General features: G+C 38.1%; 3 protein-coding genes across 4 annotated transcripts; 2 read left to right on the forward strand and 1 right to left on the reverse strand.

Moving 5' to 3' along the window:
- The first annotated feature begins 3214 nt into the window (after window positions 1–3214).
- LOC120772398 (collagen alpha-1(I) chain-like) lies at window positions 3215–10986 on the forward strand. The gene is made up of 10 exons (XM_040100988.1): window positions 3215–3452; window positions 6013–6063; window positions 6134–7008; window positions 7076–7499; window positions 7558–8357; window positions 8420–8959; window positions 9017–9350; window positions 9432–10566; window positions 10633–10726; window positions 10786–10986. Exons 1-10 carry the CDS (start codon window positions 3215–3217, stop codon window positions 10933–10935), a joined length of 4641 nt encoding a protein of 1546 aa, XP_039956922.1. The 3' UTR covers window positions 10936–10986.
- Window positions 10987–29308: 18322 nt separating this feature from the next.
- Window positions 29309–31540, forward strand: LOC120771905 (mucin-2-like). 2 transcript variants are annotated; one of them, XM_040100187.1, is made up of 3 exons: window positions 29309–29374; window positions 29440–30076; window positions 30296–31540. In XM_040100187.1, the coding sequence occupies exons 1-3, from the start codon at window positions 29365–29367 to the stop codon at window positions 31368–31370; spliced, it is 1722 nt and encodes a 573-aa protein (XP_039956121.1). In that variant the 5' UTR covers window positions 29309–29364; the 3' UTR covers window positions 31371–31540. The 2 variants fall into 2 exon arrangements, with proteins under 2 accessions (XP_039956121.1, XP_039956120.1); XM_040100186.1 differs by having other exon boundaries at window positions 29440–31540.
- A 65625-nt stretch (window positions 31541–97165) lies between these two features.
- On the reverse strand, window positions 97166–241290 carry LOC120772091. The gene is made up of 12 exons (XM_040100495.1): window positions 241188–241290; window positions 167250–167385; window positions 148053–148261; window positions 146745–146989; window positions 136794–136866; window positions 126511–126662; window positions 126025–126232; window positions 124508–124638; window positions 118609–118762; window positions 117206–118189; window positions 107648–108342; window positions 97166–97870 (listed from the first exon to the last, which is right to left on the reverse strand). Exons 1-12 carry the CDS (start codon window positions 241288–241290, stop codon window positions 97166–97168), a joined length of 3795 nt encoding a protein of 1264 aa, XP_039956429.1.
- Window positions 241291–288358: the final 47068 nt, after the last annotated feature.

Consider the following 288358-nt stretch of genomic DNA (forward strand, 5'->3'; position numbering starts at 1 on the left):
TTGGTCTCGGGTAAGAAGTGTCTTGTGGCTTAAGCAACATAGTGTTAGTGAAGTGAGTGCAGAGCGGATGTGCGGACAGCTAAACCTACAAAAGGGGTCAGTAGGCCAAGCAGCTGGTTTGAAGTGAACGATTAGCAAAAGGATGTGAAGGATACGTCATAAAAAGCGATGCGAATAATCCAACTATTTTCAATAGAAAAAAATATTTTAATGAAATCAGTGCAAAAAATAACACCGGAAATGTGGCTATAAATAAAATACCGTAATTTACGCGTATATGAATGTGCATGTGTGTGTGATTGGGGAAATGTATAAGCATATGGCTTATATAAGCGTTAATGTGGCACCAACCGGATATTAGTTTTTGATTATAAAAAATTATGCCGTTTGAATTATGGTTTCGTGCGCCAACGTGACATTTTAATTAAATTAATATGCTTTTGAGCTGTCTGCCGAAAAAATTACGCAATGATATGATGAAACTAGTCTGCAATTGAGCATGCATTGTGGTGTGGAGCAGTGAAGTGTAGAAGTGTATAAAAAACCGGTTACCAGTTACAAATTAAATGAAAGCGAATAATATGGTTTTAACTTAAGAGGGATAAATACCGTTATTTCAAAATTTAAAAAATTACAAATAGTTGAATTCATGTAAAAATTGTGTATGGTGGGATATATTATGATAACAATTTGCAATTCAAGTAATCGGTTTCAGTTTTACTATACATGCAAAATACCAATAAAATGCAACGAAAAATTATGTTTGCATAATAACCTATGTTTTAGTAAGCGATTTGGAATGGTTAAAAAATTTTCGAAGGAATAACCGGTTTAGTAGTAACGATTTTTAAATGTATTAAATTACTTGAAATTGTGTGTTGATGTGAGCAAATAATTTATTAAAAAAAAAAATTTCAAAAAAAGTAACGAGTAATCGTTTGTGCTAAAATTTTTCATGAATAAATATTTTTTCACAATTTGTTTTTATAATAATAAAAAAAAATAATTGTTTGTGCTAAAATGTTTTCATGAAAAAATGTTTTTTGTACAATTTTTTATTAATAATTAAAAGTAACCGGTTTTGTGAAATGACTAAGAGGTATATTTTATGTTATAATATTGTTCATTTCGTTTCTCGGTATCCAGTTTGCTCTGAAAGAGGTAACATTGTTTGCCTAAGAGTTATGAAAATAGATGATCTAAAATAATCGGTAACCGGTTAAATATCATATAAAGAGTAAAAGTTATGCTTAATTTTTATGCGGTTTTGTGGTTTACCCCGCAGCGGACTTGATGCAGAAATATCGGTTTTCCAATAGTTATGTAAAAGCTGGTTTATAACAGTGGATAACCGATTCATTGGTTACGTCAAAGTTACACTTAATTTTTACTAAACATTTAGAATCCGCTTCTGTGGATTACTCGGTATTTGGTTTGCTGTAAAAGTACAATTTTTGCAATAGTTATAAAAATAGCGGATTTATTACATGGGGTAATCGGTTCAAAAATTATTTTCGTTTTTTTTTTAATGTTAATAATCTTTTTAATATTATGTTTTTTTTTATGCATACACGTCAAAATTGGACTTTATTTTTACTGTGTATTCAGTATTCGATGTTTGTTATTCGGTATCACAATGTTTTGAAAGCAGCATTTATACTGTATGTATGTAACTTAATTATGTCATAAATAAAAATTTAAAAATAAACAGTTACTTTTTTATTAAAACCGGTTACTTTTTATGTTTTTTAAAATACACTAAATTGCCCAAACAGGAAACATTCTGAAATTACCAAAAAAATTATTTTTTATTAAGTATTCAGTATTCGGTTTTTTGTATTTGGTATCACAAAGTTTTGAAAACAGCATTTTTACTGTACATAACTTCATTTTGAAATAATTTAAAACAAACAAGCACATGATTGCATTTTTTATTAAAACCGGTTACTTTTTAAAATTTAAACAGACACTAAATCCCGCATAGAGGAAACATTTCGAAATTATCAAAATATGTTTTTTCTGATTTAATATTTAATTAAAGACGTCCATACCTGCACAAAAAAATTAGTTAAATCGTTTAACGCACACCAATGCCTTTTTAATCGGAAGCAAAGCAACGAATTTCGGTAATTAAATGTGTCGCGGCAATCTGCATACTTATACACACACAACTGTGCATATACTTTCACACATACACGCACATTGGTGTAGAGCTACCAAAAAAGTAGTTTGAATTTAAATTTAGTACGCCGCGGCTTGATAACACGCTGCTGCTGTCCACGCCACCCAAAGCAAGGCGCTTTGTATGCAAGCGGAAAAAGCTTAGACTTCGCCACACAAACACACAAACCTGCACGCAGCAACTATAGTTCAAAAAAACAAAAATAATAATAAAAACAATGGAAATAAAAATAGCTGAATCGGACTTTTTTCTGTGGCAGCGCCAACTTGCTGGCTACTTCTGCTCTAACGGTATGTGTATGTGCACACATACACGCCTTTTTATCAATTCGAGTTGATGACCTCGCCCAAATAAACTGAGATTACTGTAGATTTGGGCGCGCAAACGAAAAAAAAGCGAAAACAGCAAGAACAACAAAACTTTGTTGCGATGGGGACGTGTCGCGTTCACCAATTGTTTTTAGCGCAATAAAGAAAACAGACAGATCCCACACATACACTGGCACACCCACACGTACATATGCAAACAAGCAAAGCGCGTCAAGCGGCGCGTACAACTTGTTCAAACAAATGGCGGCGCCAACGAAAACTGCAATTGCCCAACTGCCCAGCTGACCCAATTCCCCGACCACTGAAACGAAATGAAAGCCGAGCGTTCGCCGCCGCCTGATGCCGCTGCCCGTTGAAGCGTGTTACGGATTTCGGCTTTTAAATTTCACTTTTTCGGCGTTTAGTTTTTTATGCAGCGCGACTTCTTTGTCGCCCGCCATTTTTGTTGCACCGGCATGGCAGTTGTTTTTGTTAGCAGTTTGCTTATCCAAATCCTGTCATTCAAAGCCCTCGCGCAAAAACCTATGCTCATTTGTTTTTGTGTCGTTTTTCTATTCGCTTCCTTTATTTATTGTTTTTATCCACTTTCCCGTGCAGTTTATGATGCAGCAAATGGCTTTATGAATACTAAAGCTGCAGCATTTTGAATTTTTTGCGATTCAAATAAATAAAGAAAATCAACGAACAAAATCGAAAACAAAACATGAAGTATAAACATTCGCGGCTTCTATGCCTGGCATTCGCGCTGTGCATTTTGCTGGAGTTCGCTGCTGCCGGCAAGCCGGGCACGAAGCAGAAAACGAAGGTAGGTAAAATCAAGAAACATCGGAAGGCATTTATTGAACGACCACAAGCTGAGGAACCACGGCCTGGTGCCGATTTGCCGGGCGCTGAGGAATTCGAGGCGTACGACTACAACAACTATGAGGATGTGGATGTGGGTGAGTAACGGGCAGACTTATAGTTTAAGGGGTGGAACTTTCGTAACAATAATGGAACAATTCGTGTGTGGTAGTGTTCCTAAACATTCTTGGGTCAAATATTTTTCGACGAATTTTTCGAGTGACGAAAAATAACTTAAGTTGTTGTTGTAGCAGTTAAAAAATCCAGGTCCGTTCAGGTTATGTAGACCCAACTGTCGTGGGAACGGAAAAAATAACTTACAAGTATATGTCACTGTGGTTTAGCCTTAGAGAGAACAGAACAGAAGAAGCTTTCTATTAGACAATTGGCTGAACAATATTCGGAAAAGATTTATTGACTCTTTTGTTGAAGCTTTAGCGCAGATGTTATACCTATGCTTTATAAAGCAATTGTGGAACACGCAATCTAAAAGGACTTGTCGACCTGTTGTTGCTAATGTCATCGTTGAGGGTTCGATCGCAACTAAAATTGATATTTTCCGATATGTCTTGAGTTCAGATCCTGTTTACGGCCGAAGAAGCCAAGTAAAATCGAAATTTTCAGATATGCCTCGAGTTCAGATCTTGATTTTGGCCGAAGAAAACAAGTAAAATCGATATTTTCATATATGCCTTCAGTTCAGATCCTGATTTCACCCGACGAATCGAAGCAAAAACCGATATAAAAACCTAATTTCACTCGAAGAATAGAAGTAAAATCGATATTTTCAGATATTCCTTGAGTTCAGTTCCTGATTTCGGCCGAAGAAGTCAATGCGGATCCTTCAAGCGGCAATAGTTTTGGAAACGTGAACTATTATATGGTAGAACAAAGGTTGATGTTTTTGAGAAATGCCAATTCTTACGAAGTCCGTCTAAGTAAGCACGAAATCTCAGCTTCTACAGCTGACAAAAGTGAATTCTGCAAAAGCATTTACATGAATACTAATACACAAATGCATAAAAAGCGAATGCGTTATTCTTTGCTACAATCAATTAAATCTTTTTATGTGCGAAAAAGAATTACAAGAGATTTCATTAGTTGCTGACATCTTTTCGATTGACGTCTGTCGAACTTCATTTATTCATCACTTCATACCACACACATATGTATGGACTCACATGCACACGCACTCACATGCTTGCCTTTAATGATATCGCCATTCAATTTCAATTGCTCGCCCGACAACCTCGTTCGGCGCTAATTGGAGCGTAGCAAACTTTTATGTTTGTTGCATGTTAAAGAACAAAATTTCATTGCAACTTCATGACAAAAAGTGCACAGCAATTACAAATACATAAATAAGACAACAACAGCGCAATGTGATGCAACAAAATCAATGTGAATGATGCGAAATTTATGTCAAATAGTCGCTTGAAAAGAGCACATCTGCAAATCATAAATGAAATGAGTCCACTGAAGTGAGTGTGAAATCGATTAAGACGCTCGCTGACTTTGTTAAGAGTACAGTGAGCGCATATATAACAGTTTATATGATTTGCAAATTGAATAAAATTAAAAGATTCCCATTTAGCCATTATGGATTGCATATATTTTTAGTATGAACCATGCTGTGGAGCAAGAAATGGATTAATAAAAAGAGCTGACTGCTTGAGAGACAACTTCTTTGATATCTGAACTGTTCCATGGGCTATTGAGCACTGATATTACTTCGTAGTGACCTAGCTTTATAACAAGCTTTGACTGTGAATTAAATTGCCTCACAGGTATCAAACTTTTGTTATTGTTAGGTGTTTTCAGTGGTAAGAACACTGATGGGGTTACAATTGCAGTATTATAATTTAAATAGCGAAAAAGGTTCCGAAATTAGCGAGTTGTCAAGTTTTGAATGCAACGTATTCATCTCTAGACATGAAATATGAGGCGGCGCCCCGTCTTGTTGAAAATAGAGATCGTCTGCGTCGATTTCGTCAAATACCGGGATCAAAAACCTGCCTCATTTCGAAAATAGTCAATTTTAGGGGATATAATTGAGTTTCCTGAGTCACATGAGAACTTGACCAACCCCAATAGCGACAATTTTGTTTGTCGGCGAAGTCATTAACCTACCCGAGAAGATTATTCTTCGATGACTTTGTGAATTTTTCGGGGAACAGGAGCAAACGTAGTAGTTTTGGACAATTTTCAAGCGTTGAACCAAAGTGAAACTTGACTTGATGAAATGGAAATCCTTACTGAATACACTGTCGAAAATACGGGTCCGGTTACGCCATCCCTATTGGCAAACCCTACTGTAATGCTATAATTTTGGGTAACCAAGTTAGAAGAAAGAAGATCTTCCACGACGCTCAGGCTTCAAGGCTTGGACTGCATAGTGTACTATCTGATAGTTGACTTATGGAGATTGCTTATTTCTGTTCACGTTTTCTAAATTTGAGGGGTGCCGAGAAATTGATAGCTAGAGATTGTTGCTGAAGCTTCCATAGAGCTAAATGTCTATGAACTGTTTTGATCAATCAAATAGTTTTTCTTAAAAAATTAATTTGTTTTGGGCACTGAATGAATTATTGCCCAACACTTTTACACAATCATAGTACTGATAAATATTGTAAATTTTTTTTATTTTTTCCATACAAGATGCCGATGCCAATGTAGGTGGCCCCGATGGATTTGATACACATCAGGAAGGTAGGAATGATTGCGCCTTGCAGTGCTTCACTTCCTTCACTAACATGCTTTTCTTCTAATTCTTTGGCAGCCCATGATCCAGCTGTTTTGCCAGCTGTTGATGCCCCCAGTAATGTGGTTGGTGCCTTCTCATGCCTTTACGAAGGCAACTGGTATCGTGAAGGCGATGAGTTTACCAGCGAACGTGATGGCTGCACGCATCCTTGCTCTTGCATCGAGGGTAAGGTGATCTGTCGCGAACCCACACATTGTGTACCACCAACTCCAATACCAACAACGACCACCACCACTACGACTACGACCCAGCGTAATGTCGATCTACCAGCTGAAGACAATCAGTATGCTGGTGTTGCAACTGGTCAGCGTGGCTTACCTGGTTATCCAGGTGCACAAGGACGACCGGGTGAGAGTGGTAATCCGGGTTCACCGGGGGTACCGGGAGTACCTGGAAATCCTGGTGCGCCAGGTCCCATACCAGATATGAGCTATTATCATCAACAATTGGCTGCTGAGTATGCAAATTCTGAGAAAGGACCCAGTTCGCCACCATTTGTGCCGGAATTTCAATATTTACAATCATCAGTAGGGCCGGTGGGTCCACGTGGTCCACCTGGTAATTCGGGGCCATCAGGCCCGCAAGGCTTTCAAGGAATGCGTGGAGAGCCCGGTGAGCCAGGATCACAGGGACCACCTGGTTTGATGGGACCTCGTGGTTTGCCTGGAGCGCCAGGTAAGGATGGCGTGCCTGGTGAGGATGGAGAGCCTGGATTACAAGGTGCAGCGGGCACACCCGGTCCTCGAGGTTTACCTGGTATGCCAGGCATACCTGGTTTAAAGGGACATCATGGCTTGCCTGGTATTGATGGATCGAAAGGTGACCAAGGCGCTCCAGGTGAGAAGGGCAGCACAGGTCCGATGGGCGCTGTTGGTCCAACCGGTTCGCAGGTATGAATTTTGTATTATACTCTGTTTCATAAAAATTCACATATAATACATATGTATGCTTGAATAGGGTCCAGCTGGTCCACGTGGTGAACGTGGTCGTGAAGGCCCACCAGGTCCGCCAGGTATTAGAGGTTTGGATGGTAACCCAGGCGCAATAGGACAGCCAGGCGCAATTGGTAAGCCTGGTCCACCTGGTTTTCCCGGTAGTCCAGGTGCGAAGGGGGACTGGGGACACCCAGGTCCAAAAGGGGATCAAGGTTTGCAAGGCCCACGAGGTGAAGCTGGTCGTCCTGGTGCTGCTGGTGAGCCCGGCATGCCCGGTCCACCAGGCAAAGATGGATTGCACGGTGATAAAGGATCAATGGGCGCGCCTGGTATCGCAGGTCCGCAGGGTTTTCCTGGACCCCGAGGCCCTGATGGCTTATCTGGAAGTCCCGGTGAACCTGGTATAAAAGGAACTCCAGGACAACCAGGCGAACGTGGATATAAAGGTACATTATTGTTGTCTTTTCAAAAAGATTAAGTGCTGAACAAACTGTTGCTTTGTAGGTGATCAAGGCATTAAAGGTGAATCTGGCCAACCAGGTCCTCGTGGCTTACCAGGAACTGTAGGGCCAGAAGGAAAACGAGGCAAACGTGGAATGCGTGGACCTACGGGACCATCAGGTCCGACTGGAGAAAGAGGATCACAAGGGTTACCTGGTCTACCAGGTCCAGATGGCCCAATTGGACCCAAGGGTACACCTGGGGACCGTGGCGTCCAAGGTCCACCCGGCATAAAAGGAAGTACCGGTGACGTAGGACAACCCGGTGTACCAGGAGTTCAAGGATTACGTGGATTACCTGGGCGCATGGGACCTCCAGGAAAAACTGGCCCAGTTGGAGAAAGAGGAATTCCTGGTGCAGATGGAAAACCTGGCGAACAAGGACCACAAGGTTTACAGGGCATGCCTGGACCTATGGGTATTCCTGGCGATAAAGGCTTTACTGGAGAACCGGGTAAAAACGGTGAACCGGGACCGCCAGGCCCACAAGGGCCTCATGGAGATAGTGGCAAAGATGGTTTGCCAGGAGCTCAAGGTCCTCGTGGTCCCCCTGGACAGGATGGTGAACGTGGAGAGCCTGGAAGTGCGGGTCCAAGAGGTTTTCAAGGACTTCCAGGTGTTGCTGGTAATCCGGGAGCTCCAGGAAAAGATGGTTCTGCAGGACCGCCAGGACCACAGGGACTAGTAGGGCCTGCGGGATTGCGTGGAGAACGTGGCTATCCAGGTGAGAGAGGCCCAGTTGGTCAACCTGGAACACCAGGGGAGCGTGGTGAACCAGGAACCCCAGGAAATGATGGACCACCGGTATTAATTTCATTAAAAAAACTCATTTGTATTTCTTTGCAACTAATTTTATTATTTTTTAGGGGTCCCCTGGAAAACCTGGCGCTAAGGGTCATATGGGAGCGCCAGGAATGCTGGGATTACCCGGACCCAGAGGATTATCTGGACCACCAGGTGGAAAAGGTGAACGTGGAAGTCCAGGACCGTTTGGGCCGGAAGGACCGCCTGGGCGTCCCGGTGATCGTGGTCCTCAAGGTATAGTAGGACCGCCAGGAGCGCCTGGTGAATCAGGAGAAAGAGGTGAGCCTGGAAATCCCGGACCTCCAGGAGAGCAAGGCGCTGCAGGTGGTCCCGGCGAAAGAGGGCCAGCTGGATTGCAAGGCCCACCTGGTTTTCCTGGAGCACCGGGTTTGGCAGGATTACCCGGCGCTAAAGGCGATCGCGGCTTAATGGGCATCAAGGGTGAACAAGGCAGTATTGGTCCTCACGGTCCTCCTGGTGAACAGGGTTCAATTGGTCCGGTAGGTTTAAGCGGTGCGAAAGGAGCTCGCGGTGAACCAGGATTAAGAGGAGAACCCGGACTAAGTGGTTTACCAGGCAGGCCAGGAGATCAAGGACCACCGGTAATAATATTTTTAAAATTGAGAAGTACATATACAAAGTGAAGACTTATGTTATAGGGACAACCGGGCAGTCAAGGATTACCGGGTGTAGCTGGTTTTCCAGGAGCGAAGGGAAATCCAGGTGAAACAGGACGACCAGGAAACCCAGGATCTCCAGGCTTGCAGGGACCGCCTGGTGTGGAAGGACAAAAAGGAGATACTGGAAACGACGGACCACCTGGCCCAACAGGCAACCCAGGCCCTCCTGGAAATGTTGGTGAACGTGGAATGCCGGGTATATCTGGACCACCAGGGCCTGCAGGCTTACGAGGCTTAAGAGGTGTTGCTGGTGAAGCAGGCCCACAAGGAAACCCAGGAAAAGATGGTGCTCCAGGTGTACAAGGATTACAAGGTAGGTTACTACAAGATTTTAAATACAATTGGTAAATATTATGATATTAATTTCAATACATCAAATCTGTGAACTTTGCAGGACCTCAAGGTTTGCCTGGACCAATGGGTGAATCTGGGCCAGAAGGACCGCCTGGAAAACCAGGTCCACCAGGTATTGCTGGTCGTACCGGGGACAAAGGACCTCAAGGACAACAAGGAAATCCTGGATCACCCGGCAATCCTGGTTTGCCCGGACCACCTGGTGCCATGGGACCATTGGGTTTACAAGGCGAACCTGGTCTAAAAGGAGACATGGGTTTGCCCGGTGTTGAAGGTCCACAAGGTTTGCGCGGAAAACCAGGCCCGCCAGGCGTTGAGGGACCAAAGGGTGAACTTGGAGAGCCCGGTCCAAAAGGTATCAAAGGTCATCGTGGTCTTATTGGTTTGCAGGGTATGCCAGGTCAGCCAGGTCTCAAAGGTGACGTAGGTTCACCTGGTATACCCGGACAACCCGGCAAAGTGGGAGAAATGGGAATGCGTGGCCCACAAGGCCGTGATGGTAATCCAGGACCCATTGGACCTCCTGGTCAGCCAGGTCCACGTGGGTACAATGGAGGCGATGGAAAACCAGGACCTATTGGTCCAGCCGGTCCACCAGGACCACCAGGTCCACCCGGCGAATCGGTAGGATACGATGTTGCTGCACTTACTGCATTGCTCAATCAAGGCCAAACTAAAGGTGAAGATTTTCAAGGTGATCAACCCAGTCTTCTACCAGATGGACTTTCCGATGAAGAGAAGCAAGCGATGGTTATTAAAGCGTTCGAACACTTAAAGGCATCTTTTGAAAGATTACGCCGACCAAACGGACAACAAACGGCACCAGCTAAGACATGTCGCGACCTCTTTGCTGCTTACCCTGATTACAAATCTGGTGAATATTGGATTGATCCGAATGAGGCCGATCCACGCGATGCCATACTGGTCTATTGTGAACGCGAAACACGCGGCTCTTGTATTTTGCCAAAACCACAGGAAACACCAGTCTTAAGCTATGCAGGTGCTGAGCGCGAAACCTGGTTAAGTGAAATGCCGGGTGGTATGAAGATCACCTATAAAACGGACTCACATCAATTGGGCTTTCTGCAATTGCTATCGGCTAAGGCCACACAGAAGATCACCTTCAATTGCCGCAACACCATTGGCTATTTGGATGAAGATGAAACGAAGAATCGGTAAGAGAATATCTTTTGTGAGATCAAAGAGAATTGCCACGTAAGAAAATTACTTATTGATTTCAGTAATGGTCTAAAATTGTTATCATGGAACGATGCTGAGCTAACACCCAAGGGACCGTTACGTCTGCGTTACGAAGCAGAAAGTGACGAGTGCAGGGTAAGTTATTGCTGACTTTAGTAAAGAGTTGAAATCTTAATTTTTTTCTCGCCTTACAGCATCGCTCGAACGCTTGGGCTAAAACCGTCATCACCTATAAAACTGAGAAGCCACAGAGGCTGCCAATTGTTGATATTAAAATCAGAGATGTTGGCGAGGCTAATCAACAGTTCCGCATCGAATTGGGACCGGTGTGTTTTTATAATTAAAAGGAAACTAACAAAACTCTCTCGCTCTCTTAGACATAAGTTATTTTTTATATTCACATATGTATATTTGCTTTAACTCAAGCAAAAGACTTTCAAAGCATTTTTGCTTAGCTTAATTAATTTTCTTAAAACTCAATGAGAATGCTCATAGATTTCTATTTACATACGTATGTCTATGCTGTTGGTATATTTTTAAGAACAATATATGCACTTTTTGAAAGAAAATATTTTAAATTACCTTCTGGAGCAGCATTAACATGTTATAGTGATTCTGATAGGTAAGCTCATCAAATGATAAAAACTTGACATTTAATTTTTTGGTTTTGAAAAACGATAGCCCGCTTTTGGAAATCAGTCACTACAAATCTGGCAAAAATTTAGAAATATAATTTCCCATTTGTGTACGTTAATTCGGCCATAAGTAACAGTAATTATTTGAGGTAAAGTCATGGACATCTTAGAGGTGTAAGTAACCATTAAGTCTATCTGCTTTTGCACGAGATTGCTATGAAGTTCTTTTGTAGTGATAAGCTGCTCAACAAACTGGATCATTCGACGAGCACCGGGCCGACGCCAACACATGGCATCTACGCGATTGTGGTGCCGATGCAAAAGGAAATGCACATTGCACGTTCCTCTTTGAAGGTGCTGCGGAGGCAGAAAATGTTGGAGTTTCTGCTGGAAGAAATGAACGAAATGGAAGAGGCTCTACAGCCGCAAGGAAAGGGTTTGTGGCAGACGATGGCTTGCCGGAATCCATGCGATCTTCTGCTGTAAACAAATTGGTTGTGACTTAGTGAAGAACGCGCGTTGATTACAACTAAGTTTTAAAGAAAAAAATTTCAAATAAATGTAAATTCATGTCAGAAGCTGGGTACGAATATTTTGGAACGACAAGTTCTTAAAGCGCTCTAGTAACATGAATGCTAGCTGCTATGAGTCGCGGTTCGAGTTTTGTAGGTACATTTTTTCCTTTTTTCAGTTCATTACCCGTGTGCTGCACGCCATACTATACACCTGCGCGTAAGTACTTATTTTCTTCCTCTGCATCTTGTAATTCTCATTATTGCTACTCGCCCACACTGCTGCTACGTAACAGCCTCTAAGCGGATTGCCACTATCTCCTTCGATACATTCATCTGCAACTTGTCTAAGACGATTGATTGTGTTGCGCTCTACCCTGGCAAGTAGTCGAACATTTTAATTTGATTTAAATGCAACCAAATCTGCTTGCATGGTATTTGCAGTTACCCACACAGACACACGCACATCCAGAAACACATACAGGCATGTATTCAGTGCTGTGTTTGCGCTGTTTTGTTTATTTGTATGTGTTTGGGTACAACTGCAAGCGTGTGTGTTTGTATTGAAATTGTTTGCATTCGTGTAATTTTGTTTGCTTGTATGTGAGTGCGAATGCGTGTGTTTGATTGGAAATTGTCGACACAAAACTTACAACTTTGAGCGGATTGGGTACACAGCAGAACACAACAACTTTGTAAACATGTTAATGTGCTTGGTAATACAAATGCAAGTACATTACTTAGTTTTTACATATATACATACATATACTATATATGTATGTAGCTACCGTGTTTGCGTGTATACGTCGTGCTCCATAAGCTGAGTTATGTAAAGGATTGAAGATTGCTGTCTCAGTTGTAGAACGGTACTAATTCATAAATCAATGTGAATATACATATTGATTAGTACACTTGATTAGAATTAAAAAATAATTTTGAGAGAAACCACAAACTAGCTTACTCATTGCATCCAAGTTATTGAATATCAAGTAAATGAGCTTTTGAAAAGCAATCTATGTATGTAACGGAGCGCTCTCTCTAAAATAATTATAAAGAGAGAGGAAGTTAGTGATTTATTAATAGTTACAGTTAAGTTTATCTGAAAGCTTTACATTTTTTACTCTCGTGAAGACAACTACTTTTCGATTCCTTAATTTTTACATGGGTTTCCTCGAGCAAATAAATGCCTATTTGCATTAACTTTTTCCATATCAGAAATTAAATATTTCATGAAAACTTTGTATTATTTCAAAGACAGCTCCACTCATTTGTTGGTAAAATCATAATTTCCGTACGTCACTCGCTTCTAATCAGCTTCGAATCCAAATTCACACATTTTATTTTTAATATTTGCATAAACTCAATTTTTCCACATTTGTTGTTGTGTGACATTTTGCATTATTCTGCCAATTCCTGCAGCAATGTGTTTGTGGATTAATGACGTTTGAAAAATGTAATGGAAAACATGTGGCATATTTGCAACAAATATTTGATTGACTGGTTGCATGCAACATATAGCAATTTCCGCGCTCACACAAGCCCACACAATTATGAATTTTAATTCAGTGTGGTTATTGACGTGCTTTCCGTTACAAATGTCAAGCGCGCACATATGCCCTCACGCCTATCTCTGTGTGTGTGTGCGAAAAATGCATTTATTGAGCTATGAGCGCGGCGGATAGCAAGTTGCACACGCTTTGCACGTTTTGCGCTCGTATTTGCTTTTGTTTGTTATTGTTTTTGTTTGTTTGAAAGTATAGTAAACAATTGCGATTTAAATGAATTTATTCAAAATTTCATATTGAACAATGACCATTCAAAAAATTATTGCAATATTTGATATGTCGGTTTTTCACGCTTTCGGCGTTGCGTATACGCCGCGGCGGGCGCTTTAATGAACACATTCTCCCTTCGCCTTTTACTTATATTGGAAAGGTTAAACTATTAAATTCTAAGCACTATGTCAATTTGAATTACACTTAAGCATTTTTTCAGACTTTCCGCCATTTTTAAATCAATATTTTACATGAAATATTTGATAGTCGAAAAATTCTTTTCGTATTTTGTTAATAGATGTCGTTGCAGTCGTATATCTCCAGTGTTACCAATCACATTGGGTTATACCATATAGTGTTGGAAGTGCGAGATTTTATGCTTCATTAATCCAAAAACAAATTAAATTCAGGGAAGTTGAACAAAAGTTACAGCTGTTCAAAAATGAGTGAAAATAATGAAGGAATTCGTTATATTTAGAAATTTTTGTATAAAAAAGGAAAGAACGCCATGCAAACCACCAATGAAGAAAACTTCTTTTCCACACCTGCCTTCACACGACTTTCAAATATTATTTTTCTTAATTGTTGTTGGCTTAGTTTGAAATTCCATAAATATGAGAAATGCCACTCAAACTGCTAATGAATATTTTCAAATGAATTTCAAATGATTTTTTCAAACACATTTCTTCATCACTAGATCCATTTCATATCAAATCTGCGAAATGTGTGTTCATGATTTTTATGTACTACTTTTAATAGCAGAAAACGTGTGTTGACGGAGATAAATGGCAAAGTCATTCGAAGCTACTGATTCAACACTTCTGCTCTTGACAAATTTAATGCATTTTTGTAGTTGTGTTGGAAATGAATACAGCTGGCAGTTCAGTATAGGCCAAGGATGGATTGTGTTGGGAAGAAATGTTTCTAGCGTTAGTCATTTAAATATCATATATTTAATGACTTTACACATATGTATATGCATATGCTCTCAAAAATGTTTAACTGTATATGTTTCTTAGTCGAAAACTATGGCTGGCATTTGATATTGACACTGAGAGCATACATACATATATATACAGAACGACAGTAAAGGTATTATTACTTGTGAGTCTTGGATATATGCTTACGACCCGGAAAAATACAATCAATCGGCCGAATATCGTGCGAAAAGTTACGTTATGTTTGATGGCTGATCAAAGATCGCACGTGGACTGCTATATGTAATTCTTTATGAAGCCATAGAAAAGAAGAACTTCTGTATTCGAACTTATAAATTCGCAAAACGCTTAGTAGCCAATACAAATTTGCATAGGCGTTTAATTTTCACTGCCGCTAGTTCGGTGATATGTCTGAAGGTATGCGCTCCGAAGTATTTAAATCTTAACCTCCCAAACGAGAAGTCTAATAATGAGGTGTTTGAGGTTTTATTCAACCCCAAGACCGTCCAGAGCAGTAACCACTGCTTACGGTAGGACGTTATTGAAAGCTCTCTCAATATCAAGGAGGGTTCCAACAGCGAATTCCTTAACCCTAATGGCTTCCTAAAGCCATGACACGATAGTATGCAGGGCTGTAACTACTGACTTGCCTTTACAATAAGCATCTTACGCTCCTAATAGATAGTCCCTCGGAATGCGCTTCCTTATGTACCAGTTCATCAGTCTCTCCAGAGTTTTTAGTAAGAAGAAGGTGGGGCTGATGGGCCTAAAGTCCGTGGCCGTAACGTGGGAACCCTTAACAGTCTTCGGGATGAACGTAACTCTGACTCGTCACCAGGCCCGCAGAGGATGTAAGGATTCATTGACTTTAACAACCGTTTCGAGGATTGGAAAAAACGTTGGCTCGAGTGTGTTAGGGCCAAGAGAGATTACTTTGAGGAGTACGACATAGATTTTAACAGATAAAAAGTCTTACTACTTTTTGCCCATAGTTGTATGTATATGTATCTTCGCCAACGCGTGGCGCTTAAAACTCGCGCTTGTGCGCGTTCATCAGGGCGTGTCGCAACGATTAGCGCAAACGTTCATGCCAATTGACATTTATTATTGCTATAATGCGCTAATTAAAATAATTGCTTGCCAAAAATATATGCCAAATGCATATGCTAGCCTTCAGCCGCACAACAACACACGCACATTACACACACATACATATGTATGTACATAGGCGCTGGGTATGAAGGCATACGCATTATCGCAAGATTACATATATAACGGCGTATTAATGATATTATTTTAGCATAAATTAATAGTTTTTACTTTAATTACTAGAATGCAAACTGCACATGTAATTATCTAAGTATCCACTAAGCACTTTGTTGTATTATGTTAATTAGTGTACAATTCTATTATGGTCGAGCCAATGCGGTTTGATTGTGTTGTTATTGCTGTTGGGGTTTTTCCTTGCCAACTTCAAATAATTGTGCCATAATTAAAGCGCTAAAGTGTTTAATGTGTGGAAAAAAAAAATTAAATGTTTGAAAAAAATCAAATAATAAATTATTGATTACAAATAAATAGTTAAATCTAATTAACAAATGACTTTAATGAAAATATAATTAAATTTCATTCAAAAAATTTAAAAATGATAAGAAATTTGTGTACATAAAACAGCTAAACCACAAATCGCTCGCATTTTTACGCGAACTCGTTTGATTTTTATTTGATTTTTGGTAGTCGAAAAAGTTTTTTCGTATTTTACAATAGATGTCGTTGCCGTCGTATATCTCCAGTGCTAGCAATCACATTGTATCGCACCATATAGTGTTCGAAAGGTGAGACTTTAAGCTACTTTTTACCAAAAAAATTAAATTCGGGGAAGTTGAAAAAAAGTTACAGCTGTTCAAAAATTAGTGAAAATAATGCAGAAATTCGCTATATTTTGAAATTTTTGTATGAAAAAGGAAAGAATGCCATGCAAGCCACCAATGAAATTTGTGAAGTTTATAGAGACGATGCTGTATCAGTTCGTGTAGCACAATAATGGTTCGGCCGCTTTCGTTCTGGAAATTTCGATGGTAAAGATGTACCTCGCTCTGGTCGACCTATCATTGGAAAAGTCAATAAAATTATGGAAAGGATTGACCAGGACCGTCATATAAGCCGCCATGTCATCGCTAAGGATCTTAACATGCATAATCAAACGGTTTTGAACTATTTAAAAAAGGCTGGCTACAGAAAGAAGCTCGTTGTTAGGGTACCACTTGAATTGTCTGTGAAAAATTCAATGGAGATCTGCGATTCTTTGCTGAAACGAAATGAAATCGAATCATTTCTGAAGCGAATGGTAACAAGAAACAAAAAGTGGATCAAATACGACAATAATGTGCGAAAAAGATCATGACCCAAGCGTGATGAAGCTCAACAACAAAAACAAACAAAAGGTTGCAAAGCAAGGATTGACGCCTCAAAAAGTTATGCTGAGTGTTTGGTGGCATTGGAAAGGAATCATTCACTATGAGCTGCTGCGAGTCGAACGATTGATTCTACATTTTAACGTCAACAACTGATGAGATTGAAGCAAGCAATCGAAAAAAACGGCCAGCTTAAATCAACAAAAAGGGCTTTGTCTTCCATCAGGACAACGCTAGACCACGCACATCTTTAATGACTCGGCAAAAACTGAGAGAGCTTGGCTGGAAAGTTTTGATGCTTCCACCATATAGCCCTGACCTTGGACCATCGGACTACCATTTGTTTCGGTTAATGTAGAACTCCCTTTATGGAGTAAAGTTGGCTTCAAGAGAAGTCTGTGAAAATTACTTGTCACAGTTTTTCGCCGAGAAACCAGCAAAGTTTTACACTGATTGAATAATGTCTCTAGCGGAAAAGTGTTAAAAAGTGGTCGACCAAAATGGTACCTATTGGTTCATTAAAATTCATTATAAATAAAAAAAAATAAGTTGAAGTTTGATTAGAAATACGAAAAGACTTTTTCGACTATCCAATATTAATAATTTATTTGTCTTGAGGCAACTAATTTTAACGGCACAATGTAACAACAATGGAAATATGCATGAGTATTGAACGAGCCAGCAACGCATTTAAGTCAATGCAAAAACAAATTTTGATGAAGAATGTCACAACATTGCAATGTAAAATCACGAGCAATTGTGCAACCTGTAACTGCCACACATATTCACAAATGTATTTACGGGTGCGCACTGCAACAACGACAACCTATTAAGGCGTGTGGCGCGTGTGCTGGCTGAGTGAATGGCGAGACAACGGCAGACGATGAGTTGCAATATCAGCAAATATATGCGGACGCATGAAGCTTGTCCTTGGCGGCGCACTATTTTGCAAGGACTAACATTGAGTTGTGTGTGTGTGTGTGAAGATTCATATGCAACAGACACACACACACAAATATAAGCGTTGGCAACACTTGCGTGTGTTGCAAGCACTCTGCGCACTTTATTAAGTTTTTCTATTTTTCATATTCCCGTTGCTGCCACACTTTACTGTGGCATGGCAACTGTTTACCCCAGTGCTACGCACATTAATATTTTCTTAAGTTGGATTTGTGCTTTTAAGTTGTGCAATATAAGGAATTCAGCAACCACTAATGCGCCGCCATTGCTCTTAAACTACGAGCTTGAACTGCAATGGCAGCCACAAAAAGAAACCATAACAACAAAAATAATAACATTTTTATTACAGGCTTGTTGTCAGTTGGTGAAAGGGGTGCAATTTTTCCTTGCAAATATCAGGTAAATGTAATCAAGCGCTGCGGTTGTCTGGCTGCTGGAAGTCATGGCCAGGCGAAAGGCAGCACGCTGACAATGCAAATGCTATATTTATATATATATATTTTATATATGAAGTAAATAGCGCTAAATTATATATGACAAAGCGATATTTGTCTCAATCCATGCCAGTAAAAAATGCCTTGGCTTTTAAGAAAAACTTGTATTTATTGTAGATTTTCTTCGCTCGCATCTTAAGTGCTCTGCTCACAAGTCTAAAGTGGAGTGTTTGGTTTTAAGGGAAAGTGTTTATACAAAAACAAAATATGTCTATTGTTGTTTTTTCACATATTATACAAAGGAAAGTATGTCAAGCATGAGGGACAGACATAAGTGTACAACGGGCTTTTCAATATATTAGTTTTAATGTTGCCGTGGCATAGATTTTTTTCATATACCGAAGGATTGAAATACACAATGAGGGCTAGTCTGGGTATTAAAATGATTGAACCCAAGAAGAGTTAGGGTTTGACTGTCGTAATGCCAGAAAATAGTAGTTATATGACTGAAGTTGACGTATGATGTTGACTAACTCACAATACTCCTTAGAATATAACTGTAACATACATTTGAAATGTTCGCTGTTGTTTAACATAATTTTAAGTCCACGGAATTAAGTTTGCTACTACTGAACTGTGTTCAGTTTCGTGGTTTCTGCAGCGCTTAGTGACGTTAACCACGAACTCACTTCTCAAAAACGAGAAAATATAGTAAACGTTTGTTATAAATTTCAGGTAGTTTTATATAAAAGTGATATCCAGAACTTCATTCCGTTGTTAAGAATCGGTTGAGCCGAATTAAACTACTGCAGTCGAGGTTACAATCTTCAGTTAATGGATTTTAGATTTTTTACACATGAAATTCGGAAAGTTCGGTAGAAGGATTCTTTGACTAACATGGCTAACATGTACAGTTTAAGAGGACCACCTACTGTGGTAGCCTAAAAAGGCGATCACCTCTTCATAAAACAAACATTTTTTCCCAGCGAGCATTCTTTTGAGACCTGACAAAAGGAAATAGGTGGATGTCGAAGTAATTCGAAAACTAATTGTTGGATTGTTTCACTGACTTATGACACGCTACATTGTTTTCCGGCATTTCGTCCTATGCATGTCCTAATAAAAATTATTCCATGCCTATCTCAAAGTCCAACCGCCATAATATTGCCAGCCGACTGTCGCGTTTTTCCACACTTTTGAGTGGGTTCATCATGTGCAGTCCACTCGAATGACTGTCGATTAGATTTCGGAGCGAAATGATGAAGCTATGTCTCATCCTTGTCAGATATTGATGCAAACACTCGGGGTTTATTACGCTTGAACATCTTCAAATCCTGTTCCGAATCATCAAATCGTCGTTGGATTTAGTTAAAAATGAGCGGCACCCACTTTGCACAGAGCTTTCTCAAAACCAGATATTCGTGAATGATATGTTGGAGGATGCAGTGAAGCGCAGAAGTTCACACAAGTGAGGAAAGTTTTCTGAATGCCATTCTTTTGGGAGGGGCCAGAAACGATTCTTTGTGTATGGCTCAAGCAGCTCCCGACTTCCGGTCTCAGACCAAGTATCTTCTTGGCAGCCAAAAACATCAGTTTTTAGGCGAGATAAAGTAAGAATGCGAGTCATTCCTCCTCAGGGTTGTGGCTGGGTTTGCGACCCACCACTTTAAAAAAAAAAAAACACCCTTAATGAAAAAGACACAACAGCCTCGGATGAGAGATCTCCTTTGATAGCGACCACCGCAAACGTACTAAGGATTACAATTAAAGAACATGCATCTGGAATGTCTGGTCCCTTAATTGGGAAGGAGCCTCTGCTCTGCTGATTGATGTCGTCGTTAGAATTAAAGCTGACATCACATTCGTCCAAAAAGAGCGATAGACGGAACAAGGTCTGAGACGAGTACGTCCTTGTAGCATTTACAACAGTAGCCATATAAAGAAGCGCAAATTCGGTGTGAGATTCGCGGTGGGAGTGAAACTCCGTCGCTGAGTTCCAGCATTCGCTTCGGTGGATGGATGAACGACTAGACACAACCCGCATCAAAGCGCAGTTCTTTAACATTTCGCTGATTCGCGCGGATGCCCGGATTGAGGAAAAGGACTATGTGACCAAAGATGTCTACTATGAGTGTTTGAGCGCAACAAGAATATGGTCGGATGAAAGCATGCCCGACTATTGGTATTCAGGTGCGCTCTGGCCAGGCCACAAAAAGGGAGACTTCACAATCTGCGCCAAATACCGTGAGTTACGCCTCCTCAACATCGCATGTTAAAGATCATCGTCGGCAAACATATTGAACCTTGTCAGTGTGGTTTCAGGCCTGCAAAAACAACAACTGATATTTACCAAATCTTGAAAAATACCCGTAAAAAGAGGATTGCTCACACCACTTCTGCTTCGATTTCAAAGATGCTTTGGACAGCAGGAAGAGGAACTGCTTTATGCCGCTATGTCTGAAAGTCTGAATCTGGTTTCCAAAAAACGAATACGGTTGTGTAAGCTGATGTTGAGAAATACCAAGAGCTCCGCCAGGTTCGAGAAAGAACTCTCCGGGCCGTTTGATACCAAGTGAGGTTTCAGACAAGGCGGCTCTCTATCGTGCGGCTTCTTCAATATACCAGGTTGTCCAATAAGTTGTGTCGTTTGATAAAAAAAAAAAAATTTATGATTCAAAGTATATTTATTACTCAGTATAATCTCCCAGAACAGTAATACACTTTCTCCAACGATCTCCAATCTGTGGATCCCATCCCTGAAGTGAGAATTCGGAATCTGGTGTGGCTTATTGCTAATACGTTTAAGTTCATTCCGGCAGTACGATATTAAAGCAACTTTATTAAATCAACTTCTCGCTCTCTCTCTCTTTTTCTCTCACTATCTCCATGCTTTAAATTTCTTGCACTATGAAGCAAGCGATCTTGTGTGTTTCCAAAAAAAACAGTATTTTTTTACACTCCACAAATTTGAAGAAAATTTCCCATAAATTTGCGAAAACTACTTAAAATCAATAAGGCAATAAGAAGAACTTTCGAAGCGCACATGTGCTTGCACTTAAGCAAACTAATGCCAAATACGCTTATGAGCACACACACACTCGTACACAAAATACATAAGCGAATAAAGTAGTCAAATGTGGGCACACACTTGAGCATTAACATCTCAATTTTGTGTATTTTAAGTTTGTGCAACTCTTATAAAATATCCTTTTTACACTTTTGTTTTTGACAGGTATTTGACCAGCGAACTTAGCAACTTGTGAAAATAAAGCGAAGTTCGCTTGAAAGTGAAGTTGATTGCATAAGAGTGCCAGTAACAGTAAAGTGCTGCAAAAGTGCTGCATTTTCGTTGTTGTTGGCGGGAAATACTTGAGTGTCAGGAAATTACACAAATATGTTTTTAGGAAAGCTTAAATGCGCTTCAAGTAATGCTGCTATTAGGGTGGTTCGCAGTAATAGTTGCCATGTGAAAAAAATTTTCAAAAATTAACAGAAAATTATTAAATTTAATAAAGTAAATAACAAATATATTTCTACACGCGCATTGCAAGCAATTGTAATAAAAAAAAATTGAATTTTTGAATATTAGCGCTCATCCCTATTAAGTATGCGTGCTTGTGCGTTGAGGTAGCCACTCCAACTACTATGCATTCCGGCGGCATGCGTGTTAAAAACTTTGTTGCTAAGTATTTACCTTCTTTGCCTCACGCTACATGCCGCTCCGAGTACTTCATTTAGTTTGCTTGCACTTTCGCCAACTTTTCACGTAAACTTACATAAGCGCGCATATATTTTGGCCGCATTTTCAACAACTAACTTTAACGTTGCAAATGTGCACGAATATATTTGTATTGTAATATGTATTAAGGACCGCGTGCAGGAAGTCTGAACTTGTTTACACAAATTGCAAATATTTAGAGAACTCTTCAAGTAAGAGTATATCGAGAGGATGTACTATATGCCTCTTATATACTTGTATATGTTAATCAAATATTCAAATATGAGTATATTATTCTCGTGAGTATTCTGTGACAAAGTCTGCGAAAATATTCACAAAAAGAATGTCGGTAAGAAAATGAGATATTGGATAGCCGAAAAAGTCTTTTCGTATTTCTTATCAAACTTCAACTTATTGTTTTTCTTTATATTTACAATCAACTTTAATGCATCAAATATTTACCATTTAAGTCGACCATTTCTTGCCATTTTGTAGAACTGTTGCAAGTAATTTTCACAGACTTCTCTTGAAGCCAACCTCACTCCATTAAGGGAGTTCTGCATTGATCGAAACAAATGGTAGTGCGACGACGCAAGGTCAGGGCTGTATGGTGGATGCATGAAAACTTCCCAGCCCAGCTCTCTCAAATACTTCAAAAAGTCTACAAAAATGGTTCCAAAAAATGTCGCTAAGAAAATCATATATGATGATATATGAATAAAATGGGCAGAGTTTGATAGATAGCATTCAAAACGCATGATATTATCAAGAAACTAAATGGCATAAAGAGAGCAGTCGGTGCCATTAACGCTTTTTCGACTGATGCGCTCAATATTCTACTGCATCATAGCGACGGGTACAAAATGGATTGCGGGACAGGGGCAGGTATTTACTCCGATGGTGTTTCTCTCCCTATTCGACAACCGAACTCAGACAGCATCCTAGAAGCAGTTGCGCCAGGTATAGAGAAGGTATGTTTTGTTATATTGAATGACTACGGGAGGATACAGAAAGCAACATACGTACTATATACAAACACGGATAGTCAGGTCGCATTGCTGGTCATCTAAATTCCAGCGTAACAATTGCCGGAAGGCTTTAAGCTTCGTGTTCCCGGCCATAGTAACATTTTCGTAACGAAAAAGCAGACGAGTTTTCAAAGTCAGGAGCTTCTCTAGCTGAATCTGAGGCGGAGTTAATACTATGACCTCTGAGTACAAAAAAGGGAGCTATGGACACACCTTGAACAAATAGCCCAGAGCAGATGAAAATCTATAATTAACAGAAAGATAATGAAGTAGATATAGCTCCAGTTTAAGGACTTTTATTACATGTGTCAAGGAACAGTATTTTCAGACTTATGGCTACTATAACGGGGCACTGGCTTTTTAGAGAACATGCGGTAAAAACGCGTCGGCCCTATAAGAACATGTAAAAAGGGAACAAAAAAACCGTTTTCCACTTTTTCTATGAACGCCCAGCTCTAACACAAACTACACACAGATCGCGTGGAACTCATTAGGCACCAAACCTTGAATGGCCGTTCTCAAAAGTATAGCGGATAACGAGATAGCAAGATTATAGAGGTCCTACGATAGTGCATCAAAAAGACGCATCTAGCGCTAATTGAGGCCGAAGTGGCAGCACTCCTACCCAACTGCCGAATATAATGGGTTCTGAAGAAGCATGAAAATGGGAATCCCTAATTCTTATTTTCTACAATAAATTCTGGAGAGGATTACTAAATGTTTTTGAAAATGTTATATATCGCGTAAGAAGTGTGAATTACTTCCCGATATTCATATGGTATTAATATAACCGGAAGTGTAGAAATGATGTGTATCTTATATATGAGAGCTAGAGGAAGATATAGGGTTTCTCCGGAAAATAATAGGACCGAGTCAATTTAATAAAATTTACTGAACCAATCGTTACAATTATTTAAAAACTTTCAAAATAGGCTCCTTCTGCGTCGATGCAGCGCTGTCGGCGCGATTTCCAAGCATTGAAGACGCCACGGATTCTCACATTCACATTCTCCGGAATAGCCGTGAGAGCCGAGCTGCATGCTGCTTGGATCCCCTTTTTTACGGCATTTTCAAGCAATAAAACAAAAAAAAAATCCCTGTTCCCACATCTGGGCTGTAGGCTGGCTGCGAAAGCGTTGGGATGCTGGTCTTGGTTAGGTAGCTGTTCATAAGAAAGGCGGTGTGAGCCGAGGCGTGGTCGTGGTGCAACTTACAATCGGGTGGGATGTCTTGTTGGACCCGATTGACCATTCGTTTGAGTCCCCTGAAGACTTCCACGTAAAACTTGGTGTTGACGGTTTGTTCAGGAGGAACAAATTCATGGTGAAGAAAATCAGTCCTATTACTTTCCGGACAAACGCTGTAAGCAGAGACCAGTGATATAGAGGAATGCATGCATCGATTTCTTTATTTTTGTATACCGAGGAACATGTCAAGCAAAATATTGTATTCTTGATCCCTACATCCACTATATCACAAATTAACCGATAAAAACTGGTCTAGCGTATGTATGTAGATACTATTTAAAGAGAGAAAGCGATTACGCCCCAGAACACATTATCTTATCATTGGTGTAGTAAAGGAAAAATGGAAGAAAATAGTTCATTAAGCTGCAAAATTAAACTTTAATAAGCGTAAAATCCGCCGTCATGCTGAGCGATCGCCCCTCTAATCTAATCTAACCCAACTTCCTTACTTCCTTTATTTCCAAATTAATTATGAAAATCAACTTTTTTGTACATCCACATTAAATAATGTCATTTGTGCGCATTGTCAATGTTTTAATTGAAATTTATTGTTTACTTAATGATGCAACCACATGTGGCTAAATACTGCTCGGGCATTTTCTCTGCGTGTTAATCAAAAATCCCTTAATTCGAGTGTCGTGCGCATCTTTAAATCTGTGTTTACATTGAGCAAATCATTTAACAATTTGCAATTATTAACTGTAGCCTGAGCTCGCATGAATACTTAATCCTTTGCGTAGCAGCAGCAGCACAGCACAGCATGCTTAGCTTGGCTTAATGAAACTCAATTTGTATGTAGATATTTATAATTTGTATAATTTAAAGGCATTTCGCAGCAGCGGTGCCACATGTATACAAGTGAATTTACTTAACTCACATTTGCATTTTTCTTGTGCCTACTTGAGGATATTTGCTGTGCACTCTTGGCACCCCGCACACATGCATGTGCGTGTATGTGTGCGCCTGTAACTCTTAATTGCATAATTCATATCGAAATATTGCAGAAATCAATTACAAAACAATCTGCGGCATATATTTTTGTGGATGTGTATGTATGTGTATGCGCAACCCAGTAGGAATTCATGGATTTATGTATGGCTGAATAAATGAGTGAGCATTTTTCTTTAAAAACTCGAAACATGTTTAGGTTTGATAGCAAATATACGAGTGTACATACATATTTTTCAAAACCTAGTGGAAAATCGTATGAGCCTTTGAAATTTCACCATACCGTAACTGCAAATATTTTTTGGTGAATTTCCCGCAGCGCTGCTTGCCTTAGTAGACCTTCACCATTTTAATATACATTTACATACTCTGTCAAAACAATCAATTTTAATTGAATTGTGCGCAATTTAACATTGTTTTGTTTGGCTTACATGTAGGCAGATAGTTATGCATCGGATTTGCCTTTTGTGATATGGAAAAATAATCAATTAAATAACGAAGATTTTGTAATGTAAATTAAGTTGAAACAAAAGTGTATTTACGCTTATTTTCTTTATACACATACATCAATACATATAAACATGTTTATAAATGTGTGAAAGTATATAAAAATCTGATCAATTTAGTATTTTTTGGGTCGTGGAAGCACTTATGCATTTCTTTGATTTTCTATAAGTTTATTTTATTTGTTAAAATTTTTACTTTAACAATTTGTTGCCTAGAGCGTATAGACATTTTGCTTAATTAACGGTTTAAAAAAAAAAAACTAAAATATAATACGAAAACAAAACGAACTGATCACGCCATAGTTAACGCCTAAAACTATGCTAAAGCTGAACATAACAATGCACTATGAATTCGAACAGAAGCAGTAGGGCGCACACCTAAAGTGAAATTAGAAACAAAAAGAAACCTTAACTTTGATTGCAACGAACCTGTAATATCATTCACAAAGATAAAAGCTTCTCTGCAAGAACTGTATTGTATCGCAAAATAAAGCTTGGTTACAAAGAAAACATTTTCGCAATCGATTTCGCTTGGATAGCAGCTCTACTCGACTAAATTCAGCATTTACTTATAAGCATTGATGATTGGTTTGTATTATTGAACTTTTTCGTTTAAATTTTCTATCTTTGTAAAAACTTCCGGGTAGTAAACCGGTAAGTAACCAGTTAATATTGCCACCCACGAAATTTTTTTTTTTTTATTTCCAGAGATTTTTACATTCATTCAGTCAGAGATTCTAACTTCAATGATGGATATTTTATATATGGGAGCAATAGCTTCCCGATTTCCTACATTTGAGTCGAAGAACTAGAAGAATATTTTTCCTGCTCTTTTGACATTTTTTTTCAATAAGTTTTGCCATTTCATCGTGGAAAGATGTACGCGCCAATAACGAGCCGAAATCATTGAAATTTACTATTTATGTTCATCACAATCGACCGCTCAGATCAAAAATTAAGCATCTAGTGGAAAAACGTGAATCCACAGGCACAGTACAAACGATTACCGTGCCAGTGAGACAAAGATGTGCCCATAGTGTTGAGAATATTGCTGCCGCTAGCGCATCAATTGAGGAAGACCCAAATCAGTCTCTCACACGACGTTCTCAAGCGTTGGGCATCCCTGTAACGTCGTTGTGAAATGATGTTGTGTGAAAACTCGTTGTGGTTGTGGCGAATTTTGCGAAAAGATCTTGATCTGCAAGCTTAAAAGATCATACTAATGTAAGAACTGAAGCCACTTAACCACCAGAATCGTCGCATGTTCGTGAATTGAGCTCAGCAACAACATGAAAATGATCTGGATTTTCATCGAAAAATCATCTTCAGCGATTAGGTTCATTTCATGGTCAAACAGAAATCCACATGTATTCCATGAGTCACCACTGTATCCCGAAAAAATTACGGTTTGGTGTGGTTTATGTGCCGGCGGCATCATTAGACCGTACTTATTCAGTGATGATCAAGACCGGCAACGTTACTGTGAATTCGAATCGCTACCGCTCAATGATAACCGAATATTTTTGGCCCGAGTGGGATGATATGGACTTGAGTAATATGTGGTTCCAACAGGACGACGCCACAAGCCACACAGTGAATGTCAAAATCGATTTATTGACAACCAAGTTTGGTGAACGTGTTATCTCATGAAATGGCCCAGTCAATTGCCAGCCTCGGTCGTGCGATTTGAGGCCTTTATACTATTTCCTATGGGGTTGCGTCAAGTCTATGGTCTATGCCAACAGGCCAGTGACGAAGAATTTCATTGATACTCCAACCAGTGGTGGTTACATTCTTATTCAAAAACCCGTTACTAGATAAATTTGGTTCAAATTGCTCGCCGCCATGCTGACTATCTTTTCAACGTCTTTAAAATTCTTTACAGCGTGTTTTTTTTGAGAAGTGGGGATAGCGAAAATTTGCTAAGTGTTGATTCAGATACGATGTTTTGGTCGATTCTGAGTTTTCGCGGCAAGCGAGTAGAAAGAGCTTTCGTATGCCAAAATATAAACAATACGTCCTGTAATCAATATATCCAGTAATCAGTATGTCCTGTAATCAACATATCCAGCATTTTATCGTTTTGAGGGACTGTAAATAAGTAACTGAACTTGCGATCCTCACACTGCAGTTGGGTTGTTCATTAAATTTTGTAAAAATACAAGAGCCAAGCGGAAATAAGAACTCCACCAAACGGAAATAGCTGAAAATTCGTTGAAAGTTATTTTTATGCATTTGTAAATGTAAATGTAAATAATATTGCATATTCTATGCAATAGATATGCTACTATATGCGAAATTGCCCGAAACCATGCAATATATGAACACCTACGAGTATATTTACATATTTATATATGTATTTATAGCTAGCTGCAATTCTCGAATTCGATATTTCAGTGGAAGCAGGCGTCAGTATGCGTACCGAACATTTGAAGTGCACAAAGTTTAGCCCTAGAATAATTTTCAAAATAAGTTTTTAATGTTTTCGGCATATTAAAGTCAATAAAAAGCTCTGAGCCGGCACTAAACACCATAGTAGTGTTTGTTGAAATATAATAATTATGCTTCTAAGCAAGTAAACTTAAAAAAAAATAAAATAATTTGTGGTACAAGTAAAGACCCAGCTGGCGTATGTGAAAGCGTAATGCCTAAACTCAATAAATGCACACAAATATCAATAAAATCGGCAAAGTATTTTTAATCTCTGCTGGTAGACACATATCGTCGCATAAAATGCAACAACTTATCATCGAAAAATCGTTTTTTTGAGTTTTTTATTGGTCATGATTCACTACATCATGTTACATATATGTAGCATAAAATTTCCAGCTTAAGCTGTCAGTTGTAACCAATATATACCCATTATATAAGTAATATTTAACCAATATATAACCAACATATAACCATTTTATAACCAAAACTCAAATTTTGTTTCAATATGAGTGGTTTCTATTGTATTGTTTTTTCTCGCCTGTAAACTTATGAAAAGTTATGTTACGATATTTTGCAATTTAGGTGACGATATGCTGTCGTGCAGAAAAACAAAAAATCCCAAGCCTTTTGTACTTGAAGTATTTGTGAATATTTTGGCTAACCGTTTCCGGAATCGGTTTGCAGAGAATTTTTATTTGTTTTGGAATTTTGTTCGCCCAGTGATGAACATATAAGATAACCAAAGTGTAAGACCCGCCTCGCTTGACATGCTGACTTTCGCCAGCAGAAACTGTCGATCTGGTGGGCAGTAAACTACTGAAACCGATACAGCATCGCTTTAAGCGCAAAGCGAAATCAATATCTATAGAGAAATATAAATAAATTTAAATGTCAGAACAACCAAAACTATGTTTATCTCAGGGAAAGATAACATTTTTGTAACCAAATGCTGTGAGAGCGGTTCTTATCAGTTATTTAGTAATTAGTTGTGGTGTATGGAATGCGTCGGTAAGTACAAACTGCTTGTAGTGCATATGTAACTTTTAGACACGGAACAGGAAATCTCAAGTGTTTTTCCGGTATATTTTTACGAAATGAATAGTAATTAGTTGCTTTGTAGCTGATTGGTGTGGCATATAAAAATAGCTGCTCACCTAACGTATTTTCAGTATGCGAAATAAGGTTCGTTCATCACAACCGATTCGGCAAATAGAGTAGTGCAAAGATGAGACCACGTAAGTTTTCTTCGAATTGGGCTTTAACCTTTATTATAACCGTAAATGTCTGCTTGATTTTTCAGTTTACTTTCTACTGCTAGTATTTGCTGTGGGTCCACAAACACTTACGGCATGTCGTGATCGTAGCACGCCGGATTGTTCATCCTATAGGTCTGGGGAACTTCTGCCGGACGAATATAGCTGCTATCGTTACTACATCTGCAGACGTGGCAGAGCTATATCGCGCAGATGTCGCAGGGGATTGCAGTTTGATTCTGAGACGAAAGCTTGTACATTCCCTGATCTTGCTAAGTGTTATGTAAATCGGGAAAATCAAGATACGGATGATGGAGAAAGAGAGTATCCATTTTATTTCCCGGAACCATTTGAAGAACCATCATGTATAACAACACCACCGCCGTGCGTTACAACACCACCGTGTGTTACAACACCAACACCGTGTATAACAACACCAACACCGTGTGTTACAACACCAACACCATGTGCAACAACACCAACACCGTGTATAACAACACCAACACCATGTGTAACAACACCAACACCATGTATAACAACACCAACACCGTGCGTTACAACACCACCATGTGACACACCAACGCCAACGCCGTGTGCTACGCCAGAACCAACACCCTGTGCAACACCGGAGCCAACTATAATAACAACAACAAAAACAACAACTACCAAGCCAACAACCACAAAATCAACCACCACCAAAAGCACCACTACAAAGACGACGACCACAAAGACTACAACAACTACGTGTGAACCAGAAACAACTACGGCACCCTGCACAACTCCTTCGCCAACACCGTCATGTGATACACCAACACCAACACCCTGCACGTGTAAGTCCACAACACCCACACCATGTGAAACCACACCAACTACAACAACCTGCACAACTCCAACAACCACAAAATCAACCACCACCAAAAGCACCACTACAAAGACGACGACCACAAAGACAACAACAACTACGTGTGAACCAGAAACAACTACGGCACCCTGCACAACTCCTTCGCCAACACCGTCATGTGATACACCAACACCAACACCCTGCACGTGTAAGTCCACAACACCCACACCATGTGAAACCACACCAACTACAACAACCTGCACAACTCCAACAACCACAAAGTCAACCACCACCAAAAGCACCACTACAAAGACGACGACCACAAAGACAACAACAACTACGTGTGAACCAGAAACAACTGCGGCACCCTGCACAACTCCTTCGCCAACACCGTCATGTGATACACCAACACCAACACCCTGCACGTGTAAGCCCACAACACCCACACCATGTGAAACCACACCAACTACAACAACCTGCACAACTCCAACAACCACAAAGTCAACCACCACCAAAAGCACCACTACAAAGACGACGACCACAAAGACAACAACAACTACATGTGAACCAGAAATAACTACGGTACCCTGCACAACACCAACGCCAACACCGTGCATAACAACACCAACACCCTGCACGTGTAAGCCCACAACGCCAACGCCGTGCATAACAACACCCACACCGTGTATAACAACACCAACACCTTGCATAACAACACCAACGCCGTGCAAAACAACACCAACGCCGTGCATAACAACACCCACACCGTGTATAACAACACCAACACCTTGCATAACAACACCAACGCCGTGCAAAACAACGCCAGCACCCTGTACAACAACACCAGAACCGTGTGTAACAACGCCATGTGCAACAGCAGAAATTTTGTGGCAATTCGATTATTATGACGATGACGATCGTGATGAGAGTGATGCATCCAATCTTCCTGCGGAATTTTACACTTCCGAAAGTGATTGCGTCAACTTGAGCGATGGTACCTATCTCGCAGACCGCAGATTTTTCCGCCGCTTCTACGTGTGCCTCAACGGGCGTGTAGAGAGATTGAGATGCCCGCACGGCTTCTACTTTGATAGAGTCGTGAAGAGTTGCCGTTCTCGCCGCGAGGGGAGAAACTGACAATTTACTCCATGAATACATATAGCATCGTAAAACACAGAACCAAATACTCTCCAAACACTATCCTTATTAAATATTGTGCGCGCATAAATTAATCTATTCTAAACTTGTTATCCGCAGCAGCAGCTGCAAAATATGTGTATTATAAAAAGAGCATTCCAAAAATCCAACATCTGCTGTCGGTTTTATTTAGTCCAAAATATTGTCTGGAAGGTGAAATTTGTCAGTATTTGGTTACTTTGAAGGAAATTCCCTTCTGAGACTCAGTTCACACACAAGGGAAGAACCAGTTCATTCTCAATTGCATGGCAAACCCACTCTGATTGCTTATATTAAGTGAAAAACGGTACTATACATATATATTGCATGCGTGCACAATGCATCACTGCGCCTTGGCGACTTGCATGGAATGCAAGCATGCATAATTTCAGCCAATCACTTCCGCTCAAAATCTACTCATTGTTGCATGGCATTGGATAACAGTGCTTGCAAGGGTTGCACATGTCGCTATTATTAAGCCTGCTTATGCAAGCCAATGTGAGCTTATGCGGCGGTGTGTGTATGTAAATACATAATTGCGTTGATTGCTGTGTTTTAGTTCAGTCAGCTTTAGCTAAAGTACAACGTCGGATATTCCTGATATCTTTAGGAGATTATGGAGCAACTCAACATTCTTTCTGCTCGTAAAATGCCTGAAATTGTAAAAATCAGTTATTAGTTCCGGGTCTACAACGATGGAAACGGTGTTTTGAGGAAACCATGTAGCTGCTTTTTGATTGAATCACAGCAAAATCCAAATACTTAGGTCGATGGAACATGTATTATGGCCAAAAATGCAGGCGTAACAAAAATCTAAAATAATGTAAAAGCTCTGGTTACAAATGTACGGATTTCAGAGGCTTAGGTTGAATTCATGTTGCCAAGAACATTCTATTAACGAGTTTTTTAATTGGAATGCTACAAACGTAGACCAATAAGGATAGCAAACGACGCCATATTTTTTGCGCTCATTTGACATTTTCCTTCAATAAAGTTGGCCATTTCATGATGGAAAGACATACGCGGCAATAATGAGTCGAAATATGTAAAATTTACTACCGAAATTCGGAGTCACTATATTATGGTCGTCATAATCGTCCTGGCAGATCAATAATTGAGCAAGCAGAAAATTTTGAATCCACAGGCACAGTACAAAAGGTTTCCGTGCCAGTGAGACAAAGAGGATGCAAGATGATTGACTTGAAACTTGAAAATGATCCGGAATTTCATTGAAAAATCATCTTCAGTGATGAGATTCATTTCAGGGTGAGTGGCTTCGTCAATAAGCAAAATATGTAATACTGGTCAGGCAGCAATCCATACGTACCCCATGAGTCACCATTGCATCCAAAAAAAACAGTAGAATCCCGATTATCCGAACATCGATTATCCGGACTCATTCGTCTCGGCTCTAATTGTCAATTTAAAAATGTTTTGACGGCGCAATGATACATGTTACGACAAGTTTATTTTCGCGTCCGATAATAAATAATGAGAGAGAAGATGAAGAAGAGACTGAAACTGGGGATGTATGTCAATTACTATCTCACGCAGAAGCTTTTGAAGCTTGAAAGCAATATAAAGCTTTTAAGTGGTTTGAAAGACAAAGAAAGTGGTTTGTTACAACTGAAACGCATCACGGACTTGGCCGCAATGAAACGATGTGATTCTTTACGTCAAAGACCAATAACAAATTATTTCCAACCAAAATTTTAAATTACATAGGCATTATGTATTACATTATTTATCGTTATAGCTCGGTTTTTATATATCGTACATATTATCTTAACTTCACTTGTAAAACTTATTACGTAATAAAACTTTATTATAATTTAAATATTGTGTGATTTGCTTTGAAATCGATTATCCGGATTTTTGATTATACGGAATACACCTGCTTTTATTTGATCCGGATAATCGGGACTCTACTGTATTACGGTTTGGTGTCGTTTATGGGCCGGCGGCGTCACTGGGCTGTACTTCTTCCGTGATGATCAAACCCGGCACGTTACTGTGAATGGGCTACCGCTCAATGTTAACCGATTATTTTTGGCCCGAATGGGATGATATGGACATGGAAAATATGTGGTTCCAATAGGACGGCGTCACAAGCCACTCAGCGAATGTCACAATCTGTTTATTGAAAACCAAGTTTAGTGAATGTTTTGTCTCCCGAAATGGCCCAGTCAATTGGCCGCCTCGGTTGTGCGATTTGACGCCGCTACACTATTTCCTGTGGGGCTACGTCAAGTCTATGGTTTATGCAAACAAGCCAGAGACGATTTATGAACTTCGTATGAATACCGAACAACTAATTGCAGCAGGAGCGCTCGATTTATGCTTCAAAACTGTCGAGAATTGGGTTCAGGGTCTGGACTTCTGCAAGCATGTCCTCTTGTGGTCATGCAAAATAAATCGAGTTTCATACATACATAATGACATTCGAATGTACTTTCACAGGAATAAAGTATTTCGTCATTCATAGCGCTCTTATTGAAAAACCCGTTAGAAGTAAGAAGTACTTCTATAAACGTACGGGACTCGACAATCACGAGAGTAAGTGTTTAGTACCCGCCGGGGGAAGCAGAGGAGGACCTCCACTACTTTGGAAGGACCAGGTGAAGAAGGACCTGGCTTCGCTTGAAATCTCCAATTGGCGCCACCTTGCGAAAAGAAGAAACGACTGACGCGCGGTTGTTGACTCGGCTATAACCGCGTAAGCGGTGTCTACGCCAGTAAAGAAGAAGAAGAAGCGTTTAGGCAGTAAAAACTAGCAGGCAGAACCCGTCTAGCGAAGTCACCAAAAGAGAAAGACTACTACTTGGCTTTCAAGTTGTTATCTGCGGAGATTGGAGCCTGCAGATATGGATATTTCCTATAAATAATGCTTAGTTCTACCGAACCAAGCGCACCAATCAGTAGAACAGAACACGAAACTGAATTTAATTAAATGGTCCATTGAGAGCTCAAAACATTACCCGCCAAAAGTTAAGCTAAACGCCAACTGTTAACGGAATTTGCGTGGAAATAATTGAATTCCCGTGCACAATGCTCAAGTTGTCAGAAAAGCGCTTGCCAGCGGCACTTGCTTATTGACACATTTGACACTTTTCAATGCTAAATGCAGGCGTAGCGCGCCGAAGCATTCAAAACAACAAACCATCACCCACATATTTGGGCATACATTCACTTACATGCCTTCGAACAATAGTTTGAGCAGATAAATTAATTAGCTGAAATAGTTAAGCGTTGCTGTCATTGCCATAACATGTGGGTGGCAGGCAGGAACAAGCGTTTGTGGAGTGGCACGTGTTTGTCTAGGCGATGCGGAGCCTACACACACACACATGCTCATGTGTCGCCATGTAACTGCCGTTGCACGTGTGTGTGAATGCTTGTGTGCGCATATTTACATATAAATAGAGGCTATGGCTTTTGTATAGGCCGTCACTCGCTTGGTCATAAATTAAATTTGCAGCAGGCGCGTGCGCGTCGACATTGTTCCAGCATGCATTCAAATACCAATTATGTACAACAACTACAATAACAACGGCAAATAGTTGGGCAAAGCAAAAAGCATGCAAATACTTGGTGCCAGCTAAAGACACTAGCGCAACAATGACAACAACAAGAACAAGAACAATAGCAGCAGCAACTATATAGCGAGCAGAACGACAATTACATTTGCCTTCGTGTGACAGCAGCAGGATGTGTGTGGCGGCAGGCGCTGCGGCTGCTGAGGCGAAGTCCTTGCCAAATTTTGCGCACAAAAGACGGTTGACGTTTGTCATACGACGTGTGAACGTGTAAATTTTATGAAGAATGCAAGCATACACATACATCGAACCACAGAGAACAGAGAGACATAGCCATATGTGCAATAACAGCGTTCTTCCCACCGAAACAATATAATTTCGTGTAGAGAATGGGGAAGTTTAGAAAAATTTTCCCTCCACGTCATCTCAGTGGGCGTTAACTGTTGTTTGGAGTAGAAAATTAGTGCAACTTGGCGTGAATTATATTTCGCTATTTAAAATTATTAGTAAACATGTAAGGAAGTGGGAATAACCGAACATTTCATACTCTTGCAACTTTCAAGGATTATAGCCGTGGTAATACCATAAGGTACATAAGACTTGTCTGTTTTGGCATATGGAGTCTAGGGAAAGTTTTCAGCCGATTTAATTCATTCTAAGCAAAATAATGTGCAGTTATTAGAAAAACATGCTCTTTCAATTTACGAAGTCTTATGAAAGTTCGAAAATTTTTGTTTCATTTTGGCTCTCTACTTTTTTGAAGAAAACACACAGAAACTTAAAATTTAGTGAGGTATGTTTATTATCATTCGAAAGAACATTCTTTAACATTTATGTTTTGAAGGTTTTCTCTGTGAAATGTTGGCCGCGGCTACGTCTCAGATGGTCCACTCGTTTAGTTCAATTTTCGATGACTCATTCGAGCACTTCGACTGGTAACTGGCGAATAAAACGCATGATGTTTTGCTCCAAGGCCTCAATCAAAGCGGTATTGTCCGCATAGACCTTACATTTTTACATATCCCCACAGCAAAAAGTCTAACTGTGTTATATAACCCGATCTTGCAGGCCAATCGACCGGCTCAAAAATTATCTGCTCATCAAAGTGTTCTCTCAATGAATCCATTGATTGATGCAATACATAGGAAGTGGCGCTGTCTTGGTATCTCAGGTATCAAATGGTCGGTTATCATGGCGCAATAATGGTCGCCATTGACGCTTCGTTAACTTTCGCACCAACATACTTTTTTTAAGAAATACTCGTATGGACAATTCTCTTTCTAGAAACTTTAATCTCCACTTGTTGGTAGTAAAGACTCTTTTCTTATTTGCCTTTGCCACGTCTTCCGTCACTTCTCTCCACTAACATTCACTCCATCTCTCTTTGAAGTTCAGTAGCGCTAAGCATGCCCTCACTACTTGTCCCGCTCAAGTAGAAAAGCGCACTTAACATTTTCTATTATGTGCTTGCTGCCAAGGTTTATTTCAGAGGTTAAGACTACTCGCTTAATATACCTCGAGGACATATTGTCGGATATCCGTTTTAGTGTTTAAAACAAAGTCTACACAGACTACGTGTTCGGTGTACAAACTGCTAGTTTGACTGTGTGTATTTGCTTGTTTGGGGCAGGCACGCCTTTCGCTTGTCAGCGGCAGTGCTGCAGCAACAGCCGCCGCACATATGCAACAGTTATGACTAATACAAATAAGAGCAACAAACAGCGAGGGTGCGAGTGGCCTGCTTCGTTTGTAGAGGAAGCGTTTTGCACATAAATTCAGCTGAATAAATGCGCTGGCAAACAAATTTGCGCTTGCATATGTATACGCGAAAATATATGTATATACATAAGTCGATACGCAAGCATTTGTTGTGGTTATGTGTGTGAGAAGCAAGAAATTCGTATTTGTATTTTTGTATAATGTATTTGCGCTCGTGTTTTCAGCATTCTTTTGTTTCGCACAAAGCAGGCAGCGGAAGCGGAAATGTCAACAGAAACGGGAAAACATGCTTCCACCACTTCGACGTTTAACCGACTTCCGGTTCACCAAGAGCGCTGACTTCTTGCTATTACACATTTGCGGCATTTTTATTTTCGCAGCGACCTTACTTTTCTAAGCCTTTTTTCTCCACTGCGAACTTCCTTTTTCATATATGTACATATATATATATATATAAATATGTATCGTATATATGAATGTGTGCGTATAGTATATCTACTTGGCAGCGCATTAAGCCTAAGCTTTTGTTTCATTCGGTTGAGTGTATATTATACTAAGCAGCTTAGTTGTACACGTACAAACGCATTCACACACATACTCACAACAAAAAAAAACTCTCACACACAAATACGTATGCGTCTATCAAATAAGGTTTTTGAAAAACGATAAAAGCACCGGCAAGCTGCAAATTGGTCATTGCTGTCTGAATTAGGCATAGCAGCTGCGCTTTGTTTTGTTTTTGTTTTTTCAGAGATATAAATGTTAAACTAAAGCGGATTACACTTTCGCAAATTAGAAAGAGAAATGAAATAATGAAACGACATGTCTTAATGCCAAATTCAGGAAGTACTGAAATTATACCGCAAAGCGTGTGGACACCTAAGCGCAGGTCATTAAGCTTACCTCGCTTGGGAGAACAAATTTCCGTAAGAAATCGCGCCAATATCGTGCATTTTTGGAAAAAGAGAACCGACAAAATTGCGCGCTGAAATGTCAGCTCGCTATTCACTCTATGATACAGATTGTTGTTGGCTCTAAGCTCGGCAATTTCAAACATTTAAGACGCAGCTGCTCCCCTTTCACTGAAGAAAAATTCACACAAGCAATTCGCTCAATCTTCAAAATTTATTAATAGCTCTAAATATTTGTTGTTGCTTCACTTTGCTTTTGGTATTCAAAGAAAGTCTTTTTATAGCATTACTTTAAAATAGAAACTTGTTTAATTCAATTCCTCCAAATAGGCACATTTAGGCGCTCAAGTAAGCAAAAGTGACCAATGCAATTTGCCGCAAAACCAAAAAGAGACGCGTAACTAATTTTTATTCAATAACAGACACACTCACACACGTTCACACACAAACAAAGCGACACGAAGTGTGCACACCTAGAAAACTTTGTCAAGCCCTTAAACGCCTAAAAGTATGCTATGGCGCTGCTATTGATGGCTTATTGTTTTGGTGGCGTGGTAAGTGCCAACGTGCGCTCACCAAACTTTTCTAATCTTGTTTACCAAACTCATAAAACTACAACGCCACAAAATACAATACAAACAACAAATGACAACAACAATTATGTGCAGTAGAAATGACTTGTAAAAACTTTTCACATTTACATGCGCATATTTATGCGCAAGCGAGAATGTCTTCACTGCTTTTATGTGTAATTACAGCCATCAAAATGGTCACCAAATGGTTGGATTAGCAAATCTGTGCGCCACCTAGCGGGCGTATGCAAAAAGGTGTGAGAAGTTGTACAATTAGCTTTGGGCATGACTTAGAATTGACACAAGGTTGTAGCGCTGCATGGTAAGGGTATAGTAAGGGGATGGGATGGAAATATTAGCGCTGGAATAAAATAAGTTTACTAAGCATTTTGCTCTTGTTTTCTATTGACAAAACGTGGCAGTGCCATGATTATAATTGTATAAAAAATTTCTTCAGAAACACTTAAGGACAATTAGCGATTTCTAAGTTAATTTGCTGAAACTGAATTGCCAACGAGTTTGAGAGGAGATGAAAAGAAAAAAAACATCTGCTCTAACAGCTAACTTATTGGACTAGCCATAGCCACGTTGTGTTCTCTTCGAGTAAAGTGAGTGTTGAAAACGAAATTATAAATTATTTTAAATATAAAACACAGAGAACTTTTAGGCTAGATACATAGATTAATTGCAAGGTAAGGCGAGCTGATCAGAGCATATACGGCAAACCGTACTCTTATTCATCAATAACGACATTTTTTGCGAATGGAGTAGTTCATAACATTCTTCGAAGAAATCCTTCTTTTATAAAGTTCAATGAGACTGTATATTATAGAGCAACCTGTATGGAATAACTTGGTGAAATAATTGGTGCGTTGAGATCTTAAATTTAAAGCACACAAAATACAGTTTGTATAAGAATAGACGCCGCTCGACCTTCGCAGCGACATTGTTTCGCTCTGTGGGCTCTTGAAAACTTCCAAGAAGTTCCAACGTTTTCGTGCCTAATTTATTCAGCGATAAGATCAATTTATGGCTCAATGGGTGTATAAACAAGCAAATTGCCGCATTTGGGACAAAGAGCAACTTGCAGAGCAGCAAGCTCGTTTGATATCACACCGTTAGACTATTTTCTGTGAGGATATGTAAAGTCTAAAGTTTAAGTTTCTTCGGACAATACCGCTTCGATTGAGGCATTGGAGCAAAACATCATGCGTGTCATTCGGCAGTTACCATTCGAAGTGCTCGAATGAATCATCGAATATTGCACTCAACATGTGGACCATCTAAGATGTAGCCAAATAATATTCTTTCTAATAAAAATATGCCTTCCCATTAAATTAGGAGTTTATGTGTTTTTTCTTTAACAGATCGACAGCTTAGAAATTCAAAAACTTATAAGGTCATCGAGCTCCAAAATTTGAAATATTTGAATAACAAATGACAAATAATTACTTTTTCTTTAGAAATCAATTATTTAATGAAATAAATCTTCCGTCGCCGGAAGGAACATCAGAGTCATTACAAAAGAAGCACACTCGAAACAAACAACGAATTGAAAGCTTTCTCCAAAACTACTCCTGTAACTTCTGCTCATGCGAGCAGCAAATAATAGTTGGGGCTTTGCCACTAATATTGCGCTTTCAAATAGTTTGCAAATGGCGCTTTTGTAAGAGATTTCCACTATCACATGCCATTTACTGGCGATAAACTTGGCCCGCGGGGGAGTGCGGCAGACACTGAAACAAAGCACACGCAAGCGATGAGAGCAAGAGCAGTCGAAATGAGGAAGCGACAGCAAGGCAACCAACCCAAAGATCAACAATCAACCAAATTCGCCTGGGGCACAATATCGCTTAGCAAAATATTTCGTACAAAATAGTTGAACTGTGTAAAATGAAGTGTAGAAATTTGCCTGCGAACACAGCTACATATAGGCTTTGAGTACGTGCGCCTACATTAGTATATATTTTGAGAGTGAGTAGTTTGAGCACAATAGGCAGTGAAGCGTCAAAGTTTGTTGGGTTACTCTTGGGTATATTGTTTTTCAGTTTCTTACTGTCTCACAAAAACAAAAACGCGGAAATGAAGAGCTTTACAAAATGATTTATTTGATTCAATTGAAAATTCGAAAGTACCTCAGGCGGTGTGTTATACATATTGTATGCATAGCATCAAGCATACATTTGGGCGTTTATAATATACATATAAGCGCTTCAAATATACATTTAAGCGCACGATATATACATGTTAGCATTTATAATATACATTTATACGCTTTTAATTCACTTTCTGTGTTTTGTTGTGATGAATCGTTTTTTTAAAATTGCGATCTAAATATCCTTCATTTTGAGAAACCACAGAAATGTGGCATATTATAAAAGTTTGCGTGTAAGTTTGAAGGAAAATGTGCGGGGTAATGTAGTGAGAGTGGAGTGAAGACAACGGTTGACAGATTAAATGGATGTAGGAATAATTAGGAGTGAATGGATATTTTTTCTTGCTAGAAGAAGAAGCTCTAGAAGCAGGTTTATATGATGACTGGGTAGTGACTTTTTTAATGGGCAACATTTGAGCATGAAACTGTGTACTTTTTTCTTTAACTAACAATTTTGTCTTATTTTTCTGAATACTATGCCATCTGATCAAATTTAAAACGGACTGACAATGAAAAAACTATATTTTAAAACAGCTGAGATGAAGGTCATGCAAATAGACTTTAATACAGATCTTCATTATTGCCATCAAAATAGCATTTTTTGGAGCCAATAAGCAAGTCAACGCTTAATTTAAGTTTCCATACACTTGTCAGAAGCCTCGGCTTGGTTCACTTCAGTAGTGATGCTTTTGATGAAGATAGGTTACTCAGCGACGTTGTCCAGCATCTCATTGGCGATCTCTACTTAACATCCTTTTAGCAAAAGATTTGATGATTTTTTGGTACTTTTGTCGAATTTCCTTCTCCCGTTAACTGCTTATCTTAGTTAATGCGCAAATTAATTCAAAATCTTTACTTTAGAAGTTAATAAATTACAATTTTTTCCCACTTACTTTCTTTATGCTTTTGACTAAACGTTTTCCACAAACTCACACAAACATAAAGGCAATAGTTTGTGCAAAATTAATTACCCTGAAACATTAGGAATGCATTTAAGTGGAAAAAGTGTTCGAACATTTGCATAAATGAACCATTTTGCCGCTGAGTCACAAGTCTCCGAGCAGCAATACTCACTTTGCTTGATAAAACTAAACTTTTACGTCCCAGCACACACATATACACACATACAAATGTGTGTATGCAGACAAAGACAGCCTTAGAAAAGCAAACGAATATGCATAAAATGACAATTGCAAACAATGGAAAGTTCTTAATAGAATAGTGTCAGTGTCAAACGTAGTGGTGGCAAAGACAAGGAGAGCGCGCGCGTGGCATGGCGTTAAATGGAGAAAAGTTAAAAGGCGGAATTCATAATAAAAATGCAAATTAAAGGCGTCAAGTGCGAAGCAAAAAAGGCACACCACTTTCATATTGTACAAGCAATAAGTTGAAGAGTATATAGCGTCAGTATACATATTATATACGTATATATGTATGTGTGTGCATTTGCGTAAAGAATGTGACAGCAACAATTATGGGCGACATTAAAGGTCAGGCGGCAAAGTTGAAGTGACATTTTCCATTTATACATATTTGTGTGTGTGTATGCGTGCAATTTGTTTATTGTAAGCGCTGAAGGCCAGTCAAATGCGCTATAAATCAGTATCTGCCTTTCAAACAAAAAAAAAAATTAATAATAACAATAATAACAAGTGGGCAGTGCAATGCCATCAAGCGTCAACTCAATTCTGCCCCGAGCATTTATGCACACATACAAACACAAATATGTATAAATATGTGGCAACACACATTTTTTTTATTATTGAAGCCAGTGAGATGCCATTTCTATGCAAATCGGTACAGCGTACGGTGCTCCAGTGGCTCGAAATCAGTTGCCCTTCGCACAAACAGAAAATTTAAAGGAGTTTGTGGCTCATACTTGGCAGTCTTTATTGTTGACAAAACTGTTTGCTGCCGTTACTATGCTACTTCAATATTTCTACCTTTTTTGTTGGTTAATAACTACAAATTTGTACAGTTATTTGCAACCGCTTGAACATACAGCTGGTATATAGCAGAGTAGACGTCTTTGAAAATGATAAAAAAGAAAGAAATTCATTGTAAGGTGACACCCAACAGAAATGAAAAATAAACTAACAAACATTAACGAAAAAACAATTTATGGACGATCTGTGGTCGGTAAAAGGGAAAACAGCTTTTAAGTTCCCGAAACCGGATGGGATCATACCAGCGCAGCTACAAGAGACTGTTAAGGTGTGATGCAACTGGTTGGCAACTACCTATACGAACTGCATAAGACTGGATTACTTCCCGGTGGCATTGAGACGAGTCCGAGTCACGTTCATCCCGAAGGCTGGCAGCGGTTTCCACGTTACGACCAAGTCCATCAGCCTCTCCTTCTTACTAAAGCCTCGGGAGAGACGGATGGACTAGTACATTAAGGGCGCATTCCGTGGGACCATTTATACGGAGAGCAGCATGCTTATTGTAAAGGCATATCAGTAGTTACTGCCATGCATACCATCATATCATGGCTTGAGGAAGCCATTAGGATTAAGGAATTTGCTGTTGGGACCTTCCTTGATATAGATGAAGCATTCAATAACATACTGACGGAAGCAGTTGCAATAGCTCTGGATGGGCTTGGGATTCAATCAAACCTCAAATACTTAATTTTCAGCATACTGTGCGACAGAGTGATTGAAACGGAATGAGAAACGTACGTGCTCGATGAAATGTGAGTGGGGGAACTTCACAAGGTAGAGTTCTCTCTCCTCTTCTATGGATCCTGGTCGTTAATGACCTAAATAACAAACGTGATGATCGTGGCTGCAGGGTGGTTGCCTATGTACGCGATTTAGCGCTTATGGTTAAAGGAAAGTTCCATAGTATGGGTTACGAATTGATGCAGCGGTATCTCAGCGTTGTAACAAGTTGAGCAGTCGTAAACGGTTCCACCATCAACCCAAATAAAACCGATATGGTTTTATTCACTAGAAGATACATGATGCCGGCAGCACCGTCCCCGCAAATGGGAGTCATCCGTCTGCAACCAGCAGTGAAATATCTAGGGCTCATTCTGGATACGAAGCTTTCTTGGAAGTCGAATATCGAAGATAGAGCAAACAAGGCGTCGAGGTGTTTACTGTCAAGTGCTCTTTATCCACTCCAGTTACAGACTTCCTGACTATTGCAGTGTCTGCCGAGGTTCTAGCCGTTAAGGAAGACGTAAGCAGTAGACGTACAGCTTCGTTTAGAGAAGTAACCATCGATTCAGATATCAGAGAAGCGATACTGGCATTGAACTCATAAACAGTCCCATCAGGGCTGGTCAAAGAGTGCCTAACCTCGCTATCAATAGCATCGAGTGTCTTTGTACTCAACTAAAATAGCTTATAGCATTATTTAAACATCTTAAAGCCAGTATTTAATATTTCAAATATCCGTGCATAAAACCCCAAGCCAGCACAGGTTGAGTAGTCCAAATCAACATGTCTCAATTTGTCAGAAAAGCATAAATATGTTAGAAAAATATTCTGAGCTCTCAGTGCAACAACTAAGTGCTGCCTGCTACACTGCACAAATTGCACAAAAATTAACTGACAAACAGATCAATATATACAATCTTTGCATTTTGCTTGCTGCTGCCGCACGTACACGCACTTTTCGAGCTTTCGTCTGCATGCCTTCACCGGCAATTGAATCAATTTGAACGACAAACTAACCGAACACTATTATTGCACTAACGAATAACTGACTAACTGACTGGCTGACTGCCGAAGAGACTGCCAAAGCTGACTAATGACTGCCCGGAAGTGCATAAAATTTGGACGAAAAGCCATAATTCCTTTCCGGCTGCTACGACCGCCTGCGGCAACAACTGCAGCAGCTGAAACTGTAATTGCATTAAAAAATATTTCACACACGCTCACACGCTTGCATGCGTGTGGGTTATGCAAATATTTGTCTGTGTGTGTGCGTGCGTCGGTGCGGCAGCTTCATACGTTTTCTTTGACCATAAACACCAGCTGCTTGGCTGAGTTTGCTTGCTGTGCAGCTTTTCTTGCTTTCACTTGAGTAGTTTGCCGACAGTTATTGCCGCAATTCCGGCCATCAAGCTGACAAATACGGCACACACAAACACACATATACAAATTAAAAGTCCACAAGACTCTCCACTGAACACATGTTTGTCCGTTTGCGTGTGTGTGTGTGTGTATGACTGCGTAAAAGTTTACGTCTTCAGTGGCCGAATGAAATGCGTTTCGGTAAAGTGAGAAACCGCATGCAAACTGGAAATTTACAGTTATTTCTGTGTATTTCTAGCAAATTTGCACAAGCACTGCATGCGTTCATGTTTTCTGCGCTGACACATTGTCCACGTTGAAAAGTAATATTTTTGCAGCAGACAGCAGTTTCTAATATGCTTGTGTGTGTCAAATATGAATGTCCACTCAGATTTGAAGTCACACGCAGGCAATAGATTTTTGTGCAATGACACACGTACACACACATGCACACGCTTTTATTAAGCGTTTTATGAGCTTTTGCTGGCACGCAAGCATGCTGCTGTTGGCATTGCTTAGCTGTTAAATCAAAGCTGCACTTTGAGTTGTATGTGTGTGTGAGGGGCTCAGCAGGTACACCGTGGCGTATGAATTATTGATTTCGCTTATTAACTGCCTTATGACAATTTATTGCTTGTGAGTGAATGCATAAATTGTTCAATGTATATATACAACTTTTACTTTACTTTTGAAATTTTAATTATTTTAGTTTTTTATGTTACATAATATTTATTAAAGCGTCAAAAGTAAAGAATTAACGAAAAATCGCATAATTAGATGTTTTTATACAAACATATCTATATGCGAACAGGTCCCTCAGCTTTTGAGTTATCAGTTTGAAATTTTGCAAACGATATTTTTTCTATAAGAAACTGCTCATTTGTCGGAATCATCGATATTGCACCACTATAGCCTATAGCTGCCATACAAATTGATCGATCAACATCAAGTTCTTGTAAGAAAAACTTTTTTATTTGGCAAGATATCTTCTCAAAAATTGGTACAGATTATTTTCTAAAGCAAGGCTATAGCCTGCGAAAAAATTATTCAGATTGGACTTCTATTGCATATAGCTGCCATATAAACTGGCTGGTCAAAATCAAGATACGGTTCTTTTATACCCTTTTATGCTATAAAAAATACAAATGTGTCGGCTATCATAGCTATGATGTACCTCAACGTAAGGTTTTTTCTTGTTTACTGCATAATTTTCTACTAAATTTCTTTAGAAAAATATATTCTATGGCTATGAGTAATATATTCAGGTTAGAATACATTATTTTTGTAATGGCGTTTAAGCTGTAAAATGGTTCAAATATATCTTCTTCTTCTTTGCTGGCGTAGACACCGCTTACACGGTTAATATGTACTATCCATATATTTTTAATATATATTACACTGGTTGACACAACTTTTTGGACTGGCTTGTTAAATGTTAGTTTCTCCTACACAAAAAATAAGCGGACAATTTTTTTAGTAACTTTTACCTTTCTAGCAATTTTTTCAAAATTTCAATTTTGGCAAAAGAAACTTTAAGTCCTAAACAAAAAATGCCAGAGTTTTTCAATGTCCTAGAGTCAGAATTTTAGCAAGAAAACGTAAATTCATAAAATGTTTTTTTTTTTGTTGATCGGTGTTATGATTTTATTTCTTGAGTTCATTGCCATGACCATTTACATAATCTACAATTTAATCATTATTATTTAATTTTATATTTTTATTTTTTTTTAATTTTTTGTTTTGTATTTTTATGAGTATTTATTAATTTTTGATTTACATTTGCCATTTGCGTTAAATTCTATGAATTCCGCAAATTCGCTACATTTTAAATGTTGCCCATACGCCCTGTCACATCAAGCCACTTTGTATATTTTTACAAATCGCACATACACAAGCACCTAAGCTTATCTAAAATGCGCGCTCACGAACAATAAATATCAAAACAATACGACAATAGAACAATAGAAAACCGCAAAGTAAACAGCAAAAATAATCATTTATTTAATTACTGCAAGGACATCATACAAAAGCATTTGCATAATTTTAATTTTTTAAGGCGTTCAAAATGCAGATTTAAAAAGTTTTTACTTAATTTTCTAACAAAAACTTTTAATTATTATTTAATATAAATTTTAGTAAAATTAAAATACATTTTTTTGCCCTCGCAACCCTTCTTTCAGCTGAACTGCCAAACCTAATAAGGAATCTCAACAGTGCTTCGCGCAGCGCAGTTCGGTTGAGTTCAAAACAACGTTGACACACTTGTGCAGTGACATCGGGCAAATTACTTGGCTTTCAGCGCCCGCCTGCAGCGGCAATTCAGCTACATACGGACGCTTGTGTATGTGTGAGCACAGCAGATGAAGCTAGAAACCAGAATTTGAAAAAAATATATATCTCAATATATATAATATAAAAAATATATGTATATGTATATAATGAAAATATATATAAATACATATATGAAAATATATACAATAATAAGCGTCTACTTACACACTGCAAATTCATAACCAATACACATACACATGCACTTCTCAATCACAGATTCATCAACACACACATACACACTCGCAAGCGCCAGCAGCACTGTCTTGACGAAGTCTTACAAACGCTCATTATTTAAATTTTCTGCTTACCACATCAGCGCGGCTGCCATTGAAGCTGTGAAGCGCACAATGAGCGCAAGCAAAAGAAAATATGAATGAAAACGCGCATGTATGCATGTGTGTGTGTGTGTTGGTTCATATAAAGCGAGTGAGTCGTGAAAAACGTGAAAAAGTGTAGAAGAAGCAAAACAGCAGCGAAATCAAACTAACAGCTTGGATATTTGAAAGTGCAAAGAAAACGAAAAATTACGCTCTGGGGTTTGATGCACTCAAAGCGCCGTTCGGCGGGACAACCGAAAGCGGGGTGGCGGGTGCACATAGCCGGTGTGACGAATGAATGAAGAATAGCTGGCGGATTTGCTGTGTGTGGAAGTGCGCGAAATTCGAAAGTGTCATTTGCCCTGAAACCTCAGCACAGCGCGCGCTTGGCTTAAGCAGCTAAAGAAATTGCACTAAGCAAGCACAAATAAAAGTGTAAACAAAAACGAAAAGAAAGAAATGAAAAGTATGAGAAATCTTAACGCCGTATATGTACGCCGAAAGAAAAATATATGTATATCTGAAAGTGGTAAGACAAGCGAATTTTTCTTGAAGTGACAACGCAAATTGTGTCAAGGATGGGCGGCGCTAGCATGCAGTGGGCGCATACCTCGAACAAAAGCGCGCAAGACTGTTGACTATATGTATAATAAAAGCCAAGGTGTTTGTTGTTGTTCTGATTATATGATTTTTTGTTGTTCTCATTTTATGCTACTGTTGTTTTTTGCAGTCGTTTAGAACTTTTTTCTCACCAAATCATGCCAGTCAGTCAAGCAGATTGCAACGGGATTAAGTGCGTGTCACTGAGATATACATATTTGTGTTTATGTTTGTGTGCATAGTATGTGACAGTTATGAAATTAACTAATTGTTAGCGCCTTGGATCTGCTGTAAAGTGGTGTGCGTTGACATGCTCAGCTTGATTGAGATACTTTTTAAGCAAAAAATGTAACCGAGTGTGTGGATTCCCTTTTTGCGGTTATCACTATCAAAGAATCAAGCAGAACCACGCTGCGTTTTTGTTGTTGTGAGGCCAAAACATGATATGCTTAGTCGTTTTAGCCACATTATTCTAAATTTTATAGTTTTCGATTCTAGAAATTTGACAATAAGGCCAAAAATACTTCGTAAACCCACTGAACACAGTGATTTTCAGGAAGAAAATGCGAAATTTTGAGATTTGGTCCAAAGCATGTGCTTGTAGTAAGCTTAGCTTAGTAAAGCTAAGTGCGTTTTCTTCTTCTTTTCGTTGCTTAACCAGAATTTCAGGCCTTATACTACTTTCAACGAGAAAAATTGTACTGAAAAAGCTAAGATTTTTCAAGCAAAATGATACTTTTAGGACAGAAACTAATAAAATAATAATAAGGAGTAAAAAATAATGAAAATAACACGCTCATATAGTCAGAAAAGTGTAAAAGCGTATCCTTATCCCGAAAATGTTCAGTTTTTTTCAATTTCCTGCAGAACAAGCAAAAATTATTAGGAAATCAGCGCTTTGTCAGACTTTATAAATATAAGTAGCTCCACTTCCAGCACTCTAACTGTCCGTCTCTTTGAGTTTGTGAAAATAGTTTCAATCAACTTACAGCCTACACCTTAAATTATACGGAAATTGCAGTCTTTTTCCAAGTACGGCCTACGATTTGCAGCATAATTTTGCAGTTTCATTTAGCTTACTCTTCAACATTTCACTTAAATATGATTAATAATACATACGCACATTCTTGAATTATGAAGGCTATAAGCCGGCTGGTAGTGTGATGCGCTATATTTAAGCCCACTGTATATCCTGACGGCTATATTCTATGCCAGTAAAGAAGAAGTGTGCCCACTGACCCACTGTGCCGCTCCACAAAAGGTGTGTTGTGTACTAAATCATAAATAAATATATTTCGCATCAGCGAACATGTGTGCGTCGGCTTGTGCTTAAATTGAGTCATTTCCTGTGAATAAGTCACTGCTCAAAAATAGCTACAAGAAATATTACGAAAATTCTCCGTATTCAAGATGAAATTGAATTTTTGTGCCAAATATATGAGCGCCAATTCGTAGTATATTTAAATATAACCTTTTACTTATGTATATATTTCTGTTTGCATGTGTTGTAGTTCAGTCTGTGTTTGCAATAACGGTATTCGTAAAAAATGTGCAAATCAAATTGGGAGACATAAAAGGTACGGCTTTGAATGTCATGACTTGGCAGCGAATAAATGTGTAGTCATTTCTTAAATCTCCCGTACTTTTAAAGTAGCATACTTTAAGGCGCTTTTTTAGTTGTACGTGTGTATGTAGTGGAAAACTGAAAGTAAGGTGCGGCTTATGGCGTGTGCAAGTGTGGGTGACATGTGAGATAGATTCTTGACATACACACTATAGATTTGGTGTTGGAAATTATGCAGATGGTGACAAATATTTTTCAGAGGTGTGTGAAAAATCCGAAAAAAGTATATGAATAAAAAAAATTTAAAAAATTTTAAAAAATTATTAAAAATCTTAAAAATTTGTTATTTGATAAAGCGTTTATATTGTCAGGTTCCATTTGATAAACAAATTGTTGTCTGACTTGTTTCACGCCTAATTTTTTCGGTAAGCTTCTTAGTCTTAGATTTTTTCCCCAACAGTACATTCAAGATAATTACTATAGTGATGATTCTGGAGGCCAAAGTGGTTCATACACCTACTAATATGATTATTTTCAACCTTGAAACCTACTTTTTAAATTGGTTCCATCCACAATTTATTTTTTAAAGTCGAAAAAATAGAACACCCACACGCCTTAAATTTCACTGAGCGCCAGCAAAAATTTTGCCTTTTAACTGTTTAAAAAAATTCCAAAAATCTGTCATTTTAAATGGCAAATGCGGTTTTAAAGACGCACTCTTTAAGGCAATGAAGCAGCCAGCAATTTGTGTAGCATACTTTTTGGCTAAAAATATCAATACACGCTCACTAATACCAACCAACAGGAACTGTCAGTTCAATGTTATCTAACAATAGCTTGTGATTATAAAATAGCCACATTTGTTGCTCACTACAACAACAAAAAGACAGTTTTGAATAAAATAACAGAAAATAAAACAATAACTGTTACAGAGCGATAATAGCAACAATAAACTGAAATCTGCTAATCGCCGTAATTAAGAGTTTCAATAGTTGTCTGGCGGCTTCATTATATACCAAAGAGAATTGGGTTAAGCAAACGAACGCCCGCGGGTGTATACATAAATATATACAAATACAGCAACAGATTAAGACAACAAAAACACGCTTTTGTGTGTATAATTGTGAATATTTGGTGTGTAAAGCCCGAAATAGACAAATGTTGCCACTGATATTGGCTGCCTTGTATGTGAGTAGGAGTTCGGCGATATAATCTAGCTATACATATTGACGCCACTGACCTAGTGCCAGTTGCTTGGAGTGTGTCCAACTGTTCGCTGCTTGTTCGGCAAGCGTGGGGCGAGTAGCGTGTCGCTATGGCCGCCACATGCTCATCATTTGTGTCAACGACCAAGTGGTGTTTAATGGCGCGAAAAATTAACTACTATGCTTGGTGGCAACCGCAAGCCGGCCACACACATACAAACATAATAATACATATGCTTGCCACACACGCACTACAAAGCAATGTCTGTTAATTACTGGAGAGAGAGATCGGCGGTTGGTGGGCGGCTGTTGATGATGTGCCAGCTACTCTTTTCTGCCTCCGATGAGGTTATCAGCACAACAATGTGAGCTGTTAATATTGTATATGCATGTGTGTGTGTATGTGTATGTGTGAGTTTGTGATAATGACCAAATGAGTAAGGCAAGTATATTTCTGCTTTTAATGTTAATGCTGCGGCTGCTGTCTAATGCGCTGTGCCAAAATAATAGTTGTTGTAATTTAATTTTGACGCTTGGCCAAACTGATCGCCCTCCGGTTGTGTGTGTGTGTGCGCGTTGCTCGTGCTTGGAGGGAAACTACGCAAAGTTTGTTGTTTGTTGTTGTAAGCGAAATTAGCTGATTTTCCTCAAGCGAAATTCATTTTCACTTTAAATCGATATTTTGTGAAATTGTTTAAAGCTTGGCGAGCATTTGATGCGCCTGCTGCTCCTGCTCCTGCTGCTGCTGCTGGCCTAAAATATGCCGCAACTATTCGTTGTAGAATGTAAGGTAGTTCGCTAGTTTGACTTGCGGTGGGTAACCAGCAGTTTAAAGTTTAGTTTGGGTAAATGGCGTTCTAGTGCTGGCAACCTTGAAATTTAGCTTGAAAGTATGTGAAAGTAATCGCTTTCACTTTTCATTGCTTTGACAGAAAGTTAGCTTGCTGAGTAGTGGCAAATTGTTGCGGCTCTGCTGCGTAGATGAGTTTTGTTGTGCAAGTTTAGCTTCCTTGTCTATAGCGATATTTGTTATAATCTGTATATATGTATGTATGCATATATGTATGTGTGTGCTTTATACATATTCGTTGCTCTTAGGCTGAGCCAACATTTTAGTGGTAGTGAAAGTTTTTCAACTACTGACAAACTCAGCTGCACACGTGAGGTGCTCTAGACACATGCCTTCGTGACCTGCGAATGCAGTATTACTTGCCTAAATTGGGTTTTTATACCCTAAATGGGGTACATTAAGTTTGCTATGAAGTTTGTAACACCTATAAAGAAACTTCCGTTCTGGAAATTTCGATGTGAAAGATGCATCTCGCTCTGGTTGACCTATCGTTGAAAAAGTCGATGAAATTATGGAAAATATTGTCCTGGACCGTCACATAAGCTGCCATGATATCGCTAAGGAACTTAACATTCATCCGAAAACGGTTTTGAACTATTTAAAAGAAGCTGGCTACAAAAAGAAGCTCGATGTTTGGGTACCACATGAATTGTCTGTGAAAAATTAGTGCAATGGACCGCATTAACATCTGCGATTCTTTGCTGAAACGAAATGAAATCGAATCATTTCTGAAGCGATTGGTAACTGGAGACGAAAAGGGGATAAAGTACGACAATAATGTGCGAAAATGATCGTGGTCCAAGCCTGGTGGAGCTCAACAAATGGTCGCATGACCAGGAATGACGCCTTGAGAGGTTATCTTGAGTGTTTGGTGGGATTGGAAAGGAATCATCTACTATGAGCTGCTCCAGCCTGGTCGAACGATTGATTCTACATGGAGATTGAAGCAAGCAATTGAAAAAAATGGCTAAAATTGATCAACAGAAAGAGCTTCGTTTGCCATCAGGACAACGCTAGACCATACATATCTTTGATGACTCGGCAAAAACTGGAAGAGCTTGGCTGAGTTTTGATGCATCCATCATATAGCCCTGGCCTTGCACCATCGGACTACCATTTGTTTCGGTCAATGCAGGGCTCCCTAAATGGAGTAAAGTTGACTTCAAGAGAAGGCTGTCAAAATTACTTGTCGCAGTTTTTCGCCGAGAAACCAGAAAAGTTTTACACTGATTGAATAATGTCTCTAGCGGAAAAATGGCAAAAAGTGGTCTACCAGAATGGTGCAGTTTAAGTTCATTATAAATATAAAAAAATAAGTTGCAGTTTGATTAGAAATACGAAAAGACTTATTCGACTACCCAATATAACGCGAGATACAGAGTACTAAATCTCCCGGAAAGTATGGGTTTCGTTTTATTAGACTTCATATAGGTAAAAGCTTAAGGGCTTGGCACACCTCTTAGCAAATAGCTAAGGACCGTATTGGAGAGCTTCAGAGGCTCAGTGAACTAAATTAGTCAAATAATTGTTTATTGAGACCGAAATCTATATGATAAAATGTAGAAACCTGTGAATCACAGCAAACCGTTTAAAGGCACCGTCAAATATATGATTGATACACTGATCTCTTCGTATAGTAAAAAACCAACAAACATAAAAAATACACATTTATGCAGAAAATAAACAAGTAAAGCGATTGACTAGTTTGTTAAATTTTCCATGATTGCTTATGACATGTGGCAATGTGGCAAACGAGCAGTGGATTCACCATTGGCATGTGGCATGTGTCATACAGTGTTGTAGCAAAGTAACTGTGTGGCTGTGGCGTAGTAAATGCAGTCGATTGCTGCTCAACGCCAAATTGCACGAAACGTGATTTCGCCGCCAGAGCCACTCATTCGCTTACACAAATTCACTTGAAATTCATATTGAATTCAGTTTTGCAGTGGCTCAACTCGATTTCGTGCCGTTGCTGTTGCTTGGTTGGTTGGCTGTCAGGCTGCTCGGTTGGTCCGTCAGTCCCTTGGCGGGTCGTCGGTCGACGACCGAGCTGTCTGTTGTTCATTGTATTACAGACTAACCGCATTTTTGGCTTGTTTAGTTGCCAACACACAGCCAAGAACCACGCAAACACACAAACACTCACACACACGCAAAATCGGCACTGCCAAAACGCAAGCAACATCTCAGCTGTTAAGCCGGTTACAGGGTACAGTTAGGTTGCTCGTCTAAAATGCCACTTACTGTGTGTGGTCCAATGTGGGGCGAATGTGAGCAGCTCTCGAGCCACATGCGAAGGGCGCCTGGGTGAGGGTTGGCTTAAATGCCTGTTAGCGGGGAGAAATATGGTTTATTTGTGTGCCTCGATTTTTAGGTGCAGTAATCGAACTATAACATACACCACACCCTGCCTTCCACACACACTCATACGCTAGTATATGCGTATCTTCATGTAACTATTTATGTATGCGTGTGTGTGTGCGTGCCAGTGGTAAGTGCATGTGTAATCGCATAACAAATCCATTTGCACAATTCTCGGTTTTGTAGCAGAATTGCAGTCAGTAATCGCTGACTGATTCGATTTAAAATTCCAATGATGCTTTTCTTTTGCTCTTCACTCAGCTCGTAAAGCTATTGTCACTGCAACAACAACAACAACAACAACAACTATGCTGCAGTGATTTTTGGGATCACTGGGTGCACAGCTCTTTGTAAGCGGTTGTATATCTGCAACTGTAAATCCTGTGTGTGTGTGTGTGAGTGTGCGTGCGTGTTTGAGTATTTATTTGTACAAAGCGTTATTAAGTGATGGCTGCTGGACGAGTTGTTGGTTTCATGGCAATTAAGTTTGATTCGTTGAGAGCGACATCTAGTGCTGTCACACACAAAGGCGCCTGCGCTCAAGGCTAAATACTGCAGCAGCATGCCTAACTAGGACAGCAACAATCGGTGGTGAAAGCGACAAAAATGTGAGATGTGTGAGGGAATCGCAGCGTAGAGTAGCATTGCAAACGAAGTGGCTTACCAAATGATTGGCAAAAAATGACAATTGACATTTCATGATTTGGTCAAGGGTCGCACCGAACTGTTTGATTTTATACTGGATGCTATGGAGTGCTTTTTTAAGTGTGACTAGTGGGATGTAGCTCGTTCAATGCTGTACGAGCAAAATGTATTTTATCACGAAGAGTTGCTAAGAGGGATTCATGAGTATTATTTATTGATAAAATGATTTTTTAATATTCCTCTCATGGCACTTTTTCAACTTCTTAGCATATATGCCAATTCCTGTATATTAATTTAAATAAACCCAAAATATATATATCCTCACCTAAAATGCAAAATAACGTAGCATCACTTTTCATAAGAGAAAGCAGTCATTCTGAAAAAAATTTAGATTTGGTTATAAAATGGATATATGTATATTGGTTATATCTGACAACCGAAGCTGAAAATTTTATGCTACATACATATATGTAATCTGTGTTTCATGTATCAATCAGAAAATTTGCGCACTTGCTTTTTTCGTAAAACTGGTCATATTTTGTCAGAATCACTGAAATCGGTTGACTATAGCATATAGCTGCCAAACAAACTGAGCGACCAAAATCAAGTCCTTGTATGGAAAATTTTTTCATTTGTCAAGATATCTCCTTGAAATTTAACACAGATTATTGCATAAAGCAGTGGTACAATCTCTGAACAAATTATTCAGATTGGACTACTAGACCATATAGCTGTCATACAAACTGACCGACCAGAATCAAGTTCTGGTATGGAAAACCCTTTTAATTGAAAATATATCTCCTTGAATTTGACACAGATGATTGCCCAAAGCAGCAGTACAACCTCTGAAGAAATTATTTAGATCGAACGGCTATAGCATATAGTGGCCCTACAAACTAACCGTTCAAACTCAAGGTCTTGTATGGAAGACTTTTTTATTTAGCAATATATCTTGACGAAATTTGGCACAGATAATTATTCCAAGCAGCGCTACAATCTACGAAGAAATTATTAAGATCGAACCACTATAGCATATTGTTGCCTTATAAACAGACTCATCAAAATCAAGATCAAGCTCATTTAATGCTCTTTCTGCTATATGAAATGCACCCGTGAAGAATAGCATTGAGTTTTGGTCTCTAAAATAATGTCTTATTTTGAGATTTCAGTTCCGTATGGGGCCGGAAGAAGTAGCAGGAACGCTAAGCACTCTGAATAAAGATTCGATGTATAATATTAGGGCATTGACCCTAAAAAAGTCGCAGGAAAAATGCCGAGCTGAATTATGCTGATTTCTTTCATTTAAGCATCTAAAATTGAAACTAGTGTATACAAACCTACATAGTCTTACTTAATATACATAAAAGGCATTCGATATTAAGCGATAAAGCAGCTTTGTGTGTTGACTTCTTATAGGTGTGCCCATATACTCAAGCAATGTCCACACACGCTTACATGGCGCTTCATGGCTAGCCCAGAACGTTCTCATATTCTCATATACGCATATGTGAGTATGTATTTATGTACAGTGCTATTTAAAAAGCCATTAAAATGGTTATCTTAAATATCAAGCAGCAACACTTTTTAATCAAAATCGACTACATATAAACAAATAAACTTTTTACTATTACGACATACTTATGTGCTTTACTTTACATTTACTATTTTACGGCGGCCAACAGTAAGTCTATGAGTGCGCTGTAAAGCAGATGAAGCGAACGATATGCGCGGCCGTGTGTTACTTTGAAAGCTGCAGCTTTTGAGCACAAGAAATGTAATTTCTTAATATGTGTACGTATGTGTGTGTGCATGAGGGAAGTCCGCTGAATGGCGCTTTGACGGTTTTGGGCCGAATTTTGCACGTATGTTTGACATTCTTAGAGTTGGGAATGGTGTAGCATAGAAATATGAGAAGGGTATTTTGGCAATCGGTGATTTTTCTTTCATAAAATTCTTCACTCATTTTTGAAACTCTTTCGCTGGCGACGTTTTTGCCATGCTCTCCGCAAAGTCCGTGATAACGAACCTAGCACCTTTTAACAACTAACGCAGCGCCAAACGAAGCACACCCAGCCTTGCCACACGCCCTAACCATATCTGCAACGTAAAATAAATACAAATTTAAAGTTGTACGCACAATCGAGTTTGTACTACTGGCGGATATCTTTTGCGCTCCTACGAAGATCTTATAACGTTGATAGTACTGGGTTATAAAAATAAATCCACTCAGATGCGAAGCACATAAAAGCGAGATTTTCTAAAAGAGCTACATATGTATATTTGCTCCTCTTTTCTATACACCCTTACTCGTATAAGTGTATGTGTGTGTGAGTTCGCTTTAACCATTCACTCCTTGACTGCATTCACTATTGGACGCCTAACTAACTGAGGCGTCGGTTGTGCGGTGACCGTATGTGTGTGTGTAGCGCTACAGTTTCCATTTTTCAGCGCTGTAGTTGTTATTGTTGCTAATATTGTGGTTTAAATCCCTTGTGCTGACATGTCTAAAAGGAGAAACAAATGCGCTGTGCCACACACACACATACACACACAAACAGGCATATGTGAGCATACATCGCCAGTGCGAGCAGCAAGTTGCCTTTCAGACGCCGACATCGACATTTACCGCATTTTTTGTGACCACAGATAAGACTCACAATTTACCAGGAATGTGCACCACTGTCATGGTTGTTGCTGCTGCTGCTGCTGTTGTTGTTACCGTTTATGGCGCAGAAATTGCGTAAAATGCTGAAATGACGCAGGCTAAAGGAATTGCATGAACAAGGAATTTATAGTGGTTGTACGAACAGGCAACAATCACCTTGCATTTGATGGTTATAGTGGTGCAGGTAGAAAGTCATAAATGTGGGCGACTGCAGCGCTAAGAGCTAGTGCGGAAGAGCTCAGAAATATATATACCTGTGTTGTTAAAATATGTGGAATGTCGAGATACGAAAATAGTGGAGTTCAAAGTATAGACTCATACCACGAAATTTGCCTGTAAAAGTGTGATCAAAGTGGCAGCTGAGAAACCCGCAACAAGAACCTCTTGCCGACAAACTAGTGTAAGTTCATATAGTTATGACTGCGCCCTAGTGTATGCTTCATATACCAGAAACTCCTGTAGCCGAACTCCAGGAAGATCAGCGTAAAAAGGTGTCCGTCGGTGAAGAGGATTTTGCTGTCTAAATTTATCAAAATCCACAAACCAAATATTTTATTATGACACAAACAACAGATCCAGATTATTTACCGGGGAAAAACAGTCAACTCAGCACCATTATTCGAAAGTACTTTATGCCGCTACAACAACAACAACAAACATTTCTTTTCAACAAAGTGGAAAAATAATTTTTTTGGAAAAGTTTAGATCTGAGGTCTATGTTGAACAGAAATTTTTGTTGTTGTTGTTGTAGCGGCATAAAGTACTTTCGGATAATGACTTAACAAATCGAAATTATTATCGGAAATCTTATACCTTCGATTATTGATCGAGAAATACATCTAGAAAGTTCGTGTGCAATTTTTTGGACAATAATTGAAACTGAAAAGTTCGTTTCAAGAAAGCTAAAAAAATGCTCAATACGCTCCTAACTCCGAAACTATTTTTGTACTCAACATCAAATTTTTGAAGAATGTTCTACAATCTATTCGTATGTATATTGGAAAGTGAATACAACTCGCCAAGTGTAATTAATCGCCATAATTTTGAGGAACGTTCAGTAAATTCTGTTCTGTTTCTGTTTCTGTTCCGACTTCGTATCAACTAATTGCTTTGATGATAAAAAAAAATTAGCTACTATTTATAACTCAAACTAGTTATATATTTGAAGTAATACTTGAAGTACTGGTAGTTAAATAATCAAATCATGATGATTGAAACTCAAGATTATATTTCATCCCTTCTCTATAGCTGCGTTTTTCGATTTTGTTTCAGTGCACACATACACAGATCTACAAATATTATTTGTTTTTCATCTCAAAAGAAGCTTGCGCAATTCACTAGAAAGCAAACCGCAAAATGAGATCATTTATTTTCGGTTTCGCAAGAAAATCTCGGCTTCAAGTGAAAGTAAAAAGGTCGCTTGGCGCTGTCACGCATTTTACCTTTATAAAAGCGACCATTACAAGGCACTTGGCGCACAGAAAAGGTCATACGCACAAATTTTTAATCATTTTATTTTGCTATTTACCTTTATTGCGCGCCCACATAAGTGTCTGTGTGGTGCGTAATAACAGCGTTTTAAGAAAATTGCAAATTCAAGGTGGGCGAGTTGCTGAAAGGCATAAAACTAACCGAAATTGCGCTCGTGAAAATCCCGCAAACGACAAATATTCACTGATTTCTATTGCGGCATTTGAAAAAATTTCTGCCGAAAATAGTTAGATAAAGGGAACTAGAAACGATTTTTTTTGCTTTACTAAATTCATTTTGGTTGCGTATACGCCGTGTCGTACACAAAAGCCATTGCAAATTGCGCAAAGGATCTTAAATGCTTTTAGATGTAAGTATTTATTTATAAATAGAATATTTTTGCTATTATTTGTTGTTGTAGATAGCTGGATTTTAGAAAGTAAAGAAGCAAGTACAATTAATTGCAGTTTATTACTGGATATATGCAGTTGTGTATATTAAGATACGCCATATAATAACAATAAGGACTTAAGTAAAGTTAAAACAAGGAAATACGTCAACTACGCTTGCACCAAACCTATAATGCCCTCCACGAATGCATTTTTATTGCACAAAAGTGAACAAAAACTTATTTGCATTGAATTTGATAGGACAGTTTGTATGACAGCTATATGCTATAGTATACCGTTCTGAACTATTTCTTTGGAGATTATTGCTTTGTCTTACCTCATCAAATAAAAAAAAATTGCGTACAAGGGCTTCATATGCATCGTTCAGTTTGTATGACAGCTATATGCTATAGTGATCCGATCTGAGTGATTTCTTGAAATATAGCTTAGTTGCTTTAGAAAATAATCCATGTCTAGTTTCGTGAAGGTATCTCGTCAAATACAATAGTTTTCCATATAAGCACTTGATTTCGATGGTTCAGTTTCCATGGGAGCAATATGATACTGAGATCCGAAAACGTCGGTTTTGACGAATAAGCAGCTTCTTGAAGGAAAAAAGATGTTGCCAAAATTTCTGAACGATATCTCAAACACAGGCGTGTAAATACGAGTATAGACTCCAACGGTATCCACACTATCCAGAGTAAAGCAAACACATATAGTATACTTTCGCACTCATTTACAGATATTTAACTGTATAAATGCCATGCTCATTGCCTCATAAAACTCATTTACCAACTTGCATTTGAAGCGCTCGTTTTGTTTCCGTCAAACTGCGAGCGCAAAGCGAGGAGCTGTTAACTTCAATTAAAAGTTTTGTTATTTCCGTTTGGCAGACATTGCAAAAATGCCGCTGTTTTTAGTGTTGAGTGTGTGTGTGTGTAACCATATAATGCCAATAGCTATGACTATATGCAGACGAGCGCATTCGAAAATAGAAACGGCACAAATACAAATATATGTGTATACACGAACACACAGACACACACAACTAACGGAGCGTGTGCTGTAAATGGCAAACTTTCGACGACCCGCCGGATGTTAATGCATTCATTTTGCTAATATGAGGGTTCACGGCATTTACCAACACTCCGGCAAGTGCAAAAGCATATGAGTTCGAAGAATGGATAATATTTGCATGAGTATTGAGTTGAGTTGAGTTGAGTCTAGTGCACTACTAACACACTTCGCATTGACTGCAGTTAATAGATAAAGCCCGACTAAAGGTTGAATGAATTGAACTGGGTGGAAATAGTCCAAAGCAGTTAGAAATGGAAGCAAATAGATATGTTTCAAATTTAAGAGTGGTTGCACAAAGGTTATGTAAGTGACTTTTGATTTTTTTTCGTGTCGAATTATAATTCGAAAACTGCGTGTGTGTATATTTTTGAAATGAAGCTGAGGTGGTTCATAGCTTTTTTGAATCTAACCTCATTTAAGCTGAAGGCGAGGTCAGTGTCTGAAATAAATATATCTAGAACATTTATAGTATAGATGGAGCTGCCAGCTCAATATAATTTGAATAGTTGTTTCAAATTTATATATTAAAGAATACGTATTTATTAGAGAGGGTTAATTTGCAGAGAGCCAAAATTATATAAGGTAGTCGAAAAACTATTTTCGTGTTTACCATATAGTGTTGGAAAGATGAGATTCAAGCTTCACTTAACCAAAAAAAAATAAAAATTAAACTTGGCGAAGTTGAAAAAAAGTTACAGCTGTTCAAAAATTAGGGAAAATAATGAAGAAATTCGCTATATTTTGAAATTTTTTTTATAAAAAAAAAAGAATGGCGCGCATGCCAACAATGAAATTTTTAAAGTTTACGGAGACGAAGCTGTATCAGTTCATGTAGCTCAACGATGGTTCGCTCGCTTCCGTTTTGGATTTCGATGTGAAAGCTGCACCTCGCTCTGGTCGACCTATCGTTGAAAGGGTCGATGAAATTATGAAAAAAATTGATCTGGACCTTCACATAAGCAGCCATGACATCGCTAAGGAACTTAACACTCATCATCAAACGGTTTTGAACCATTTAAAAAAGCTGGCTACAAAAAGAAGCTGTATGCTTGGGTACGACATGAATTGTCTGTGGAAAATTTAATGGACCGAATTGACATGCGCGATTCTGTGCTGAAACGAAATGAAATCGAACCATTTCTGAAGCGAATGGTAACTGGAAACAAAAAGTGGATCAAATGGATCGAATATGACAATAATGAGTAAAAAAAAGATCATGGTCCAAGCGTGGTGAAGCTCAACAAATGGTCGTAAAGCCAGGATTGACGCCTAGAAAGGTTATGCTGAGTGTTTGGTGGGATTGGAAAAGAATCATCCGCTATGATTTGTTACAGCTTGGTCGAACTGTGGATTCTACATTTTACTGTCAACAGCTGATGAGATTGAAGCAATCAATCGAAAAAAACACGGACAGAACTGTTCAACAGAAAGGGCTTCGTCTTCCATCAGGACAACGCTAGACCATACACATCTTTGATGACTGGGCAAAAATTGAGAGAGCTTGGCTGGGAAGTTTTGATGCATCCACCATATAGCCATCACCTCGCACCATCGAACAACCAGTTGTTTCGGTCAATGGAGAACTCCCTTAATGGAGTAAAGTTGGCTTTAAAGAGACGCCTGTGAAAATTACTTTTCGAAGTTTTTCGCCGAGAAACCAGAAATTATTTGTCTGAATTGATCAGATCGAACAACTGTATTACATATTACCCATACAACCGATTATCAAACGAACAGTTTGCAGGACTCTTCTCTAATACATATTTAACAATAACAGCGAAAATAAAGCAAGTCGGACAAATATAACATATATCTCCAATACAACCACACAATAAGCGCTGGCAAGCGTCTTTAAACATTTTTCTAATTTTGCCACGCTCCTCCAACAACTGTGCCCAAACATATGAATTAAGCTCCCACATTCGATTTTTCTTTGCGCATATTTGCCTAAGCTTTCTGCACTATAAATTTCTGCAACACAAATCTGTTGACTTACAACAACTAAATTCTGCTAATTTTATAGATTATTTTTGCCTTTTTAAGCAGATTAAGAAAATTAATTGTATTGCTTAGAAATTGTGCGGAAAACTGGTCCGGAAAGTAAGTGAGGTGGTGTTGGTGTTAGCTGTTTAGCATATTGCTTTAGTTGTAGCCACAGCATGCGTTCTCATGTGTGTGTGTGAGTGTACATCTGTTTTTATCAGTAACATTTCGTTTACATGCTCAGACACATGTAAATACACTGGAATGCCTGTTTGTAAGCAATTGTAAGTTTGTGTTGTCAACACTTGAGGCAATCGTTTTCGAAAATTGTAGCCAAAGGCAGCAAAAACAGAGATAACAGTAAAATATATATATGCATACATTCTTACATAGTATATGCCACTTAACAACTTTTATCTTCTTGTGTAACTACATGCATGTACTCACATGTTGTTGCTGCTTTGTCCCTGCTGCAGGGTTGCTGTGCTGTTTTTGGTAGCAGATTTACCTACAAGTTTACAAGTGTATATTCAAAAGACATGATTAAATGCATGTGCATGTATTATAGAGAGTTGATGGTCGTTACAAAATATAATAAGTATTCACAATAATATTTTGTTTGTAAATTCGGTTTCCAAATCCTATTCTTACATGCAAATAATTTGAGTTGTGGCGGCTTATTTCATGGAAACAATATATTTCGGAAGCACAAAAGTTAAAAAAATTTCCAAGAGTAGGAAATTCAGAAAATCATAAATTTTGGTTTTTATTTTACTGAAAGTGGTAAATATAGCTATGGCATGTGCACCCAGCAACACAACTTTACACTAAATTAAAAAACTTTAGCTTCACCTGCACCCAAGCGCTAGTACCCTAAACCGAGGCATTTATTACAGCATGAAAAGTTATAGAAAGATCGATCTTTAACTAGATATTGATCTGTCAGTTTTTATGGGAGCTAAATTTTATGGCGGTTCCGAGAATTGAACAACTTTTGGAAAAAAGGAACGTATGCAATACTAACAACACTATACAAGTAAGTTCAAGTCAAGAACCATTATGAGGTCAATAACCAGATTGTTTACATTTTATGGACTTCTTTGTTTAAATTTAGCCAAGTGCACAATCTTTATTAATATTTAGTCAAGTCAACAACCTTTGTTTACATTGTGAGGTCAATGACTCCTTGGTTTACATTTAGCTAAGTCAAAAACTTTTGTTTACATTTTAAAGCGTCAATGCCAATTGTTAAGAACGGACTACTATATCATATATGTAGTTGTCATACAAACGGATCGATCAAAATCGAGTTCCTGCAAGTGATATTTTGTTATATTGGTTTCAGTGCAAACAAAGTTATATTGTTCTTTCTTGATCAACGCTTAGAGGACTCCCGCTTCTTGATGTGACTTAATTTAAAAGTCATGAGGTTATCTCACGAGAAACTGGCTGACAGCTGGCTCTATATAAGTAAAGTGGGCACCGAACCTAACTGGTGTTTAGTAGACTCTCGTCACAAGGTGTATTCAGGAGAAGTTGGCTGCCAGATGGCTTTATAAAAAAATCAGGCTTCATTCTTAGCCAGTGTTTAGGTGACTTTCACGCCGCGATGTGGTGTAATTTGAATCAAAGCCATTTCATCGAAAAATGCATTATATCCTTAGACAATACTCTATATTAAATGTCGTAAAGATATCAAATAAAATGATTTTTTTTTCCAAAATGGTTGTTGACTTGGTTAAATGTAACTAAAGGTTGTGTATTTGGCTACATGTAAACAATAGGGTCATTGACCCCATAAAAGGAAAACAAAGGGATAATTGACCTCGGCTAAATATGAAGTATAATGTCAATAGCCTCATAATGTTAACGAAAGGGTTAGAGACCTTAAGTATAAACAAATACTGTTGACTTGGCTAAACTAAGGTTATGGACTGGTCTTAAAGTAAACAAAGTGGCCATTGACCTCAGAAAATGTAAATAATAAGGTCAATGGTCTGATAAAGTAAACGAAGGGGTTATTGGCCTAACAAATGTAAGCGAAAGAGTCAGTGATCTCAAACGAAAAGAGAGGTTGTTGACTCGGTTAAATGTAAACAAAGGTTATGGGCTAGGCTAAATGTAAACACTAATGTCATTGATCCCATAAAATGTAAATAAAAAAGTCAGAGACATATAATAGTATTATAGTTTCGGTGCTTCCTTAAAGGAATTACTTATGCAAAGTTTTGGAATAAATTTTTTAAATTCTTAAATTTTTATGGAAAATTTTGTAAACAAAAATTAATTTTATTTTAAAGTATTGCTTGCAATATATTAAAAAATAATTTTTTATTTCCAAATATTTCAACAATTTTTTTGCATTATTTTTAGTTGAGAAAGTTTTATGAAAATTTTAAATTTATTGCTTTGTTGTAAAACTTCCCAAATATACATAAAAAAATGTATTGACATACAAACACAGTAAACGGTACACACATTACATGCGCCATTGTCACTTTTATCACACTCTTCCTTGCTGTAAATATTAATAAATCTGATTTAGTTGTCATGATAAGATGCCAAACACTCACATAAAAACACACACATATGCACCTACAAGTGTGTCAGCGTATGTGTGCGTGTGTGCGTTAGATTGTAGAAAACCATTTATTGCTGGCATTACACATGTACTCGGTGGCCTCCGCTCAACGAATAAAGACATCAGCAGGCGAATAAAATGTGCGGCAACAAAAGTGCCAGCAAGACTTTTAAATATGTATTAAAGATGCTATCGAGCAGCAGACTAAGTAACAACAACAACAACATGTCAAATATAGTTCCTATAGAATATACTAATTTTATGGACGTTGTATGCATGTGTGTGTACAAGGTTGCTAAGTGCGTATGTTTGTATTTGTAATTGTATGTGTTGTTGCATACATGTATGTATGTATGTATGCTATACATGACATTGATGCTGGTGACGCTGATTGGAGGCCAAAAATTACTTTTGTATATTTTACTGTTGATTTCTCGATATGTGGCCTACTTGCAGGCGTTCGAGCAAACTTATAGCAAAATATCATTCACACAGTTTCACATATGTGTATGTGTGTTATTGTTTTCTTGCACACAAACTACGTAAATTCATGGCAATTCGCACATCAAATGCTTTAGTTATTTATGGTCAGAGACGAGAAAAACTAGATTTTTCGGAAATGCTACCCTGCTGCCATAAGATAAAGACAAATTGCCGGTTTTACTAAAGATATTTGGTTTTAATTTATTACTATTGCATAATAGATTGCTTTGTAGCTCGGCACAGACACATATACAAACACTGTCTACACAAAAACAACAAATAAAATAAGGAATGTGGCTAATTTTGCTGCATTTTCACAGGTCGTTAGACCAAATTTATTTCCATTTGTGGTTTTTGCAAATATTTTAAGCTTTTATTTTGTATTTTTTCGAAAAAATTGTTTTCAAATTTTATTTTCGATATACTCAACTACATTTTACAACACTACTACAAGCGCACTTAGTTGGGATTTATGAATTTCCAATGCAGTTTAAGCAGCAGCCGGCGATCGCCAGCACAGACTAGCGCAGAAATTAATTCAATGCCACAGCAGCACTCTGCTTCTTAAGCAAATCGTATGCAAATAAATTGTAAATATTTTCACAGCTGCGAAGCGAGAAAAGTTGTTGAAAGTTTATAGTGAATTCATCGAATTTCTCAGCGCTCGCTGCGGAAACACACGGTTACACGAAGCACTATATACTATACTATATAGTATTGGGACACGGGTATTAGTGTGGCCAGCAACAAAGTAGTTGCGGCAGTAGTGGTGGACTATAAACAAAAGGAGAGCGGGCACACGCAGCGCAGACGAGTGTAAAGGAAAAAGGTTCAAAAATAATAAATGAATAAAGTGTAAAGTGCCGAGTGCTTGTGCTGTTATCTAAAACAAAACAAGTGAATTTGGCTGAAAATGTGAAAAGGGCGAAAAATGTTAGAAAAAAAGGGTAAAATACTTTAACCATTACATAAAAATATCTGCTTTGAATGCAAGGCGCTAAGAATGCCTATTTTTCTGAACGATGGGTGCGGATTTTGATGTAGTTTCCTTGATGACTGAGTCGTTTATTAATGTACAATGCTTGATGTACTACCTCAACACAAAGGAAGATCTTATGTTATTGACAGCAAATGGAATTGTAATTCAAACTTTTTTCAGCTATTTACTGTAGTTATGTTAGGTTAGATTTGGTCGTAGAACCGATTCATTATCGCTCCAAAGATAAAAATTAATCCTACTTTGTATGCCGATGCTTTTTGATTCCCAAAACTCCTAGATATGACTGACACAGTTCCTTATAGATCAACGAGGCGTTTTGAGTTCACAACAAATTTGTTAAAGCGTCTAAATCAACCCCAGCAATTTCGACAGGTCTCAATTTGACAATAGCTGAATAGTTGCGAAGAAAGTGTCTAGTTGATTACACTTTGCCTACTTCTATACTCTCCTTTTTCTCCCTTTTTAACCCTACAACCGTGGGTCGGTCTGGGCCGCGAATACGAAACTTCGCCAGTTGTTGGAATCGAGTCGAAGGAGTTTTCCGCTGGGACATCATCCTCCATGCATACGAAATGCCGTGACTAGGTGATCTATGTCGCCTTCTTCCATACGGCTATGTCAATTTTCATCCGACGTGACGTATGACCTCCCCGCATGTGAGCCTATTGGACAGTGAGCAGTCAAAGTGCCTACCATGGCGGCGTTAGGAACATTTTTAAGAGCAAGAAGTTAAAAGGCCCCCTGCAGTCCACTTGAGACTCCAGGATTTGTCCGGAAAGTAATGGGACTGATTTTCTTCCGCCGCAACTGTACTTCGGAGCAAACGCGCACCGACTGGATTCGGTAGAGAGCGTTCATGGCTAACGAACGAGCGGCTCCGAGCATCTGAGAGTCAGGACAAACATTTTTGCGCAACGTGTTTCTGTGAGTTCAGTAAGCCGGAAATGTAGCGTTCGTTAGAGCAAAAGTGCGCGATTAAATTCTGTGTGAAACTCGGTAAATCTGCGACAGAAACGTTTGATTTCATCAAGCAGGCTTATCCAGGTCCGGGAAGATGTCGCTGATTAAGACCGTGTTGGGAGACCTGCAACTTCGACAAACACCGACAATGTGACTTTTGAATTCAGATCTTTGAATAAGTATTCGTTTAATTGTCCAGTTGCGCATGATGTCCGCGAAGATGGTCCCAAAAATGCTCACTCACGACCAGAAATTACGCCGAGTGGAAGTATGCCACGAAAATTTGAACATATGTGAAAGTGATCCCCAATTTTTGAATAGCGTAATCTCAGGTGACGAGTCATGGATCTTTGAGATTGATTACCAGACAAAGAAACAATCTTTCGAGTGTCACACGTCGACAGAGGGGATGCAAGCAGCGTGCACCTCGGCACTCAAGTCCATTCCGGATAACGCCTTCCGTGACACCCTCAATGCTTATTAAATCGACTCTGTCCTTTTACTTTCCGGACAAACCCTGTAGTGGAATCTCCCTGTTGTACGAGTTTTGTTTGCTGAATGACACTTGCCAACCTCACGGGTGTTCCATAGATCCAATTCCAGGGTGCAAGGGATATCGGAGTACTAGCTCGTTGCCAATCTGATGAAACTGGTGTTTGATTATTCTCTCTAGCAAATCTCATTGGCTTTGTTGTTTCCAGCGATTCCACTGAGACCCGGCATTCACACCAGTCAGATAACTAAGAAGATTTTTTTTTTTTTTTGATAAATATGTGAAGTACTTATTGAATGGGAGATCTACTGATAGTAGTTACTTGATGTTAGCTACCTCCGCTTGAAGAAAACTGCAGTCGACAATTAGGCTTAAGAGTTGCTGGAGAGTTCTCGATTGTAGATCTCCATTCCATTTTCCTCCTTAGCTTCGATCCATCCGTAAAAAGCTGTACTGTAACTTCTTGAGTAATTATATGTGTCTCAGTTATTAGTTTCTGGTAGTCTGTTTCAGGTATTGGATATTGCTGATTTATTATCATGGAAACAAACGTCAATATTCTTCTCTGACCTTCTCTGGTTACATATCGAGTCTTATGTGTACTAAAGTGAGCGCTGAAAAAGAGTCTGGAACTTTTCAAATCTCTATGCAACAATATTCAGCTATAAGCCAGAATCTGAGATATGTTTGCTGAAAAGCTGTGAAGAAAATAATGTCGAAGCTTAAAATTCTCCTATGACAGCTAAGTCCTACGAAGGATTTGAAATAATTTCCCTATCTCTGCTGCACCGTCCTCTAAAACGCTATTGGACTCTCTTCCATAACTCATCAATATAGAAAATCCTTCTAATATCTGCTAAAGTTTTCTAGTCCTTATAAATTCAGATTAAATATTATGGAATAAATTTATAAAAGTTTCCAATCCAGCGGATTTATGCTGACAAATATCCACCTTTAACTCGACAAATATCGACAGCGCACCTGTGCTTGCAACGGTATGAGTGCACTAAAATATTTATTGGTTTTCTGTGCGACATTCGACACCGTTTTCATGCAGCCAGGTAAGCTGCTCCAGCAAACATTTGCAACCAGACACACATATATGTGTTAAATATGTAAAAATATATGTGTGTGTGTTCGTGTTTGCTTGCATTGATAAGCAGCTGTAAATAAAGTAGAGTTCACGCTGATAATTCCAGATTTATATGTGTATTAACACAGCGTAGAACTTGCAACAAAAGGCGAGCGGCAATAATGGAGCGAGAATTACAAAAAAAGTACAGCGTAAGTGAGACAGAAGGTGGCAGTGGCAGCCGATGGTGGGAGAAAATCAACTTTAATGCCATTTCCATATGTGCACTACCCCACACATACACACACATGTGCGCATATACATGTGCTCCGCCCTCAGAAGTTAAGTAGCAATGAATACTGCAACGCATATACTCGTATGAGAGAGCCTCACGGACCGAAACATAAGTAGTGGCGCTGATTCACGCTGCCTGGGCAGAGTGCAAATCGCTTTATTACTCGTGTATATATGTGTGCAACTGCAGCTACATCCACACATACAAGAACGCGCTGTTGCAAGAAAGTGATTTTGACCACCAGCGGCTGCGTTGTACGTAAATTATGTTCACCGACAGCACAGCAGTGCGTCGCCGTCGATAAGCGGACGAAAATAAGTGCCGCCAGAGGCAAGTGCAAAGCAGCTGCTGCTGGTGCTTCAGTGGTCAACTGTGGACGAGTATCTCTTGAGTGTCTGTTGCGAGTCGTCGCTAATACTGATAGCCATTATTGCGGGTCAACCTACCCCTTTTCATGTGCATAAATTACCGTGGAGCCGCTTGCAGGAGCGCTACCAATGTAGCACAGTAGCAACCACGGGGCCAGGCGAGCGGGGAGCCTAGGCCATCCCTCAAGAGTAAAGGCCTCGTGAGTGCGTCTTGTTATATTTCCATACTTTATGCCCACTAAGGAGAAGGATGTGTTAAAGGATGCTAATCCGCTTACCGGCAAGGAAACGAGCAAACATAAAAAATGTGCGCAATAAATGAGTGGAGCAAGCAGCGTGGGTTGTCCGGCAAAAACAAAGACGTTGTTAAGGCGGTGCGCAACAACAGAAAGCATTTTCATAACAGCACCTGTGTGCGTTGTCTGTGTGTGTGTGCGTCTGTGTACGTTGGCAAAGGCGCTCGTTTGGCAAGGCAGCCTCTTGGTGGCATAAAAATCAAGATTTATGAGGCAACAACAAGTTTTTATAACTTTCACAGCTATTCCTCCGGCTCCACTGGGAATTACAAACGGGCTCTTCTTTTGCCTTCCCCCCTTGCATTCGCAGGAAGTTAATTATTAAGCGGCGAAGAGCAGCAGAGAGCAAGAAAGCAAAGCGAGTTGCGCTAACGTCTACTCAGGCACATCATGTAGGAAGGACATTGAGGAAACATCCTTATTATTATTTTTGTTCTGCACACACTTACATAACTGCATAAATATATAGAGCGAGTAGCAAGTTGGTAGACCTTACTGTTGCCCTGCTGCGTTTTAACTTGTTTTGTTTTATTTGCAGGGCATACATTTACTCCTTGCTCTCTGCCGTCTCCGGCGGTTGAAAAAGGTGCGCTGCCAAGGCAACTATCTCTTTTGCATGCGTCTGTCGGTGTCTGTGTGCGCCAGAGGTTTACTCGGTACACTGTTATCGCACAAATGTAATCCATTCAAGTTGACACAACAACTTAACCTTTGCAATCCAGTGTTCCGGTGGCAGAGTGTCTAGCATATTTTACTTTTAATGCATTCAAATGGTTACGAAATTGCCGTTGCCTTGCTGTTGTTGCTTGTTCCACCGTGGTACCTTGGCACCCTTGACTTGGCTGCTTAATTTATGTTAGCATGCAAAATGGCACGGTTTATAGCTTATTTTGTCGGATGAAATTGTTGGCGATTTCATGATCATCTGCATGAAATATTTTAGTTGGGATTCGCTTTCCCACAGGAATCCTCAAATGGCTAACTTCTTGCTAGACTGAAAATATACTTAAGTCTTATGTTGTATGAAAGCTGATGTATACTAAATAAGGACTTGAACAAAACATAGAATATTAACCTTAATGCAAGACTATTATTTAAAAGATGGGCGGCATTAGGTCAATTCTCCAAAAGAACCTTCGGGTATAGCTCAAAAAGCAAGAGGCTGAGAAGGTTCCAAGTCACATTAAAGGAGGGTGGATGGTGCAGGCGCATGCGACTCACCAGCGGAACTGAAAACATCTATACAGACCGAGATCTAAAATGGGTAATGCAGTGGGAGGCGGAATTTATTACTCGGAGCTGGATTTCAAGCGACCTTCAAGCTTTCTAAATACAGCTTCCAGGTGCAGTACAGCAGTATTTTCCAGGCGAAAGTTGGGAAAGAAGCTGAGATTGCTAAAAACTCAAAAAATAGTATAAAAATAAAAATATATGCTTAGATATCCAGGCGAAGGTCAAAGCAATAATCGCAAATCGCATTACGTCAGAGAATGTCCTTAGAAGCAGGCAAGTAGAGGAAGTAGTGGCTGCTGGAAAGTGACTGCATATACATATACTAAATTCCAAGCCGGTCGGCAAAAATTCCTCTGCAACGATCTCAAGCTGGCTCCTGTTAAAGTCGTTACATTGCAGGTAGGCGACTCCTAGCGAAAGTTGATGTACTTTCCCAATCATCCCCTAATGTTGGACTGCTTTATATGTATCCTAAGAAGTAGGTGAATGGGTAGTACAATGCAAATTGATAATGAGGTACCTGACGGTAGGTGTACAATGCTAGAGGTAGAGACCACCGAATTAAAAACTCAACATGAAGGAAAATGAAGGAGCGAAGCGGACTGGGTTATCGGTCCAAACGTCGTTTGGAGACGAGGTTGGTACCACCGGCGGGCTTAGCGATCTTATGAGCTGCGTCGCCAGCGGTCACACCTCCACTGCAACGGAAGCAGATTTCGGTTGTTATAGTACCATTGCCAAACTTGTTTTACAGCGCACAGGCGCCACAGTCCATGAATACTCGAACCAAATTAAGCGCTCCAAGCATTAATGCAAAAAAGATGAGAGCGAAGACTCCTGTGATGGCGACCGAGGGTTCCAACTCTGGCAACAAGAGAGGGCCCGGAAGAAGCCAAGCAAAGAAGGGTTGAAGGCAAACTCGAGGTCGAAATATGCAACCATTTCGAAGGTAAGTGCAGCCTGAAGGAAGAAAAGGTAAAACGGCTGGCTTGGGCTAGAGAGGATCAAATGGGAGCCGGATAGGCAGAGAAGTTCGCATGAGAGAATCAGAGAGTCGCTGTAACATCTGCTTTTCTGTGTCCAGCACTATCTGTATCTCGTCTTAAGTATCTAAGAACTTCGGAGTTCAAGAGTCGAGACGATATCAAATCGCTCCTAAAGTTCGCAAGCAGCTTTGGCGTCCTGTAAGACAAATACTTCACCTCAAACTAAACTGAACCTTCATCTGACATTACTACAGATCGGTGGGTGTATGTATGACGTGACAGCCAGCCAGTATAACCTAACCTAACCACTCTGTTACTGTTTTTTTTTATATTGTTTACTGGTTCTAAAGCAGTTTATAAAAATAATGTTTTTGTCATCTTTCTAATATAAAGAGCCACCAAAGAAGCTGAACTTATTAGGCCGAGTTCAGTGGGTACACCAAAGGTAAAGAATTTTCGAGTCAATTGAGCCTCACTTCGGGATACTTTCAACGCTTCTTACAGTCACAGTTATCTAAAAGAAACTGGGCAGCTTATGTGAAAAAAATTAGGGAATTTTTTTCAGCATCGGTGAGTTGTTGACAGGCACTTAGTATAATAAGCCAACTGAATCCAACAGTCAACGGTCATTATACCCTTCTACCTTTATGACATGGAAAGAAGTCATATACCGACAAAATATTTTAGGTTGTTACCGAAAGTCCAAGTGCTTTTTTAACTGAAAAACCTTAAAAAAAGAGATTTTTTAATGGTGTCTGGCTGTTTTTTTGAGCTGTTCTATGTATATCTCTATGTCTTTTTCAGACATTTTACGAGACCACAGTCGTGATGGCTCAATTATGATGATATGTGAAGGGATTGGTTGACATTAAGATCATCAACTTCTTGCAACATATTGTGGAATATTTTTGATTGCAGATAATTTAAAAAAAGTCTTAGAGTGCATATTTTTCGTTTTTAGCCACGAATTTAAGTTATTTGACAAGACATAAATAAACCTTGCACCTTTTGTTGTGAAATAGGCACCACCACATAACTTCTCATACATGTTGCATCATTCGAGTAACACCACACTACTCATTATATTTAGGCTTAGATACACTTTTAGAACTATCTGCTAAATATGAACTCAACAACATTATTCTTCTATTAAATTCCCAAAGCATCAACACCGAAAGGCTGCTGAGACCGGCTATTTGTAGGAATATCAGAATTACAGATAATGCCCTATTTCTAGATGCCTTTTTTTGCAGCGAAATTTGCTTAAAAAATTTGATGGGCTTGCTGCATGCTACGCATATGTCCACATGACTGTTTGAGTAACTGCATTTCTAGCAAAAAAAGGTTCACACTCTTCGCATCTGAAAAGTTCTAGTTCAATGCAAATTGGAAATGCACAATGCAACGAAATCAATGTGGTGCGAATAATTGCATTTGGGAGTTGGATTGTTGCTTGACTGAATTGAAAGTAAACATGGAAAGAAAACTTTGCAAACAACACACACACACAAACACAATAACAAATGCAGCTGCACACCTAGGAATACACCAAAGCGCCATCGTCGTTAGGTAAACAAAGCAGCACACATGCATAACGGGAAATGGTTGTGGCATATTGGCATAAAAATCATCAGCACAATGCTTGTCAACTGAAACAACTAACTTCTATGCGCTGATGTTGTTGTTCTTATGGCACATTTCTGTTTATTGTTTCCTTCCTGCTGTTTGGCAGCACATCGTTTTTGTTATGCGCTCACACCTTTCATGCAAAATGGCAGTTACAATAACAAAAATTCGAAAAAGAATTAATGATTACTCTACGGGTTGAAAATGCCAGTAGCACTGTGGGAGAAGTGTTTGCGAAATTTTGGTGCGGTGAAAGTAAGACTCACTGCTTTAGAGCTCAGTGAGGGATTTGATTTGCTTTGAGCCAGGCCTTGAAATTTTGTTTGTATTTGTGATAGGCAGAGTTGAGTTGGTGTAACGAAACTGAAGTGTCAGTTAGTTTTTTTATTTTTAGTTTATTTTTTCCCGAATTTTATTTTAAAAATTTAATTTTAATAAATGTTTTCCTTACTAAACGCCAGTTCGATGTCGTATTGGGATGGTATAACATGGCGTATGATGAATATTTCATATGGTAATGGTTGAAAAATTAATCAACGCCTATAAGTATGCTACGAATTTTTTTAATATTCCTGAATTCAAACTACGCATAGCATTTTTTAAAGCTTGATGATAATTTTTCATTAAAATATTCTCGTATTTCCGTTTGTGCGCATTAACTCGAAGGCGTACGCACATTTGTGACATAACTGTGAATAAGGAAGTCAGCTGGTGAACGTGACACATGAAACGGAAGACTAATCCAGAAGCTTATATAATATAAAGAGTATATGTATATACATACATACATATATATATATAGAGATTTATATATAAGAATAAAAGTCTGAATGTCTCTATGTTTATATTTTCTCTTTGCTAAAACGCGCACTTCTACGATTATCGTAAACTTTTATCTAAAAATATATATATATATATATATATATATATGTATGTCTATGCAACGCAATGCTACACTTAAATAAGATTTGAAAATTCAATACAATTTCATTTGATTCCATTCAATCGCGTTCAATTTAAACGGTGGGAGTGAGCGCGCGTGCAACATTTATTGCCGACTGCAACGCATTTCATTTTTAAACGCCGTTAGTCAGCAACCGACATGAAAGCCAAATAAGTACAAACATAAGCGCAAACAGCAATACCAATACCAACACCAACACCAACACCAACACCAAAGCAAATACAAATGTAAATAGATGTACGGCAGGCAAATACTTGCACATTCCACTAAACACACACGCACATACACACACTTGCGCACGCAAACACTAAAATATACAAATCAATGCTAATGCGTGCGTGGCAAGCATCATACAACAATAACAACAACTGCAGAAGTGAAAATTTGAAAGACGATTTCACTAAAGTTGACAGACAAAATATGCTTTTGGCCACATTGACATCAACGCTTGGCCCTGCGCCGCCCTCCTGCAGGTGTTCGCATGTGGGCGTACAGCGTGTTTCAGCTTTAGCTGGCACTGCGTTGGCTCTGGGCATTCGAAATGTAATAAAACTCGTAAATGAAACAAATTTGATTTGATTCCGCATCCGCAAATTAACGTTTTACCATTTCGCGAGCGCCACCGATTCACCGATTCACCAATACAGCGTCAATGCGTCGCACGTTTGCCGCGCTTGGGCCGACGTGAGTGGGCGTGCGCCAGCGTGTTGTGTACTATGCATTTTCCATCTATCTACATATACATACATATACGTATATACATATATGTGTGTGTGGTTTAGCTTTTCGCGTTGGTGGCCGGGTTTTGGATCGCAAGGCAGCCTCTGAACCCAGCGGCGTGTGCTATGCAAGCAGCATATTTAACATTTGCGCTCATAAATAATTCACGGCGTTGTGTGTGTGTGTTGCACGATTTTTCTAACATTTCATTTTATTGAGAAATTCGTGCACTTTGACGTGTTTCTATTTTATTTGCCATATCTTGTGGTTGGCGGTTTTAGCAACACACTCTGAAATGTGCACATTTTTATACACACGCTCGCATAAATTTAAAATATATTTTTATTACAGCCATGTAACACAATTTACTAGATGCATATGCGGATGCGTGTGTGCTAGAAATTATTTTAAATTGCGGCGTTTGCCAGCGAAGCGCGTTGCTGCAAATAGATTGGGTTAAAGGAGGGTTTGCTGAAAAGATCAGCAAAGTTTATTCGTATGTTCGGGAAGATTTTGAATCGAATTGTGTCTTAGGTATTAGTTCCGTAAAGTATAGGGTTCAATTCACAAATGTAAATTGAAAGAACATCGAAAAACATCAGCGTGACACCTGAAGCTGTATCCCACATCCACTCGTGTTTATTATCTATAGTAAGTACTCAACAGGTCAATTGAAAGGTCTCCCGGCCTGACACATAGACGGCGCTACTAGAATTTACTCCATAAGGTTTTTAGTTAACACTGGCCTTCAAAAGGTTCGTGCTCAAATTTGACAGCTGTCAGATCATTAGTTTGTGAATTATACCATTTTGAGTGTAGCAACTTTTGTTATTGCGAAAAAAATTAATAAGGCGAAGTTTTGCTTGTTAATAAGCTAACGCTTATTGCAGGGAAAAAATTCAGTAGAAGCAAAATCTTGGCTTGATAATGAGTTTCCGGACACTGCCCTAAGAAAATCAACCATCAAGAATTGGTTTGCTAAGTTAAGACGTGACGAAATGAACACCAAGGACGGTTGAGGCAGCGAACGCCCAAAAGATCTTTGACCGACGAAAACAATAAAAAAGTCTATAAATAATTTTTATTGACCATAAAGTGAAGTACTCTAAAGATACCAATTGAGCATGTATATCAAATCATTCATGAATATTTGAGTATACGAAAGCTTTGTGCAATGTGGGTGCTGCGCAATCCCACTTTTAATCAAAAGCAGCGACGAGCTGATGATTCCGCGCAGTTCTTGGAGATGTTCAAGCATTCAAAACCCGAATTTTCGCGTCGATATATGACTAAGGCCGAAGTGAGGCTATATCGTTTCACTCCGAAGTCCAATCGAAAGTCATCCGCGTGGACTGCGCACGGTGAATCCGCTCCAAAGCGTGGAAAAATCTAACAGTGGCTGGCAAGGTTATGGCGTCTGTATTTTGAGATGCGCATGGAAGATGTTTTATTGACTACCTTAAAATAGAAAATCAACAGCGACCATTATATAACGTAATTGGACCATTTAAAGATCGAAATCGCCGTAAGACGGCCGTGTTTGAAGGAAAAGGAAGTGATGATCTTGATGAAAGACAATGCACCGTGTCTCAAGTTGTTGAAAACATTGGCGAAAATCCATGGATTGGGCTTTGAATCGCTTCCGCTTCCACTGTATTCTACAGATTTGGTCCCCAGTGAGTATTTTCTCAAACCTCAAGAGAAGGCTAGCTGGCAAGAAATTTTCGTCGAATGAAGGCGCAATTGCCGAAACTTAGGCCTATTTTATAGCAAAGTACAAATCGTACTACAAAAATGGTATCGAAAAGTTGGAGGATAGCTATAATCAGTGAATCACCTTTGGTGGGGGACTATAAAGAATAAATAAACGAATTTTGCCAAAAATGTGCGTCACTATGGGAGACCGAAGACCTTTCAATTGACTTGTCAATACCCTTCCTATTAAATTCCCATTATAGAACATGCTAAGTAAGAGAAACACTGTGATAAAAGTGCTCAAAATTTACCAAAAACTTATTCAAATTACCTATACTAATTGGCGTGGGATACTGCTGACTCACAATCCTGCCAGCACACACTCTCACTAATCTTTTCGTCACTCTGCCATAATGAACGGTATTTTCATGCAAGTTTTTGCTTCAAAAAGTACAATGAAATACTTTTCGATGAGCACTGCTTCGTTGCCAGAAGCAAGACATAAAATAAAATTAAATTATTTTCTATTATTTTGTAGCGCATTAATTCTTTTTTCGGTGAAAGCGCCATAAAGTATGCTACATACAATCTCGAAAAGCTTAATATGCACCCATACATGCGCATTTTCGGCCGAAATATTCGAAATTAAGCGGAAACTATTCATTTCCGTTGACAATGAAAATCATAATAACAACAACAATAAAAACTTATAACATATGCATGCATCTACATATACTTGATTATCACATAAACCTCGGTTGTTGCATATTAAGTGTAATTTTGTGTATGTTTCCATAATAGGCTGTGTGCAGTCATTCGCAATCTCATGACTCGGCATAATTTCCTGTATTTGTACATTCATCGAAATTTTCGATTTATATGACAATTTCACTCAATGCATTTTCATTGGATTGTACGATAATTGTGGTAGATGTTATGTTGCAACATAATTCTAATTAATTGCTTGATAATAACTTTGTATATACTTTTTATAAAACTCATATATGCTGAACAAGGTTTGCTAAGTTTGCCACAAAGTTTGTAACAGCCAGAGGGAAACGTCGGGGACACTATAAAGTATATGTACATATATATAAGTGATCAGCATAACGAGCTGAGTCGATTAAGCCCATCTGTTTGTATATCTGTATTTGTGCAAACTAGTCACTCTGGTTTTGAAATATCGATTTGAAATTTTGCACCCATACTTTATTCTTGAAGAAGCTGCACATTTGTTGGAACCACGTAAATTCGACCATCAAAGCATATAACTGTCATACAATTTATAAGATTAAAATTTAGTTTTCGTACAAAATTTTTTTTATTTGACAAGATATCTTTACGAAAATTTGTTGTTGTTATAGAAAAAAATTGCGTTATAATCTGCGAAGAGATTATTCAATTCGTTTCACTTTAACATATAGCTGCCATACAAACTGATCGATCCTACTCAAGTTCTTGTATGGAAAACTTTTTTATTTGACAAAGATATCGTCATGAAATTTGGCATGGATTATTTTCTAAAGCAACGGTATTAACTCCATAGAAATTGTTCAGATTGGATGACTATAGCATATAGCTGCCATACAAACTGAATGCTCAAACTCTAGTTCTTGTATGGAAAACTTTTTCATTTGACAAGATATCATCATGAAATTTGGCATGGCTTATTTTCCAAAGCAACGGTATAATCTGAGTAAAACATGTGCAGATCAGACTACTACAGCATATAGCTGCCATACAAACTGATCGAGGAAAATCAAGTTCTTGTGCGGAAAACTTTTTCATTTGACAAGATATCATCATGAAATTTGGCATGGATTATTTTCTAACACAACGGTACTAAGTCTATAGAAACTGTACAGATCAGACTACTATAGCATATAGCTGCCATACAAACTGATCTATCCAAATCGATATACAAATATTTTTATACCTTTTTCGCTTGAAGAAATGTAACTATGAAGAGTATAATAGCTTCGACAGAGCTGAAGTTAACGGATTTCCCTGTTCTTATATAATTTTTTTTCTCTTTTTACATAATTTACTAGAATTTTTTTCTTGTATAAATAAACTCATAAGCCAGAGTCATCTACGTAGCAAATATTCATCTGAAAAATTATTTAAAAATACTTAAATTTACCCTTGTGCATATGTATGTATGTATGTGTATTCGACCCCAAATCAGGTAACTTTGAAAACGAGTCCACTTCAGACCACTCGCTCCGTAAGCCTCGCTGCCACATGCAAATAGGTGCCCCATAGTTCAAGGCGATTAAGCGCATATACACACATACACACGCATGGGTATGGCTTCGCATTTTGCCGCAGTTCGGCATTGCCTTGAGCATCGTTAGGAATTTAGTAAATTTGCACAATCGCATTGTTTCGTTTAATAAATATTCAATAAAGGCAAATTGATAATGACTCGATTACAAGTAATGCACACACACACACGCACTTCCTCTGCTTACCTCAATACCAGCACAGATTATGCTTACAGCAACAACAACATATTGTACAGTTATGTAATACAGTTAATATGAGCTCAGAGGCATTCATACCTAAGCAAAGCTCTTTTGCCTTTCATGTCACTGCCATTTAAGCACTGCTTGGCTGGAAACCCACCGCCTGGCACTCGCTTACTGACTCGTTCATTCATTCTTCGAATTGTATTGGCGAAGTGCTCATGTAAATATATTACCGAGATATTAATGCGTTTAGCAATTAAATGCAACGATGCAAATTATTTGCTTTGAGGTGCAATTAACGACGAACGCAACGCTATATGGGAAGCACTGCTTATATAATACAGCGCTGCTGCCACATGCGCTCAACTATAGGAAGCACACACACACACACACGCTCGTATGCAAACTTGTGTGCATTTGCGTTGCTTGTTTGTCTGTTTGTGTGCATTAGCATATTGTTCGCTTGAGCTGCAGCACACTTAAGCGTGCGTGTGTGTGTGTGGCAAGTACGCCATCGCTTGTTGGCAATTGCAAATTTGCTTAGTAGTTTGGCAATAACGCCAACCGCCAGTCAACCTCAGCTTGCTCTAAACTATGCATGCTGCAGCAACTATGTACTAAATTACACAAAATATTAACAAGAAAATAACAACAAAAACGCCGTGCACTACATAAAGCAAAATATGCTGGGAATTTAATGTTGCAAGCAAATCAGGCCATTGCGTTTCATTATCGAATATTTGTTTTGAAGCCCATTCGTACACATACACCCTACTACATATACATACACACACGCAACTCAATGGCTGTGTATTTGTGCACTAAAGCATGTGTGTGTGTATGTGTGGCGGGTAGTTAGTAATAGTTAAAACAATTAGTCGTACATTGTACGGCGGAAGTGCCAGCTTCATAAATACTGGAGTGAGTAATGCGCTTGCGGTGCTTATTTGCAATGCTCTCGTGCGAGTGTGTGTGTGTGCGCAAATAGAATTTCAATTAAACAAATAATTACAGTCGGAAATGCCTCAGTAGTAAGGAGGAGGCCGCATTGTTTAAGAAGTTTCAGTTAGCATACATTCGCATTCGGATATCGCTTAACATTTATAAATGCTATTTGTGGGCATATCTGCTTAATGAATGGTGAAAGTGATAGATGTGGTGATAGTAATACCAGAAAGTTGGAAAAATACTTCAAACGTTTTAAATGGATGTAATTTTCATTGATATTGATGCCATCGGCCTCAACACCCGCGCCCTTAGTTCTGCTTTCTCCAGGCTGGACAAGGAAATGGGTCTGGCAGTGAACGAGGGCAAAACGAAATATCTCCTGTCATCAAACAAACAGTTGTCGCACTCGCGACTTGGCTCTCACGTCACTGTTGACAGTCATAACTTTGAAGTTGTAGATAATTTCGTCTATTTAGGAACCAGCATTAACACCACCAATAATGTCAGCCTGGAAATCCAACGCAGGATTGCTCTTGCCAACAGGTGCTACTTCGGACTGAGTCGGCAATTGAAAAGTAAAGTCCTCTCTCGACAAACAAAAGCTAAACTCTATAAGTCGCTCCTAATTCCCGTCCTGCTGTATGGTGCAGAAGCCTGGGCGATGACAACAACCGATGAGCCAACGTTACGACTTTTCGAGAGAAAAGTTCTGCGAAAGATTTATGGTCCTTTGCGCGTTGGCCACGGCGAATATCGCATTCGATGGAACGATGAACTGTACGAGATATACGACGACATTGACATAGTTCAGCGAATTAAAAGACAGCGGCTACGCTGGCTAGGTCATGTTGTCCGGATGGATGAAAACACTCCAGCTCTGAAAGTATTCGACGCAGTAACCGCCAAGGGAAGCAGAGGAAAAGGAAGACCGGAGTGGAGGTTGGAAGGACCAAGTGGAGAAGGACCTGGCTTCGCTTGGAATATCCAATTGGCGCCACGTAGCGAAAAGAAGAACGACTGGCGCGCTTTTGTTAACTCGGCTATAATCGCGTAAGCGGTGTCTACGCCAATTAAAAAGAAGATGAATTTTCACAAAAGTGATCCGAATACTTTAACAAAAACAAGAAAAAAATGTATTCACTTTTGGAGGCACCGAAGCTATAATACCCTGCACAAATAAAAAAATTCAAACACGAATTTAATTTTTATCGTTCAGTATGTATGGTAGCTATAGCCGCGACACAATATCGGCTCTTCAAACAGATGAAGAGCTTCTGAAAGAGAAAAGGATTTATGCAAAATTTCAGCTCGATATCTTCGAAACTGGTGAATTAGTGCGAAGCAGCTGACATTTATATACCATAGTACTGTGATCAAATTGAAAGGTGAATTTTGTTCATTTCATCTTCTTCTACGTAATCCCCTCCCGCTGCAATACACTTATGCCAACGAATTTTCCAGTCATCATAGCGCTTGGAAAAATTCTCGTGATGGCCTTCAGCGCCTTCTTCAAAGAAAACGTCAAAACGGTGTTCTCGGAGTGTTCATGTGCATTTGCTGAATAGCCAGAAGTTACATGAAGGTAAATCAGGCGAATGCGGTAGTTGCGGCACGATATTAATTGAAAACGTGGCGAAACGATCACGAATAACCAATGCAGTATGAGATGATGCGTTATCGCACTTCTTTGTTCAATAAATTCCGACATAGTAAAAATAAATCGAAGAATTTACTTTTAGAGCCACACAAAACCACGAACTGAAATACAAATGAATATTTTGACGTGAAATTTAGCATAGATGTCCCTAAAGGTACTACCAACTTGATCACAGTATTATATACTCGGTCTGTGTCGTTTCCTTCTGAGTACAACATATTTCGTGACCAACTTAATATACCCTATCTCCTCTTAGTACGAGAGCTGTCTTTATATTTCAGACCAAGCGACACGAGCCTTTTTCTGAGCGATTGACAAATTGTGTAAGATCCAACGTGAAAAAAAAAATCAAAAGATCTTGCAATATTAGTTGTCTCAATCTCCCGAAATGGTCACATGACGTTCTTATAATATCAATTTGCGCAGGGCATCAAAGTTTCCGGAACAATAACCTTATAACCTAATAAGTTCGCCTTGGTGAGCTCTTTGACCTTGTGTTAATTTCCTATTCAATCAATGAAAAGTGATTCTCAAAGAGTTTCAACGCCAAAAATTGATTTAAGTGCATCGATGCACGGTTGCTGACTCAATACACGTCGGCAGTTGTGAAAAATAATCGCGCGAAAATGTTAGCGACTTATTTCCATTTTTTAGTCGAGAAGAATATTTTAAGCTACTGTAAACAAGAGAAATAGTGCTCGCGTGTCAAAACGTCAATAAATTTCGAAACTACCTACAAACTCACTGACTTAGAAATACCATATTTAAACTAATTTATTATTATTATAATAGAATAATTCAAACATATATCGACAGCAAATGAAATATTAACTCATATTATATTCGTATTGTATTCGAACTTTCATTGAAATACCTACCCGATTGGCTTAATGACGTCCTTAAAAATTAATAATAAGCCAGCAATTATGGATTTGTAATGAGCATATACTATTAGCAATATGGAAAGCAATATGGAATAGTTTCGATATTTACCGAAGTATGAGTGCAAATGTATAATGGGTGACTTAATGCAATATTGAGGCTATCAATAAGCAGTCATTGAAAAAGAACTTTACATATTTTCAGTTTTTACCTTGCTACCAGTAGTGCCTAAATGGAACATACAGACTCAACTTTTTTGATACCGTCTCATATATTTTGAAAGCAAAAGTTTCAATGCTTTCAGACAAACTTTAAGAAAATTGAACGTTACTGACTTTCTGAAGAAGGCAAAAGGGAACTCTAAAGAGAAAGAGGGAGAGAGAAAGAGACAACTGGTATCTTTTAATTATACCATAAAAATTATATTATGTATATTATGTTTCCACCGAAGTTAGTAACATACAGAAGGCAGCGTCGGAGTCCTATAAAATATGTTCAGTATGACGAACTGATGCGAGCTCTAGCCAAGCAGAGGGACATCTTTCCGTCGCAGTTTTTGAGATATCGATCTGAAATTTTGTACACTTTCTTTCCTAACCAAGAAGAAGCTCATTTGTTGGAACCGCTGATATCGGACAACTATAGGGGATAGCTGTCATACAAACTGAACGATAGGAACTAGGTGTTTCTTTGGAAAACTTATTAATTTCATGAGATATTGTGACGAAATTCGACATGTACTGCTATCTGATGCAATAAATGTAATATTACGAGAAATTGTTCAGATTGGATAACTAGGATAATAGCATATAGCTGCCATACAAACCGAATTGTCGGAATTAAGATATTATATGGAAACTTTTGTAATTGTGAAGAGTATTATAGCTTGGTGCAACCGAAGCGTTTTCTTCCCCTTTGCTTTTCTATTAAATAATTCTCGCTCATCTTGCTACACCCTATATAAATGCATATAAATTAATTAGTTCGCTTATTATCTACATTTAATTGCTTATAAGTTAGTCATCGCACAAAGCTAAGTAAACATACACCTTATGCATATATACCAACACATATACTTATACACTCATATCCACACACACACATGCACGCATATTTGTACAAAGCATTACACAATACAATGCCATAAAGCCAAATAAATGTTTATCTTCGTAATTAATCAATGTGATTTGATCTGTTAACTGTGTTACACACACACGCACACACACAAACACTCACAACTTTTGCATATGTGTATGTGCATTATGGCAAGGCAAACACCTGGTCATGTGTGTGAGTGTGTGCGTATGTGCTTTGGCCTTTGTTGCGCACAGACCGCAGGTGCTCAGCACATGTTTATAATTATTTTAACCACTTTAAGTTTATCAGCATTGCATCGGTCAGGTTAGTCCATTAACTTAATTAAATTCTTTAACGAGCATTTGTGGCGGTCAAGTGGCGCGGAAATATTTAACATGTTACAGACATTTCTCTTTTTTTCAAACTGCATACACGCGCATATACTGGAATGTGTGTGCACCAATGGAATGTTTAATGCCTTTAGCTATTTACAGCAGACGGAAAAGGGAAAAATGTGAATATTACATTTATTATTTTATGGTAGCTTTTGAGTTCAGAAAATACTTTTTAAGCATCTTTTTGAATTATAACAAAACTTAAATAAACTTAGTTAGTTCATCACCGATGTCCTTGCTCTATATGTTTGGCGATTGGAGAACTTTTGGACATCATTCCGCATGAGTTTGCACCCATAGAGTACTTAGGAGGCTTTAGCATCAACGATAGTAAAATTAGTTCTGCTTAAAGGTAGACAACGTAAGTAGATCTTCTTGATTCAACAACTCTCCTTTAGATGTTTGAATTAGCTGCGCAACTTACAACTCTCATGCTTGGTGTAAGTTTGTAGTCCTGCCAGATTCTTTTTGAACTATTTTAAAACTTGGTTAGTTGTTTTTGCTATTATTGTTGTAGTGAAAGAAAATACTTTTGAAGTAATTTGGAGAAAAGCTACCAGTTTGACAGTCCATTCCATGATAAAAATGCGAGTACATTCCGGTTACTTAGACCCTAATGTCGCAGGAACGTTATTGGAACTTAGTTAGTTTGGCTCTAAAGTTATTGTTCTATATGTTTGGTGTATGCTTTGAAAGGAAAGTGTTTGAACATCATGGCGAATGAGTTCGAAACCATAGATTACGTGGGAGGTTGTGGCAGAAACTATATTAAAAATAGGCCAGCCTAAAGGTAGGCAACGAAAATAGTTCTCCTTGATTCAAAAGTTCTTCTTTAGAGGTTTGATATAGCGACGGATTTTACAAACTCTATAGCTTGTACATATTATCTGTATTTCTGCCAGTAGACAAGTGTTTGTCTAGCATAAGCTTGAAAATGTCATTTTAACGTATTTTCTAAATTTCGGGGTACAAAAATCCACACCAAGCGGTCTTCGCAGTTAGCTGAAGATTTTTATACCTGAAGATATGATATGTATGTGATAACCAATATATAACCATTTTATAACCGAAACTCAAATTTTGTTTTCAATATACATAAGTATACAATAACCAAAATATGTATATCCAGTTTATAACCAAAACTCAATTTTTTTTTTCAATACAAGCATATGCTAACCAATATTTAACCAGTTTATAACCAAAACTCAAATTTCGTTTCAATATGAGTGGTTGCAATTATACCGCTTTTCCATCGCCTGTGAACTTATGAAAAGTTATGCTACGTTGTTTTATATTTCAGGTGACTATATGTAACTGTTTATAAAAATTTAATTCTGTTTTTACTAAAAACCTCCCGGTGCAGGTCAAATTTGAAAATATTGCATTACAATTGAAGGTTATGCTATTAATTTGTCTTTTTTTGAAAAGTTTCCACCAAATTCGCTGAAAAGCTAAATGTGAAATAAATTCTGAAAATTTAATTCAACTCCAGCAAAACATAACAACAACACGTCAATATTGATATTGAGCAGAGTAAATTTGACGTGGAAATATTAACGACTTTCAATGCCAACAGAAATGTGCAGCTAACTGGTGTTGTTGCTTTTCGTTGTTGTTACTTTTTGACGCTTTTTTCACTTTGAAAATGTATATTTTCATTTGTGTGATGTGCAGCATTGTGAATCCTAATTTTCCTGTTTGCGAACATATATATGGTATATATCCATATTTACCATATAAGTATATATATTTTAGCATTTGTAGGGACTCACGCACATAAGCCAAGGCACACAGTTTCTATACATACATAAATGAAATATAAAATATGTGTGTGTGCGGAACTGGACAATAGGCGCCTTGTTATCTGCTAAGTGAGATGCGTTCGATGAAATTGTATTTCGCTGTCAGAGCGGGCCCACCGAGTAGTGTATGTTGGCGCGGTGGCCAACTAGCCGCAGCGGCATTGTGCTGAACTTAGTTGAGCGTTGTCGAGCTGCATTGTCGATGCCGTACAAATGACAGGAAATAATAAGCCAGAAATGAATGAAATTGACAGGCTCCAGCATATGGACTGACAATAACAAAATGTGTTATTGTATGTGTGTTGGGGTGGTTCCTGATTGAGCGATAGAAGACAAGGTTCAACTTGTGCTAAGAGGCCTGAAAAGATACCTTTTCATATACATGCCCTTTAGAATAGAATTCGGCAGCTCGAGAAAGCTCTGCTCGGCTGAGATTAACTGCAATCGTTTGGTGCAACATTTACATATATTATATATAGTATATCAGTGTTTTCAGCGGCATGGACTAAGCGCAAGGGATTGAGGAGACCATGAATTTTACTTTTTTGCGAACACCCTAATGCATATGGATAAATTTACATATATATATACATACATATGTAAACAGCTTATAGCGAAATATGGTCAACACAACAATAACCATCGAAAACGAGTAAAACCTTGTCAGTGGTGATCATATTCATAGGCGCTAAAATACTGCGAAACTCTACTTGACATTGCAGGCTATATATAGCCTACATAGTACTCGTATATGTACCATATTTATACTTATGTCCACCGATATATAGATACATATATGAAACATTTCCAATGAATCATTTGCGCGATAATAGGGAACGTAGAAAAATTGCCAAAAATCAAACACACATACATTCGTATACATATATCCGTATACGTATTATATAATATAGACAGATATATGAGTGGAAATTACTTGACAGTAGCAATCAGTGGAAAATGCGAACACATACAAGTTAATAACAAACGAAATTGGTTGATAATTGACGATGATTATGGCAGCAGTTCAGTCCGCTCAGTCCACTCAGCACGGTTCAGCTCGGCTGAGCGCGTGTTCAGTTGTATTGAGTTGAGAGTGTAGCTCGGTCATTTCATTCTCGGTTGCATGGCTGACTCAGTCTTCGACAAAGTTTGGCATTTTCCATTTATCAGTTTACGAGTGTTCGCCCAACTGCCAACAAATTACATGGGTGTGCGTGTGTGTGGGTGTAAATGGAGGAGCTGATTGTTGAAATGTAATGAATATATGATTGAATGACTGTATGCATGAATTGAACTGACAGGTTGGAAAAATATCAGTGGTACATATTAATAAAAGCGAATACAGTCGTTGACGAGCACAACCGCGAAAACTAAAGAATGGTTAATTGTTGTAAATTTTTTTTTAATAAATGTTTAATCGAACTAAAAGTTTTTAAAGGTTTAAACTTAGGGAAAATGTTTAGTTACAGGGAACTTACGATTTTTATTAGAGATTACAAAATTGAGTTTTTCTCAAAGCATGTTTTACATCGAAAGGTAGACTCGACTCAGAAAAGCTTCAGTTTAAATTCCTGTATAAAGTTAGGTTAGTTTTTACTGGCCGACTGTCACGTTATACCTAAACCTACTGCCTCTTAGTAATGCCAGAATGAGCTTTGGTTCAATTTGAGCTGAAGTATTCGTCATGCAGTACGTCAACGCTTTGTGCTAACTTTATGAGGGATTTGATATTTGAGCTTGAAAGCTCGTCTAGTCCCTTGAAATCCGAAGCTCTTAGATACTTAAGGCGAGTTCTAGATAGTGTTTAATACTTAGATTGTTTCCCTCATTTCAACTACTCTGCGCTTACTGCAAGTATCGTCATTATTTATACCCATCCAGCTCGCAAGAGATGCCAGAGCTTGTGAGCTGTCAAGCCATCGTCTGGCAGTACTTTCGAGACGCTGCTAAAACACATGCGATTTCACACGTGGCTGTTGTATATGATTTTGCTGATCCTGCATGTACTTGAAGCGTTCCAATCTCCCCCTGATCCATCTGTAAGCTCTTTCGAAATTTCATTGTATATCGTTTTGACACTTTTGGCAATCTCATCAGCTCTTTCGTTGCGCGGAATTTCTTCGTAGCCTGGAACCTTGTGTATAAGCGGCCGCTTTTCGGCATCTTTTGCCTCCCTGCTTCTAAAGACAATTATCTTTTGTAATGCGTATATACATATATCCTTTCATCCCAGCCACTTTCCTGACTGCAACGACTTCCACCTGCAAGATACTGTAATATCTGGTTTATGCGTGAAAATTTGTAGACCTAATCCTTATCTCAATCAGATTTATTAGTCAAACCTTAGACCTAAATTGGGTTATAGAGTATGATGGAGTAGAAAGAGCTACATAAATGGAGTTTTCCAAAAGTTTCGGAAATCGGGCTTCCACAAACATTTTTTAGTTCAGGGATTGGGGTAGCCGACATTGGAGCATAATTGATATTCTCGGAACTTTAAAATATATTGTTACATTCTCGCTTATTTAAAGGTTCATGCACTTATAGAGTCTTAGGACTGCTATTATAGGTAAAATTGTGTGAATTTAGGTTAAGTGCCTAAAAGTATGCCTCTGTGATTTATACTCCAAGATGGAAGGTAAGCAAGTGTGCATTTGTAGGCTACAATAAAATACTTTGAAAAAAGAGTATTTCATTAGAGCAGCAGCGATTACTTAACGGAAATCTCCTGCGCCATGACAAAATCAATGTGAGGTCCCAATGGCGGTATAATTACTGCATAAAAAAATGCTTAAAATTTGAGCTTATATCTTACTAAGTGAGTTCGGTCATTAATTTTAAACCTGAGCGGTTCATGAGCAACTATTACTCACGTTGTTTTACAAATAGGGTCCTAGAAAGCCGACACATGTTCCGCTCGCCTAAACTCACATTAGCAAATATGTTAAAGTGGGTCTGAAAATGGCAGAGCAAACACCAGCACAACATATGGCAGGCCAAGAAAGTTGGTTAACACAAATTTTCGGGCAAATTTGCATTGGAAATTTAGGCATTTGGTGTGAATTTGTCTGTGTTGTTTTGACAATGTGGCCACATTTACTTGCGAATGTGGCAAGTGTGTACTTTCGACTTGACTGCGCAAATGGCGAAAGGTAAGAAGCGGCAAGTGCGGCACGCATGCGAGCAAGAGCTGCGGCTATAACTATTGTGCGTGGCATTGCTGTTGGTGGCATTTACATACATCGCTTAGCCGGAATTGCGTATTAACAGCACGTGCATGGCCGCACACGCACACATACAACGGTATGCAACAACAATGTTAGTAGGTTATTTGATGTTTTGTATATGTGTGTGTGAACGGGTTTGCTTGTTTGTGTTTGAGATTCTAAATTTTCAAAGACAAGCACAGCCACTAGCACCGAAGCCGATAGCTGAGGTTGCCATGGTTTGATTTGAGTTAACAGCAGCAGCTCTATGCAGGCTTATTCACTCGCTTAGTTACAATTTAAATGGACTTTTTGGGGTAAAAATATGAACTTTGATGTCGTTGCTAATAAACCCTTTCCATTGGCAATGGCAGAATACCTTTTATCTTGGCAAGTAACGTAATGGTAGATTAAATTAGCGTAAATTCATAAATTTATGGCTTTTGTAATATCAAAAAAAAAAAAAAATCATAAATGAAGGATAACGTTGGTTTTGAAATTAAAAAAAAATATTTTTATTTTTTATTTTTTTTTTTTTAATACTGTGATCTATCTAGAATATTTTCCTAAGGTTTCAAGGTATTTTTAGTTCTTTCCAAATCCTTCGAGTAATCAAAACCTATACTCATCTACTTACCAATCCTTCGTCTGCCAATCTGTCCGGAAACTAGTTGCTAATGGCTCAATTTCCAAAAAGAATTAATGAAAATTACGCAAAATATATATATTCAAGCTCCTTGATATGCTCAAATGTTGGAATTTATTTATTATATGAGATAAAAAGTTTGGTGAATGTGGGCATTTTCCGGATGTTAAACTGTACGTAACCTCTTATACTTAATTTCAAAAGTAACTTTTGAAGACTTATGTCTATCAAATCCTCTTTAGTGTAGCAAGAGTAATAATTTTGCCATCTGATATACTTAGTAATCGATACATTTGTTAGTTGAAAATATTTTGAGCAGCTAGCATAGCGAATCCTCTTTCTAACGACAAGTGAAATCGCGCAAGTTTTAAACAAGAATGCATCGGGATCTTGTTGGACACTTCTACATGTCCGTAGAAAAGCAGAAAAGAATGTAAATCGCACTACAGACATGCTGAAAAAATGCGCCGTGAGTCGTAGTATACCTTTAGGCTGATATGTGATATGAACATATATATAATAGCACTTTTAGGTTGGTATATTTTGACAAATAAACAGGAAGCACGCTTCATAATCTGCTAGCGGACGCAGTTGTTGCTGCTTTTGATTTCAATTCTACTAACAAGAAGCCTGAACGTTTCTCCTTTTATGGACAAAATATTTAAGCTTTAATTCGGGTATGGATTAGTTAAGTTATAAGTTATATTACTGTGAAGTAACGCTTGAGTGCTACTAATATGCATTAAAAGCCTGTTAGAAAATTAAAAAATATTAATTCAAATTCAAAAAATATAGCACAGCAGAACAAACCGAAAATTCTCAGCAATGCGTAGCATACCTTAATGCCTCAAGGCTGAATCATTGCCCTCAAATGTTTTGCCAACTAAAAAAGTTAATTAATCAATGCCTTTTAAGTTCCTTTATAAACAATAAATATTAATTATTTTGAGGAAAGATCAAACAAAAGCATGAAAATATTTCCGCAAAATAAATAAAAATCGTTAGATTTTCATCACAAGAAATCAAATACCAATTTGTATTGGCATTAAAATAAAATGTCTCTAATAAAGCCAATATTTGCTCAAGCTTTGCTTTTACCAGCGCTGAAGTGCTTAGCAAATGCAGATTTTCTTCTTAGAAATGTTTATTTAGATTTTATTTTGCAAAGTTGTTTGTTTAGAAAATGCTGCAAAATTAATTTATAACAAATTGGCGTTTATTGATTCTGACCTGTGCTGACATTTCGGCATATCTGCTCTTAGATGAGTGTTTGCTTAGCTTAAATGAAGCAGGGAGCGCGCAGAAGACAAAGCAAGAAGCAATTATAAAAAGATTCACTGTGCAAATTTAGTAGAAGTGAATGATTATTTAGTAAATTTATTTGTATTGTTGGCTTAAGATGTTTGAGCATATTTCTTTGATGGATGTAAATGGAACGCATTTCCATAGAGATGTTTAGTTTCTGCCTGAGCAGCGTGGTGACGGAATCCTGGCTCCAGGTAAATCTGTTTGCGGTAAAGCGGTTTGAATATTATGCGCTGCTTGAATCACTGAAATTATCCATAATGTATTATGAAACGTCCTAAATTTTTATAAAAAATCGCATGCCATTTAATTTGAGCTGCTTGAATCACTCACCACGTAATATGAAACTTCCGAAACTTTTCATAAAATTCCCATGCTATTTCATGATTTTAAATAAAAATAGCTTGCTTTTTAATTTTTTTGTTGCTTATATCTTCGTTTTATTCATGTTCGGGTTTTTTACTTTTAATTATCTAATAATTTCTTATTCCACTTGTGTTTTATTTTTAATTTACGCTAATTATTATACAATATTTTCTTCATCATAAGTAAAAAAGTTGTCAATTTATTGGTTTAAAATTTCTCACATATTTTCTGAAGTGTTTTTAACAGCTAATGATTTAAAATAAAGTTGGTTTGATAAGAAAAGAGAACAATAATAGAATTTTTTTCTTGTGGCAACTACATACACACGTACTTTTTGATAAAGGCGTGCAATAAAGATACTTAAGTAGGGTTTAGGCATTTTAAAAAAAAATGAAAAAAATAAAGGCATAAAAGAGCTTAGATATAAGTCTTTGTTCAGTTTTTTCTTAAAACAAGTGAAAAAAAAAAACAGTAAAAATGCAGAGAAATAAAAAAAATATTTACAATAAAAAATAATTATTTAAAATATTTAAAATAATATTTAAACATTAAGTCAATGTATACAGGAAACAAATTTAATAAATAAAATATATGAAAAATATAATAAGCATATATCTCTTGAATAAAAATTGACAATATACCCTACTTGACTTAAAATTTCTTAAGAAATTATTTTTTCATATAATATTTCTTTAGTCAATTATAGAGTCAATATAAGAAACAATTTTATATTTATAAAAAGTTTTACAAATTTGCCATAAATTTCACAACTCACACGCAATACTCCATTTTAAAGTGTTTAAAAAAATAAAACAAAATAAAATTAAAATAAATTAAAATAAAATAAAATAAAATAAAATAAAATAAAATAAAATAAAATAAAATAAAAATAAAATAAAATAAAATAAAATAAAAATAAAAATAAAATAAAATAAATAAAATAAAATAAAATAAAATAAAATTAAATAAAATAAATAAAATTGAACAAAATAAATAAAATAAAAATAAATATTATAAAATAAAACAAAATAAAATAATAAAAAAATAAAAAATAATAATTTTGTCGATAAAATGAACCAAAAAATAATTAATATTATTAACATAAAGTTTTTAAATAAAAAATAAAAAGTCAAATTAAAATACGATAAAAATAAAAATCAAAATTTCCTATATCAAAATGAATGAAAAATTATCTTTTCAAATAAAAAAACTATTAGTATAAAGTTAAAAAAAAATAATAAAAAATATTTAGAAATGAAATATAAATTTTGAAAACAAAATAAATAAACAAAAATGCAATTTAAAGAAAATTATTAGAATAACTTTTTTAAATAAAAAATCACTTAAAAAATTTATTAATTAAAAAAGAAAAAAATATTAGTTCAAATTTTTGGAATAAAAAATAAAAATTACTTAAAAATAATAAATTTTGTCGTAGAAAATGAACCAAAAAAAATTGATTTAAAAAATATTTGTATAAAGTTTTTTGAATAAAAATTAAAAATCAAACTTTTTAAAGTAGAAAGTAATAAATTGTGGAAAAAACTGGAAGAAAATTAACTAAAAAGAAATTACTTTAAAAAATAATAAATTTTGTCGAAGAAAATAAACAAAAAAATTTAAATAAAAGAAATTATTAGTATAAATAAAAAATCAATTTAAAAAGGGAACAAAAATTGTTTCCTCAAATTAACAAAGCAAAACTTTATTTTAAAAAAAGAGTACGAAGTTTTTTGAATAAAAAATAAAACGACATTAGAAAATTACAATTTTAAAAAAAAAAAACATCGAAAAAAATTAATTCGAGAGAAATTCTAAAAACAAAACAATTGAAAACATTTGATGCTGATTTCGCATAAAAGAACGTAACATAGAAATAAATATAAAATATATATAATAACAAATAGGAAAAATAAAATAATAATATTTACACAAAACTGCAAATTGTTTGAAAAAATGGCTACTCTACGGTTTTACAACTAATTTAACTTAAATGTAAATAATTGTACGCTTTAAGTTTGTGCGTTTAAATGTTAAAAATACAAACAAACTAACGTATTTTCAATTTAAAATTTTTATTATTTCGAAAATTTTGTTGTAACTTTCAGAATAATTTTTTTGTTGTAATTCTCACATAGCTGTCGTAAATAATTTTTTTTGTTGTAGTTTTCACATAAATTTTCATAAAAATTATTTTCAAATTTAAATTTTCTTAGCTTAAATTGAAAAAGTATTTGCCTAGCATACCCTCCACACATACATATAAGAGTTTGGTTGTATTTTGGAAATTTTCACTTGATTTTGTTACAATATTAAATATTCTTTGAGAAGAAGCACTTTATTTCACCAAAAACCAGACGTTCAGCTAAAACTGTGAGAGCAATAAATATAAAATTTGCATAACTAGTCAACAATCAATACGAGTTTTGTCCATAACTTTACATATTTTTCTATGTGTGTGTGTTTTCGTAATTTTTTAATATATTTTTTTTTTGTTTGGTTTGTAGGTAGAAAAATTCATCGAGTTACAATTTTTGTGGGCGGGAGAAAGGATTAGTTGATTTGTTTGTAATTTATTTAGTTGCTTTTAACAGCTTTTAGTTAAACATATACATATATGTATGTTTATATATTTTTGTTAATTTTTTAGTGTATATACTTTAAATCGCATTTAAATGTAGTTTTCAGTTTGTTCACTGTGATTTGGTCCGCTTTAATTTTCAGCTATCGCATGTAAATGAAAAGAATTTCTCTTTAACTACGGTTATACTATATACATAGATTATATAGCATACTTTTTACATACATAAAATCAAAATATGTTTCCACACTTTGTCATTGAATTTCGATTAGTTTTAGAATGCAGCACAGTTTTTACATTAAGTGTTTGTTGTACGCTTATTTTTGCTTTTACTTATATAGTGTTTTTCGTTAATATATGCTAAAGTTGGATTTTTGTATGTATTTGCTGTAGTACATAGTATTCGCGCAAGATTTAGTCTTTTCTGTTATGTTGTAACTTCGTTCAATGTGGCTAACTAAAGGTCTACACCTCGTTCATTTTTAATTTATATTATGTTGTAGTTGTTGTACGCTATATGTATGAAAGACTTTACAGATATTATATACATTTATTTACACACTGAGGCTTTTACGTGCAAAAATCTATTTGTAATGGTAATAGTGGGGCTCAGAAATATTTTTGGCTGCTACAGTGAGAGCCAATTGCGTTCAAATCTCTCATCGCTTGGAGATTTTTTTGAAGAATTTTTGTATATTTTTGTCTTCATAATTCAACTGATTTTTTGCAATGTTTCTTTTTTCGTTGCCAATACAGGGTGCACACCCTTTACATTTACTGGTTTTGAAATTCTTTGAGGATTCGCGTTATTCTGAAAATCTTAGCCACCACTAATACGCGTATTTTATAGCTTTGCCAAATATATTACTAACTAAAAGAGACTTTTGCTGCTTTTTATATATGTACACACATATAATATTTATGGCTCTGCTTTAAATTTTGCATTAAATTCTGTTTGTAAAATACTTGTAAGCTTCGCCGCACAGAGTGATTTGGCTGCTATGCGCTAACGCTGCAATTCATGGTTATGGAAACCTTTAAATCAAATTAAGAGTAAATAAAGGAATTGAAAATTTTGAAAGTTTTATGAAATTAAATAAATAAAAAACATTAATTAATTAATTTTAAGAGATGTTTTTTTAATTTAAACTAATTATCAATAATTTTTGAAAAAATATTAAAAAATTAAAAAAAAACAAAATATTTAAAAAATTAATTTTTGCCTAAAATAATACAAAATTTAATTTTTGCTTAAAATTTAATTGTTTATCATTATTTTATCTTTAGAAGTTTAAAAAATTAAAAAAAGAAATCTTTAAAAATTTGCAATTGAGAAAAATTAAAGAAATTGAAAAAAAACAAAATTAAGAAAAAGTAAAACAGTTGTTTAAAAATTTACAGAAGTTAAAAACAAAATATTCTAAAAAAACAAAATAATTAGAAAACAAAAATATATATGAAAAAAATATTAAAAAAAACTAAAAAAATTTAAAAAACGTAAGCAAAATCTTAAAAAAATATAAAAAACTAAACACTATAAAAATTTACAGAATAAAAAAAAAAATAGAAAAAAACAAAATAATTAGAAAAAAATAAAAAAATACTTTTTAAAACTGTTTATAAAATTTTATAAACTAAAAATTTAATTAAAAATGCTGAAAAACAAAAATAATTAAAAAAATTAACACAAAATTAAAACAAAGTTAAACAGTTGTTTAAAAATTTACAGAAGTTAAAAAAAAAATTATAAAAGAAAACAAAGTAACTAAAAGAAATAAAAAAAAAAATATTTCAAAAAAAAAACTAAAAAAACTTAAAAAAATGTAAACAAAATCTTAAAAAAAGAAAAAAACTTAAAAAAAATGTTAAACAATTGTTTAAAAATTTACTGAAGTTATAAAAAATTTGGAAAAAAAAATTAAATAATTAGAAAAAAAAATATTATGAAAAAAATATTATGTTAAACAATTATTTAAAAATTTACAGAAGTAGATAAAAAAAAATAAATAATTAAAAAAAACATAAAAAAATATATGGAAAAAAATATAATTTTTTTTTTTAATGTTAGCAAAATTTTTAAAGAAGGTAAAGTGTTTCGAAATTTGAGTTGAAAACATGAAAAAAGTGAGAAAATAAAACAAGGAAATTGTTATTAATTTAAAAACTGTTGCCTACATTTTGGCGCGAGCATCAGAAAATAGTACGATACACAGACTACTAGAAAATAACATAGGAACAATTTATATAAATAGCAAGCAAGCATAAAAAAAGTTTCCGGACCACTTTATGCCCGCCTAGGCTTCTTTCAATTATATTACGAAGTCTTTCAAAAGTCATGTGGCAAGAGAGTTTAGCTGCGCCACAAATTTGCAAAACATTGGCAGCATGCCTAAAAGAACCAACAGAACTAAAATACACAACTCATACCGCGCTCTTTACTCAAATCAGTTAAGGAACTAGGTATACATAGCAGCGACACTGTGAGCGCCATTTAAGCTTACAAACATTTTCATTTTAGGCAAACGCTTTTACACACAGATAGATATTTATAAATGATATGCGTAAAGGTACTTGTTTTATAAATGCATTGCCCTTAGCGGTAGTTGTAGTTGGCTAGATCTAAAGTACATTTTATGATTTATAGTACACACATACATTCATATATCGCACTAAGAGGTTCTACTATAACTTAACTACGCATTTCATTTGGAAGTCTTATATATGTTTGTTCACTTTGCAAAATTCGCGCCGATTTCTGGCATTTCTGCACACTTTTGTACTAAAAACTAAATTTAGAAACTCGTTTGTGCCAACTGACAAGAAAGTAATTGCATTAAATATACAAAATTTACTTTATTCTAAAAAATATTTTAGCAGTTACTTAAGGTACTTTGTGCACGTAGTTCAGCGATGATACAGAAACTGAATTTTTTTTGCTACAAAACATTGTTTCTCAGCGCACACATAATTTCTGAAAATAAGTCAAAGTTAAATTTCACGCTCAAAACTCACCACACTTGCTTTCGCCACTTGCTCGGCCGGCGTTTTGTCACAAGTGAACCTGCTTCTGCTGTCTTATTGCTAAGTCTTTAAATTACAAGTAATTTACACAATGCCCGCATAACGGCACTTTCTCCATCGCTTCCGCATCTCCATTTGCGCACCCACGTCCCACTAGACGATTGTGGTGCGCTCCGCGTTGCTCGTACACGTACTACTCCCACCGATGCATACAAATTGACACTTAATGTCATCTTTCGGTAATTCTCAGGAGGCCACTGTCTCATAGTTGCCGCTGCCCAGCAACGCGGACGATGAGTTGAGTAACGGCATGCCGGCCGTCGTTGCAGCCGCTGTAGCCGCCGACATGCCCATGCTCATGCCGCCAAGTGAGAGCGCGCCGCTGCCACCACCAGCTCCACCAACGCCGGCGCCATTGTGAGTGCGCGGCGATGTGAGCAGCGACTGTGTTGCGGCCAGGCTAATATTCCCCGATGTCATCGATGAGGTGAGCGTCGAGGGCATGCCATTTGTCGTCATGGATGCCACCGCCGCGGCAGCTGCGGCCGCCGAGGCGTGATGCTGCAAAGCGCCCGGATGTGGCAAGGTGTTGCAGTGCATGCCGCTGCTGGCGTTGCTGGTGAGACTGCCACCGCCCATGCCGCCGGTGCCGACGCCGCCCGAAGTGCTGCCCAGCGTGCTGCTGTTCGTTTGTAGAGAGCCGTTGGATTGGCCGCTGAGCAGCGGTATGGTGCAGGTGGTGGTCGAGCCGTAGGGTGAGGTGGGTGAGGTGCGCGTCTCGTAGGCGGGCAGGTAGGAGCGGCCGGGTATGCGTGTGTAGATGTTGGGTGGCGTGCGTGTGGAGAGCAGCGGCGGTGGTGCGGTGTAGACGGGGCGTTGGGCGGCGGGCGCGCGCTGTGGCGTGTTGTACAGGCTGAAGGCGGGATTGGTGGTGAGCGAGAGTTCGCCATACTGCAAAGACGAAAAGTGTGTGGTATAAGTAAATAAATTGAATGCATAAAGTATGAATTTGTTAATAATTTTTAAGTGCTGCTTAGTTATGCAATACTTTTCATTATATGTGCGCCAAAGGGGCGAGCACATGTTGCCAGTGCGCGTGACCATTTTAAATATTTAGGCGTTTTTGAAAGCAAATTTTATTTAAATTATGCTAATTCCGGTAGCAATCTATTTTCATAGCCCACACTCGCGCTCGCTTTCACTGTTATCTTTGCATGTCTATGCACTACTACTAATTTCCTCTGGTCTGCTATGCAACCCTTTTACGCTTCACTTAGCATTTGCACTTAGAAGGCATTAAAAGCAAAAGGCAACTTGTCACACCATCCCTAACTCGCCTCTGGGTCCAATAGTGCCTACTACGCACGCATGTTACTCATACGCCCGGTGTGTCGGCCTGGTCACTCTTCACTAAAAATAAGCTCGCATCCCTTGGGCATACCATAACGCCCGTGTGGCAAGCGTAATGGTGCACAACTTTGTTGCTTTCTTGAAAACGTACAACTTTTATGCTTGTACAGCATTATTAATACTGAATTATGCAAAGTGACCCGCACACAACTTAACTGCTAAGTATGCTTGTGCTACCTTTATAAGCACATATGCACACATATGCTGCGTGCTGTTGTTAGTTGTTGTTATTCGTGTTTTTTATACATTTGTGTACGAGCTAAAGTTACGTTCTACTTAGACTTAACAAACCAAATTCACACTCACTTGACATGCGAACATAAGTTGGCCAATAATGCTAATTCGCCTGGGGACAGTCGCCTGGGCACACACACACACGCACATAGGTAGCTGTGGCGCGGAAGTGCGGCAGCTCGTATCGTGGATATTGGAAATAAATTTGTGATAAATGAATATTGATGTCCGCCATAATTATTGGAGTTAAAAATTGATGGAACGGTAATTACAAACTAGTGTTATTGATCAATGTGACAAGCTGAGTCTATTAGCCATGTTTTTTAACCATTTTTTGAGCTATGGCTCTGAAATTTTGCATATACTCTTTTCTCATGAAGAACCTGCTCATTTGTCGGAGTTGCCTATATCGGACCACTATAGCAGATAGCTCCCATATAAATTGACCAATGCAACTGAAGTACTTGTATGTATCATCACAAAATTTGGCACATAATATTACTTAAGTCATAGCTACAATCTCCGAAGAAATTGTTCTGATCGTGCAACTATAGCGTATAGCTGCCACACACGTGTACCGATCACACTCAAGGGCTCCTATGGAAACTTTTTTATTTGAATAGGTATCGTCATGAAATTTTGTACATAATATTATTTAAGGCATGGCTACATTCTGCAAGGAAATTGTTCGGATCGTACAACTATCGCATGTAGCTGCCACACAAAGTACCGATGCAACTCAAGTGCTCGTATGGAAAACTTCTTTATTTGTATAGGTATTGCAATACAATTTGACTCATATTATTATTTAAGCCATAAATACAATCTCCGAAGAAACGGTTGAAATTGCACAAATATGGCATATGGCTGCCATACAAATTGACCGATGAAACTCAAGTCCTTGTATGTATAAATTGTTTAAATGAAAAGTTATCTTCACATAATTTGGCACATATTATTATTTTAAGAAAAGCTACAATGCCTGAAGAAATTATGTATTCAGATCATATCAGTATAGCATATAGCTGCCTTACAAGTGGACCGATCAAAATCAAGTCCTTCTATGAATAATTTTTTTCTAAGACTAGTCATCGTCCCAAAATTTCACACATATTATTAATTGACACATAGCTACAATCTCCGAAGAAATCATTTAGATCGGATCACTATAGCATATAGCTGTCATATAAACTAAACGACCAAAATCCAGAAAAAGGCTTTTATTCACATATGCCGTAGTAAATTGATCTTTAGAAGTTAATATAGCTTACGTGCAGTAGACGTTAACATTTTTTCTATTTTTTTATATAAATTTATATAATACCATATGATTGTAGAAGTCTTATTTGACAGCGAGGCAAGCAAATTTTTCACTTTAGCGAAATACACAGAAAATAACTGGTAGCTGTCTTGTAATGAGGTGTAAAATAATTGTTATTGATTTCCCCTCAGACAGGCACCAGAGACATGTCCTACAAAATGTCAATGGCGCACTTTAATTTGACGTCTGAGTCAGGAACATTACAATATAAAATATTTCTTTAATCCATAGATGTCCTCACTGGCATTCAATATTTACACCACGTGTCCATCTAAAGAACAAAAGTGATCAGCCATTTTCGAACAAGACAAAGGTCTAGTAATTGCATCAGCTGCCAGACAACGTTCGGCGTGCGAGGCGTGAGCAATTGTGCGCCCAAATTTATCTAATTCACTAAATCGAGGGACGATTTACATACAAAAATATTGACGCAACTGAATAAATAACACACACGTATGTACCAAATATAAGAGTGTTTGTACACGCCAAATGGTGGCAATAACTTTAGCGAGCACACATACACACACATGTGTGCTGCATGTGAACCCAAACACCGTTGAGTGAACACCTGCACGTAGGCCGTGAGCGGGGCGTCGTTGTTGTCGTTTTATTTCGTTTGGCATTCATTTGACATTTGACTTCTGTTCGCTGGTATATTTGCTGGCATTTCATTGTGCTGTGTTGGCTGCCATTGTTTGTGCTGCCGTTCGATTGCGGTGCTTACTCAAACTTGGCCGTTAGAGCAGCGCCTGAGCCAAACACAAAATACACTGCATGTGTGTGAGCGTGCGCGTGTGCTTCACCTTTATGCCTCGATAGAACGTGACAACGATTTCTTTATTGTGAGTTTGCACAGCGCGCAAATGCCCGATGAAGTTGACGCGAAAAAGTAGCATAAAAAACACACACACACACATATGAGTGTCGGTGAAGTGTCGGGTGTCGGTGCGCGCAAAGTCAATCGATTTCATGGCGCTGATATGGCCTTCATTGGTGTGCGGCGTGCATATACATATACATGCATACGTTTCGTGCGCACGTGTTGGCATTAGTCGGTTGTGCAAAGTTTCCACACATAATGCTGAATTCCGTGTTAAATTCTGTGTTGAAAAGTTTGCCAAAGGCAATATTTTGCATACTAAACAAAAAATGTTGCTCATACGCCGCGGCGCATTGTAATGGGAGAAGCATGCCTTGACGCAGACACAGGCATAAACATATGTGTGCATTAACAATTGGTTCAAGTTCTCGCTACTAAGACGTTTGCATGGAAGTGTGATTGTGCGTGGCCTTCAGTTAGTAAATGCTTGGTTCGTTCCACAGAGCGTATCCATTTCAATTACAGCAAACCAGAATATAAGCAACACAGCTGGACCTAACTGCTTTAGTGTCTTCAAATAATTGTTAGCGTACCAAAAATAGCAACAAATTTATTTTTTTCGTCGGCAGCTTTTACACAGCGCACATACGATTCTTTTGTTGGCTTTTTTTGCAGCTGCTTGCCTTCTCCAAACGTTTTTGCACAAAGAAAGTGCGAAACTCAGCACTTAGCACGCTGTCAGGTGCGCGCACAGTAGTTTCAAACGTACTGGAGCGCACGCTAAGCAAGAAATACAAAAATCAGCACAGGAAGCACTCTGCCGTGAGCAAAAAGGAGATTCTTCTGGAGTTTGATGCTGCATTAGAACTGACGTCGTACAACAAGCAGGCAATTTATTTAACTTTGACAAAAAGTTGCTGAAAAAGTCGAGAGCACAAGCAGTGAAATACACAAGGCAAAGTGTGGAAGTAGAAGCTCTAAGCGCTCACGGCAAAAACTACAAAGAACTCCCAGAACAGAATGTGTTAAACTAAGCATAAAAGAGTGAGGCAACAGTGAGCCTCACTACTTTGTTCATGCCGAATTGGCAGGTGTCGCAGCAGCGCGACGTTGACGAGTAAACAGGGGGAAAATGGACTGAGTGACAGCAAGGAAAGCACGCAAATACATGAAAACAATACGCAAACAACAACAAAAGCAAATCAAAAACATGCCTATAAAATGTAACAACGTTGAAGTCGAGAATGTGGCATGCCCCAAGAAACAAGTGAGATAAAAATTTATTGAAAATAATACGCAACTGCCAACGGCATGAAATGCTGAGAGCTGCACACATTTTGCAGCACAATCTGTAGTTGTTGTTGGCTACAACACCTTCAACTATATATACACTCGGTGCGGCTTGCGGGGTTAATAAAGTTATTTGCCAATGAAATATTGCAAACAAACTAATAAAAGTGTCAATGCAAAGAATTCAATTCAATTTCGGCTATGAACTCACTTGTTATGTCACATTTGTATGTGTGTTGGGTCAAGTATATGCATATAAATGTGGCTGTATGCTGACAAATGTATGCGCAAGTAAGCTGACAATGAATGTGCGCATGAATGCGTCAATGAAAGTGTGACAATTGTATGTGTGTGGTGGACTTCTGTAGGTGCCTCGCAGTTGTAATGCTTGTCAGTGCCACATATACGCGGCAAATATATACAAGGCTTCGTACTAGCTGATCCACACATAATTAAATGCAGTGTAGATGGTAGAGGCAAGTATGGAGCATGAATTCATATCAATAATATGAAAGATGGAAAAGTTATATCATAAAAATGAGTTACAGCAGACACGCGCTTGTTAAACACAGAAACGAAAATGCCGAAAATTTGATGGGTGGCGGCTTGAGAATGAATGAACTGCTTTTGGCGGCGACATATGAGATTTCGCTAAGTGAAACATAAAGAAACGCAATTTCAGGTTCTTGAACTATGTGAAGGATACCGAGGTGTGCCTTTTATATATTATTTTATTTCTATTATTTTTTGACCGTTTGTGGAAAGTATGAAAATATTTTTTATTTGATAAAATAATGGCAATCTATGGCAAGCTCCGAAGAAATTGTTCAGTTCGGTTCACTTTAGCATATAGCTGTCATACAAAAAACTGTACCATCGGTATCAATTACTTGTATGGAAAACTCTTTCAATTCACGAGATATCTGCATGATATTTGTCTTGAGTTGCTTTCCACGGAAGCGGTATAATCTCCGTAAAAATTGTTCAGATCGGATCTGTATAGAGTTTAGCTTCCATACAAACTGACCACTCCAAGTCAAGTTTTTTAGTGAAAAGTCTTCTTGATTCACAAGATATTCTCACGAAACTTGCTATATGATACCCTATAAAGCAGTGATGCAATCTGCGACGAAATTGTTTACCATGGGTATAATTGCTTGAATGGAAAACTCTTTCAATTCACGAGATATCTGCATGATATTTGTTTCGAATTGTTTCTAAAGAAAGCGGTATAATCTCCGTATAAATTGTTCAGATCTGATCAGTGTAGCATATAGCTGCCTTATAAACTGACCGCCTCAAATCGAGTTTTTGTGTGGAAAGTATATTTATTTGACAAAGTATCCTCCCGAAATTTCATATAGTTTATTCTCTAAGACAGTGATGCAATCTCCGCAGAAATTATTCAGATCGGACAACTATAGCATATAGCTGCCATACAAACTGATTGCTAAAAATGAAAAAAAAAATTGTTATATGTTTTTATGTTATAAGAAGAGCACCTATAAGGGTATTCTAGCTTCAATGTTGCTGAAATTAACGGTTTTTTTCTTTTGTATTAAGTCACATTCATTTCTTGTATTCCAATGCCGCAGAAAAACTAACTCGAAAGTATTTTAAAACACTTTGAAACAGTGTACTCATTATAACCGCAAACACTTGTACCAAACTGCCTTAATTGAGTTGCCACTCACTTAATCAAGCGCTGGGACAAATTAGAGAAACCTTTTAAAACAAAATCAGCACAATTTCTGCTGAAAATCAGAACACAAAATTCATTTGCCCATATATATTAACCGTAAACGCAATATGCAAACAGAATGTAATTTGTCACAGGAGCAGCACAATTATAAACCAAAAACAAAAGCAAAAAAGCAGTAGTAAATACCTCACTCATCCACAAGTAATAACTCTTTGCTGCCAATTTCCCAAATTAGCACAGATGCAGACCTAGATTATTATAATTGCATTGTGAGAGCGAGTAAGAAGTACGCCTGACGCTCGATCTCCTGAACTGAAGCACAGCTGCATACATACAAGCACTTATGTATATATATGGTATATGTATATATATAACTTATATGTATATATCCTTACAGATATTTTTCTGTCATAATGATACACTCAAGCGCGTGCCGAGATTGTTAGGTCGAACACTCTGCTGCTACGACTTGGAATAACTTGCAACAAATTAACCGCAATTAAGGCACTTTAATTAAGCTCCGACAATGGGTATGAGCAATATCGACCAACAGCAGGCACAAACATGATATGTCTATACACACACACACACATATATATATATATATATATAGTTGTTGTACTTATGTTAGTTTGTGCGGCTTATTATGAGCAAACAAAGCGAATTCTCCGAAGTGTGTCATATCTTGGCATGGATTGTTCGTTAAGGGTTCGACACAAAATTACTTGAATGACAGAAACAATGAACGCTGACACACTTACGGCCGCTCACAGATATCATAGTATAGTTGAGGATATTGTCAACAAAATTGAACCCTGACAAATGAGTTCGCAAACACACACATATTTAGATATGCTGTGTGGCAAATATTTGAAAACTATATAGACACAAGTATATACAGTTGTGTGCTCTTATATACATATACATATATGTATCCAAGTGGTGTTTAACAGGCCATAATAATCAGTGGCATACAAATAAAGTTGGCTGCTCTAGCTGGCTGCCAAAAAATTGTAGCCTATCCGCAAGGCGCACATGCAAACATACACTGTGATGTTAATGCCCGTCTCGATAAATGCATGTAAGAGTGAAATTTTGATCTGTGCACAAATATATGTATATATATACATGTATGAACAGTTATTTATTATGTGCGAGTCACCCATGTGCTGACCACTTTGCTGTGCTCGCATGATTGTCATGTTTTCGCAGCACTTTGCCGTTTTCTCAGCCGCTAACTGACGAATGTATCTACTTTCCGCTTCCGCTTCCTCACAACCGCTGCTGCAGTGCTTTCTTACGTTTTGTTGTTTCATATATACACAGGTATATATCAAAGAGCCACATGTTAGGCGTCCGAGCACGCACTTCCGCCGTAGAACACAATGAGTTCCCAGCAACGATGACGTAGAAACATTGTTAAAGACAGCAAGCACAAGGAGTATGAGTTTTGGTCATGTGGATTTTTGCGCTTTTTGACACGCGCTTGTAAGTGGAGAGCGTACGGTTCCGCTTTGACACGCTTTTATGCTGCCGAAGACAAGTCTCCTGTTAAGTGCGATCAATGTATGATAACAACAAAAACATGTATTATGCTGCGTGTCATCGTAAACGGTGCGAGTTGCGAAGAGAGCTATAAAGAAGCATACTTTTCAGCGCCAGATTTTATAATAAGCAGACGTAGGTTATTATTTAATACAATGCAACTACACATACGCCTATTATATGTGTATATACAGCATATACAGAAAGTGCACATACATAGTCACTACATCGAAATTGTCATTAAATAACGGAAATATAACGAAAAGAGGGCTCAAAAGACAACACAAGTTAGAAGAAGAAAATAAGTTGTCAACAGTAACTGCAATAATAAGCCATTTAGGCCGCAATATAATGTCGATGACATTGTTTCTAGAGAAGGAGGCTATAAAATGAAATAAACCTGTCAGTATGACAGAAATACTTATATATGCCAGGCCTATATAAATCTCAAATACATACGAGCATATGGATTAGGGGCGGTGGCATTGCTGTCAGCGTCTGCTCGAAAATTGCTGGGTGTAAAAACTGTCGACGATGTTGACAATGATGATGACAACGGCAAATTGTTTCGCGCTGTTGACAGTTTATCAAATAGTTTCAGCTGAATAACAACAAAAACAATAAAAGTGTGCTAAGCATACAGTTGTGTAGTTGTCATACATAAAACCACTTAAATAATAAATTTTTATAAAAGTAATGAGGGCAGCTGATTGGCAAGTGGAGGATTTATTTTGCGCGTTTATTTGGTAAGTTTATTTTATTCAAGGTTAGGGTGAAAAATCAAACAAATATTTCGAACAAATTTTTCGAACAAAATTTTTCGAACAATTTTTTCGAACAAATTTTTCGAACAAAATTTTTCGAACTGATTTTGTTGAAGACCGAGAACAACATAATCAAAAAATAATTCTTTAAGTTTCAGAAAATATCCTATAATATTGGCTTAAAATCTATTGGTAGTCGAAAAAGTCTTTTCGTATTTCTAATCAAACTTCAACTTATGTTATTCATATTTATACTAAGAAATAAATAAACAAATAGGTACCATTTTGGTCGACCACCTTTTGCCATTCTTCCGCTAGAGACATTACCGTCAGTGTAAAACTTTCATCAGCGTAAATCGAAATTTCGAAATTTCCCGAACGGAAGCGAGCGAACCATTGTTGTACTACACGAACTGGTACAGCATCGTGTCTGTAAACTTCAAAAATTTCATTGTGGCTTGCGTGGCAGGAAGACCTTTTTTATACCAAAATTACAAAATATAGCGAACTTCTTCACTATTTTCACTCATTTTTGAACAGCATTAACTTTTGTTCAGCTTAACCCCGAATTAAATTTGTTTTTAGGTGAAATGTAGCTTAAACTCTCACCCTTCCAACACTATATGGTATGACACAATATGATTGGTAGCACTGGAGATATCCGACTGCAATGACATCTATTGACGATGAAAATACGAAAAGACTTTTTCGACTACTCAATATTTTGTTGAAGCCCGAGAAAAACAATGAATATACTCAAAAAATAAGTCTTTATAGCCAAGAAAAATACTATAATATTTGCCTAAAACTCAATATTTAAAAAAAATTATTGATGATATATTCAACTCAAATAATGAGAGGAATTAAACTCATTCAATATATTCAACTCAAATAATGAGAGGAATTGACCTCATTCAATATGTTCACCTCAAAGATTAGGTAGAATTGACCTACAAAAGCCATTTAATCATCAATGTCAACATATCACATTTTTAACCATTATCATATCTTATACACTCCTCAGTATTTCTACACACTTTCAACCTGTTACAAACAGTTACACTACTGCCCTCCTATGTTCTTCTGTAAGCGCCAAAGTACGCCGAAACTTTCGCAGAATTTTTTGCCTGCGTCCCTCTAAGTGGCCTGCCTTTTTCTGGGTCACTCAGAAGATTGTTAAATCAGATTAGACAACAACTCTTTTCACATACTTTGAGGCGTTGAAGCGTTGCCGAAAAGTTACTTCGTTAGGCAAAATTGTTTATTTTATAAGCGTCGAAGCTTTTTGCGCGGCTACGCCAAAGGCTGCTTCTACAAAAATTGTTTGACAACAAAACTAATTAGCTTAAGCGCCGAGAGCTAACTTGAATCACATGAAGAGGACGTATGAATATACCAAATTATAACAGATTAGAGCACAGATAGTGCGGCTGAGACCAAAGGCAATCATACACGCGTGTGTATGGGTGCATCGGCAAGGCTTGCCTAAAATGCTGTAGGAACATGACTGACAGCTTTTTAACTGATTTCATGTGCGCGCCTAATTGAACAGTATTTAATAATAATCCATTCTCTTTACTTCCCCTACAGCTACTTATATATTGTATATGTAAGTATATGCGTGATATCAATCAGCACTCACCTGCTTGCCAAATGTGGGCGACAGCGAAGGCGGTGGCGGAGACGCCGTATTAATGCGCGTCGGTGGCGTGTACAGTATGCGCTGCGACTCTATGTTCAGCCGATCGAACGCCTTCTCCTCCAAGTGAAATTCATCCTCGCTGTTTGTCTCTTGCGGGACGACATCGGGATTCTTGTCCTCCAAGCTCGAGTGACTGCCCATGTTACGCGACAGCGGCTCGGCGCTGCCCTTATCCGCCTCCGTGGTGGTGGTATCACCGTTCGGGCGACGCGTCGCCTTCGGGCGTACACGTAGGAAAATCACAATGCAGATAGCGATCAGCACGACCGTGGCGACAATGCCCAGCAAGGCGCCGAGCAGCGGTGTCAGCTGCACCAACACAGCGGTGGAGGAGGCGGTACGCAGCAGCGGTGCGGAGAGTGTGCGTCCGCGCACGCGGTATGCTACTTTGCTCGGTCCTTGTGCGTTCACGGCCGTTACGCGTATCACGAAGACCGAATCGCTCGGCAGTCGCTTGATGGTGAACTCGGCGTACTTGTAGGAAGTGTTGTAGAGTATTTGATTGGTGAGTTCGTCCTTGATTTGCACGTGAAAGTGCTGCGGTATGCCGCCGTCATAGCCGGCGATGCACTGGATTTGTATGGAGTTGGCGGTGGCATTGTAGGCCGTGCAGTTCTTCACCGGGTCGGGAAAGTCTGTGAGGAGAAATAAAAAATAAAATTTTCAGTAAAAATGCAAAATCGGTTTAAAGTACAATGGAAATAGGTAATGGGCACATTTAACGGCACTTTGTGATACGCTGCTGCACTTCAGCTTCGACCTTGATTTATTATATAGCTCATAGCTCATATCACACAAACAAAGGCACGTTGTCAACACTTAAACGCTCAACTAAATCACATGGAGGCCCACACCCAAATAGTTTATGCGCCAAAATTTATGCCACACAAACGCCCACGCCGTTTAGGCTAAGGTGCACTTGTGTCGCGTTCCTTGGCAGTGCTGTTGGCAACGCCGCTCAGCCTTTTAGGGTCAATAGTGCACTTGAGTGTGCCACAGAAAGGCCTCATGAGTGTGGGCTGTGGTTCACATAGCACCTGCCCGCCGCATAGCGGTCCAAACCGTACTCGTTTCGTGTGGCAAGTTAGTGATTTGTGTGTGTGGCGTGCGGGGTGTGCAATTGTGGTTTATTGTAGTTTAGTTGTTTACTCATTTCTTGCACATTTTTCCTATGCGCTCTTAGCAGTGCAAGCGCTTGCAAGGCAGAAGCAAAAACAAAAGGTAACCATGCAGAAAGTGCAGAGAAAGGCTATGCATGTATGTGTATGTGTGAGTGGCAAGTAAGACAAGCGCTTACAAGTGTATAGACAAGCAGTAAAATTGAATCAGCAACCAACTAAACAAGCAGTGTGGAGTCAAACGCACAAACAAAAGCTAGAAAAGGAACATGAAGGAAAGGAGGCGTGGAAGTCCCAGTAGGAAAGATTGCAGAGTAGATATGAGTTTATAACTGGGTAGCAATTTCAGGTTCTAAATTGTTCGATAGTTTCGTTAGTCAAGTGAATCGATCCGTTTCAGATAGTGGAAAGTTGTTATGAGCTCAAAAATTTTACTTCAATTCGTACACAGGGACCAAAGCATATATTTGTAAAAGTCGAAAAATAATAATATTATTTTAGTAAAACTTTAACATGAACAATTTTGAAGCAAATCACACGAGATTTTTTTAAAATAAATGCTTATGTAATATATTTTTTAAAGTCTGTAAAGTTGTTTTGGCAGGTCAGTAAAAGGTTAAGCTCTGCCAATGATATTTTTGCAGTAAAACTTCGATTAAAGCGCGCATAACGCTCATTAAAATATTGTAAAAGTCTACAGAAAGTGAGAAATTGTCTTTATCCTTAAAAGTATGCTACACTTTTTTAATTATTTTTAATTTTGACATTTATTTTGTGAGTGATTATACAATTTTCATTAACTCTGAAAGGGATTCATGAAAAGATTTTGCGAAAGTTAAACAAACGAAAACAATCTCCTTGGAACGTGCAGAAAAGTATAAAGCCTAATTAAGAAGAGTCGAATTTGCGGTCGAACAAGGGACTCTAATTGCGAGCTAGTTCAAATAGGCTACTCGTAGAAGAACTACAAACTCTTATTATGCAATATGAAACAAAAAAACCTTAACTTTGGTTGCACGGAAGCTATAATAGCCTTCAATTTGTAAAAGCTTCTTTATAAGAACTTTGATATGCCGGTTTGTATGGCAGCTATATGCTATAGTGATTCGATCTAAACAATTTTTTGGGAGATTACACCAGTGCCTTGGAAAATAACCCATACCAAATTTAATGACATTAACTCCCCAACTGAAAAAGTTTTCCATAGAAACACTTGTTTCCGATTCTTCAGTTTGTATAGAAGCTATATGCCATAGGGGTCCGATCTGAATAATTTCAACGGAGATTACAACACTGTTTTAGGCAAAAACTACTACCGAATTTCTTGAATATATCTCTCCAAATAAGAAGGCTTCCCATACGAGCAATTTCTTACGAGTGCTCACTTTGTATGGCAGTATACGCTTTAGTAGACCGATATCGGCCGTTCCGACAAATGAGCAGCATCTTAATGATACAAATACAGGTGAAGAGTTTTATTTAGATATTTGAAAAACTGTTCAGAGTATAATTATGCCTGTGAGTAGCAGCAGAACCGCGACTAGTTTTGTACGAAACTCTCTAAGCCCAGACCAGCTTAGTCCCTCTGCTCTTAGGCGCACAAGAAAATATATATGTCTACGCATACATATGTATAAAAAGTAGCGTAGGTACACCACGGACAGTTTATATTTTACTGTTGCTCTTTCTCTTATGCACACATTTTGCGGTTGGGGCTTCATGTGTGTGGTTGTAAATCTTGTGCTAGAGTCCCTTTTGCAAGACAAATAACTTTTCAAACACACACGCCACCACACTAGTATGTGTATGTGTGCGCGCGCTAAAACAATGCAACACAAAGTTTTTATTACAAAGTGTGCTTCTTTCTTACTTTTCCCCTATCTAAGCAGGCTGCCGCCAACGCACAACGCACAACGCCACCACCAGAGCCACCGCCAAGCCAGCACTTGTGGTAACTTGAGTTGTTAGTCTTAATTATCAAGGGTTGCTTGAGTTGCGCGCTGCTCGGTTACTTTGGTTTCACTTTTATATTTAACAACACCTCGGCTATAATCTTACGCACATATTGTTTATTTATTTATGTTTGTGTTTGTGGCAGTGCTTTTGTGTGGGTGCACACAGCGAAAACTTAACTAGAAAGCAGCGGCGGCAGTGGCGCCCTACACTTGAATGGTTCAAGCAGCACAAGTGTATCGTAACTATAGCGCAAGGGTGAAAAAGCATGGCTAAAGAGCTTTTGCGAAAGCGGGTCAAAATGTGATCAATTAATTGATGAAAGCTTATCTGAGAGTTGAAAGTGCAGAGATAAGAGCAGGCTTTTAATAAAGAAAAGTGGAACGTTGCTTATTTTTAATATTTTTATGAAGACTTTTCCAAGTGGTTTTGTAAGAAATTTTTGCTGAGTGGGACTGGCTGCGCAAATAAGCATTTTTTTGTTATAGATAAGATAAGATAAGATAAAACGTAGGAGACGAGCTGATTTTCAACACCACTCTCCAGAGGCAGGCGGAGCGGCTGCTGCACGCTATTGATTGCCATTATCAGCTATTTCAGCACGCATAGACAATTTTACGCCAGAATTCAACTTGATTTTATATTTCTGTGCACACTCCGATTTCTTGGCCAGCCTTTATTGCCTTCATTTACCGATGAATACGCATATTCGAAAATCAGCATTTAAAATTCGTTTTCATTTCCGTATGAGGCATTTTGTCAAGCATCCGGTCGTTTAGTTATTTGCAAAATACAAATTGTTATTCTCACAAATGATTTATCTGCTGAAATCACTTAATCGGAGATTTATGGGCATTGCCGAATTGTGGTCAGCACAAACGAGTATTGCACTTGACAATTAAATGACATTCATTATTCGAACTCGAGTGCAGGAAGGCTCGAAGTAGTGCTGAAGTGAGCGGAGAAAAGTGAAAGAAATGAAATGAACTGCCTGCCGAGCACTTGCAGGCAGGCAAGGTGAGCAACAGCTGAATACAGTGTATATTTCCATTTATGCGTGTTTGTGGCGTAAGCTATATACAAATTAGAAATGCAATAACAACAAACAGTTTGCGGCAAAACGTTAGTTTTCAAATCGTTTGTCGATCATTTTGCCAGCGCCGAGCAGTTGGCTCACAGCCACACACCGGAATGTATGGCTGCAGCGAGGGAAAGAGACTGTTAACTGTTAACTAATACACACATGTGGACACACAACGAAGTGCCGTGTGTTGGACGAAATGCTCAATTTGTGAAAAGGACAGTAAAACTGTGAATTGCTCGTTGTAAACATGCAAAATGCAAGCGATTCACAGACAATTGCTGCAAGCGCTGGGAACACTGGCAATGCTAGATACACACACATGAAAACAGTTACAACGGTATATGCGTATAACTACTCGTAACAGTGTATGAGATATTACAATAATTTGGCAAATTTTGACAAAAAGTCAAGTTGCTGCAGTGACTCTTGGCTGCGCTGTAGTTTGAGAGGCTAGCGCCTGCCTCTACATGCTGCTGACAAAAAGTACTCTTACAAGTAAAACTAAGGTGGTGTGTTTGCATGCCATGGTAAGGGTAAATGTCATAAGTGCAAGCAGAATACAGTTATACAAGTATATCAAAGAATTATTTAAGGTCATTGAGCGAAGTAAAATAAAAAAAATCTAATAAAATATTTCATTTTTTATATGAGAAAAAAATTGTTGAACAAGGCTGTTTTTAACCCGAGGGAACTCATGCAACCTCTTATGGCTATTGTGCGAGGTAAAATCATTCTCAAAAACTAAAGTTCATTCTCTAAGTATGATAATTGTATTGCTTCATATTTTTATTCGTCTGCGGTTAATTTCTGCTGAAACTGCTGAGAGCAGCAAATGCACTTAAAATGTCGGAAGTGGCTGCAAATGTATATGACAGTAGGGATAAAGTGGTAAAGAAAATGTTTAAGAAGTGACCAAGTACGAAAAACACACAGGAAAAAAAATCAAATAAAAATTTGAAAACTTCAATGAAATATGAAAATTATCAGTTTTTGGGTTATGTTAAAACACACTACTCAACATACATATCTGAGGGAAAAATTTGCTGCTGATGATGTCTAAGAAGCCTGTGTGCTATTTGTGGTGTACTGGAAACTAATTTGAGTGCTAGTCGAAAAAGCTTTTTCATATTTTGTCCAAAAATGTCATTGCAGTCATGTATCTCCAGTGATCCAATCACATTGCGTCATACCATGTAGTGTTGGAGAGGTGAGATTTCAAGCTTCATTTCACAAAAGAATTAAATTTGCTGAAGTTGAAAAAAAGTTACAGCTGTTCAAAAATGAGTGAAAATAATGAAGAAATTCGCTATATTTTAAAAATTTTGTATAAAAAAGGGAGCCACTAATGAAATTTGTGAAGTTTAAGGAGACGATGCTGTATCAGTGCGTGCAGCACAACAATGGTTCGCTCCTTCCGTTCTGGAAATTTCGACATACACTGAGGAAAGTTTTGCACTGATTGAATAATGTCTTTAGCGGAAAAATGTCAAAAGTGGTCCACCAGAATGGTACATATTCGTTTATTTATTTATTGTTATTAAAATAAAAAAAGTAAAAATTTAGTTTGAAATACGAAAAGACTTTTTCGACTACCCAGTATTTATAAAAAACTGTGTACCAAAAAATCAAAAAATTTTTCGCGGAAGAAAACGCAGATTAACGAAAATCCACATGGACAAATGTGTGATTAAATAAGCCTTCTAATAATGGCTTGGAATTTAATATTTTTTTGCAAAATTTTTCCAATTAATTTTGGATTCATTGGACAATACTAAAAATATGTGGCTATCATTCAAAAGCAAAAAACAGCAAAATTACAGTACAGAAAACAAAGTTCGCGCGAAAAATACTCTTTACTAAAAAATTTATGCTATTTCCATTTAATCAAAACCTTGACTTCTGCAAAAAAATACAATGTTTCAAATAACCTGCACATTGAAATCGAGTAAATATGTAAAAGTGTGTTTACAAGTACGCACACATCGAAACAAGTGCTGGGAAATAAAAAACAAATGATTTACCTAGTAATTCAAGTGAAATTCTTCAACAATTTCTCTTTTAATTAACGCAAAGTCAACACAGCAAACTTTTTTCCTCTTCACGCACACACACACATGCAATTTGTGTGCTGTTTGCACGCTGATAGTGTGGTAGCTACAGACAGTGAGTTCAAATACCAATGTACGTATGTACTATGTGTATATGTAGTAGTGCGCTTTCCAAACAATTACATTACTAATAAACTGTGTGTGTGTGTTAAAGGAAATCAAAAATAACGAAACTTTCCGAAAGAAATAAATTAAAAAAAAATTATAAAATACATACAAACAGACTTTGAAGCTCAAGCACTTGCTAATTAGCCGTAATTTTAAATAATTTAAGAAAATGTGTGATAAAAAAATTAATAATTATTTCATTTTGATCAAAAACTAAATAAAAAAATTAAAAAAAGATATTCATCAAAAATTATAAACAAAAAGTAAAGACTTTTATTTTCAAAATCATCAAAATAAAAAAAATTATATAATTTTTATATAAAAAAATATTCATAAAATATTTATACATAAAAAAATCAGTAACTATAAATTTTTTACTCAAAATCTTTTATATAAAAATTTTCTGAGAAATAAGAAAAAACCAAACAATAATTTTTTATCAAAACAATAGAAAAATATTTAGATTCCATAAAAAAACTGAAATCATTTTATCAAAGTAAAAACAAGTATTTTTATAAGAAAATTTTATATCCTTTAATTACATTATATACATAAGTGTGTTATTGTTTTTATAAAAAAATATATTCTTATAAGAAGCATTTTTTATTTTTATACAAAACTATACTTTTCAATATTTTCGAAATAAAAAAAAACTATATAATTTTGAAAAAAAAAAATTATTTCGTTTTTATTAAAAAAAATATTTTTCAACACTTATAATGAAAAAAAATAAAATATTTGTATCACAATAAAAAATATCTTTATTAAAAAAATTTTTTCAATTATATTACATAAAAAAATATATTATTATTTATATCAAAGAAAAAACATTTTTATAAAGAAATATATTTTTATAAATTAATTTTATAAAAAAATATTTTAAGCTTATGATGAAAAAATAAAATATTTTTATCAAAGTATTATAAAAAAAATTATATTCTTCAATTACATTATAAAAATATTTATTATTATTACTAAAAAAATAAATTATTTTTATAGAAAAATATATATTTTTCAAAATCTTACAAGTAAATAAATAATTACATAATTTTGATAAAAAAATAAAAAAAATTCTTCAATACTTACAAAAAGAAATCCAAATAACAATTTTTTCTTATGAAAATAAAAAATATAAAATTTTTATAAAAAAATATATTCTCCAAACACTCATAAATAAAACAAAATTGTAATGATTATTTAATTTTTAAATTATTCAATTAATAATATTTATGAAGGATATCCTTGAAACCTTTTAGAAGAAAAATAAACAATAATTTGTTTATTAAAATAAAAAAATATTCATTCGTTATAAAAAAATATAATCTTCAACTACTTATAAATAAAAAACAATAATTATTTCATTGTCATAATAATTATTATTTCATTTTGATAATTTTTGTTTTTAATCGTAATAAAAGAAAAATATTATTTAACTCTTATAAACATTAAATTAACAGAAAACAGATTTTTATATAAAAAAATTTTAATTTTCATTAAGAAAAATATATAATAAAAAATATAAAAAAATTATTAAAAAACATATTTTTTAATTATTTAAATAATAAAAAACCAAACCAAGAATATATGGAAATCACTTATAAGCCAAAATTAAAAATTGTTGAAATTTTTATAAAAATATATTTTAATTAAGAAAAGCATAGCCTTTAGGCACTTATAAATTAGCAAACATTTAAGGTGAATAAATAAGGTCCTCATAGCAGCCACAGTGCCACTTTGTAACACCGCCCTTCACATATACATATGTACATATGCACCTACAATATGTAAATTCAGATATGCACACACGCACATGCACCGCTCCAATGAAGGATATATACAAATGCATATTAAGTGCCTCGGCAGCTTTGCTTTTGCCGTTGAAAAAGGCGTGAGTGCGAGATTTTTTATTTCAATTTTATTTTTGCTGCATACACGCACATTTTAAGTATATATTACATGTACATATGTGTGTGCTGCAGAGTGTGCTTTGGTTTTTGAGTCAACGTTGACCTTTTGACATTAATTAATTTGTGCAAAAAACGCTGACAAGGCACAAGTGCGCACGGCGCCGCTGCTGCTCGATTGTGGTAATGGCAAAATTTTAATTGAATTTTTTAGCACTGCGGCCGGAGTGACACGGAAAGGTGCTCGAAAATGCAAATGAAAATGGCAAACAAGCGTCAGCGAAATTGTATATGTGTGTGTGATTTGGAAAAACAATATCACATGATTTACTTGCAGTTAAAGTAACTGAAATCAAATTCATAAAGACAAGAAGTCACAAATTATTTTTTTAGAATAAAACTGAATTGTTAATGAAAATTTATGGAGAAATTATTTTGTAAAGGGCATAATAATTTAGGCCTTTTGAGCATATGTATACTATTGGAGAGGCTTAAAAGTCTTTTCGTTTTTCTAATCAAACTTCAACTCATTTTGTTTTATTTATACTAATAAAGAAATTAACAAATATCTACCAATTTGGTCGAACACTTGTTGCCATTTTTCCGCTGGAGACATTATTCTATCAGTGTAAATCGGAATTTCGAAATTTCCAGAACAGAAGCGAGCGAACCATTGTTGTGCTAAACGAACTGAACATTACGTCTCCGTAAACTTCACAAATTTCATTGGTGGCTTGCGTGGCATTCTTCCATTTTTATACAAAGATTTTAAAATATAGCGAGTTTCTTCATTATTTTCACTTTTGAGCAGCTGTAACTGTTTTTCAACATCCCCGAATTTATTTTTTTGTGGTTAAATGAAACTTAAAATCTCACTCTTCACAATGTGATTGGTAGCACTCGAGATATACGACTGCAACCACATCTATTGACAAAATACGAAAATATTTCTTCGACTACCCTATTTATTGGTTACTGCATTCGTACTTTACCCACACGCATAACAATTCATTAAAAATGCAGTTAAATTGATAAACTCTCGAATCGACTGGGCCTTCACTTCATTATCGTATGCGAAATGCTTTGGAGACTTGTGAAATCTGGCCACAGCAAAACAAACAGAATTTTAGCAATGCACAGCGCCACACATTGAATAAATAAACTACGCCCCCCTTCCCCCATACAATCTACTGTTAAAATATTAGCAATCAGTGCGCACTCACCTGCCGGCTGTATGTGATACCAACAGGGCTCGCTGTGGCCCATCGCATTGCTGGCCACGCACGAGATCGCGCCGAAACTATCGTACGAATCTATGTGGTAGCTGTAGACGTTGTTCAGCGGTGGCGCCGCTGGTGGCTGCGTGGTCATCGACACACCGGCCATTGGACGATGATGTTGTTTTTTGTGCAGCGCTGCCGTGAGTCGTTTGCGTTCGGCCAACTGAAATTGATTGCCATGTGGGAGCATGTCATGAGCGCCGCCACCCAACGGCCCACCACCACCGATGCCGCCAGCCATGCGGCCTTGCTGTTGATGTTGGTGCGCCGAAAATTGCTGCTGTAGCTGTTGTTGTTGTTGGTGTGTGTGCTGTGCGTGTTGCGGCTGCAGCAGTTGTTGCTGTTGTTGTTGTTGTCGGTTATCCAAATGGTTTTTATAAATCATATTGGAATAAACCATTTGGGTACGCGGCACGCTAGCGACCACATCGCCGCCGAGCCCCATATCCTCGTCGTCGTCGTCGTTGTTGCTGTTAGTGTTGTCTATAAATTCACCGTCATCGTACTCATCGACATATTGGTGGGGCGGCATTTGCTGTTCGTCGACATCTTCGAAACGAATGTTGGACCAGGCGCTTCCGGCGACGTTGCCGCTGCCCAATACACTGGCGGCCGCCGCAACACGTCCATGTCGGCCGAGCAGAAATTTTTGCGCATGACCATGCTTCCGCTTGCTACGCTGATAATATCCGCCGGATGTGTGCCCTCCAGCTGCACCACCAACATCCGAATAGAGCAGTAGCGGCATAGCGGCCGGCGCCGTCGCCAACGTTGCGGGCAATTCGATGAGCCTCTCTAGTGAATTGTTGAAATGCCATCTGTAATTTAGATTATCAAGTGGATTCGAGTCCACTTGACACGTAATGTTGATGGTCTGCTTGAGGGCGGCGCGTATGGTCGTCGATTCGGCTTTGCATACGGGCGGATCTGCGGGCGAAACACATCAGAGATGATTAGATCGTTGGTTGAATTGCGTTGCGCTTGCGGCATAATTTTAAATATTTGCATACAAGTCACGTGTCTAATTGATTGTAATGACTAGCTTTGGGGCATAGACGCGGTTGTAAAATATAAAATAATGAGGGATTAAGTACATAAACAGGGGTTTAAGCGCAGTTATGTCAGTTTTTAGTTGCACAGATACAACAGAAAACATACACGGTGAGGAAAATTATTTAGAAATGGAAGGTTAAGTATTTGCAACATATGTTTGGCATTTTAGGGAAAGTTAGGCATAATCGCGGAGGTCAACTAAACCGAGAGTGCAAAGGCCAAGCCTCGCTCCAGAGGAACCGCCTTTAGGATCACGGTAACCTATACATCAGTTAGCATTTGCTTTCACTTACATTTCACATCCAAATAGACTTCATTGCTGGACACACTTCCTTGTATATTTGTGGCACGACAGAAGTACTGGCCGTGTGATATTTTCGAAATTCCTTGCAGCACGAGCGTCTGATTGGAGATGATAACACCGCGTGAGAGATGCAGCTGTTTGTCCTGGAAATATAGAAAAATATAGATATTTTAATGGAAATCATATATTAAGAATATATATATTTATATTTTTCCAAAGTTCCTAACGTTCCACGAGCTCAACAAATTATAATTCAGTTTCTTTAATGCTAGAATTCGATTTGCCTTTAGTAACGGTCTCTTTCTTATAACTCTGCTTTAATTTGTTGTCTCCACGTACTCGCTGGTCTTCCACGTCTGCGACTTCTTTGAAGATTCCAGTCTAATGCTGTTCTTGTGATGTCATCTTGAGGCTTACGCAACGTGTACTGGATCCATTTTGATTTACGGCGACGAATGTCATTGTGGACAGGTGCGTGTTTAGACGCAATAGTAATCGACTCAGGACCTGGGGCGGAAGCAGAGTAAGAGGAAGACCTCCACTCCATTGAAAAGACACGGTGGAGAAGAACCCATCTGCACTCGGCATCGTATTTAACTTCTCAGTCCTCTTAAGAACTCTCAATTAACTTCCTTGTGACAACAGAAAAAATTTTCCTGAAATTCTATTTGACTTTTTCGATAATATCCTTGGATAATGTTTCCATTAGTAAGATCTTCATGGAATACGTTTCCTATGCAAGCGTTCCTGATAAATGAGGCTTCCCAAAGTAAAACTAAATGTCACCATTAGACAGAAATTTCAAATATATGTATTACTGGAAGAGCTTCTAATGAAAATGTTTTGACGGCTGCCTTAGGATGCCTATTTGTGGTAAAAACCCCTACTGAAGCTGAACCTTGGAGTTCGGTATAGAAAGCTCTTATATCATTATTAACACATATTCGTTCCGGGGAATAAGACAGCAGGCAGTGAAAAAGCAAAAAACTATACAAAAGCTAAAAAGAAAATGTGGAAAAGTATAATGAAACTGAAATAAATGAGCTTTTAAGAGGTCACTGCTCAACCATATTAACCCAGACTGGGTGAACTATTTTTTTCTGCTGATTGCGCCATTTACATTTTGTCATATTTCAAACACTTTGAAGCGTAAAATATCCATTTCGTACTTAAATCCTTGTCAAAGTCACTAGCAATCACCGCTGAAAGGACACCGATTCCTTTTTTTCTTTACCATGCGCACTTTGCACAAATATATTTATGTATGAATAAACAGCTTAGGATTGTTGCTGATGGATTGATGGATTAAAGGCATAAAAACTGGGTGAAATATTAGAAAAAATGGAAGCCACGGTTAGGAATTGCTACTGGCAGTGAAACCCTTTTCAAGTTTCCCACAAGCTACACAGACCCAACACCTGTCATGTAGCGGTTACTTAGCCCAATGGCCATGGCCAGTAATGTATGCTGTCAACGAGTGAAACGTGGTGCAAAAGACGGGTGCAAAGTGAATGGCAGCAACAGAGGAAAATGGGCAGAGCACACGCCAAATATCATCAACGCCCGGGTATAATGCTTTTTTGCAACACTAAGAGTGAAGTAAGTGAAGACCGAGTTGTGTGCGGTGCTTGCTGCTGTTGGAAGAGTATGGTAATCTCTATTTATAGCCACAAAACAAATTGCTTTCCATTCAATTTCTTCGAATTAGCATGACAATGTCTGCTGCAATATAGTATATATATGTGGTATGCATGTCCATAAGCATCCATATATAGTAAACAACACACATCCATCTAGCGGATGAGCACTGCACCCTAATCCAGTTGTGACTTTTTGCTGCGACTTCTTCCGCTGCTGCGACAAACACTGAAGTGCTGAGGCTTCAAGTGCGGTGAAGTATGCGAGTGGAGGAAGGCGAGTGATTGCTTTTGCCAAGCAACATGCAGCGACGAGCTCGAATGGAGGGGTTCCAAAGTAGCGAAGTAGTGTAGTGCAGGAAATACAAGCGTGGAAAGAGAATAGGCAAGTAATGGCGACAAAAAGACAGTTGCAAGTCGCAAAAAAGGGAGTACGAAAAAAGCTGAAAGGGTAACCAAGCGTAGCACTCGGTGATGGATGTGCAAGCCAGGACGAGAAAAACACTAGGCTGCAGGATAACAAACCGTTGCCACTGCACAACTGTATATTTACTGCATAGTGTGCGGAGTAATCCGTATATGTTTGTCTGCCTGCCTGCAGTGGCGAAGTCATACTGGTTCGAGACAACAACTACACCGTGTTGGCGGCTGAAAATCGAAGCAAATGTCAAACAAAAAATAAATACAACAACGGACTCGATCAGTGGAAAAACAAGCAGGGCAAACAAGGAAGATCAAATAGCGGAGCAGGCGAGTAGTCGAGTAGTCGAGCATCCTTAAGGCCTGAAGGCTGGCGATAGCTGCAAAAGCAGTGGGCGTGCGAAGACGGCGCAGAAGTGGCAAGTGCTTGTATGTGCTTGGGTTTGGGGCAGCCGCCCGGCACGTCAGCTGAGTGCCTTTATTTATTACTTATTTATATGCGCGCACGCTGCTGCATTGCATTATTTGCGAAGAGTAATGCAAATAAAGCCGGCATAAGAAATAATAATAATAAATCTTAAAAATGCGCAACAACAACAAATGCATTTGCACCTTCTGCTGTGTGACTGTCTGCTGGCGCGCTTGTATGCGGCACATAAACTGTTTACAGGCAAACAAATACGCATTAAAATGTGAGTCCACGCAGCAGCGCAAGCAGCGAGCTGCACATTTTTATGTTTATTGAGGAATTTTTAAAACATTTCTTCTTTCTCAATTCCATTTTCATGTGATCTCCTTGCTTATTTGCCATCAGTCTCCGGCTGAGTGACTGTCTGACTAGTCGCTGCTATAAGCGCATAGGTGTGGCAAGCAACAAATGCACCCACGCACACACAGACACACCTGCTGATGCCTCATATAGATGGATTTGATGAGTTTACAGATGAAATGATGTTTCCACATGCTGAGTGCCTCAGAGTGGTAAACAGGTACTTAAATATTTGCACTGCTACAAATGGGGGTAAGTGCGTGCAGCAGCATCCATATATACATATGTATATATATGTAGATAAATTAAAGTTTGTTTATATGTGTGAATGTGCAGACGCGTGCTTTACATAGCTAACGTGTAAACGAATACTTAAGAAGCATTAGTGTAAGATTATGAGCCAATGTGGAAATTAAGAGAAAAATATACCATCTGATCAAAATTAAACCGGACTGTTCTATTAAAATTTTTATATTATTTTTTTCCGCTGGGGTCCGGAAAGATTTTCGTCTTACAGCATGGACGCCGATAAGGCAATGATCTGTTAGAACCGCTCCAAAACTAGAAAGGGCTAGACTTACTGAGGGAAACGAGCTTACTTGATCTCTTGCAATAAATCTTGGGCCAATAGTCCTTGAACCTATGGTAGCCCAACGCTGACCAAGTTCCTGCGAAGTCCAGCTATCCAATAACACGAGGAGAGAGGAGCACCGACTCGAACCAATTCTACTGATAGCGGATCTAGGGTAATCTATCATCTTATCAACTTTCAGTTGCCTGCAATTCCGCTGTGGCCTGGCACCCATACCAGTCTTATGACAAAGTGGCCGCCTTCTAACAGAGCGGATTGTCATTTCTTTGAAGGAGGAAAACACTGTAATAATCAGAAAATCTGACTGAAGTTGATAGAGATTTCGTGACAATATACCCCACCCTCAACCTTACAACCAAGCTTTGATATATCCGTAAGGAAGCTCACTACCTCAGAGAAAAAGCCACTGGAGTTTGGTTTGACGACTTCAAAATCCAAAAGATCCGGTATATCTACATATATAAAATCAAAGTGTGTGAAGTGTTCCGAATGTTCAAACATTTAGATACTCTGGTATTTTGTGTGGCTCTCCACAACACAAATACTGTATAGAATATTATGGGCTTGACTATGATGACGTAGAGCTAGAGGACTACTTTCGACGACGGACTCTACTATATCCCAATAGCTGTTCAGTACATGGAAAACAATGATTTTTCTGCTTTCTCTTCGATATTAGGCTTTCATGAAAACTTTCTATCTAGAGCGATTCCTAAATATTTCAATGTATTTACAGAAAGCAGTTTGATTCTTCCCATCCCAGCCTTAGCTAATGCCTCCTTTGGTTTCACTGAGAGGACCGACGGCCTCCGCATTTAGCCGAATAATGACGACTATACCGAAAAAGTTGGAGAAAGAGTACTTGAAAATCATCGCATTAGCATCAAAGAGATAGAAAAGGATCGCAGCATCTCTTATGGATCTACTAAACATATTTCGGTTAACTTTCTAAAAAAAACTGAATTTTTTGCAAGATCGACAACAAGCTAGCCAATGGCACTAAAAATATAAGCAGGCGACGAAAATTGCATTCGTTGATAAGCTTATATCGGCACAAAATATTATTATTTTGCAGGCTATAGTAAAGATATTTAGTAAAATATGTGAAAATGCATCAGTCCGGGTCAAATTTGATCAGATGGTGTATGCTATCGCAATGAAGAAGTTGAAGAGGGTGGCTACAACATATCAGCTATTGTTAGGCAAAAATATAAGTTGAAGTATGAAGTTGGTGCTGAAAAGAATATCTGTGTAGATGATGCAACATGAGGTGGTTCATTAAGTTTTTGTGGCAGAGTCTCAAGTGTCTCGATTTTATAGTATGGCCTTAAAACATAAAGCCTAAATAACATTCGCTGCTTTATTAATATACGATTGAAGGACAACCAGCAGTCCACACAGTGAAAAAACGCTAAGGGAACTAGTTCAGGACTAGTGCTTTCCGGCGAATTTTTACTAAGCATGGTACTCACTTACTATTTTAAAGCAATAATTTTAAGTTTTTAAGAAAACTTTGAAAGAACAAACTATATTATTTGAACAACCTCACTGTCCTTAAAGACATCGTTGTGAAGTCTTAAAACATATTCTCGAAGCAAAAAATGTGCAACATGTCGAAGGAATCCTTGCATGCTTCACTTAAATTCCAATTTAAAGCAAAGTCTGTTTCTTTATAATGAAGAATGCCTTGCTACACAATTACAATATGCAGTTACCAACGTTACACAGCCAACAACAACAATAGCAACAATGCGCCACATAAGCGAATGTGAAAGAATTGAAGTGCATATTAAACAGAGCCAGCAGCATTTTTATGTCTCAAGTGTAATTGTTGTTTTATTGGCGAACAACTTGTAAAAAACAAAAACAAAAACAATGAAAACGAACAAAGGACGACGACACTGTCAAGAAAAAATGAGGTGCCGGCTGAGAGGCGAGGAGCAAAATTGAAAAAGAAAGCTTTGAGTGCGCTAAAAAGGGTCACATATGTATACACGACGCAAGTGAAAAGGAGCCACAGCGCCTAGAAGCTCTCAAATGTACGAACACTACTTTTATTCGCTGTGTGTGTGTGTGTGTGTGTGTGTGTGTGTAAGTACGTTTTGTACAGACGTGATCGCATTGTTTCAGCGCGTCAATGAATTTTATGCTTTCTGTTATTGTGCGCCACACGCTAGCTGGCATTTTTGTTATTGTTTGTTACTGCCTTGTTGTCTTTGTTGTTGCTGTTGTTTCTTGTTGACTGGCGCTACTTGAAATTTTGTGAATATATTAAAAATGCATTGTGCTGCAGAAAGCCACACACAGACACATTGTGCTCCTGCTTGCCTGTGTGTGTGTGTGAGTGTATTAGTAGCGCGCTTTTGTTGCATGCAGAGCTCTATGTCTGCTTTTGTTGCAATTCTCATGCGCTCTCGCACGACTATTTGCATTTGCCCATGTATGTGTGTGTGCGTTTAGCATAACTTACATTGTGATACCACTCGACCCGGGTTATGCCCGGATTCGCCTTTACATCGCACTCCAAGTAGACATCGGAGCCCTTTAGCAGGTTGTTCGGATCCAGAGGTGCGCCCAAGCGCAGCGAGACAATGGGTGCATCTGTAGGAGAAGAGCAGAAATATATTTGGAATTATAAAACGGTAAAATATATACATATATATATTCATTTATTTATAATAAACTTGCAGCTTCTAATAAGATTTTTGTTGGCTTGATCTGCAATTTTGCTCGTGTCCTGTCTGTCCTTTTCTGCTCAATACTCAAATGTTTATATGGAAAACTTTTTCATTTGAAAAGATATCTGCACGAAATTCGACATACACTACTATTTGAGCCAAAAATGTAATCTCCAAAGAAATTATTCAGATCGGACCATTATAGCATATAGCTGCCATACAAATTGAACGATTGGAATCAAAGGGTTGTATGGAAAACTTTTTTATTTGACGAGATCTTTACACGAAATTTCTCACGGGTTATTGCTCAAGGCAGCCATATAATCTCCGAAGCAATTGTTCAGATCGGATTACTATAGCATATAGCTGTCACACAAAGTGACGATCAAAATGAGGTCCTTGTATAGAAAACTTTTTTATTTGACAAGATATCACAACGAAATTTGGCTTAAATTATTGTCCAAAGTAGCTGTATTATCTGCGAACAAATCGTTTAGATCGGATCACTATAACTTATAGCTGCCATACAAACTGGCCGATCAAAGTCATGGAAAGGTTATTCAGCTTGCATTGTTTGTATTTATATTCATCTAAGTTAAGTTCTAAGTTTTCTTTTAAGAATTACATACATGGCAGCTTTCTCATAGGCGCAAGAGCTATGTTTCGCACATGCAACATTTAGTGGCAACACTTATTATGCATTAGCTAATTTAAAACAAGAGTACACTTCAATTCAGCAACGAAATTGATTTCTAACAACGTGCAGCTTCCGGCTCGGAATCCAATTAAAATTTACTCAAATCAATTAAAAACTTAATTAGTGCAGCGAAAGCTGCTTATGTCGGCGTAAAACCGACTGCGAATAAAGCTCGAGTAAGTGTTTATTATTACATAGTTAACTTACATTCACATAAGTGCGAGGGCATAAATGCTTAAACACTTAGCTGAATGCATATGCAGCAAGTTATAGAATACGCGCCTAAGTAAGAAAGTACAGGCACATACATACGCACGCATATATACGCAGGTATGCATGTGAAACTAACTGTACTTATGAAGTGCTCAGTTAATGTGAAGTGCAAGCGAGTACTCGCACTTGAATGTAACCAACTCGAGCGCAAAACTAGTTAAGCAAATGCACACACACATACACATAAACCTCCACACACACATACACTAATATACAGAGGCACCCATACATTGATATATGTGCTATACAAGCACACAGCATACACGTGTGCGGCTGTGTTTGCATGCAAAGCCAAGCATAAGCTCGCCTTAACAGTCGCCGAGTCGACAATTGACTTACGTGTCACATTCAGCACGCGCGAATCCTTCAAATACAATCCCATATTGCCATTGCTCTGCGCCGTCAACACGGTCGTATCGCCCTCGTGCAGCTGCTGCGACGTTATAGATGGATTTAATGAAATGGAGCAGACTACTTGACGCTCGTTGTCCTCGGGCACCGGTATAAGCATCAGCTCGGAGACGGTGGTGTTGCCATCACTGGAAGTCTGCAAAGATAAAATATTGAAGTTGAAGGATTAAAGATGTTCGCAAACGAGCTTTAGATCGTGTATGTGCATATGCTATGTCTATGAGACTATGCGTTAACAGCAAATATATATGAATGAGTTGTTTAGCGATTTGTGTGTGATCCAAGGTGGGGAATATTATCGCTGCGCAGTTGTAATTTTATTAAGACAACGTTCCAAGGTGGTTTCTATACTTTATTTTCACTTTACTTTTAAGAAATATTTCAATAATGTCATTCCAAATATCACAAACTTACCGACTGTGTTGCTCCCTTGAGCACCTGCCCCGATTTTTTCCACACAATTTGTGGCGCTGGTCGTGCGCCCACTGCGGTGCAGGTCACATGTGTGCGCGTGCCAGCGATGAGCGCGTGATTTAGACCTTGCAGCAGCAAACTTAGTGGCGGTACTGAAATTTAGATACAAAAGAAAGATATTTTATGAATGTGCTCAACGTGGCTTAAAATAAAATTTAAGGAATTATCAAAAATTAGAAAAGAAAGTTGAAAGCAATATATTTATTAATTATATAATTAAAAAGTAAAAATAAATAATATAAGATCAAAAAAAAAAAAAATAATAATAAATAAAAATATATAAATAAAATATAACATAAAAAAAATTATTTTATAAAAATTTCTTGTAAATAAGTAAAACAATAACTTTTTTAATCTAATAATTAAATATTTTTAGTTTACTTTAATATTTTTAGATTTATATATATTTTTTAAATTTATTTTTACTTAAATGAAGTTTTTTATTAATTAATATTTTTTATTTTAATTTTAATATATATAAAATAAAAAAAAAAAATATGTTACTAAAATTTCATTTAATAAATAAAAATTATTTTTTTTTGATTTAATAATTAGATATTAAATTTTTTTTATTTTATATTTATGTATTTTAATTTTTTTTTAATAAAAAATTTTATTTTATTCACACGAAGTTTTCTTAAATTAATAATTTTTATTTCCTGTTTTCATGTTGTTTTATGTATTATGTTTTCAATTTTTGTTTACTTAATTAAAGTGTTATTAATTAAATTTGTTGCTATTTTAAATGTATTTTTTATTTTGTTTTTAATTCTTTTACTTAAACGAACTTTGTTTTAAATTAATGTTTTTTATTTTAATTTATATATATGTTTTATATTTTTGTATTTATATATTTTTTTTACTTAAATAATGTTTTTTTAAATAATTGTTTTTGTTATTTTATATGTATTTTTATTTTTTTTAAATTTTTTTTTAAATGAATTTTTTTAAATTAAATTTTTTATTTTAATTTAAATATATCTATTATATTTTTGTATTGATATATATTTTTTTATTTATATAAAGTTTTTTATAAATTAGTAATTTTTATTTAATGGTTTTTCTTAATTAATTGTTTTTATTTTACATATTATTTTTAATTTTTTTTTTTGCTTAAATGAAATTTTTCTTAATTAATATTTTTTAATTTATTATTTTCTTTTAATTTTTTTTTTTTATTTAAAAAGATAATTTTTTAATTAAAATTTTTACTTTTTTTTTTTAATTTTTTTTACTTAAATTAAATTATTTTTAAATTATTATTGTTTATAACTTTGCTGCTAATCTATGACCACGCAAAAATACTATCAGCTCACATCTCTTAAGCCAACGCTTTTATTATAGGTATGATAAAGATATAGCATACCTCAAGGCGTTTAATGTATAAAACAAAAAATATAGTATATATTAAGGAGCTTTACTTATCTGCCGCGTATGTGTGTTATTTTAAATTAATATAATTTAAGGAACTATTGAAAAAACCCAAAAGTAATACGCGTTAAGTAATTAAAAAAAATTTAAATAAAAAAAATTTCTTTTTTTGGGTTTTTTTTATCGAGTTCTTACTAATCTTTGGATTCGCAAACAGACTATCAGCGCACACCTCTTATTTATTATTTTTACAAAAATATAGCATACCTCAAGGCGTTGAACTTATCTATCTTATTGAATACGAAAAATTTTCCCAACTTTTAACAACTTAAGTTGATAAAAAGTATATCAAACGAATAAGTATGTTTAAGGGTATTTAATTTCGCTTTTATATTTTTCTTAATTCAGACAATTTCTATGGGTATGATATACTAAAATAAAATTAGACAAATTTTTATGCATAAAAATAATTTTTTGTTTCAAAATTATGTACATACAAATTGTTTAATAATCAATTTTATAAAAATATAGCATACATCAAGGCGCTTTTCATTCACCGCATATACATATGTGAGCTTAGTACTTTGGAAAAAAAAAACGCTAGATTTGAGCAAAGAGATCAACAAAGTCCTCCTCCGTATATTCCTTCCTTCTTCTGTATTTTTGTATATTCACTACGTATAGCATTTACTTAAGACTCTCGACTCAAATATTCGGTGCTTGAGCTGCTTGTTACTATCAATTTCTGGTCTCACCTGAAATATCCTAATTTCTTATGCACATCTTCTGTCATGAAGCGTATATCTTTATATGCAAACGTTCGTATAACAGCCAAAGTAGAAAAGAATCAGAAAAGCAGGTGAAAGCGCTGAGCCTCAGCAGCGCATAAAAAATTCCAGCATTCGGCCACAGCTGCAAACACTGAACAGCTGAGCACTGGCCATAAATCCGGGGTATTATTTAACAAACTAATCTACATAGCCTAGACTTACGAATAGTATTTACCATTTACTTAGCTACCTGCCAATGCATTGCTTACGTAAGCATATAAGCTTATTTTCAGAAATGTGCAGGCACTTTATTTATGTGTTTGGCTCATAAACTACGCTATTCACTAGAGCAAATATATTGAACTACTAAAATATTAAATTTGCACTGGGGCGTACTGAACTATTCCAACTATATGCGCGCACGAATGTATGCAACATATTTTTAAAGTCGACAGCTGGGCGTTGCTGTTTGCAAACGAGAAATATAGGGTGATACAAGAGGTTTGTGTACACAAAATTTGTTTAGTGAAAAAAATTTAAAATAAAAATGAATTTAAATATATATTTTTCATGCATAAATAAGATTATAAAAATATAAAAGTGCAGTTATAACGGAAATTTCATATACTGTGGCAGGAACTGGAAATAAATATTTACGCAAAAGTTTGCTAAAGTGTAACACAACCTTTTCTCTGTGTCTGCATCAACTTGGTTGGCTGTAGTAAGCATACTAATGCCACACATTGCATAAATCTAGGCGCTGTGCCCTACTTTTACAGAAAAATATATATAAGCTGTCCATCACGCATTTCTTCATATATACATACATGCTATAGCTGCTTATGTTATTTGCTGACTTATTCGCTGCATTTGTGAGAGAAATTCAAGCAAATACGCCAGTCTTGATATGAATAGACAACTTACGTTAGCTTGGCTTTGCCTAGTATTTCTTTTTTCTCTGTATGCGTGCAAATATATTTCCTTGTTTATATGACAAATACAAAGCTTTGATTGTTTAACAACTGGCTGGCGCTTAATATGATTTGCTTTGAAGCATGCTGTAGCGATATGAGTGCGCTTAGTTCATTTCAGCTTTATAGCATACTTCTAGGCGTGCTGTTGTGATACAATTTTGCTTGTTTACTTTAGCAAATCCTCGAAAAGTTGTAATGAAATGGCACAAATTTATTGCACCATTTGTGGGGAATTATTTACGAGTTGGCAGTAAAGGGGCGGCAGATAGTGAGAGGCAGACAAGAGCGCCGCTTGCCAACAAATAGAGGGCGGTAAGTGCAGGAATTTTTGTTTTAGCTTGGATTGGAGGAAAATTGGGAGTAAAATGTGGGGTTTTGGTGGCTGCTGGGTAGTCTAAAAAGTCTTTTCGTGTTTTGTCAGTAGAAAAAGATAGGAAAAATGGCAAAAAGTAATTTGATTAGAAATACGAAAAGATTTTTTCGACTACCCAAAATAAATAAAATTGTGCTACCTTCCACGAAAACTCTTTGAGTAACTTATACGGCTTATTGACAGGCAAAGCGGAAACGGAAGTGAAAACAATGCAGTACAAAATCAGATAATAGAGAAATAAGCAAACTAACGAGCGCAAATTGGCTTGGGGCCACCAATGCGCACTAATTATTGGTAATCACGCGTGCCGCATGCGAGTGACATCCAATCACAATCAGTTTTTGAGCGCGAAGATGCACTTCAGGCGCCAAAGCGGCAGTTGGAACGTGCAATTAGCACTGTGGCGCGCTGCCGGCTGCTGAGGCTGATGACTGCTGCGTTTTCGCGCACTCCACTGTCGTTAACGTGTTGCAGCGATGTCACGTATGTGACGGCGTGCGCGGCATGTGCCACAAAAAGGGCGCATAAATCAGCGCAATCACAATCAGGGTGACGTGGCACTCAGAAATATTGCTTGTGTTGAAGAAAATAGGAATTGCATTGGCACAAAGCAATACAAAGCAGATTTCAGCGCTGTTGCTGTTGTGCGCTAACAACAAAAGCGTGCAATTTGTGCATATTTTCGCATTAGCGAGCCGATAAGGTCCACATTGCCACCATCAGTGCCACCACCAGCAACACTGCGGCATGTGTAAGCGTGCGCGCTTGTATGTATGTGTGTGTGTGTGCGGCGCGCTACCGTCCCTTTTGTACGACTTTTAATTACAGTCACGCGCTAGAAATTATGCAGGCATTCATCGCGTCTTGCCTGCTTATTGCTTGTTACTTATCATTGATGTGCTTTGTTCGTTGCCTACTTGCAGGGGTGCGCACCCCTTGTGCGCTGTTTTCATGTCGGTAATTGAAAAGTGTGCTGTTGCCGTTGTTATTATTATACATGTACTGCACTTTCTTCTCCGTTTGATTTGCCAATTGTAAGGCAGTCTGCTTGTGCGCTGTGTATTTGTGTGGCGCTGCCGCGTTTGTGGCATGAAAACAAAAGGCCGCGCTACGATAAGTGACAGGTGTGAGTTGAGCAGCGTGTGATATGCGAAAGGCAGCGGACAGCACGAGTGCGCGCACGTTCAGTCATTGTTGCGTCATTCGCGTTACGTAAACACCATTTTGGAGTGCTGGCGCTGCTTTCAAATCTAACTTCTTAATCACTATTGTTGGTCGCCACCCTCATTTGCTGCCAATCACACGCTGACTTTGTGTTTCTTGGCGCTGCATTTTGTCAATTTACAAAGGATTTTGGCACGCCACCAACAACACGCACAAATTAGTGGCACACTTCCGCCGCCCCGCTGCTTCCGCTTGCCGTCGCGACCCACTACTTCACCGCGCTTTATTTGCTGCTTACAAATCATGCACCCACATACACACACACAGAGATAAATAAAGCCTGATAAAGTCAGCAAGCGCGCACTTGCTTATTTGCTTTTGTTTTGCGCTTTCCAATTTGGTCTTTTGTTTATTTCGTAGCTTTTCTTATTTGTGCTTCCGTTTGGTGCTTTTGTCTTGTTGTTGTCAAAAGTTAAATGTTTGTCAAATCGCGCTTTAATGTCTACAATTTTCCTATTTAATCTCTCAACTTGACTTCTGTCAAGATTTTTGCGCGCAGCACAGCACAGCACAGCTCATGTCAATCAACGGCTAGGAAGGAGTTTTTCAAATAAAGCAGCTTTTGTAATTTGAAAGCAAGAAGTGGTAGGAAAGAAGCAACGCGCCATATCTGGCCTGCCTTAAATAGCACTCAACACAAGTATTTTGAATTCAGATAATATGCTAGATTGACTTTTTGTCTAAAGCTTAATTGTTAGGCCCATAATTCGTACAAAAGCCGCCTGAAAGTATGCGCAAATAAAGTCGAGCATCTGCAGAGTAATATTTTTGAAAAACTCGCTAAATAGCAAGCAAATAAGCTGAAGCATACTTTTGGGTGCTCTAACTAGTCTGTGTGGCAGACAAAAGCACTTCGGAAATAAAGCCGAAGTTAAGTACAAAAATTGGGGTTTTGAAGAGACAAAGATTGTTAAAAACTGAAGAATCGTGTGTTGAATGAATATTTAGGCATGACCGCCTAGAGCTATGCCAGCATACGATCATATTTTGAAAATTGTTATAACCAGAAATTATATAAATATTTCCTTGAATTTTTAAAAAGGTATAAAACATTAGAACTCCAGCTTAGGATACTTCAGTTTGTTTGAGACTCACTTAATACCTTTAGCAATTCGATAGGAGTGAATTAGTCGTATAAACTTCAATTGTATATCCTGAACAGGATATATTAAGTATGACACGAAGTATGTAACACCCAAAAATAAACGTCAGAGAGCCTAGAAAGTATATACCATATATACATACATAAATATACATATATATAATTGATTAATATGAGAAGCTGAATCGAACCTCAGTTTTTGAGAAATCGACCAGAGATTTTGTACACGCCCTATTCTTACTAAGACGCGGCTTATGTGTGAGCACCGCCTATATGGAACCATTATAGCATATAACTGATATATAAACTGAATAATCGGAATCAAGCGCTTACATAGAAAGCTTTGTCATTTGATGAGATATCTACAAGAAATTTGGCATGGAATATTACCTAAGGCTTCGGTATAATATACGAAGAAATTGTTAGGATTGGACCACTGTAACAGATAGCTGTCATACAAACTGAGCGATCGGACTCAAGCGCTTATATGGAAAACTTTTTCATTTGTAAAAATATCTTCAAGAAAATCGGCTTGGTTTATTTTCTTAGGCAATAATGCAACCTCCGATGAAATTATTAGAATAGGACAACAATAACAGATAGCTGTCATACAAACTAACCCAACAAAATCCTGATAAATATCTTTTTATACTTTTTTATGATATAAATAGTGCACTTGTGAAGAGTATTATAGCTTCGGTGCAGCCGAAGTTAGGCTTCTTCTTGTTTTTATAACAAGCTGAAAAGTAAGCAACTATTTACTCGAAAGCTCACTGCATGTACATACATATCGTCATCTAGAATGCAAAATAACGAAACATCACTCTTCAAAAGCTTACAGGCGAAGGAAAAACGATATAACAAAAAACATTAATATTGAAAAAAAAAATTAGTATTGGTTATGAAATGGTTATATATTACTTATATATTGGTTACATATTGGTTATATTTCACAGAGGAAGCAGGAAATTTTTTGCTATTATATGTAATATGATCTACTGAATCCTATGCAATAAAAAACTCAATTTCGATTTTTTTGATGATACGTTGCTTTGCATTTCAAGTGACGATATACACGTGCAACTTTTAATTAATGTAGTTGCTTTTAGGCGCAACAAGAATTTAGTGTTAATCTGTAAAGCGAAATTCGTAAATCGAAATTTAACACTGATAGCTTGTTACTTTAGCAAATATGTGCAATAACTAGTATATACTTTGGATACCAAGGACTTAAGCCGCAACCAGCTGTTTAACATAGAAAAATCGTTAGCAAAAATTCTAGAAAATTCAGCACTTTTTACATCCAAGTTTATAATGTATTTTGCATTACTCAATTTTCCGCATTTTTTCAACTCTTTCTGCCAACTTAAATAGTTTCGCTTTAAAATATATAATTTTGTTACAGCAAAAGTCATTTTGCCACTAAGTTAATGCATATATTTATATGTATGTATACTCATGTAACTTCTAGAATTGCCACTTAACCCAAAAAGTAACCGCTTGTTTTTGTAGTACAACTTAATTACGCTGCAACCCGAAAAATTGGGCGCACGCTACATTGACACATATGTTTTATGCGACTCGTATGTATGGAAATGAGATCACACACACACACTTGCATACTTAAATCAATAAGGCAGTTGTGTGCCGAATATGGCCATAAGTCAACAAACAGCTCTTCGTGAGCATATTTTTTATGTTTCGACATAAATCTCGCAAGCCTACATAAGTACAACGGTTTACTGCTCGCTGCTCACTTTTTCCACAGTTTCTTACTTTCATTTTTTTACGACTCTCTGCCCAGTATCCCTCAGCGACATGGCAAATAATTAACTTTGCCTACATTTCCACTTCCTCGGCGTGTTCCTGTGACCAAACTGGGCACTGGCCTTGTCCGACATGTTCTTCCACTCAACTGTACCACTTCACCACACACACACACACACACATACACAAACTTTTATTTGTACGTTTGTTGACCGGCTATTTTATGTTATTACCAATTCTGTAGTTGACATTTATGTGCCACTACTTAGCATACAATTGCATGTTTAGTCCATATGAAAGCAAATGTACACTTGGCACTGGCAAACACACGACCTCACACAGACACAGACTTGCAAACTTATTAGCATTCGCAGCGCATTTGTGTGTGTATTTGTGGTTGCAGGGGTAGCGCAAATCTGCAAAAAGGCCACCTGTACTTTAATATGTGCGGGGTAATTAGCAATGAATGCAATTTCAAAGGGATTTTCCGGCATCATAAACCAAGTCAACGCACATTCGCTCAAAGCAAACGCAAGGGGAGATTATGCAGAGCATATACGTACATACATACATGATCATATGTAATTTATATATATAATCGTATATATGTTAGAGTTTGAGTAAGTATGCATGCTTGTTCAGCTGGAAAATGCAGAAGAAAATGAGCTTTAGCGAATGCTATTAAAAATATCCTTACGTCAATGCGAATTTGTCATGGAAGTAGCTAAATATATGTTTATGTGGAATCCGGTCTCATATTATATATATGTTATTAAAGAGATATTTGCTCAAGCGAACAGCTAATGGCGACAAAATGTTGCGATTGTGGTTTTGTCAATATCAGATCGTGAACAGTTCGCGGAAAGCATTTAATAAAAATACCTAAAAAATAAAATACGAATACTTCATTCAGTTCAAGAATTCACGCTGAGTTGTGAACTATCACTACACTAATCATACATCTTTTCAAAGCGAAGACACGAACCGAAAAAGAAGAAAACAGCAGATGCAGTTCCTGTCTCTTTCGGTTCGTGTCTTAGCTTTAAAAAGTTCGCACAATACTTTAGACGGTTCTGAAGTACAGTTAGATTTAAAATTTGCTTTTTATCAGTAATAAAGATATAAGTTTGATTTTGACAGGCAAGCTCCACCCTTAGTTATTTTCTTTGAGTTTATTTCAAATTTTTCCTCGGTCGATATGTAAACCCTTCAGTCTCTTGTCAACTGCTTATTTAGAGTTATATTGAAAATTATCTACAATTTAAGAAATATATGAGATTGATTTTTGAGATATTGATACAAACTGATCGATCAAAATCCAAATTAAGTTATATTTATACCTTTTAATGCTACAAGCAGTGGAACTTTGTAAGGTATTATAGCCGGTTATAACCATACGGCCGAAGTAAACAAATTTTCTGTACCTTTGAGAAGGTTGAAAGGTATGTAGAGTGGCTGTCTAAGGACGCACCTAGCCCTTTAGATATCCCATTGTGATACTGCCGGGGACTAAAATCCCCTCACTCAATTGTATTCTTTGTGAACCACCCTGTGATTGTGAGGAATTTCATTAGTATGAACAGCTTTAACCGTCTGCATCTTAACAGCTTCTACAATCGTCAATATACGGTGTTCCCAGTCTGCTGGCCTGTCTGTTGGCCTGTCTGTCAATTAGACAGTGGCCTATTAGCACTCCTACTAGAGTTCCAAAATCAGAACTTCTAAATTTTAAAAGCCGCCAAGTGTGGCCCATATTCCATTCATGCCACGTTTTCCTGCTTATTGGGCAAGTCAGGGATTGACTCTGCAGAGACTCAGCCATATTTAAAACATGTTTATCAACTAAATATCTTCAAGTAACCAGCGCCATTAAATTCCTTCTTTGTCGGAGTCTAATTGTAGGTTAGTGCCTTTTCTGGCTCATTCATCTACTTCACAGATATCAGGGATATCACTATGTCTTGGAACCTATGCAGGTTTATCGTGAGATAAAGCGTTAGATTTACTAAGAGATCAAGGCAGAGAGGACACCACCTCCCAATAGGTTTGGAACCATCCATTTAGATACTTATTCCTGCGCCCTTGCCTACCTAACCCTTTATCAGTCATCTCTGAAAGGTAAGGCGATATTAAAGACCAAATTTAGATTCAACTCTGCAGGATTTTGAAAATAGTAGATGGAGGATTTTGGTATCTAGTTTTGCTGAAGAGATTATCTAGTTTGAATCCATCCAAATAGATGCTCATCTCTAATGTCGTGTCCTACTCAACCCTTTTCTACCCTGCTCTGGTAGATAATGTAACATTGGTTAACAAATTTTAATTCAATTTTATAGGATTTCGAAAATCGGGAAACGGGAACTTATGAACCATATTAGAATTCCGCTTGTTAGCGGCACCTAATGGGCCTCAATCTACGAGCTCACTTCACTGCCAGTTGCTCATAAAACAAATCTGTTGCCAGTAAGTGTTGGGAATAAGTACATGTGGTGATAGTTCCAAGAAAAAATATTTCTCAATATTTTCGTTGGGGTTTTGGTTCTTCCAGTTAACAAAATATATAAAAAAAAAACATTTTGTTCAATTCTTCACGGTAAGTATGAATAATTTAAAGAAATGAAAATTATATTTTTGCTACTCACAGTTCATGTCCAGCACAACTTTCCTCGTCAGAGCCGCCACAACATGTCCGTTACTCGCTTGGCACGTGTAAACCTGTGGAAAGAAGCAGAGAGTTCAATTTAGAGCAGAACAGCAGGAAATGAAGAGCAGCGTCATACAAACATACGAGTACAAACGAACTCAACTAAATATTAATAACGGTAATAAAGCACGAGCGGCCTAGAAAAGCAAACGAAACGCGTTGCCACCTCGCCCAAAGTCATTATTTGTGGTAATTATATGATGGTCGAAGCGAACACACAAACGATTGAATGTTCCCACGCAGTGAGCATGCCAATGCATATGTGTATGTATGTATGTGTGTATGTTAACGACACTCAATCACATGACTTGGTTGCATTTTCGAATTATTAGTTAATGCTTATTAATCGGTATGTTGGCGCCATATCGTCAACATATCGCAGGTAATTAGTTAACCACAACCAAACACATACACACAAATATGTGCACGCACACAAGCGTGGAAAAAGCGTACACAACCAAATGTTTTAATTAAGTATATTAAGAGACGAAAGTAAATGAGAAATTACTATTGAATCAAATTGCTTAATATATTATGGTAATTTCAATGCGGCAACAAAAGAGATCGGCCGATAAAGCGCGTCACAGCAGGGGTGCGCTGCTGGACTGACAGCGAAAGGGTGAGCATTGATTAGCCGGCGCTGCAGCGCTGATTTGGTATTATATAACTGAGCATGAAGAATGGAGTGTAAATACTGCCTACATTGAGTGAGAGCGGGTGAGGAGAGTAGCTCACGCAGTGGAAAATTTTTTTATAAAACAAAATTTTTTTGATATTTGTAAGCTTTGGAGCAGAATTAACGTCACCTGTTGTGCGCTGAATAACTTCATAGCAAGATTGCCAGGCGCTATGGCATTCAGCGCCTTATTCAGCTACATAGCTCTTTATTCAGCTACATTTCGCTTAAGCTGAATAATATCTGAAAACGTGCAATCCTGTGAATTTTGCAAATCTTCCTTTATACAACTCAACTTCAATGTCAAAAAACTTAAAAGCATGTTTTCATTTCTAATAATCTCCCCCCAAGTTGCCTGAAAACTTAAAATTAAGTGAACCAACTTGTCTTTATAAAACAGCAAAATTTGCTATTAAGCATTTTGCCGCAAGCTCATTTAAATGCCACATCCCGTTAGAATGCGGCACAGTTATTGTACGCAACTATTCCTGACATAATACGATAATCCGGCAGAAACTTTTCCATGGCTGCGACGCAACTGCGAGCCAAAATTTGCGCAAACTTATATGAAACTTACAGCAGCAGCGGTAGAATCTTAAAAGCTTTGCCAGCCTTGTATAAATAGCTGTTTTCTTCACCGAATTATGTTTGTTGCACGTTCGTAAGCGCACAAATAGTTTCACCTGCAACTTGGCGGCGTAAAGTTTTTGACAGAGGTAAACACTTTGCCGATTCTCAGCACATGGCAAAATCTGTTTGTGTTGCCGAAAACGCCGAGATTTATTAGAAATGATTTTGCTAAGTGCCTTTAAATGCAATTCGAGCTGAGGCAAAGAAATATTGAAAAGTTGTTCAACTAATGGGGAGCGCATTCATTTTGGAAAATAGTGCAATTCGCAGAAGATAGAACCACGAAGTGTATGAACTATATGAAGACATAGATATAGGTAGTTAGGCGCATAAAAATTCAACGAATTCGCTGGTCAGGACATGTCGTTTGGATGAAAGATGATGCTACAGAGTAAAGTTCCTTCAACACGAAACCGATGGGTGGACAATGGAAGCAAGGACGGCCACGTATCCATTGAAACGACCAAGTGTAGAGCGGCCAGAGTCATAATAGAATATGGTTCTGATTAACCTGCTAATCTGTATAACATAACTTTTGAACTACCCTTAATATAACCCTTCAAAAAAGTGGGGATACTGTTAATATAAAGGGTAAAAAAAGAACGTTGTGATGTTAAAATGAAATGACCCAATGAATTTTGATCAAAATGGGTTCTGGTTTTTTTGTAAGCTATTTATGACTTGAACAAAATGTCGGCGAAATGGTTACCGTCGTGGCTCCAGCTAGGATTCCGAGTTTATAGAGCCTAAGCTAGAATTGGATTATTACCTAATTTAGAAAGCATTTCGTGTGCTATTGGAGCCTTGCGTATATAGGTGTCTTTAAATTTGCATACTTTGATTAGCTATGGGACTTCATTCTGTCTACCACCAGTCAAACAAACCACACATAAATTTTGCTTGAATTGTCATAAAATCCAGACTACAATAGACAAATAAAACAAAGCAAGAAAAAAAAAAACAAAAAAATTGTTGTAATGATCAAATGAATTCTGTAACAGAGAGAAAACTATAACTGTAATTGAAAATTTGAAGTAAAAAACCTGAGTAGTAAAGCCGATTAAGACCGTTTCAGACATTCACCATACAACAGATGTCCCGGCATATACACAGACACATAGCATATGAGCCACAAAGCTAACCAAAGCCAACTCAGTGCGGTCTTAGTCCAAAGCATGTGGGCAGCGGGCAGCAAAGCGTAGTAAAGAGCGGCAAAAAGGAGAGCAGAGAAATGTGTTTTGAAATTAGTTTCGAAAGAAGAACAAACAAAAAAGCTAAGCCGGCAAGACAAGAGCAGCCTTCGAGCATTTAGTGACTAAATTGCTTGAAGAAAACTACTACACACACACGAAAACAAATAACGGAGAAATGCAAGTCAGGTGTAGAAATTAGTTTACTGTACAAAGCAACTGTAGCTTGCCGCGAATTCGAGCAGCAGGACAACTTGCAACACACGAAGGCCGCGCAGCAAGCAGAGGAAGTGCCGTAGTTGTACGCAAAAAGTTGCAAATACACAGCAAATAGAACGAAGCAAAGCAAATAAGCTAAGCAATGGACACGACACAAACATTATTTAAGCCGCGCAGCATTGATGGCAACACACACAGTCCAGCGCTGACACAACACACGCTCATCTACCATTAATATATGTATGTGTGAATGTATGAATGTGCGTGTGTGGCGTCTGAGCGCCGAGATAAATAAGTATGCATGTGTGTGTGACATTTGTGTCCACTTTTGTCGGCGCGACGTTGCTGCGGCGCGTTGCACGAGATTAACTTGTAACAATGGCAAAGAAGTGAAAATAAATTGTAGCGCTGTTACCACGATTTACAATGTTCTCGAGTGCCACACGTTGGCGCGAACAATGTGTGAACGCGGCGAGTCGCACCAAAATTGTCCCACAAAGAGAGATTCATCATTTCCGGGTGGGCGTTAAGAACGGCTTAGAGGAGCGCGAACAATAAGCGCGCGTGAGTGTTCTTTATACCTAAATACTTATGGCTGAGTGTATGTGTGTGTGTGTGCGTGTATTGTTGCGGTGGCAGTTGAATTATGTAAATGGTAATGAAATGAAAATGAGGCATGCCACACACGTTGTGTGCTAAGTAGCAACGGCTTGGAGTACAGAAATATAGCCAGTAGAGAATGTAGAATATATGTAAAAAAAGTTGAAACTATGAATGAAATATTTTAGCTGTTAGATGCTCATATTTACAGAAGTTTATCGCCAGTACTTTAGTCGGCTTAACTGCACATAAATAAAAGCTAAGGTAACCGATCTTAAGGTTAGATATTTTCGAGTTTCTTAGCACTTGAACTAGTGCCTTAGTTTCTAAGATATCGATCTGCAAATGTTCACACGTATATTTTTCCTCAAGTCGCTGCTCATTTGTCGAAATCGCCGATATCAGAAGACTATAGCGCATGGCTGTCATACAAACTGAACGATCGGATTCAACTGCTTGTGTGGGAAACTCTTTAATTTGCGGAGATATCTCTCGAAATTTGGCCTGGGTAATTATCTAAACTAGCTATGTAATCTGTGAAGAAATTGTTAAGATTAGATAACTATAGCATATATGTGTCATATGAAGGTAACGACCAAAATCAAGTCCTTGTATGAAAAACTTTTTCATTTAATGAGATATCTTCAAGAAATTTGGCATGCATAATAGTTTGGAGCAATAGTGCAATCTGAGAAAAAAATTGTTCAAATGGGAACACTATAGTACGTCGTTGTCGTGCAAACTGAACGATGAGAATAAAATTCTTGAAATTAATTTTTGGTAATGTGAAGAGTATCATAACTTCAGTGCAACCAAAGTTAACGCGTTTTCTTATTATTCACAGTTTTTTTCTGGCTCCAGTGAATTTATATCGTTTTTTTAAATTCTCGAAGTTTCAAAGGAAAAATCGTCCCACAGGCTGTTCGCTTCATGAATAACAAGCTGCTAAACATACATTAATTGACTTATGGAGATGAAACTTCACGTGAACATTAAAAACAGTCATACCAATTTATATCAAAAACAAATATTTGTCGGTTTGGTTCACGCATGCAGTTTATACGGATTAGTCCGGGTCAGTTTTGGTTATGAGTGTATACACCGAAAACGCTTTAGGTCAGTTATTAGTGCTTATTTCTTCGTATCACATAAGAAATATAAAATCTTATTAACTCGACAAAAGCCTAAAGTATAAATAGTTCAGTTCACAATATAATCTGACTTGAAGTAAAAACCGATCGAGCAAACTACCTTAAGTTTATTCACAAGCTGTGATATAAAGAATTTAAAGAAAAGTTTATAATAATTAAATACTTTTAGACTAAAAATCTAAACAAATCTTCTGTCTATTTTGAGCTTTTGAAAAAAAACGAAGCATACCTTTCTGCGCCAACGAAATAACTACTACGTAAGGTTCGCCAAAATGTATGCTTTTGAAATTGAATTTGAATTTGAAGAAATTATTAATTTTTCCTACATCTTAGCGCTTGCTTGGACTTTCAATTCCGTACGTTCATAAGCAATTATATGTAAGTGTCACCTTCCTTCAAAAGAGATTTAGGCCAAATATTCAAAAATATGCAACGAAATGCTACAATCATGTCGAGAGTTATGAATGCATGTAATCAAACCGCATTCCAGACATACTTGCGCCTTTGCCTACTGCCAAGTCACCACAGTGGGAACTGTCACTTTCCAACACCTAATCCCGTAATCATATTTCAAGCGCACAAAGCCGTCACAGCAGTAAATTCGGCGTCTATATGCGACGCTGACACTTGTCGTTTATTGTTGTTTTTGTTATGCATTCTGTGCTTGCTAGTTGTGGCGCAGGATACCAAAATAAACACTTTTAGTTAAATTGAAAAGAATTTGCCCCCAAATAAGTGATGTCAAGTGAAGTGAAGTGAAATGAGTAAAGGCGAACACATGAGAGGCCCGAATGGCGTCGTGCAAAGAACACAACGCTGAAGAAATGAAAAACAAACACACACACACACACATAGAAAGGCGAGTGCACTCTAGCTTATGGCAGGCTGTGAGGGAGCGTATTTGTATATGGGGACGTGCACTTGATATGCCTCTCTGTATTACGTATGTATGTTGTTGTTGTTGTGTGTAGTTATTTGCTTAAAGTCATCTTTTGTTGCTGCTGTTGTTGCTGGCTGTCAAGTCCGCACAGGCAATCTCCTAAATTATTATTTACATTCCATTCATGGTCCACACAGTCGAGACAGCATAATGAATAATCCAACTGGATTAAGATTATGGCACATATGTACCAACACATACTCACATACACATATGAAAAAATACACACATGGACGTAGAAAAAGATCAACACACACTTGGAGCGGGAATCAAGTCAGCAAAATGCCTTTTTGTTAGCCATGTGACAGTTGCGTTTGTTTTCTGAGCATCTTCATAGTTGCTGCGCTTTAAATAATAAATGCTCAGCGCAATCACAATAATAATAACAATAACAGAAGCTGCTGCGGCAAGCAATCTGCCAAAAATATGAGTGAGTGGACAGGTTGGCAGACAATCGGGCAGGTAAACAATGCTGCATAACTGTGTTTGTTTATTTTGCTCTAAGCTGCTGGATCATTTGGAGAGATTCGGAGATACTTGTGGAATACTGATTGAATATAGTCAAAAAAATAAATATAAACATATATATGTATCTACATATATTGTGAATACACATTGTGTTCGCAAGCGTTTAAAGTGCACACCTGGTACGAAATTTAAGGGAAAATTCTATTTTCCTTCACAAATACAAAAGGTTCCTTAAAAGAGATCGATCAGTTTATATTGCAGCTATAAGCTATAGTTGTTCAATCTGAATAATTTTTGGTCAGACTGCACCGGTGCTTTAGACAATAAACTATGGCAAAATTCGAGGAGATATCTTATAAACTGAAAAAGCTTTCCATACAAGCACTTTATTCTGATCGTTCAATTTATATGACAGCTATACGCTGTAGTGATCCGATCTGAACAATTTATTTGGATATTGCATAATTGCTTTAGATAATAACTCATGCCAATTTTCTTGAAGATATCTCGTAAACTAAAAAAGCCTTCCATATAAGCACTTGACAACAATCGTTCAGTTTATATGGCAGCTACATTCTATAGTTATCTGATCTCAATAATTTCTTCTCAGATTGCAGTGTTGCCTTAGATAATAATTCACGCTAAATTTCATGAAGATATCTCGTCAAATGAAAAAGTTTTCCATACAAGCACTTTATTCCGATCGTTCAGATTGTATGGCATATATATTAGTCCGATATCAGCCATTCCAATAAATGAGCGGCTTCTTGGCGAGAAAAAGATGGACGCAAAATTTCATATAGATATCTCAAAAACTGAAGCACTAGTTTGTATATGTACCGAGGCAAGGACAGAGGAGGTACATGCAAACGGATGTAGCTAAATCGACGTAGCTCATCACCCTCTGATCACATATATAAATACCTTATAAGATAGCTGACGTTTCTTTTCGGGTGTTACAAACATCTTTACATATTTAATATACCCTGGTTACGGTATAAATATTTCTGTATAATAAATACCCCACCGCTTCCTTTTTGCATAGCTTCGCGGGAAATTAAAAAGCTTATCAAGAAAAATTATGCGCGTTATAAGGAATTAAAATTACATAAACAAAGCGACTTCAGTTCCAAAAAAAAAAAAAAAAGAAAAGCAAAAACAATATGCGTGCCACATCTAAGCAACGGTGAAAAATTTGTGCTTTTCTTCACTGTCATACGAAAGCTTGCTAAGCTGAAAAAGCTGACATACATACATACACGTATAAGGTGACTTAGCCACGTAGAAGCTTCACCGCAAACGAGCATGTGGCATGACAATTTCGCTTCGGCATATCAAATTTTATAGGTGAACTCCCAAAAAGCAATTTGAAGCCTCGCGAAGACGCACACGCTTCGTGGAGGTGGAAAGCGTTGTGCTACGCGACAAATCCACTTCATTTGTCAAGGCGTAAGCAATTTATGTTAATTCATTTTTTATGTCATAATCATTGGTTGCATGCGAAACACGCCAAAAACGTTAACGCAACACATTTGACTACAGTTGCTGGCCAACTAAGTGGAAGCACGGCGTTGTGAGGACGCAAAATATTAGTTGTGGTTGTTGTGTATTGTGGTTGTGAGTGGAAAAGAGAGTTCAAAAATTGGTATTAAATATTTTAGAGTATATTTGATAGCTTAACTCAAAGCAAGTCTAGGCATTAATAATCTTATTTAATTGAGGCTTGCAGAAAAATTAGTTTTTATTACAAAGAGCTATGTATATAAAAATGTGTTTTTATAATATTTTCAACAATCACTATATTATATGTATGTTAGTGTTACCAATTTTTCGCCATTAGACTGTACATTTATTTGCTTTTGTATAATGAAATATTAATGCATGTGTTACGCGCTCATGCCTAATCAGCAAAGCGGCCTAAAATATTGTCTGCAGTTTATTATTTACCAAATGGAATGAAGAGGGTGTGTGCTTCCTCTGTTATAAAATATTTGTAAATATATTTTTTTGATACACTGTAGTCAAGTATATTAACTTTTTACGCCTAACAAAAGAATTAATCATTTACTTAGGTAAACATTAATGCATGGAACTTAATACACACAAGTGAATGAAATATATGTATATCTACGTCCTAGAATATGAATACGTTATATTGGGTGGGCTCAGTGGAAAAACTGGGTAAAAGGCAAATATATGCATGTCTCCGAGTAACTTCTTTCTCAGTTCGGGTCAAATTTGATCATATGAATATTTACGTTTAGTTTGTTTTTTTTTTCAGTCCGGGTCAAATTTGATCATACAGATATTTACTTTTGGTTTTTTCTCAGTCTGGGTCAAATTTGATCATTTAGATAACAATTTTAGATTTTTTTTCTCAGTCCGGATCAAATCTGATCATATGAATATTTACTTTTAGTTTGTTTTTCTCAGTCCGGCTCAAATTTGATCATATGAATATTAACTTTTAGTTTTTTTCTAAGTCCGGTTCAAATTTGATCATATGGATATTTACTTTTAGTTTTTTTTTCTCGGACCGGATTTTCTTATAAAGCCGAATTGTAAGTTTGGAATATTTAGAAGTAGTACCCTGTGCCATTGGACATTTCTAGCATGCATTTAATCGTTATGTCTCTATAGAGATGTTGCAAAGGTTATGCTTTTCTTTATACGAGAATAACTCCTCTATTGCCATACGCTTCCTTTTTCTAAATTTTTGAATTATTTTGTTTTGAAGTTAATATAAAGTTTTGTTTTTTTGTTAAGGAAACCCCAATTTTTTTGTGAAGTACAATCGAAATTAACTTTTGAATATAACATCCTTCAAATGGCCCACTCGACTTCTTTTGCAGCAAAGATTTCGAGGAGCCAAATTTTCGAGTACTTTATCCACTAAATCAAGTCGTTGTTATGAACAGCACGTTTAGTATTGACTTCTAAAGCTTGAATAGAGTCTGCGTTAGTGCTAAAGTCTAATAACTTCAAATAAGCCCACAAGAAGCAGTCTAAAGGTGTTAAATCACAACTTCTTGGTGGCCACTCAATATCACAATTCCTTGAAATAATCGTACCACCAAACTTTTGTCGAAAAAATTCGGTTGTTGCACCAGCTGTATGGCACGCAGCCCAGTTTTGTTGGTTATCAACGATCTATGCAACTATCCATTGCCATTAAAAGGAACGGTGTTACCAGCTACATTTCGAAAGAAGTACGGATAGATGATTGCACCAGACCAAAAACTTCATATACCAAAGATAGTTTGTGGATTTTTTTTTTGCACCAGAACCGATAGGTTTGTTTATTTTCCGAAACACACCCTTGAAAGTGAGCGAGAAAATGATTCGTGGTCGTGGTCGATTTCAAATTGGTCCAAAGTAATCCCCACAAATTCACGACATTTACGGAGGTCCAATGGCTTAAGTTATTGAGTGAGAACAATTCTCTATGGATGCAAACCCAAATCTTTTCCTAAATCCATCAGGTTGTGATTTGAGACAGTGCCAATTCCTGAGAGCGTCTTGGAATCGACAATTTTCGAACTCTGCGGTCTTTAACAACGCTTGTCTGAACGGTAGCAATGTTTTCATTACTTCGAGAGGTTATTTAGCTTATAGGTACTTGAACATTATGTAAAGAAAGTATAAGAATGTACGGCATGTATTCCTCTTAAGTTTAACTAAATTTTTCATAATTTATTCCACATTTTAACTCATGGCTCGACCCCTCTGGGCTCCAAAATAACTCAAAAAACTTGCTTCGAGAACACCTGTACCGCATATATACCTGCCAAAACTCACTTAAAAGTGTCCGAAAATGCTAAATTGCACTTACACTATATACATTTACAAGTGTACAACAACAGCAACAACTTTTATTAACAGCACTCAGTCATTCTTAAGGGCAGTCAGCACACAAGGGAACGAGACCACAACGCACAACTCAAACTCAACAGACGTGGAAGAGAGCAAACCCACTCACACTTACACAAATATAAATGTATATGGCGGTACTTACCGTTAGTAAATCCTTCCGTGCGATATTTTTCAAGTGTAGTATATTGCGAACGGTGCCATCTGGCTGCACATGGAAGGAGTCGTCGACGAGCGCGTGTTCGCGCCACCAGGAGACGCGCGGCGGCGGCACACCACCGCTGGACAGGCACGTCAGATTAACGCTGTCGCCCTCCAAGTAGGGACCGGCCAATTGGTCGCGTATTTCAGCGCCATTGTGATCCAGTATTGTTAAGCGTGTGGGCGGCACTGCGGGCGATAAAGAAGAAGAGGATGAAGCAGAGTATGAGCACAGAGCTTGAGGACGTATAACTGCAGGAATCTCAGGCATGCGAGAATGTTGCACGGAATGTGTGTCGAAAAAGGTGAAAGAAAAACGCCAAGAAATATTGCCTTGGGTGCCGGATGAGAATGTTGCACGGATGTAATAAGGCAAATACTATATGCTAGTCGCAATTCAAAGGCAGCAAAATTGGCGTTCGAGTGTATTGGCATTTCAGCACAGAAAAAATGGAGAAAAAAAAGTTGCAGGTTACAGAGAAAAATGTTATGAAAATGTCAGCAAGCTGACTGGTGACACCTTGCACGACGACGTTCTTACGAAGGTGCGAATGTACGCGTTTTTCACAGACACAAACACAAGCGTACACTGGCTGTGCGAGTGTGGCAAATAAGCTGGAAGGGAAATGAAAAATGTGCGCTGCGGAAGCGGAAATGCCACGAGTGCGCTTAGTGGCTGGGGATAGCATGAGATGCGGGCGGTTGCGTATACGCCACAGATCACCCTCATGCCTGAGTGGGAGAGTGAGTAGCTGCTCCAGCGCAGTGTGTGTGTAACGCTAATGCCAAATGAAAAATATGAAATCATTTGATTTGCACAACAAAGTTAAGGGAGCGCAGCGTTGCTTGGTGACAGCAAAGTTAAAGGAAAGGCGTGTCGCAAAGAGAAAAATGGTGACAAAAAGAAAGGCAAATATTTTGTAGGGAAGTATGTTGTAATTTAAAGGGCTTCCACAATTTAAGCGCTTGCTTTTGTATTGCCGAAACGTAACTCGTTCCCACAATGAAATGTGAATAGCCTGTAAATGGGTGTAGCTGATTAAATTCGTAGAAATTCATAGAAATCAGGCGCAAAACCAAATTTTCTGTGCCACAAAGATTTTTCAACGCTTAGCGCCAGCAACATTCGTTTTTTTCACATCCCTGTTTATTTTTGTTTTTTTGAAATCGCAAAATTCTGCACACAACATTCTGCAACTTTTCTCTTTTGAGCAGCATTACTGATATTTTGTTTTTGTCTGTGGTAACTCACCTAAGACTGTCACATTAATGCGCCAATTGCGCGTCGGTGATTTATGAAAGTCCACGCGACACTTATAGAGGCCCGCATCGCTCAGTTGTATGTTCTTAATGCGCAGCGCCGGCGGATTTGTGTCGTAGTAGAAGTGCGCCTTGTTCTTGAAGACATTCTCGTCCGCCCAGGGTATGGCCTGATGCAGTGGACGGCCGCGCGCGTCAAAGCTGCAAAGAAAGCGCAAGAAATGAAGTTGTTTAATAAATAAGCAATAGATTTTACTTTGCTATAAAAGTGGCATACATACTCATATACATAGACATGTTAGATATATACTATAATTATAGAAATGAAGTGCGCGGCTTTAAGCTTATTACTGATATTTTGTTGTTCTTGTTGTTGTAGCTTAATCCAAAGACATTATTCAATAAGCCGAGTAATGGGGGTTCTTAAGCGCTTAATATTTGTTAATTGCCTGCTTATTAATTGCTCTTGATGGGGAGGGGCAGTGAAGAAGAGTGAGGCTCTTCTAATAAAAGCTTCCATTGCCTACTGTATATGGATGTATGTATCTATGCATGTGTGTATGTCTGTATGAATGCATATATGCTTGCATGTAATGCTGAGACAAAAATGCTTTGCAAAAAGTCAGTATGGATTACCGAAATTTTTTCAGTATGAAAATAGCAAGCAATTTATACAGAAATACAAACAAAACAAAAAAGAAAACAAAAATTTAATGCTATCAACTAAAGTTCTGTCTTGTTGTGATAAAAATTAATAAGCCATAAATAATTATTGGTATTAGCAGTAATTTATGGCCAAATGAAGGATATAAAAGACTTAAAAGAGGAAGTAGAATAGGGATGAATGTGAAAGACGGCATTACATGGAGTAGCAAGGTGGAGGGATAGACGCATTTTAGTGATTACATTCATTTACGAATTTCAAAAAAATAATTTTTTGTTTTGCAAAAAATTCCAAAAGTCATATATTTGAGAAAAGTCTCCAAAAATTTGGATTTCATGCGCCAATACTTTCGGAGATATGAGAGTATTTGTACGAATTTTTGAACCTAGTTAATTATCGCCGAAAACGAAACGTTGTTTTCAGAGTTGTTGATGAAAATTTCTTCGAAACGCGACAATTGATGATATATTAGTTAGCTAATAATATAAGGAGTAAGGTTTCTGCAAAATAAATTTTTCACAGAAACCGACTTGGTTATTTAGAAGCCGCCACCTTATCAAAAATCAAAACTTAGGCCACTCCTTTGATCATTACGTAAAATAAATCAGACAAAATAACAACAATTTTTCTTGATTTTCGCATGTTACGCAGATTGTCAGATCAGTATTTGGCAACTCGAATGTTTCAATCTTGCAGCTCTTAGCTTTATCGTAAAGTTTCACATTTTTGATATTGTACATATTCAGAACGTTTTGACATACGACCACTATTTGTGTTGTTTACAGTAATTTAAAATATTCATCTCCGCCAAAAGTTGGCATTAAATCGCAAATATTTCTGAGCGATAATTTTTTAGAACTTTCGACGTGGATTAAGCCAGCAATAGTGCTTGGAAGAACTTAATTCAGTGTTTGGCAATGAAGCTCAATCAAGGACCATTGTTTATCGATGATATTATGAATCCAATCGAGACCGTGAATCATTCCAATACGAATTTCGTGAAGGTCGTTCATAACCAGTTGTTTTGCCGGAAAATGTTGGTGCTGTGCGCTAACTAATATTGTAAGATAATCAATTGACCTATCGTGAGGTAGAGGCAACTATAGGCATTAGCAGCACCAGCACACATAGAATATTGTATTAACATTCACTGTAGAAGAAAAATTTACATGTTGTATCCCACATGAATCACTCTTTACCACGCCAATGTGAGCTCTCACACATCGACTGAAACAACTGCATTTTTGAGCGCTCAAAACATGAACTTGATGAGCCATCCACCGTTTAGTACTGCCTTGACACCGAATGGCTACTTTTTATTTCCGTACGTAAAAACTTGACTAAGAATTCAACGTTCTTGGAAGCTAGAAAAGTCTCTTCAAGCATTCAAAAGTCATGTTTTGTAGATATCTCTACATATTAGAGTGACAAAAGTGTTTCCCAAATGGTTCAAACGCATTCAACAGTTTATAGACCTTTGTGGAGAATATTTTGAAAAACAATAGAGAGATTTGTGATGGTTAATACGTTTTCTTTCTCTAATCCCGAAATATAAATGGCAACCTATTTAGGTAATTTTAAGCAGAAAAATCTTTTTTAACGTCAAACAACTCTTTTCAGAAGTCCTGCTGGAGATCTGCTAAGGGATCAATGGAATTCAAATTTTTTCAACGAAGAAATGCTTATTACGCTATTTTTAAAGGGTGATCAGTCTCGAGGATCCATTTGATGGTTACGCTTCCTCTAGCACCAGTTTTGAAAAAAATATGGACAGATGATTCGACTTGCCCACTAACTACATCAAACCTTTGTTTTTTCTGGATGAAAAGGCAGCTCTTGAAACTCTTCGGTTTGATCTTTGCCCTCAATACGCCAATTTTACTTGTTTACATACTTATTGAGCCAGAAATGGTCTCATCGCTGAACAAAATTTTGCTCGAAAACGTTGGATCCACTTGGAACTTTTCAAGAGCCCATAGAGCGAAGTGATATCACTTGAGAAGGTCGAGCGGCTGCTTTTCTAGCACAAGCTGTACCTCTACTTGGATCACCCGGTATTTAATTATTGACAAAAATCTCTTGTTCAACTGAGTTACCGCAAAATTAATTTAAATATTAAAAGATGAAAGCTAATTAAGCAAATAGTAATAGCAAAAAAATGTCAAAAATGATTTTCTTATATTTTTCTGTAGTATTAGAAATATATTTCAGCATAATCCATTATCATATATAAGATTCATACTACCCACACACATACATGTAGGTATACATACACTTCCATATTTTGCTTTATGACACGTGTATGCAATTCCTGCTAAAAGTATCCTTAAGCAGTGCCAACACTAGCCCAACATCATGCATAGCAGTTGTTGTTATTACTATAAGTTTTTCTGAGCTACGCTGAGAATGAATTATGGACGCTAATTGAGTTCAATTAGCAGCGGCAGCATATGTGCTTAGCGTGAGCGATTACTGGCACTCATATCAGCTGACTAACAGGCCGTCAAATTAGCACCGACACTTCCAGGAATCTATATACTCGCGTGTAATAAACTGCGAATGCGTGGCATGTTGCCAATAGTGCCACAAAAGTAACGTTACAAGTGCCGACCGAATGCCGAATAGGAGCAGAAGGTGCAAACAACTGCTGTGTGGGGTTGATTATGTTTGCTTTTGGCTTTCATAGTTAATGAGTATAAATAGTTAGAGGTGGTAATAAGTATGCATTTGCGTGTGTATAAGAGGGGCAGTGGGGTTGATCTAAGAAGAGGAGGTAATACTGAAGGTTAAGTGAGTACTCGATAAAAATGTAAGCGGATCAAGGCGAGGGAGATTAATAAAAATGTAAGAGGTAAATTTGATGGTGAAAAAAGAAACGAGGGTAACCCTATATATAATTTATGTATATAACTGCTCAGCAAGACGAGCTGAGTCGATTTAGTCAAGTCCATCGATCTATCGGTCTGTCTATATATACGCGATCTAGTCCCTGAGTTTATGAGATATTGGACTCAAATTTTGCACAAGTTCTTTTCTCACTAACATGCTGCTCACTTCTCGGAACGGCCGATATCGGATCACAATAGCATATAGCTGCCATACAAACTGAACAATTGGAATAAGGGGTGGTATGAAAAACTCTTTTGTTTGACAAGATATCCTCATCAAATTTGGCATGATTTATTTTCTATTAAAACGTTATAATCTGTGAAGAAAAGGCTCATATCGGACAATTATAGCTTATAGCTGCCATACAAACTGACTGGTCGAAATCAAGTTGTTGTATGAAAAACTTTTTCATTTGACAAGATATCGCCACGAAATTTGGCAAGAATTATTGTCTAAAGCAACGTTACAATCTCTGTAAAGAATGTGCAGATCGGACCACTATAGCGTATAGCTGTCATACAAACTGAACAACTGGAATAAGGCGCTTGTATGGATAACTTCTTAATTTGAAAAGATAAACTCACGAAATTTGGTATGGCTAATTGTCCAATGCAGTGCTACTAACCATGTTCGAAAGAAAATTTTCAGATCGGTCTGCTATATCATGTAGTTGTCTTAGAAACTACAGTTTATTGTACAGAAAAAGTGTTTTGTTTGTGAACGGTATTAAAGCAACCATATTTTTCTTGCATTTATTGTATAATTTGCTTTAAATTCCTGAAAATTTTTTAAACTCAAAATTATGCTAGAAAAATTATGGCTTAGTTGCTATAGCACACATTTTATGAACATTTTAATTTCCACCGTTTTATGTTGCATTTGCTTTATGCCACAATTAAAGACTCATTAGCCTCAAACCAAATTAAAAACCGACATAAAATTGCAATTTTCCAAAAGTGTGCACTTAATGTTTCATTTGTCAGCAATCAACATAAATTAGTGTAAACATACACAATAGTAGAACAGAACAACAATAGCAACAAAAGCGGCATGAGCACAAGCTATAGTTGCACTATAATGAAATAAATGGTAAACAAGCGTGTCAAAAGTGTCAAATTGGCAATTAAATGTTGCAGCTATGAAACTTCAAAAGCGCAAAAGAAGCTACAACACACATACACACACACACGTACAAGCGATCATATGAAAACTGTTGACAGCTCACTCAAAGTGACAGTGTGGCAGCAAATGGCTGTCACTTATCATTAAAACTCAGCGACACTCGGCAAAGGAAGAAGACTGCAGCTGCAGAGAAAGCGAAAATGACTGGCATGCGCTTTTCTCCACACTTCGTATTAAAATTCCTGACATAAATTTCTCGCGCATAAAATTAAAAATATAAATAAAAGTTTTTATTAAAATTCACAACAATTTCGTTTGTGACATTCGGCTATATAATTTGATGACAGCGTCAATGCACTTAGCCACTGTCTCCCCCGCCATACACACATACACACATACAGACACATATATACAAACACATGGAGTTGTATTCGGCACACGATTAACGCAACGTGTCGAGTCGCTTTTAGGCGCTAGGCCACGCCAAGCTGTTGTTGCTTGTATTGCTGCTGCTATGTTGCTGTTTTTGTTGTTGGCGGCCAGCGTGTCGTGAGAGCGAACGTAAAAATGCGCTAAAAACGAGTGGAAAATTGTGTGATGAGCCACTGAGGAGCTTTCAGTTAGCACATAAACAACAAAAACACAATAAGAACAACAGCAGCTAACGGCGTTTGGTAGGCTATAAAGGCGCCTATAGGCCCGACCATTGACACGGACGCCGGCAGTGATAGCAACAATTTCACCGTCGCATGTTTGTTTTTGCATACAATATGTGGTTGTTGTATACCAAATGTTGTTGCATACCAACTGTTGTTGTATACGAATTGTTGTTGTATACCAAATGTTGTTGTATACCAATTTTTGTTGCTAACAGTTTGTTGCTGCTTTTTTATTATTGTTGTCTGCTTGTAAAAGAAAATATGCTGGCGTTGACGTGTGAACTGACAATCGCTCAAGCGCCTCTGTGTGCCGTTATTGTGTAGCATTTGATGTGAACGCATTTTTATGGCCAATATTTTGTGTATTTTGTGTATCACGCAAGGTGGGTGCAGCGATTGTAGTGTGAGGGGGGGCTGAAGCCAACAGGCTTGCTTAGTGCGTGTGTGTGTTGCATTTGGCGGGCAACAAAACGCCGTTTTGTCCAGCGCAACAACGTTAATGCGCTGCCCCCAGCCTCCCAGCTTGCGTTTCAGCAGCGTATTTGCTTGCAAACCTGCGCGTGAACACGCCACAGCTGCTGGCTGCTAGCAGCTCGCTGACAGTCCGTCCATTTGTTTGTCAATGTTTTGACACAATTCATCCAATAAGCATTGGCGCATTCAAATTTTACGAGTTCCATATTTTTACATGCTCTCCGCCCAGCAAGGCAATGAAAACGGTGCGGAAAGCTGTAAAAAGAAGCGTCGAAGCAACGAAATTACAACAACAAAATTCTTCGAAAATATTTTATCGCTGCTGTGCACACAAACTTCACATTCATTTTGTTGTTATTGCCACCTTTATTGCCGTTGGACGTTTGCTCACACATTCGCTTTGCTCCAGCCATTTTATGGCTTATCTAAATGCCGAGCTTTACAAGCGAGAGAACACGAAAAAAATACGAAAAAACACGAAAAAAACACGAAAAATTGAAAGCAAGTCAAATAGTTGTTATTCGGCATAGCGGTTGCTTGTGAATATGTAAGCGTATAAATTTCTAAAGTCGCCACTAAAATCTAAGACTAAAATCCAAAACTAAAAATAAAAAATTGAACGCACCAAAATCATCGATATCAAATTTTAAACGATTTTTTAATGCAACGGCATTTCATTTGAGCTGCTACTGCGCTGGCAAGGCCATAAAATACGCGCTCATTCAGACACTGACGTACACATATACATACAAACATATAAAGCATCAGAAGAATAGCAACAGCAGCGCCGAGAATGTGGCACTTGCATGCGGAAGCGGAAAATTATATGGCAAATTAAAACCACAGAAGGGATTAGTGACAGCACAGCAATTTTTGGTGACACAAGCGCTCTCCGCACCCTCCTTCCAACGCAATATCAAATTCTCCATACATTTCCCGCCTATCTCTATCTCTCTTCCTTTCCGTCTCTCCGTTTCTGTCTATTTCCATATCTCTCTTTCTCTTTCCCTCTCTACCTCACTCATTCTCTCATGCGCGCTTTCTCTTTTTCACTGTCATTTTACGACATTTTAGTATAGCTTCCTTTACCCCCTCCTCCTCTCCGCTAGAATATCGACAGCAGTCGGTTATTAAAACATACTTACTGCTAAATGTTGGGGAGCAAGTCTGCCGCGCGCACATTAAATTTGTATTAAATTTATAGATCAGAAAATGTAATCGCTAGAACAGTGTTGCATATTGATGCTGCAAACCTGTTGTTGTAAGCTCATAAAAGCTGATGGCACCACACAATTTAATGGTTTAGCAAAGCGCTGGCTTACAATTTCTACAGCCTTATGTATGTGTGTGTAGGTGTGGTGCTGCTTAGTTATTATAATTGCTAAAAGGGCAGCTGCGGACTGGGCCCCACTCTGTTATGTCAAGTGTTGTGGCCAGATTGTTCATTAAAAGTATTCCGTATTCCTGAAGGCTGGGCCAGCAATGGATTTGTAGAGCTTAACAGCGTCAAATGGAAGTCTAACGGTAAGAGTTCGGCGGTTGGGGTTCAAAAATATTTTATTAGGAAACCATAATTAATTGCAGAATTTTGTTGTTATTTGTATAAAAACATTGCTAAATAAAGTCAGGTTGGCATGCTGATCTTTTTTTGTATTTATTTTATAGAGTTTTTACCATCTCAGTACCTCATACTGTTAGTTCCAAAAACGAAGCCCCCAAAAACAAATGCATACAACAGGTCAATTAAAACCTACACATAGATGGCGCTACTGAAGTTAAATCCATATTACTTTCAGTTCGTTGTAACCTTCAAAAGTCGCGTGTATGAATTTGACAGCTGTCAAGTCATTAATTTGTGAATTAAACCATTTTGAGTGAAGAAACTTTTGTTATTGTGAAAAAAATGGATCAAAAAAATTTCGCGTTTTGATAAAAAATTGCTATCCGAAGAGGAAAAATACTGTTGAAGCAAAAATTTGACATGCTGACAAGTTTCTGGACACTGCCCCAGGAAAATCAACCAAGGATTGGTATGCTAAGTTTCGACGTGGTGAAATGAGCACTGAAAACGGTAAACGCAGTGGACGCCCGAAAGAGCTTGTTATCGACGAGAACATGAAAAGAGTCCAGAAAAAAGTGAAGTTGTTCGAGATAGCAGGCCACTCCAAAGATATGAACCGAACGTCTACATCAAATCTTTCACGAATATTTGACTTTGAGGAAGCTCTGTGGAAACTGGGTACATGCGAGCTCAGCTTTGCCTAAACCCAACGGCAAGTTGTTGATTCGAAGCAGTGTTTGAAGATGTTCAAGCGTACAAAAACCGAGTTTTTTCATCGATATGTAAAAATGGATGGAAAGATGGCTCCATCACTTAACTCCGAAGTTCAAACCACAGTCATCCGAATAAACTGCACACGAAGAACCCGCTCCAAAGCGTGGAAAAATACAACAGTCGGCTGCCACGGTTATGACGTCCATATTCTGAGATGCGCAGGGAATAATTTTAATTGACTACCTTGAAAAAGGAAGCACCATCAGCAACGACTATTAGATAGTGTTATTGGAGCATTTGAAGGACGAAATCGTAGAAGAACTGCCGCATTTGAAGAAAACGAAAGTGTTGTTTCTCCAAAACAAGGCAATTGTCACAAGTCGCTGAAAAAGTTGGCAAAAATTCATGGACAGGGCTTCGGACTATTCCCACATTCACCGTATTATCCAGATCTGGCCTTCAGCGACAATATCCTGTACTCAGGTCTCAAAAGAACACTCGCTGGGTAGAAATTTTCATTGAATGAATAGGTGATTGCCGAAACTGAGGCCTATTTGGAAGCAAAGAGCAAATCGTACAACAAAAATTATGTCGAAAAGTAGGAGGGTCACTTTAGTCAGTGTATCAACTTTGAGGGAAACTATGTTGAATAAGAAACAAAAACCGAATTTTGCCAAAAAAGTAAAATGTAAGCCTTGCAAGCTTGAAAATATTTAGAGTTTAATCATCTGTACTTTAGCGAATGGTAACTCATTTTCAAAATAAATATTTTTCACACTTTTCACTGTTGTTATGACAGTGTTTCACAAGTTCAATAAAAAAAACTACAGTACTGCCAATAATAACTCTGTTATAATAATTGCCAACCTAATTTTCGACAATGTTAATGTAAACCAGCGCTTACACACCTATACATACGTATATAATATATGCAAAATTATGTAACAATTTTACGATTACAATTATATATTTGACCTACTTACACTCGTTGTTATATAATGAATGTGATTAATTTCCATTAGAATTAAATATTTACATATCGATGTTAGAAAATTATGAAAACCTAACCGGCGGCGTTGACTAAATCAATTAGCTTGGAAATGTTAAAAGCGAAATACAACAAAAAAGACGTAATCAATGGCACAAAAAGCAACGCACACAGGCACAAACATGCAGAGCGAATAGAACGCGCATAGGACGCGCGTAATGCATAACTGGCATTTCGATAATTACAACAATTATCACGCGTCGAGCTTGCATTAAAATTTAATTTCCTAATTTTCTGGGTACATCGCCGCTGGGCAACAAACAAATCGGCCTAAAAAGCATAATAGTATTGCTATACTTTGCTATGCAGTACCATGCTATGTTGTGTTATGCGGTGCTTTGCTATGTGTTATTTTGAAATTACGCCAGATAGCCGATGGCCTTGAGGCAAACACACATATGTATGCAATATGCATGGCAAATAAGAATAATATTGGAGAATTTACACGAGCGATTGCCGGCAATAAATGTTCAGTGAGAGGCTTTAAAGCGAAGCTGGCAGGGTTTATGCGGTAAAGACGCTCAATTTCACTTTATGAATAACACAAAGGATATCATTCAAATACAAAAAGTTTTGCTAAATGAATAATGTCCAAGATGCAACACAAGCCGTCTACACGAGCGTAAGACAAGTCTCGAAAGGAGTCTACAAGCAAAAGTTTTCTTTGACGCACCGTTTTGCGCATCAAATATTCAAAATCGTAAACAAGTGACAAAGTATTGACTCAACAGCAATGCCATTGAAAAGGAATCGCAACCCAAACGGCTGACGGCATTTTGAAGACGAAGTGCGCAAGGAGTTGGCAATGGCGTGCGCTAGCGTGGGAAGAGTGCGTAGTGAACACAGCAATAATAATAAAAATAGCATTGGGAAAGTCACTGCAGAGACAATATTTACGAATTAATTAAGTAAGCGGCGTGACAAGGCAAAAAACTGCCTGACCCTGTTCAAAAATTCATTGCGTCTGACGGCGTGGCATGAATATCGGCTGTTAAGTACACGGTGGTATGTGTCCTAGAGGGTGTAAAGTGAGACGCAGCGCCAATGTGCTCACTTTTGTGCGTCAAGAAAAGCACTTGGTTGCTATTGTTTTCCGGTATGAAGGCATGCTTTTTAGTTTCGTGAAAGGCTGTGATTTTTGTATTTTTCGGATGGTTGCCTATTTTATTTAAATGAATTTATATTTGAGTTGGACTGAATAGGACTGAGACGAGTAGGTCCTTGTGGCAATCCTACAGTGGCCATATAAAGGAGCGTAAATTTGGTGTGGGATTAATGGTGGGAGAGAGACTCCGTCGCCGAGTCTTGCGGTGAATACTCCTGTGGATGAACCACAATCCGCATCTAAGCGAAGTTCTTCAACATATCGCCTGGACAGATAATTTATTTCGTTCACATATTATTATTAAGAGGCCCTAGCACAGTCAAAATTAGATGGTTTTCGGATTTTAATGAGTTTCGGATTTTTGAAGTTTTCGTGTGACAAAAAATTAAAATTTTCTGCAGTAGTTTAAGTATTTAGTATTTGTATCGCTTTTACAGAAGAATTGTGATCAATTCATGGCTTTTAGTCGAAGTATGTATATATGTAATTCCTCCTGGTACCAAATATGAGCTCAGATAGCGCATACTTAAAGCTGCCTCAGAGTGTCCACCGATTGTGCAGGAACCATAAATAGTCTCACTTAGACTAGATGTTTTTGAAAATTTTAGTAAGAATCTAAGTTTTTGATTTCAGCGTATCATAACTTGTGGGCAACATTGCTAGCAGATTCAGGCTGGTCGCTTGCGATTCCCTAAAGAGACTTTTGAGGGCCAAAATAAAATCTAAAATTAAAAAAAACTTTCTTCACAATTAGTAAATTAAAAAAAAAATAATTTAAATTGTCAAATATTAAGGAAAAACGTTAAAGCTTCTGCTATTTTTTATTGCTAATTTTTATCACCCGAAAAAACAATGAAAATGGCTTTGCTCGTTAAACAAACAGAAACAGAAACAGAAATTCTGCCATTAACTTTCCTCATACACCTTAAGTGCTGCAGCGCTTTTTGCATAATTATATTTAGTAATTCTGTTTGAGCTACTTAATTTGCTTACGAATTCGTGCTTTTATTACACTCACGTAATTTCGAACAAAAGCACCGTAATTATTGATTGAAATGTTACAACTTTGTTGTGACTTTAAATTAAAAGTAGCAGCAACAGCATTGGCGGGGTGCGGCGCTCATGTATTATGCATGCAACAGCGGCGCACAGACAAATATACATATACATTAAAGAAAAAAACAATATATTAACAAGAGCCGCGCGCCGCCGCACGTCACCGCAACGCAGCTGCGCTTTTAACATTTTGCTTTCTTCGCTGCGGCTGCTTTTACGCTTGACTTCTGCTTTTGGGGCTTCTTTGTGGGTGCACGCGCAAGTATGTGTGTGTATGTGCGAAAGCAACACGATACTGTGCGCGCAATTAAATATTTCTTGCTGCGCTTGTCGCAGGCGAATTATGAAATTCATTAAAAATGCTCGAAAATAAAAATGAAAGCAATAAAAAAAATCAATAAACGATCAGCAACAACAGCAATAAAGCGACGACAGCGACTATTTCATGTTACACACAAACAACTACAGGCATATACATATATAGATTTAGGTAAGCATAGCGTACATGCCACACGAAGGTGGCATTAATGGATGCAACTACAAGCGCGCAGCAAGCGAAAGAGCGCGGGGAAAAATCTGAAAAAATATGTCAATCAATAAAATGTTATAATTTAAATAACGACATGAATGAAATTGACAAGTTAAGTTTTTTTTCGTTTTTCTCTCACTTCGTGGTACTAAATACAATTTACATTTCACTGACGCTTTATGGGCTTTATGAGGGCACCGCAGTGCCTGTCGCTGGCCTTTATTAGGTCTTACATGAGTTTATTTAAACCTTGCTATGCTAGATATATGGTTGTATGTGTATGTGAGTGTGTGTATGTGGCGCTGATTTCCGCGGCGCTTAGCAACTCGCTGCTGAGTTTGGGGGCGCGCTGCTGCTGGCCACATCTGCCGTTGTGATTTTGTTGCATTCTGACACAGCAGCATAATGTAAACTGTTGTTGTGTATTTTTAGAATTTTTTTAATGTCTTGTACTGAACAAAATGTTGACAATAGAAGACTGTGTTTTATGTGCGGCATTTTAATGTGCATAAACACATCGATACAAACATACACAAAGCATAAACCTGAAAAGCAAAATAACGTATGTTACACTTTTCATAAGTTTAAGGGCCGCGGAAAAACGATATACAATTAAAAAAAAAATTGAGTTTCAGTTATAAAATGGTTATAAAACGGTTATTTATTGGTTTTGTATTGGTTATATCTGACAGCAGAAGCAGAAATGTTTATGCTTCATACACAAAACGATATAACAGAAACCACTCATATTGAACAAAATTTTCGTTTCGGTTATAAAACGGTTATATATTACTTATATATAGGTTATATATCGGTTATGCTTTGGTTATATCTGACGGCAGAAGTTGAATATTTTATGCTACATATGTATATGTAATATGATATACTGAATTGTAAGTAAAAAATGCTCAATTTCGATACTTTTGAGGATGCCTTGTTTTGCATTTTAGGTGACGAGATATACATATAGGCACCCCAGTATGCCTGTATGAATGAAGCATTGTAAGCGCTGATGCATGCGCGCGATTGATATGCAACAAAAGGTGGCAAATTGCTGTAAACAACGGCTAGTAGGGGGTAGAGCGTTTGAAGATTCTATAGGCGCTGCAACGCTGGTGGTGTGTGTAAATTGGGAAGTAAAAAAATAAAAAAAAATACATAAAAAAAAACAACATGCCAGCGCATGCTACAAGAAAGCGCAAGCGTCTGTTGTTTTTTATTTAATTTTTGCCGAAAAACTTTTGCGCGAGCACTTTTACGCGTGAGTTCGGTAAAAATCAAAGAAGCCAATAAAAGACTCCCCAGCGACACTTCGGCCACTGTGCTTCCGCGCGCAAAAAAACTTGATTTCCACAGCTGCCGCTACACTCACACTCCAGTTGTTTGCCTCGCAACAACAACGCTTCGGCCGACGTTGCCACACTATACGGCATACTTCACCTCATCTCACCGCGCCGCCTACGATTTCTGTGCAATAAAACGCGCTTTTCTTCACTTCGCACTTTTCTTCACTCACACCCAAGCACACACATACGCACACTCATGCGTATTTTCATTTTTTTATTATTTCAATCACATGCTTCGCTGTGGCTCCTTTGTTTTCGTTTTCATGGAAATTGCTGCGAAGCTCTTCCGCCAAATTGCGCGCCGGATATCCATATCGCTCGTTGATGGAGAAGTTGTCGTCAGCGCAGTCAGTTGTTGTTATTGTTGGCTTTTATGTATTTATTCATTCATTCTTTTAGTGGCCAGATTTACTTACCTCGGAGAGTCATAATGCCTGTCATCCGCACTTTGTGTGCCGTCGAAGTGACAAAATAAATACTTGCAGCAAGCAAAGTGAGTGCGCAAGCGAAGCGGCAGTGTGCGGGCCGAAATCAAATTACAAGTATCGAATAAAATTTATCGGCGGCAAAGTGCAAACTTGGATTAGCGTGATGACACGGGCTGAAATGTTTGTGTCGTCTTTATGTGTTTGAAAAGCAGAAGAATTTAAAGTGAAAGTGGTGAGGGGTGCGGAAGAGTGCAAGACAATGAAAATGTAATAAAGTAAAATTAAAAAAAAAAAAAAACAACAACAAAAAAGAAAAAGTGTTTGGTGTCGTACTCTTCACAAATAATAAAAACTTTTTATTTAAGCCATTGATTTTGGGTCGGTTTGCATGACAGCTATATGTTATAGTAAACCGATCTGGACAATTCGCGCGGATATTATTGCTTAGCTTTGGGTAATAATCTATGCTAAGTTTCATGAAGATACCTTGCCAAATAAAAGAGTTTTCCGTATAAAAACTTGCACCTGAGCGTTCAGTTTGTATGGCAACAGCGCGCTGTGTTAAGTGCGTTGAGGCATCTTCTGTGAGCTATACACTTTTATTTTGCTTGGAATCCACTTTCTATATACTTCCTCATGTCACCTTAATAACCTCCTCGCGCTTAAATGTATGCTAATCTCTCTTCGCGCTTAAAGGTATGCTACACATAGCAAATGATCGTTATAATCAAATATTATTTCTATTTGTTAAATAGCTATACTTCTTTTTATATAATAATATGTAATTTTCTCCAAATTTGAAAATCTAAACTGTTTCACTTTTGGGTAATTTATAAGTCCTACGCGATTTTCAGCAACAGCATGCCTCATTCTCTAATAGCGGCCCCCGAGTGGCCACTTTTTACGCGATATTTTCGATCTTTATTGGACACTTGGGAGTAGGACCGCAACCGCTTGGTCATTCGAAGGAACAAAACACAAACAGACACACTAACACTCAGACACACACTTTGTCTTGGTCGCGTTTTCGAGCACAAACATTCATTTACAGTTGTGGGCGTGTAAAATAAGCGCACAAAGTGCTATGCAAAGTTGTGCCGCTCCGTGACCTTTTGTGTAGAGAGAAGAACAAGAAAAATCTTGCTAAAGAAACACGGCCACCAAAGAAACGCATTGAAGTGTGAGCAGCTGCGGCCTTTGTTGGCTGGCATTTTTCAAGAACACACAAAAGCGTTTGAAACTTTCAAAACTACAATACAAATAAATTTCGTGGCACGTAAAACAAAAGCAACAACACCAGTAAGGACACAAAGAATAAAGAACTTAACCAATAACGATTAACATGCGTTGTATTTGTTATTGTTTTCGTAGCACTTTGAACTGCGTTGCTTTTGGTATGGTTGGAGTTTCTAATGTGTTTGGGGTTGTTGTTGTTCTTGTCGCTCTTGCCGTTGGGTCGATCTTACACTTGAAATGATTTATGGGCTGGAAAACAAATTACTTTGGGCAACACCAATGCGGCGAATAACTAAATAAATAACGGTATTGGACGGACCAGAAATCAAATGGTCGCCACTCACTAGTACTGTGTTGTTGTTGTTGTTGTTATATGGTGGGCTGCGGTAATTTAAATGCCAGTTTTATGTAGCACACACACATACACACATGCGAAACACCATAAAGGGATGCCACAGCGGCGCGGCGGGCAAAGCGGATGCCCACTTTTTTGTTTTGTGGCAAAGAAATCGAATTAAGCGTAGCAAGACAAAGCACTTAAAATAAAATAAATGCAGTTGCTCGTAAAAAACAGTAGCAGCATGTCAGCCGGAAGGAAGTACAGCGAGCGTGGCGAACTTACGAATTTCCGCTGCGCGACCTGTGTGGCAAGGCGCGCGTAGCGTTGTAGGCAGCGTGTGGCAAGCGCAAACGTTTTTATTGCGTTATTCTCGTCTTAAGCGCTTTCTGTGCTTTTATTGGCTTGCTGCGCTTATCAGCTGGCATGCTGACCCGCGCGCTCCTAAACGAAGTCATCAAAAAATTGGCATCAGTCAGAGCGCATAAGCGGCGTGACCCCAATCAAACATGTTGACATGGACGTGCGCGTCCGCTTGCCTTACATTTGCTGCGCTGCGCTTGCTGATGTTTGCATTTGTAGCGCGTAACTGGTTGGCATCATTGGCAAACCGTTAGCAACAAGTCATCAATTTTTATGACCGCCAATAAAGACTGGTCGCGGCCAAGTGTCAAGCATAATCAAAGAACGCATACGATTTGATTTCACCACTAGCATATGCTAGGCAAACGTGCACGCAATGGCTTGCCACAAGTGCACGGCCCGCATGCATATGCGCTGTGGCACGCACAAAATGTTACGCGTAAGTAGCCACAAATATTTGTTAATTGCCTTGTAAGCATAATTCCGTTATTTAGCACTTTGCCCTGCATTCGCCCATAAAAGCGTGCATTCATATGCAGTTGCTAGCCGCTAGCCGCTTGTTGCTGAGGGCGCGCCTTAATCCCTGCAGCGCTACTGTGCTGTTGCACTCACTGACACTCCCCTGCAGCGCTGGTTGGCGCATTAAAATACTTTTCCTTAATAACATTAAATTTTACAACCTTCTAGCCATGAAAGCGAAGCATTGATGATTTTCAGTGAAAAAATAAAATAAAAAATATTTCTAAAGTCAATTCTTAATGTTGCCCCATTTCAGAATGTTGCCAGTCACACGCCATTTGTATGCAATTCGAGCATTAAATGCGTTGCACATTCATCATTCCAATTTGTTTAGATTTATGTAATGAGTGTGTGTGTGTGTGTGCGTACATTTGCGTTTAAGTAGATTTGGCTTTGCGGTTTAATTTGTCTTGACATGCGCCCATAAAGGCTCCGAACGCCGCAACGAGCTGCCGATTTATGATCCATATTTATGCTTTTAATACACAAAAGGGTGCTGTGGCCCTTGCTCATTTGTATTTTATGCATTCCATTGATTTATTGCTTTCTAAAGTGCCAATTTATGTCGATTTACTCCGTCTGGGACTTAATAAGACCAGCTGGCCGGCTTCAAGTGATTACGAATATTTTGGTCGAACGTGTCGACATTTGGGCATAAATTGAATTTATTAGAAATATTTTGGCCAATATATTTTTGTATGCATTTTGGGTCTTAATAAGTCATATTTGGAAGCACTTAATACTGGGTTCGTCACTAAATAAATTTGCTTCATGACAATAGCTGATCTTAATAAACTTTTCCGGCAGCTAACTTCGCATATAATCCCATCACCGTTATATATTTCATCAGCTGATATAATTCGTAAATTTTTTCTAAATTTTTTGGAACAGTTTTTGTTTGGTATCCTATCGAAGATGGAACATCGAAAACATATTTCTCGGCATATTTCGCCAATATACTATCAAAAGGAAAAAATGCAGTTCAAGAAAGTCAAAAAAAAAGTATGTGCTATGTACGAGGAAGACCCAAAATATCCGCCAAAATCATTCGAACCGACTCGCGAGAGATGTTGAGTTTTCTTGTCATTTCTCTAACAATTGCCTGACGATTTCCAAGCAACATATACTTAATTTTTACAAATTTCTTCAGTTGAAGTGGTCGTAGGACGTTCAGAAAGAGGCATGTACCTGTATTCAACAACTCTTGGGCTTGTGTTTTTGATAAAACTGAAACACCGACATATTAAAAGCGTTACTGTCGAACATGACTTAATGGCCCGGTAACCCCTTAACAAGTTACCCACATTCTTACATATAATTTTCTGATATTATATTCTCTTCTTAATGCTGGCCAACAAAACAGTACTCTGGTATGTTGATCGAACGCTAATGCCAAAATTGGTTTTCACAATTTCGTTCCAGAAATTTTGATATTGAGCAACTTGAGATCCTGGACTGCACTCTTGAAGACGTTGTGGATGAAATAAAGTCATTGGTCGATTAAAGTGTAGAATAACAATTCGATATATTTTCGAAATATTAAATTTGTCTAATGCGACTATTCAGAAGCACATGAAACGTCTGTGATTAATTCCAAAGCTTGACAAATAGGTTTCTCATGTTCTTATAGAACGGAATTGGCTTCGTCGCATTAACGACTGTGATTTGTCTATCAAGCGGGAACGCGATGACACTTTTTTGAAGCGCATTGTTACTTGGTGATAAAAAATGGGTTGTTCACAAAAATATAAAACCAAGAGATATCATCGTCTAAAAAGGATGAATCAGCGCAAACCACTTTGAGCGCCGATAGTCACCAAAGAACGATTATGTTGTCTGTTTGGTGGGTTTTTAAAAGGATTGTTTATTTGCCGACAATACCACTATTAACTATGAAGTATATTGTGATCAGCTGGGTAAATTGATACATCAAGCAGGGGTGGTCAGAATTGATCAATAGAAAAGGTGTAGAGTTCCGTCGATGCGAGATGTCATAAAAGTTTGACCACTCGCCAAAAGCCTTTGCCGTCTGAATGGAAAATGTGCTACCACACTCACAACATTCAACAGTCTCGGCACTTTCAGACTATTACATGCTCCGGTCTCTGCAAAATTTTTATGATAACAGAACCCTCATCGCAAATCAAAACGTCGAAAATCACTTGGATCAGTTTTTCCCTGCAGGGATCAACAATTTTATGAGCTTGAAATCAATATCTTGCCCGAACGCTGAAAAAAGCTATTGGATCAAAATGGAGAGTATACCTTATGACAAAAGGTACCACGAAATTGTATTTTAAATTTAATGAAAACATTGAGCAAAGAAGTCTCAATTTTTTTACTACTATTGGAGAATATTTCGGTTATGAAACGCGTTCTTGCTCTACTCGCCCCGATAAAGCCGAATTTGTTTCAAAAAGAGTACGATTATGACCAAATTTAAAGCCAAAAACGCAATGAATACCATCAATCAACTACCGTATTTACCAAATTTGACTCCGTGTGATTTTTTCTTGTTTCCCAAACTGATATTGCCTCTCCTTGGAACCCGTTTCAGTAGGTCATAGAGGTAAACTTTGGTGAAGGAGCTCAAGGCCAACCCAAAAAGTGCTTATGGAAAGTGTTACGACTGCAAAAATCGTTGCGTAAGTGTAATAAATCTGGTGGGGATTACATTGAAGGCGACATAATAAATATTGATTTTTGATTTGATATTTTGCGTTTTATTTACGATTTCTAGGTACATTTTTGCCACTATGTACATATGTTTTTAGTCACTTTGCGCACTTAAGCAATGAAAAAATTGTGATGGAATTTAATTTTTGGGTCTGGTTTGTTTTTATTATATTTTTATTTTTGGTTTATTGTAGTCGGTGACCAATTTTTCTACGCGCCAACATGTAGGCAATGCTTTGGTACATATTTGGTGCGCCAAAATGTTGGCAAGGATTTTTATAGCAAATATGAATAGCTCCATATATTGTATATTTTTTCAAGGGTTTTATACTGTTTCTCAAATAAATCTTTAACGCCTTTGACTGGAATGACATCTATTGACAAAATGCGAAAAGACTTTTTCGACTAACCAATATTTATAGTACAGCCTAGATATTGAGTATGCTATAAAAATTGCACTTACGTATAAATTGGCTTGACGTTGCCCTGTCGATACCAGATGACCAATTGCACCTTATCAGCCGACATGGTGCCCGGCAATAGGTCACATGGCAGCGCCACCTCCAGCCCCACGGCGGTTTGCACCTCCGATAGCGGACCTATAAAAAGAAGAACGAAAAAGCGTAAATATTAACAAATGTTAATTAAAATAATTTATTAATAACAGCAGCATTAGCGTAAAATAGGCGCATTAAACGCCATAAAACGTAATTAATTACTTAATTAATTAAATGTTTGGAATTTCAGATGAGCAACGGCGTTGCTACTCAGCGCACACACAAACAAATACAAGTGGGACCATTGTCTATAGTTACAGTTATGCATAGTTACATGCAGTTAACTTGGTAATGCAATTGAGCGCTGATAATTAAAAATTCAGCGCCACACAGCGGCCATAAAAATGACTGACAAACAAAAGTTGGTCATTAGCTTAATAATATTTTTTATAATCGGAAATTATATATAAAAATGTATATATATCTAATATATAGTAGTTGATTTGCGCTCTTCCCGCTATTCACGAAAACTGCCGAAAGCCGCAACTAGCCAAAGCGAGGAGTTAAGGTATTTGCATTGGAAAAAGTTCGTCATTTTCCCTAAAAACGTGTGTCATTAATTACAAAGGAGGCAGGAAAGCGTTAAAAAATGCGTAAACATGCCGTATCATAAAATCATAAAATCATAAAAACATAAAAATGTGAACAAAAGCCGCCAATAGTAGATTTGAGTGCAGCACATGTGTGTTTGTGTATGTGCTCTTGCGTTGGTGTGAGCGCGTTGCTTCAGCGCGACTCAGCCCGACCACAAAGTGTCGAAGTCCATTAGGCAAATTGAATTGCAATATTAATAACAACAATAGATATCGAGGACGAGTTATGCCATCTATGTGTATGCGTGAGTGTGTGTGTGTGTGAGGGTATGAATTTCTGTGGGCATTTGTGTATTGTTGTGTGTTACATTTAGACCGCAAACAGCTGGAATTCGCGCTCGCGCGCCCCCTGGGCATAATGTTGTAGCTATAATTGTTGTGGTTGTTAGAGTTGCATAATAAAAGCTACAAAATGTTTGTTTCCCTCCGCCAACTATCAATATCGAGCATCGATGTCATATTGTATAATAAAAACAAAGCCTTGCGTTCAGAACAATACGCCAAGCTCCAATGACGCATAAATATATTCAAGCGTTCATACATATATACGAATATACATTTCAGCATAAAAAATATATATTTGTATATATAATATATAAACCATACATAGGGTGGGTCAAAAACTCCATTTTTTTTCGTTTGGTAGCTTCTTAGACAGCTCTGAGAAAGGCTCTCCAGCGTGAGGGAGAAGGTTCTCCGCTTTGCAGCCTTCTATTTTTTCTTTATATCAGATAGCAAACTTCAAATCTGATGGGCTGTTTAAGAGCCTATTTTTCGTAGCTGCAAGCCAGAAAAAACCAATTTCGTTTCTTTCGATCCACCCTAATGTATATAGAGTGCATAAATAGCACAAATGGCTTTCATATAAATGCAGCGGGAGGCAAGTGCGATACCTTGAGCTAAATGTAATGGCAACATTCACTTTTGTTACGACTAGAAATGGTTTTATAGAAATGTTGAACAGACTCTAAAATGTATTGTATACAAACATCTACTATATTTGAAAGAATTACCGATATTTGAAAATAAACTTGAATATCCAATGCTTTAAGTTACATTTATGAAGGTTGTTGAAATTCCGGGCAGCCTAGTTGTCGTCTAGTTAGGTCACTAGGGGTAATAATTTATCGAAGGAGTGAATATAAGTACTTTTTGAAATAATTTTTATAAAATTGCAATTTTATATTCAATTTGTTGCTAGCACTAGTTGAGTTGAAATAAGTTTTAGATTCATTAAGAAGTCAATTTGAGAGAAAATGAAAATATTATGCAATATTTCAAATAACATTTACACTTAACACAAATGCTGATGAGTAAAAAATATGAAAGATAATAAAAAAAAATCTGTTATCATTTTAAAATTTTAAAACAAAGCTATTAAATAAAGTTTCAATTCAAATTTATCGTTTTTGAGAAGAAGCAAACATTTCGAAAAACTGTTCTCAGTTTGAAAACTGTTCTCACCTTTGGTGACTGTTTTCTGAAAGAAAATATTACTTACTGTGTGAAGAAAGAATCAAATGAAGAAACAAATATCAAAAATGGTATGTAGCAATATGTTAAATTGATTGATGACTTGAAAATGCTGAAACTTATTTTTTAAGTTCTTATTCAAAAGTAATGACTCTAGTGCAAGTTGAGGTCTTAAACTATCTTTTTTCAATATAGCTCTAAATTACTAAGCTATTTGGAACAACTGTTCCCAGTTTTAAAACTGCCTGAAAACAGATGAAAAAACTGTTCCTGGATTGAAAACAGTTTTGATTTAAAATTTTCATGTAAAACAGCAAAATTTATAAAAAGTTTACGTCAAACATTTTGTTTTTCAACTTAAATATCCAAAAATTTTGAAAAACTGTTCTCAGTTTAAAAAGTGCTTTCAGTTGAAAATTTCAAAGTATTGCTCTAGATGAAGTTTAAATCAGAAATCATCGATTTTTAATATATGTACATGTGTATGTAGCTCTAAGTTGCAAATCACTTTGAATAAAACCGTTCCCGGTTTGAAAAATGTTTTCGTTCAAAATGTACTAAATAGTGCTTTCAGAGGTGGTTACAAGTGATCGATTTTTAATGCAGTTCTAAATTATTAAGCGCTTTAAGAAAACTATTCTCAGTTTGAAAACTGTTCTCAGTAAGTAAGTAGTTCCAAAAAATAAAAAAAAAAATCTGAAAAATAGTTGATTTTCATATACTACCATTATTTTTTCCTAAAAACAGTTTTAAACGAGTGGTTGCTTTGTAATACACTGTACTAGGTAAAGTATTACGTTACAATTTATTTTCAATGATTATGCGAATATTACAGAAAAATAGCTTTCTAACTGTTATTCATATAATCCGTTCATCATTAAATAACAAAAAAATTGCAAAAAAAAGTGTAACTCTCATTCGACGCCCACTTTTTGCCATCAACGCCTCTAGCAGTATTAACAGTTAGCTTTTAATTGTAGCAAAAAGGAAATACGTGAAAAGATCACAATACGCAGTACTTAGTGGCCTATATAACAAAAAAAAGGTGATGATAAACATTTTTCTACGGATCAACCATACATATGTACATTCACATATGTATATGTATGAGCACGCACACACATAGTGCCATAAATGCACACGCTCGCACATGAAATGCTTTCAAATCAAATCAAATTCATGTGAAATTTAATTGCTTATGTTTTTTTTGGTTTTTTTTGTTTTTCTTGCTGGCCATTTAAGCTTCGAATTTCAATTTGCCTGATGTTTACACAGAGAAGTCTTCTCAAAAACTGAAGTCACTGTCGCAATAACAAAAACAAATTAGTGCTGATTTCCAACTAAAAACGCTAAGCGCACAATTTACACACAAACACACTCACACACAAATGCAAACATGAATATTTATATTTATTGTTATTATTTTTATTATTATGCAGGAGTTTGTTCAATTTCGATTTATTTATGAACAGAAATTGAAATGCAGCGGCTTCTGTGTTTTTAATGCTTAATATGACAATTTGTTGTTATTTATATGTTTGGTTTTGTTTTGATTTCTATTTTTGTTGTTTTTCTTTTACCTTTGAGTTGCCATTAGGCTGGACGGTCACGTTTGTTGCCAACGGCGCCAAGGTAATGCCTGTAGTTATGAACAATAACTGTTGATAGGAATTGCATTCAATACGGTTTTTATGGGAAAAATGTAAATTTTATGAACACAGGCATGCACTTGCTTACATACATACACTTGCTTTACATACGTTTTTATGTGCTTAAGTGGGAGTGTGTTATGATAGGCTTTGTTGACTCAACTTTTTCTAAATGCGCGTTTTTGTTTATTTTAAATGCTGCGTTCAAAAATTCAGAGAAAAAGTATTTGCTATTTTAAAAGGGATTAAGCGTTGCACATACATACATACATACAGTGTCGGACAAAATTAAAGCACGGAATCTACCTTGTCGGTGTGTACTTACATACTTGTAAGTACATATGTACTATACAAGTAGTATGTATGTATGTATAAGTGTACTTGTGTATTATAATTTCTAGGACCCGTGTGGTATGTGCATACACGCGTTTTTATTATTCACGATTCTTTTGCTAAGTAATATTATATGCAAAAACTGTTTCCACGTTTAAAATGACACTTTATCAGCGTGCTAACGTTGAAGATTAGGTATTATTTTTAGCTAAAATTCTTTTAAGTTCTTTCATTAGCAAAAAAACTGTTCCCAAGCTACTTTTTTTTCTTCTTCTTAAATATGCACCTAAAATTGACACCATTTTATTACCTGTTGAAGCTTAGACATTATTTATATGTCATTTCATTAACAAAAAAACTGTTCCCACCCAACTTTTTATTTCATTGGCACCTCAAATGAAGAGCCGTGGATTTTTCGCTACAAAATAGCTACAAGCAAAAAGAAATAAGGTAGTGCTTGCTATAAAAACCAAGAGGGTTAGACATATTATTAAGTTCTTTACGAAGATTATTTACTATTTAGTTAAAAAAGAAAAGAAAATTGAATTAATTTTCGAATTTTCTGCGCACGGCTTCATAAGATTTCCAATCACTACTAAGAAATGCTATTTGAAGCTTAAAAAACTGTTCTCATTTTGAAAAAGTGTTCCCAATCACAACAATTCCATTCACTACAGATATTTTTTGTAATCCTATTCAAACAAAAACCTTTAGCTATTCTCATTTTGAAAAAGTGTTCCCACTGACTACAATTCTACTCTTTTTTTTAATTTTTACACTTACACATTTAGCATGTGAACATCTTTCGTTTATTCAAATAAACACCTTTAAGAAAACTCTTCTCAGTTTTAAAAAGTGTTCCCACTAGCTACAAATTTACTAAATTTTAAGATAATAGAATATAAACACATCTTACAGTGTAAATCTTTCGCCTACTCAAATGACCACTTTTAACAAAACTCTTCTCAGTTTCAAAAATCGCATCCACTAACTAAAAATTTACTATTTTATGAACAAATATTTTATAGCTGAAAATCTTTCGCCTACTTGAATAAACACAGCAAACACTCCAAACAAATACCTACGCACTTTATTTTCTATATGAAAGTTTCCAATTACAATCGATTGAATCAGTGATCTGCGTAACACACCCGCGCATTGAAAATCCATTTTAAGCTGAACGTAACGGACACCACCACCGACAATCCATTGCGCATTTCGCTTTCCTGGTTATCAAATGAATCAGCGTTGTTCAGAGCTGAAGAGTCGAGCTTTTTTGTTTACGGCTCGGTAATCCGAGGCGCAATCTGCCGCAAGCGTGATTTACATAGTTTTCATGCAGCTACCGCGCATACAACATATGACTACTGTTAGTTTGCTATTGATTACCGCATTTCGTGTAACACACATTTGTTGTTGCAATAGTGATATGCTATATGATTGCTTGCCTCCAATAATAAAACATGGAATTCCTTTTAATATACGCGCTGCGTCTTTCATTCATGACACAGTGCTTTTTGTTGTTGTGAATATAATATGCGTGTATATATGTATATACCTATATATAGATATATATGTACATATATGTATACGTATATGTGGTCTACACACAGGTTTCTGCATGCGTACACCAATAGGCATACGAGTATGTGACATGCCATTGGCTTCCCTATTTTCCTTTCTTTACTTCATATTTCTGTACTAAAAATACGAATTACTCGAATGACAAGTGGCAAACAGGCTCAACACAATTTCAAGCAGCCAAAGAGTACAAAAAGAAGCAGCAACAACGCATTTGAAGACGTGCTGTTGCACAGAAGGAAGGTGTTATAAAAGAAAATAAAACTCACAACAAACTACGTGAACCAGTTTCGAAGCCTCCTGCAGGGCTCAGCGACGCTGTCGAACCCCACTGCGGAGCACTTCAACAGGTCTGACGCGTATTCTATTGTTGTTGTTATGGCGGCTGCAGAACGCATTGATGAAAACAGCTATGCGAGTGCAGACTTCAGCCACGCTTGAGGCACAGCGACAGCTGCATTTGTTGTCTTGCTTTTAAAGCTTCAATATCCATGTGAGTGCCGAGATTTATTTGTGAATAAACAAAAAAGAAATTAATTTAAAAACGAAAGAAATAAATTTCAAAAGTTTACAAGCGAAAATGGCAAAATACAGCAAATAAAGTGCGCCAGCAAATTGAAAAATGATTTTGCTACAGCGGCAGCTTATCTACGCCATGTCATTTAGTTAATGCCACGAGATGCGCCGCCAGCCGGTGCTAAGCCACAGAGCCGTGCTTTGTGGCGGCGCGCGGACTCGCTGACGCCATTGCGGGGCAACACTGTGTAGCGATTCGCTGATATGCCCGCGGCGGTGGTGCTACCAGTTACCAGTTGGCTTAATAAATTCAATAATTAAAATGTTTATCTTAGTCGCCTGCATGTAAGCGGGCGGTTGAGCTGCATTCGCGAGAAAACAAGTCGAAGACTTTTACTAGAAAAAAGTGGCTTTAAAAGCGTAAATTGAATTTCTTTTTATTTGCATTGAGATTCGTTTTTGATTAACGACGTTATTAGCGCAATTCGCCACCATCCAAGCCACAGGGCCACAGATCGGTGCGCAGACAGCTGCTATGAGAAGGTGGTTTGTCAAGTCATAAATAATTGGCAGGAGAGACTAGAAATTGACCAAGCATATATACATACATATGTAATTCAAATATTTTAGTCAGCAGAACGGAAGTGTCGTGGCGTTTTGGTTTAATTTGAAAACAAAAAATAGACACCTGGTAAAGGCATAACTGAAAGAAGTGTATATGAAATATAGCTGAGTTTTTGTAAAGAAAACTGTAATGAAAGCGAGAACTTAAACGAAAATTGTAGAAAATATGAAGTAGTGAGCATTTTTCGAACTGTGCCCACTTTTAATGCTTCAAATGATAACAGATTTTTGGTGAATTGCTGAATCTTGTTCGAAAATGTATACGATGGCACGGGAAAACAAGTTTTTTAAACTGTTCCCACTTTTAGTGCACTACATGATACCACTTTTTTGGTAGATTACCAAATAAAGTTCAGGAATGTGCACAATTTAAACGGCAATACACGTTTTCTAAACTGTTCTCACTTTTAAATATAGCAGATTTTTTCGTGAGTTGTTGAGTATTGTTCAAAAATGTAAATGATTTCCAAGGAAGATACGTTTTTAAACTGTTCTCACTTTGAAAACTGTTATCAGTTTTTTATTTCTTGTTCTAACCGCTATATTTACACAAGTGGTAGTACTTTGAAGTTCTTTACGTTTTTTGCAGCGCTTTGAGTTGACATTTCACTTATTAGTTGATGTCATTAAAGCTGTTCTCATATGAGTACAATTCAATAATTTAACAACACTGTGCATTTTTGTACCCTAAAAGTTATTACTATAATATATTAGCTTTTACTATTTTTCAACTAATTTTCTGCTTCCGACTTGCATTACTTAGCACCATTAGCCTGTGAAATGGTGAGTCACGCTAAATTACATTTCAAATGTATTAACTTTAAATTGTTAGAAGTTGTAATTTATTTTAGCGCCTTCAAATAAACTTTCCACAGCGACATACGCAGCCAAATCAGCATTTGACGCCACGCATGCGCACAAATTACAACCGTCTGCGACAATATTTGTGTATGCGCAGTGCCACCGCTTCCTACTTCACACCAAATATTTGCTCAGCGATGATGGATGTGCGTTGCGTTGGCAGGAAGGCAGGAAGTTGTGCACATAGTAATTGACGGCAGGCACATGAGAGTGGCTGAGTGAAGGACTGTCGCTTGATATAAATTTTTATTTACTTCTCAGCGCAGCACAGCACACTCGTAAGCACCACAATTTCACTTAAAGTGCACTGCCTAGTCAATAAGCATTCAAAATGTGCTGGTCACGTACTTTTGTGCCTCACTGTATGTGCGTGTGCATATTCATATGTGCTGCAAGTGGCACCACATTCGCTGTTGCATGGCGCTTCGAAATGCCTACGCAGCTGACTAATTTGAATTAGTTACTTTTCCGAGCATTCAACTTTTATTGTTTTTATGTTGCAGGCGCGAAGTTGCCATATGAATATTAGTCAAGCAATTTTTATTGGCGGGCAATAAAGTTAAATTGAGCATTTTCTAGGAGAACGTGCAGCGCTGAGGACAATGACGTGGCAGTTATTGCAACGGATGTGGCAGGCGTGGAGAAGCAGTTTTTTATATGTTGCAATGAAGTTTGGGTGCATGTTGCAAGTGCAAAATATAAATGTAAAGTTCATTTGGTGAGAGTTTATAGCAAATATAGGCAATTTTTAAAGGTTCATTTCTGCCAATTCTAGCATCACTCTTACAAACTTTTCTTCATTTACTCAATTTCTGCATTGAATTTTCTTCAAAGCTTTCGCTTCCTTTTAAATTGTGTTCCATCAAAACTAGCAATTTCAGCTTACTTTTAGTTTTCTTAGCAGAATTCTGTAATTTCTAAAGTTTTCTGCAATCACTTCCAGCAGCTACTGCTATTGTTGTTGTTGCTTCTAATGGATTGAACGCATAGAAAATTGCATCAGCAAAGTAATAAGACGAGAATATGTTAAAATGCAACTGAGAAATAGACAAATCCATTAGATGCTTTAGATGCTTTGCTCGCAGTTACTTTTGCTGCACTCAAACAAATTGAGTTGATGCTTTTTGTAGCAACGGCATGCACTTTAAAAACGTCTGCAGCATAAAGGGTGCGTGAAGGTGGCTGCCAGGCAGTGAGCGTATCAAAAGTAGCAAAGCATGATTTAGTAATAAGCGAGTCAGCAAGCGCAATGAATAAAGTGCATGCAATGAAAAGCAAATCTAATGCGAGCGTACAGCTTTAAGACTTTTAGATAGAGGCGACCATAGCGATTGAGTAGCCAGCCCCCGTTGGGGTGCGTGTGCTGCTTAGCGGAGTATGAATACAATTATAGAAATTGCAATCAGAAATATATCAAAGTTTTGAATGAAAATTGGCAGTTGTTTAGCTTTTGCTTCTGGATTTTTCTGGCATTATTGAGAGCATAAAGAAAATATTGTAGGATAGAGTCATGTGAAGAAAATCACGCAAGTGAGCACCATTTGAGACGCCATGGCTCAAGCAGCTCATGACTTCCGGTCTTAGACCAAGTATCCCCTGGGTAGCCATAGAACATCTGTTTGAAGTCGAGCTAAAGTGAGAAGGCTAAACATCCACCCGCAGGGTTGTGCGCTGGGTTTGGGAAACGCCAAGTTAAAAACACCCCCAATGCAAAGCAAACCACAGCCTTCGCTGTTGTAAACTCTTCGATAAAGAAACAGAAGAAGTAAATTTTGATAGAAAAGTTACGATTGAGTGGCTTCAGTGGTGGTCCAGTTCTCGTAGCTTTTCTTGCATGTGTTTTTAACATTTCTATTGAAAAATTCCACGGCCTGACACATAAATGGCGCTACTACGTATACCTAAACTTCAAAAAGCGAGTGTAAAAATTTGATTGACGAATCATTAGCTCGTGAATTATATCGCTTTGAGTGAAGTTACTTTTGTTATAGTGAAAATATTGAATAAGAAGAAATTTCGCTTGCTTTTTGAAGGTTAGAAATACTACTAAAGCAAAAACATATCCCAAGAAAATCACGCGTGTGGAATCATTTTTATTTACCACCTCGAAAAAGAAAGCACCATTAACAGTGACTATTAAATAGCATTAATGGACCGTTTAAAGGAAGAAGTCGTCGAAGACGGCCTCAGTTGATGAAAAAGAAAGTACAGTTTCACCAAGATAAAGCACCGCGCCACAAGGCAGTGAAAACGATGGCAAAAAAGTATTTATTGGTCTCCGTGTAGCTTCCGCATTATATTTATTTTCAAGATTTGCCTTCCCGCGACTAATTTCTGTTTTCTCAAAAGAACGCTCGCTATTAAACAAATTCGACGAATGAAGAAGTAATCGGCGAAACTAAGGCCTATTGTGTAGCACAGAACAAATCGTACTACAAAAATGTTATTGAAGGTCGGTGTAGACAGAGTATCACACTTGAAGGAAACCATCTTATATAAAAAACCGAATTCTGCTTAGGAAATGTATTCACTTTTCAATTGACCTGTTAATCAAACAAATGCAACCACTAAATATAGGACTGAAAAGATTTAATCAACCACATTTTATAGGCATCTGCCTAGAAGGTAATTCCAGTAGCTCATGCCTTCATTTTTACTTTCTTTATACATTTCTTCGAGCTCAATTTCTCTAGCAAACATTTGTATCACTAGAATGTCGCCAGTTGCAAATATTTTTCGAAAACTGACACTTCAGCTTTACAAAAATATATTTGTTTTCTAAAAAGAGCGGTTGAATTTAGGGTCAAAGCGGTTTTCGAGAAACTGTCTTTCTTCTTTGCCTTTCTCTATTTTAATATAGAGCTTTAAGCTTATTCTAAAATGGTCAACATTAAGTTGTTTGCTTATAGGAACTCGAAAAATACTCTCTCATCTCAATTCTGAAGTCTAATGTAGTCAATTATGTGTTAGCTTTGTACCAACTTAATGAACTTAGACCCGTTCTGTATCCGTCTTTTCTTTAACATTATTCACAAACACCCAACCAAAAGAGTTGCAGACCACTTAGCGCGATTAAAATACATATTGCATACATTAAACTAGTTAAGACACAAATTTGTTAAATTATAACGGCACGTTTTCTGCCCGACCCAGCCGCTAACGCTTCCTGCATTATTACTTCATTGTCCTTGGGTCATTACAGACATTACACATGGTATTCAGACAAAAGACATGCAGGCACATATGTGAAGTATATACCTGTATACATATGAGTATATAATATATATGTATGTATATGTATACATCTAGAAACTTATAGTTATTATGGCGCTATAGGTATGTATGTGTGCACCGAGTTCGGAATAAAGTACCTTCCAGCTGCTTGAGGGCACAGACCGCAAATATCAGTAAATAAACTATATCGGGCGACTGCAAATAATCCTAACGAAATAAGCAGCCATTTTCTTTTTACCAAAAGTGACTTTGGCTTGCAACTCACGTACGCGCTTGCCACTCAAGCCACGCACACTTGCGTACATATGTATATGTTTGTACGCGCGTTGCCAACAGCGATTTTCCTGCAAGTTTTTCCCAGACTTTGACTTGGCGAGGAAGCCGGACACGTGAATATATATGTATGTATGTATGTGTGTGCGCCTCATTCTTTCATATTTTTATTTCGTGCTCTACACACACATTTACACTCATTTATTTCATTGTTTATTGTTATTGTCTCAATTGATTTTCGTGTAATACGTTCAAATAAATTAGCAAAGCGAGCAGGAAAATTGCTCTTTGGCGAAAACGTGAAATGTTTTAAATATAATCGAGACACACAAAGCAAAGAAACGAAAGTATTTTGAGCATTGCCACAACCTTTATGGATACATACACTCTTACATTAAAACATCAATTGTAGAATTACAAGTCGAATGTAAGCGCTCTAGGCTGAGTCAATAGTCTCTTCGAAAAAAAGGTAAAAGGAATTGCCGGCACAAAATCGTTGAAGAAACTTCAAAGCGAAAATGTGCAAGGCGAAACTGCGAAGAGGTGATACCGAAAAATTTTTGCTTGAAAACATTTCTGCAGGAATTTTGATTGAAGTTTAAAATGGTTTCCTTAAACGAAAACGAAACGGAATTTAGAGATACTCAATACAAAGAGCGTGAGAGGCCGAATTTGTGAAAAAAAAATTACAGAACGAATGCTAAGTCCGAAGCAAGCTACTGCAATGGCTTTTTTAATAAGTTAAAAGCACGTATGCTAGATAAGAGTGGTAAGAAATCTCCAAAATAATTATAAATTTGTTAAGGGACTTCTCTACTTATTTTGTGCAATTTAGGATGTGATGACATGCTTGAATGTGTTGTAGTTATTTGGTCCAAAAGTTCATATTTTCTCTGTTAGTTTTTACTAGACAGTTTCTAAAAACTACAGCTTTAACTTAAGTTTAGTGATGCGCCTAAACGTAGACTATATTTTACATGTGCGCTATTTTTCATGTAACAGAAAATGTTGCCTACATTTAGGACGATTTATCGACAGTATTATCTTTTGGCTTTTCTCGCCAGTTGTTTTTCCTTTTCGCTATTTGGCAGCAATTGGAGGTTCTAAGTGTAGCCAGACACTTCTTCACCTGGTCTTTCCAACTAAGTGGAGGTCAACCTCAACCTCTGCTACCCCGGTTGGGTACTGCGGCGAATACTCTCAGAGCATGATGGTTTTCTTTAACTAGTTATTATGTAGTAAAATTTCTTAGTTTACTTCATTTGGCCAGGAAATTAAAAAAATATTTCCTTAGCATGCTCATATTGACAAATTTTTTAATATTGCGATAAGCTTAGATCTACAACTCTTATGCAGTTATATTACAAATACTCAATATTTTCTGTTCCATAATCGATCCTCACATTTGAACTCCATAGCCAACAAACAGCGATCTTTTGAACCCCATGCCAGACAATGAGTGATCTTACGACATTGCATCAACTTCCAATAAAAGAGTTGCAGTAGAATCAGCATGGTTCCAAAAATTTTTAATTGCTTGCCCTGTCACATGACAACAGATGCGTGAATAAAAACGAATACAAATGGCAAAAAGCAAAAGGCTCCACCCTGCATACGCTTAATTGAAACCGATCATGTCGTGCATAGAACCGAAGCAATTAAGTAAATCGGCCGAAATATGCTCTTGATTGACAAATGCGTAAAGCGCAAGCAAATCACAAGGAAATTAGGTTTTCCATTACATATTCCAAGATATATGCTTTTATGTGGTGCAGTATTGACAGCGCTGCGACACACACATTTACATAGCAAAGCGATCATGCAAAGCGCATCGATCACTTCATCCATCAAGCGCACGATCGATCACACGCTCTTGGGTTGACACAGATTTTTAATGAGACATTTGCTTAAGTACACAAGAACATATGTAAAACTTAATTGATTTGAAAATCGACGAAATTCATTAGGCGCAATTACGAAGCTTTTAAACGCTGCTGCTATGCCGAGCAGCGCTGCGCCTCTAATAAATTGACGGAGTTTACACGCAGCAAGCGGCTGCGTGTGTGTGTGGTTGGGGGACACTGTTCATGCAACATTGAGCACCACACATGTGTGTATTCGCGTGGGCAGGGGTGTGGCGCCTACGAAGCTCTTCCGCTCACTCGGCGCGTGCGCTGCAATTACGTCCGTTTTATGTGTCGTATTTTAATAAATTTAATTGAGTTTGGATCTTTTGTTGACACATTGGCCATAATTTCACTTTTATTGTAAACATGCACTTTTTATTGCTTCACAGTTAATATTTATGGTGCAAATGACTTGTCACCAAAAACTTGATACTAAATATTGAGAGATATAGTGTGTGGGTTATAGGCGAGGCGGTTATTTTATATTTCAACAGAAGATCGCTTACCAACGACTTAAAGAAAGATGTAAAAAAAATTTAATAAATAGAAATAATCCAAAAACAAATTAAATAAAATACTAAGGAAACAAATAAAAAATAAAAAATAAAAAATTCAAAAAGTAAATAAAAAATTATTTGGAAACTTTACTAAAAATGAACTCCAAAATAGCTAATGATAAAGAAAAAGTTAAAAATAATAAAAAAATACAAATAGAAAAATATATAAAAAATAAAAACATGTATGAAAATTTATTTTGAAATTCTCTTAAAAATTAATTAAAAAATAATAAAATCATATATAAAACTAAAATAAAAAAATGGTAAAATAATATTTAAAAAAAATGTAAAAAAATAATAAACAATAAAAATTTTTTGGAAAGTTTTCTGACATTTAACTAAAAACAATTTTAAGAAAAAAAAAACTTGAATAAGTTAAAAAAAATTAATATAAATTAGAAAATATTACTAAATTAAAAAAAAAACTAAAAAATATTAAATTAAAATATAAAAATTTAGAACTGTTAGGAAACGTTAAAAATTAAATAAAAAAAATTATTAATTCAAAAGTTATTAAATTATAAACGTGAATAAAAAATTGGAATTTTTTTAACAATTACCAAAAAATAATTTATAAAAAAAGTTTTAATTGACATTATAACCAAAATTATTAATAAACACAAGTAAATAAAAAAAGTTTCTGAAAATTTCCTAATATTTAACCTAAAAATAATTTGAAAATATTATGTAAAAAAATATGACAAAATGTAAAACAAACAAAAAAAAAAATAGTACTAAATTAAAAACTATTAATATAACAAAATGTTGAATAAAAATGTGAAAAAAATTCGAAATTTTTCTAACAATTAAAATTTATTATTTTTTAAATGATGCAAAAAATTTAAAAATATTAATTAATTTAAAAAAATTAAGAACGTAAATAAAAATTTAGTTTTAAAAAGTAATGAATTAAATGGTAATAAAAAAATAAAAATTAAAACGAAAATTTATAAATATTAAAAAAAAATTAAAAAAATTGATTTAAAGGAAATAAATAATAGAAACTTATTTGGAAATTTTACTAATATTTAACTAAAAAATTATGTAAAAAAAACTTATAAAAAAATATTAAAAAGTAGTAAAATTCGTAGAAATATTTTTTTATTATTCAACGAAATTTTTTTAATTAAAAAAAATTACAAATAATTGAAAAAAAAAACAAAAAAATATTAAAAAAAAATAGAATAAATATAAAAAAAATGTAAAACGTTACTAAAAATTTATTTAGAATATTTCTCCTAACAATCTTTGTTTTTTTTTTTAATTTTATTTTATATTATTTCATATTTAGCCTTGAGAGAGAAGAACATTTTTGTAACCACAAAAATACAATAATACAGTTAAGGTATTTCGTAAGAATTAAATAAAACTAACTTAGTTATTTATTGTGTAATTATTCAATTTATCAATTTCATTTCATGATTTAATTACAGTCATTTCATTGGCCACAGCGCGAATACTATCACACTTATTCAATATGGGACCTATGTGGCAGTAATTAATCGAAACAAAGGAAAGAAATTTACAACGGTTATTTGCCACTGTTCAAATACACAGACATATTTTTGTGCAAAAAAGGATTTGGGAAATAAAATGCATTAATTAGTTAGCGAATTCTGCGCGTGTTTACGGCGCGCGAGCGGCCTCAATTAAGAATTCACGCATAAAGCGGCAATTATCGTGCGATCTGGCGCTGAAAAAAGCGTTGCACAAACAACAGCAAACAGCCAGTGATTGCAAGCCGCTTGCCAGTATATATTTACACGAAATAATTACAGCAAACTTGCTATTTTAACCTTTAACCCGCGCAGCTGGGGCAAGCAAAGGCAGCAGCAGCAAAAATAATGCCGCGCAGCACAATCACACGCACATACACACTCGCAAGGTGAGTTTGTATGCTCATTTGTGTACGTTTGCGGCGGCCGCTAATTAAAATGAAAGTTGCTGGCAATTGGCGTGGTTAAATAAAAATTAAGAAAAAAGTGCAAGAGATAAAAAAGCATTAAAAATGAAAAATATATCGGTTTGAGCGCGGCCTTTGCAGCAGTCGTCAAATCCACGCCACATTGAAGAGTGCATTAAGTAGCACACATACACAGTTACATATGTATGTGTATGTAGGTGTCCACATGAATGTGTTTGTTTGACTACTTTTGTCTGAAAATTATTCGCCGCGCCAGTTGCGTCGGTTCCCATGCAATTTACCAACTCAACTCCGCGCCAACGGCCAACGGAACGAAAGAATAACAGCGCGCTTTAGTCCTTTTAATTTAATGATTTTTAACTTTTGTTGATTTTCGCATTTACTCTGCACTTCTTACTGTGGAATTTGCGCTGCTCTAAAGCGCCGGCCATCTGCATATCTTAACAGTGTTTTTGTACGCATTTAAAGCATACTTTTCGGATTGGGAGAGGCGAGCGCATGAGGCGCGCATTAACCGGACTGATTAAGCAGGTATTCGGCGAGTTAAGCCGTAAGCTGGCATTAAGCATTTTCGAACTTTTCATGTGAATGTTGGGGGGAGCAGGGAGCTTGAGCGAAAGCTTAAAAATAATAGAAACGCATTTTTTTAAATAAGAATATTTTGTATGTGGTACGAAATATTTGCTAAAAAATTCGTTTGACTTATTGTTTTTTTAATTCATAAGTAAAATATTTGAATTTTGGTATTTTCTCACTCTTAAAAATAAATATAAGTTATTTTCTTCCTTGAGCAATGCTAAAGTGACGTCATAAAAAAAAATTTCTTTAAGAGTTTATAACCAAGCGGTTAGATCTTTAACATGCCTAGTGTCTGTCTGTAATTAAATTCTGAGAGACTAATACCTTTGTCATTTGATAGTCAAAACCCAAAGGCCTCACACTTTCCTTTTCCCTACAGTCAGCGTCGATCGAAAGTGGCCTCGCTATTAACCCAAAAATAGTGCGCTGGTTTTATATATCAGGGGGTACAAAATCCTGGAGGCCACACAGTCGCGAATGGTAAGCTTCCGGCTGCAGCCTGCAGATATGTTGAGGTATTTAGGGCTCATCCTAGAAAGGAAGTTTTCATAGAAGTATAATATCGAGCAGAAAACACGGAAGGCTGCAGTAGAGCCATTTCCAAAGATGGGGTCGCTCATCAAAAGTAGTCCCTTTTGCGATACCATAGTCAAGCTCATTATGTTCTATAGGGTCTTTGTGTGATGGAGGGCCCAAGAAACTTGCCTTCAACGGGCGGCGCTCATCAGTATGTGTGGTGCACGAAAGTATAAAGAAGCAACTATGCACTCTGCTAGCAGAGAGGCGATACTAGTCTTGAGCTCACTGACCTTGTTGTTGTACTGGCAGAATTCTGCCGAGTTGACAGTCTTTGGCTGGATAAAAATCTGGGTCTGTTCCAATTACGTAGACTCGACTGTCGTGGGATCGGATAAAAATCCGGGTGCGGTTCACAGACCTTGTATTCAGGACCGGTTAAGGAATGCATAATCTCGTTATCAATGGCAGCGAGCCACATTCTGATAAAACTGGTATGGGTACTAGGGCACAGCTTAATCGCAAGTTATTGAAAGGCTAATGAGTTGGCAAGGAAAGGTACCCTAGCCTCGCTATCACTACTAGACATGCGTTTTATTTTTGACCGAGATCAATAATAAAAGACTCAGTGATCTATGTCCCCTTAGTAAGTTCAGCCTCTTCCACTTGTGGAAGTTATAACAGACCATTCTATCGGCGTCTGTGATGTAAGGTTGAAAACATTACCAGACACCAGCTGTAGAAACTATATGGAAGAAGACGAAGTGGAAAGATCTCAACACGTCCTTCTGGATTGTTCCGCTTTTGCGAAGTCAAGACTCAAACCCTGTGGAGCTCGCACCTTGAGATATCCCACGGAGTTGTTGGCCATAGAAATTAAATGCCTGAGCAAAATTTTTTGTGGCCCCACAAGGTACTTTGTTGACTTGTATAATCGAATACAGATGTTCTGTTGTTTATGGCAGCACAAAGAACTGTATATAGTAGTCCAATTTCGATCTCTGGATCAGCCATCGAACTTCATTTAACCTTACTTTCTGCATACATTTTAGTTATAATCGCCTCAATAAAGATATGGATACTCAGTATCAACAATTATAGTGGGAACGAAAAGTTGAAGTGATAATGAGAGAAGGTTATACGCGTGCTCCTTGAAATATCATACATATTTCATAAGCCAGTTGAGCATTATACACAAAAGTGAATAACTAATTTTTAATGTTTCTTTAATTACTAAAAATATTATTTTATTAATGCAAAGGTATTATAGAATTCTAAAGAGATAAAACCAGGACGCCAGTGTTTCTTTTCTTAATACTAGAAGTCAGCAAATGAGTTGGGAGTAAAATGAGAGCAAAATCATAGCTCTGACAAACTTAAAAATAGCTGCCACTCAGACTTTAAGCAGAAGTATCGTGCAAATCGACATTTTCCCGGAATAAGAAAATGGAATACGCTTCTCAGAAATCCGCCCAACTCTCCGCTGTTTCTGTCGCTTTCTAGCTGAGAATACAGCGTATAAAATATATCACTAAAGAATGTCTCAAACCAAGTAAAAGTAGCCAAACAAGTTTCCCAAGCATGCCTTGCTTCCACTATAATACCGCAACCAACACATATACCATGAACAGCTACTGTGAGAGATAAGAAAGCGGAGCTGTGTCCATCAAATAAATCGTGTATGACGGAAGTGATCGATTTGCCACGCTCTTCACGCATTACAAGTGTAAACATATGTATATGTTGTGTTTATAGGTCTGTAACTGTGCATATGCATGTATGTGCATATGTATCAACATATATGTTTGTGTGTGTTATTTTGTAAATATTTCACTTGATGCGCATTTCATTTGCTGGAAAATCAATTATCGCCCGACAATCAAAGAACGATTGATGTGTTTACCAAAACAAAAACGCAATCTTCCGCATAAGCACACAGCGAAGACGGCGTCAGCGTGCGTGAACGCTTGCAGAGATTTGAGAGAATGTTGTGATTATTTTGATTAATCACATGAAAATTCGTAACGCCAGCAGCTTTTAGGCGCCAAAGCTTATGTGTGTGCGCGCTGCCGCCACAGTGATGATGGCATTTCATCAAACTAATGCCATTGATCTCGACTAAGCGCCACGCATATTTTTCGAATTTTTGGCGGCTGGCTGGTGGCAGGGCGCGTAAGTGATATTTGTTAAGTAATTGCTTTAAAAGCCAAGTGCGTTGTCATAATGTTGGTGGCGGTGGCACTTTCACACACACCCAGCTGGCGCGCTGTCAAAATATTTGTTGCAACGACCACACAACAGGCAACAAATAACAACAATAAATAGTGAGATCGAAATTTGTGACTGCTGAGTTTTAAAAATTGAACTTTAATTTTTCAACTTCGTAAAGATTTTGCTTTCTGCTGCTGCTTTAACGCGCTTTACGCCTGCGTTGCTGTCATGCAACAAATAGCAATTAATAACGCTGTGCTGTGGGTGTTGGTTGGCGCCTGCAGCTTTCAAAAACTTCTAAGCGTGATTAATTAATTTTTTTGTGGCAAATTCTTTCGAAAATGAAAAAGTAGCGAACTCGAAATGAATTTTGATTTATTTCAGCGAATAACAAAAGTGTTGCATGTGCATACTTCCAGTCGATTAAGCGTATTATGCGATATTAATTTGTGCAATTCATTGCTTTTTCAATGAAATTTTTCATTACCGTTTTTAAAAATCGCGCTTAGGGAGCGAGCCAAACGCCGGTAATTAAATCACTGTGGCAGTTATGATGCTCGTTAATCTTTCCCGGCAGTGTGGGCGAAAACTCAGCTTAAAATTATTATCAAAATATTTTTTGGCAATTTCTCAGCAAAAAATGTCCGTAATCTCCGTGCATTACTCACGATTACATTGCATTACGAAGCGCTCGCAAATTCTCCTTCTAATAAATCATGTAAATCGAATTATTAAATATTAATTTATATTTGCTCAACTTGTTGTTGTTGTTGCACCACATGCAATAGCACATATGCTCACCTAATATGCAAAATGATGTAACATCACATTTCTTAAGTTTACAGGCGAAGGAAAAACGATATAATAGGCATCACTTATTTGAAGCAAAATTTGCGTTTCTGTTATAAAATGGTTACGTATTGGTTATATATTGGTTATGTGTTGGTTATGTATTGGTTATACATTGGTTATATATTGGTTATTCTGACAACGATGACTAAAAATTTTGTACACATATTTGTTATATGATGCAATTGTAACTCAAATTGAGTTTTGGTTATAAAATGGTTATGCATTGGTTATGTAGTGTTTATATATTGGTTATCCTGATAGCGAAAGCTGAAAATTTTATCATATCATATATAATGTGATATAGTGAATAAAAAACTCAATTTCGACTGTTTTGCTGTTACGTTGTTTTGCATTTTATGTGACGATATGCATGTTGCAGTTGTAAAATGCGCCGTTATGTGATAGATAAATTGGTAGTAATTCGATACGCATATGCAAATGTAAGCGTTTAATTAAATTATCGATTCAAATGGACTTTGGTGAGGTGCAGAACTTTCATATTTAATATCAGCCTAACAGCACACTTGCACACATACGCACACAGATATGTGCAGTTATTTGCTTTTGTGACCTAAGCCGGTGTATTAAGTGCCTTGAATTTCCAGCTAAATCCTTTTTAATATTAATGCAATTTTAATTGGATTTAAATTTCTTTGCGCAGAGCAAAAACGATATTGAAAACAAGAATGTTTGTGCAATGAAGCTGAAAATGCAAGCAATTAAATTGGAATTTCAACAAAGCAGGCTTTAAAGTTGGCTGTGAGAAATTTTATGTGTGAAATGCTACAACAATTTAATATGGGCGACTTAATTTACGACTATATGTGGCATGAAAAAGCTAAGCTGCTTGCAACAAATATTTGATTTTCTTTAAGAAAATATAAATTTGCTAAAAGCTAATAAGTGGAGAATATTTTTGGAATATTTTCAGAGTATAAATTCTTTTCTAAAGAAATACTTATGTGCTAAGCTGGCACCCTTACCAAGAAGTAAGACTAATAAAAGACCAAATTGCAAGACTTTTGCAAAGACACAGAACGGAACATGAGAGAATTAGCTTAATTTGCATATGGAAAGCTGAAATCTTTGATGTTCGCAAGCAATTAATTAATTTGTCAGATTTCAGTTCGTGCTTTTAGTATATTAGAACAGAAAATATTTATAATAGCCTACAGACATGCTGAAGAAATGTTTAATTGAAATCTTTCCGAAATGAAATCATTAAGGCACGATTAAAAAATATATCGCATTAAGTCAAATATTTAAGCTTAATGTTTCCTTCGCAGCAGAAAATTATAATATCATTGAAAATATTATTTAAAAATTTATTAACAAATATTCGGCAGCTGCGCGAGTGCGAGGCAGGAACATATGACATAACATAACATAAAGTTACGTAACATAATATAGCATTATATAACGTAACATAACAAAAAAAACATAACATGACATAACATAGCATAACATAACATAACATAACATAACATAAGATACGATCGCAAGCCTTATGGCGACAGCGTAAATCAAAAATCTTGGTTGCTTCTTTGTTTAGTTGAAAAGGGGCGCCTCGCATGACAGTCGGATAACAGCACTTAGGCCATCATTACTCTCATTATGCTTCCGGGTGGTAACCAAGTTAAGCCTTATCTATCTCTAACTGAGTAAATTTGGCCAAAAATCTGATTTTTCCTCCACACCAGCTGCCCAATGACTCTTAATTTGGAGCATTGGCAGCCATGGAATATATTCCGTATTAACTGTCTGGAGGTCCAGCCTCTCATTATCCCCGGCGCCAATACCCAGCTTTTTCTTGTCTTTTGAAAATTATATCACCGCATCCACTTTTCCAAAATTTTAAGGGTATATTACAATGTATCTTTATTCTAGAATATGAGTTCTTTAGTTTGCCCACCATCAAAACTACCCCCCGAAGTTTCTTTGTGGTATGCCATGTGCTGCATGAGTTCAAGCACCTGCGGTGTTCCGATAGAGTCCATTGCTTCAAAGAACCCTTGAAGGAACCGAATGGCCTGGACATCTTAATGTAACTGGGTCCCCAGCGCTCCAGCTCGTCTGTCTTTTCATTTCCTTCTATATGACCGGGTATCCATATGATATTAACCGAGTTACCACTGATAGTCTGGTTATTGCCTGCTTGCACAACCTAACGCAATGAAGCTGGGTATTGGCGCTACGAATAGCCTTAATTGTGGCTACGAAGAACCTTATTTACCGCTTGGCTATCCACTGGAAGGTTAGTGGACTTGCTGGTTCGAACAGTAGCCCACTTGACACGTTCTGTTACGCCCACAATTTCGACCTGAAAGACTGAATTGTAGGCTTTTAGTTTGGAGCTGCCTTTTGTGTATGGATTACCCAGCCCAGCACTGTTCCTATTTCACTCTTTTAACTGTCAGTGAACATGTAGACTTCGTCATCGGAACTGCCGTTCACAGAAACAAAGATCCGTTCTTCTCTAATAGGGAATGATAATATTGAAATTAATTCTTAATGGATCGCTTTTTCCTGATCGGAATGCCAATTTAACCTGAGGTCGAGTATGATATCATGTCCAAAGAGTCAATATATATTACTTTTGAAGATTATTTGAATTTGAATTTGAATTTCTATCAACTAAACGACACACTTTCAAAACGTCAGTGAATAGAGTTTTCTACTCGTTTATCACTAGCACATCTTTCGATATTTGTAACCAAAAAACACACTCCGCTAAAGTTGCTAATGTAAAGCAATTCCTTGATTGGTTTTAAACTCGGATAAGTGGAGATCTTCACTTCGGGATTGACTTCAGAGTGAAACTGCTAAATTATGTAGTGGAAGCCTGCTCTTCATCATCAATTTTTTATTAAGACAGTATTTTCTGGACATTTGCTGTTAAATTTTCAAAGCAAGCGCAGTCAGCTAAGCTTTTAAAGCTAATTCACTTTGAAAGTTTCTATAAGTAAACTGTATATACATACATATGTACATATATATCTACAATATACAGTACACAATATATGAACCAGCTTTCTACCTAAGGCTAATTCTTTAATTTCTTACTTTTCTTAATTAAAACTTTTTCGTCCAACCAACTATCGTGTCAAGTTGTTTAACCAAATGACAACCGAAAATTATGTAAAATTTATGTTAAACACGTTTAAGCGCACACTCGGACACACGCTCGCTGCCATACCGAGTAATGAATTCAATGGAAGCGCAAATCTAGAACGAAATTCCATTTCATAGATTAAATACCATTTTCGGGCGATGAAAGTGAGTGCGTAGCCATTGTGGAGAGGCCAACTCCCAAAGGGAGATTGCTTGTAATGAATTGTAAGCATGTGTTGGATGATTGAAATTACAACAACTCGCCAATAACAAACATTACAACAACAACAACGAAAACGTCAATGGTAAAATTGGAAAGAACAGCAGAAAGTCGAAACAAGAGCGTAAGCAATAATAATAACAACAACAACAAACACTTGAGGTAATGCACAACAACAACAGCGACAACAATGCGTTCGAGAGCGCACGAAGTGTATGAAATAGTATTTTGTGCAAATATTTAAGCTCGGCAATAATTAGATTTTCGCCCAACAAGCAAACAACACGTACAGAACATGAAACGCCAGCAAAAGGAGCCAGAGCCGGCAGGCGCGTGGGGTGCGGAAGGGCTGCGGACCGCTGCTAGGCGCATGAACCCGTACGCCTAGACAAATAAACGAGGAAAGAAATGAAATGAAGTGAAGTGGAGGGTGAGGGCGAGGGCGAGGGCGGCGTGGGCGTATAAACGATATTGATTGTGGGCGGACTGTGGCAGCTTTGTTGTGCTGGTGTATTGTATAGTGGAATTTATGATGAATGCCAAAAGGTGAAGGATACGCACGAAAAACAGAGAGTGAGGGAGAGAGAGAGAGGGAGCACCATGCGGTTTGCTGAAAATCAAAGGGATCCCGAAGGGGGTGCGTAACAAAAGCGAGAGTATTTACGAAGCATTTGTTGTGAACCCGGACCCATTGTGTTCGGGTAGTTGGTTAACGGCACAATAGACCGGAGGGACAGCAGCAACAAGAAAAATCAAATGAACGCAAACTCAATACTTCAGCTGAGAGTGTTTGTTGGCGCTGGTGAAGTGGTTTCACTACCCACTACAACTACACCCAGCACTCATGTTTTGCTTTGTTGCTGCCCTTGTTAATCAGCAATATTGGCGCACGAACAATGAAAACAAAATTTGAGACGCTGCAACAACAACAAAGCGGAATTTTCGAAATTGTAGCAAAATGTTGGCGAAACAATTGAATGTGTAAGGCGAGCGCTTGAGTGCAACAGCAAAGCCGTGAGCGCTGCGCAGCGCACTGTAGTTGCCGCATTTATGCCGCGCGTGTACACAACAAGTGTAATCAAATGTAAACAAGCGCGCGTCACAAAACGCACGGAAATCCATAAAACGCGCATAAAATAGCTGATTTACGCGCGCGCACACAGCGCGCTGCCGCGCCGCACCGCCTCACAAGTGGAATTCGCAGCCATTTAATTGACGTGCGGCTGAGGCGTATGTACGGCGGGATCACGCATGGATTTTGATGAAATTTCGACTTGCACGGAGACGGCAAGCAGCAGTGGCAACATAAAAAGACCGCAACACCACAGACAGCGGCAGCAACATGCAACTTTGTAAATATGCGATGAAGGCAAGGAAGAGTGTGCGCGCGTTCGTGCTGCGGTGGTCGCAAAAGAAAATGGAAAATAAACCGGCGAAACCGTAGAAAAAATTGAGAATTGTGGCAACGGACGCAGCTGTTGTGGCAGCACGAAGTCTAAGCCAGCAGGCGTAGGAAGCGGCGGAACCATGTGTTATTGCCGCAGTCATTACATTCAACTAAAATTTTGGCACAGGCGGCCAAGGCGTTGCGCGGAAAATGAGCTGCTAGTGGAGAAGTGGCAGCCATTCGATAAACGCTAATAAAATCTATTAATATTTGGGCGTGTGGCGACCAATAATTTATGGCTGTGGCAATATTGGTATATGGTAATTATCTGCGTAGAATTTTTCAACTTTTTTTCTAATTTCCTCTTTCTGTTTCTGTAAGCAGCTTTTCACACGCGCTGCCATTGTGTTCAGCATTCTGCTTTTGTGCTATTTATTTAGCAATCGCGTCAGTTGGCAGCACGCTTAGCACGCAAGCATAAAGTGTGGCACGCACGCAGCGTTGCACATGCTCGCCGTTTGTGGCTGTCTTTGATTTTTGCGCACTCTTCCATTTTGTTTTTTACACGCTCATCCGCTTATCTGCTCATTGTAGTCGTTATCTCTTCGTTTTGCTCACTGCTGCTTGCTGCGCGCTGCTTGGGAGTCGACGCACGTGCGTGCACTTCAATCGTTTCACACTTCGATTTTTGCATTATCACACTTCCTGTTTAAATTTTGCCTTTCCTTTTTCAGCTGGCTTTGATTTCCGGTTGCACGGAAATTAGTTTATCGTGTCGTGTGTTTCAGCAAACAAAGCGATGAAGAAGGCATTGCGCTTGCTGCCTCGCGTAGGATGAGCAGCGATATAGTTTGATAGTTCTGTAGATAGCTTCGGTTGAAATAGTTTTCTTGTTTGAGGAAAGCTATTTATTACCAAAATGGAAATAAAGAAGTTGGAAGAAAGTTTTATAGACAAGAAGGTAAGCATTTTTTGGGTGTGAGTCTGGAATGATATTGACAGAATCGAAAGCAGCGAGAACTTGAGAATTAAATTATACACTTTCTTCTGGCTAATTTATCAAAAAGCAGCCTTATTCTCTTTTATATAATTTATAAATAGATATCACCACTTCTGCCACTGCCGTTCTCACGACAGTCGGCTCTAATTAACCGGAACGGACGCGAAGTTTTTATGCGGTCAAAAACTGTCAACTCGACAGAGTTCTGCGCTACTTCTGACAGTGATTTGTAACCTTGAACCGCGCACTTATCTCGAGAGTTCATTTTAGACGCCTCTAACTGTATTCGACCGAATCGTAAAAATCAGCAAAGGCTTTTCGAAACTTGGGAAGATTCTGAACGGAACAAGCATTAAATAAAATTGCATGGAAGTCTCAACAGCAGTTAAGATTGAGATGTGGTAATAAGTGTAACCATAAAAGGTCAGGCGACACTGAAAAAGGTCACTGAAAAGTTAAGCTTTGGTTACGAAAAATCCCACTTGGACTGCTATAGATTGCTCCTTGTAATGCCCAAAACTTCTAGGTATGTATCAGAAAGACCCTCGCATATCAGCAACACGCCTAGAGCTTGCTGGAATGGATACCAGTAAATTCCTCGGATTCATAAGAGGTGTGACAACCGAAATGCTTCAACCTTAGACTGACGAAAGCTGGAAAGTGAAGGAGAAAGTGTTTAGATGTTTCCACTTCATCTTCTTCATTTCAACCTTAACAAGCTGCGTCCTACAAAATCTTTAGCCTCACTGCAGGAGTGCTACTGAGACGAAGTTCAAATAGGACGCCTTTCATTGCAGCGATGTGTTAATGGAACATTTATGTTTAAAGAATTTGGCTATGGGTGCCTTTTCTTGCAAGCTCTTCTGCTTTACAATTTCCAACTTGATGGTTGGTCACTTTTGCTTGAAAGACTCTTAAGCTTAAGAAGAGATAAACCCTGAAATAAATCAAAAGCCCTAAGGCTACGCAGGGGTATTTTAAAACAGATCAAAGTTTAGGAGGAAAGCCAAGAATGCAGTCTAGGGTTTAAAATACTAATCTATATGCGGTTGAGTCTTCGTAGCTAAGGTTAAAGCATTAGGAACTGAAGAACTTTAAGAAAGCTCTTTAAAGTGGTTCAAGGTCACACGGGTATCGGGAAGTAAAAAACTAAAACGACTCTGGCGAAGCAATACATCTCTGACGAGCACCGGATTAATTATTTTCGAGGAATTATTGACAAGAAAAGATCGAGAGAAACGTTATTTTGCTATGTTCTTGGTACTTTAACGATTGAGGGTATTTTCGGGTATTTTGTGACTTCATGTATATTTAATTTTACTTCTAGTGAACAAATTCATCAAAAGTTCTTCCAACACTATTACCTATCTGTCTTCTTGGGTGGTAAAACTCGAATCTTTCATATAAACTTTCAGTTAAAGAGCTCGCTTTTACTTTTCATTTTCATACTTTCATTAAGCAAGCACTTAATCGGAAGGCGATTACGATAAGGAAAGAATTTTATCAAAAATGCCGATGACCTTAATAATCGCTTTTATTTTGAAACAATTCTCCATTCATTTTCCACTTAACTGCGCTTTAGAGTTCAAATCGCTTAATCTGCGCCCACTTTCGGACACGTGGGCACAGCCCCTTTGTTTGCGCTGAAAATTCAAGGAACGACAACAAGTACACAATATTCATAAGAACTGAAATCAATTGATAATCGATATCGGCGTGTGTCGTGACTGTCGCCTGCGAAATTCAAAGAAAATTCAATCTCCAGCGAAAGAAAGTGAAGCGTTCAACAGCCGACGACGCCGGTGGAGTGGCGTCAGCGCCATTCACTTTCATGACACTTTTCCACTTTGAAGGAGCACCAGCTTGAACAAAATGCCTCTCCAGTCCCCAACAGCGCCTCGGCGAACACCGCCTGCCGCCGGAGCCAGCCCCAAATATCGATTACCGAGCTGTCCGAGCGCTTGAATGATGAAATGTGGGCAATGAATTATTTTTGATGAATTACTCGCAATATAAATATGAAAACCGTGCAAACGAGTTGTCGGTGCCACGAACAATAAGTGAGAGGAGAGTGTCAAAACCAAAGAAAAAGAAGAAGGCTGCTTATCAGTTGATGGACAGAAGAAAGATAAGCAAAAAGTAAATTGAAGTGAAGTGCTCAGGAGCAGCGATGCGGCGGAAAACATTTTGTGGAAATCTAGAGCATGACCGAAGTATTTGCTGTTCGTGTAAGTATGTTTGGCGGTGCAACTGCCGGTCGACCGCTCGTCTCCTCGCCGATTGTTGACACAGCGATTGTTGTATTTGAAATTAGTTTGTTGACATGGCAAAGCAAATAACAGCGCTTGCAAGTGACAGAAGTAGAATCTAGAAAATAAATAGATAAAAAACGAAGACGAAAGCGGGAGGAAAGCAAGTCGTAAGGCGAACAGAAAAACAAGAATTAAACAAACTAACACACACAGGCAAACACCGGCAGCTGATATATTTAGTATGCACTGTAACAACAACGACAATGAACGAGGAGATAGCGCGGAGTGGCGGAGAACGGCCACAACAACTGCAGCAACCGAACTTGCAAGCGGCATGCACGAACTAATGCAAGTTCTGTAAGTTATGTGGGCAACTATGTAGGCAGGTAGGTTCTTTATCGCTGCACATGTGTATAAATATGTATACAAGTAGTTGAACAGCGACATTAACACGTAACATGCATAAGCCCCAACGGGTATCTCCAGCTTTTTTGTTTACTTTGCTGTCGTATTTATTTGCTTTACTCTATAACTCAAGCAAACTCTAATCGGAATGGAAAATAAGTAAGAGTAAACGATAATTTAGAAAAAAATTTAATTTTGAGGCGCTCAACACTTTCTTTTTGTAATAAAACACAAAAAATAATTTTAAAAAAATCAAAAATAAAAAAAAAGTAATACAAAAAAAAATTAAGATAAATAAAAATATGCAAAAAAATTATAAGAAAAAATGAAACAAAAAATGAAAAAAGTACAAAAAAAAATAAAAAAATAAAAACTAATAATGATACGAAAGTCAGCAGTAAAAAAACTTAAATAAATTATGAATATAAAAAAAAATATAAGTAAAAATATGCCATGAAAAAACATGTAATTAATATAAAAATACATATCAAAAGTTATACAATGAATAAAAACATAAAAAAATATAAATAAGAAAGAATAAACAAGGAAAAAATTATAAAAAGAATATAAAAATACATATTGAAATTCATATAACAAAAAATTAAAAAAATCAGAGAAATGTTATAATAAAACAAAACTCAAAACCAAAAAAAGAATAAGACGAAAGTTAATATACAAAAAAATAATTTAAAAAAATATATATAAATTCAAATTCATAAAACATAGAATGATAAAAGTTAATAAAATAGAACTACAAACCAAAAACAAAAATATAAAAAGAAAAAATAAAAATTATAAAAAAATGATTAACAAAAATATGTATTCTAAATAAAAAAATTAAAGTCATAATTCCCCCAATTACAGTTAATAAAATTTTTAACGACATTACATACACGCAACCATAAACTTTATCGTAAGTTAATGCCTGTGTGTCTTGAAAATCTTATCAACACCGCCGCCATCAGCAGCTAAGTAAAGTCTACTTAAAGGCGTTTTAATTTGCTTTGCGTGACATTTGGCGTTTGGCAGAGATTTACGACTGAAAATTTAATTTTTTATTAAAATTACACTTTTGAGGGTACACAAAATCAGCACACAGTTTGAGCTACGAAGAACGAAGCACTTTGTTTCTTGAGAAAAAAATGTATTTCGCGGGCAGTGTGTTACAAAGAGCTACTAGGAGAGCACCAAGCATATTGTTAAGAACATGGGAAGACTTCTAATACTTTCAGTATGTAGTCAAAATGTTTGAAGAATGCAAAAAGTACGCAATTAATAAGAACTCATTTGAAGTGTTTAGGCATATAATAGTTTTCGTTATAAATTTAGCTTAAAAATAATTTAAAAATTTCCATTAGAGCATAATATTACTTTGTAAACAAAAATATTTTAGAGATTGTAATGAAGACTTTTTCAGCCTTTTTGGTGTGTGTCCTAGCTAAACCAGGCCCAATTGTAGGCAAGATTAATTTTCATTACAAAAATTTAAAATGTTTCCCACATTTAGGGCTTTGCTGAATATGGTAAATGAAAAAAATATAAAACGAGGGAGTAGAATTCTAGCAGACAAACATATTTTAGTAGTAGTGTAGACTATAGCAGTATTTTTAGCTCATTAGGTGTGTGACTTAGCTAAAATAAGCCTAATTGTAGGCAATACTAATTTTCATTGCAAAAATATTGGGTGTTACCTACATTTTGGAAGATGCTGAATAGGTTAAATGAAAAAGTATTGAATCGAAGTTAGAAAATGGAGTTAAAAACTATTTTTCTAATAGATTTTTTATACGAAATTTATAAAAGTATGCAAACAGTTGGTCTAGAGCAAAAAAATTGACTTATGAGGTATTTACCTGGACTTAAATTTAGAAAAAAAAATATTTTTTTCAAATTTCGATAGTATATACCTTTAAAAATAGTATACTTTGAGCGAATCGATGTCATTAGAAGGTTCTGAATTACAGTCATTAAAGAGAAGCCGTCCAGTGCATTAGTATGAGTAGAATTTTACTTTTAGACTACTCCCATAAATCGACTTTTTTTTAGGCTGTCACACTAGGTGAGCCTCCTAGTGCAATAAAAATCATGAAAAAACAAAGGAAACTTAATATGTAAAAAATATTCTAAAATAAAAAAATCAAATGTTATGTTCATAACAACAACACAATGTAGCAAACCGCTCCAAACAGCGCCGACACATTTAGTACACTCAAATATTTAAAATAAGATTTAATTTTCAAAACTTCATTTATCCTAATACGTAACGCGTTAACTGATTTCTTTGCTGCGCGCTGCAACACCAACAACCGTGTCACATTGTCATCAAAACTGTCTTCAAGTGCGCGCTAAGGTCGCCAAAGGGCGCAACAAATGACTGAAGGAACAATGGCACGACTGGTGAATGAAATGAAGACCTTCTGCGAATTTTCGCGGAAAATTTGAATTAAATAATGTGCAGCAGCCACAGGACCGAGGCGGCAGCAACAGCCAGTACCTTAATAAAAATTCATGACAACAACGACACAACAAAGCGACAGCCAACCAACAAACAGACAAACACCGACACGCCAAACGGCGCACACACATACATACATGCACAGAAATTTAAGTCAAACACATAACAGCCCATTTCAGACACATCAGTTGTTGGCGCAACGCACGCAACCGGGTGAGCCCTTGGCCGTTTGACGAGCAGTTCGGGCGCTGCAGGGCAAACGAAAGTGTCAACCGAAATGTCAAAAATTTAAGCCGACTGCCGACTGCCAACGACTCTCGGGCTGACAGACATGCGTTGACAAAAGCAATTCAACGCTTCACACCACAAGCCAAACGCTCAGTGGCACCCACGGCACGTTGTTGTTGCTGTTTTGCCTTGTTTTTTTTTGTACTTTTATTGCCTTTTTGTATGTGTTGCTGTTGAAAATGTTTGTGCTGCTAAAAAATGCGTTCAGCTGAGCTCTGTGTGTGAAAGGCGCCGCCGAATATGATTGCGCTCCGCTTTGTTTGTTGCCAAAGGACATGTGGACTGACAGTAGGAGCACACGCACACGCACACGCACGGATGGTGTACACACATGTGTCAAATGGTGTTTTGAGTTGCTTTGAATGTGTTTTTGAAGTGTGCGTGAAATATTTTTTACTGCTCAACTGAAGAAAATAAAAAAATGCAAAATGTGTAAAAATAAAAGCGAATCAAGTATGTGAGCACACGCACTCACCGTGGGACGGAGTTGTGGAAATGTGGAAATATTTATTCAAATTTTTAAATTTTTTAAGATTGTAGCGTTGCCTTGGCCAGTAGTCCATAACAAATTTATTGAAAATATCTCGCCAAATGAAAAAGCTTTCCATGTAAGCGCTTGCTTTTGATAGGTCACCTTGTATGGCAGCTATATATGTATATGCTATAATGATCCGATCTAAACAAAATTTTCGGAAAATGCCTTATGCAGATTATAATACATGCTAGATTTGGTGACGATCATCAAATAAAAAATTTTTCCAAACGAGGATTTGATTTTGATCATTCAGTTTGTATGGCAGCTATATGCTATAGTGATCCGATCTGAATAATTTCTCTTAAGGTTGAACTGTTTCCTTAGGTAACTGTCTGCGCCAAATTTCATAGGGATATCTCCTAAACTGAAAAAGTTTTCCATACGAGGATTTGATTTTATAGTTCAGTTTGTATGGCAGCTATGTGCTATAATGATCCGATCTAAAAAATTTCGGAGAATGCACAATTGCCTTAGGTTTTAATACATACTAGATTTGGTGATGATATCTCATCAAATAAAAAGTTTTCCATACGAGGATTTGATTTTGATCATTCAGTTTATATGGCAGCTACATATATGTTAAAGCGATACGATCTAAAAAAATGTTTTCGGAGATTGCATTATTGCTTCAGATTATAATATTTGTCAGATCTGGTGACGATACCTCATCAAATGAAAAATATTTCCATACCAGAACTTGAATTCGGTCGCTCAGTTTGTATGGCAGCTATGTGCTATAGTGATCCGATCTGAATAATTTCTCTTGAAGTTGAACTGTTTCTTTAGATAACTATCTGCGCCAAATTTCATGAGGATATCTCCCCAATTGAAAAAGTTTCCATACGAGGACTTGATTTTGACCGTTCAGTTTAAATGGCAGCTATATGCTATAGTCATCCGACTTGAACAACTTCTTTTCAGATTGCTTTGTTGCCTAAGGCAATAAACTGCGCCAAATTTCGTGAAGATATCTCTTAAATTGAAAAAGTTTTCCATACAAGTACTTCATTCGAACGGACAGTTCGTATGGCAGCTATATGCTTCAGTGTTCAGATTTCGGCAGTTCCGACAAATGAGCACCATTTTAGAACAAAAAAGACCTGTGCAAAATTTCAGATCGATATCTCAAAACCTGACGGACTAGTTCGACTAAATCGACTCAACTCCTTACTTCGATTAGTTCTATACGTACATTCTAGGGTCCCCAACATTTTTAGATATTAGAAACTTCGTGGGTATAAAAATGCAATAAATTTAAATAAGATTCGGAGGAAATTTATTCAAATTTAACCAGTGTCATCATCGCGCACTCATCCAAGTTGACTATCATAAGCCTGGCTTGACTGCTCAGCTGAAACTCCACGCACATGTCCCGACATTTCAAATATCAAAGACATATATTTTTGAACAGAATTTTTTGCTTTCATACACACACACACACTTTAAGACTTGCTTTATGGATCCATGCGAATATGGGCTTATACGTGCGTAACTGCCTCGGATTAGACACACTTGTCAAATCGTTTGCCTGGCTGACAGCGAAGCCTTCTGCCAATCGGCAGCTGCATGCCGCTGACTAACACGGCTGCACATTGCAAGGCAGCGCTTCTTTATGGCGAACGCCAGTGTTGCACTTGACACTTTGGTCGTGACGTTGTTTATAAACAATTCAAGTGCCACTGACAGAGGCCCAGAAATGGCGTATTTTTAAATGAGTTCCAGTATGAACGCATTTGTATCGGCTGTCAAGGGTTTGCATGCAATATTTGCGCTAACGAGGGGGTGTATGCGTACGAGCGCTCAAATTACAAATTTTATGGGAATTTTCAATGCTGCTGCGTGCTCATACTCAGCGCTGATTGACAGACGCTTTAGTTTGCTTGAAGCATTGTGATATTCGTCTTTTTTATATTTTGCAATTTATTTAATTTGTTTTGAATAAGTTTTTTATTGCTACCACACTTTTATGCAGCGCGTTTGCCAGGCAACCAACCACTTTGTGTGCGTAGCTTGCGTCTTTTCATTGCTCCCCCATTTTTGTTTTAGAAATTTCTCGCTTTTGTGAGCGCAGCTCAAGTGCCGGTCGCCGCTGCCGACAACAATGATTTGTGTACAAATAAGATTTGTATGAATTTGTTTACCCGCAGCATATTACGCTCGTACGCTCACTCGGCATGCCACACTTGACAGTTGTAGTTGCTGTGGCGGCTAGGGAACGGCGGCGCGTTCATATGCTACACGGCTCTGTCTGTCGCAAGCAACGAACCTAATCGGCACTTGCCGCAGTGATAGTGCGCGCGCTGGTGTGTTGCTAAGCGCGTGTGTATGTGTGTATGTGTGAGTTGAAGCCACTGCCACACCCGCTATCAGCGCCTCCAACGCCCCTTGCGCGCCGCTTGCAACGCCCAACCAACCAACCGACTTCGCGCGTATCTCATTTCATGCCGTTGACAGTTGGCAGCCTGGGAAGCCGCATAAGATGAAGAAGCTGTTTCTTTTCAGCAATCGTAAGCTACCACCAGCCCCCGCTTCCCCAGTATTGTTTTCTATAAGCCAAGCACGCCAAGTGTTGCGCTCAAGTGCAATACAACTGTAGCTTAGAAATCAAAGCATTTTTTTTGCTTTGAGTGCATATGTGTGTGTCCGCATGTGTGTGTAAGTTGTGCTTTTCTATTGCTTTTCACAGCCAGATTTGATTTTATTTTTAGTTGCTAGCTATTCTCTTGCTATTATCGTTCTACTTTATTCCAACGTCAAACCCACAACGCGCACAACACAGCAAGACATATCAAGGAAATATATGAACGTTATATAAATAAAATAGATACGAGTTGAAAATAGAATAGAAGCTCTGAAATCTTGACAGAGCAGTAGATCATGACTTTGCGCTCTAGTTTTAGCCACACACGTATATATACATACATATCTTTATATTGGATTATTGTCTTTATCCTGCTACGCTTCTACATTTCAAAGTGCTCTGTGCCATTGTCGTTTTAGCGCTAAGACTAAAAGGCGCATTTTCGTTTTTTAGTACCGCCCTACTGTATGTATGTCTTACAATCTTGAAGGCTAGGCAACGCTTTGTCGTTACCCCATTCGTTGGAAGCCCTCTATTTCTTGCAAGTTGACAGCTGAAGCCTTGCCGCAAATCACTTTCTTGAAATATTAGAAGTCTGGCTTACCTGAAAAGAGAGAAATGAGGAAAATATTTTAGAAATTTGTATTGACATGCTATGTATATTTTTTGTGTATATATATTTTGATGCCTTCTTAATAAGACAAAGCTGAGTTTGCCTTCAGCGGGTATAGCGGCTTTCATTACTATCAGAAATAATTCCTTTATGATTTTCGAAAATAGATGTAATGAATGCCTTCGAGCTTAAATGTAAATAATATTTTAATTAATAAAATAATGTGTAATGAAATGCAGATAGCTTGAAAGCTTACATATTTTTTATTTCAGCAATTTTGATGAAGCCTTCTATATATAAACTTGAGCTTTACTTAAATATTTATTATAGCGCCATCTAGCGTAAAACATTTTGATATCAAATTTGACAAAAAGATTTTTCTATACGGAGAGACGACAAGATTTGCGGGTTTAAAGTTTTTCAGGAGTCGTCTTTGGAGCTATCATGCGCGTTTTTAGCTTTCATATGTTTTAAGAGCTTCCATGTGCTTATTGGAGCTTCCATACGTCTAATTTAGCTTTCTGTGCTTTCGTTTTCACCAAATTCGCGAGACATGGTTGTATAGTAGAAAGCTAGTTTAGTTCAGGAAATAACAAAACTTTTGCAAAAGTAATAAAAAAAATGAGAAAGCTTTCATTTGTTTCGGTTTTTTGCTTTAACTAGCCACATGTAAGCTTAAATTTTACTTTAATTTGTGTCAAAGCGTCTTCGCACCAAAAACATTTTCTTTTATCAAGTTTGAAAAAACTTTTTTGAATATAGAGGATCGCCAAGATTTTTAGGTTATTAAGTGTTTTAGAATTATTATGTGGTTTTTGAGCTTTCATGTTATATTTTGGACTTTCATGTTGTTTTTTTGAACTTTCAAGTGTTTTTATTTAGCTTTTGTGTGCTTTTTGAGCTTTCATATGTTGCTTTCGAGCTTTGATGTGCTTTTTCAAGCTTTAATGTGTATTTGTTTAATTTTTGTGTGCTTTTTTGAGCTTTCATATGCTTTTGTTTAACTTTCTTAAGCTTTTTGAACTTTCATGTGCTTTTTTGAGCTTTCATGCGCTTTTGGTTTAGCTTTCGTGTAATCTTTTTTAGCTTTCGTGTGCCTTTTTTTTACCAAATTCTGGAGCCATTATTCTCCAGTATCAGAACAGTTAATTATGTCAAGTGATAATATAATTTGTGCAAAAGTAGCATGAAATCCGTGAAAATACATACTTATATACCTTTATTATTGTTGTCATTTCAGTAAAGATTTGTTGTCATTAATAAGTTTACTAAATCGAAAGCTTAAAACTTTACTATCTATAAAATAATTTTCGAAAGAAAAGCTGTTAAATTCTGCAAGTTTTAACTCTATATTGCAGAAGGTTGACATTTAGTTATTCAAATATTGGAGAATAGGCAAAAGAATACACTTTAAACTAAAACATGCCAGCAGCGACAGCACCGGCGGTCCGAAGCCGCCAGCGCGATCAGTGAGCTGTCAAATTCCACCCTTTTAATATGCAAAAATGCGCATAAATCGAAATAGAAAATACCAACAGGCGCGCGTTGCATGCAACCAACTATTGATGTTGCGAAATTTTGCATTTTGATATAAATAAATGCTTTTCGCGCGCGCATATAAAATTTTGCATTATTTCCCATAGTCTCTCAGGCAGATATGTCTGTCATATTTGTATGTATGTATGTATGAGTGCGCGATATGCAAATCTCTAGACAGTGTGTCAAATATGAAGTTTGCCGCTAAATTGCAACATATTACATGCGTGAGAATGTCAGAATGCCAGCATGTATGTGTGTGCTTGTGTTTGTGTAAGCGCTCACTATTTCGCTGTTGTTGTATTGTGTGCGTTGAGAACTTTCTGACAGCGCGTCATTTGCATGCAACATAACGTCACGCTGCATTGTGCGGCAACGTCAATAGCTAACCTCAATTTGTAGCCACCCAAAACAATGGCAGACACTGTGGGTATTATTCTATTATTGTTGCAGCGCATGCGATGCCACACGCTTGATACTAAGTACATAACATCAATAGTTGGCGTAGTAATATGTATGTTGCAACATACTTAGCACTTTAATTCTTGACTTGCATATTAGGCAAACAATTTGAGGCACAAAGCGGAGGCGGAGTACGTGCCACTTGCTGCATTTAAGCTGTTGCTGGCGACTGTGTGGCAATGTGCGCGCCATATTAAAGAGTACGCCGAAGTGGGTTGATTAAAAAGCCGCTGCCATATTGATTATCGCAGGCGTTAAAGTAGTGAATTTATGCGTTGGCCTAGTTTCAGGCGCACTCATTGCTATTTTATGCAAATTGGCTGCCCTATTGCTGCTAAACGCTACACATAGCGGTGCTTAGCGGACAGGCGCGCCTACTTCGAAATAATGTATACATATTTATCTTTTTATGAGTATTATCGCCATAGCAGACCCCATCCGCTATAAATCTCAATTCACGCTGTCGCATTGACCCATTTTAATTTTGGAAAATTGATTGACTGCCACTTTATAATACAATGTAGATGTTTCTGTTTTATTAAACGCACAGCTCGCCTTGGCAATCGGCGCGAAACGCGTGGCAAACGCCCACGCGCCTAAAATTATGTAGCAACGTTTGTTTGTATGCAAGGAACACAACTACGGATACTTATCGCTACGAATCGCCGCTATGACAAGTAGCGGCAATAAAATTTGAAATTAATCAACTAGCGATGACCTGGGGAAAATGAGCGACATTTGTCAAATTAATTTCTTCTACGTCGGCGATGCAAAAATGAATGAAAGCCACGCGCAGTTAATAAATTCGACGACGCGCGCGACTGATATACAAAATGTATCTATAAAAATAAAAAGTAAAGGAATGCTGTAACTTTGTCAAATTGTTTGCGTCTAATAATAAAACAAAATCTACGAAAAATTCCTGGATTTGAAGCAGCAGTTCAATTTTGTCGCATTGTTGCGCTTTGCGTAGGGCGCGCATATTTTTGGGAGGTCAACTGCACCAGCGCGCACACTGCCGCAACTATTTACAAGCTTTCTTAAAACAACAAGAACACAACATAAATTGAATAAAAAAGCGCTTCAACGAAAACACTTTTCCATTGTGTGCTTCTCTTGTCGCCCAATGTGGCAATAATTTTTACTCCGCATAGTGTCAAAGCGTACCAAAGCACATTTGTTGCTGCAACACTTTGCGCCGCGCGCGCGCCTTCTCGAACAACATTGCGCTCCCAAACATGTTTTCTCATTTTCTTAATTCACCTAATTCATGTATTTGCGCCGCTTTTGTTTGTTGCATTGTGGCATTGTCGGCGCGCGCGGTGATTTACAGCAAAATGATGAATTTCCATGTAGCTTAATGCCGTTACGTTGCTGTTTTTGTGACGCTTTATTGCTCTATGCACGTGTGTTGGTACATCAATAGCTGGCAGTATGTATGTCTCACCAATGCGCGCACACCTTGTACACCGCTCCCTCGCGCGCGCAACGCACAGCGCTCAAGCAACGCGCGCTACACTTGGCATCTAACAATGTTTTTGTTTAGCTTTATTAATGGTCGCCGCGTTCTAAAGGCACACGCATTTTTCCCAGCACACATACACACGCTGGGTCACACTAATTTAATGGCTTTCCGAAATACCAGCGCAGCTTTACAAGCTTTACACGGTGACGAGTGTTTTATGCGTCATGCCAATACCCAAATGCCGCTGCGACAGTTTGTGGCGGCGTGCGTTGTCAGTGAAAACAGTTGCAGGGGCAGCAAATGCTAAGAGCTTTCCGGCAGCTTCCAGCGGCTTCAGCATGCTTTGGCGTTCGAAATTTATTTATAGGTTCACCGCTTGTCAGAACATCTTGTTCGTTGCTGTTGCGCGCTGTTGAATGACATTATTGCTTATCGCTTTCAGCAATGCTTGTTATTCACGCTGCTCGCCGCTTTTCACGCGCTGTGATTTTAGTATTAGATTTTTTGAGAGCTCGATTACATACATTTTTTGTAGTTAGTGGAGGTGATTATATTAACGTCTATTCTTTTGTTAGTATTATTGAGTAGTCCAAAAAGTCTTTTCGGATTTCAACTTCAACTTACTTTCTTCTATTTATGATAATGGTACATATATGGTATGACATAATGTGATTGGTAGCACTGGAGTTATGCAACTGCAACGACATCAATTAGCTAAATACGAGTAACCAATATATCAGTTATTCATGGAATAACCGGGTTTTTCCAACAGATTTGAGAAGAAAGTGTTGAGTTTTGAATAAGTGTCGAGACTACGCCTACTTTAGGTTGCATTCTCCGACCTTGAACAATGGCCAACCAGGAAGCGGACGTTTAGTAGTCAACCAAAAACACAGAAGTAGTTAGAGTTGAAAATAATGTTTTTCCTGTGGCTTTCTTCTAGAGCGAAGTTGAACCAAAAAGCGACAAATATTTAAATGCCGTTGAATTGCTGAAGATAACATACCTTAATTAATATGTGCGCCATTAATAACAGAGATAACCTAACTTGTCACATTATTTCCAAACTTGAAAGATGCTTGAAGAAAAATGCTATTAAATTTCTCTTCCTCCAAAAAGCATTGCAAAATATTTTCCTTTTCGCTCTTGGCCAAAAGTGTAATGTATTATTGCTGGCGGTGCCAAACGTGCGACTCAGCTTTGCTTTTTATTTTTCTTTACAATTTCAATAACAGTTCCAAAATTTTTTTCTTGCAACATCATGCTATTTCTCCAACATTTTCCACGATTTATTTGCTGCTTTTCTGCTATTCCATGATTTTTTTTATTTTCTATTTTTATTTTTCTTTGGTTTTTTTAATAGCAACCACATGAATGATTTTGTTGCATTGACTGACTGCCACAACATTACGAGTACTTTCATTATCGAACACATTTCAAAATATCGCCAGCAAAAAGAAATATCCCCGAAAACGAAAAAGTGAAAAACAACAACAATTAAGTGAGCAAAGGAATAAAAAAAAACAGCCACAAGCAGCAAGAAATGACAAAATACACAAGTAAAGATCGACGAGGGAAGAACGCAATGATTAATGAGCACAGCAGCAGCGGTTGTAGTTGTTGTTGGAAAAGGTCCTTTTGTTGATAAAAAAGATAAAAAAAAAGGAAACCGGTCGCAAGTGTTGTGAGTGAAAATCTAAACTGAAAATAAAGATGTAACCACGCATACAGCCATGCACAAGCACACAGCCAGCCCCTTTCATTCAGACGCAATTGAAAAGTTGTCAATGACTGGCGCGAATGGAGCGCAGCGCAGCGCTTGGCGTGATGGTGGAAGAATTGAAATATTTAAGAGCGCAGATTTGGGTAAAAAATTATGAAAGTAATTTATTATATTTCTCAAATTCTCATTAAGAAGTATATTTCCGTTTTTTTTTTGTATTACTTTTTCTTATATTTTTTTTTATATTTCTTTGTATTCTTTTTTTATATATTTTTTTGTTTTTTATTATTTTTTTTTATTGTTTTAATTTTTTTTGGAATTTTTTAAATTCTATTTCTGTATTATATTTGTGGTTTATGGTTTGTTGATCCTACTTTTTGCTACTTAAAAACGTAGGAGTCGCTGAATGCCACCATGGGTGGCTACAAACGTGTCTTTTATGATTAATATGATGACGCAGCTAAATAAGATGAGATTTTATCAAACACAGCCATACAACATCAGTTATACATATATAGGTATGAAAACACTATAATTTGGTTTTCTAGATTAGTTGGACTTATGAAGGAATACCAGAAACTGAGTGATATTTTCTCTGACGAAAACAGTTGAAGACAAACTGAGACAAAGAAAGAGGGATTAGGTTAGGTTAGATTGTAATGGCCGGCTGTCACGATGCATAGATCTACTGGAGCTTAGTAAAGTCAGATGGAGGCTCGGTTCAATTTGAGATGAAGTATTTGTCATGCTAGACGATAATGCTTTTTGCGATCTGTAAGAGCGATTTGATTTCAAAGTTTGATACCTTGTTTAGTCCCTTAAACTCCGAAGCTCTTTGATGCATAAGACGAGTTCTAGATATTACTGGATACAGAGATAGGAAGTATTTCAGCATCTCTCTTGCCAACTAATCAGCACTTCCTGCATGTTTCGCCATTACTAATGCCAGTCCAACTCTCATGTAATCTGTCAAGGCAGACTTCCGTATTTCACATGCCAGACGGATGGCACTTTTGGCAATCTCATCAGCTATTCCCTTTCCCGGAATTTCTTTGTGACCTTGAAATGCTTTCCGGCAATCACTCTATGTTCAGTCTCCCTTCTTCTAAGCTCATTGTTTGACGTAATGTGTTGGCTATCGACATATTTATTAATTATTTTTATGTTGCTTCCTGTGTTACTAGCTTTTTCGGCCAGTTTGCTAGCTGCCACGACTTACGCCTGGAAGATACTGCAGTTTTGCGGAAGCTTGAATGGTCGCCTAAGATCCAGCACCGAGCACTAGATTCCGACTTCCCTTCCGTTCGCCATTTTTAACTAGTCTGTCTCTAGTTTGACATAGTCTGTCCACATGCTTCAGTAGTCGTTCTAATATAGCCGTAGAAATGGTTCCTGGCGCTTTCGGTATGTAGAGAATAAGGAGCCGCTGAATCCGCTCTAACGGAATGAGGATTATTCCCAACAAAAATAATCTACTGGCAAAGCCCATTACTTCCGTTTCTTTGATTTTTTTAATCTTTGATAATGAAATTGCAACACACTCCAAAAACAGACTTAAATAACATTTAGTTTGTAACCAATATAAACGCTTTTCTATTTCAAAAGGGAAGCTATCGCTTGCTGGCGGCTCAATTCCACTTAAACCCTTCGACGGCTTACTACTTAGCAACAAGACTCTAATGCGAGCGAACACGCAAACTTTTATCGAGCAAAAATCAACGCTTTCAGCATAACGGCAATTTGTTGTAAAATCAATGCTTGCACCTGGCAATACGCCGCTGAAACTTTCTTGCCGCGCTACGCCCCCAAAGGTGGGCAACGACAACACTTTTACTGTCATGCTGTCCTAACCTAGGCAATCGTTGGAAAAGTGAAATCGGAGTGCCTTTCGGCTAAAATGGTAATTAAAAGTTTTGTTGCGGCCCGTTGTCAGAAATCCGAAAATTGGCAGAAGACAATTAAAATTGAATTTCAACGCATGTGCGTGTAGTCTACTTTCAGGCTAATAAGAAAAGTTTCGCTACATGTTGGCGAAGTGCGCCACCAGCCACGCAATGCGCAAGGCAAGCAGCGGGGCAAACAAGGCGGCAAGGTGGCAGGGCAGCAGACAATCAAAACAAAAACAAAACGCTCTTCAAAACAACTTGCAAAGCGATCAGGCATGGGCGAACGGACTACAAAGGTTAATGAGCGTACGATTCGAACCACGCGCCACAACAACAGCGCGGCAATAAAAATAATCACTGCCGGTGTAATGGAGAACGGCGCACGGCGTAATGAGCGTTAAAGCAGCAACAACAACAAATGTGCTGCATAAACAACAATTAAAGCAACTAATCAACGCCGTTTAGGGTTAAGCAGGAAGCTTTAATCAAACTTTTCCAGGTAATTGAGCTTTAGTCGACCGAGCAATCTACGCACACACACACACACATGCATATGGTTGAAAGCGGGCAAAAGTGCCCGGAAGCATGCAAGCAAAATTGCTTTTTCAGTAATAGTGTGCAGAAACTATAATGGCAAGATTAACATGTTGCATACAAACAGGCGCACAACCTTACGTAACGGGCTTGCGAGATTGGCAGGTGTCAGAAAAGTTGTTGCTACATTTCCAGCGAAAAATGCCACAACTTCCTATGCCATCAGGTGATAGAAGCGCAAAAGGCACATAAATGAAGCGACAAGAAGCGCAGGGGAAAAGGTGGCGCGCCAAGTTTGGCAAGTCTGGATAAGAAGCGAATAAATTGGGGCGCCATGCCTCACCTAGACGCTCTCGTAACACATATATATATACATATGTAATTTTTGCACTAGCAAGTGTGAAAATGACTAAGTGCATGCAAAATGAGTGCTGACTTTTTTCTTTATAGACCAAAACTGAAATGAAGTTTGATCCGTCGAGTTCCTTCCTCTGCTTTTCGGCGCAAACAACGCAGTGGCATTATTAATGCATAGCGTAAGCGCAAATTCATAATTCGTGCGCGAGCTCGCCTGGCCGATGGCCGGCTGGCTGTTTAGGCTCTTTATCTAAATTAAGCGCAAACTACAAGTTCTACAAATTAGCGCTGGACATGCCAACGCCGGAAGAGGCTCCAGCAATTTTTCACGGCTTACACATGCCACACACCGACAACAACGGGAGCATTCATCTTTTTCTGCGGCAGCGTTCATAAATTAAGAGGCACCTACAAAAACAATGCAAGTTATGGCAATAAATTGGCTCCAAAATTGGGCTGTGAGTGTGTGGGGTTTACTAGACAATTTTTTGCTTTCAACTTTTAGAACATTTGTTTCAGTCAAAAATTATGTCAGCATAAAGAGAATGAGCGCTGGATATTCCAGCTGTTAACAGCAAAAACTTGCAAAATTTATGGAAGCGTGGGCAGCAAGAATTTGTAAAACTTCGCTCGAAGTTTTAGCTAATGGCCTACCGAAGCTTTGGTGACGTGAGCAAAGTATTAATTTTTGTCTTTTTTAAATTCGTCAAGGCTTTAATATTTTCTGTCTTGCTTAAATTAATTATTATCATTTTTCCAAAAAATGTTATTGACTACGCAAATCTTGTATTTAAATGACAAGCGTCACGAAGTTTATTCAGCCAGGTGCTGAACCACGTCTGTATATACACGAACAAGTACCTCAGGGTTTGAGACATGGATGTGAAATTTCACAATAGTTTTTTTCTCTTCAAAATCTATTCATTTGTCGGAATCGTCGATATCTAATTATTATAACATATGTAAGCTGCCATACAAGCTAAACGATGAAGTCCCTGTGAGAAAAACTTTTTTATGGGATGAGATATTCTCTCGAAATTCGGCGTGAGTTACTATCTAAAGCAGTAACGCAAAATTCGCTGAAATGGTTCAGAACGGACCATTAAAGCTTATAGCTGTCATACAAACTGAAAGATCAGAATCAAGTGCTGGTGGGAAAAACTGTTTTTGTTTACAAGATATCCTCACGAAATTTGGCACAGGTTATTTCCAAGATAGCGCCACAATCTCCGAAAAAATTGTTCAGATCGGATTACTATAGCATATAGCTGCCATACAAACTGACCAAATAAAATCAAAATTAAAATCTTTTTATACACTTTTATGCTATAAAGAAATCAGCAGTGAAGGGTATCATAGCTTTGATGCAGTCAAAGATAAAATTTCTTCTTCAAATAATTTTTATTTTTGTTTCATTTTTTTTATTTATTATTTCTATTAATTTTTTTGAATCAGCACGTTGTTCTCACTCCACTTCCATAAAAAAAGTTGAAGCGAAAACATGGAAACGCGCTCTTATATGCAATATTTAATAACGCTCAATTGAATTCAACATAAATCGCTAAGCGCTAAGGCACAAACGAACCCAAAAGTATCGAAAAAAGGAGCTTACTAAGCGTCTAAGCAGTCAGTCAAGCGCTCAATGTAAATTTGATGGAAAGAAAAAAGCGTCAAAAAGGTGAAACACAAGCAACTCTTAAGCGAAAAATCAATAAAACACATTTGCATGATTTCTGCCAATTTACAGCAATGAGTGTAAATCAACAACAACAAGCAGTTGCAACAACATGAGCATGAGAACACGCAGCCAAAATGCAGAAACTCGTTAAAGTAAAATATGCGACGTCGTCAACCGCAACAACAACAATAATGCTGGTGCCACATGAAGTGATAAAAGCAGACATTATTGGCAGCAGGCAACATGAGACCCAACAACAACAAGAATAAATAAAAAATGCTTTCAAGGGCTAGCATAACTTACAAACCGCAAATAACAATAAAATTAATATGTGAGCCTCACCCATGCGTTTCAAGGCGAGAATAGCAAAGAAACGCTTCGAAAAATAACAAAAAAAAAAAGAATTTGGCAATTTATAAACATAAATAAACAATAAAGCGAACAGCGCACGGCAAATGGCAGAGCAAGCATAACTACGATCGATTTTGAATTATTACTGCCACAGAAAGCCGCAAAGCAGCGAGCTGGCACCCCCCTCAATCATTAAGGTTTGTTAAGCGCGCCGCAGAAAGGGTTTTGGGAGGCAATAGACGGCGCGCACGAAAAGGATCTGGCAGCGTAAAAAAATGTCCGCCATTAAAGGGCTTTTAACGTTGCGTGTGAAATGGAATTTGGCCGACGCAGCCGCGCGCGCCACTCCTCACGCAGCGCTCACAGGAGCTCAGCGCCGCAGCCGCAGGTATTTAGAATGTCTTATAATAAAATATAATATGCGGCGCGGCATGTGTGTTGGTGCGCTACTGGCTTATTATGCCATTAAAGGTGTCTAGGGAATGCGCCGAAAAAGAGCGCACAACTTAAACGCTGCTAAGCAGAACCAGCTACTACTTAGTCGGGACGCAGCTCGTTAGAATTGTGTCGGCCCATTGGCTTGACTGTTGCACGAACGGTGGCTCGTTGAGCTTTATTTCGCACGCTTAGCTGATTTCGGACTGCTTTCCCTAACATTACACACACATGCATACCTAATTGTTCACATGCAGCGCTGCACGCATACTTGCATGTGTGAATTTATCGAAGAAAAATAATAAAAACAGGAATTATATGCGGCAGCGGGTATAAAATTATATTTTATTGGCATTTCTACGAGCGTCAAAATTATATGGGAAGCCACTCAGGAGTAACGCTGGTAGTGGAGTGCCGGGTCGTTTAAGTCATATATTTAAAAATTGTGGTTTTTTGGAGCTGCAGCTCGCACTTGCTGCAAACTTCGACAGAGCTTTAGAAGGAAAAAATGAAAATGTGAGATTTAGATCCTTTGAATTTGCTTTGTTTGATGACGCTAATATTTTTTGTCACTACTGATCTCTAGTGGAGCCGTATTATCAGCAACCTCTGCAGTGTTAGCTAAGTACTTTGGATCTCTGTTGTCGTGAGACCGATAATATACGATAGAAAACAACAAACTATTTGCGTTTTTTGGAAAACAGAGCTTTGTACCATCTTCCAAATTAGTTGTAGACCAGTCGGGAGTAATGTAAATAAGAATTTCTTCTTACGAAGATATCAACAATATAACAAAATATTCGCTTAGCCGGAGACAGTGAACGGAGTGGACGCCCAAAAGAGGTTGTTACCGAAGTAAACATCAAGAAGGTCTTCAAACAAGTTTCGGATGATCGAAAAGTGACAATGTTCTTGATAGCAGGCACTCTAAGGATATCAACTGAAACTGTAAATCATATGATTCAGAATATTTGGGTCTGAGAAAACTCTGTGCAAAATACTTTTGACCAAAAACAACCACGAGTTGGTGATTCTGAGCAGTGTTTGGGGCTGATAAAGCATAATAAACCCGAGTTTATGCATCGATATGAGACAAAGAGTGAAACAAGGCTCCGTGACTTCACTCCGAAGTCCAATCGACAGTCATCTAAGTGGACTTCTCACGATGAACCCGCTCCAAAGTGTGGAAGAACACAACAGCCGGGTGACAAGGTCTGTATTTTGGTATGCGTATGGAATACAAAAAAATCAGGAAGAACCATCAACAGCGACTATCACATTACTTTATTAAAGCATTTGAAGGACGAAATCACCGAAAAACGGCCGCTTTTAAACCAAAAAGAAAGTGCCGTTTCACCCAGAAAATGCACCTTGTTACAAGTCAGTGAAAACTTTGGTGAAGAACTGACCTTCAGCGATTATTTCCCATACTCAGATCTCAAAAGAACACTCGCTGAGAATAAATTTTTTCCGAAAGAAGAGGTGATATTTTGCAGCAAAGGACAAAACGAACAAGAAAAATTACATCGAAAAGTTGGATAGTCATTATAATCAGGGTATCATATATGTACACCCTTGAAGGGAACTAAATTGAATAAAAACCAAAAGATTTTCCAAAAAAAAAATTTCAATTGAGCTGTTAAATAATCGCCAAGTAAAGAATAATACAAATCAAATTAAATTTAAACAATTTTTTGCAAAAAAATTTTGTATTTGCCTTTTCATTTACACCAAGCCGCTGTTGGCAAGCAGAAGTCTCGCCAAGATAAAAAGCTCATGAAAGCGAGAAAACAATGCAAACAAAATACAACTTCGCTTACGTTGCCCATCTGAAGGCAAGCAAACGTGTCAATTTATCGCGAAAAACAGATCCTTCTAATTAAAAAGTCCATTTGATCCGAGCCGTAGAAAAACACAGCGACCAGCGACAATCTCGAACGCCATCCTGCGGGCTATTAGCCGGCGACCGTTATTTGTCGCGCCACACCCACTATTTATACAATTTAGTGTTGTAAGGGATAAAAATAAGTACACAAACAAGAGATTAATGCCAGAAAAAGAGAAAAAAGCGAGCACGTCAACGATGCGCGGTAAGAGGGCGCGCGGCAGGCGATTGAACCTGAGCTGGCACATTTACCGTTACAACAAATCACTTATTTACAAGGCTCGCGCCAGCGGATAAAGTCAAGAAACGCAGAAGAACCTGCCAGCAGTAGCGGAAGAAGCAGTGATTGCCGGGTTGGAGCTAGTAGGTCACAAGTAGCTGGTAGGTTGAAACGGACAGCGTCGGAGGGCGGACAAAAGTTTATAAAAAGTAAAGCAACTTGTATAAAAAATAAGGAAAACATGTATTCTACTTATCTGGCAGGCAAAACACGCAAACGCTGTGCTTAACATTTTTAATTACCATTTAAACGTGTGGCCAACAACGGCAGCCCTCTGCCGCCCCGCGCACAACAAGGACACCGCATGTCAACATGGCGCCACACACACACACAGCGCACGAGCGCTCCTCCGCACACCCACGTCGGGCGCCGACGAGCAGCGCCCAACGGTAAGTAATTCCGAAATTAGCTACACTCCATCAGTGGCTCACGGCCGCGTTCCGACGCTTGGCTGAGCAGTAGTTGGCGCGCAGGTGGCGGCGGCGGTGCTGTGACAGCCTGGCAGGGGGCGAGGCATTGTATGCGCAAGTGAATTATTTAAAATGAAAATAAGCTACTAGGCAACCTCTGACTTGACGCTGACCTGGTTGCTAGAGTGGGCGGGCATAGCACCAACAAGCACCGAGCACCGAGCGCCGAGCGTCGTGGACTGAGGTGTCCTTAAGGTTACTTAATTTAATTTTTCACTTGCCATCACGCCAAAACGCCAGCGGCCAAACATACACATGCAAATATAAACACATATGTGTATTTGTGCCGGAGCAAATATGTGTAGGTTGTGTCGCCTGGAGACAGTGTGGCACGCACAAAAGTCGACTGAGTGCCGTGGTCGAAACATGTGGCAGCAGTGTGGCGAGCGAAAACCGCAAAAAAGTTAAGCAAAGCACACATTAAATAAAATAAATGCAAATATATTTAAGTGGAAAAGTGGAATGCGTGTAAATAAGAGAAGCGAACGACCCAGCAGCGGGAAATGAAGTGATAAAGCAAGAAAAGTAAAATGCTGCACTCATGAGGTTGGTCAGCGCGTAGGACTGATGTGTAAATATGCATATATGTATGTATATATGTATGTATAATTTCAAGGAAATATACGTATAAATTTTGATATTTGAAGAAAAGGTTGAAAAGTTGGATTGTCTTGTTTCGTATAATATTAAATGTACAAGTTATTAGGTCTGAATAATTTAGTGTGGATATTCCACTATCAAAAGGAAAAAGTAAGATTTTCAGTTCTTATATAGAACCATGTTCCCACATCATCTCCAAGACTTGCAAGTGGCATCTCTTTAGTTAGAAATGGACGCCCAAGCTGAGTTCATGCTGATCACAAAGACAGTCTTCCCACAATATCTAATTTTTTTGGTTCTTCGTATATATTAGATTATGCATTAGGTGCTAGACTAAGTTTTCGCCGCGTTTTTCGTAAATGAAAATGCAATTTTATTGTAAGGAAATTGTTAGAAATCAATTATTCGAAGTATTGCCCATCGCCAGTCACAACTTTTTACCATCATTTTGGCAAAGCTCGAATAACATTCAGTTTTAACTGTTCATCTTGTGATCCTGTCCAAGAATGAAGACATTTTTCTACGCCATCTTGTTAGTAAAAATGCTTCCAAGCGAGACCATGTGCCATCGAACGGAACAAATAATAATCCGATTGAACAATACCTGTGGATTATATAGAGCGTGAGGTAGGGCTTCCCAATAAAATCTTACCAGATAAGTTTTAGCGGGTTCGGTAAAGCGAGACCGAACGTTGTCATGCAACAGAATCACTTTTTCGTGTCTGTCCTGGTAATTAGGTCATAACGAATTTGTTGTCTGTCCTGTTTCTGAATCATACCCAACGCATGTAGTCACCTTGAAATGGCTTGGCGGGAGACTGCCAATACTCAAGCAAGCTCTTCTTGGGCTTGACACTGATCCTCATCGAGCAAAGTCTCCCATTCAATGTCTTCGAAGGCTTATGGCCTTCCTTCATGCGGACAGACGTTAAGATCGAAATCGGCGTTTTTCAAATCACAAAACAATAACTTCACATTTCTGCACTTGGCGTGGCACGTCCGTAAACTTTTTGGAGTTCCCAATGCGCTTCGGCCACCGATTTCTTTGACTGAAAGAAGGCAATCAACACTTCTCGCAACTCACGAGTATTTGTCAGAAAATCGCACATATTCGCTAACCAAAAGTTTATGACACATAAACAAAGTCACTAATGTGGAAACCCAATTTCTTTTCCATATGTCACGGTTATCACGTTTTGAGTATATCAAAATGGATTACTACTAACTGCTGGAGCCATCTATTGACAAATATCGGGAACTTAGCTACCCACCTAATATAATCTAGGCCACCTCAAGCCTATCAGGAAACATGATAGTTAGCCGTAACAAATGACTAAAGTATGTTCTATCGTCAAGGTTATCTCAATGCCAAGAAAGCGTCCGAGCTGGTTTCCAATTTTCGCTTATGTACTATAGACATAGAGGTCGAAAAGGACACATCGCGACTATGAGATCACAACATATCGATCCATTATAATTGTAGTTGCGTTTATACAAATCTCTCATGAAATAAGTTTACTACTTTCTCTCAGTTTTTTTTTAATCAAAATGTAGCTTAAAATAACTTATTGTTGTCTTTTCACTGCTACATATTAATTTTCAAGAGGGTTCACTTGCTTCCAAATTGGTTTCTTGGAACTTTCATGAAAAGAAAGCTTGGGAAAACATTTTTTTTTATAGAAAAAAGCTCACCGACCCAATGATTTGCAGTAAGTTGCCTGGACAAAACTCTGATAAACACATACAAGCATACATTTAACACGCGATTTGGAAAACGGTGCACGCATAAGAAACAGTCAATGCAACATCCTTCGAGGAAAAATGTTACATAGCAAAGCGAAACTAAAGACAACAACAAAGCTGAATTTTTAATTAAATTCATTGAATATCACAGAACTGTTTGCTCTTGAGCGAGTATAAGTATAATACGATGCTTAGGTTGAGTTCTCAGAAGGCACTGAAGAAGATTCCAGAAGGCAACCGAGAACCGTAGAAGAAGAAAGGTTGCGCTGTGCAACGGCACCGATTTAGTTTAAATTAATAAAATACACAAATAAAACACACCAAATATATAGAGACCAAGGCGAAATTGAGATTTGTGTAAAGTAGCTGGCGCGTGATTCGCATGTTTCCTTAAGAACAGCATAATTATACCCAAAAAAATAACCGAAACGAAACGAAAGATATGCAAATAAGAAATCAGCGTAATTAGTGGCGTAACGCAGCTGTTTTCCGCAAGAAAAAATTAAAAAGGTTTTAATATCGTGTCCGCAAAGAAAATACGAAAATTGCAGAACAACCCGAGTAGTTGCAGAAGAGCAAGTGATGGCGGCGTTGCGTTGCAGGCACAAAAAAGCTTTGAAAAGGCGCAACAACATGCCGGCACAAGTGTTTGCTGGCACTTCGCAATTTTAAAGTTTAACTCTGCTGACTCAGCATGAAGAAGTGAACCTTTTTTGCGGCGGCCTTTGATATTCGGCACTGATTTCCATACCATTTTTTGTGCGACAGTTTAGTTTGCGTTTTTTGTACTTTTGAGAAACGAAAAACGAACTTTTGCACTTTTCTTTGGAAATACCGGAGCGCAACGTGTCGCACGGCAACCTCCGGGCGAACGGAAACGGATGTGAGCAGCAGCAAACGGCTGGCGGTTGGCGTTTAAATGTTTTCTCTTTAATTTGCAAATTTTAATGTTTTACTTTGCTTTGCATTTCGGTTTAGTTGCACATAAACGCACACACCTACTTTTGTTGCAGCTGAAAATATGTGTGTTACTTGAGTCGCTCGCTCGCACACTTCGCAAGTTTTGCTGTTTTTTCTCTACTTGCTTTCATCTTGCCTTACTTCCCTTTACTGCAACCACTTTTCTTTTGGACTCAAAACCGTTTTCACATTTCGCTCCAATTTCACTTATTTTTTTCGTCTTCATTGCTTACTTTTACTGCTCTCCTTCATTTGCGGCTCGGAGTGATTTTTAATTTTCTTTCGCTTGTGACCTAAAATTAGGGTTCGACTGCTGTACTTCCTGGCACTCACACATACATATTTATATATTATTTCATAGTTGCCTTTGACTTGCTGTTTTTTTACTTACTCGACTGTTGTTGTTGTTTTATTCAATTACATTTTCATGATTGCATGCCGGTTTCCATGCCGCCACCCATCCATCGTATTGGTCCATGCTTGCCACCCACACAGTTCACATCCCCAAACTTTACTTCAACGTGTTGTCTCTGAAATCCACTGCCTTCGTCTCCCTCCCCAGTTTACTTGCTTGTTGCGAATTTTCCTTGGCGGCGCCGCATTTGCCTTTAAGTTGACTTTTTGAACTTAAGTCCAACGCTATAGGCTCCATAGGCTCTTGCGCCCACACATTGCTTGCCGCTTGACTTGTGTGCTGCTTCGTCTGCCGTCTCCACTTCATCACCATTTTCATTACCGTTTTTTACTCCACCGCTTTGCTGAAATTTCCTCTTCAATGGCATTCGGTCTCTTTAATTCCTGCTTGAAGTGCGCTACCTACGCCAAGTGATTTTGTTTTTCTGCTGCGCCGGCATATCCTTTCATTGCAATTATCCATATTTGCTTACAATTCCACGTACACTGGTGCCGCTCTGTATACAAATGTCTCGCTCCCTGTTTGTACTTATGTCTGCAATATCCTGTGTGTGCTTCCCCCGTACACAGAAGTTTGTTTGCCTTCTTGTCTTTTGTATATTTGCTGTATCGCCTGCGTCTACTTAAATCAATGTTGCTTTCTTTTTTATCAATTTCTGCACTTCACTTCGTTTACTGATTTCATTTCCTTTCGGCTGCGCGCCCTCGGCACTGCTCATCATTGCTTGCGTCCACATAGGCTCCCGCCAAGCCCGCCTGAGTCACTTCCTGCGCGTTGTGATTCCTTCTTCCTCCTCTCCCCACCAATTTACATTAACGCATAGTCTTTTTGGTGTTCGCTTTCATTCGCTTCACTGTAGCTGCTTGCTTGTGACTCGCTGGCTTTTCCATTGGCGCGCTAAATAATTTATGTTTATTGCCGAAAGGATTTTTACGCTGACTCTTGCTCTTACCCGCAAAATTCATTTCATTTCTCGGCTACTAAAGCGCGTCCGCTACTACCCACACCAATTCTCGTCATTTGCGTGCCCCGCAACCGCTACAACGTTGCTGTACTCGTAGGCATTATTCCTCATTTAAAGCAAATTGACTTTGTCTCACCGAAATGCGCGCCAAAATACAATAAATACCGACACACTTGCTCCGAGGACCCGCACATCCACATCACATCCACCTAGAGCCTCACAAATAAGCGACAGCGTGCCAGCGTCTGTGCGTCAGTTGCTGCAGCCAATCTGCGCATCGCCTGAGGCGCTTCCCAACATGCTGTCGACCGGCTGAGCCGGAGTTGGTGGGTTCTCTACATTAGTTGCATGGTGACACCGCTTGCTTGCCGTTTTCGCCATTTCTTCAAGCTGCGTCGCTGTTGTCTTTCGTTGCTTCTTTTATCTTCCGGCATTGGATCTTGCCCTCGCGCCTAATTTCTTGCTTTTCTGTTCTGGTCTGAGGTTGTCTTTTGGCATCTAGCTCTATTGTTTATAGGTTACCTTGGTTGTGTGGATTTAATTTTGCAACTTCATTAACGCGAATTAACTGCCTGGCTTTAAATTGTGTTTAAGTTCGTCGACGCGGGGTTGTAAGAGGCAGAATGTTTGAGCTTTAGATACTCGTATAATTAAATTAATCCTTAGCAGCCGGAGGTTGTTGTGGAATGTTTGTTGTCTTAATTTTTATAAATATTTATGGCTAAATCAGACGAATAATTAAATTATATGATCAAAAGATTCTTTTTTAAATCTCTGGGTTAGATAGACTGAGTTATTATTGTATACCTATACATACTACTGTTGAAGTTGTCGAAGATCGTTGAGAGTATTGTATTGCTGTAGAGTTTATTTCACTCGTAATATATTTTTATATACATGGAGCTTGACAAAGTCTAAACATACTCACAATTGTAATGTAGAGAAATGAGTGTTTAGTCGTGAGAGCTGGTAAACCTATGCAACTTTTTCAACCTTACTTTTCTGCCTGATGGATTAATCGCATCAGTTTAATTCTCTCCAATACCCAAACCACTTAGGTTTTGAAATTTATTCCCAGTTCCTAAGTATATCACTCAAAATAAATGTTTGATTTTCGAAATAAAACCATCTCTTATAAAAAGCATTTAAAATTACAATCATGTGACCATTTTTGACTCTTTTTTGACCATTGTTCTGCTATTTATCAGAAAATAATTTTTCATCTTCATCTTCTTCTATGTAACCAACAGTTTGTATTCAAGCTTATTTTTATTAGCCAATTATGTTTTCTTGTAACGCTTCTCAATTTATAAGAAAGCCCCTTCGCGATTAGGATAAAAAACAAATCGATTTTCAATAGGTGTGTGTCTAAGCTAAACCATGCCTCTTCCGCCGATAACGGTTCTTTTCTCTACTAATATATTTCTTCTAGTATTCGCCAATGATAGCTAGTTAGCTAACAACTTGTCTGAAGAGTTGCGAAAATTGATTTTCAATAGGTATGTGTCTCAGCCAAACCATGCCTCCTACGCCCACAATGGTTTGCGTCTTTACTAACATATATTCTTCCCTTCAGCTAGTTGGCTAACTACTTTTCTGAAGGGTTGCAAAACTGACCGCTTTCTCTACTAAAAAATAAAATAAAATTGACAAAAGAACACACTCAAAATTAAAAAAAAATCCACCAAACTTTATAATAAAGCATTAAATCAGCAGATGGCCTTTGCATAGGCTATAAGCATACACTTTTGCTAAGCGTGTTTGACGCGCGTGAAGCGCACTTAGCAAACACTTGCGAGCAAATTAAAAAAATACTTATTGAAAGTGGCGAAAAATATAACTGTATATAGTGGAGAGAAAAAATCATCTTTTCAATAGCTAACGCGCAACTAATTTACAACTTATTTGCCCAACACTTGCCGCTTGCCGCACTCGCCATACAAAACTTGCCACTTACGCTACGCTGCGCTGTGGGGCAGTTACCAACCATTTGTAACTCTCCACCCTAATGCGCAACACTTGATTCTTTCATTATTTATTTCGTGCTGCCTTTGCGCGTTTACTACAATTTTTGCCTTCGCTTTTGTGTTGCAACTTTTCGCCGTCATTCAAAAAGTTTTGATGCTTTTCAAAAGTCATTTAACGCAGTCATTTCAGTGATTTACAGCGACGCCAGAGTGTGGCAGCTGCAAGGGGACGAAGCCAGACCCAAACAAGTGTTGCTGAAAAGATACTGGATACTGCCAGCGCAGCGGCAAGGACAAGCGCGGGTGTGGTGTGAAATTTGGTAACACAATTTTTACTTTTATGTCGGCGAAAAGAGGCGGGGTTGGCGAAGGCGCTGCTACGAAGTGTTGCTTTTTTCGCACGAAGCGTCACTCAACCGCAACTGATTTGCCATTTCCGTTCTATTTTCATGCGTCTTTTTTTCTAGTACTTAGAAGGCTTTGTGCGCTGTGGCACTAATTTTTTCGTAATAAAATGCCTTGCTTGCCACAAGGTAGGTGGCAGTTTCGGCTCTCAACTTGCGCCGAGGGTTTTCTGCTTTCAAGCGAAAAAAGCATATTTATTGTATTTGTGGGTTTTCCTTCCGTTTGATTATTTACTTCCGCGCACATACAAGCGCGCCATACAAACTGTCAATGAAATAAATCAAAGCGCACATACACACGCGCACCCACACACTTACAACTAAATTGAAATCAAAATAAATATTAAAAAAGTACGCGACTGCGACTCCGTTAACTTGAGCGGTTTTTAAGTGTCAATGCGTACGGCTGATGCGGCAGGCTGCGCCTCAAGTGGCAAGTTGTGTTCACACGCCTGCAACAAATCGATTGCGGCGACGCGTGGACCGGGTCCGTCGTCATGGCTCAATAGCATTTGCGGTCTTTACGATTTTGCGACGCCGTTTCATGTGTCAATCAAGCGGCACTACTACGGCCGTGGCAAGCAAAAATGAGCTGAGCAAAATCCAATAAAAAGACAAAAGGAAGTCAATATAAGCGCGAACGCGTAGATGTGAGCGCAGTGTTTGCTTTGCCTTTCAACAAATCGACGCCGGGTTTACTACACTCTTCATTTGACATATGCGCGTACAAAGAGTCAACAAACAACACACACACTTGCACGCAAAAACACAAACAAACAGCTGTGCATGGGTGCGTGTTTTTGTGGCAGGCGCCAGCGTCAGCGCCGCAGGATATAGGTGAGCGCACACATGCGTGAAAGGAGCGCAAGTGGCAAAGCCGTAAAAGGTACACGTACACACGTGCACATGCACGCGCACACATGCACACACACACGCGCACACATATGCGCCCAACATTGCCATCTGCTTCTGCTCTTCGAATGAATGCTTGTAATGGCATAGCACGGCTTATCCTTGTGTTGTCTCCTACATTACGCCAGCTTATCCTTGTTCGCTGGCATATCCTAGTTACGTCGCTGAACTCTTTACTTTCACTCGCATTTGCGATATCACTGAATACCACTGAATAAGCAGTTATCTTCGTTGCTATCTTTCCTTGCATGCGCACGCATGTATGTGTGTGTGTGTTTAGCTGCCACTGTGTGATTGCCTCATTGTAGGGTCACCGGCTACTATATTTCGCTTCATGCAACATTTCAATTTTTTTCCTTAAACATCAGCAGAACGCAAGTAAAAAAATCTAGCAACAACAACAAGCAAGCAAAGTAAACAAACAAGCGCACTAACTGCAGTTGGTCACATGAAAAATAAGTATCTGTGGCATGCCCCATTTATGTCTTGATATTCTGCGCCAGTGGAAAATCACGTTCCCTTTTCATGCTTCATACACGGCTGATGAGTGTTGAGCGGGACAGGCAGCGCCGCGCCGCGCCGCGTCCGTTTAGCACGCCCTTCGCCACGCAGGATGTGTATGCCCGGAAATGCGCTCAATTTCAAGGCATTACGGTATATTTGTTTCGCCCTTTTCGTTTTTCGTTCGCTCATGCCTTCGTTTAGTTCAGTTTAGCCACTGAATAGCTCGTAGATTACTGAAATTTCTGCCGTTTTTCTTTCGTTTCTTCGCTGCACACATTAAATGCTTTCGGTTGTGGGTCAGCAAAGGTGCGCTATTTGGGCCTTTTCGGCACAAAATAGGAATTTTATGTGCATACCAACGAATTTCGTATTATTTCTTCGCCGTTTAACTGTGCTGCGCTATTTTTATGCGCCGCTTCTGTGCTCATTTTGTGCTTTTTTGCAGCAAAAACAGATGATACCTAGTTAGTAGTTCGCTTTTCTCGTTTTTTACATGTTTTGTAATTCACCGAAATATGGTTGATGATTTTCTAAAGCAGCGGTGGAACGGCAGTAGAAAGTTCGGTGTGTTTGCTGTCACAAAAGCTTCACTGGCTTTACCACAAAAGTTTTTATATTTTTTTTGAATATCTTTGCCAGAGCTGAAGTTCTTTCAGCGCAATCAGCGGTGTAGGACAATTTCTAAAATTTCTTAAATATGGATTACAATTTACTGCTATGAGCATTTTAGGAGTTTGGTGGTAGAAACAGGAAGAGTTATGAACATAGCGAAGTTCTGAACCAGGGGGAAACTAATCTAAATCAATAAAAAATTCCAGGTGAGAATACCCTCTAGACTTGAGAATACTACCACAATCTATACCGACAGGGGTATACTCTTAGGATCTTGGTATCTCTTTCTACCGACGGGTTCAAAATGGACTTCGGTGTATTGACAGGGTTATACTTTGAGGATCTGGGTATCTCTTTCTACCGACAGGTTCAAAATGGACTTCGCTGTATTAACAGGGTTATACTCTGGGGATCTTGGTATCTCTTTCTACCGACGGTTCAAAATTGGCTGCGGTGTATAGACAGGGGTATGAGTATACTCTAAGGATCTTGATATTTATTTTTCTTTCCGTCTACCAAACTTAGTTAGCAACTTTCAAGCGAAAGTTGTAGGCATAGAAAAGGCCTGTGGAGTTTTATGGTACAACTACAAGGGGATGCAGAAGGCGACCATTTACATAAACAGCCAGGCGGCACTACTAGACTTGTCGTCGCCAAGTATCAACTCCAGCGTAGTAAATAAAGCGATGAAGGCTTTAAGCTCAATGGCAGGTCAAGTCGTCCATAATTTATGACTCACAGAAACATTTTCGGCAACGTAAAAGCTAACGAGTTGGCTAAGTCAGGAACCTCTCTGAGACAGAGACAATACCATGTACACTAGAAACGATCTAAAGGATACTCAATACGCAATTAGAGCAAAATATATGGAAATCTGTAACCAAATACAGGATAACAAAACAGATATGGAAAAGTTGTGACAAGACAAAAACCAAGGACTTATTCTAAAGGTCCAGGAAATGTGTATACAGACATACAGCTACCAAAAAGGGGGCATTGATGATTTGGAGAACATTTGTTAACACTCGCTTGAGGGTTTTTAGGTTCAGTTAGGTCGTAGATGACTTCGGAAAAACGACTCGACTCCAAACTGATGAAGTTGGGCAAATGATACCATTATTAGGAAGCTCATCCGCTTGGTACGTTTCAGAGACTCTGCTATGACCGGTCCTTAATCTAAATATAATATGGAAGAAACTTAAAGCTAATAATAATCATCCGGGAGAAAACTAGCTGCATCTCTTCTCTAACGGCTCCGCCCAGCCCACATATCCAACACAGGTATGTAAACTGAAGCGGAATCGCCAGGACAAGGTTCTGAGATGCAGTGATTAGATTTGATTGTGAGGAATGCAATCGAAGCAGTGCAGAGTTTCTGTGTGACCCTGGAACCTCTAATGTACGCAGCTTCTATAGGTATAATAGCAGCCTTTATCTTCCATTGTTGGGAATGCCGATGAGGGCCTCTCTTGGAACACTCTCTTGCTGCTTACCTGGTGTAGTGGTCGAAGGCCCTTCCCCAGACAACGACTCCGTTAAACGGAACACCTGTGGTGAGAAGTCCCACCCCTTTCCAGTTGCTACTCTAAAACCGATCGATGTCTTCTTTATGCTGTCCTCGATATTTGGCTTCCATGAAAGCTTCCAATCAAGGATAAGCTACAAGGACTTTAATCTTCTTGGCTTTTCGTTTTCACCGCTCTTCTTCGTCTTCTTTGCGTGCACAAAAGAAACACATTCATGAATGGAAGCAAACCAATAAACAAATTCTGCCGTTTATGCCACTCTCAATGACTGAGTGACGCTACTCGCGCTAGAACAAACAGCCATAAAAACAACGTTTTGGGTATTTTTAGAAAACCTTCAGTAACAACGACAACAAGAACAACAACGACGAATACAAAAGCAATGTAAACCGAAAAAGCCGAAACAAAAACGCTGAAAAGCCTCAAAACACGCAAATATTTCCCACAATTACATGCCTCAAAATCAGCGCCGGCTTTTAGAACAGAAAAAAAGGGAAAAAAGTAAACTGGAAAGCATTAAATTGAAATTAAAAATGCCATAAAATAAGCCAAAGGCAAAGCGGCAAGTTGTTGCAAGTGGCAAGTTGTCAGTCAGTCAAAGGCGCACGAACACATAGACACACCAAAATGCACACAGGCACACCGAGAGTTAGGCAGACAAGCTGCTAGGTGAGGCGAGGGGCGGGTGAGCACTCCAATAACCACTCAAGCACACACTTGCAACCGCATACAAGTGCAACACACGCGCAGTTACCCGTCAGCCCGCTCGCCTGCACGCCTGGGCTCAAGCATGCAGCTGCCAGTCCACCAACCCACCGGCCGCGCCACCTCAGCCATGCACCGGCATTCGAGTGCTCACAATTGCTTTCTGCAAATATTTATAACACAGTCTCTGTGCGTGTGTGTGTGTGTGTGTGTGTGGGCGCATGCATGTGTATTTGTAGGCCAGCCACTTGTATCCTTATTGCATGCAATTTTTTAGCAGCTTGCCACCGCCACGGCGCGTGTTGCATGTTTGCTTTGCATTTGCGTGCGCCAGCGAAGCCGTAGCGTGCGCTTGGCGCGGTGGAGGCGCGGGCAAATCGAGATTACAGTTTGTTTTCGGCTTCTCAACCACTTTGCGCATGCATATTTCGACTAACTGGTATTGCATTTTCATGAAAAATGGCAGCGTTAGCCGCTTTGCGATTCCGCGAAATTTAAACAAGTTCCGCCCGCTCGCCAACATGCCGGCTTATTGGCCGCGCTCCGCTTGTGCTCGCCACTTTTTGCTTTCGTGTGGCGATTCTCGCGATTTTTATGCTTATTTTTGGGCTTTTTGTTGATTTTCCACTCGCTGTCTTTCGACTGCCGAAATGAGTTTCTGTTCACTAATGTGTTTTTTGCTGAGTTTGTTGCTGTTGCTTTTTATGTTGGCAATCACATTTGCCATTAGTTGGCCGATTATTGCAATTTAAATGGCATTTTATGAATGTTGCAAGCGCCCCAGCCGCCGCTGCTTGCCGGCGTTGCCAGCTCGCTAGCTCGCCTGTTTGCCGACATATTTGTTTCTCGCTTTTTCGCTGTCGGCCTGCCAGTTAGGCCAAGTGTTGTCTGGAATTGCGCTGATTAAAACGAAATTTGCCGCAAATTTGTCGATTTCGTTTATCGACTTTGAAATGTGGCAATGTGACAAGTGTGCGAGCTTGAAATTTGCCGCCGAATTACTATTAAATTCGACTTTGATGGCAGTTTGTTGAACTTGTGGGCAATAAAAAGGCATTTCGCATATTTTGTGACGGCAGGCAGTAAATTTCGTGGGAAATTTGTATATTGAGGGAGTAGGTATATAATGTCGGAGAACTTTTGTATGGAATAAGCGTAGGTGCATATCGTCACCTTAAATGCAAAATAACGTAATATCATTACTCATAAGTTTACAGGCGAAAGCTAAATACTATATTGGAAAACAGTCATATTGAAACATAACTTGAGTTTTGGTTATAAAAAAGTTATATATTGGTTATCTCATATTGAAACATAACTTGAGTTTTGGTTATTAAATGGTTATATACTGGTTAGCATACGCTCATAGTGAAACTAAATTTGAGTTTTAGTTATAAAATGGTTATATATTGGTTATTTTATCTGACAGCGATTTTCGATTTTTTTTAATGAAATTTGACTTCATAAAGTGAAATCAGTTCACTGTTGTTCATAAAGCTTCCTCAAAACCGCTGTTTGTCTATCTAAGAATAGAAATTGCAGAAGCTTAGCTTTATCGCAAGACAAATCTTAACGTTATTCCTAGAAAAGTATTTGACTATTTGAATGAAGTACTGATATCAATCAAGCTTCTATTACCTACGACCTCATAAGAATCGCCAGCTTATAGTTCTGAGACAGAAAGTGACCCTATCTATATTCGCCTACATTCTTTCTATCTACATTCTCTTAAACCATACTTTCTCTATCTATATTCTCTCTATCTATACTTTCCCTATCTATATTCTCTCTGTATATACGCTCTCTATCGATATTCTCTCCATCTATATTCTCAGCTTACAGCCTACGGCCTCATAAGAATCCCCAGCTTATCTTTTTGAGGCAGAAAGTCGACTCTGTCTATATTCGCCAATATTATTTCTATCTATGTTCTCTCTAACTGTACCCTCTCTATCTATAATCTTTCTTTCTACATTCTCGCCACCTATATTCCCAACAACAGTCCGGCATTGACTATACATACATTGAACAACTCTTCAACTCTGCCTTCCAGCTAAAGTGCAATTTAATACTCAAAAACTCAAATTTCTCTTTACTGCCATATCCTTTTCGCAGCGTAAAGTCCTTTGCCTTATTAAAATCACAAAACGATGCCGAACAGAACTCGCTTATAATTATTTGACCCAGTTCAGTGTACTTTTGACCTCTGTTGCCATTCTTCCATTTACCGCCACTGGCATTTCCTCGTTGCCCTTCTAGTTTTCATCCTTTAAGTTGAAATTTAATGAGCATACAACGAAAAAAAAAATAAGCATTGTGCAGCTGAGAAACAAAAAAAATATTAAGAATGCTGCTCTGTTTAAATATTTACTTTGAACTGCAAAACTAAGGCAAACGCAGCGAAATTAAAAAAGGAGCTAAAGTGCGCGCGAAAAAAATTGAATAAATAATAAATAAATCTAGTCGTGGCAACGCGGCTAACGCAGCGCGGCGCGGACGCAACGGCGAAATTAAATGGATGCAGAGCGCCTATTTTTGCCTGGTGCAAATAAGTGGGGGGCATTGGGTGTGGGAAATATATAAGTGAAGAGCACAAACCTAAAAGCAAAATAATGAAAACAAAAAATATTGAAATAAAAGTGAATCAAACTTCGGTTTATGAAGGCAAAAATATATTCTCCGCTTTTACTATAAAAGCATGCATTTTGGCGCTTGAGCGTACTGGGCAAGAATATGGAATGCTGCATACTTTTTAGCACACGGCAAGCAGCTAGTTTTGTTGCTACGGTATAAAGATGTTTTAAAGTATTTTTTTTTTAAAGTGAATTATTTGCAAGGCTTGTGCTTTTTTATCTTTATATCTGCCACTTTGCTGAACTCTTGTTAACTCTAGTAGAACAGTTTGTGGAGAAGGCGGAACTGAGTATAGGCGGGTGATAGCCTGCGCCGACGACGTCGTTCTTATTGTTCACAGAAAATTTCTGAACACCGTCTACGAGCTAACCGAAGAGCACCTCAACGCGATATTCAACTGGGCGTGGAGAAGCGGCTTAACCGTTAACTCAAGTATAACTAAAATGATTTTGTTTACTACGAAATACAAGATCGCAAACGTGCCCCTGCCCTCCTTCGGATGTTCGCGACTTCAACCCGTTGGTATGGTGTAATACCAAAGCTTATACTTGAGAAAAGACTTTCATGGACGAACATTGAGGAGAGTAACTAACGCATCGGTTACCTTATATTACTGCAGAGGATCTAAGGGAAAAAGGAGAGGTCTCTCGAAACCGTAATCAAGCAAATAATGTTCTTTGATATATTACTGGTGAGCAACGTTCACCTTACCGCAATCATAAAAGTTTTTACTGGATACTGGCCAATAGGCATTCATGCGCAATTGTCGGACGCTATTTGACAAAGTTATATGAAGGAGGGTGCCTAGGCGCTTTCTTCTCCCCCGTCCTGTCTTTGCAAGCCTGAGCCTGAAACACCTCGGTAATCTTACCATCGGCGAGCCAGCCATATTTGTGATAGGCTCAAAGCGCTCTGTAAGCGTCTTATGATCCAGTTTTTAGGAGTTTGTCAGTACCGATACGGATTGGCGCTTTAAGCTGTTTAATCGAGATTATTTTATGATCATACTCCAAACCTAACCTAACCAAACCTGGTGGAAAATTATATGGAAAATATAGATGGTGTTGTCAATTATTAAAGATACAAGAGAAAAGTAAAGGGATAACTCCTTATAATACAGTCTGAAAGGAAAGGAAGTAAAGTGGTGCAATTTGTAACATAACGTAGTGTAAAAATTCCAAAACAAATTAAAATCTCAGCGAACTAAATCACATATAGTGAAGTAAGGTTATCAGGGAAAATGTTTACGACAGGATATAACAGGACAGCACAATTGAGAAAGTTGAGAGTTTTTATTAGAAAATATACCATGTCTTAAAATGAGGAGCTACGATAGAAACAGGTAGAATATATAGTACCTATAAGCACCAGGATACAAACTATGATGGAATAAAGGGAGAACCCAGTGCTGGAATCATGTTTCTTTAATTCGAGGTTAATATAGTATCAGGAACAAAAAAATGACTGAAGTGAGACTTCAAATATTTTTACACATTTTTTCATTCCTCACCTCCTCAGAAAAGTGAAAAGGATCTAAGAATGCAATATAAACTCTCTTCAAACGTTTTAAGAGCCCAAAAACTTGATTTTGATTGTTTAAAGTTGAAACACTTAAAATTATTTGAAGTTACCGCTCACTCCAACAACTCGCTAAGTAACAAGCTTTGTTAACGCTAATAAAAATCAAGTTGAGACCTTTTCAGCATACCGGCGAGCCAATGCGATAAAAGCGCTGCGAGCTAAAGCGGAATTGTTGCAAGTTCGCCGTTGAGCACGTACGCAACTTCAGAGCGAATTAAACTAAGCGCTGCGTAAGTGAGCTGCCAAGCATACTTACAAACAAATTCTAGTACAACCATATATACGTGTATAAGCGTAGTTATTTGTGCGGCAGGTGGGCATGGCTATTGCGCCTTAAGCAGCCCCCACCACGCGCCTGGTCCACGCGCATAAATATGTGCGATTTTTCATGGCTTTTTTAGTTTCAGCTCTTCGCTTGTTTACTTTGCACGTTTTTGCTCACCTTGCTACACTTAATTCGCTGTGCCGTTATTGCTGTCTTTTACGCCTTGTTTGGGGGCACTTCATGCTGCTCGCATGTTTTTATTTCATTTGGCTTAAGCGCGCGGCGTCAAGGCATATTTTTCATACTGCTACTCGGCCACTTGAAGCTGTTCACCTGACCCAACACACCCCTCGCTCGGCCGGAAACCACGCTGACTGACCGAATTTCATAGCATACCAGCACGCACACACGCGGATATACGCACACATTCATGCCAACCTACGCACTTCAACTCGAGCTCGACGCCAATTTACTCGTAAGCCCCGACAGCGCTCACATAATACGCTACGTGGCACCACTGGCGGCTGGGCTTGTGCTGGCGCTTTATCCTTGCGTCGCGGCGCGGCAGTTTAGTTGCGTGGCTGCGCTGTTGCGCGGTTTTTACAACCAAAACAAGGCGCTGTGGCATCCGCACATACACAAAGCTCATCCTTGCCACAAGCACACTGTGGCAAAGCAGCTTTAGCAGCTAGGTAATAAACGCGCACTCAGCTTTGTATGTCTGCCCACGCGCTTGCTTTGGCTCGGTTGGCTCGGTGACCCCGCCCGCCAACTAAATATACAATATTCGCGCGGTTTATCCGCCGTAATCTTGCGCCGCATTTCAGCGCGTTTCAGCATGGCTGTGTGTGTGTGTACGGTTTTATGCCTGCATGTGTGCGCGTTTTACTCTCGTGTGCCACATATCACGGCTGTGCGACATATGTGTGCCAATGTCAACGTTGTGATTTTCCACGCTGTTATTATACGGCATTTTTTGCTCATTTTTATCGTGACAGCGTTTTTAGTTAGCCATTTCATTTCAACAGCTCGCACAGCGTCCCCTTCGTGTCGTTTATCATTGTAGCGCTACAGCGTCGCATGTGGCATGTCCTTGCCGCGGCAGTAGTGTTGAAATTCCGCTGCTTGAAGAAACGCGCTTTCTCCAATATACACAAGCATATGTACACTACATTTATATGTATGTGTACGAGCGCATATCCGTTAGACTGCCTGACTGCCGGGCCGCTCAACGCCACGTCTGGCGTAATAATGCCTTACATTTTCCATTTTATTTATTTATGCGCGGTTTACATGTGTAAATAGTGAGGAGAAATACATATGAGTTATGTGGAACAGCACAAAAACAACAACAAAAACATTTTGAAATGATTTAAGAGATACGAGAAGAAGATGAATATATCTGAGTCGCTTTAAATTTCGAACTTTCGCCTTTGAAGTTTTGTTGGTGTAATGAAGTTTATGAATAAGGCTTTCAACGCAGTATTTCTTATATAATTTTTCATTCGTTCTTTTTTTCTCTCTTTCAAGGAAAATTTCGCGCTAAGGAATTCGAAGCTATTTTAAAACATTGTGTTATAATTTTCCTTTACTTTGACACTAAATTGTATTTGGAGATATCAGACATGGTCGATTCGCCACTTCTTTGCTCGCTATTTTTCAGCAGTACTCTCTTCGCACTAAGATTTGCATTTTAAAGCCACAACAAAGTTAGTTTGTTGAGAGTTTGAGAGTTCTGGTATACCTCATTGGTATAATTGCTTGCTATTCTAACGCTAAAAAATTGAGGCGTCTTTGGCCTCGGGATTATTAAAATAAAGCTCATAAAGACCTGTATGAGCGTCGTGGGTCAGTCACTCTACCTACTTAACGCAGCACTGATTTCAGAACATGTTTTCATATGCCTTCTAACCTTTTCCCACGTCACAACACCAATTGTTGCTTACAACTGTTCGTTTTTCTCTTCTTTGGATCTTCTCTCTTTTAGATATACTATATAACATATGTGGGAGAAGTATAACAATAGAAAATAGTTAATCCCTGATTTCCCTGGCTCTCTTTCTGTTTCTTTTGTAGTTGTCACGAAGTTCGTAATACCTAGAAGGAACCTAGGGTTTAAACCCATAAAGTATATTTATAAGTTATCAGCTTGTCGAGTAGAGACGACTTAGTCTTATATTCTATCAGTGTATACCCGAACTTGAACATAAATTTTTGAGATATGGGCTTGAAATTTTGCTCACGTCATTTTCTCTTTAAGAGGCTGCAAATTTTTTGTAATCGCTGATATCGAACAACTATAGTATATACAAACTGAACGTTTGGAATTGAGTGCTTCTATGAAAATCTTTTTTATTTGACGAGATATCTTGGCGAAATTTTGCAGTGATTATTGTCTAAGATAATGATATAATCTCTGAACAAATTGTTCAGATTGAACAAATATAGCATATAGCTGCCATACAAACTGAACGATTGGAATCGAGTGCTTCTAAGGAAAACTTTTTTATTTGACGAGATATCTTCACGAAATTTGGCATGAGTTATTTCATATTAGAATGGTGAAACATCCCGAGAAATTCTCTAGATCAGACTACTATAGTATATAGCTATCCTACAAACTCACCGATCAAAATAAAGTGCTTGTATAGAAAACTTTTTCATTTGGCAAGATATCTTCGCGAAATTTGGCAACAGTTGTTGCCTAGAACGAAGGTGTAATCTATGAAGAATCTATTCAGATCGAGTCACTATAGCATATAGCTGTTATACAAACTGGCCTATCAATATTAAATTGTTGTATGGCAAACTTTTTTATTTGTCGAGATGTCTTCACGAAATTTGGCATGGACTAATATCTAAGGCAATAATGCATATTTCGCAAAAATGGTACAGATCGAATTACTATAGCATATAGCTGCCATACAAACTCACCTATCAAAATCAAGTGCTTGTAAAGCATCTTTTTTGTTTGTGCAGGGTATTATTGTTTCGGTGCAGCCGAAGTTAACGTTTTTGTTGAGCGTTTTAAACCCTTAAATTTTTTTATAATAAATTATAGCTTCGCTCCAACAAATTCTTGATTCAAGCCACATAAGTGAATATGTGTTAAATAAATAAGCTTTTTCTGCAGGCAAATAAGCTTAACCGCAACGCAACAACGTAACCGCAAAATAGTCCTTTCACAGCATGTGCGCAATATCCGCAATTAAATGAAATTAGCTGCCTTTTTTCGCAAACAGTTTTCCTTGTATGCCACAAACACTAAACTTCACAGAAGAAAAACATTTTCATATTTTTCACACCGACAGTTTCCTGGTTGTGTTCATGTCGGTTTGTGTGTGTGTGCGCGCCTATTTAGCTGATTAAATGCTGTGGTTTTTTATAGTTGTTGTCTAAAATGCATGCCCTTACAGTTAGGCGCATATTTTGCGGTGTTGCACACACACACATGCAACCACGAAACTGTCAGTGATTTACAAATCATAAAAATATTTCAGAAAAACGCTTGAAAAATTGAAAAACGCAAACTGCTGTGAAGACAATCGTGTATGTGGCAACTGTGGTGTTAAATGAAAAGCGCGTTGGTTTGCACATAGATGCTGTGGCAAGTATTTCCAACAAAAAATTAAGCATAAAATTTAGCTTCCATTAAAGCTCAGCACTAACTACGCTTCAAAGCCAACCTCAGCCGCTGCAAGCTTTTTATTATTTGCTTTGTTGCTGCCGCGGCCCGCAACCCGCCTTTGTGTGGTGCCGTTACGTTATTAATATTAAAAATCACCGTTAGAAAATTGCATTTAAATCCTTTTTGTGTTTTTCATTCTGCAAAGCCAACATTTCATTTAATCGCGATGTTAAATGCGCCATAAATTAACCCAACAACAATGCTATTAGAAAGCCACAAGTATTTGGTGATATTTGCTGTTGTTGTTGACTTTGCTTTTTTCGGTGTTTTCGCGTGCAATTTTTTCCCCACTCGAGCGCGGCAAATGCATTCGCGCTTACCATGTGCGTTATAATTTCTGTGGCAAGCATTATCACTTACATTGTTTTTTGGCTCGGCATTTCGCGCATAGAAGTTCGTGCATTTTGTTATTGCATTGCGGTGCGAAATGAAATTTCGGTGGTAATGCATATTTTCGCACATGAATAAATTGAAAATTATTGCAAAAAATAATAATAATAATCAGCATTAAGCAGTGAATTCATGTGCACGCTGGCAACTCATAAACAAATGGCAGATTTTTCGGGATAAAATTATATAATAACTACATAAATTAGTATATAGCTAAACTATACTTGTATAATACCACTTTAATGCTGGCCTCGCTTATTAAAGTTCGCTTTATTGGCTGGATTATTAATTATTAGAAGTAAAATCTCTGTTGAATTTCGATTAAAGACCTTTAGAAAAGCGCACATAAGCGGTTCATTCAGCGGGAAAATTCTAGTAATTAAAATTAAAAATTTAGTTTTGGTTAAATTACAGTTATTTTAGATAAAGATTAGCTATTAAGTAAACGAGTAAATTTTCGAATGAAAAGAGCTCAAAATGGATTTTTTTTGTGTTTTAGAGGATTAGTAAGACTCAACTATCTACTACCCTAAGATACTACTTTTCCATAAGTATTGTACTAGAATAAGTGGATTGGATCAGATTAGCATGCTGAAACTCAGAACTATCGTACAAATAAAATGCAGTAGCAATTGCATGAAAAAAGCTACAGAAAAATGCAGAGCTTAACCCTTTTACATAGTTTCTGAAAGCCCCTTCGTAGTTTTCTCCCATTTTCTGCGCTTGTGTCGAAGCAAAATCAACGAAAAAGCTACTTTTTCAAAGCCAGAGGTTACGGTTATATGACAACAGCAATATTAACCAGTTTGGTGTATTTATTCAAAGTTTAGAGTAGACCATATTGAGCTAGGTTAGGTTAGGTTAATCTAGTAGGCCACTAAGCTACGCACAGACCAGTTTTGAAAAACGACTCAGCGCGTCACGCGGATCATTTATGATTTAAACAGTAAAATTCCTCACAACCGGACACCAAATATATTTTTAGAGCCAGACTCGAAACTAGATTTCTGTTGAACTAAAAATGCGAGCCAATAGCATGCAGGAGTGAATAAATCACAATTAGGTTAGGTTAATCCGGTAGTTCAATGATCCACGCAAAGAACAGTTTTGGTCCTTTGCTATACCAGATTGAGTTCAGTTGTTAGGTCCAAGAGAAGTAGTCGTCCTTTAGAATGCCTGCGCTTGAGTCGAACTTTAACAGACCCTGCGACAACGCTATCGATACCACCTCCAGCACTGTGGTGACCTGCTCTAGACATTTCTTCTCGAATTGTCAGCCCCATTAAGCGGGCTGGAGTCGCCACCAGACCGTGAAAAGTTAGTATTCCCATCATGTTCCTGCAGTCTCTTCTATCGAGTGCCACTAGAAATTTTGTGTACTTATGATCTACCGTATTGCAGATGAATTTTGCAGTTTTGCACCCCGGAAGCTCGTTCCATCGTGCTTTAATTGACCTTCTTTACCACGCTTCTGTCGAGATCGTCGAATAGACAGTGCATGGGTTTCTCTTTGCTGATCACGTTTTCGGATCTTAGCCGTACACCATTTTTGGCAATCTCGTCCATTATTTCATTGCCTTCTATGCCTTTGTAGCCTGGACCCAATAGAAGTGAAATTGCTTACTTTCAACACAGTGGCAACACTTTCCACTGCTTCCCTACTTTCCAAGGCACTTCTGATCGATATGTGAGGTTATTGCCTTCATGGCTGCTTGGTTGTCTACGTTGATGTTGACTCTGGAATTGCCGACAAGTGCATTAGTGCCAGCTCCGCGCCTTCCGTAATAACATAGACCTCATCTTGAAATATACTGCTGTATATTAAATGTACTTAAAAGGTTGCCTTTTGCCTAAATCTGGACAGTAGATTCCCGCACCAACTCCATCGTCCACTTTTCGAGCTAACAGTATAAATGTTTAGAGTGTTGCGGGAGCTAACATACCTTTGCGACGGCCATTTTTCTCTATCTTTACTTGGAACCTTCTTTGCGAGTGAAAAATGGGGTCACTTAGTCGGTATTTGCATAACCGCTATATTGGGCTAAGTATTCTTATTAAAAAAAGTTGAAACGCAGTCTCCTCAGATTCAGGGGTTTTTGAGAGCGAATTGCATTATAAGCAACGATTGTAATGCCTAGATGAGATCAGGTTAACTGTGCTGCGAGAGAGCATTGTGACATAAAAATAATGTATCATAGAAACAGCTTAAAGGCCCCAGCCAAAGCTTGAGAAATATTGCAAAAAAGTTGTATTTCAAAAAGCTCGCTAGTGTGACGTCAGAAAAGCGCTGTTTTTGGTGTTTTCGTCATTTTACAACTGGCATATACATAAATGTCACCCACGTGAGCTCTCCAAAATGACTATCAAAAACAGCTTTGAGCTAAAAAAAACTCGCTTTATATGTATGTATGTATGCTCTCCAACACTCGATTATACGAATTTTTATTGACTGTAATGAGTTTTCATATTTCTTTTTTCACATATCTCTCATATTAAATTAGCATTGTACTCCATAAGAACACTTCAATAATCACCACAAGATGCGTAGAAGAGGCCAATGCACTCTTCTTCACGCGCTCACCCGCATTACGCAATCAAATGAGGCACACACACACACCCTTCTCCTTCTAAACCGCACTTGGCGGCCTACGATGAAGTGTTTTTGATGGATTTATGTTTACGATTATTGTTTTTGTTGTACGAATTTGTATAATTTTCGAATTTCGATACGGCTCTATTTGTGCTGAGCGTGAGTTGAAGTTGAGTGCTCAACTCATGCAGCACAAGAGCACTTGAATGGCAGCACTCAAACACCAATTGGGAGTAACAAAGGAAAAAAGTGATAGGTGTGTAAACATAGCGGTATTAAAAGTCAGGTGAGGCGGCGAAGAAAGGTGGGGTAATATGCCTAACGGCTGGTAGGCTGGTAAGCTGCTCGGCTGCGCGAAAAGCGTGTGCTGGTAATAAATAGAGCACCCGAACTCCACACTGTTGTTGTTGGTGTGTGTTTGGAGTGGCAAACAAAGCGTTAAATACTCCCATAGATTTCGCTCAGAGTGTGTGTGTGCGTTTGAAGGAGATACCGTTTGAAATTGAAATTGAAACATTAACACTTGAGGGGCGATATACTTGTATGTATATATTTATATGAATAACAGTAACGACCGCGCACAATGGCACAAAACAAACTAAACGTTTAAATAACAAATAGTCTGGCTCGACAAAGGTCGTTCGAATTTCCGACTAAAATTTGTGTTGTAAAGTTTTCGAAAAGTTTTCACGCGGCTTCGGCAACGTGTGCCGCGCATTATTTGTAGTCATGTTCGGGTTGACTGGCGACACACACAGCTGGTTTGGTTTATTTTATTGTTGTTTTTGGGTGATTTTTTTTTTAATTCTGTTTCTTTTTGTGCGACTAACATCAACAAAAGTTCGAGTTGACAGCTTCGAAAGGCAAAGAAAAGAGTTCCATTTAAAATAGAAATTAATTAAGTGCCCTGAAAATTTTATGTCACAGCTTTTTAAGCTGAATGCTGAGTTTTTGTTGTTTTTTAACAAATTTTCACATATTGTTCCTTTTCTTTCTAACAAAATTAGTAAAAAATATTTTTCCAATTACAAAGAAATTAGCATTCATAATGTCTCAAAGGAAGAAATAAAATATAAGAACAAGCAACGAGGTGTTAAGTTTGAATATAACTGAACATTTCTTAAGCTTGCAACTTGCAAGGATTAAAGCCGGGATAATATCTTCAAATGGGTGAAGGCTGATCGACTTGGCCGGGGCCCGAAACATCTTTACTTGTACTAGATTCCACCACAGACAACTCGAAAAGCTATCAACCAGATCAATCATATTGTGGTAGACGGAAAATACGTCTCCAGTGTTTTTGAAGTGTGAAACACCGAAGTCCTAACATTGACTGGGGCCACTGTCTTGTTGCAGCAAAGATACACAAGGTCGGTTCGACATCGAGAAGCTGCAATCACCGCAGACAGTCGTACGATTTTAGAATCGATTTGCACTCCTGCTCTCTGAGAGCACTCATCAGCAGCTCGGTATTAGTGAAATGTACAGAACACTTCTCCAGCCTGCTGAATGGCAGTGAAAGCGTAATTCCAGGCAATGTCGAACGCGTTTTCTTAATCGATGACGATGGAACAGACGTTACACTGTCCGGCTAAGAGACAACCGGGACCGATGGATTGATGGCGGAGCTATTCAAATACGGCGACGAAGAACTGATCTCCTTATCATGCGTTAGGTTCTTTGTAGAATATGTAAGTTCGGACAAAAGCATGTCCGACGATTGGAATTCAAGTGTGCTCTGCCCAATCCTAATAGGGAGACGGACAGAAAATCAGTCACACGGATTTTAACTCGTCTCATCATACTAACCGCTTATACATGTATATACATATGTTAGGTGAGCAAAAATATTACGGCATACTTTCTAGCAACATGTTGCAAGTATATAAAAAAATGTGGCAAGGCGCTCAAATGAAAAAAAACTGCATTTTTTCTTATATTAAGCGCGTTTGCACATACAACTCTGCTTGCGATTCCAATAAATTCCCGGCGAAGTCACATTCATTACGCTTCATTCTCACACATACATATTTACATAATGCGATCACATGCTTACTTATGTATGAATGTATGTATGTACTAACACACATTAAGCGACACTTGCAACACTTGCCAGCGGAAAGTGTTGATTACTTTCGTGTGTAGCTCGCATTTGTCACCCGCATAACCCCGCACTTCCGCTGCCGAGCGCTTCCCCACACATCAAATCGTCAAATCGAAATTATATGAGCGTTTCCTATTTGCTGGCTTCGTTTTTATTGACTGTGCGGAAGGGCGAAGTACCAATAAATTGCTAAGAATATCGATTTGTGCCAACGCTTTTCGTTTATGGCATATTTATGCGTGAGTCGTTGCAAGCACAGGCACACAAACACAGTTACGTGCCTATATACGCTTAAATGAAAGTATATGCGCGTGTGTGTGCCTGCGTATGCGTATAATGACATTCGTCATTATGTTACACATTCGTTCCAACCCACTGCAGGCTATTGCTTGCTCTGTTGTTGTTGCGCGGTGCTGTTGCCATAACATGACTATGTGATTATGCGCTTAAATCAGATTAAATTTCGATTACATTCAATTACTTTGTTAGTAAATTTGCTGCGCGCGCACGATTTCTCCCCTTCCCCCTTGCCACATTAAATACTTATGTATATACATATGTGAAAATATAAAATTTTTTCGATTTTTCCCTACGCACGTCGCGCAACAGCCGCCGCTTGCTCGTGACAGCTCGCTCCACATTCGGAGAGTCTGAGATTTTGCCGCCACTTACTTCGCTGATTAGTAAAAAATTTCATTTTGTCGTTGGCATCTTCGTGCCTGGCAGGGGATTAGCTTGCATTCCTTCACTGGCTACACACACACGCATATAAGTATTTATGCTCACCACCCTTGAAGTACTCAAGTGCTTGAAAATGTTCTGTTGAGAGCGCCTCGGAAAATCTCATTTCTTATAAGTGCAAGCACTTTCCAATGCAAATGTGTATGCGAAGCGAGCGTCGCGCTGTTCGTCGAACACATCGGAAATTATGAATATTTCAGCATATTATAATTATTAGTCGGATTAAATTTCGTGTAATGTAAGTGCTCGTGCGTTGGAGTGCATGTTGCTGTTGCTGTGAGAAAACTTCGAAGAATTCGAAAATTTATTTACCCATGAAGCTGGAGGGATATCACTTAACAGGCGAACTCACTTCGAGTTTAGTGGAAATTCAATAAGCTGCGTGAAGAAAGTGTCGAGGGAGCGAGCTGCTGAAAGGCGCTGCGTGGGTTGTCAGTGACGTTTGCATACGAACATATATTTGGGGTTATATGTATATGTATGTGTATGTGAATGAGAGAGAATTGATTTCCAAAACATTAAGTTTTCAATTTTATTAATTTTATGACAAATTCGTGACAGCATGGGAACTCCAAGATACGAAGAATTCCACTTTGAAGCAACTCAATCACAAGTTCACAAGCCGTAGCTTAAGATTGAAACCGACAGATTGCTAGCTAATACACAAATGCAGTACTAAAGATGCTAAATTACGACGAACGGAAATGCTTAAAAGCGTTTAACTTAGACGCTAAAAGTCCGTCAGCGGCTTGGCAGGGTTTCGAAATTATTTATAAGCCGTTTGAGAACTAGTAATTCTTAACCGCAGCGTATGAAAATTATTAGAAACGCGCAACAAACAAGGAATTATTAACAACTGATATTATAATACTTTTTTACTATGATATATAACCCCAAAATACGAATAAAATTTTTTTTTATAAGAAAATATGATTTTTTGCACTCACCTTCATCCGCCGTCGCTGGATGTTGCTCACCCTGTGTGGTATAACTGCCAATTATGGTCAGCACTAACAGCAGGAACGCTGCTGCTGCACGTTTTTTACACATTTTCCAACACTAATTTCACTTTTTACTCTCTCAAATATCACGAAAATGTATGTGCGCGTTTGTGTGCATTAATTTCACTTTTTCCACGCGCAACTTGGAGTCACTAGTTGAGTTAGATATTGAGTAACAAACTCACAGAACAGTGAAGTGTTGCAGTTTGAGTTTTAGCGTTATAAGAAGTTTCTGCAAAAAAGAAGGAGAAGCCGATTAAAAACATGATTTACTATAGATTTTTAAATCTAGAAAAAAAAAATTAAATATGTTTGGTGCTTTGATTGACTATTTGAGTAAATAATGAGTATATTTTATTAAGAGAAATCAATCAATAAATTATAATTATATGTAAGTGGCAATATTGAACTGGAAAATGTAAAATTTCATATATTGTATTGTGTGAGAGCTTAAATCATCAACAACTAAGCTTGCAACCTTTAGCAAAGTTTCACACCATTTATTTATTCTCGATATGTAGTCTACATGTAGTTCTATTTTATTTATGTATTTCCATTGAAAACATGTTTTTTATTTATTCAATTGAAAGGTCCACAGCCTTCCATAATAAAAGACATTTTTTGGCAAAATTCTTTTTTTATTCAACATAGTTCCCTTCAAGGGTGATGTACTGACTATAGCGACCCTCTACGATCAATACTCCGACCTCCGACGATACCATTTTACTAGTGCGATTGTCCTTTGCTTTAAAATAGGACCCAGTTTCGGCGTCCATCTCTTCACTCGACGAAAATTTCTTTTCAGCGAGCATTCTTTTAAGATCTGAGAACAGGAAAGAGTCGCTAGAGGTTAGATCTGGAGAGTACGGTGGATGCGAAAGCAATTCCAAGATCAGTTCATGGAATTTTGCTTCCGCTTTTACTGACTTGGAAACCAGTGCACTCTCTTGATGAAGCAGGCTTTCTGTTCCTACAAATCCGACCACTTTGCGACGGTTTCATCCTTTAAACAGTCCAATAACACAATGTAATAGTCTTTCTTATTGATGGTTCTTCCTTTTTCAAGGTAGTCAATAAACATTATTCCATGCACATAACCTTGTCAGCTCACTGTTGCGTTTTTTCACGCTTTGAAGCGGGTTCATCGCGTGCAGTCCGCTCGGATGATCATCGATTGAGCTTCGGAATGAAATTATGAAGCCGTGTTTCATCCATTGGCACTTATCGATACAAAAACTTGAGTTTATTACAATTGAACATCTCCAAAAACTGCTCCGGGTCATCAACTCATCGTTGTTTTCGACCGAAAGTGAACTCGCGCAGCACACACTTTGCACAGAGCTTTCTCATACTCAAATATTCATGAAAGATATTATATACTCATTCAGTTGACACCTTTAGAGTAACTGCTATCTCGAACAACTTCATATTACGGTCTTCCAAAATTATTTTGTGATGTTTTCGTCGGTAACAAGCTCTTTTGGGCGTCCTTTGCCTTCACCGTCTTCGGTGCTCATTTCACCACGTCTAAACTTAGCATACCTATCCTTGATGGTTAATTTAACTGGGTTAGTATAAAGAAACTCGTCATAAAGCCAAGTTTTTGCTTCAACTGTATTTTTCGCGTTCTAAAAGTAACATTTTTTCAACAGGCGGATTTCTTTTTCATCAATTTTTTTCACAATAATAAAAGTTCTTTCACTCAAAATGATAAAATTCATAAACTGATAATCTGACAGCTGACAAATTTATACACTTGACTTTTGAAGGTTAGGGCTAACTAAAATTCCAATTAAATAAATTATAATCCAATAAATTCAATTCTAGTAGCGTCATCTATATGTCAGGCCAGGAAGCTTTCAATTGACCACTTATTTAAGAACTAGATAGAATTGTTCCAGCCATTACAGTTAGCTGTGGAATTTTGCACAGTTTAGCACCAAACCTAATTGTAATGACAATAATACTTATTCCACATATTTTTTTGTGAATGGAAAAAGGAAAGGGTGCCATCTTTTTCCTTACACAAACTTTTTCGAAATTTTTAACGGCGTTTAACAAGCCAATTACGTTTGTAAACAAAGCCCTTAGCTGCAGCAGCTGTTTTCCTTGTGTCTTTGTAAAACCATAAAAACTTGTCTAAAAATTCATTAACCGTTATTTACACTCACAGACAGGCGTGAATAGCTCTGTATTTTGCTGTTTCTATGAGCGAGAGCATGCTACGATTTCAATTCAATTTCAACAATTTCGACAGCAACTTCAGTCTCAAGTCCCACTCAGCTGTGCAACACCCCGATTTAATGGCTGCTTGACTGTTTTTGTCCATATTCCAGCGACTGTCTGTCGACCCTGAACCCATTTGCGAAGTTATCCTCCTGTGCGCGCATATGTGACACTTGTGAAATCACCAAAGCGACTGTGTTAATGACACAGTTACAGTTAAAATATATTAACGACATGCGACACACACACACACATATACAAAAATATTTATAAACAAATTTGTATTCTTTTTGAAAGAACGCACATATGCGCGCACACATACAGTTACAAAAAGTACACAGCGCTGTATTTCCTCGACTGGCTACTTTGGCTTTGGCAGGGTTCGTGTCTCTTTGTACTATATATGTGTGTGAGTGCGCTGTGTGGGTGTCATTGACTCTGGGGATGTTTTACAAATGCACGCACATACAAACAAACATGAAATGGTCTTCAAAACCACACACACACACATATACAGTAGTAAACAGCAGAGTAATTTTTCTCTATTAGCTTGTACCACAAATGTCTCGTCGTCGTCCTGAACTTGACACGCTACTTATCAACACAAATTGTTTTTTCATGTTCTACACGAATCCTCAGCCACCAGCACCCCTCGTGTACATCCTGTCGGCGCTCGAACCATTTCAATATTGAATTAGTTAATTAATTTAAGTTGTCTGTATATTTGTATGAATGTGTGTGTGCGTATGGCAAGGAGTTGTTTCAGCAGAAGTGACAATTTGCGTGTGGGCGCTTTGAAATCACTTCTTAGCCGACATTACAGGCCATTAACTTGTTATTTTATGCCCCGACTACAAATGGGCGAGTCGCTGCCTAAGTTCTTCGCTGATTTTACAAACAAACATTTCATTTGCGTACAAAAATTAAATTGTACCGAGAAAGTAGAGTGGTAGAGTATTTATCATGTTGCCGTGATTTGAATAATTAAAGTTTTAAAGTTAAATATTTCAGCAGCAGCAGCATAATATTCGACCGAATAGATCACTTTCAGCACACAGTGAAGAGAATATAGCAGCCGAAGCTGAGAGTGTACACAAAGACCATTGAGAGGCCGTTCGCACCAACTCTGACTAACGTATGGAACGACTTGGCGTCTTTTACGTCGAGATCTTAAATTGAAAGAGTACTAAATACGGCTTGTGCAAGAACTGAAGCTTGCTCGGCCTTCTTAAGCGATATGGCTTCGCTCTATGGGCTCTTGAAAAGTTCCAAGAAAGTTCAACATTTTTTAGCCAAATTTTGTTCAGCGGTGAGGCCCATTTCTGGCTTAATGGGTATGCAAAATTAGCGCATTTGAGACGAAGAGCAAACTGAAGAGATTCAGGAGCTGTCACTTGATACAGAAAAAATAACGGTTTGATGCGGTTTATGGAAACATCGGTCCATATTTCTTCAAAACTGATGCCGATCAAAAAGTAACCGTCAATCGCGACCGCTATCACGCATACGTTTTTTTTCTATGTTTGCTTATTCAAAGTATACAATTCCCACGACAGCCGGTTCTACGCACCGGAATTGACTCGGATTTTATCCGACCAAGGGCTGTTTAAAAAAAAAATGCTATCGCGGCATGATAACCGACAACATGATGCCTGAAATTGAAGTTCGCGATCGCGGTAACATTTGGTTTCAGCAAGACCGGGATACTTCCCACACAACGAATCCACCAATGGATTTATGGAGAGAACACTTCGGTGAGCAGATAATTTCACGTTTTGAAACGGTCGATTGGTCACCAAGATCGTGCGATATCACACCGTTAGACTTTTTCCTGTAGGAATATGGTAAGCTCTAAAGTCTATGCGGACAATTCCGCTTCGATTCAGGCCTTGGAGCCAGTTACTAGTCGAAATGCACGAACGAGTCATCGAAAATTGGACACAACGGATGGACCATCTACGCTGTAGCCAAAGCCAATATAGGAAAGAGATAATTTTCAAAAAATGAATGCCAAAGAATGTTCTTTCGAATGATAATAAACATTACCCATTAAATTTGAAATATCTGTATTTTTTTCTAAAAAATATAGGAAACCTCGAATTGGACCACCCCTTATTTAAAAATTATTTGAAATAAGCAGCCAATTACTTATAGAAACGGAAGACATTTTTGACCTATTCTCTAAATATTTGGTCAATAATGCTAATACTCTGAAGATTCTAAAATAGGGAGAAAATACATTTTTAATGCCAAAATTAATCAAAAAACACAAAAAAAATCGAAAATATTAGCTTCTTCCTATTGGCACAACTTTTAAGAGTAGCGAATCGAACAAACTATACTAGCTGCTAAAAAGGCTGGTATCAAATTATATCATATATGTGTGTGGCAACTCTCAAAGTGTCCTTCGTCAACTTTCTTTATAGTAATCGCTTGAGAGCGGCGCCTACAGATGGCAGAGACGGCAGAAATGAGCGCAAGGGCGAATCGAACGGGACTATTCTTGCATTCATGTACACTTATTTTCTAATTAATTACAGGATTCGTGGACTCATGTCTAATCTAACTCATCCCAGTGTCCTGTCGTATATTTTAAACAAATAATAAATATCAAAATTATTTCTGTGTTTCAAGGGCTAATTCGTAAAGGTAATTCGACACCACTTTTTTCCAAAACACTTGAAATACCCCAAAATAACATACATCTATATATACTTATATATAGTATATACAGACAATATATACATATGTTTTTGTATAAGAAATGTGTATGAAGTGAAACCATAATTTTCTGGCGAAACGACATGCCTAGTCCCTGGAGAAAGACAAATAACCCGAAAAATAGACAGGCGGATAACCAAAAGTAGCTCGGTAGAATTCTTCATGTGTACTACGGGCACACACAAATACAAGCAGCCATTGGCAAAGAGTAAATATACCGATGACAACATATATTCAACTGGTAGACAACAATGATAACAACAAAAATAATGCTAATAATGTGACATCACTTCAGTGGCTGACTTTGCTGTATTGCAACATTATATACATATGTACTTATGTATATAAGTAAATTTGTATAAATTTGTGTAGATAAATGTGTGCGCTTGCATTTCGCAGACACTTGCATATTTATGCACTTTCTCCGCCATCAAATTGTTGTTGCGATTAGACACTTATTGCTCAACTTCAAGTCTTGCCAATAGTTTGCATCCAACCACAACAACAATAACGACAACGACAGTAAATGTGTATTCCCTTCAGATTAAGTTTCTGACATTTATTGCTTAGACTGACGCGGCTTGTACAAGGGTTATCTTGCGTCGCTTGAGCGCTTCCCTGCCATGTCTTCGCCCCATCCTGCCTTACAACACCTTGTGTCTGGCTAATACGCTTTCGATGTTCGATATGACTGGCTACATTTCCCTGCCAGCGCGTTGGGGGCGTAAAAGTTTAGACGCAAACGTATTTGACAGCCGACGAAAAAGGAAACGCAAACGCAAACGAAGACGAAGACGAAGTCGAAGAAGCAGCAGCGAGAAAAGTGTATGGAAAGTAAGAAAAACTTGGTTACCTACTTAAATTTCCTCAACGCCGTCGTAAAACAATGCGCATTGACGGCTAAGCTAATTTATGTGACATTTTAGATAAATGACAACATTCTAACGGAAGTATTTACTTACACTGCGAACGGTTGTTGCAACACTTGCCGTTAGTTTGGTAAACTAGGGAGTGTTGGTGGGTGTTGGGGCTGAGGAATTTTAGTTTTCCATTTGTTCGATTTGCTGCCAAGCTATGAATGTCGGTTTTAATGTTGAATTACAAAATAGTTTTGCTACTCGAATTTGAAATGGGTTAATGGAATTCGGATCAACATTCGCTTTTCGTTGGATTCTGCAGGAAATGGTAAATAGTGGTTGCTATTTGATGTGGAAAATCAAGCGAGTGGAAAGCGGAATGAAATGCGAATTAATGTGCTTGAGTAAACGATTTGACATAAAAGTGCTATTAAAGACGGTATCAGTGGAACTAATTCACTTTTGCTGAGTGAATTGTGAATATTTAAAGAATCGCGTTTTCAAACGAAAGTTATAAAGTAAATCTAGGTATATATGTATATATGTAAGTCCAACAAATAGGGGCTCCACTACAAACTGGAACACCTCTATATTATAACCAAACCGTTTGAATGAGAACAAAAAGCTTTCGAGAGTGAAAGCTTTTTTTGCTTCTCTCGAGATTTCACGGGAATAAGCTTTGTTTAAAGTTTTTCCAAAACTATTTCTCAAAACTATTTGAACAATTTTAAAAGCTTTCGAAAATGAAAACTATTTACTTTTGTTTTTCTCGAGTTTTTACACGTGAAATAGCTGCAACACATGGAATAACCTAACTATTATGAGCAAATCATTCAAATGAAAAAAAAAGCTTTTGAAGATGAAAACTGTACACTTGTGTTTTTCTCGGGCTTTCACAAATCGAAGTTTTATTTAAATTATTTAAAAACAATGTCGAACATTTTTTAAAGCTTTCGAAAATGTTTGCTATAGTTGCAACGGAATAGTAATAAGCTTTAAACGATGAAAGCTCTTCACTTGTGCTTTTTTAGAGCTTTAAAATAAAATTTTCAATTGAAATATTTTTAAGATCACTTAAAAAATTAATATACACTGTTTTTTAAAGTTTTCGAAAGTGTTTGCTGCAGCTGGAGCACATGGAATATCTAAAATTATAAAGCCAAACAAATTAAATTGAAAAAAAAGGTTTCGACAATGAAAGCTTTTCACTTGTGCTTTTTTAGAGCTTTACAAATGAAAGCTTTACTTAAAATTCCAAAAATTTCTTCAAAATTATTATTCAAATTTTTGAAAGCTTTCGAAAATGGTTGCTGCATGAATTATAAATACAAACTATTTAATTTGAAAATAAAAAACTTTCGACGATGAAAGCTCCAAACTTGTGCTTTCCTAGAGCTTTCACAAATGAAAGCTTTGTTTGAAATATTCCTAAAATTTCGAAAAAAAGTGTTTTTTAACTTTTTTTTAACTTTCAAAAGCTTTTACTACAACTGCCGGAGATGGAGTAACCTCGAATAATATAAGTACAGCATGCTTTTTTAGTACATACATTCAAATATTTTGATATAAGCACACATGATTCATTTGTCCTATAATTAGACACACACGGCTCATAAATAAATGGCTACTACATATATTTATTCGGACTATATGAATAATTATGTTGGAATTACACATACATGTAAATAAAGGAAGTAATTACAGTTAAGCATAAACATAGCTTTGCTTACCGCCCTTCCATTTCATACTAAAAGCGACCACTTACTCCACACCCGCGGTGCATTAATTTCGAGAACTAGGGGCGCCACCGCACGCTAATCGCCCAGCGCCGCCACCCACTGTGGCAGCAAACGTATTTTGACATATTGTAACTAGCTTCAAATAGACATAACGGTGAAAGTAACTAAGTACAACAACAGCGCGTTAGTTGGGGTATGAATGGTTGCCCGAGTTTTTTATGCGGAATGCGGCATATATTGTTTGCTTCGTTAGCACACCAGCTGAAATTAGTCCGGCTAGTAGTGTGGTTAGTGTTGCATGGTTATATGATTTAGCTCAGTCTAAGTGGTCTGGGGTTGTCACTGCAGGTGGGGGTCGCCACTACGTTCATTTATTTAAATGTGTGCATTCTACTGGTTGATGGCGGGGCGTTGCTTTTGTTGGCATATTAAACATGCAATTATTAAACTGAAAAATTGCATTACATTTATTAGAGTGTAAACAAGGCTGCGGTGGTAACTAGGTCCACAAGTGGGCACGCCGCAAGGCTCTTGAATATCAGATAGTAAAGGGATGGCGTTGCGTAACTACTCAGAGTTGGGGCTGGGGTGACAGCACAGAGGTGCATAGTGAGGAATTGTGACGGAAATCCCATAGAGACCTCACCTAATTTGTACACAATTATGGGGAGCTTGTTTATGGGTTGAATTTGTTATCCTTATTATGTTTCGAATTATTGAAAGCGAATATATCACGCCTAAAAACACCAGCGCATTCTTTTATCCTATCTCCAACTATAAATCATGGCTAATTATACGCAGCGCTTCAGTCTAACCGACTGACCCCAATCACTTACATCGTCTGTGACACTAAGCGCCACTAACAACTATCGCCGAGCCGTTACGACATCTAATCTCGCTCATCTACATAGTTTCTAATTAATAGAGAGGACAACAGCGCCCCCATTGCTCGTGTTAAAGTGTGGTTAAAGCAGATATTGGATGAATAATAGAAGAGATAGCAGGGTGGTTTAGAAGGAGTGGAAACCCCAAAGACAAAGCAAATTAAAGTGAAACCAATGTTGCGTTTGTAAGTGTTAGAGCAAACAAGAGCGCAAATTAAAAAGCGAAACAAAGTAGCAGAGGGGAAAAGGTGAAAATAATGATAGGCCAAAGGATAAACAACAAACGCGCACTAAAAGCACAACAAAGCGCAGGTAAAATGAAAGCAAAGGAAGTGACACAAACGTGTAAAAAATAAACAGCTCAAAAAAGTAGAAAAAACAAAGCAAAAAACGAAAACAATGCGAGCAAACACCAAACAGGATAACAACACGAGGTCAACGAGCAGTTAAAAGCCACAAAACCAGGAGCCAACTAAAGTGCTAACAAGCAACACAAAGCTAACTGGATTGCCGGCCAGGAGTACAACTACATACGAAACCACTTACACACATACACGAGCAGCTCCCGTAGAAGGTGCCTAGCGTAGGCGGCGGGTGTGTGGTAAACGTGACAATGTCGATGGTCAAATAGGATTAGAAAAAGGTAAGCTTAACGGAAATAAAACAATACACAGCAGGAAATGAGCGGTTGGGGCGATTGTGGCGCCTATTACGCCTATCTTCAAGCAACTAAAAGCTGATACGTATTACTGTAAGCAACGGAGAACGTGTAAAAAATGCGTAGGCAGCAGATTTAAGCGTTTTATGGGCTGCGAATCAGGTGTGTTTTTGAAAGGGAGCGCATGAAGGATAACAGGCTTAGTAACGGTAATACATAAGTTACGCAAAACTGCAACAAATTGTGTATTCTTAAAGCTGACGGTTAGGTTGAACGAGTTTTATAAAAAATATTGCAGCATAATCTCTTACTTTGAGTACAACAAAGAACTACCTACAAAGCGGTTGATATTAACTGTTATGAGAACATTTGCAACGCTTATACGAAAAGCACTTTCGACGCATACAATCGCATGGTAACCTTAAAGGTTTTTTGTATGAATTTTTATTCATTATTATATGAATTGTTATATAATATTATATGTAATAAGATGCCTTCATGCTTTATATACTTTGTTGGGTAGATAGGGAGAATGGCCATCTAACAGTGTTTCTAGGCCTTCAGAAGGCTCATTGTGATACCACCAGCACTAATAATACTGGCCTTCATTGTATCGTCTCTGAAACATCCTATTCTTCCCATGACGTTCATCAGTACGAAAGGTGTTATCTGGCAACATCTGAAACATATTGGATGATCTCGTTATTGCCAACAAAAATACGGGTCCTACCTCAAACCCCCAATTTCGAGGTCGGTTATTGAAGGAATGAAAAAAATCGGAACGGTAACCGAACAATCGGTTATCGAAGGAATGAATAAACATTTCCTGAATGAATTGATTTAAAATCTCTTTGGAATAAATATTCCTTTTTAAATCGACTGATCTAAAGCCTCTTTGAAATATATATTTCTTACGAATAGTAAGTCTTACATGATACAGCTAACTTTGAGGAAGTTTCCTGACAGAAAATCTTAATAAAAGAAGGTAACTATAGATCAAAAGTTTATACGAGAATATTCTCTTCAAGACAAAAATTACCTATGCATATAATATATGTTAAGCCGTTCTCAAAGATATCGTTTTATTTGATTTGTTACCAGAAAAATAAGTTCGAATTTGGAGAAGTACAGTGAATATTTTCGACTTAAGGACTCTCAAGAGAAATCTGATTCATAAATTCTAAATAAATATCTTCTTTCAAATTCACTCAACCAAGCTTTATGAATTTAATTTTTAGGTATTTTCCGTTCAATGTAGACCCGAAGGATTCATTCAAATTTAAAATATTTAAACGAGTTTAAATATGTTCCACCAATTCAAATAAAGATTCAGGGTCTTCTTTCAAAAAAGTTCAAAATAAAACATTTTTACATAAATCAAAAGCAAAGGGTTGGCTGAGGGCTTGGAAGAGTTGAAAGAAAAATAGCAAACGAAACAGATAGCAAGGAAAAGGCGGCTAAATCAAAGAAAATGCGAACATTATTTATGGCAAGTAGTTTTCGGAATAGCGAAAGATAAATTCAATGTCTAACAGAAAGTGGCAGAAAAAGAATTTAAAGAATACAAGATTTGAAAATATGAAATAAAAGACGAAAAATGCAAAAAATCGAAACTTTGCCAAAGAAGGAGGACATGAATTGAGGACGAAGAACAAACATATGTGAACCCTATATAAAGAGCACAAAGAGTTATGATTAAAAAAGGAATGAGGAAGTGAATTTATTATTTAATTTTGACTAGTAGAGTAACTGTAAAATGCATGAAATATTTAAGCGCACAAACAGCGTTCCCAAATAGACCCTGAACACCTATGTAGCATGCAACAGCTATGAGTTAATCCCGGTATGCAGGCGTACAAGGAGTAACAAAAGGCGCATAAATTTTAAATGGAAACCATGAACAAGGTGGCTGGTCAATTTATGGGCACGAAAGCATGAATGCATTAACCATGCCTGCATGTGTGTGTGTGAGCCGGAATTTATGTACGAGGGAGCCAAGCGGCAGGTACTCATTTATTAATACCATTACCGTGCAGCTAGCAAGCACACGGCCGCAACAACAACTGACATAACCGACAGGAGTCGAGTAACGGCAGCAGCAACAACGCACGAGGGTGCTAAAGAGTAAATAACAGGGGTGTTGAAAGCGATGGGCGGTGGGTGGTCGGTCAGTCGGAGCAGGAGTAGAAGCAGCAGGCAGTGACTAAAGCGCCGCACGTGAACTGACCGCAAAGCCAAAGCGAAGCGTTGGGCCACAGCACGGTTAAAAAAGGACAAAGCTGAAAAGCGGTCGCCCGAGCGCCAGTGTGAGAATGCATAACAAATGCGTGTCAGAACACAAACAGACTGAACGAACACACACATACGCAAATGGCGGTGTGTGAGTGGAGTGCATGTGCGTGTGTTGGTGGCGCTAACGAGCAAGTGCTGCGTGGCGGATGCGGTTGTGCAGCACGCCAACAACAAAAGCCTTGCAACGGTGGTTTCAGCAAAGTACGGCCGGCGATTGCATGTAAATAAAGTGCCGTTATGGTAGTGTGCGCGCGTGCGATTGGAAGTTAACGCATGCACAGCGTTGCCAGATGGGTGTGTATTTGCTTAACAAGCTCGCAGCCACTTTACCAGCGCAAGTGTCCACTATGTGTGACGGTAGTTGTGTCTGGTTGGTGCTTTATTTGTCATTATAACATAAATAATGCATGTCTGCTGTGCTTGCCAGCACAGAAACACATACTCTCATGGATGTATTTATAGAAATAAACTAAGTAAAAGACATTGGCGGCGATCAAAATAAGGCGACAGTTTTCGCCCCACGTTCCACATCGACCTAACGGTAGTGTGAGTAATGGGCGCAGCAGTGAAAGGACGGGACAAGCGCGCACACCGACAAGCGAACTTAGCCAAAATATTAATAATAACACGAAAGTGGGTTTAAGGCAGAGACAAGAACGCAGTCGCGAACTACAAGTAAAAGTGAGATTCTTGCTCTCTGATAACTTCATATGAACGCCTTTTCGAGGCGCCAGCGCGCAACAGACAATCGCTGTGTGCCACCGAAAAAGCAGCCACAGCTTATTTGCATGGCTTTGTGTGAAAATTATATATGCTGGCTCAAATGAAGGCATAAAGCACTCGCACACACACACTGGTGAAACTTACAAAGGATTTATGAAAATGTGTGAAAGGATAATGGCGTGCTGTATTCTTTTTCAGCTTATCGCTTTTGCTGCTTTATGGCACCATTTCTATTTGTTGTGTGTTTTTTTGCGCCACTGTGTGTGTGTCCATGTTAAGCAGGCCTAAAACGGGAGTGGGTAGACCCTTTTCCAATTTCCATTTTATGTGTTTTGGTTTTTGTTTTTTGCTTTAGCCATATTTCGCCTCCCTAACTACCCGCTGTCTTGCCTGTCTTTTTCGCCGGTGAGTGGCGCGTTTTTGTTTGTTGTCTCGTTAGCGCCATATTCACTTGCCACATTCTTCTTTTTTTGGGTTAATTTTCCGGCCTTGATGGTAGCGCGAAATTATTTATGAGCCTGCACTTTTTGCTGTATCACTTCATTTTTATATTCTACTTTTTTGTTATAACACACTAAAATGTATAAAAAGCGACTTTGGCGGATAGAAAAGTTGAAGTGAGGGATTTTGTGGCATGCTATTGATTTCATAAGTGGCTTAAAGAGTAAGTCAGTAGACTATTTGAAAGTCAGTTTGAACGAACTAAGCCCTATTCGGACTTTTGGAAATATAAAGCGAATACTTAGTTAAGAAGCCTTTAGTAGACTTCTTGGAGTATAGCAATTACATTCTTGTATCCTTTTAGAGACATGAGATAAGGTCGATTAATGCTAGGCAAGAAGTTGTCATTTAATTTGTTGGGCACTTGTGTAGCAAGTTTACTAACTGACTAAATAGAAGATTCAACAATATAGACATAAATTCATATTTTCGAACTGCTTCAAGACTCCCCATTGCTTTCAAAACAGAAACAAGATTACTAACAGACTAAATACAAGGTTCAACAATATAGACATAAATTCATATTTTCGAACTGCTTCCAGACTCCCCATTGCTTTCAAAACAGATCGTACTCTCACGACACTCAAATACGTAGTGTAGTCAGGTTTTTAGATATTATCTGGTTCACGGAGAAGAGCCACATTTCTTCGATTCAGAAAACCTTTAGCACTAAGTCTTTACAAAAGAAACTGCAATAGACTACTTTTATATATATTCATAATTATAATTCATATAAACATAAGCACAGTGAAGGTGCGACCACTTGCTTCTGCTTTAAGTTCCGATTGGACGTAAAAATTAGAAATAATGTTAACTTCGGCTACATGGAAGCTATAATAGCCTACACAGTATGTATGACAGCTATATGTTATAGTGGTCCGATCTAAACAAATTCTTCGGCGATCGTAGCGATGCTTTGAAAAATTAGGAGTGCCAAATTTCGTGAAGATACCTCGTGAAATGAAAAAGTTTTCATACAAGGACTTGATTTTGATCGATCGACTTGTATGTCAGCTATATGCTACGGTGCCCCGATCTGAACAATTTTTTCTCAAATCGCACTGTCTTCTTACACAATAATCCATGTCAAATTTCGTGAGAATATCTCTTAAACTGAGAAAAATATCCATGCAAGAACTTGATTTTGATCGTTCAGTTTGTATGGCAGCTATATGCTATAGTGGTACGATATCCACGGTTGCGACAAATGCGCAACGTCTTGGGTAGAAAATAGCTTGTGCAAAATTCTAGATCGATATGTTAAAAACTGAGGTCCGACAAGTGACCAGCTCCATGGGAAGAAGAAAAAATTTGAGATCCAAAACTCGAACACGGGGAGACTAGTTCGTGTATATATACACTGACAGACAGATGAACAGGATTACAAGGTCTCTAATGTGCCCTTTATCGCTATAACCACATAAGTATTGCCTATGTCTATAAAGAAGAAGAATCTACACTTTTACGTTACAAACTTCGTGGCACCCTGTTAGGGTATAATTAACCCGAAGAGTATTGAGTTCCACTATTAAAAATGAAAAAAAGGACAAATTAGTTTATTTGCACTAAACCTTAATGCATTTCTCGTTTATCTTGCTTACTGTGCCTCTTTAAACTAAGTCAAACTGGGCAAGACTAGGCGAGCTTGCTTTGACTTCTTTAACACCATACTACCTTCAGAATGTTCAAATATATACGAATTAAGTAAATCATCGCTTATACATTATGTAATGATGCCAATAAACTCCTTTTCTTTTCCAGGAATTTCGTGTTCAATTCCACTAAATTATCCTCACTGATCCTCATCCTCTACCGACAATTTAATTTCAGCCAAGAGCATTTCCTAAAACTTTAGCCTGCAAAGCTTCCTGGAAATTGTCGTGCAACACAGAATAAGCGCCTTTATAGAAATTGTATTTAATCCTTTAAGCCTACCTTGTCAATTTAACGCGCCAACTGTGGGTGTAAGCGCTTAGCGTGGTCTCAAGCACTTTTTCAGCGGAAATATTTATTATTTATAACCAGGAAATTTTTGGTTGGAAATTTTCGCGTTTCCGCTTGATTTAAATGTGTTGTTGTTGCATTGGAAATTTAATATTGTTATCTGCACTGTTACACTTTTCACTCGAAAACATTTTCAAACATTATTGCATTGGCATTAGAGCTCGGAATTCGCTGGTAATCCTGTTTCATCCTTTTAGACGCACATATCCAACGCCCGGGGAATAAGTTCGATTTGTTTTGTGAGTATGAGTGGGTGTAGGTGCATTTGTGCGCTAAGCTTTTGTATGTGTATATATGTGGGCGTGTGCTTGTGTTGCTGTTTGTATTTGTGCGCGGATATTTTGGCAATTTTAAAACGGTATACACACGGGCGCTAACTTTTTGGCGTTCGAAATTTTTTTATGCCTTTTATAAATTTTGTAAGTACGCGCTTACGCCTTAAAGTGCGCTTTGGAAATTTAATTTTTTATATTTTTAATGCTTTTAAAACACTTGAAGGTTTGCTGAGGACCCTGGCATACGCATTGGCACAATTTACATGCACGACTGTTGCGTGCCTGCTTGCCACAGACGCTGCGTGTTTGCATAAATCATTTCGAATTTCACCGGAAATCACTTTTTTCTGCAATTTTTTATTCGATTTCCAGCAAAAGCAAGCTGAGCACTTGTTGTATTTAATAAGTTGTTGTTGTTACACTAGCATTTGCCACACATTTTTCTGTTTGACATAATTTCGTTAGAAAAGTTCTGCTCGCAACTGCACAACACTCGGCTCAACTTGAACACCTTGTGAGTGTGTGTGTTTGTTGTAATGTTTGCGAATTTGCACACACTTGTTTGTTGCACTTAAATTTGCTGCGGCAACGCACACTAAGCAGCTTAGCTCGCAAATTCGTTTCGTGCCACAACCGGGTTAATATTCACGCACGCAACGACGACCGCTCCTTCGCCAAACGTCGCACGCCAAACGAACCTTTCATTGAAACCGCCGACCTATGCGTGTCACTGGGACTTTCACTCAAGCAACAACCACAAATGATCTATATATTAAACGTATTCGTGTGCTTTAAGTTTTGCTTGCTAGAATTTGGCTTCGTCACCGAAAGTAAAGAACGAAAAAAATATATCGCGTTTGTTTGCTGATTGTACCGTTGTACGTGTGACGCGTGCAACGAAAAACCCGTCAACGACACCAAATCGCTTCAATATCCCGGCAACACTGAATTTCGAATTTTACTATGAAATGCAGCCAACCAGCAGACGAACGAAGCGGTCGTCGCAATCGACCAGCGAGCCGAACGCGCTACGAACCAACGTGCGAGCGTAGAACATTGCAGTAAGCTAGCACACATCGCTACAAACCTACACTCGTACGCACGCACAAAAGTGTCTGTTCGTCCAATTCGAAGTGCTCCAGCGTTCGGCTGCACAATACGGCAACAAAGAGCGCAGATACTACAATAAATCCATGAGGCGTGTGTGTGCCGGTGTGCTGCTGTTAACTGAGCTGTTCGTTTACTTAGGTTGGTTGACTTTGTGGATTGTATGTAGTGCATGTAACCAGTTCGCTGAGAGCCTGCGGTTCGTTATACATTTCACACTTCGAAATGCATTAAGCAGCTAGTTTAGACTAGTGCAACGAATTGCATGCGCTCTCTTGAAGTTCGTAGTCGAGTACAATGTTTTCACGTATTATGTGGATTACTCTATATCACGCATTCGTTAAATTTTGGTGCAAAGAGGGTTAATAGTTCAGTGTGTGGATTGCTTTAACAGTGGTAGAGAGCTGCAGGCAGCAAGTGTTTTCGAAAACGCTACAGCGATATGCACTTATGGCTGAGAGGAGAATGTTAGTAAATAAAATATTGAATTTAAATATTTATTAGCGCTCTCTGCTCGGAGAGCGACCGTGTACGACTTTTCTCAGAGTTGTGGTATCGAATTTACCAACAGATTTGTGAAACTGTTAGCGGTTATCAGTGCAACATTCTCCTTCGAGACCCATCGCTTTACACACATTTTTCTATTAATTTCGGTAAATATATGCTTTTTTCGAAGAACAATACCAAAAACCAGCAAATCGGCAACATGTTGCAGGCATATTGAGAATCCATTACACTTTATTTGAAGATGTTTAAGTTCTTGTTACAAGTAATCTAGTTTTCCTTACATATTTATGTGTCCAGAAACAAGAACTTAACTTCGAATCTTATACTAAAGACCACTAAGTTAATTTTATAGCATGTATTCGACGTTAGCGCCTTGATGTTGCGCAACATGTAGCTGGGGAAAGCAAAATCCAGCGAGCAGATGAACTGTAAATAGCATAACAGCGGTGGTGAAAATAGGGTCCACACTTGTTGCCAAACAACGACAGCGCGCTGTTAACTCACCACTAACTAAAGAGAGCGAGAGAGTGAATAAACGGTGATTACAATTGTGTAATGCAGTTAATTGAAGGAAGAGCTAGTAACTCAAACTTCGGAATGTCGACTTTTTTATGTTCGTTATGTGTCTAATCTAATCAGATATTAATTGTTTTTGTGCTAAAAATTGACTTTAGAGTGTGGGTTAATTCAAAGTCAAGCATTTATTCGGAGTATTTTTCGGTTTGTTTTCTTCGAGAAAAAGGTACGCTTACACATTCAGACAAACAGAAAGTCTTGAAACGATGACTGATGTGCAAAGGTTTCGGAGCTGCAGTAACAGTCCTCCAAGGGTTATAATTGCGTTTTGAGGTAACAAGTTCTTTAAACTTTATATGGCATACTGATTTAGATAGGGTTATCGCATATATAGCGCAGATTAGGCGTCCGCCAGTCAGAGCCATAAATGAGACTTAAATGGCTTATCACTCCCACGAAGTATTACTTAATCAAGTGGTTCCGTGGTGGAGATATGAATTGGGAGTAGGTTAGGTTTAACGGTTTAAGGTTCTGCACTCCGGCTTTTGATGCTTCCCTCTACTATAAAAAAGATTTCGTTAGCATAACAGCATCCTCAAGCAACTGAATTATACTCAGATTATACTAACTACTTATTTATAGTACTCTTACTGAGAAGAAATTGATAATCATTCAACAAATACAGATTTTTTAGGTAAAGAACCGAGAGGTCATAATTTTTTGAACTCGCAGCCTATTTTCGGGTAGAGCTAACATGGTCTTACTTTACCACTTATTTTATTTCAAACCACTTACACTTACAGGTGGCCAATTTTACTCTCAGAATGAGCTGCTGATGGTTTTCTAAGAAACAGTGAAAAGAAAGAGTTAGGTTAGGTTAATCTGGTGGGCAAATAAGCCACGCATAGGCCAGTTTCGGTCCTTTCGTTCAGTTACTAGGTCCAAGTAGTCATCCTTTAGGATGCCTAAGCTTGACGCGAATTTTAACAGACTCTACAGTCTCACTATCGATAACTCCTACTGTGTACCATACCGTGGGAACCCCAGATGCTTAAGAGTTCGGCTCCGAATATAATAAATGAAATACATAAGTAATTCAATTTGGGTAACGTAGAAATGTTCCCCCGACTGGAAAGTTGAACTGCGTTTGTAAATTTCTGCGTATTCGCAAACTTATTTAATAGACAATTTGCCTCCGAAATCGCTATTTTTATGACGGATTCCCACGCTTAAGCAGCCCCGAAGGAATTTTCCATAAAGACAATCCGAGCTAATTGCCATTTAAATAGCCGAGCGTTCCTTTTGATCAAAACAACCGAACTCATTAAGTTTGCATCAGCTGCAGCATTGCTCATCCAACGGGTAAATGGTGTAAAAGGATTTCTTAAAGCATATTTAAATATCGCTTCATTAAAAACGGTATCAATTTGAGAAAAAAAGTCCACAACACAATTATCAAAGCAACCCAACAAAGCACAAAAAACACTAAAGTGGAAAAAGTTGTACTTCTACACACGTACAGTTGAATTTCTGGCATTATTGCATGCACCAAAGGCAACAACAACGCATAGAGCACCGGCCAGCAAAAGGGAAAATAATATGAATTTATTAAACATGAACAAACAGCAGCACGGCGAACGGGAAGTGAAAATAGACAAGCCAAACGGTAACGAAAAAATCCCAGCAGTGCGCAACAAATGCGAGCGCCAGCGCGAGAAACCCTTTTTTCAACGCCCTATTACCGAGCGCTGCCCGGCAAATGGACACACCAGCGCTGAACCCGGCAAAGCAGAGCAAATGGCGAGCAATGAATTGCAGCTGAGCGCGCGGCTACGGTTCAGTGGAGTGAGCTGGTGCAGGTCAGCCGGATGGCGAGCGTCCAGGTGGGATCAATGACGAGGCAAGCGAAGCGAGTGGACTCAGCGCGCCAGTATGGCGGTGCGACCGTGCGGCAAGGGGGTGTGTAGCAACTAAAACAGAAATTAGGAAAAATCGGGCGGTTATGCAATAAAAGTAACACAGGTGCGCACAACAACAGCAAATGATTACAACAACAATGAATTACAATAACCATGACAATTAAATTAGACAAAACCAACAACAACAAGAATAGTAGCAGCAGCGGTAAGCCACCGGCATAGGAAAACAAACAGCCAAGCAGCGGCGGTAAATAGGGGAGAGCGCAAAGGAATGGTAGAAAGAGACAGAGCGCAAACGAGCGAACGCAATGAGCGATGAAGCCAACGGTTTGTGTTCCATTTACTTGTGTTGGTATTTAGGTATTGCCGGTGCAAAAGGATTGATGAAGGGTCATAAAGTGGCACCAGCAGCCGCAGCAGCAGCAGCGTCGGCGGCAACCGACGGTAATTAGGCTAAAACAACGAAATCGAGGAAAATAATAACATGAACCGGTCGCTGGGCTGGGAACAAGTGAGTTCATTGATAGCGCAGCGGCAGGGCAAACATGCAGCGCGAACGAGCTGGGAAAACCCAAAAGGAAAGCAATGAAATGAAAATATTTGTCGAAGGAAATACCTTCAAAAACGCAAATAAAATTAAATAAAAATCGAAAATCTACCAAAAAAACAGTAAAGTAAAATTCTAGCCGAGAACACGTAAACACGAAGGGTGAGTGAAGCTGGAATTTGATTTTATGTGAGCGCGAACAGCAGGCAGCGACGCTAGCACACTTGAGTATGCGGATACTTGTGTGCACTCGAAGGGTCGTGTCATTGCGGGCGCGCAGCCTGCAGGTATGTGAACTGACATTAAACGCAACAATTTTATTTGATTTTCACCGAAATTAGTGAATCATAAAAATGTACTTTATGTTAATTAAATCATGCCACAGCCGATGGCCGTGGCTAAAACCAGCGACAGCACAGCGGTTGAGTGGGCATGCCACAGCGCTCGCGTTGGCATTTTGGGGATAAGGCGGTCCATTGTTCTATTTTAATGAAGCTGTAGCATTTTTCTCCAGGCAACTGCATTGGTTGCGCCTCCCAGCTAAGTAAGTGTGGGGAAATTCAGTGCAGCACTTGCTAAAGCCGCATTTGCATGTCATGCAGTGGCAATGGCTGAGGATAACCGCGTAATTGTTGCAAGTCATGCATGTTGCATGTTGATCTAATGAGTTTAGAAGCATGAATATATACTTTTGCTTAGAATGTTATGTGAAAATAGGTCAATGTCCTGTCGCAAATGCATTTATACACATAAAAGGGTAGCATTTAATTACTTTTCAATCAGTGGCAACATACTTTGGCAGGAATTTGCTGTTGCAGGTAAGCTGTGGAGAAAATATAACATGGTTTAAATGAGGAAACCTCGATTAAAGCGGCATTTGTGGCATGTAATCTGAAGAATGTTGCAAGCAATTTCCATAATAAATTCAAAAATATACCAAAGAAGATTTTCTTTCTACTTGTAAGTATAAGATATTGTGGGAATCTTCATCGATAATTCGCTGTTGGTTATGAATTCACGTCTGTCCTTAAGGCTTAGACAACCTCACCTAAATAGCAGTTCCTTTCTATTATTTTACATTTCTCGTAACCAAACTTTAACCAAAAAGATTGCCTTCTAATGTCTGTAAGATCTCTTGGTTTTATTAGAAGTCCGAATTTGGAATGCAAAGTCTTGTCCGGCATCAGAAACCTTGAGAAAATATTAACAATATTAACTTCAGTATCCCTTAGAAGATGTTTTTAGAATGATTGTGTATTCATCTTGAACTCAATTACTAGGAGATCAACATGGAAACTTTGCTGTATCAGCTTCCATCCGTAACTTTCCTCTTTTATGTTCCATACTCGCACAAACCACTTTCATCTAGGTCAATCTTCAATAAATAAATTATTATTTACCACTGATATTTTGTTAACAGTCGGACGCTCAAGTATTTTGTTCCTGCCAAATCAGGGTTGGTTTTCGGTTGGAGGCGCTTGAGCGTCGGACCGCAGGCCGCTGCAATTAGGCCACTATTAGTCATTCCCACGACGGTCTCCGGTCCGGTTTGGGTCTCCGTAACCGGAACAGACCCGGATTTTTATCTGGCCAAAGACTGTCAACTCGGCAGAGGTCTGTCGTTGTGGTCCTAGCTGGTTACCAATTTGAGCAGCTCAGTAGAATTGGTAAAAAATTTGACTCTGATTTTACTCAGCTGCCAATGCATCTTCAGCTGGAGCATTGAAAGACGTGGAATATGTCCCTTCGCATCCGGCTGAAGGCTGGGCATTCGCAAAAACAATTTTCCAGCGTATCACCCTGCATTCAGCTCTGCATTCCGACGAATCCAATTGTTTTTGGAAGGTCAAGGTGGTAAAGAGTAGGTGCCCTGTGATAATACCTAAAATGTTACTTAGCTCGCATTTGTCCAGCAGTCTGTCCACCATCGAAACTACTCCAAAGTAGCTTGAAGGAGTTGAATGACATGGAACAGCTTATCGAAACTGTGCTTCCAGCTAGCCTGCTCGTCTGTCTGTTCATTTCCTTCTATTCCCATATGATCGGATCGATGATATCCAGATGTTATTAAACAAGTTCTCTACTAAAAGTCTAGCCATCGCATACCGCAATGATACTTGGTATTGGCGCTACGTATAGTCTCCGTTGCTGCTTAGTTATCCACTAGAATGTATATGGGCTCATCGAAGCCCGCTTGGCACCTTCGATTCCCGATTTCGGCTTGAAAGACTGCATTGTAGTCATTTGGTTTGAAGCTACCTTCTGGGTATGGATTATTACAGAAGAAGCCCGCTACGTTCCTGTTTCAGTCTTTGATACGTCTGTGAATATGAAGATTTCGCTGTTGGAACTGTGGATCACAAAACAATTGAAGAATGAAACGTTGTGGACGACGAATCAGTGAATAAGAAGATTCCGCCATTGGATATGTCAATTACGGATCCATAGTCAATATCCTAATTCCATTGATCTTTACCAAAAAATTGTCCTAACTCAAAGTACTTTCTTTCCAAAATTATATTCCAAAAATATTGGCTATTCTAGAAGATTTCACAGTCTTATAGTTATTGCATTGCCTACACAAACTGAAGTCACTCAACGACCAAACAAACACTGTCGGCTTGGAATTTTTTAATACGCTTATGCTATTCGTCTGCTTCAGCACTTAGCAGAGATTTGCATTTGAGTGCATTGGTGTGTATGTATTTTTGTGAGGATATTTTTTGGTCAAACAAATTCAAAGCAAAACTAAAATGTTTAAAATGAAAAGTATTTTTCTGGCGGCCAGCGGATTTCCTGCCAACGCGCGATCAATCTTGTGCCTGTTCGTATTGGGTGTGTGCATATTTGAGCGCTTATCAGTCTATCGGCAAATGTGTCCATTGTCACTTGAACGCTTCCACCTATACGCGCATTGTTTTTGCTTCAACGCTACCCACTCAAGCGCGCTCAGTGCAGCAAACTCTTTGTTTTGGCTAAAATAACTCCCTCCGTTTGTTTGTTTGTCTTTGCGAGAACTCAACTGTCCATTTCATGTCCTAATTGGTCCGTAAAACCCCAGCGAATGCGCTGGTATGCGCTCTAAGCGGATTAAGTCGGTTCGATTGTTTAATTTTTGTTTTGTTCTTCGCTTTTATTTTTCTTTCTGTTTAGTGGATTTTATTTCTTTTTTCCGTCGATTTTGTTACTTTCGACTTTTTCCGTGAGCGTTTCGATTTGCAACTGATGCAAAAATTGGAGTTTTTTTGTTTTTGCAATGTTTTTTCAATTGCTTGATTTGCTTGTTGTTGGCTCGTTTGTTCTTTTGTTTACTTGCGATAAAAATCAATTCGCCTGCGTCGCTGCGAAAGATTAAAATCGAACAAAAGTTTCATAGCAGCTTTCCCCCTTCGGATCTATAGGTGTTTGTGTTTTCTTGGAACTTGGCTCAGATAAAAATCGTTAAATGTATTTAAGCGGAATAAATTGGTAGGAAAATATGCTGATTGCATCAAAGGGATTTTCAGTCAACGCAAGACCTTAAGTAATCTAAAAGTAAATATAAAAAGGACATGAGTATCAATACGAAAAGCATAACAATCTAACAGGACTTATAGATTGTAAGTGGTTGGAGGAAAAGTTTTAAAGAAGTACCGTTTTTAACAGATCCAGATCTGCAAACTGGAAAAATTAAAGTTCCCAGAGAAGGACATTCCGAAATCCTCTCTGATTTCGACTGCATCACCAAGAACTTGGATCACTGCTTCCAAGAACTATATGTATTCAGCGACGTCGCTGGAGAAGAGACACCGTGAGCTTTTCCACAAATAGATCGAAGTTTAAGGGGAAGCTTGGAGAGTTAAAATTATGTTTGCAGCTCTCAAAGAACTTCCAGCCCACTATAGTGCCTTTCAAGTAGACGTGGCAGCCACCAAGGTAACAAGTTGTACTTCTTCAAAGTGCGGTTTCTCTCAGGGCGGTATGTATCTACTCCGTCAACAGAGCTGCTGTACAAACCTTGAGCTCGCTGACAGTGAGCTCAAATCTGGTCAAAGAGTGTATGATTTCACTAGCAGTAGCATCAAACTACTTCCATATTCAATTTGACTGGGTGCCTGATTACAGTGGAATCGTCGGATATTGTAAAGCCGATAAGCTTGCAAGAAAAGGCACCCATAACCAAATTCCATAAGAATCGGAACGAGCAGCGGTTCCCCTGACTTCGTGCATTCGGGTGCTGGCATTCAGCACTTAAGAGATTGCGAAAACCTTTTGGCCTCGTGTGGAACTAATAAATAGCCGAAGGAAATATGCTAGATCTAATGATACATTACTTAATGAATTAAGTCTATTTCGCTGTGTTTTGAGCTTTATTCGAATACTTTTGTTAGCAAACAGGAAGTAGTTCAAATGAGAATTTGAGGGGTGTGTTGTAGTCAATTAGGAGAAAAGAGAGCATATAAATCATGTTTCATTGTCGAAGATAAGATTGTTGTTACAAAATAAGTAAACAGTTCTTGGAATGCATCGGGTTGACATCAACGAGATGTAAGAAGATCTCAATATCTCTTATAGAACGCTGCAAAATATTTTGTTTATGTTCTGGCTATGATGCATGCCAATGCTGAACCCGAAGACCTGAAACTCTTGCGAAAACGAAGTCGATTAGAGGTCGCAAAAGAAATGCTTTTCAAAGTAGCTGAGAGCTCTGCATTCTTTAGACGTGATACTGCTGATGAGATGACGATTTATTAATATGACGTCGAAACTAAGCTACCGAATGGCGCTACAAAATTGCGACGAAACCGGAAAGACCAAAATTCGCCGTTGGCACTGAAGTCCATCCCAGTTCAGCGACGACATGCTTGTACTGGCCCTATGAAGGCGATAACAAATATTTGTTTCAAAGTATGTAAAAATGTAGTTCTTCTTTGTCTTTGACATGCCACGTTTTGAACGACCTTCAACTGATGATAATATTGAAAAAGTGAAGGATCGTCCGGATAAAGCTGAATTTTTTTTTAAAAGAGTACCGCAAACAAGTCTCTTTGGACATGCTTGATCGTGAGAATTCCGATCCCACATTCATGGAGAGCCTTATAACTGCCGATGAGACATGGGCTTATAAGTTCACTTGCAAACAAGTCAACAGTCATCGGAAGGAAGCGGGAAAACAAGACGAAACAAAAAAACCAACTCTAAAGCCGCCCAAAAATCAAGGTGATGCTCATTGTTTTTTCAATATACGTGGTATGGTGCATCTTGTATTTTTTTCCGGATGGATAAACGGTCAATGAGGGGTTCTATTTGGCCGTATTGAGGCGTTTGCTTGAGAATATCCGTTGAAAACCGCCGGAATTGTGGAAGAACAATTCATGGATTTTAAACGACAATAATGCATCATCGTGTAAGACCTCGCTTTTGACCGAATTTAAATCCAAAAACGCAATGAATACTTAATATAAAGACTTTCGAACTTCGGGGTGACTTTGCATCGCATTTATCGGTCACCATATGAGTTATCCCAATAGAAATAAGAGAGCGTATTTTACTCAAAATAGTCGATCTTTGTGCCTAAAATAGATACACTTGAGCAAAAACCCGATCAACCACCTTTTTCATCAGATTTGGTTCCATGTGATTTTCTCTTGTTCGCCAAACCGAAATTCACGCTCCGTGGAACTCGTTTTCAGTCGATTGAGAAAATAAAAGAAAGACGCTGATGGAACTGACGGCCATCCTAAAAGTGCTTATGAAAAGGGTTTCGAGAACTGGAAAAATCGTTGGCATAAGTGTATTACATCTGGTGGGGATTACTTTCAAGGCGACAAAATAAGTAATGATGATTATTTACAATTTCCGGTTTTTGTATTTTGAATATGATTCCCAAGAACCTTTTTTTCATAGTATCAGACGAAAACCTTTTTTGTTGAACCTCCCTAATATATTATTTTTTTTTTAATTTTTCTAACAACTTTAACTTACTTGAACACTTCTTCTTATTTTAATTTTCTTTTTAGTTGATCTTTCGCAGCTAACTGCACACAAATTATAAGCAAATTATCTAAACCAAACATTAGTATGTCTATCTAAGACATTTAGCTTAAATCATTTAATTAGCATGAAATTTTCAGCGCTCCAAACTATACAAAAGAGCGCCCATGCAAATGAGTTTGTTAATTAATTTATTTCCTAAACATTTTCATATTAATAATTTTTCGATTATCTGCACGCACTTTGCCGTCAAAATCTATAATCTCGAACTACAGGTTGACTAAGCGCGGCACTAACAATGCTGTTTGATTTAATTTGATTATCTCTCGTTTTCCAATTCAACGGCAATGCCTTCAGGGCGCCCTAACCTCACTTATGCCGAACGCGAGATTTAATAAAAATTCGAATTCAAATTCAATTTGGTAGCTGTCCACGAAGCTATAAAATGTCGTTAAGATAAGCGACACACCAACCCAATCATCATTATTCATTAGAAACAAATATTTTTATAAGCAATAAAGGAGACTTCAAATTAACTCTTCTGCGAAGGGCGCCGGCGTGTGTGGTCCGAGCAAATGTCGAGAAAAAATAAACAAGAAAAATATTAAAAAAGTGACAAAGACAGCAGAAACCCAATTAACCACGTAAATAAAGCAGGCAGCAATGTGAGGGCGAGGAAATGCTTAGAAGGCGAGCAGGTCTTCCGCCGGAGAGGCAGCGCCGCGACCACAAATTTCCGTCGAATAAAAAATGCGTTAACTAATAAAAGTGACTTCATTTCGAACTGGCTACACGCTTTTTCCGCTCGCTCCTATTATGTTTTATTGCTGTATTTATGCCATTTCTTGATGTGGTTGTTGTTGTTGTCGTGCGGCTTATACTTAAGTTATTGTGCTTGTTGTTGCTGGTCAAGCGACAAGCTACATTTCAATTAAGTGCCAACGCCAACGACAATCACATGCCCAACAACAACAACATGTTATTATGTATTTTTGGAATACAAATGATTTGGCCACACAATAAAAGGAGTTATTTGCGCCAACAACAACACGCTTGCTGCACGTAAAACACAAAGCGCGGCCAGCGCCGGGGTGTGTGGATGCAATAAATGTGATCAATTCGGCAATAATTCAACGCGCGAACAAAAGGCACTGCCACACACACGCACACATACATAAATATATTGAAGCACATTAAACAACTTGTTGTTGTTGTTGCCGTTTTGGCGCTTACAATAGCGCTGCGGTGTGAATGCGGGTCGCTTGCATGTCGATATGGCTCTTTTTCTTGGATCGGTGACAACCCGCTGTCAAGCAAACGCACACACTCACTCACCCCTGCCTTGCGCTCAGGGGCAACAACACAATCGAAGGAATTATGCTTTGAATAAATATAAATGAATTCGTGGCAGAAAGTAAAAACATGAAAAATATTCAAAAGTAATTGTTTGTGAACGGCAAAAGATAAATATGCGATAGCAACGGGGCATGCCCCACAGTCGGGGCAGTAAGTGTTCGAAATTTTCGGCTGCCAGGTATTGGCGCTCGCTGGCGGCCACTAAAAACATTGTTCAACTAAATTCAGGCTCAGGTGTGTATGTGTGTGTGTGTGGATGTGGTGGCTTGTCATTTAAGTTGAAAATCTCAAACTGTGTGATAATTAATGTTAAATGGCTATCCGATTTCGGTGCCGCGGGCGGTGCACATACCAGAAACTCGAAAAAATAATTGCAGCGCGATAACATGTGGCCGAATTTATCGGCGTTGCCGTGTCGTGTTTACTGCTGTTTATGGATATACATATGCGATTTGTAAAACTTGATAAATTTGCTAAATAAATAAACAATAAAATATGAAAAAAAACAAAAAAATTATAGAATTGTAAAAATTAAAAAAAAAAAATCCAAACACACATTTTTAGGAATCTGGCATTAACCAGTGCAACTGCCACGCCTTCATGCAACCAGCTGGTAGCCATCCATGCGAACTACATTACATTCGGATATATTCCTGATTCTTGGAGGCAGGTTAGGGTTGCGTTCGTTCCGAAGGCCGGAAAGAGATCGCATGTGTCGGCCAAGCATTTCAGAACCAAAAGCCTCTCCTCTTTCTTATTGAAAACCTTAGAGAGACTGATTGATCAGCACATACGGCTTTTAAAGGCACAGCTTGTCTATTGAAAAGGTAGGACAGTTTACACTGCCTTGACCTCTCCTGTCTCCTGGCTCGAGAAGACTATAAGGAACAATCAGCTTTTAGTGAGGACCTTCATCGATATCGAGGTAGCATTCAACAACTTACTGCCGGAACCGTTTATTAGAGCTTTGAATAGGTTTGAGATTGAATCGAACCTCAAGCACCTCATCCTCGAACTTCTCTGCGATAGAACGATCGTGGCGGAATTATGAAATAACGAAATGTGAGCTGGAGCATCTGGAACTATCTGGATCCAGGTTGTCAGTGATCTTCTGAAAAAGCAGGAGGAAAACGTCTGCCGGGTGATTACCTACGCGGTCGATCTAGCGCTTATGGTTGTGTTCAAATTTCTGAATACCATGTACGAGCTAACTCAAAGGAACCTTGAAACCTGCTGGAAGCAGGTTCCACATAAAACTATCACGACCGAATTGTTTTTACTCACTAGAAGTACTAGGAAGTACAAAATACCGAAGGCGCATCTACCATCAATTGGATGAACGTGTGTTCGACCTGATGACAGAGTTAAGTATCCCGTACTCATAGGGAGTTCTCCTGAAAACCCAACTTCGAGGAGAGGACAGGGAAGGCATCGGTTTCCCTGTACTGCTATCGCGGAGTAATAAGCAAAAGGTGGGGGCTGCCATCAAAGGTAGCCCTTTGCTTATAGAAACCATAGTTAAGCGTGTAATCTCCTAAGATATTTTTCTTTGGTGGAATGTGCTAGAAAAACCAAACTCGCGAAAACTTTGGCTGGTGCTCAAAGAGTTGCTCTGATCAGCATTTGTGCTCAATTACAAACCAAACCAACTATAGCACTAAATGTCTTGCTACATTTAGCACCAGCAAAAGTGTATGCCCGCAAAAGCTGCCCTCAGATTCAGAGAGTCTGGGTACTTAAATGACTGCGAGCCTAGGAACTCTGGAATTCTCGCACACTTTGATTTCATACCATTACCAAGTCGCTGAATCGAGCACTAGCTGTCTCTGGTCTGCTTACATATTATACCATCGAGGAATGATACCTCTCGTGAGCTCGCTGATTTTGTGAGTAGAAGGACGTTTAGCTGTTTTTCGGATGGATCAAATTTTGCAAGAAGGCCGCGCTGGTATTGAAGGTTGAAAGGCTGATGAACTTTCCAAGAAAGCACTTCAGTCTCAATAACTGTGGAATTCGCACAGATAAGAGCTACTTTGGCTTCCAGCGCCTCATTACTGAACTGTTGGTCCTCAGGCCAAATCAGCGAGCGGCGGTCGACTACCAGCAGCTGTGTGAAGTCTTTCTGGCCCAGAATAAATCGCAGCATGTTCAGGAAACTCGTCACTCCAACTTTCAATGGTCATAGGAGTTCCGACTGAACACTGTCCGCTCGGGATTCATGTTATAAGATTGAATATCTTTCCGAGAACATAACTGAAACGCACGCGGATTTAACTGCATACATAAAATTATCTAGGGAATCTTTCCTAGCGACAAATTCTCTTGTATACATATGTATATACACATATATAGTGACAGCTAACTACCAACAATGAAAATATATTCACGTAAGTTTTTCGTCAAACGCATCGCCGCCTTTACATGCCTAACACCTGCGCACTTGCTTGCCACCCTTTCTACACCGTTTGGACGTGCCACACCCGCATACACGCACATAGTAACACGCCAAGCGTGAAATATGTTTCCAGTAGCTTTTTAACCACTTCGATTTGCTATTTATGGGTTCGACGTTTACTACAATACGCATTCCTTCCATAATTGGAAATACCACAAATAACGAACAAATACGAGCAAATTGGTATGTGATCGCTGCTATTGATCTGTTGCTACGTGACCTTTGAACTCAACACTAAATTATCAGCTATGAGTATGCAATACGCACAACACTTGTGGCATGCAACAAGTCGCGCGACTTCTGCCGCTTACCGCTCACTGCATATTCCCATTGTTGCTGTATTTAAAATTCCAAAGAAGTTTCGCTTCACCGATCGCTGCGCTGCGATTAGCGCTGTCCACACTGACTGCCAACTGAACGCGCTCTCTCTCTCCCTCTCTCTCGCTAACATGTACGCATGTTTGCACGTTGTGGCCTGGACTCCGTTCAGGTAATCCGTTTGGCCGCTGCGATCGCAGGATCAGATTAGGCGCGTTGACAACGTGTCGAAAACAATGCGTTTGTTGTGTTTCTCGCTGTGTTTTTGTGTTTCCAACGTTGTTTGTTACAAAATACTTTAATGCCTTGGCATTGCTGGGCCGCCATTAATCATTCCGCTGGTGTCATTAAGTGGCCATTAGGCTTGTTGCTGATCTCCAAATGAATTATGATCGTAGTAAAATTTTCATTAAATTTTTCTCCGAAATTTTCATTGCTTCTGGGGGAAGCAGGGTTTATGCGAAATTAGTGGAAAAGGCATGAGGATAATAGAGCATAGTGAGATAAGATGGATGGAATAAGGTGGATGCTGCGTTTTCCTGTTAGTAAGCGTTCTATACTTTTCTATAATAGAATGATTAATTATTGTGGAAGATTCTAGCTGATATTATGTGAGATTGCTGCTTCTAAAATATGGCTTCGAAATTCGAGTTGTCGGTATTAATTACAACTTTGGAATAAAATTGTTAAATTGGAGTTGAGTGGTTGAAGTTTTTCTACGGGGTTTTAAAAGAACTTACTTTTCAAAAGTGGACGATATTATTTTCAGTTTGTGTCACCATAATTTTTTTAAAACTTATCTAATTTACTGATTTAAACGACATGTCTACAAGCATTCAGCAAAGTCTAACCCCGACATATGTGCAGTACATTCGTTTCGGATATAAATCTCTTGATCTCCTATCACTCCCACGGTGAGATTATTTGATGATACCAAATAAACAACAACACTCCAACTCTGAAAGTATTCGACACAGTACCCGCCGGGAGAAGCAGAAGAAGAGGAGGACCTCCACTCCGTTGGAAAGACCAGGTGGAGAAGGTCAGGGCTACGCTTGGAATCTCTAATGGGCGCCACCTTGAGAAAAGAGGAAACAATTGGCGCGGTGTTGTTAACTCGGCTATAACCGCGTAAGTGCTGAAGAATGGACATCTATTCCAACTAGGTCGGGCTCGAGGAGGACTGAAGCCCTCTGCCGTGCTGTGAGTCCGACACTTGGCCGGAGTGCGACTATTGAACTGAATTTTCAATTCTACCTGCCTTTAGGTTCAAGCCACAGCCACCACGAATCTCCCAAAGTGCCAAACCCAACTAGCAGATTGGAGCGAACTGCAAGATCTAACTACTCCCCCGTTCCCACGACAGTTGAGTCTACGTAACCGGAACGGAACTTCATTTTTATCCGGCTAAGGACCGTCAACTTGGCATAGTTCAGCAGCTACTACAACAACAACAAAATCTAACTGTTCCCCGTGGTACCAGTTTAAGTCTCCGGACAGAACTTGTAGCTTTTGCTATTACCAGTTGACCCATCAAACTCAATGACTGGTGACTTTTGTCGCTTGAACTTCAAATCTCTTTTCATTAGAAGGAATCGCATTCAAACTCTTTAATATCAGTCCAGCGGAGTAAGATAGCACTATTTCCGAACAGACTATGCTGATATTTTGAGGCAAGCCAAACAAAGTGCTTATTGGATTTTAGTCGCCTTCTTTTACGACAAGGTAAGCTATGACTACGGCCAAATTCTACCTCCTGCCCGCTGGGCGAATGATACAACTAATGTCGGAAACCTTCGGTTTTTAGGCCAAGCGGTTCGGCGAAAACTTTCACCGTTTGCCAGGCACGTTTTTTGTTAAATTTGTTGATCCTCATGGTTTTTAACATAAAACCGGCAGAAATAAAAATAGTGCCTTGAAAATTAGTCCAAAAATTTGTGTAGACACATAGCTCAAACAGCATGAGAACTGTGACAACGTTGAATATCGGACGATTTCGTACGACGTGACACATTTTGAATATTCGTGTGTCGTACGAAAACGTGTGACATGGCAGCCAAGGTGTTGAGAGTACTTTTTGGAGTGCGGTTGTTAGACAGAGAGCCGCTTAGTCAAATTTTGGTTACAAATAATCGCTTACAGTCTTTAACAACTCCAAGGTTTTTGGACAGTGTAAGACCGTAACACTTATGAAAGACAACTAGGTCTTATGGCAAAGTAAAAAAGTGACGAACTTTAATATTTTTTGGGTTATAATGGTCCGTGATAGGAATCAGCTTCGCCGAGCAGCTTTACAACAACATTTCTTGTATAACTGATACAGTCGTTGGTTACACTGTAAACATAATGTACCGGTCATGGATTATGGCTTAAAACCCTGAAGAAGGAATACTCGTCATATATTAAATATGGCCTTAAACTCCTCTAGATTTCTTAGAGATAAACTGCCGTAAAGTAAATCTTACAAAGCAAAGAAATAATAAAGAACAGTATTATTTTCAATGGAACTTTGGTTAACAACTTTGAAAGCTCTGATTTCATATGCAAGCTGGGATCAATGACTGACTAAGCCATTATTATTTCAGCTCATAAAAATTTTCATAATTTTAATGACAAAACATTTCATCCAAAATTATTAAGTCATTCAGAGTACTGTTACATGGAAGATACGAACTCACTTAGCACCTCTGACATATGCACACACATATAAAGGAATTATATATTACAATACCACACACATATGTATGTATGTAAATCACCGCAAAGCTGCATCTCTCCACCGACTTGCCACACCAAGTTCAAATATTTAATTAACCACTTATCTAACATTGCAGCTGAGGCGACACTAACAAATTAACACATCAGCAATTAAAATGGAAAACGCGCTGACAAATGTGCGTGTGTGCGTAAGTGAGGCACGACACATATACAAACATAATACATACATACATAAAGAAATACACAAGAAATATGTTGGCTTATGCAATCTTAATTGCATAGCGGCAGGGGCAGGTCAAAAGGTCAAGATTAATGAATAACCAGATTAACGCAGCGCACAGACAAAGGTGGTAGCCAAAGAGAAAAGAAGCAATCAAAAAATAAATAAAAATACAAACAATATCACAGACGCCAAAAGCCGTTGAAATATGGGGAAATAAGTATGCGCAATTGAGACAAGCTAATTCAGACAAGGCAACGGGAAAATTCAAGGCGCTAATCTCCGCGCGGCGCGATCGTACAGCAAATGAAGTGTTTAAGCTGCCAATAAAAATCTTATCAATCTTCGATTAAGTACATAAAAGCGGGTTAGGTAGAACCAGGCGCATCCAGGTACATCTGCTTCTTCAAGAGATGAAAAAGAGAACAAGCGTTATGAAGATGAGCAACGGCGCAGACTTGAAAGTGAGTTGTAAAAGTGGCATTAAGCAGATAAAGGTTGGAAGTGGGCAGCGTTGAGGTTTCGGGAGTTAAGCTTGAACCGAAGCATGTTAGCGGGACGAATGACGAATAAGCGCTGAGTTGCTGAGTTTCAAAGTTTTCTGGGTTGAGCAACTTTTTTCTTAATATTTTTTATAGTGTTATTGTAAAAATATCTTGCCACTAGTTTTTATGTATCTTCTTCAATCTAAAGATTTGTTAATTTCCTTTGATTTCCTGCCATGCTCTCTGCAGCTCCAGCGACCTCCATGCCTGCGACACGCAGTCCAACTTCAATATTGCCGCCCGCTTTGTGCTTGTAACTTTTTAAGTGGATTTTTATTAAAATTACTTTTCTACGCTTGTAATTCTCTTCGCTTTTGTCTAAGTTATGGGATTGCCTCGTGAAAAGTCTGCTTCGGCGATTGTCTGCCACCAGCTGCAAGCCACAGCGCACGACATAAGAGAGTGGAGCGGCGCAAAATTGATTCCAAAATGTATAACAACAACAATAACAATACAAACAACGCACAGAATGAATCCAAAACGTACAACAACAACAAATTTGATTCCAAAATATACAACAACAACACAAGCAATGCACAGAAAAATGAATAATAATAACGCCTGCGTAGAACACTTAAAGGCTTTTAGACTCCACGCATCAAATTGACAAAGTCACCAAATCGACAACAAAAGCCGAAGGAGTTCGAGTGCCAGTCAAATGCAAGTCGGTCGTGTGAGCGGCTGACTGACCGATGATGCACGTAAAACGTATTGAATTAAAAAAAAGTGGCAGTAATAGGTGTGTGTGTGACCCAGTAGGAAATTTGAATACTTTTTTCCAGAAACCGGCCATTAAGGCAGTTGGTGCATACCGATACAATAATAGCTCTTTTTGATGAGCAAACGGTACTCTCAAGACAACAGAGCAGAAACGAGCAGAGAAATGGCGAATCGAAGACAGCTATTGAAAGGATAATTAGCGAGAATTAAAGAGAGAAAGAGAGAGAGAAACTGTCATAACAAACTTTCAAGTTCTGCTACTCACTTCCCAGCCACCAACATTTCCTGCATGACATATAGCATGCAGCGAAGTCAGCAGAGCTGCAATCGTTGGTCGCTGTTCCACAACTTCACACACTCAGCCTGAAAACCGCCTTGCAACGCCACGCTTATGTGCCTCTTTGCGGCTTGGAAACAACGCGCAGTCGCAGCTCACCTCAACGGATTTTCGCTGCGCTGAGTGTATATCTGTACAGATATATCCGTATGCGAGTTAGACTGCCTGCTCCACCATCCTTACCCAACAATCATTTATGCATCCGCTTAACAGCCACTTAAGTTCGATAAGCGTGTGTCAGAAGCGTTTACGGAAAGGTTAAAAACGTAGTACTCCATTCTTTCCACATTTCAGGTATTCGCTGCTGCCGGCACACACGCCGAAGTCGTTGCAGGGGCTGGGTGCGGTAATGAAATGCCGCTGCGTTTAAGATAAGGCGGTGAGTTGCCGCATCGAAGCCTGCTTTGTGGAGGCTACCGAATGTTGTATATCGCAATGTTGTTGCTATTGTTGGTGGCTTGCGTGTGTGTGCCACACTTAAAACGAGAAGCTGACTGTTTGCTGTTGGCGCTGCTGGTTAAAGCGCAGCCGAAATGCGATAAGCGGAATGCGTTCGGCAATTTGTGCGGCCGCAAAGCGCCCCAATTTAGGTAGCGGTGCTTGGGAGATGCAAAAAGTAATAGGGAATAATATGTGGAAAAGCCGTCTGTATTGGAAACGATAAATAATTAGATATTATAAACCAACTAATACTTATTGAAAATTGAAAAAAAATATTGGAAATTTTCTTTTTTTAATTCTGAATTCCTCATTTCTTTTAAATTCTTAAATTTTTTGGAATGATTTTCGAAAATATTTCCTGCAAAAGAATTTTTTAAGCCCGTCATGTATTTTTTTTCAAATTTCCCACACCTTCGTTTTTGCCTGTAAATAATTATCTCTTCCTCAAAGGTGTTAACTTACGAGAGCATTGCTGTCCACTGATACAAATCTCTCATTTCATGCCTCCTTAAGCCCATATTTCTGCTTTTTTTTAGTAAAAAATTTAATTAACTCCTTTTATTGAGCGATCAACTGCGTACGCTGCGTTAATATGCGCGTAATGAAGGTGTTTTGCCGAGTCCTGATAACAAATCAAGCCAAGCGCAGGAATGTCTGGCAGGCAGAGAGAGCCAACAGCTGATTAAAATGTGTAATGATGGATTAAAGGGTAAATTGAGTTTATTTTATTTCCATTTTTGAAGAACTGATAAAATGTGGGGTTAATTGAAATTTTTACTGCCAAACGTGTGGAGATGTTGGGGTGTAGATTGTCTGTGAAGCGATGCAGAGACCTGGTTAAGCCGAGATGCTGTTTCGATATAAGGTTTTTGCTAAAGCATTGAAGGTTTTAAAATGTATGGTTTGGCAATTTCAAGAAAATTTAATGCAGACTCTACTGTTGTGCTGGAAATAATGATGCTCAACAGCTTAGCTCAAGTTTGGAGGCTGTACTTTCGCGGTAGAATGGAAGGTTTTTCCATAATCTATGATATACATATTTTGTATGCCCTGAACAATTTAATTTAGTTTGCCAAGATGTTTGCTACACCCAGAAGGAAACGTCGGATGTCCCATCAAGTTTATATATGTATAAAGGCTCAGTGTGTTGAGCTGAGTTGATTTAGCCTGTAAATCTGTCTTTATACCAACAATTCCTATCGATCTTCAGCTATCGATTCGAAATTTTGCGCACGTCCTTTTATCACCAAGAAGCTGCTTATATGTCGGAGCCGCCGATGTAGCACCACTATAGCATATAGCTGCCATGTAAACTGAACGATCGGAATCAAGTTCTTGTATGGAAAACTTTCACATTTGACAAGGTATCTTTACCAAATTTGGTATTGATAATTTTCTAAGGCAACAATGTAATATCCGAAGAAATTGTTCAGATCGGTTAACTTTAGCATATAGATACCATACAAACTGTACGATCAGAATCAAGTTCTTGTATGAAATTTTTTTTTATGTGACGAGATATCCTCACGAAATTTAGCACGGATTATTGTTAAATGCAAGGCTTTAATCTCCAAAGAAATTGTTAAGATCGGACAACTATAACTTATAGCTGCCATACAAAATGAACGAGCGAAATCAAGTATTTGTATGGAAAACTCTTTCATTTGACGAGATATCTCCAAGAAATTTAGCATGCATTATTGCCCAAAGCAACTATGAAATTTCTGAAGAAATTGTTCAGATCGACTCACTAGAACATATACATAGCTGCCATACAAACCGAGCGAACGAAATCAATTTTTTGTATAATGTTTTTTTGTATTTGCGTATTTGTTGTATTCTAGTTAATGTTTTTTCTACTTTTTAGTTTAAAAATTGGTTTTGTGCGACTTCTAATTTATCTAATTTATCCGTCATACCATCCAAAAATATATACTTGTATTTCCAGTCACACGCCTATTTGAAAATCCATTTCTTTAGTCCCTCATTTGCGTATTTGCAGACACAACTACTTAAAAACCATATAAAGCAATTATTCAGCGTAGCAACCACTTCCCTTGCCACCTTTTTCTTTTCGTTGTTTTGTTTTTGCCAGCAAAAAGTTCTCAAGAAGTGCTCACACATTGCGATTTCGAATTTTCTACAAAAGAATTCCGCGTAAGACCACTTCAAATTGCTTATTTTTGCACGCTACAAATTCATTTGGTGTTGTTTTTGCCAAACTAACGCTTGTTTTTATTCATAACAAAGTTTTATTTGCAGTTTTTTTTCGCCTCCTCCGACGGCTTGTTCATGCAACTTTTTATTGCTGCACGCTTATTATTACAAACACAAATATTTATTTATTTTGTTTGGCTCGCTTGTTATGGTGTATGAAAATATTTTGCAGTTGCTTGCAACATTTGCATGTGGCGCACTTTTTATGTGCCTCGCATAGTTCTGCGCTCCGATTTTTTTCTCGCGCGCGTAACCCGAAAAGGCATTTTTTCTTCGAGAAATACAGCTCATAAATAATTCAAGTGGCTGCGCAACTTTGTGTGCAACATGCTACGCGCGGTGCGGCAAGCAACAACAGGGCGCCCGGATCACGCGCCTAAAAGCAAGCCAAGCAGCTGGGAGACGACTGAAAGCCCCCGGGAGGGGTTGCAAGTAGCCGTGCTGCCATGATATCCGGCAGCGTCGCTCCTGGGCTCGGTGGCGGCGCGTTTGCTCAGCCGGTCGCGTCGTCGTGCGTCCACCATAAACTCGTCAACTTGTTGCAGTTTTCGTTGTGCTTTCGACAGCAGCGCTTATTTATTTATTTAATTTTGCCTTCCATAATATGAATGACATCTTTTAGTTGGAAAAACTAGAAATGTTGTCGCATAAAAATTTCATAAAACGCCGCGACAAATTGTCGCATTTTATAACTGTACGCGCGCTTGCCTGCCGCTTGCCTGTGAGTGGCGACCATTTCGCAATTTCGGTGAAAAATGGCGTTTTTTGTTTTGAGTTTTGTGCAGCGCAAATTGTCATGTTTCCATTTCATGCTTCTCATGAGCGGCATGCAACATTTTTGTGTATCACTTTAATGTTCTTTATTCGTGTTGTTAATTTGTTGTCTTTTCTCATTTTTCTCCATTGCTCCGCGTTAGATTTGCCGCTTCTTTCTCGACGTTAGTTCGGTTTTCCGTTGGCCGCCTGTGAGGATCTGCTTCAATTGTTGTTGTGGCTATTTCCGCATAGATTGGTTTGGTTTGGAAATCACTGCAGTGATATGCTGCCACAAAAACAACAATAAGACACACAATTGGTTTGTGGAAGTGCAAATTCGTGTTTTATTTGCTTTTCGTTGAAAAGTAGAGAGAAGAGAGCAGCGACGAAATTTTCTTGCTAAAGCAAAGCACTTTGTTCTATGGACACAGAGGGTGACCTCATTAGTGGTTCCAATATTCCGATATACTGGGTGGCAAAAATTGGTTAAGAAACCAGTGAAGTTTGTATAAATTTATGACTCTCTGCACACTTCTCCTTCCTAACTAATTTTCATCCGCAAATCTACAGCTTAAGTTTTCAATATTTAGTGGTATCATACTCTATATAAAGATCTTACATTCAAAGATCTCGACTCCTTTTCTCCGATATTTTACTAATTCGAACTATCTATATTAGATATGATTCTTGATGACCCATACTAATATTACAATAATAAAAAGAAAATATGCCCTTACTGCCCTTTAAAGGATTCCAAAGATATAAAAGCGCCACCTGGAAATATCTAGTAGATAAGATCGATACCAAACTGCGCTGAAAAAAAATCGCTTATTAGACGTGCAAGAGAATTATCAGCAAAAACTGACCCGAATTTAATCATGTGGATGAATGCATTATCATTGGACTAATTCTTACATATGAAGCTAAGGTCTGGTGGCCAGCAATGAGAGAAAGAATATATGGTAATATCCGAAAATTAAGTAGAATACAGGGGGCAGCTTGCTATAACAATCAAGAAGATAGGAAGTTGGAACATGAAAAGTTACGGACATAGCGATGTCCTGAACCAGCTCGAAATATATCTGAATAGATCAGACTATATGCTCCCAAGGTTGAATACCTTGAATACCAATACTGATTTCAGGTGAGAATATCCTTTAACCGTGAATTAAGAAGAGGTTTAATAAAGGAGAAGAATACTACCTCAATATATACCGACGGGTTCAAAACGAACTGCAGAGAAGGGCCGGGAGTATACCCCGAGTATCTTAATATCGCGCTCTCTTTCCGTTTACCAAACTCAGCTAGCATCTTCCAGGAAAAGGTCCTTAACGCCTTACGCCGCACCAACAGGATTGTCGTCGAAACAGCACCTAGCAGCAGCAGGAGCCCCTCTTGACTTGAAAAGGAAGTAAATACGCAATTTAAACTAATAGTCTCTGATCAGATTGAATTCGAAAACCAAATGCAAGATAGCGAAACTGATATGACCTAAAAATGACAAGATAGGAACCAAGGACTTACTAATTATGTTCAGGAATGATATATACAAGTATATAGACTTACAGCTACCATCATCCCAAATCGGAACATTGGCCGTTTGGAGAACCATCGTTAAACATAAATACATCTAATAAGAGAACTTTCTGTTGCTGCATACTTGAGGAGAGTAAGAAAACGGTTCTATACTTCCTCTGCGAGTGCTCAGTTCCAACACAATCCCGATATAGAAAGTTTGGAATTCATCATACATCAAATCTTGAGTGTTTTTCTTCAAAAGGCACAACGAAGAAAAGTAGTTCCATTGAGGGCAACATATGGTTTGAACATAACAGTAACGCTTTCCACGTAACCAGAACAAACCCGAATTTTTATCTGGTCTAGGACTGTGAATTCGGCAGATTTCTGCCGCTACAAAAACAACAGCAACACACCAATCAACCGAGTTAACAATATTTAAAGGCCTTAGAAGTAGTGTATGAAAATGTCGCAGTTAGTGCTAACTGAAGTTATTAACCCCTTATTTCGTGGGAAAAATTAGACAATATATTAAAATGGGAGCGAGTAGTAGACCATGAAGGATGTGAACTATAACTGACAAGCAACTTGAGGTGAATAATATATTACACCTACTATAGAAGACCTTAGTAGGGTCAGGCTGCTAAAAATAGCATGCTTAAATTGATTTTCGACCAATATTCTTCGGGTTCACCAGAATTCGTTGCTCAATCACAGAAGACGGCACAAATCTCACGCTTTAAATACCTTACAACGAAATAGGGGCATATCACAGGCAATTCAGCTCCAAGTGCGTATATACCGGGACGCATCTCTACCTGGCTGCTTGCTCGGAGAAACAATCTGTGGTACATATGTCGGTCAATTTAGGCTGAGAATAGAGAATTGCGGAATTGGACGCGCATGTTGCACAAAACTGTGCCCAGCAACACATTTAGGCGCACACAACACACACACGTTTGCCCTTCCAAACTCGCAAACGGCGCAACGGTCGCACACTTAATTGGATTTTTGCTGGACGTCAAGCGCGCTGACCAGGACTGCGGCGCCTGCCGCTGAGCGTAGCTGCCTGCCAAATGCAGACACATTTGTTGCACATTTGCACACGCCGCTGTTGTTGCTATTGCAATTATGGTGCTTGGTGTTGCTGGAAAAGTCGGCCTCAAACAATGTGGAAAATGGTAGCAAAACAGAAGACGAAAATCAGCACAAAAAATTGCAAAAAACGCAGCGAGCAAAGTTCTCCACACACGTGTGTGTATTTGAGAGTGTGTGCGTGGCGATAACCCGTTGTTGTGGCACATAAAGTGAAATTGTGCGTTAAATTCGTGGCTCACGATTAGCCAGCTCTGGCGGCCAGCTCGCACGGTACGCGCTGCCGCCTCATTGCACGCTCTTTGCTGGCCTCTGACAGCTCCCCACCCCACAATGTATGAGTTGCTATTTGCCGCTTGTGCGCCTCTACGTCTGTGAAAGCACTCATATCTCGCCGGCCATTGTATCTATTTGTTGCGAATTGCAATAACGGTTTGCTTTTTTGCTCCTCACGGCTGCCGGCCCGGTGTGCGTGTGCATATTCGGTGCTAATCTCTTGTGTGGCTTGCACTTTTCAGCACATTTGTTGAGCATAATGCGAGCGGACGTGTTTAGTTGGTGTGGCGGCAAGCGGTGCGGCGGCACAGCAGGAGGGCAGAAATGGCAACACATTGCTGACCTTTTGTGTTTGTGCGTTTACTGCTGCTTTGTTGTTGTTGTTTTTTCTTCGTGTTCTTTCACTTTTCTGTGTCAATTGATAATGTCAGCCAGAATGTTGAACGCACGTCCGATTTGTGCATGGAAAGCGACCTAATGATGCAACGATAAACGATGAAATGGCGAGGAAATGCAATGCAATTATGTTGCAAGTACCATAGTGTGGCAAAAAAAAGATATAAAATTTAGTGATTAATGGAGAATAAATTGTAAGTAGTGAAAAAGTTGACACCTTCGGGATACGGAATCTCTGAGATGGTGGAAAAAGTATATGTGACCTGGTCTACGAAAAGGGGGCTAACGTGCGAAAACTAGTTTTCTGGGAAAAGCTGTTAAAAATAATCGTCAGTTTCTCGTTATCTCATTAATTGTTCTCTGTTTTTTGATACCTAAGCCCCCTTTTCGTAGACCAGGTCACATATAGAGAGAGCAGATAAGTACGCACTTCCCTAATTATCGTGGGAATGAAAGGCATGACGATTGCAAGAACAAAATAAGCAGCAGCCGAGGATAAAGACCTGGTTCGCGAACTGGACTTTGTAAAAGGTCACTTTTCAGGTTTGAGTAGACAAAACGTTAACTGGATTGCACAATCCATCGAATGTCAATGCCTTATACGGAAGAGTACCTGGATGAATCAATAATTTGCAATTGAAATTTTCCTTTTAAATAAATATAGAGTGGGATCCATTTCGAGGTTCCTTACTTTTTTAAAGAAAAAACACGGAAACTTCAAACTTAATGTTGTTATGTTAAAGGAAATGTTTACTATCATTCGAAAGAACATTTTTGGCATTTATTTTTTTAAGATTATCTCCTTCAAATGTTGGCCGCGGCGTCGTCTCGGATGGCCCATTCGTTGAGTCCACTTTTTGATGACTCATTTGATCATTTCGACCGGGAACCTGGTGAATGACACCCGTGATGTTTTGCTCCAAAGCCTGAATCGAAGCAGAATTGTCCGCATTTACATATCGCCACAGGAAAAAATCTAACGGTGCGATATCACACGATATTGGTGGCCAATCGACCAATCCAAACCATGAAATTATCTGCTTACCGAAGTATTTTCCCAATAAATCTTTTAATTGATACGATATGTGGGAAGTGGACCCGTCTTGTTGAAACTAAATGTCGCCAAGATTACGAGCTTCAATTTCAGGCCTCAAATAGTAGGATATCATGGCGCGATAACGATCGCCATTGACAGTTACGTTCTCGACGGCATAATTTTTGAAGTAATATGAACCGATGATTCCAGTGATCCGCAAACTACACTAAATCCTTTTTTTCTGATTGAAATTGCAGCTCTTGAATCTCTTCAGTTTGCTCTTCGTCCCAAATGCGGTAATTTTGCTTGTTCAGAATTGGGTTTCATTGCTGAGTCAGAAATGGGTCTCATTGCTGAACAAAATTTGGCTCGAAACCGTCAAATCTTCTGGGAACTTTTTAAGAGCTCTTAGATCAAAGCGAGGTCGTTGGGAGGACGAGCAGCTTCCGTTCTTGCGCAAGCTGCATTTGATACGCTTTCAATTCAAGATCTCGACGTAAAATGCGCAAAGTCGTTCCATACGTCAGTCCGAGTTGCTGCGAATGGCGCCGAATCGTATCTCTTTGTGACGACGGCTGCTATATTTTTTTCATTGTTTGCTGGACGTAGTCTATTCGGTCGAATATTATTCAATTATGAATGCCCGATCTCAAGATGGGTGATGATGTTGCGAATAATAGTGACTATAAGTTGAGTGACGTAACGTTTACAGAACGTGTATTTTCGTGATAAAGTTGAATGACTTGTATACTCGGTTTAGGCGTAAGTCTTTCCATGATGAAATGCCAAACAGTACAGAACAGAAGTAACTTGCCCGCTTGACATGTCTCATGCGTGATCTGCCAAATAAAGGCTATTGAAAAAATGTGCATGCATTTTCACGCTTTTCTAAACAACTTTCACGATGAAAGCTTGTTGTCATATGGCTTTCATGATTTATTAAAGCTTTATTTGAGCTTTCACTGGCCACTATTTGCAATAATATTTTCCTCCGAAAAAAAAAATAGAATTTCAACTCTCATCTCTCTTTCTCTCTCTCAGGCAGTAAATCACGCTCATTAGAGCATAATCTGAAATTTTATTTTATGCTTAAAATGTTAAAAAAATGAAAGCTTGTAAAAAACTGTATGGATTCATAAATAAATTGTGTAACTAAGGCAAACAGGCAGTGCTCGTTGGAATGTAAGCATTCGTTTCGCAGTCACAAAGTCACAAATTAAAGCTTACAGTTTCATATTTATTTATTATTATTATACATATGTATGTATATCCACACATATATATATGTAATATGCATAATACATAAACATGGATTCACACACACACACAATTCCACATTAACACTTTTTTGTCAACTTATTTATGATTACTTTACGCTTCTGTAAGTTTTTATGTAATTTGCATGCAGAAATTACTCCGCTTTTAAGTTATTATTTTCCTTTCTTTTCTTTTTTCGTACCCTCATTTGCACTTACAAACCTTCATAAATGTACTTTTTATGTTTTACATTTTCGGTTGCAGGCTTTCATGTGTTTCTACCCTTAAAGTATATATGTACATATGTATGTAAAAGTGACAGAACAATAAAATGGAGTTGAAAATGAGGCCACATATAGGAAATTGAGTGCTGAGTGGCTTAGGCAGGGAGCGCGGGCGAGAAAAAAATACGAATGAATTGTGCGAATCGTGCAAAATAGCCTATTTGTTTAATGTGCTCAACGAAGTGTGTGGAATATTATTTTTTGTTGGGCTAAATATGTGTGTGAAAGTGGACTCTTTAGTTCAGGAGTTGACTACGGTATTTTTGAGAATTTATAGGTTGTGGCACCGATTTTGAGACATGAACAATAATACTTAATAGCTGCGAGTGGCTCTGGAGCAGCTTTGGCCTACTATATTATACATAAGCAAGACTTTTTTAAGACCTTTATCCCGAGAGTTTTTTTTGGTTTATTTCAGCTTAGCGGCCTTAATTGTCATGGCCCGAAAAAAACTGGCCATTCCGTGATTGTATAAAATGTTTTGCTTTCATCACTCAGTCATATGGTGATCGACATTTGAAGGTTTTATCCAAGTGAAGAGCCATTTTTATGTTGACTAAAACTTTTCTACATTCTAATTTGAGTTCATGTTTAATGTAGTGTTTCGAAACATCAGCCAACCTCTTATTCCATGAATATGTCGCGGCATCTTTCCGCAGCATTCTTATGAGGAGAGTTTTAAAGCCCGTCCGAGACTTTAACTTTCTGACCTTACCAGATCCAATTTTCGAGAAGAACTGCTTGTGCCTTCCTTTGCAACTAAGATAATCCTGTCTTCTTGGTCTCCCTCAATTTTGGGGAAGAATTCTCAATAATGTCAATAGTCAATCAATCAATCAATACTGAATCCTCATTTGAAGATATAAGAATAAGATCAGAATCCGATAATTGAGAGCGCTAACTGTGTATCCAACTTGTTTACAGAACCACCAGAGCGCAGTCAATCATTTGCCATATTCGAATCGATGTTTCCAACTATATGGTTTGACACTCTCAAGATATTTTTTTCTCAAAATCGAAAAGAAATTTGTGTTCAAAACAGAAAAGAATATAATACGAGGAATTTGGACCACCATTTAATTTCTAACTTATCCAGGGACTAGGTGTTATATGTGACCGCTTGACTATATAACGAATGAACTGCCAAAAGAAAATGTATACTGCCGATAGGCAACCTTGAATGAGGTCTCCTTGTTTGTAAAGCAATAGATTTATAGAAAAAAACTTTGACACTTACTCAATAAGCTTATCAATCATCTTGTAATTTATTTTAAGATCTTCTCTTTTGCCTTTTTTCTATCATGGTGGGAGTAAAATTAATCTGAAGCTTTCATCTCAAAGCATTTGCTACATTCTTAACTGTATACTATATACATATATATTAGGGTGGGTCAAGAAAAAACTATATATTTTTCTCTCTCCGTATTCTGAAAATAGTCTATATAATTTTTCGATTATGTTAGGATAACTTCGTCTTACTTGGAACCAGCATGAACTTCTTGATGGAGGATGGGATCGTGTGTGAAAGTTCACGCAAGTGAGGAAAGTTATCTGATCGCCATTCACTTAGGCTATGGCTCAAGCAACTCAAGACATCGGTTTGAAGGAGAACCATCCCTCCCCAGGGTTGAGCGCTGCGTTTGGGACTCGCCACGTAAAAAACGGCCCCAATGAAAACAAAACCAGACTCAACACCAACAACAATATCAGCCTTGAAATCCAACGCAGAATCACTCTTGCCAACAGGTGCTTTTAGACTGAGTAGAGAAGTAAAGTCCTCTCTCGACGAACATAAACTAAACTCTATAAGTCACTCATTATTCCCGGTGCAGAGGCTTAGACGATGATAAGAAGTGTAAGTTTTCCGGATGATTTATGGTCCTTTGCGCATTGGCAACGGCGGGTACCGCAGTCGATGGAACGATGAGCTGTGCGAGATATTCGGCGACATTGACATCGTTCTGCGAATCAAGCATGTTCATGGCTGCGCTGGCTAGATCATATTGTCCGGAAGGAAGGGAAAACTCCAACTTTGAAGATTTTCAACTCAGTACCCGCCGAAAGCAGAGGACCTCCACTCCTTTGAAGAAATCTAGTGAAGAAGGCCTCTTGTAATCTCCAATTGGCGCCACACAGTAAAAAGGGCGCACAGTTGTTAACTTGGCTGTCTAGTAAAGAAGAAGAAGAAGAAGTTGGTTGATATTTGTTCAAAATACCAAACGAATAAAAATTAATTATTTTTTTTGAGCCTCCCTAATATATAAATTACATATATGTATGTATGCATATATTTATATTTTTCTCATTTTTTGCTCCCACATCTTGCTGTTTTACTCATTGCTGACCACCCAGCTGGCGAATCGGTAGGTCGTTATTCAATTCAGCAAACACTTAGCATACAAACAAAAAAAACATACATACATATAGTGTGTTCATACGCATATGTGAGTGTGTGTAGACGCAGTTGGGTATTTCAAAAGTCATTTTGGCGAATGAAAACAATAAAAGTGAAATCTGTAAAATATTTCCATTGCCATTTGCAATTCTTCATGCCATTACAACGTGCTCGACTTCCTTTGGAACACTTTTGCAACGCACACACACACCCACACACACGCAAATAAATATATAAGCAAGTCAAAGAATATACTTTTGCATATGTGCGCATGTGTGTAGTAAAGCCATGCGACCTCTTATATCTGAAGTGATGTTGCGAGCGTCGGCTACACATGCGAGCAGAAGCGAATTTATGCATTGCCAGCATGTGTATGTGTCTTGCGTGTGTGTGCGTGCGTGTCCTTTGCGTCTATGCGTTTTTTATTTTATTATTTTTGGGCAATATTTTTTCTGATTTTAACAGCTTTTCAGAGTTACTTTGTTTGCAGTTACTTATTTCGCATTTTATTTCACATTTGTGACGCTGTTGGTGGGGGGCGCGCCGTAGCGTTATGCCCTTGCCAGGCTTTTAGGCTGCCAGACCGCTATTTTGCATTTTATTATTGCTGTTTTGCGCTCCTTCTCCTCTCTTTCCTTCTTACTCGTTCGGTTTTTTGTTCTTTGCATGTAAATACATTTTTTCCGTTTTTTGGTTATTTTATGTGACCGTTAAAAGCATTAAAATGTATTTACAACCAAAACAATACGCGCGCACACCCACACTGGCACACATGCGAGTGCGGCGACAACGCCGACTGTAAGTGTACGGGGCATAAAATGCTTGAGTACAACTGTGGGAGCAGAATTTTTGACATTTCGTCTCGAAAGGCCGCGCGGCAGCACAAGTGGTTTCGGGCAGCGACGCGCTGTGCCGCACAAGGCACTGCTTTGGGCCTGCGGACGCCCGCTTTGTTTGAGTCAAACGGATTTTTTAAAAGCGACTTTGGTGTGAGTTGCCTTTGAGAATGCTGCCTCCGCGCTTTGCGGCGCTTTGTTTTCGTTTTCGTTCGTTGTTTCGTTCGCTTTGTGTTCATTTACTCGTGTTTTCTCAACATTTTTTTGTTTGCTAATATTTTTTGTGAAGCTTGCTGTGTGCAGCATTTGGCCCCAGTGTCCGCTGCTGTCGCTGAGCTATTTGCCACACTCAAGTGTAAGCGTGCAACAGCTGCTGTTCCTGCCAAAGTTTCCTTTGTGTTGTTGTAGCGCTCTCTGGTTTCGCAAATTTCGGCATAGCCCTTAGCGCCAGCTTCCATAAATCTCTCACATTTCCGTGTTTGTATTTATTTG

Source organism: Bactrocera tryoni, chromosome 3, assembly GCF_016617805.1.
Source record: "Bactrocera tryoni isolate S06 chromosome 3, CSIRO_BtryS06_freeze2, whole genome shotgun sequence".
Taxonomy (NCBI): Eukaryota; Metazoa; Arthropoda; class Insecta; order Diptera; family Tephritidae; genus Bactrocera; species Bactrocera tryoni.

Coding starts and splice junctions, on each gene's coding strand:
- LOC120772091 (XM_040100495.1), bottom strand. CDS start 241,290: ATGTGTAAAAAACGTGCAGCAGCAGCGTTCCTGCTGTTAGTGCTGACC. Junction 146,990..148,052: donor CATTAATGTGACAGTCTTAG/GTGAGTTACCAC, acceptor TATCGCCCGCAG/TGCCGCCCACACGCTTAACA. Junction 124,639..126,024: donor GCGCGTGCTGAATGTGACAC/GTAAGTCAATTG, acceptor CTTCTCCTACAG/ATGCACCCATTGTCTCGCTG.
- LOC120772398 (XM_040100988.1), top strand. CDS start 3,215: ATGAAGTATAAACATTCGCGGCTTCTATGCCTGGCATTCGCGCTGTGC. Junction 6,064..6,133: donor ATTTGATACACATCAGGAAG/GTAGGAATGATT, acceptor ATTCTTTGGCAG/CCCATGATCCAGCTGTTTTG. Junction 10,727..10,785: donor CAGAAAGTGACGAGTGCAGG/GTAAGTTATTGC, acceptor CTCGCCTTACAG/CATCGCTCGAACGCTTGGGC.